The sequence below is a fragment of the Nerophis ophidion genome, linkage group LG16 (assembly GCF_033978795.1).
Source record: "Nerophis ophidion isolate RoL-2023_Sa linkage group LG16, RoL_Noph_v1.0, whole genome shotgun sequence".
Classification (NCBI taxonomy): Eukaryota; Metazoa; Chordata; class Actinopteri; order Syngnathiformes; family Syngnathidae; genus Nerophis; species Nerophis ophidion.
Genome location: NC_084626.1, coordinates 4,763,598 through 5,051,955, shown reverse-complemented (window position 1 = coordinate 5,051,955; position 288,358 = coordinate 4,763,598). Strand labels below are relative to the sequence as shown.

General features: G+C 39.3%; 2 protein-coding genes and 1 long non-coding RNA gene across 5 annotated transcripts in view; 1 reads left to right on the top strand and 2 right to left on the bottom strand.

Moving 5' to 3' along the window:
- Window positions 1–18,302: 18,302 nt before the first annotated feature.
- Window positions 18,303–29,582, top strand: LOC133570010 (uncharacterized). Of its 2 annotated transcripts, XR_009810022.1 has the most exons (9): window positions 18,303–19,503; window positions 20,042–20,176; window positions 23,686–23,761; window positions 24,678–24,755; window positions 25,289–25,366; window positions 25,899–25,976; window positions 26,509–26,586; window positions 29,143–29,214; window positions 29,331–29,582. It is a non-coding gene; the product is annotated as an uncharacterized LOC133570010 (long non-coding RNA). The 2 variants fall into 2 exon arrangements; XR_009810023.1 differs by lacking the exons at window positions 24,678–24,755; window positions 25,289–25,366.
- Window positions 29,583–49,246: 19,664 nt separating this feature from the next.
- Window positions 49,247–184,982, bottom strand: mdfi (MyoD family inhibitor). Its single transcript, XM_061922610.1, has 5 exons — window positions 184,525–184,982; window positions 175,153–175,348; window positions 103,519–103,653; window positions 57,068–57,433; window positions 49,247–55,004 (listed from the first exon to the last, which is right to left on the bottom strand). The coding sequence occupies exons 2-5, from the start codon at window positions 175,301–175,303 to the stop codon at window positions 54,751–54,753; spliced, it is 906 nt and encodes a 301-aa protein (XP_061778594.1). The 5' UTR covers window positions 175,304–175,348; window positions 184,525–184,982; the 3' UTR covers window positions 49,247–54,750.
- Window positions 184,983–231,601: 46,619 nt separating this feature from the next.
- foxp4 (forkhead box P4) overlaps window positions 231,602–288,358 on the bottom strand; it is a 311,486-nt gene continuing 254,729 nt past the window's right edge. For both annotated transcript variants that reach the window (XM_061922608.1, XM_061922609.1), the window contains 9 exons: window positions 278,627–278,714; window positions 268,729–268,812; window positions 262,372–262,591; window positions 257,756–257,832; window positions 257,573–257,674; window positions 244,173–244,294; window positions 242,901–242,967; window positions 237,795–237,967; window positions 231,602–235,602 (listed from right to left, as the gene is read on the bottom strand). In XM_061922608.1, coding sequence (XP_061778592.1) covers window positions 235,455–235,602; window positions 237,795–237,967; window positions 242,901–242,967; window positions 244,173–244,294; window positions 257,573–257,674; window positions 257,756–257,832; window positions 262,372–262,591; window positions 268,729–268,812; window positions 278,627–278,714 — 1,081 coding nt within the window. In that variant the 3' untranslated portion in view covers window positions 231,602–235,454. The remainder of the gene's footprint in view (window positions 235,603–237,794; window positions 237,968–242,900; window positions 242,968–244,172; window positions 244,295–257,572; window positions 257,675–257,755; window positions 257,833–262,371; window positions 262,592–268,728; window positions 268,813–278,626; window positions 278,715–288,358) is intronic.

Below are 288,358 nucleotides of genomic sequence, written 5' to 3'. Positions count from 1 at the left end.
TCAAGCATGGTGGTGTTAGTATTATGCTCTTGGCCTGTTTTGCTGCCAATGGAACTGGTGCTTTACAGATAGTAAATGGGACAGTGAAAAAGGAGGACTACCGCCAAATTCTTCAGGACAACCATGCTTGGCGATGGGCAGGGTTTTCCTGGGATTAAAGGCTTCACCTTTTCTCTTCAAAACATATTGCTGGGTATTGTGGCCAAATAGCCCAATCTGAAGGTCTTATCTTTGTCCATGTGATGTCAGCTGAAACAAAAATTGAGCTGTTTGACCACAATACCCAGCAATATGTTTGGAGGAGAAAAAGTGAGGCTTTTAATCCCAGGAACACCACACCTACCGTCAAGCATGGTGGTGGTAATATTATGCTCTGGGCCTGTTTTGCTGCCAATGGAACTGGTGCTTTCAATGGAACAATGAAAAAGGAGGGCTACCTCCAAATTCTTCAGGACAAGCTAAAATCATCAGCCCGGAGGTTAGGTCTTGGGCGCAATTTGGTGTTGCAACAGGACAATGACCCCAAACACACCTCAAAAGTGGTAAAGGAATGGTTGAATCAGTCTAGAATGAAGGTTTTAGAATGGCCTTCCCAACATCTTGACTTAAACGTGTGGACAATGCTGAAGAAACAAGTCCATGTCAAAAAACCAACACAGGAAAACACAAACAAACTCTAAATAAGGCCCGACGACCTGGTGGAGTATCATTTTGTAACATTTTCTGTTTTTTTTTTTTAACTAAAAAAATGTGCCTTGCCTCAAAAAAGGTTGAACAACACTGTGCTAGAAAAAGAGTTCTTCAGTGTTTGCTCTTACAATAATAAAGTCGCCACATCCTTGTTTATTAAACAGGTTAAGTATTGTTGACAGTTTTTGATCTATATCCGCTGTACAGATTTACTTTAAAAAAGAGAAGTGTTGGATACTTTTCTTGCTGTCTTATTTGTATTTGACTTTATAGATGTTTGTGAATAATTTTACTAAACAAAACCAGTTTTATTTTAAATAATACAGAAATAGAATAGAATAGAATAGAAAATACTTTATTGATCTCTGGGGGAAATTCAGCACCACAGTTTCACTCACAATAAACAATAAACACTTAGGTATTTTTTTTTTACATGTGAATAATATAAATACAGTCTATTATACAGCATTATTCACATGTGAACAATATAAATACAGTCTATTATACAGCATTATTCACATGTGAACAATATAAGTACAGTCTATTATACAGCATTATTCACATGTGAATAACATAAATACATTCTATTATAAAGCATTATTCCCATGTGAATAACATAAATAAAGTCTATTATAAAGCATTATTCACATATGAATATCATAAATACAGTCTATTATACAGCATTATTCACATGTGAATAATATAAATACAGTCTATTATATAGCATTATTCACATGTGAATAACATAAATACATTCTATTATAAAGCATTATTCACATGTGAATAATATAAATACAGTCTATTATACAGCATAATTCACATGTGAATAACATAAATACAGTCTAATATACAACATTATTCACATGTGAATATTATAAATACAGTCTAATATACAACATTATTCACATGTGAATATTATAAATACAGTCTATTATACAGCATTATTTACATGTGAATAATATAAATACAGTCTATTATACAGCATTATTCACATGTGAATAACATAAATACATTCTATTATAAAGCATTATTCACATGTGAATAATATAAATACAGTCTATTATACAGCATAATTCACATGTGAATAACATAAATACAGTCTATTATACAGCATTATTCACATGTGAATAATATAAATACAGTCTAATATACAACATTATTCACATGTGAATATTATAAATACAGTCTATTATACAGCATTATTTACATGTGAATAACATAAATACATTCTATTATAAAGCATTATTCACATGTGAATAATATAAATACAGTCTAATATACAGCATTATTCACATGTGAATAACATAAATACATTCTATTATAAAGCATTATGCACATGTGAATAATATAAATACAGTCTATTATACAGCATAATTCACATGTGAATAACATAAATACAGTCTATTATACAGCATTATTCACATGGGAATAACATAAATACATTCTATTATAAAGCATTATTCCCATGTGAATAACATAAATACAGTCTATTATACAGCATTATTCACATGTGAATAACATGAATACAGTCGATTATAGAGAAATATTCGCATGGGAATAACATAAATACAGTCTATAATACAGCATTATTTTTTGCAACTTAACGCCCAAAAAACGGAAATGTTGATTATCGGTCCTGCTAGACACCGACCTCTATTTAATAATACAACTTTAACATTTGACAACCAAATAATAAAACAAGGTGACTCGGTAAAAAATCTGGGTATTATCTTCGACCCAACTCTCTCCTTTGAGGCACACATTAAAAGCGTAACTTCTTTCATCTCCGTAATATCGCTAAAATTCGCTCCATTTTGTCCACTAAAGACGCCAAGATCATTATCCATGCGTTTGTTACGTCTCGTCTCGATTACTGTAACGTATTATTTTCGGGTCTCCCCATGTCTAGCATTAAAAGATTACAGTTGGTACAAAATGCGGCTGCTAGACTTTTGACAAGAACAAGAAAGTTTGATCATATTACGCCTGTACTGGCTCACCTGCACTGGCTTCCTGTGCACTTAAGATGTGACTTTAAGGTTTTACTAATTACGTATAAAATACTACACGGTCTAGCTCCAGCCTATCTTGACGATTGTATTGTACCATATGTCCCGGCAAGAAATCTGCGTTCAAAAGACTCCGGCTTATTAGTGATTCCTAGAGCCCAAAAAAAGTCTGCGGGCTATAGAGCGTTTTCCGTTCGGGCTCCAGTACTCTGGAATGCCCTCCCGGTAACAGTTCGAGATGCTACCTCAGTAGAAGCATTTAAGTCTCACCTTAAAACTCATCTGTATACTCTAGCCTTTAAATAGACCTCCTTTTTAGACCAGTTGATCTGCCGCTTCTTTTCTTTTTTTTCCTATGTCCCCCCCTTCCTTGTGGAGGGGGTCCGGTCCGATGACCATGGATGAAGTACTAGCTGTCCAGAGTCGAGACCCAGGATGGACCGCTCGTCGGGACCCAGGATGGACCGCTCGCCTGTGTATCGGTTGGGGACATCTCTACGCTGCTGATCCGCCTCCGCTTGACATGGTTTCCTGTGGACGGGACTCTCGGTGCTGTCTTGGATCCGCTTTGAACTGAACTCTCGCGGCTGTGTTGGAGCCACTATGGATTGAAATTTCACAGTATCATGTTAGACCCGCTCGACATCCATTGCTTTCGGTCCCCTAGAGGGGGGGGGTTGCCCACATCTGAGGTCCTCTCCAAGGTTTCTCATAGTCAGCATTGTCACTGGCGTCCCACTGGGTGTGAATTTTCCTTGCCCTTTTGTGGGTTCTTCCGAGGATGTTGTAGTCGTAATGATTTGTGCAGTCCTTTGAGACATTTGTGATTTGGGGCTATATAAATAAACATTGATTGATTGATTGATTCACATGTGAATAACATAAATACAGTCGATTATACAGAAATATTCACATGTGAATAATATAAATACAGTCTAATATACAGCATAATTCACATGTGAATAATATAAATACAGTTTATAATACAGCATTATTCACATGTGAATAGTATAAATACTGTCTATTATACAGCACTATTTACATTTGAATTATATACATACAGTCTGTTATACAGCATAATTCACATGTGCATAACATAAATACAGTGTATTATACATTTAAGTACAGTCAAAAAGGAACATATGCATTATATATTCGGCGTTGACATGTTGTCTTCTGCAGCGCAGTCTCAAACGCAAACTACGTTTACGTAACTTCCTTACCACGTCGCTCTGATTGGTTCTCTTCCCAACTCCTCCCGCCTCTTCGAGTTCCGATTGGATTTCGTCTCTGGCAGACATTTCCGTCTTGTTTTTATTCGTTGACAAATATGTCAATACACCTCGTCATCGTCTTAGTCCACGTAAATTATTTTATATGTAGTTATTGTCTCGTTTTAGTCGGGAAAAAAAGGTCGTTGACGATAACTATGACGAACATTTTTTGTCAACAAAATTAACACTGGTTGCATCCCAAGAACACCATACCTACTGTGAAGCATAGGAGTGGAAACATCATGCTTTGGGGCTGTTTTTCTGCTAAGGGGACAGGACGATTGATCCGTGTTAAGGAAAGAATGAAACGGGCCATGTATCGTGAGATTTTGAGCCAAAACCTCCTTCCATCAGTGAGAGCTTTGAATGGTTGACCAAATACCTATTTTCCAACATAATTTACAAATAAATTCTTTAAAATTCCTACAATGTGAATTCCTGGATTTTTTTTCCACATTCTGTCTCTCGCAGTTGAAGTGTACCTATGATGAAAATTACAGACCTCTGTCATCATTTTAAGTGGGAGAACTTGCACAATCGGTGGCTGACTAAATACTTTTTTGCCCCACTGTAGCAGACGATGTGCGCATGACGTCACCGGTGTGAGGGCTCCTCACATTCTCACAATGTTTATAATGCGAGCCACCAGCAGTAAGAGCAATCCGGACCGAGAAAGCGACAATTTCCCCATTATTTTTGAGCGAGGATGAAAGTTTTGTGGATGACGAAAGTTAGGGTGAAGCACAAAAAAAAAAAAAAAAGGCGACGGTTCTAGGCGCCGGCAGTGGGAGAGTTTCAGATGTAATTAGACACATTTACCAGTATAATTCTGGAAAATCCTTTATCTGCTTATTGTTTTAATAGATACATGGATGATACAGCAGAGGATTGGGAGAATGTCATGTGGTCAGATGAAACCAAAATAGAACTTTTTGGTATAAACTCAACTCGTCGTGTTTGGAGGAAGAAGAATACTGAGTTGCATCCCAAGCACGCCAAACCTACTGTGAAGCATGGGGGTGGAAACATCATGCTTTGGGGCTGTTTTTCTGCTAAGGGGACAGGACGATTGATCCGTGTTAAGGAAAGAATGAATGGGGCCATGTATCGTGAGATTTTGAGCCAAAACCTCCTTCCAGCTTTGAATGGTTGACCAAATACTTATTTTCCACCTTAATTTACAAATAAATTATTTAAAATTCCTAAAATGTGAATTCCTGGATTTTTTTTTCCACATTCTGTCTCTCACACTTGAAGTGTACCTATGATGAAAATTACAGACCTCTGTCATCATTTTAAGTGAGAGAACTTGCACAATCGGTGGCTGACTAAATACTTTTTTGTCCCACTGTACTTCCGGTACGTTTCTGCCTAAACTTCTCACATTTGGCGGTTGGTGCGGGGAAGATTTTCACACAAGTAATCCACTCTGCTGATGTCTATCTTCCACGAATCCTGACCCAGATGACTCTTTCGTCTTTCCTACACGTGCCTAATCCCGCCGATAGAGATAACTGGTCACCCCCAGTTCGATAACGCCGAAGAAACACCTGCGGGGAAACAACCGAGCTGGCCCCCTAAGATCAGCGTCTCAGATTGTTCCGGGTTGTGCGTGGATATTAAAATGACCGTCCCCCCGATATTTCATCAGGGATTCATTATCTCCAAGCTCACGAGATGGATCAATCTGTCACTGTCCGCTAAGGAAGATGTATGCAGCCAGCAAGGGATCAGACATTTGTAATGAGAAGATGTTGGGAGGGAGGCCGAGAAGACAAAATATACAAGTTCTCTCAGGACTTTAGCAGCTGTAGAAAGCCGACACTCGCCTTCGCTCGCTTACGTCAGGCACACATCCGCCCGCTATTTGATACTTTTTTTTTTTTTTTTTTAGAGGCGAACACACGCAAACGGTCATCCGGCAGGGCTCCGCCCACGCCCCGCCGCCTCGGCGTCTGCGCACTTTGTGTATGTGTTTGCATTTCATGAAAAAAGCCACTGGGCTGTGGTCGCCTCAGTAGCTCTGCAGCGGCGGTAACTGGATACAGAAAACACGCATTTTTGTCTCCGGTCCAAGTTTTTTGATTTATGTTCACTTCAGCTCGTAAAAAGAAAAAAAAAAAACAAGCTGCCGTGCATCATCGAAAAAGGCAACAGTTAAAGGCCTACTGAAATGAGATTTTCTTATTTAAACGGGGATAGGAGGTCCATTCTATGTGTCATACTTGATCATTTCGCGATATTGCCTTATTTTTGCTAAAAGGATTTAGTAGAGAACATCCACGATAAAATTCGCAACTTTCGGTGCTAAGAGAAAAGCCCTGCCTCTACCGGAAGTTGCAGACGATGACGTCACATGTTTGATGGCTCCTCACATATTCACATTGTTTTTTGTCCAAGTTATTTGTTGTCGAACCCCAAGATGCAGAGATGGAGGCATGACTTAATTAAAACTAAACAAGAACAAACATGGGCGGAATAACAAACTACAGGAGCTAGCACTGGGAGCTAGAAAACAAAAAGGAACCTAAGCATGGAAGCTAGTGGATAGCAAACAGAATAACTGGAAATAGCTAATGGTTAACAAGAACAGCGTACCGCTACGACGACCAGGACAAAATGTAGCACGACAGGTAATATCTGAAATGATCACATCGACACGACAGGTAGCAAGACAAGAGTGACATGTGCCAACGACAATACAATGATCCAGCAACTGACACAAGACAAAGCAGGTACAAATAGGAGCGGGCTGATTGGCAACAGGTGTGGCCAGGTGCCAATCCGCCGCAGCTGAGGAGGAACACAGCACTCAAGGAACAAGACAGGAAGCTGACAAAAAAAGAGCACTAGACAGGAACTAAGGACAGGAAATACTAAACACACACAGTGAAGTGAATTATATTTATATAGCGATTTTCTCTAGTGACTCAAAGCGCTTTACATAGTGAAACCCAATATCTAAGTTACATTTAAACCAGTGTGGGTGGCACTGGGAGCAGGTGGGTAAAGTATCTTGCTCAAGGACATAACGGCAGTGACTAGGATGGCGGAAGCGGGAATTGAACCTGCAACCCTCAAGTTGCTGGCACAGTCGCTCTACCAACCGAGCTATGCAGAGGAAAAACTAAATCACAGACAAACTGTCAGTGGCAGGCCTAACAGTTTTTAATGGGAGCCTCCAACAAAAAGTGCTATTCGGACAGAGAAAACGACAATTTCCGCATTAATTTGAGCGAGGAAGAAAGATTCGTGTTTGAGGATATTGATAGCGACGGACTAGAGAAAAAATAAAAAAAAATGCGATTGCATTGGGACGGATTTCGATGTTTTTAGACACATTTACTAGGTTAATCTTTCTATTGTGTTGCTAGTGTTTTAGTGAGTTTAATAGTACCTGATAGTCGAAAGGGTGTCTCCACGGGTGTCTTGATGCGCATTGTCTCAGGGGAGTCGACGGCAGCTATGGACGGCACAAGCTCAGCTTTTATCCGGTAAGAACTGACTTTTTAACCACAATTTTCTCAACAAAACCTGCTGGTTGACAAGTGGTTGGGATCCATGTTCTCTTGACCGCGCTCTGATCCATAGTAAAGTTTCACTTCCAGGAATTTTAAACAAGGAATCACCATGTGTTTGTGTGGCCAAAGGCTAAAGCTTCCCAACTTCATCTTTCTACTTTGACTTCTCCATTATTAATTGAACAAATTGCAAAAGATTCAGCAACACAGATGTCCAAAAAACTGTGTAATTATGCCGTTAAAGCAGACGACTTTTAGCTGTGTGTGTGCGCAGCACTCATATTTCCTACAAACCCGTGACGTCTTGCGTACACGTCATCATTACACGACGTTTCGAAGACGAAACTCCCGGGAAATTTAAAATTGTAATTTAGTAAACTAAAAAGGCCGTATTGGCATGTGTTGCAATGTTAGTATTTCATCATTGATATATAAACTATCAGACTGTGTGGTCGGTACTAGTGGGTTTCAGCAGTCCTTTAAAATTTCCCGCGGAATGATGATGCATGCGCGTGACGTCCCGGGTTGGAGGGGACATATTAGCGCAGCACCATTTGCGGCTAAAAGTCGTCTCTTTTCATCACGCAATTACACAGTATTCTGGACATCTGTGTTGCTGAATCTTTTGCAATTTCTTCAAATAATAATGGAGAAGTCAAAGTAGAAGGATGGAGTTGGGAAGCTTTAGCCTTTAGCCAAACAAATACACGGTGATTCCTTGTTTAAAATTCCCTGAGGTGAAGCTTTACTATGGATCAGAGCGGTCAAGCGAACGTGGTTTCCGACCACTTGTCAACCGGCAGGTTTCGGTGAAAAAATTGTGGTAAAAAGTCGCCTCTTACCGGAGATCAGCTGAGCTTACGCCGTCCATGCAGCTGCCGTCGACTTCCCTCAGAGACTGGGGTCAACACACCCGTGGACACACCCCTCCGACTATCAGGTACTATTTAATCTCACTAAAACACAAACAACACAATAGAAAGATAAGGGATTTCCTAGAATTATCTTAGTAAATGTGTCTAAAAACATCTGAAATCCGTCCCAATGCAATCGCCTTTATTTGTTTTTTCTAGTCCTTCGCTATCAATATCATCATCCACAAATCTTTCATCCTCGCTCAAATTAATGGGGAAATTGTCGTTTTCTCGGTCCGAATAGCACTTTTTGTTGGAGGCTCCCATTATAAACAATGTGAGGACGTGAGGAGCCCTCACCCTTGTGACATCATCGTCTGAGACTTCCGGTAAAGGCAAGGCTTTTTTATTAGCGACCAAAAGTTGCAAACTTTATCGTCGATGTTCTCTACTAAATCCTTTCAGCAAAAATATGGCAATATCGCGAAATGATCAAGTATGACACATAGAATGGACCTGCTATCCCCGTTTGAATAAGAAAATCTCATTTCAGTAGGCCTTTAACACAGTGACCCACATTGTGCAAAATTTTAATAGTTTTTTTCTCAGGTGACGGTGCAGCCTATTTTTTAAAACCACAATCTCCGACATTTCCTCGACGTGAAGAAATGCTTCTTTGTGAGAGACTGACTCACCAGCTGGCCTCCGCTGGAGTTCAAAGTGACGTAATAAGCGACTTGACGCAATGAACAAATACGAGAGCTGACACAGTCCGCAAGTGTGCATACTCGGGTTGTCTAAAAAAATAAAATACCTGCCTACCGAGGCCATGTCAACATGCAAAAAAAATACATCCATACCTCCTTTTTTTCAGCGTTGTCAGTACTGAATACTGTGCGGTTTGGGCACTTCCGGTTCGCCCTCGCTCATAATAAAATGATAATGGAATAGAAGTTGTTAGGTGCAAAGGAAAACCTCATAACTACTTAACTACTACGGGTGTCAAAATGTTTAAAATTTTCATCAATTTAAAAAAAATAATAATAAAATATATATATATATATATATATATATATATATATATATATTACTACATGTATGTATATATATATTTACTATATATATATATATATATATTTACTACATATATATATATTTACTATATATATATATATATAGTAAATATATATATATATATATATATATAGTAAATATATATATATATATATATATATATATATATATATATATATATATACATATAGATATATATATATATATATATATACATATATATATATATATCCATTTTCTACCGCATATTCCCTTTTGGGGTCACGGGGGGCGCTGGCGCCTATCTCAGCTACAATCGGGCAGAAGGCGGGGTACACCCTGGACAAGTCGCCACCTCATCGCAGGGCTATATATATCTATATATATATATATATATATATATATATATATATATATATATACATATATATATGAGAGAGACAGCCCTGGCCAGGATGGAGGCCAGAAGGCGGGGCAGTCGGCGGCGAGGAGAGGCGTGACGCACGCGGATCGGCACAAGAGCTGCAATTTAAGTCAGGTGCGTACACCACACACCTGCTCACAAACTCTCCATCTGCTGCTAGACTATAAGAGAAGCGAAGGGGGGCACGAGCGAGAGGCAGCACGGCGGAGGAAACCACGGCCAGCAGACCAAGAACGCGACAATCCATACTAAGAGCCAGATGACGCACCGCCGCAGCGGACGCCGAAAGGCATGCAACGGCGACAAGCGGGCAGAACACGCGCATTGAAAAGTGGCGTGACCAAAGGCAGAGCTGGCGCACTAGAAATGGGCGCGCCGGACTGGCCCGAAAACAGACAAGTGTCCCCGCAGCCCACACGGTGAAGCCAGGAAGTCTGTCACTCACACATATATATATATATGTATATATATATATATATATATATATATATATATATATATATATATATATATATATATATATATATATATATATATATATATACATATATATATATATATATATATATATGTATGGAGAGGCAGAGCGGACGGGCCAAAAGCGGGGTAGGGCAGGAGGCGGAGTATGCAGCGGAACGGAGAGGCAGGACGCGCCTGGAGCAACGCTGCAGTAATCAGAACCAGGTGCGTAACACACACACACACCTGCTCTCAATCTGTGCATCTCCTCCTGCTGTATAAAAGGGGAGAAGGAGGAGCAATTGGGGCAGAAGGAGTAGGAGTCACAGACGAACGATCAGACAAGCGAGAACCACAGAGAGCCACGGAGTGACCAAGACCAGCACAGGAAGACGCAGACAACTGAAAAGGAGACCGGCGCGAGCTGCAGAAGTGGAGCTAAAACAGCGACCAACCGACACTGCGATCGACTTTATTGAAAAATAAAGAGTCAAACTGGTGTGAAGTGATGTCCTCCATCAATGGTCCATGCAACCCACACGATGGCGGGAGGAAGCCGTTCACAGTATGTATGTATGTATGTATGTGTATGTATATATATATATCAATCAATCAATCAATGTTTACTTATATAGCCATATATATATATATATATATATATATATATATATACATATATATATATATATATATATATATATATATATATAGTAGAGTGGAAAAACAAGTTATATTATCATATCCATCCATTTTCTTCTGCTTATTCCCTTTTGGGGCCACAGGGGGCGCTGGTGCCTATCTCAGCTACAATCGGGCGGAAGGTGGCGTACACCGTGGACAAGTCGCCACCTCATCGCAATATATTATCATATATATCTGATATATGACGCTAAACGACTTAGAAATTTGAGGATAATGAGATAAGACCAAATTAGTATCAATCTGACGGGTATTTCCGCGACATTTTGAGAGTTAATGAGTAAGCCGGGATGAAGAGGATGAACCACAGATCCCTTCCTCATCAACAACAAATCTAATGAAGCAGACTTTTTGAGAGCCAACAGTGATTACTTTGGAAAAATTATGATCCAGAACCTTATATTTTTGAGCCCGAACACAAAGAGGATGAACAATAAGTTTTAGAAGCTGAGTGATGGATGCGGTTTTATTTTGACACTATAGCATTAGGATCATTGCTAGGTGCTAAACATACAAAATAACCATAGTAAACCATCATGTGAAGTGAATTATATTTATATAGCGCTTTTTCTCTAGTGACTCAAAGCGCTTTACATAGTGAAACCCGATATCTAAGTTACATTTAAACCAGTGTGGGTGGCACTGGGAGCAGGTGGGTAAAGTGTCTTGGCCCAGGACACAACAGCAGTGACTCGTATGGCAGAAGTTGGGATCGAACCTGAAACCCTTAAGTTGCTGGCACGGCCACTCTACCAACCGAGCTATACCGCCAAAACAAACTTACTGTAATATTTCCACTCTCGCTGGGGTGCCTACCGACAGGACGCTCACATAATTGTTAAGGCTCGGACTCCTGCCAACGTCGCTCATCCGTCTGTGCGCAACTCGGGACACGCCCACGGGCATCCACCAGTTGCAATCATTCTTCGGCAATCAACACACCTGTCCTTGATGAGCGATCTGCCTTCTTAAGCCTGGACAACCTGCCATCGCTCGCCGAAGTATAGTCTTCTGTACCTGTCGCTACCCGTGTTCTCCTTTGATCCCCTGTTGTTCCCCTTGCCTCCCAGACTGCCCTTTTGGATTCTCGACCTCCTGCTTGGACAAGTTCCTCTCGACACCTTTCGCTCGCCCTGGATCATTTGCCTGCCCCTGAATATTATTGAATAATTATGTTAATATTAAAAATATAACTTAAAAGAATGTGGGGACATAAAATGCATCCAGGGCTATCAGACCGGGCGGAAGCGGAAATAGATGTCACACATACCACCTGGCGCACCTTTCACCCACCGCGTTTTTAGCTACGGAGGCACTGCATGGAAGGATCATCATATTTTGGACCGTTTTTGTGGACTTACCATCGACCTGTGGAGAAATGGGACTACAGAGACTCTTACTAGGAGGACTTTGAGCTGGACGCGGTACCGTGAGTACGCAGCTGCGGCTTCCAAAACATTTGTTCGCTAGCCCGTGTCGGTATGTTCGCGTCTTGTACGTAACTTTGGGGGAAATATACGTACTTTATGAACTTTGGGGAGGTGACGGTAAAGGGGGGAGGTGTCTGTTATGCGGGATTAATTTGGGGCATATTAATAGGCTGACCATATTCTGAAATCCCCAAAAGAGGACCCATATATGCGTGCCAAGGCCAGGACAAGCCAAAAATTTGCCAATGCTACTTGAACTTGCTTTATAAATAATATATTTATTTAAATAAATCATTTTTTCTCCTCTGTTGATGGCAGTGTGGGCGCTAGGAATTTTCAAAATGGGTTCCCATGGGCCCCATCAGGTCATAAAAATGGGGTCCCACGGTACATTTTTGGGGTCCCACTTTTTTGTAAGCGTTTTGAAAACAAATTATAAACGTATATCTCACATTCTATATTGTGTTTTGGATAAAATGTTGTCATAAATGTTATTTAATTCATTAAAAGAAATAATTACAAAAAGAAGACAAATTTGTATACATGTTGTCAAAGTTATTTGTTGATGTCGAACCCCAGAGATGCAAAGATGGAGGCAGGCATGGTATATGAAAACCTGATTTAATTAAAACTACACAAGAACGAACAAAAAGCACGCACGTGGGCGGAATAACAAACTAAGAGAGCTAGCACTGGGAGCTAGAAGATAAAAAACTGAAAAACTGGAAATAGCTAATGGCGAACAAAAACAGCTTACCGCTACGACGGCCAGGACAAGATGTAGCACGACAGGTAATAGCTGAAATGATGCCAGACACAACAGGTGGCAAAGACGCAAAAGTGACATGAGGCAACGACAATACAAAGATCCAGCAACTGACACAAGACAAAGCAGGTACAAATAGGAGCAGGCTGATTGGCAACAGGTGTGGCCAGGTGCCAATCAGCCGCAGCTGATGAGGAACACAGCACTCAGGGAACAAGACAGGAAGCTGACAAAATAGGAGCACTAGTCAAATGCAGAGGAAAAAACTAAAACCTAGACAAACTGTCAGGGGAAAGCCTGTCACATGTAAATGTATTCAGTTATAAACATTCATTCACTTTCTTCTTTCTTTCATGGATCTAAACGTTACCACTGCTGCTAGTTTTTTCTATGTTTATATTTAATAAGTTACAGGTGTATTTATTTCAATATAAAAGTGTCAAAAGTGTTTTGCTTGGGTCATGAAATGATGATAAATGGTGTGCCAGGGCATACGTACATTTTATATTTAACGCTTAAATCTCTGGAGTCTATATCAACTTCAGATCTAGTCCTCATTTCTAAATGTTTTAGTTTTGTTTTTAATGTTGTTTTTTGTGTTTGTTTTCCTCCCTTTTTTGTCAAACAAAACTATGTTTTTTTTATGGCAAACACATAAAATATGCAAAATATTCAGACAAAAATATTTTTCAAAGTGGAATATTTGATGTGAAGTTATGGGAACCTTGGATAGGTCCATCCATCCATCCATTTCTACCGCTTGTCCCTTTTGGGGTTGCTGGAGCTCATCTCAGCTGCATTCGGACGGAAGGCGGGGTAGGTCAATAATTGCATAGGTCAATATGTCACAGTTAGTTGGGGACGAACTCCAAGATGCAGAGACGATCACAGGCATTGAATAAGAAAACATACTTTAATTTAACACTAAGACAAAACCGAACAAAATGGTACAGACAAAAGGCGTGCACGAGGGCGGATAACAATCTTGGCTAAGAACAAAAACACTTACTGTGACACGAAAGGAACTATGGCATGAGCAGAGTGAACAGAAGTAGACAAAGCTACAAGCGACAAGACAGGTAGTGGTGACGTCGACACTACACCACACTACACAACAATAATCCAGCACTGACTGGAGGAGAAAACAGGCTTAAATAGTATCTGGCTGATTGACACCAGGTGGGGCCAGGTGCCAATCAGCCACGGCTGATTGGCACTTGGAAAACAAAAAGGAACTTTAGCATGGAAAACAGAAGTCGTACTTGTACTTAGAAAACAAACTGGAAGCAGGGAACAAAAGACAGTAAGCTAAAAACCGCTATCAAACATAGCTTACCGCAACGCTGCATTGACGCGACAAGATACGACACGACAGGTAGCAATGACAAGTGCGACATGCAATACAATAATCCAGCCCTGACTGGAGGAACAAAGCAGGTAAAATAGGAACTGGCTGATTAACACCAGGTGTGGCCATGTGCCAATCAGCCACAGCTGAGGGGACACAGCACTCAGGGAGACAAACAGGAAACAGAAACAAAATAAGAGTGCTGACAGGAACTAAAGACAGGAAATACTACACACACACAGAGGAACAACTAAAACACAACCAAACTGTCAGGGGCAAGCCTGACAAATAATTCATAATAACATTGATTTTGATTCAATATTATGTTTTGAGCAATGACAGCTTGAAAGAAAAAAAACTGCTTTGTTTTATTAGTCAACATTGCAACTTTTTCTAAATTACATTTCACCTTAAAGGTTTTTTATTTCACTTTTGTTATGGTTTTTGTTTATTTGAATAGTATTTTTAAAATGTGCCGTGGGCCTTTTAAAACATTAGCTGTGGGCTGCAAATGGTAAATAAAAAATAAAAAAATAAAAATCTACGTCCTTTCTGATTTCAATGTGTTAAAAAGTGCGTTAACGCCAACACTGCTTGACAAGTTGACAATATAACAAAATAAGTCGCACTTATATTCCGTAACATTCACAGTTTTGGAAAAAAAGTGCAGAGGTAGAAATGTTCAAAATAACCTTTAAATTTTAGTTTCCCCTTGGGGATCAATAACGTTTTTCTGATTCTGATTGTATATAATTAAACATAAATTATACCTCAAAATAAGTTAATTCAATTCAAACAAAAAACATCAGACGAGCTCTCGCCCTGCACAGTAACAATGTAACAAGGTTTTCCAAAATAAATCAACTCAAGTTATGGAAAAAAATGCCAACATGAAACTGCCATATTTATTATTGAGGTCACAAAGTGCATTGTTTTTTTTTTAACATGCCTCAAAACAGCAGCTTGGTATTTGGGACATGCTCTCCCTGAGGTTGAGGTGGGCGGGGTTGTGGGGGTGAGGAGCGGGGGGTGTATATTGTAGTGTCCCGGAAGAGTTACTGAGTATTTTTTCTGTTGTGTTATGTTGTGTTACGGTGTGGATGTTATCCCAAAATATGTTTGTCATTCTTGTTTGGTATGGGTTCATAGTGTGGCACATATGAGTAACAGTGTTAAAGTTTTTTATGCGGCCACCCTCGGTGTGACCCGTATGGCTGTTGACCAAGTATGGCTTGATTAACAGTAAATCCACTACCCTGTCGCTACCCCTCCCTCACGATTGTTGCTAGGTGCGCACACCTTACAAATTTGTTTCGTTTTTGACCCCTTCTTAACCCTGGACGTACGTTGAAAATACACGCAACCCTGACTCAAAACAGGCAGAAAATTTGAAGCATTTAAGAAACCCCGCCCGGACAGCCCCACAAAAGAGGACTTGTCCAGGGAAAAGAGGACGTATGGTCAGCCTACCCAATATGCATATGTAAACACCCTTAATTTTGTAATTTGCATAGGTAAACGCCCTTAATTCTCCAAATAAGGGCACAATTCTGGCGGAAAAGCGGAACATCAAACATGCGGAGAAAACACAAACAGATTATAGAAGAGAAATTGGAATTATCCCGCGGGGGAAATACATGTCAAATTTGTTACGTCTTCGTCTGTCTGCGATTGTCGTGTTCCCCACCAATGCAGGCGTATAGGTAAGATTAAGCTTTCTTTAATAAATTAAACCCAGGACAAAAATACAAAACTAAGGACGCTAACAAGCGTGGAGCTAAAACAAACCAAAATGTCACCAACGGTGAAAAACGAGGAATGCTAGTGTATAGAAGAATCTCAAGACCGAGGAGAACGTAAATGTTGCCTATCGCAACTACTGCTGGGTGACAGGAACCTATAAAGGAGAGTGGTTAACCAAAACACCTGGAGGGATTACTAATTGCAAAACTAAGACAGGTGCGGAAAATCAGTACCCAAGGAAAACAACAGAAAACAAGGAAAGGGTGCACCCAGGGAACAGACTAAAGCAGAAAAACTGCCAAACCCAAATCATGCCATGACCTGGGTGACGGATCATGACAAAAATGTAAGTTTAAGAAAGGGGGGACTGCGGAGGTGGCAGAAGTGGTTAGTGCGTCTGCCTCACAATACGGAGGTCCTGCAGTCCTGGGTTCAATCCCTGGCTCGGGATCTTTCTGTGTGGAGTTTGCATGTCCTCCTCGTGAATGCGTGGGTTCCCTGCGGTTACTCCGGCTTCCTCCCACTTCCAAAGACATGCACCTGGGGATAGGTTGATTGGCAACATTAAATTGCCCCTATTGTGTGAATGTGAGTGTGAATGTTGTCAGTCTATCTGTGTTGGCCCTGCGATGAGGTGGCGACTTGTCCAGGGTGGTCACCGCCTTCCGCCTTATTGTAGCTGAGATAGGCGCCAGCACCCCTTGCAACCCCAAAAGGCAATAAGCGGTAGGTAATGGATGGATGGATGGATGGATGGGACTGCTGAGGTAGCCATGGGTGACCGATCATGACAAAAACATTAGTTTAAGAAAGGGGGGACTGCTGAGGTAGCCTAAAGCTTTCAAATAAATATATATCTATCTATCTATCTATCTATCTATCTATCTATCTATCTATCTATCTATCTATCTATCTATCTATCTATCTATCTATCTATCATATGAATTTACCATTAGACAATAGAAGTAAGGGAACTTGTCACACTTAAGAACAAATTGACCACCCTAAGAGGGCTCTGGAGCACTCGTGGATTTTGTTCTTACCTAGCTAAGAATACATTGAAAAAATCTCCTTAAAAACTTCGTAAGTCGGCCTGAGAACAACATTTGCTGAATGGGGTCCACTGACTCTATTATGTCGCACTTCTGTTGACATCGCTTATACAAACTTCTTGGTTTATGAACCACGTTCGAGAACCAAAATGGAAATGTTCAGGTTCCAGCAAAGTCGAGAAGTTGACACTGTCCTTGAAAACAACAGAGTTGTACTGTCGCTACACCGGGGTAGGGGCGGGGGGGTTACATTGTTGTCATCTCCTACAAGTGTCACGTGTGTACGCCGTCATGCACATGGCACTTCTTCAGCGGGCGTCGTGGCATCGCTGTGACCCCATATTAATAATAAATCCACTAGTTCTTCCTTTCTGCATCCGGTGAGGGAGGAGGAGAGGAGCTGTAGTTGGTGTGAGGAGCCAAGGGCGAGTGTCTTGTCATGAGAGGAGAGTTAATTGATGATTTCCATCCCAGCGTCTGACCTCAGCAGCGTGATTAGAATGCAACCTTTGTCATTGCATGCTTAATATTCAATAGCCACTTGTCCCCCGTGCTGCCCGCTTCTGCAGAGGATGTGTATCGTGTGTGTGTGTGTGTGTGTGTGTGTGTCTGTATGTGTAAATGTTTATTTCAATGTGTTCATGTACATGTGTAGGTAAATGTGTCTTTCTTGTGTGTACGTGCCTGTGTGTGTGTGTGTGTGTGTGTGTGTGTGTGTGTGTGTGTGTGCGTGTGCGTGTGTGTGTGTGTGTGTGTGTGTGTGTGTGTGTGTGTGTGTGTGTGTGTGTAAATGTTTATTTCAATGTGTTTATGTACACGTGTAGGTAAACGTGTCATTCTTGTGTGTACGTGCCTGTGTGTGTGTGTGTGTGTGTGTGTGTGTGTGTGTGTGTGTGTGTGTGTGTGTAAATGTTTATTTCAATGTGTTCATGTACATGTGTAGGTAAATGTGTCTTTCTTGTGTGTACGTGCCTGTGTGTGTGTGTGTGTGTGTGTGTGTGTGTGCGTTTGTCAAAGTGACATATGGGGACATTTTTATGAAATTTCACCTTACATATGAGGACCTGTTGAAATATGGGGACATTTTCCATGTCCCCATATTTCCCGCAATGCTATCGTGTTCTAGACCCTCCCAGCATGTTCCCAGACCAAAAATCTCTAAAGTCTTCATTTGTCAAATTTTCAGAAAAAGTGTGTGAAAGTGTGTTTAATTTTTTTGGTCACCTTCGATTTTGCCCCTAGTGGCCATCTTTGCTATTATGACACACACACACACACACTTGTCCTCATATGTCATATGTCCTCATATGTCATGTGGGTCAGAAACTCACACACTCCGACATTTTGAAAAACATCTAACCATTACAGCAATAAACATACTCTTGAATTCTGAATCAAATAACAACACATTTTCAACTGATCTGATGATCTCATCCTTTTTAGTGTTAGTTTTATCTATTAATTTGGTTTATCTGGAGATGATTTGGGCTAGACAATTAGTAATAAAGGGATTATGGTGATGATTTAATTTGTTTGATTCAGTATTTTACTGTATTGGACTTTTTGCTATTCTGTTGACTAAAATACAATGCCGCACAATAATTGCTTTAAATGTGCCTGAAATGTAGGTTTTTGCATAAAAAAAAACAACCTTCAACCTTGATTGAGACAAAGGCAATAATTCAAATGCAATTCAAACTACACACAGTATTTAATATTTTCAAATGGTTACAATAGCACATTATTTGGGTATTTTTATCTTTGGGGCAAATTTAGGATTAATATGGGGATTGTTTTTGGAGGTATTCACTTTACATGGTGTTCAAGATGGTTACTTCCGCCCACTCTGAAGAGTCTCGGCGTCTGATTGGTCCAATTTTCAGTTAGGCGCCGCCTGATTGGCCGCTGGACGATGTCTGCTCCTAACAGAGGGCTAAATCACTAGTTAACTATTTTCATCATGGAAATTATACAGCTCACGTATCACACTTAATATTGAATATATATAAAAAGGGTTTTCCAAAAGGACCATTTATAATCGAAATACAAAACTTCACACACGATTTTGAGCACAACAGAGCGCTCAGTGAACAGCACTTCCGGGACCTGCATCACCGGAGGGGGACATCTATCTTGGCCACAAACCATCTTTGACAGTCTTCGGCAGCATGGTTGAATCAGGTGAGCATAAAATGGAGTTTAACGTAATTAAATAGACCAATGTTTTTTAACATAGGAAAATAGTTCATTGTAAACAACAGTTAAATGTTTGTTGTTATTAATTGCAATCAGATTTGATTTTATGAAGTCAAATTAAGCATTTCAGTTCTGGGCCAAGGCCAAGGCATTTAAATTTTTTTTTTTAAAGTTGCATGGAAGATTATAAGTAGCAGTGATTGTCACACACACACTAGGTGTGGTGAAATTATTCTCTGTATTTGACCCATCACCCTTGATCACTATGCTAGTAAACCTTTTCTTCATTTTAAACAAGACAGACTAGAGTTCTTCAAATTGTTTATACTTTTTCTCAAATACAAATATGTCAAGCTGATAAGCACTGTGGAGTAGGCATGTTACTGATATTGTTACATTAGTTCTTTGTTTGAGAAGCTTCATGTCTGCACTGATCCTAAATTTAACAGTTTTTGAAGGGTTTGGTTCTTTGTTTTATTTCTGTGTCACTGACTTTTTTCATTTTTATGTGTGGATTTGTTAGGCGCATCAACACATGATATAGACATCGTGTCCAAAAGAAGAGCGAGACGTAATCCTGAGGCTGAAGCTACCGAGTTTATTTGATCTGGATGTGACAAGTCTTGTTTTAAGGCCCAGTGGATCAATGATTGGAAAGGTATGTCTTGTTATGTATCATATCAATGGTAACTGTATCAACATCTCATTTGGATCATTTCCTTACTGTCTAATAGAGGTTGTATTATATGGCTTTAATTAGAAGTGTTTGGAATAACAGCGTTCCACGTCCCAAGAGCTAGCTTCTGTAGCCGAGGATCGGACCGCCAAGTGCCCTGCCTTCGGCTGCCGCCCAGCTCACAATGCACCCGACCTCTATGGCCCCTCGGAGTCTTGTTCACGAGTGGGGGAAGAGTGGATCGTGAGATCGACAGGCGGATCGGTGTGGGGTCTTCGGTAATGCGGACGTTGTATTGATCCGTTGTGGTGAAGAAGGAGCTGAGCCGGAAGGCAAAGCTCTCAATTTACCGGTCGATCTACGTTCCCATCCTCACCTATGGTCATGAGCTTTGGGTCATGACCGGAAGGATAAGATCACGGGTACAAGCGGCCCAAATGAGTTTCCTCCACCGGGTAGGGGTGCTCTCCCTTAGAGATAGGGTGAGAAGCTCTGCCATCCGGGAGGAACTCAAAGTAAAGCCGCTGCTCCTCCACATGGAGAGGAGCCAGATGAGGTGGTTCAGGCATCTGGTCAGGATGCCACCCGAACGCCTCCCTAGGGAGGTGTTTAGGGCACGTCCAACCGGTAGGAGGCCACGGGGAAGACCCAGGACACGTTGGGAAGACTATGTCTCCCGGCTGGCCTGGGAACGCCTCGGGATCCCCCGGGAAGAGCTAGACGAAGTGGCTGGGGAGAGGGAAGTCTGGGCTTCCCTGCTTAGGCTGCTGCCACCGCGACCCCACCTCGGAAAAGCGGAAGATGATGGATGGATGGATGGATGGTATAACAGCGGTATATGAAAACGATGTTACTAATGCTGTTACTTTTACCGGTAACGAGTAATCTAATAACTTTTATGTACGCTACAACGCTGTTACGATGCGTTTTATGTAATGTGGCATGCTACTTTTGATGTGATTGTATGTCAACAAGACAGCGTTAGAAGCACAAAAGGGTTAGTGCAGGTAATATCTTTTTACTAATGAAAGCAACCCCCGGAAGTAATTACGAACACGATATCAAATAGAAAGAGGCCTCATCCACACACAAACAAAAACATTCAACAGAACTATCTTAACTGCCACTGCTAAGCTAAAAAATACAGCTGAACTATTCTGCTATGTCTGGGCGCTGAAGTCCCACGTCACTTGGCAAAAGGCACAGCTTTTTAAAGGCACACACACACTCTGCTCTCATGAAATGTCTCTCAACTGCATATGCTAGATATTTAAAACTTTTCTTTTTCAAGTAACACATTAATTACAAACCCCGTTTCCATATGAGTTGGGAAATTGTGTTAGATGTAAATCCAAACGGAATAATTTTTTTTACAAATAATAATTAACTTAGAATATAATGGCTGCAATACGTGCCAAAGTAGTTGGGAAAGGGCATGTTCACCACTGTGTTACATCACCTTTTCTTTCAACAACACTCAATAACCGTTTGGGAACTGAGGAAACTAATTGTTGAAGCTTGGAAGGTGGAATTCTTTCCCATTCTTGTTTTATGTAGAGCTTCAGTCTCCTCTGTCGTATTTTACGCTTCATAATGCACCACACATTTTTGATAGGACTGCAGGCCGGCCAGGAAAGTACCTGCACTCTTTTTTTATGAAGCTGAACACGTGCTGAATGTGGCTTGGCATTGTCTTGCTGAAATAAGCAGGGGCGTACATGAAAAAGTCGGCGCTTAAATGGCAGCAAATGTTGTTCCAAACAGATGGGTAACTTACAGATGTGTAAGTTACCCATGCCTTGGGCACTAATGCACCCCCATACCATCACAGATGCTGGCTTTTGAACTTTGCGTCGATAACATTCTGGATGGTTCGCTTCCCCTTTGGTCCGGATGAAACGGTGTCCAATATTTCCAAAAATAATTTGAAATGTGGGCTCGTCAGACCACAGAACACCTTTCGACTTTGCATCAGCCCATCTTAGATGATCTTGGGCCCAGAGAAGCCGGCGGCATTTCTGGATGTTGATAATTGGCTTTCGCTTTGCATAATAGAGCTTTAACTTGCACTTACAGATATAGCAACACACTGTATTTAGTGACAGTGGTTTTCTGAAGTGTTCCTGAACTCATGTGGTGATATCCTTTAGAGATTGATGTCGGTTTTTGATACAGTGCCGTCTGAGGGATCGAAGGTCACAGTTATTCAATGTTGGTTTCCAGACATGCCGCTTACGTGGAGTGATTTCTCCGGATTCTCTGAACCTTTTGATGATATCATGGAGCGTAGATGTTGAAATCCCTAAATTTCTTGCAATTGCACTTTGAGAAAGGTTGTTCTTAAACTGTTTGACTATTTGCTCACGCAGTTGTGGACAAAGGGGTGTACCTCGCCCCATCCTTTCCTGTGAAAGACTGAGCATTTTTTGGGAAGCTGTTTTTATAGCCAATCATGGCACCCACCTGTTCCAAATTAGCCTTCACACCTGTGGGATGTCCAAATAAGTGTTTGATGAGCATTTCTTAACTTTATCAGTATTTATTGCCACCTTTCCCAACTTGTTTGTTGCATGTTGCTGGCATCAATTTCTAAAGTTAATGATTATTTGCACCAAAAAAATGTTTATCAGTTTGAACATCAAATATCAATCAATCAATCAATGTTTACTTATATAGCCCTAAATCATTAGTGTCTCAAAGGGCTGCACAAACCACTACGACATCCTCGGTAGGCCCACATAAGGGCAAGGAAAACTCACACCCAGTGGGACGTCGGTGACAATGATGACTATGAGAACCTTAGAGAGGAGGAAAGCAATGGATGTCGAGCGGGTCTAACATGATACTGTGAAAGTTCAATCCACAATGGATCCAACACAGTCGCAAGAGTCCAGTCCAAAGCGGATCCAACACAGCAGCGAGAGTCCCGTTCACAGCGGAGCCAGCAGGAAACCATCCCAAGCGGAGGCGGATCAGCATCGCAGAGATGTCCCCAGCCGATACACAGGCAAACATATGTTGTCTTTGTAGCATATTCAACTGAATATGGGTTGAAAATGATTTGCAAATCATTGTATTCTGTTTATATTTACATCTAACACAATTTCCCAACTCATATGGAAACGGGGTTTGTACTTAATTTAATAATTATTTACATTTATGAAAGAGTAATTCTGTTTGTAATATAATTTTTAGTCAAGTAACGACTATTATTATTGCTTTTTAAAACAGATATTCCAAACATTGTTAATTGATAAACTGTTTTATCAGGATATGGTGTATTTGCTCTTGCATCAATTGAAAAAGGTTCTTTTGTGGTCGAGTACCGAGGGAAGTTCATCTCAAGACATGAGCGGGACAAGAGACAGAAACCCTCTATAAATATCTTTACTATTTATCTGGCATTATATGCTCATAATGTTAACAACAAAAAGTGCTGATAATGTTATAATTAATAAGTTCTAACATTATTTTTATGTGTTTTGTTGCAGACACCAACTGTTGATGTTCTATCTCAACATTCTCCAGACTCATGTGACCGATAAACCGACTTCATCCCTCCAACAGGTTATTACTTGACTATTTTACTATCCATCCATCAATCCATTTTCTACTACCTGTCCCTTTTTTGGGTTGGCGGGGTGTGCTTGAGCCTATCTGAGCTGCATTCGGGCGGAAGGCGGAGTACACCCTGGACAAGTCGCCACCTCATTACACGGCCAACACAAATAGACAACATTTACACTCACATTCACACACTAGGGCCAATTTAGTGTTGCCAATCAACCTATCCCCAGGTGCATGTCTTTGGAGGTAAGATGAAGCCGGAGTACCCGGAGGGAACCCACGCAGTCACGGGGAGAACATGCAAACTCCACACAGAAAGATCACGAGCCCAGGATTTAACTCAGGACTACTCAGGACCTTCGATTTGTGACGCACATGCACTTACCCCTGTTCCACCGTGCTGCCCTATATCTGCTAAAAACTTGACACAACCTATACTTCAAAAGACATTTAATCCTTTTAACCTCTCACAGATCAGTTTATATGACAACATTTTTTAAGCGTACATCCATGTTAGTCTGTGGAATTTACAACTCATGTTTAGCAAAACAGGAGATGTTACAGGTCAGCAACATGAATTCAATATGTGATCACTTGTCATGTACTCATATTGTTTGAACTAAAAAAGACTTCAGTGTGTTTCATATAAGGTCCTCATATTTTTCTGAACCACATTAGTGTGTGTTACAATGTTTAATTCAAAGCTTTAAAATGAGTGTTTCAATCCAGGTCCTCATATTTTCTGAACCACATTTTAGTGAATGTTACATTCTTAAATAATAGTCTAAGAGCTAAAACGCTATAATAATCTTTACTGTTTATGTAGAATTATATGCTCAGAATATTATCAACCAAAAGTGGTTGTTAATGTTATAATTAATTAGTTCTGACATTATATTTTTGTGTTTTGTTGCAGACACCAACTGTTGGGGTTCTATCTCAACATTCTCCAGATTCAGATGTGAGCGATAAACCGACTTCATCCCTCCAACAGGTTATTACAAGTCTATTTTTACTATATCTGCTCTAAATGTGACCCAACCTATATTTTGAAAGACATTTATTAATTTTAATCTCTCACAGATCGTTTATATGACAACATTTTCGTAAGAGTACATCCATGTTAGTCAGTAAGGAGTTTGGAACTCATGTTTAGCAAAACAGGAGATGTTACAAGTCAACAACATACATTCTACATGTGACCCCTCGTCATGTCCTTATATTGTTTGAACCAAGAAAGACTTAGGTGTGTTTCATATAAGGTCCTCATATTTTCTAAACCAGATTAGTGTGTGTTACAATGTTAATGTCCAAGCTTTAAAATGTGTGTCTCAATTCAGGTTCTCATATTTTCTGAACCAGATTTTAGTGTGTTTTATATTCTTAATTAATTGTCTAAGAGCTAAAACGCTATAATAATCTTTACTGTTTATGTAGAATTATATGCTCAGAATATTATCAACCAAAAGTGGTTGTTAATGTTATAATTAATTAGTTCTGACATTATATTTTAGTGTTTTGTTGCAGACACCAACTGTTGGGGTTCTATCTCAACATTCTCCAGATTCAGATGTGAGCGATAAACCGACTTCATCCCTCCAACAGGTTATTACAAGTCTATTTTTACTATATCTGCTCTAAATGTGACCCAACCTATATTTTGAAAGACATTTATTAATTTTAATCTCTCACAGATCGTTTATATGACAACATTTTCGTAAGAGTACATCCATGTTAGTCAGTAAGGACTTTGGAACTCATGTTTAGCAAAACAGGAGATGTTACAAGTCAACAACATACATTCTACATGTGACCCCTCGTCATGTCCTTATATTGTTTGAACCAAGAAAGACTTAGGTGTGTTTCATATAAGGTCCTCATATTTTCTAAACCAGATTAGTGTGTGTTACAATGTTAATGTCCAAGCTTTAAAATGTGTGTCTCAATTCAGGTCCTCATATTTTCTGAACCAGATTTTAGTGTGTTTTATATTCTTAATTAATTGTCTAAGAGCTGAAACTCTGTAATAATCTTTACTATTTATCTGGCATTGTATGCTCAGAGTTTTATCCACAAAAAGTGCTGATAATGTTATAATTAATTAGTTCTGACATTATATTTTTGGGTTTTGTTGCAGAAACCAACTGTTGAGGTTCCATCTCAACATTCTCCAGATTCAGATGTGAGCCATTAACTGACTTCATCCCTCCAACAGGTTATTACATGTCTATTTTTACTATATCTGCTCTAAATTTGACCCAACCTATATTTTGAAATACATTTATTTATTTTAATCTCTCACAGATCAGTTTATATGACAACTTTTTCGCAAGGGTACATCCATGTTGGTCAGTAGAAAGTTTAGAACTCATGTTTAGCAAAACAGGAGATGTTACAAGTCAACAACATAAATTCTACATGTGAGCACTCGTCATGTCCTTATATTGTTTGAAGCAAGAAAGACTTAGGTGTGTTTCATATAAGGTCCTCATATTTTCTGAACCAGAAAATGTGTGTTACAATGTTAATGTCCAAGCTTTAAAATGTGTGTCTCAATTCAGGTCCTCATATTTTCTGAACCAGATTTTTGTGTGTGTTACATTCTTAATGAATTGTCTAAGAGCTGAAACTCTGTAATAATCTTTACCCTTTATCTGGCATTGTATGCTCAGATTTTTATCAACAAAAAGTGGTGAGAATGTTATAATTAATTAGTTATGACATTATATTTTTGTGTTTTGTTGCAGAAACCAACTGTTGAGGTTCTATTTCAACATTCTCTAGATTCAGATGACAGCCATAAACCGACTTCATCCCTCCAACAGGTTATTACATGTCTATTTTTACTATATCTGCTCTAAATTTGACCCAACCTATATTTTGAAAGACATTTATTAATTTTAATCTCTCACAGATCAGTTTATATGACAACATTTTCGTAAGGGTACATCCATGTTAGTCAGTAGGGAGTTTGGAACTCATGTTTAGCAAAACAGGAGATGTTACAAGTCAACAACATAAATTCTACATGTGAGCACTCGTCATGTCCTCATATTGTTTGAACCAAGAAAGTGTGTTTCATATAGGGTCCTCATATTTTCTGAACCAGATTAGTGTGTGTTAAAATGTTAATGTCAAAGCTTTAAAATGAGTGTTTCAATTCAGAAAAGGCAGTGCCTCTTGTTTACAGCCGGTTTTTGCAGCGCTGTTTTCATTGATCAAAGTATTTTTTCGGTGGTCGTGTTTTTGGTACATAACTTGTAAATAGTGCGCAAATAATAGGCTATATTTATATAAATACATTCAAACCCCGTTTCCATATGAGTTGGGAAATTGTGTTAGATGTACATATAAACAGGATACAATGATTTGCAAATAATTTTCAACCCCAATTCTGTTGAATATGCTACAAAGACAACATATTTGATGTTAAAACTGCTAAACATTTTTTTTGCAAAGAATTTAGGGATTTTACCATCTACGGTCCGTAAAATTATCAAAAGGTTCAGAAGATCTGGAGAAATCACTGCACGTAAGCGATGTACTGCATTAAAAACCGACATCAGTGTGTAAAAGATATCACCACATGGGCTCAGAAATACTTCAGAAAACCACTGTCAGTTACTACAGTTGGTCGCTACATCTGTAAATGCAAGTTAAAACTCTACTATGCAAAGCAAATGCCATTTATCAACAAGACAGAGGAACGCCGCGGGCTTCGCTGGGCCCGAGCTCATCTAGGATGGACTGATGCAAAGTGGAAAAGTGTTCTGTGGTCTGACGAGTCCACATTTCAAATTATATATGGAAATTGTGGACGTGGTGTTCTCCGGAACAAAGAGGAAAATAACCATCCGGCGCAAAGTTCAAAAGCCAGCATGTGTGATGGTATGGGGGTGTATTAGTGCCCAAAGCATGGGTAACTTACACATCTGAGAAGGCACCATTAATGCTGAATGGTCCATACAGGTTTTGGAGCAACATATGTTGTCATCCAAGCAACATTATCATGGGCGCCCCTGCTTATTTCAGCAAAACAATGCCAAGCCACGTGTTACAACAGCGTGTCTTCGTAGTAAAAGAGTGCGGGTACTTTCCTGGCCCGCCTGCAGTCCAGACATGTCTCCCATCGAAAATGTGTAGCGCATTATGAAGCGTAAAACACGACAACTTAAGCTTTACATCAAGCAAGAATGGTAAAGAATTCCACTTTCAAAGCTTCAACAATTAGTTTCCTCAGTTCCCAAACGTTTATTGAGTGTTGTTAAAAGAAAATGTGATGTAACACAGTGGTGAACATGCCCTTTCCCAACTACTTTGGCACGTATTGCAGCCATGAAATTCAAAGTTAATTATTATTTGCAAAAAAAAAAAAGTTTGAGTTTGAACATCAAATATGTTGTCTTTGTAATGCTTTCAATTGAATATGGGTTGAAAAGGATTTGCAAATCATTGTATTCAGTTTATATTTACATCTAACACAATTTCCCAACTTTTATGGAAACGGGGTTTGTATATATATTAGTGCTGGGCAATGATTAACATTTTTAATCGAAGTTAATCGCACTATTTCTCTTATTAATCGCGATTAACTGCATTGTATACGCAAAGCCCAATAATGAATTCAAAAGTAGTGTGTAGTGCACCTTTATTGGAATATTCTCCCACATGAACAAAAGCGCCAAAACATTTGTTGTGCAAACACAATTTAAATCAGTCCTTGTTAAACAGTAGCAGTTAAATAGCAAATTTTATGAAAATCAACTCAAAAAAGGTAAATACAAACATTTAAGCTTATTGCCACTGCCAGGGTATTTAAGTTATCTTGTTTGTTATGGAAAATAAATATAATCTACATACAAATCTCTGAGCCACAATCATAACATCTGAACAGGCAATTTCTGAGGTAACAGCAGAAACATTTTTTTTTTATCAGGGATCTTATGTTTAAAAAACTTATATTATAGGTAGTGCGCTGTTTTAGGGAATTTTTGATCAAATTATCCGTAGTAGCAATATTAATAATGTTGTGTTTATTCTGCGTAGTGGACTTAAAATAATTATGACCATATCTGTTTGCTTGGTGCTTTGATAAACTGAACGCATATACATGGTACTATATTGTAATGTTATGAGCCAGGGGAAAAAAGAACTACCCTACCCAGCATGCAACAGGAGTGAGGAGCATGTATAGGTTGTGTCGCCATGACGGCATCTTGTATGTTGTGATATGCAGGCTCTGAAAGCAAACGTTAAGAACTCAGCCAACACTCCTGGTCTGCATTATTCATAAATAGACAGACAACACACATACTCCGCTGCTTCACAAAGCACAATATGTTAAATGTTTACTTTTACAGTTTTCTAATTCTTCCCTTCAGATTGACAGCAGGACAAATCGCTGGAAGTAGGTATGTCTCAAGCTTCTTCCACTTGGTCCACTCCAAAGCGGGGTAAATAAATAATCCACATCATTTACTAGAATATTATATTACGTTTTGCACCTTTTCACTGTGTTATAGTCATTTTTCCTTCAGTAAGAAATTGTATTTTGTCTCCTTTATGACAGCTGCAAAGGGGAAGAAGTGGAAGCAGTTGAATGACACATGTTGCATTTTGTAACTGGCAACAAAGTACCAGGTAAAAAAGATTGTGAAGCCTGCCTCCATAAAGAACTAGTAGCTCTACAGGACAGAGATTGGCTTGCCATCAAGTACTACATCCATAACAGAATTATATTAAAAAAAGGGGAAAAAAATGTTTTCCCACATCTTCTGTGGTAGTTTGAGTATGTTACCAGCAATTAAAAAAGCAAAATAAACAGCAAGCGTTTTGTATTTATTCCAGATAATTCTTAGCGACAAAATCCACAAAAACAATTCAGTTACACTTAGTCGACAATTACATTTATACCCATGTTTCTTTTAAACTCTTCTTGGTTTTAGATTACAGTAGCATGGGATTGGGATTTTTTAAAATGACAACACATCAACTAAACCAACTCAGGTGGTTTTGTTAAGTCTCTGATGTCATTAGCCTCATATGTCACATGAACCTGAAATCTTTAACACTCTGTGACGTCATGGTCATCATATGTCACATAAACTTGAAATCTTAAACACTCTGTGATGTCATGGTCGTCATATGTCACATAAACTTGAAATCTTAAACACTCTGTGATGTCATGGTCATCATATGTCACATGAACCTGAAATCTTAAACACTCTGTGACGTCATGGTTGTCATATGTCACATGAACCTGAAATCTTAAACACTCTGTGACGTCATGGTTGTCATATGTCACATGAACCTGAAATCTTAAACACTCTGTGACGTCATGGTTGTCATATGTCACATGAGCCTGAAATCTTAAACACTCTGTGATGTCATGGTCATCATATGTCACATGAACCTGAAATCTTAAACACTCTGTGACGTCATGGTCGTCATATGTCACATAAACTTGAAATCTTAAACACTCTGGTCTTCATATGGCACCTAAACCTGACAAGTCCTCATATGTACCATAAAAATCAGGTTCAGAAAAAAACAAAAGAGTTGCAAAAATCTCAATAGACCACTGTGTTTCTAAAATTCTGGTTCACTAACCGTCTGATTCCCAGGCCTGCAGGACCATTGGAAAGGCATGTCCCCATATGTCACGTTTTTGTCATAAGTCCTCATATGTCACCCAAACACGTATGTGTGTGTGTGTGTGTGTGTGTGTGTGTGTCTGTGTGTGTGTGTGTGTGTGTGTGTGTGTGTGTGTGTGTGTGTGTGTGTGTGTGTGTAGGTAAATGTATCTTTCTTGAAGTGTGTGTGTCTGTAGGTAGAAGTGTATTTCTGAAAGTGTGTTTGTGTGTGTGTGTCTGTACGCAATAGTGTATTTCTGGAAGTGTGTGTGTTTTTGTGTGTGTGTGAGTGTGTGTGTGTGTGTATGTATGTGTGTGTATGTGTGTGTGTGTGCGCGTGTGTGTGTGTGTGTGTTTGTAGATAAATGTCTCTTTTTGGAAGTGTGATCGTGTGTGTGTGTGTAGAAGTGTGTTTCTTTGTGTGTGTGCGTGTGTTTGCAAGTGTTTCTGCAGGTAAATGTGTGTTGTATGTACGTAAATGTATTTCTTGAAGTGTGTGTGTGTGTGTGTGTGTGTGTGTGTGTGTGTGTGTGTGTGTGTGTGTGTGTGTGTGTGAGCGTGCGTGTGTGTACATGGAAAAGGAAATGAGGGCTGACTGCAGCATGGCTTCCTGCAAAACACTTGCAGATGTCCAAAGATGTCCTCCGTGTCTCTGTTCCAATCGGGCCGCTTGATTTGGCTCGATGTCTTCATATCTGAGTCATCGTCTTGTATACACTTTTTTCTCTCTCCTTACATACACACACACACACAAACGCACACACACACACACGATGTATGGTGGTGCTCATGGAGCCAAATTCAAGAGAAATGTCCCCCCAGTAAAAAGAAAGATGAGACTGACTACGTTTACACTGCAGGCCAAAGTGGACCAGATTGGCTTTATTGGGGAAAAAAAATGTTCGCCTGACTGTTTGGATTACACGAAAAATGTGATCTTAATCAGACTGCAGTATGAAAACGGAAACAAGCCCCAATGTGGCCCCAATTGGGTCTTAGTGTGGTCTCGATGTGGTCTTAATGTGGCCCCAATGCGGTCTCATCCATCCATCCATTTCCTACCTCTTATTCCCTTTGGGGTCGCGGGGGGCGCTGGTGCCTATCTCAGCTACAATCGGGCGGAAGGCGGGGTACACCCTGGACAAGTCGCCACCTCACCGCAGGGCCAACACAGATAGACAGACAACATTCACACTCACATTCACACACTAGGGCCAATTTAGTGTTGCCAATCAACCTATCCCCAGGTGCATGTCTTTGGAAGTGGGAGGAAGCCGGAGTACCCAAAAGGGAACCCACGCAGTCACGGGGAGGACATGCAAACTCAACACAAAAAGATCCCGAGCCCGGGATTGAACCCTGACTACTCAGGACCTTTGTATTGTGAGGCAGACGCACTAACCCCTCTCCCACCGCGAAGCCCAATCTCAGTGTTGTCTCAATGTGGTTTCAATGTTGGCCCAATATAGTCTTAGAATTGTCTCAATGTGCCCTCAATGTAGTCTTAGTGTGGTCTCAACATGGCCCCAATGTAGTCTCAATTTGGCGTCAATGTGGTCTCAATGGGGCCCTAATGTGATCTCAATGTGGTCTCAATATGATCTTATTGTGGCCCCAATGTAGTCTTAGAGTAGTCTCAATGTGGTCCCAATGCGGTCTCAGTGTGGCGTCAATGTGGCACCAATCTGGTCTCAATGTGGCCCCAATGTGGCCTCAATGTGCTCTCAATGTCATCTCAATATGGTCTCATTGTGGTCCCAAAGTGGTCTCATTGCGGTCCCAATGTGGTCTCAATGTAGTCTCAATGTAGCACCAATCTGGTCTCAATGTGGCCCCAATGTGGCCTCAATGTGGTTTCAATATGATCTCAATGTGGTCTCAATATGGTCTCATTGTGGTCCCAATGCGGTTTCAGTGTTGTCCCTATGTGGTCCCAATGTGGTCTCCATGTGGCCCCAATGTGCTCTCAATGTGGCCCCAATGTGCTCTCAGTGTGGTCCCAATTTGGTGTCAGTCTGGCACCGATGTGGTCTTAATGTGGTCTCAAATAGGCCCCTATATATATACATATATATATATCCTATTATTTTCACACCCTTGACTTGTGATGGCATTAAACATTTTGTGTGCCTTTTCCTGGACACACAAAAACGTTGTGCCTTGTGCAGCCCTTTGAGACATTTGTTATTTAGAGCTATATAAATAAACATCGATTGATTGATTTTTATCATTCGCATGCTGCAGTCCGAAGGTGACGTCCAGAGCCGAGGAGCATGATGTTGAGTGTGTCAAAACCTACACACAAAGCGCATGAAAGCAAAAACAGAATGGCAGAAAAGGGCATTTTTATTGGTTAATAAAGATGGTTCGTTTATAATGGTGTTTGGGCTTCAAAAACATCGATAAAGATGACACTTTAAACATGGAAGCACCACGCTTTTTTTTTACTCTTTTTTTGTACTATTTTTTGTTTGTTTGTTGTTTTTTGCTTGATTGTTTTTTCCTCGTTTGTTGTTGTTTTATTACTATTTTTGTTTTTATTTATTTTTACTAGTTGGGTTTGTTTTTTCAACTAGTTTTTGTTTGTTTGTTGTTTTTTACTAGTTTGTTAATTTTTACTAGTTTTATTCTAGTAGTTTTTGTACGAGATTGTTTGTGTTTTTAATAGTTTTATGTTTGTTGGTTTTTTAGACGTTTTTTTTACTTGATTGTTGTTTTTAATTTTCTTTTTGTTTTTTACTAGTTTTGTTAGATGTTGTTTTACTAGTTTTGTTTGTTTGTTGTCTTTTATTAGTTTGTTGTTTTGTACTATTTTGTTTTTTTCTATTAGTTTTGTTTTATTAGTTTTTTACTAGATTGTGTTTTTTACTAGTTTTATGTTTGTTTGTTTGTTTGTTTTTTAAGTTTTTGGTTTTTTTGGTTTTTACTTGATTGTTTTTACTAGTTTATTGTTGTTGGTTTTTTATTACCATTTTTTATTTGTTTTTTACTAGTTGTGTTTGTTGTCTTTACTAGTTTTGCCTGTTTGTTGTTTTTACTAGTCTGTTTTTTAACTAGTTTTATATTAGTAGTTTTTTACTATATTGTTTGTGTTTTTTATTAGTTTGTTTTTTTACAAGCTTTGTTTGTCTCTTGTTTTTTACTTGATTGATGTTTCTACTGTTGTTTTATTTTACTATTTTTAATTAGTTTTTTTACTAGTTATGTTTGATGTTTTATTTGCTAGTTTTGTTTGTTTGTTGTTTGTTGTTTTTTTACTAGTTTGTTGTGTTTTAATAGGTTTATTTTAGTAGTTTTTTTACTAGATTGTTTGTGGTTTGTTACTAGTTTTATATTTGTTGTTTGTTTTTTACAATTTTTTTGTTTTTCACTTGATTGTTGTTTTTACTAGTTTGTTGTTTTTTTAAAACTAGTTTTAGTTTTTTTGATAGTTTTGTTTGTTGTTTTTTACTACTTCTTTTGTTTGTTGTTTTTTACTAGTTTGTGGTTTTCTACTAGTTTTATTTTTGTAGTTTTTTTACTATTTTTTGGGTTTTTTTTTCTAGTTTGTTGTTTTTTATTAGTTTGTTGTTGTTGTATTTTGTACTATTATTAGTTTGTTTACTAGTTTTGTTTGTTGTTCTTTTACCAGGTTTTTGTTGGTTTTTAGTAGTTTTTTTTTTTTTACTAGTTTTATTTTAGTAGTATTTTTTTACTAAATTGTTTGTTGTTTTTTACTGGTTTTACGTTTGTTTTTTTTACACGTTTTTTGTTTATTTGTTGTTTTTTCTAGTTTGCTTTTTTTTTCCTTTGGAACACATCTCGCCAAAGGTGGCTTAAAGTATTACAATATTTGCTTCAAACATAGGTAAAGATTTAAATAACAATCATCCAGTCTGCACAAGGAGTTTAAAGGTAATTTTGGTCATCAAACCGCCCACGTATTACAAGCTAATGCAAAGGAAATGACTGAATTTTGCCACGAATTCCTAAAATTTGTGTTTTATCTTTAAGAATTTGGGTTTTACCCCGCTACATGTCTTATGTGTGTTCTTTTAGCCATAGTATTGTTTTTAGTATTTAGGATTGTTTTGGTCTTAAAACATTGTTCAAGAGAGGCAAACATACATCATAAAGTATTTAATACAATGTCAATAAAATGTATTTTATTGTAACTTAATCCTAGATTATGGCAGGCTATAAGTAATATATAGAATTGTAAATTGTTTTTTGGGTAAAATAAGAAAGCCCCTAAATATTGGTATCCCGATTACCCTACATAAGGGCCACATGGGGGCCCGTGTGCATTTATACTGCAGTCTGATAAAGATCACATTTTACTTGTAATCTAAACGTGTAAACATAGGCTAAGTGGCCCAAATCTGATTTTTTTCCAGCTGTAAATTGTGTTTTTTATCAGACTCCAGTATCAATACGGACAGGCCCCAACGTGGCCCATTGTGGCCTCAACGTCACTTGCATGCGCACTTCGATAAAGTAAAAACAAAGGAAGTTGCCAGGTAGGATGCTACTACTACAAAATAAAATAAAACATCTGATCGATGTCACTTGAGGGTAAATAAAATCAGATTTGGTGTGCGGTATAAAGGAGATAAAAGGTTGGGCCACACAAAGACAGAAAGACAGCAACAAACACACACGTCCCCACAATGTCCGATTTTTATTAAATAAAGTTGGGTTTACACACACATACAGATCCCATTCGGATTTAGGACTGCCTCCTGATGTGGCCTGAATCCGATGCCAAAACATCGGATTTAAAGCACTTTTGGAGCGTTGAGACTGGCAAAAAAAATCTGATCCGTGTCACTTGAGGGCAAACAAAATCAGATCTGGTGTCCAGTGTAAATGAGGTAATAGGTTGGGCAACACAAAGACAGAGAAACAAGAACAAACACGCACGTCCCCACAATGTCAAATGTGAATTCAATAAAGTTGGGTTTACACACACATACCCATCCATCCATCCATCCATCCATCCATTTTCTACCGCTTATTCAGTTTGGGGTCGCAGGGGGCGCTGGTGCCTATCTCAGCTACAATCGGGCGGAAGGCGGGGTACACCCAGGACAAGTCGCCACTCATCGCAGGGCCACACACACACACACACACACACACACACACACACACACACACACACACACACACACACACACACAGATCCCAATCGGATTCAGGAATACATCCTGATGTGGCCAGAATCTGATGCAAAAACATCAGATTTAAAGCATTTTTGGAGCGTTGAGACTGGAAAAAAAATTCCGATCTGTGTCACTTGAGGGCAAAGAAAAATCCGATTAAGTTGGGCCACACAAAGACAGACAGACAAAAACAGACACACATGTCCCCACAATGTCAAATCTGTTTTCAATAAATTTGGGTTTACACACACACACACACACACACGCACACGCACACACACACACACACACACACACACACACACACACACACACACACACACACACACACACACACACACACACACACACACACACACACACACACACACACACAGATTCCAATTGGATTTAGAACTACCTCCTGAAGTTACCTGAATCTGATGCCAAAAGATCAGATTTGAAGCACTTTTGGAGCGTTTAGACTGACAAAAAATTTGAAATGCTTTGTAGGAGTGTGTGTGTGAATGTGTATGTTTTTGTTGTATTGTTTGTTCCAGGCTTGTGCTATATGTCCCTTGTTGGTTTGACCTGAGTGGAGGTGGGTCAAGGGAAGGGGTGTGAAGAATTCACTGACTTAAAAATTGTACTGTTTCAACTTGCACTCTTTTCTGTTTAATTAAAAATGTCAATTAAGAGTTGGGGGGAAAAATATCCAATCTGTGTCACTTGAAAACAAAAACAAAAATCAGAATTGGTGTGCAATGTAAACGAGGCCTTTGTCTGCGCGGCCCGAATTTGATTTGAAAAGATCAGATTTGTAGCACTTTGGAGCGTTTAGATTGGCAACAAACATATCCCATCTGTATCACTTGAGGGCAAAAAAAACTGATTTGGTGTGCAGACTAAACAAGACTAAAGGTTGGTCCCCACAAAGACAAAAAGACACAAACAAACACACACGTGTCCCCACAATGTCTGATGTGTTTTCAATAAAGTTGGGTTTACACACACACATTCCAATCGGATTCGGAACTACCTTCTGATGTGGCCTGAATCTGATGCCAAAAAAAATCAGATTTGAAGCACTTTTGGAGCGTTTAGACGGGCAAAAAAAGAAATCAGATCTGTGTCACTTGAGGGCTAACAAAATCCAATTTGGTGTGCTGTGTAAACGAGGCTTTTGTCTATGTGGCCCGAATTTGATTAGAAAGATCAGATTTGTAGCGTTTAGACTGGAAACAAACGTATCCCACCTGTATCACTTGAGGGAAAAAAACATTTTTGATTCGGTGTGCAGACTAAACAAGGCCAAATGTTGGTCCCCACAAACACAAAAAGACACAAACAAACACACACATGTCCCCACAATGTCAGATGTGTTTTCAATAAAGTTGGGCTTACACACACACATTCCAATCGGATTAAGAACTACCTACTGATGTGGCCTGAATCTGATGCCAAAAAAATCCGATTTGAAGCACTTTTGGAGCGTTTAGACTGTCAAAAAAAAAATCTGATCTGTGTCACTTGAGGGCTAACAAAATCCAATTTGGTGTGCAATGTAAATGAGGCTTTTGTCTACGTGGCCCGAATTTGATTTGAAAAGATCAGATTTGTAGCACTTTGGAGCGTTTAGATTGGCAACAAACATATCCCATCTGTATCACTTGTGGGCAAAAAAAAAATCTGATTTGGTGTGCAGACTAAACAAGGCCAAAGGTTGGTCCCCACAAAGACAGAAAGACACGAACAAACACACATATGTCCCCACAATGTCTGATGTGTTTTCAATAAAGTTGGGTTTACACACACAAACACATTCCAATCGGATTCAGAACTACCTAATGATGTGGCCTGAATCTGATGCCAAAAAAAAATCAGATTAGTAGCACTTGTGGAGCGTTTAGACTGGCATAAAAAATTAGATGTGTGTTACTTAAGGGCAAACAAAATCCAGTTTGGTGTGCAATGTAAACGAGGCTTTTGTCTGCGTGGCCCGAATTTGATTTGAAAAGATCAGATTTGTAGCACTTTCGAGCATTTCGATTGGCAACAAACATATCACATTTGTATCACTTGAGGGCAAAAAAAACCTGATTTGGTGTGCAGTGTAAACAAGGCCAAAGGGTGGTCCCCACAAAGACAGAAAGACACAAACAAACACACACATGTCCCCACAATGTCTGATGTGTTTTCAATAAAGTTGGGTTTACACACACACATTCTAATAGGATTCAGAACTACCTACTGATGTGGCCTGAATCTGATGCCAAAAAAATTGATTTGAAGCACGTTTGGAGCGTTTAGACTGGCAAAAAAAGAAATCAGATCTGTGTCCCTTGAGGGCTAACAAAATCCAATTTGGTGTGCAATGTAAACGAGGCTTTTGTCTGCGTGGCCCGAATTTGATTTGAAAAGATCAGATTTGTAGCACTTTCGAGCATTTCGATTGGCAACAAACATATCACATCTGTGTCACTTGAGGGCAAAAAAAATAAATCTGATTTGGTGTGCAGACTAAACAAGGCCAACGGTTGGTCCACAGAAAGACAGAAAGACACAAACGAACACACACATGTCCCCACAATGTCTGATGTGTTTTCAGTAAAGTTGGGTTTACACACAGATTCAAATCGGATTCAAAACTACCTACTGATGTGGCCTGAATCTGATGCCAAAAAAAATCAGATTAGTAGCACTTGTGGAGCGTTTAGACTGGCATAAAAAATTAGATCTGTGTTACTTAAGGGCTAACAAAATCCAGTTTGGTGTGCAATGTAAACGAGGCTTTTGTCTGCGTGGCCCGAATTTGATTTGAAAAGATCAGATTTGTAGCACTTTCGAGCATTTCGATTGGCAACAAACATATCCCATCTGTATCACTTGAGGGCAAAAAAAAATCTGATTTGGTGTGCAGACTAAACAAGGCCAAAGGTTGGTCCACACAAAGACAGAAAGACACGAACGAACACACACATGTCCCCACAATGTCGGATGTGTTTTCAATAAAGTTGGGTTTACACACGCAGATTCAAATCGGATTCAAAACGACCTACTGATGTGGCCTGAATCTGATGCCAAAAAAAATCAGATTTGAAGCACTTGTGGAGCGTTTAGACTGGCAAAAAAAATCAGATCTGTGTCACTTAAGGGCTAACAAAATCCAGTTTGATGTGCAATGTAAACAAGGCCTTTGTCTACGTGGCCCGAATTTGATTTGAAAATATCAGACTTGTAGCTTTTTGGAGTGTTTAGATTGGCAACAAACATATCCCATCTGTATCACTTGAGGGCAAAAAAAATAAATCTGATTTGGTGTGCAGACTAAACAAGGCCAAAGGTTGGTCCCCACAAAGACAGAAAGACACGAACAAACACACACATGTCCCCACAATGTCTGATGTGTTTTCAATTGATTGGGTTTACACACAAACAGTAACTGACCCTTTTCTTTTTCGTCTTTACAAATAATTTTCTCGAAGTGATGATGTTCTGACACATACTCATGGTCAGCACACACACACGCACACACACACACGCACACACACACACACAGGCAATACACACTGTTTTTCGCAGACACAACCGCTGGCTGCTGTCAGGATGCACCCAACCAGAATAAAATGAAGGAAGGATTAAGGCAAAAAACAAAAAAGATCTCTAAAAGTCAACGTCCTGTGACTTTCTCCACGCACGCACACGAACATCCTGGCCTCCAAGCACACATTCCTCCTCAACTACTTTGGCGAGCCGTTAAAAAACAACACATTAAAGGATTCTGTTCCGCCTGAGCCCAGTTGTTGCGCCGTTTCTCGTATTTCTGACATGTTTTTTTTTTCTCTCTCTCCCAACTGCAGACAACTAATCTGCCGGGGTTACGGGAAATCCTCCAGATACCGGGAGACATTTTGGACAACATTAATGGGGGAAATGGTCGAATAAAATGCAATAAAAGGGAAAGGATGAGCAACATTCCTGTTTGATTAAAAAAAAAAAATGACACTGATTTGTTTCTACTGCTATGCACAGGAGCCATATTTCCTTTCACACAGTACTTGTGTGAGTTCTGAACACCCTTTTCCAGACGTAATAGCACACATCTTTATTTAGGATATTTTCCCATAGGAGATCATGGAAATAAGAACAATGTGTCCCAGTGTCGCAACATTAAAGGATGCCTTCGTCAACCGTACTGGCAATGTTTACAATATCGACGTTTTAACATATTTAAATATAGCATTATTTTTGATGGGATACACTTACCATACAAGTTGTAAAGAAAAGAACTTCAACGAACTCTGGAAACCATACATAATGTTGTCGATATAGAGTGGGGCAAAAAAGTATTTAGTCAGCCACCGATTGTGCAAGTTCTCCCACTTAAAATGATGACAGAGGTCTGTAATTTCTAGCCTAGGTACACTTCAACTGTGAGAGACAGAATGTGAAAAAAAAATCCAGGAATTCCCGTTGTAGGAATTTTAAAGAATTTATTTGTAAATTATGGTGGAAAATAAGTATTTGGTCAACCATTCAAGTCTCTCACTGATGGAAGGAGGGTTTGGCTCAAAATCTCCCGATACATGGCCCCATTCATTCTTTCCTTAACACGGATCAATCGTCCTGATGTTTCCACCCCCATGCTTCACAGTAGGTATGGTGTTCTTGGGATGCAACTCAGTATTCTTCTTCCTCCAAACACGACGAGTTGAGTTTATACCAAAATGGATACATGGATGATACAGCAGAGGATTGGGAGAATGTCATGTGGTCAGATGAAACCAAAATAGAACTTTTTGGTATAAACTCAACTCGTCGTGTTTGGAGGAAGAAGAATACTGAGTTGCATCCCAAGCACGCCAAACCTACTGTGAAGCATGGGGGTGGAAACATCATGCTTTGGGGCTGTTTTTAAGCTAAGGGGACAGGATGATTGATCCGTGTTAAGGAAAGAATGAATGGGGGCATGTATCGTGAGATTTTGAGCCAAAACCTCCTTCCATCAGTGAGAGCTTTGAATGGTTGACCAACTACTTATTTTCCACCATAATTTACAAATAAATTCTTTAAAATTCCTACAATGTGAATTCCTGGATTTTTTTTTCACATTCTGTCTCTCACAGTTGAAGTGTACCTATGATGAAAATTACAGACCTCTGTCATCATTTTAAGTGGGAGAACTTGCAAAATTGGTGGCAGACTAAATACTTTTTTGCCCCACTTTAAGAGCCATCTACCTGAAATATTTCTGTAATAGTATGCTTTAAATTTGCTAATCTGTAAAAACATATAAAATGCGTTTATTTTTTTAATCAAATTTTGATATTTAATTATTTATTATTGTATTTCTGTATTTATTTGTTTGTATTTAATTAATTGTCTTCCTTCTAAATTTGTTCATTTTATGTGCTTTAAGTCTGCATTTGTTTTCCCTAGTTTCCTGTGTTTCCCGTCCAGCGCTCTTATTTTGATAGTTACTATTCCTACTTTTGCTTTTCCTGCAGTGATATTGAAAAAAAGGTTGTTATTAAAATCTCAGAAACATTAACGCACATCAGCAATTTATCGTTTAAATTAGCAAATTTGTAAAAATATTTACAATTTTTTTTAATCACATTTTGTTGATTTATTGTTTTTTTAAATTTTACTGTATTTATTAATTTGTTTATATTTATTAAAAATATCTTTTTATCACTTCTGTGTGACCGTTTTGGGTTATCTGCATTTAGTTTTCCTGTATTTCCTGTCTAGCACTCTTATTTTGATAGTTACTATTCTTATTTTGCTTTTCCTGGAGTGATGTTATTGTAAAAAAGGTTGTAATTAAAATATCAGAACCATAACGTACATCAGCAATTTATCATTTCCAATTACTAACCTGTAAAACGTATACAATGTGTTGATTGTTTTAATCTAGTTTTCCTGATGTATTTATGTTTTTGATTTTACTTTATTCATCAATTTCTTTGCTTTGAATTTTTTTTGTTCTAAATTAGTTTGCTTAACACTGTTTTGGGTTTTCTGCATTTTTCCCCTCCTAGTTTCCTGTATTTCCCATTCAGCGCTCTTATTTTGGTAGTTACAATTGCTATTTTTGCTTTTCCTGCAGTAATGTTATTTAAAAAAAAAGTTGTGTTATAAAATCTAACAACAATTAACATACAATTTATCGTTTCAAACAGGCAAATTCCAAAACAAAAGATGTTATGCCGATTTATAAGTCTGTAGACAAACGGCAAAGTCCAAACTACGGACGGTTTTTCCTATTTCCGCAATTTTCAAAACTCATTAAAAATGATCTGCCAAGATTTGACAAATTCATGACTAAAAGCGGAACATTTCAACATCAAAGGCATTCATCGAAACAATAGAATGAATTATCAATGCAATAGATGGTAAACAAAAACATTTGACACGATTAATCATAATATCTTCATCAACAAATTCGAATGCTATGTGGTCAGAGAGTTGGTCTATCCCTAGAATTTCCGCAGGGTCAAACTCGTCACGTCACGAGTGACACTTCACCTGTCATCATTTTTAAAATGGAGGAGGCTGATTTCAATAATCTGAAATCGCATCAAGGGTAGAAGATTAAGAGCTATTCAGTAGGATTTAAGGTGCTAGCTATTGAATATGCTAAAAAGAACAGTAAGCAGTTATGTTTTATTAATATACCATAGCTGCGTGTGTCAAATATGAGTCATTAAATGACTCCCGCTTCCTGGTGGTAGAGGCCGCTAGTGATCCTTCTTGCGACTACTCGGCTGCCGAAGAAGTGACAACAAGCAGCAAGAGTGAGCAGCAATCGTTTATTTTTTCTTTTCGCTTGCACTTTTAACATGGAGGATTACATATCTAAAATAAAACAGTTTTTCAAACTGGACTTTCAATCCAAGCAGGAGGTAATAAAGGAAGATCTCCAACGAGACAGAGAGACTTTTAAAGCTGAAGAAGGATAAGGAAGACTTCTATAAAGAAGTAAAGGTAAGACCGTAATAAACTTTTTTTTTATTAAATGTGCTTTTCATGATGGTATCCTTACATCACACTCAAATTTATAAGCGCAGGCCTAAATTTACCGCATGCCTTTGCTAAGCGCTGTAGTGAGAAGGGGTTAGAAAAATAATTAGCGCATGCTTGCCTTTACCGCATGCCTTTGGTAATCGCCGGAAGGAGAAGAAGTTTTAAATTAATTAGCGCCCCGGTGGCAGTTCAAGGAAATACGGTATATCTTGCGGTGTACCCCAGGGATCAATACTGGGACCAGAAAGTGTTCAATGATTGTATAAACGACAGAGGTCACACACTGATGTTGGTGGAGAAGGCCTGGCTCTCACTCTCCGTTCAAATTCATCCCAAAGGTGTTCTATCGGATTCGGGTCAGGACTCTGTGCAGGCCAGTCAAGTTCATCCACACCAGACTGTGTCATCCATGTCTTTATGGACCTTGCTTTGTGCACTGGTGCACAGTCACGTTGGAAGAGGAAGGGGCCCGCTCCAAACTGTTCCCATTGAATTGTCCACATTTTTTTGGTATCCTGGAGCATTCAAGGGTTCCTTTCACTAAAACTAGCTCCTGGAAAAGCAACCCCACACCATAATTCCTCCCCCACCAAATTCCACACTCCTCTCCGTCAGTTTATGTGGCTTCGTGGCTGAGTTGCTGTTGTTCCCAAAAAGTTGACTTTGGAATATTTAGGAGCGAAGAAATTTCATGACTGGATTTGTTGCACAGGTGGAAATCCCTGAGAGCGGCCCGTTCTTTCACAAATGTTTGTAGAAACCGTCTCCATGCCTAAGTGCTTGATTTACGCACCTGTAGCCGGGCCCAAGTGATTAGGACACCCGATTCTGATCATTAGGATGGGTGGCCAAATATTTTTGGCAGTATAGTGCACATTCTGCAGTTTTATAAACGCACCTGTTGAGGATTAGTGCCTATGATAGCACACACCTACGCAATGTATAAAGTCTCTATTTATTCAGCTGTTGTGGTTTTTAAGACGTGATATGATAAAGCTCACCATTGTGTAAAAGTTTAACAATCTATCTCATGAAGAAAACAATTCCACACTCCTCTCTTGTCAGTTTATGTGGCCTACCACTTCGTGGCTGAGTTGCTGTTGTTCCCAAAAAGTTGACTTCGGAATATTCAGGAGAGAGGACATTTCACGACTGGATTTGTTGCACAAGTGGCATTCTATGTCAGTTCCGCGCTGGAAATCAGTCAGAATAGTCTCTATTTATGCAGCTGTTGTGGTTTTTAGACGTGATATGATAAAGCTCACCATTGTGTAAAAGTTTAGCAATCCATCTCATAAAAAAAAAAAAAACAATTCCACACTCCTCTCTGTCGGTTTATGTGGCCTTCCACTTTGTGGCTGAGTTGCTGTTGTTCCCAAAAAGTTGACTTTGGAATATTCAGGAGCGAGGACATTTCACGACTGGATTTATTGCACAGGTGGCATTCTATGACAGTTCCACGCTGGAAATCAGTCAGAATAAAGTCTCTATTTATGCAGCTGTTGTGGTTTTTACACCTGATATGTTAAAGCTCACCATTGTGTAAAAGTTTAGCAATCCATCTCATAAAGAAAACTCAATTATAACCCAAAAATAAAAAATACAAGAGTTTTAGGAGTTCTGGAGTTCACATTGTTTATTCAGTATGAAACACAAACAAAAAAAACAGTTTTAATGTGACTTCCAAGACAGCAAGTGAAACGAACATGAAGTTGTGATATTGTAAACAAATTGACATCATGGAGACAATCAAGTATAAGATAGAGTTAAGACTACCTACAAACCTACAAAATGTTTTTCTTAAAAAAAAGATTACAGATCCACATTGTTACAAAGGTTCGTGGTCAAGGTAAAACAAAACAAACAAAAAAACGGGAATAACGAAACATCTTCCAGTACATGTCAGAATACCAGAGAATAAATGGTATGGCACGTCAGATCTGTATTTCCAGTAATAACATCCAGAGTATATTTTTATCCCACTCAAATTCTTTGGGTGTCCTCCACTTCCAGATGTGTTCTCTACTTCCAGACCAACCAATCAGACTTTCCTCTGCCCCAGAAACCTATCTGACCTTGTAGCATCAAGGCTATATCATAACAACGGTTAAGGCTGAAATTGTCTCCTGATCATACAAACTTAGGTATTTTGTTTAAGTTTTGCCTCGGTTTGTGGAAAATGGCGTGGATTTTTCCACAGTATCCGGTGCCCAAACAGAGAAGAAGTGATTTTAGATGTGAATTTGTCTGCAAGGGTGTTCACTCAAAATGGTTGTCTTTGTTACCGTGATTTTGGTCCACTAAAGTGTTGATCCATTCAGTCGAAATTTAGTAGACGAAATAAAAAAAACAAGACTTAAGTTGACTAAAACTTAATACATTTAGATGACTATCTATAGTTATGGACTCACCCTTATCATGAGAACAAAATACACACAAGGCATGGGTATCGAATTAGAATTGCATTATTTTGTGTTTTTGTTTTTTGTGCGATTGGGTTTTCCGCTGACATTTTGAAACAGATTCCATAGAGAAGAAATTATTTAAAATGTGAATTTTTCTGATTGTCTGTTAATTTTGTTGACTTAAAATGGTTGTCTTTGATACCGCGACAACCTGTTTGACCCTGACTAAAACAAGAATTTAGCTTTTGAGATTTTGGTCGACTAAAATGCTGATGCATTCAGTCGAAATTTAGAAGACAAAAAAAAAAAACAAGACTTAAGTCGATTAAAACTAAATACATTTAGACGACTATCTATAGTTGTGGACTCGCCCTTATCAAGAGAACAAAACGCACACAAGGCATGGGTATCGAATTAGAATTGCATTATTTTGTGTTTTTGTGCGATCGGGTTTTCCTCTGACATTTTGAAACAGAGTCCATAGAGAAGAAATGATTTAAAATGTGAATTTTTCCGATTGTCTGTTAATTTTGTTGACTAAAAATGGTTGTCTTTGATACCGCGACAACCTGTTTGACCCTGACTAAAACAAGAATTTAGCTTTTGAGATTTTGGTCGACTAAAATGCTGATGCATTCAGTCGAAATTTAGTAGACAAAATAAAAAAAAACAAGACTTAAGTTGACTAAAACTTAATACATTTAGATGACTATCTATAGTTATGGACTCACCCTTATCATGAGAACAAAATACACACAAGGCATGGGTATTGAATTAGAATTGCATTATTTTGTGTTTTTGTTTTTTGTGCGATTGGGTTTTCCGCTGACATTTTGAAACAGATTCCATAGAGAAGAAGTGATTTAAAATGTGATTTTTTTCTGGTTGTCTGTTAATTTTGTTGACTCAAAATGGTTGTCTTTGATACCGTGACAACCTGTTTGACCCTGACTAAAACAAGAATTTAGCTTTTGAGATTTTGGTCGACTAAAATGCTGATGCATTCAGTCGAAATTTAGTAGACAAAATAAAAAAAAACAAGACTTAAGTTGACTAAAACTAAATACATTTAGATGACTATCTATAGTTATGGACTCACCCTTATCAAGAGAACAAAATGCACACAAGGCATGGGTATTGAATTAGAATTGTATTATTTTGTGTTTTTGTGCGATTGGGTTTTCCTCTGACATTTTGAAACAGATTCCATAGAGAAGAAGTGATTTAAAATGTGAATTTTTCTGCTTGTCTGTTAAATTTGTTGACTCAAAATGGTTGTCTTTGATACCGCGACAACCTGTTTGACCCTGACTAAAAGAGAAATTTAGTTTTTCAGATTTTGGTCGACTAAAATGTTGATGCAATCAGTCAATTTAGTAGACGAAAAAAACACACCAAGACTTAAGGTGACTAAAACTAAATACATTTAGAGTTTTGCTAATGTATATAGTTTGTTTTTTAAAGAAGACAATGCATATTTTTTAGCCTGCTTTAGCAATGGCGTGTGGTTGCTTTGTATTTTTTGCTTTTGTATGATCTTGATCATGTGAGTCTATAGTTATGGACTCACCCTTATCAAGAGAACAAAACGCACACAAGGCAACCCCAAAACCAAAGAAAATCAACATGAGTATCAAATTAGAATTGCATCATTTTTATGTTTTTGTTTTTTTTCCGATTGGGTTTTCCTCTGACATGATTGATTGATTGAGACTTTTATTAGTAGATTGCACAGTACAGTCCATATTCCGTACAATTGACCAATAAATGGTAACACCCTAATACGTTTTTCAACTTATTTAAGTCGTGGTCCACGTTAATCAATTCATGGTACATTTTGGTACATTTGGTACATTGTACATTTTGAAACACATTCCAAAAAAGGCACCACGGTATAATTTTTTTTTTTTTACCAATTTCTGGACTATTAGCCCACGTTTTGAACCCTGCAACTATTACTATGCTGCCACAAGTTTATGGATTTTACGAGCTTCAAAGGCCACCAATAAATTTTGCCTTTTCACAGCTGATCAATAAAATAGTGTACATTAAATCAAATGCACTCATGCAATCATTCTGCCAGGCATTTAGCACGTTATGGACTCACCGTTATTAAGAGAACAAAACGCACAGAACTCAGCCCCAAAACCCAAGAAAATCAACATGGGTATTGAAAAAGGAAACATCTGCAGCACGGAACGGAAAAATCCATCACCACAAACTAATCGTGCACCCTATAAGACGGCACAAGCCCAAAAGTGACCCGCCAAATAGAAGCCAAAACGAGGCAGATAATATTCACTTTCTGCATGTGTGTTAATTTTGTTGACTCAAATTTATTGTCTTTGTTATCGCGACAACCCGTTTAAAGAAGTTAGTTTTTGAGATTTTGGTCGACTAAAATGTTGAGGCATTTAGTTGAAATTTAGTAGACTAGAACAAAAACAAGACTTAAGTCGACTAAAACTAAACACATTTAGATTCCTAAAATGCGAAACAGTTTATTCAAAATACTGAATTTAAAAACTGCTGTCAAAATGAACACTGTTGACATTAATTACGACATATATTTATTTTATTTAGCACCAATGTAAAGCTATAATTAATCCCTATAAAATGTGTTAATATTGTTTGGTGTTTGGAACAGAATAATTAGATTTGCATTATTTTGTGTTTTTGGTTTTTGTACAATTGGGTTTTCCTCTGACAATTTCGAACAGATTGCACACAAAAAAACGCATCACTGTATAATTTTTTTCCCCAAGACATTATGTAAAAACGCAAGTTAGTCTTCTTTGCTAAATAGCAACTTAAAGTCATTTCTGGACTATTAACCGCAGCTTTTTTCCTAAATTTTGCCTTGTCACAGCGGACCTGTAAAATTGTTTACATTAAATCAAATGCACTCATGCAATCATTCTGCCAGCCATTTAGCACGTTATGGACTCACCCTTATTAAGAGAACAAAACGCACAGAACTCAGCCCCAAAACCCAAGAAAATCAACATGGGTATCGGAAAAAGGAAACGGCTACAGCACGGAAAGGTAAATCCATCATCCATTATCCATCACAAACCTCCACGCAGGACTGTGCTCAGTGATCTTTGCGGCAGGTGACTATGTTAAAACGTCACCCTTTATGAAAAAAAGAGGAAAATTGAGAAAAAAAGAGCAACATTTTAATGAGCACAAAATGCTACCACGCAAGCCCCAAAATATAAAAACATTAATAAATTCATGACTACATTTCTACACTATATTTAACGTTTACATTTATTCTCATCTACCAACCTGTTCTGGCCGTCTTTTTCACCTACTTGTCCCATGTAATGCACCACACACTTTTTTAATAGACACATCATTGAAAATGTCACATAAATTGTAAAATTGTATTACATAATAGCAAAAAATTCCCACGGTTTTATTATGAAGTATGCAGAGCTTCATGTTTTTTCTTGTAATTGAAAACTAAATTAGTTCACAAATTATTATTCCAAAATCTTAGTTTTTAGACTCTTGTGTCTCTCAATGTACGTTCACACCTCTGTTTCTTTATTTATTTCATATTTAAAGTATTCTTAGTTATTGATCTACAAATTGGGGCATTGCATCTTTACCAAAATTGTCACGACGGGGTTTTCGCAGCTTACTGCGGGGTCCGTTCTCCGGAAATGCAGACGGACCACTCCGGACAAAGCGAGCGGGTAAGAACAGGATTTATTCTAAAAAATAATGCTAAGTGCCAAAAACAGAAAACAAGCAAAAGGAATAATGTAAGCTATCACTTAGCATGGACTAGAAACGAGCAAGATTTACGTAGACAAGGCTACCACTTAGCATTGGCTAGGAGACAAGCAAAACTTACGTTGACAGGTTGCATGAAGTAAACAACGACGCCAAACTGAGCGTGGCGAGCAAGGTGGATAAATAACTCTCTGATTGAGCGTGGCACCACTAACTATAGGCATGTGTACCCAATTAATCCCCATGGTGATCAAAATAAACCCAGGAGTGCACTAAGGGAGTCCAAAACTAACAGAAAATAACTAACCAAAACTTAATCCGGGCCACGGATTGTGATAAAAAATACTTTATGTTGTAACTCGCAGGTAGCTTAGCATAGCTAACGCTAACAGCTTACTAAATGCTACGTGTGCAACAGAATAAAACAAGCTTCGATTCGAACATAGAAGTGTGAAAAATGCCGTGAACACACCGACATGTACCAGGTGATGGTGTTAAAAGTCATGTTTGATGGTCCAGGCTTTGTTAGCTCAGTAACTCAAATACCCCCCCCCCCCCCCCCCCCAAATTTTCCCCCCTGCAGTCCACTTATGTGGCAGTTAATGATGTCGCACTTTCGCGCCATGTTTTGAAGTTCTTAAAGATACTTCAGGAAATAGGCTTGTTTATAACAACGCTATTCAGATGCAAGCAAGACTCAAAATTATTTGTGTTTCCACGTCACTCTTTCAATCCCAATTGATAAAAAAATGAAAGGAAATGCGTAGGGGAAATTTTTAAGGTTTAAAAATGCTGATTTTCGCAGAAGTCTCACATGCCGGCATGTTTTAATGCTTACACTTGTGCGGCCGATACAGGCGCAAAATAAACTTTCTCCTAGTGAAGTGAGTGCGACATTAATCCGGGAATTGTGTAATCGACAAATAGACTACACTTCTTCCCTGCAGTAGGAACCCCGCGACCAAAAAAAAATGACGATTTGAAGTCCGTGAACGACTGCCACTTCATTACATGAAATTGGAATATGCTCAATGTCCTTGACGGTCCTTTTAACAAATGACACATACTTTACATAATTTATGTTCCGTAACACAAAAAAAAAAAATGTGACTTTGAGCACCGTGGTCATCAGAGTACAATAATGACACGATTTTAATTAAAAGTCAACCATCATTTAGGTTCATTCAAAGCAAAAAGTCAGCGCTTTGAGATTTTAATAAGACAGTTAGCTTTTTTTTTGGCTACAAAGCTAATTATTCTTTAAGGTCCGATGATTGTTTTGAAATGTTTTCCTATGAAAAAAAAAGATTCTTCCATGGTTGGTCTGGTGAGAAAGTACTATCGACACTCTGCTCATACCCCAAAAATGACATCATAAACCATTTTTTTTTTACGTTCCATCGTCTTCACTGTGAAATATCGCATCGTTTTCCAGAGCTTTCCAGGGTTATCATTTCAAACACAACACACTTAGTCATCCACCATTGTCAGCGTCCTCGTTCCCTCAGACGGAGTCTCTGAAACGGGGTTTCAATCCGCCTTAACCAAGTACAGGAAGGGGGATTCATATGGCTCCATCCGTTGCGGTTTACCTGACACATGAAACGTGACGAATTTGGGGGAGTGGGCTATCCACTTTAGCCGCCAGACGGCAGTAGAGTTGAATGTGTTAAAATGTGTTTTGTGGCATTTGCGATGGAAAAGAGATTCTTAATCTCAATGGGACTTTCCTGGGTAAATAAGAGTGAAAAATTAAATAAATGGCGCTTTCTAGGGCTGGGCGATAGTTATTACCGGTATATTTCAGAAAGCGGTATATATTTGAGACAATACCGTCATACCTGTATTTTTTTATGTGCCTTTGTTACGGTGCAGCACGGGATAGCTGAGAAAGGATCCGGTGGGCCGGAAGGATCTATCGCCCATTGCCGACGTGCCCGCACCGTAACTCAGGCGGCGGCTCCTTTTTACTAACCAGGGGTAACACAAGCTTAACAAATGCGGCGAGACCCCCACTGACGTCATTCGTCGCTTGGCAACAGACACCGCCTTTTAAAGTTACACACGCTGCTCTCAAATGAAACTTGTCTCAACGGCATATATATATTTAAAGTAAATACATCATATTGATTGATTGCACAGTACAGTACATATTCCGTACAACTGACCACTAAATGGCAACACCCGAATAAGTTTTTCAACTTGTTTAAGTCGGAGTCCACGTCAATCAATTCATGGTTTATATATGTGTATATATATATATATATATATATATATATATATATATATATATATATATATATATATATATATACATACATACATATAAAATTACATTACATGCAGTCGGCTTTCGGCCCCGGGCCATATTCTTTAGCCAATGCGGCCCCCGAGTCAAAAAATAATTTGGACACCCCCGGCTTGAACTAAACACCGTTTTAAAAATACCGTTATATATCGATCCAACCGTTATGGTCCATAATCGCCCAGCCCTAGCGCTTTCAACCATTTTCAGCAAACTGCATTGCAAAAACGACTAACCCCCCTCTCCCAGCAACGGGGCCATATGAATCCCTTCCCTACTGCACGTACGGGATCAAATTAAGGTCCAGTCAAAGTCAACTTTGTTTTTTTTTTAAGAGAACGAAAGAATAATTGCACAAGTACGGAATAGTAAGAGGAGAGAGATTTGTATCACGTCATTAAAAAAAAAAAGAAGCACATAGCAAAGAGGTATTGGGTTGGAAAAAGTGTCTAGCGGTGGGAGACTTGGTCCTGTTATCAAAAGCGTACCATTCATACCATTGGAACTTAGCATAATGTCATCGGAGATTTCCACCGCTGGAATTAAATTAGACGTGGAGCAGTACCTGCTCCACGGCGAGCTTGGCCGAACCTGATAACACAGAAATGTGATTTTCACATTAGAGGAGACATGCAAATATCTTAACTACAATCTAGCCCCCGCCCCCACCCCCCAAATAAAAAAAGGATTAATAGAGATTTGGGATCTACTCGGAAATTGAGGCGGTGGGCTAAGCCGAGGAGGCCGTTTGTTCGCATGACGAGAGCGACAAAGAACGATGAAACCTATTAAAAGGAAACCACCGTCGCCTTTTAAATCCAGTTCTCAAATGGAAGTAAACAAAACGTGACGTATGAAATCAGGAGACGTCTCTCCCTTCACATGTTTGCTCGCCGACGCCGGCGATTTGATGCGCTTCATCTGCAGGCTGATGAACGACTCTCTCATGATTCGTCGCTGATTAGGTTCCGCTGAATAAGAGCGAACAAAGGGAGTGTGATATTGCCACAAGCCGCCGTTTTCTGTGGGTTTTTTTTTTTTGTACGTTTTTCCGCACACAAAGACATCAATGGATCCGCCTCCCGCGGCCGCGCATGTCATAAAGGCCACGCAATCAGACCGGAAAACGTTAACCTTGCCAAGGACGGACTGAAACAGTTCTGCTGAGAGCACCGGCTTCAGTTTTTTCCCATTACGCCGCCGCTCTTATCAAGGGAACTTCTGAAATCCGGTTAAATGGATCCGTTTTGTCATTTGACTTTTGGAGGTCATTTTTCATGCTCAGAGAACTCCAGTCAATTGAGTCCAGGCGAGGGGCTCCAAGGGAACAATCCGGTCTTTGCGCTCGCGCCATTTGTTCACGACGAGAACGACAAAGAACGATGAAACCTATTAAAGGAACCACGTCGCCAGTTCTCAAATGGAAGTAAACAAAACGTGAAGTATGAATTGAGGAGTGATGTTTCACCCTTCACATGTTTGTGGCCCTCTAAGCCCGATTTGATGAGCTTCATCTGCAGGCTGATGAGCGACTCTGTTACGATTCTTCGCTAAATAGGTCCGCTGAATAAGAACGTACAAAGAGAACGTGATATTGTCACAAGCCGCCGTTGTTCTGTGTTTTTTTTTTGTACGTTTCTCCGCGCACAAAGACATCACTGGAGCCGCCTCTCACCAAGGCCACGCAATCAGACCGGAAGACGTGACCCTTGCGAAGGACGGACTGAAACAGTTCTGAGTTTTTTCCCCATTATGCCGCCGGTCTTATCAATGGAACCTCTGGAATCCGGTTACATAGATCTGTTTTGTCAATTGACTTTTGGAGGTCATTTTTCATGCTCTGAGTACTCCAGTCTATTGAGTCCAGGCGAAAGAGTTCCATGGGGACAATCCGGTCTATGCACTCACGCCATTTCTTCACATAACGAGAGCAACAAAGAACGATGAAACCTATTAAAGGAACCACGTCGCCAGTTCTCAAATGGATGCGCTTCATCTGCAGGCTGATGAGCGACTCTGTCAGGATTCTTCGCTGATTAGGTCCGCTGAATAAGAGCGTACTAAGAGAACGTGATATTGCCACAAGCCGCCATTATTCTGTAGGTTTTTTTGTACGTTTCTCCGCGCACAAAGACATCAGTGCAGCCGCCTCTCACCAAGGTGATGCAATCGGACCGGAAGACGTGACCCTTGCGAAGGAAGGACTGAAACAGTTCTGAATTTTTTTCCCCATTATGCCGCCGCTCTTATCAACGGAACCTCTGGAATCCGGTTAAATGGATCCGTTTTGTCATTTGACTTTTGGAGGTCATTTTTCATGCTCGGAGAACTCCAGTCACTCGATTCCAGGCGAGGGGCTCCATGGGAACAATCCGGTCTATGCGCTCGCGCCATTTGCTCACGACGAGAACGACAAAGAACGATGAAACCTATTAAAGGAACCACGTCGCCAGTTCTCAAATGGAAGTAAACAAAACGTGAAGTATGAATTGAGGTGTGACGTTTCTCCCTTCACATGTTTGTGGCCCTCGAAGCTCGATTTGATGAGCTTCATCTGCAGGCTGATGAGCGACTCTGTTACGATTCTTCGCTGATTAGGTCTGCTGAATAAGAGCGTACAAAGAGAAGGTGATATTGCCACAAGCCACCGTTATTCTGTGTTTTTTTTTGTACCTTTCTCCGCGCACAAAGACACCACTGGATCCGTCTCTCACCAAAGCCACGCAATCGGACCGGAAGACGTGAACCTTGCGAAGGAAGGACTGAAACAGTTTTGAGTTTTTTCCCCATTATGCCGCCGGTCTTATCAACGGAACCTCTGGAATCCGGGTAAATGGATCCGTTTTGTCATTTGACTTTTGGAGGTCATTTTTTATGCTCAGAGAACTCCAGTCACTTGAGTCCAGACGAGGGGCTCTATGGGAACAATGCAGTCTATGCGCTCATGCCATTTGTTCACATGACGAGCCACAAAGAACGATGAAACCTATTAAAGGAACCACGTCGCCTTATCCAGTTCTCATAACGGAAGTAAACAAAACGTGAAGTATGAAATGAGCAGAGATGTTTCTCCCTTCACATGTTTGCGGCCCGTCCAAGCCCGCTCGCCAACGCCGCTGATTTGATGCTCTTCATCTGCAGGTTGATGAGCGACTCTGTCACGATTCTTCGGTGATTAGGTCCACTGAATAAGAACGTGCAAAGAGAATGTGATATTGCCACAAGCCGCCGTTATTTTGTGGGGGTTTTTTGTACGTTTCTCCGCGCACAAAGACGTCAGTGGATCCGCCTCTCACCAAGGCCACACAATCAGACCGGAAGACGTTAACCTTGTGAAAGATGGACTGAAACAGTTCTGAGTTTTTTCCCCATTATTCAGCCGCTCTTATCAACGGAACCTCTGGAATCCGGTTAAATGGATCCGTTTTGTCATTTGACTTTTTGTGGTAATTTTTCATGCTCGGAGAACTCCAGTCACTCAAATCCACACGAGGGGCTCCTTGGGAACGATCCGGTCTACGCGCTCACGCCTGGAACACGGCTGAGACTCTGGCAGCCCGACAGCGAGCACGAGGCAAGAGAGGCTGCTGTTCTGCGGTCGGGCCCGTAAAAGAGAGAGACGACAAGCCGACGTAGCGAGAGCCGCAAGCCGCGGCGGCAAAGACCGGACATAGCGCTTTGCAGCTTGGACAAGAGACCACGTCCACGTCGCTTCCCCGGAGACAGGCTTTGGGACGAGCGTGCGCCGTGGCCCTCAAGAGGAGAAGCAGAGGCTGCAGCACTCCATGCAGATCTCCAGGCAGTCGGCCGACTCGCAGCAGGCGTCGATGATGCCGCAGTCCATGTCGCACGGCAGCTCGCAGTCGCCGCACTCCTCGGAGGCGCAGCAGCAGCAGAAGCAGGAGTCGTCGCCGGCGCACGAGCCGCAGGTGGCGCAGTCCAGCACGATGTTGCACAGCGTCAGGAATTCACAAAAGAGGCAGGCCAGGATGCAGTGAACGCAGCAGTCTGGGGACGAAGATAGTTCGCACGTCAATTCAACTTGTGAAACTGGTATATATATATATATATATATATATATATATATATATATATATATATATATATATATATATATATATATATATATGTATATATATATATATATATGTATATATATATATATATATATATATATATATATATATATATATATATATATATATCATAAGTTAACCAGATATTTAAGTATTTATATGTAACAGTAAATAATTGACAAATTTGCCTATGAATTTAAATATTTAAAACATTTTTAAAGTAAAAAGTAAATAAAAAAATCTGTCAGCTTGGTTGCCGGACTTTTACTGTAAAATATGTTTTTTTTTTAACTATAATTATTTTTACAACATATTACTGTAAATAAAAATACAATGCCACTTTCGATGAGGATGGTGACTTGTCAAGGGTGTACCCCGCCTTCCGCCCGATTGTAGCTGAGATAGGCGCCAGCGCCCCCCGTGACCCCAAAAGGGAATAAGCGGTAGAAAATGGATGGATGAATGGATGTTTGATTTAATTATGGCAACTCAGCTGCCAGTTTTTTTAACCATAATAAAATGCGGTACCATAAAATCATCAATCGCGGATTTTACCATAAAAAAAAAACCTCAGTTGACAGAATTTTACTGTTAAAAAAAATAAAAATAAAAATTAAAAAAATGTTTTTTTTCTAATTTACAGTAACATGCTGTAAAAAAAAAAACTCCCAAAATGTTACAATAAAATCTATTGGCCATGTATAGTGTACAATTTGATGGATGACTTGCTTCAAAATCATAACGTAAGCAGATATTTAAATATTTATTTAGATTTAGACCGTTAAAGTTAGATAGTACAATATTTGATATGATACAATATCATAATGATCCCCTCAATTCCCCCCCAAAATGGATTAACTCGCTGGAATATAAAATACAATATAACATACATCCATAAACGTAGATGTATATGCAAAAGTGCAATATATGTATCTGTACAGTAATCTATTTATGTATATCTGCACCTTGTTGATTTTTTATCCTGTACTTCCATGAGCTAATGCAACAAAATTGCGTTCTTATCTGTACTTTAAAGTTCAAATTTGAATGACAATAAAAAGGAAGTCTAAGTCTAGTCTACTTGTTGCAATATTTTTTTTCTCTGTCAAACTCGAAAAAAACCCTCTAATACATTTAGTAAGAAAATAAGAAAGTAAAGAAAGAAAATACAAGGTATTTTATTGACACATTATTTCCAAGCTTTTGCGGGCCATATAAAATGAGGTGGAGGGCCAGATCTGGCAGAAATATGCTGTCTTGACCCTAGAACTACAAAGCGGAGAGGAAGCAGGCCCCCTCCAGGCGACCTTTTATTTGAACTGTTTTTAATCAAATTCGATGGCTGTTTACGACCCCCTGCCTTTAGAAACAGCTGTTGCCAAGTAATCAGGGAAAGTCCAAATAAAAGCTGTACACGTTTCTCCTCATTGAGCCAAATTTAATTCTGTCCCTGTTTAAGTCCTTGCTTCTTGTCTTGTTTAATAGATGTCATCAGTGTTTGAACCTGACATAAGGTATTTTATTGACACATTATTTCCAGGTTTTTGCGGGTCATATAAAATGAGGTGGAGGGCCAAATCTGGCCCGCGGGCCTTGAGTTTGACACCTGTGTCTTAGGGCAAACACTGAAATTCACAAAACAATGGGCAATTTATAGACAGAGTGTCTGGTTTTGGACACTTGGGTGAGGACAGGGATGGAGACAGGCCACAATGAGGACCGACAGACTCCATACAAAAAAGGCCTGAGAACTACAGTAGGATCCTTCTTGCTGCGAGACGACAGTGCTAACCACTAGGCCACTACGCTGCCAAGTCAGTGCTCGGGTTAGACCTCTATATTAAAATGATTCATACCCTACTTTTGCAGTCTGTCATGAGTCATGCCGTAAATGTTGAACATTCAGCCGGCTTAGTTCTAAACAATTAACAGCGGTTGAAAGCCGTAGAGTTGCACAAGTCAAGAGTGTTGATGTTGAATTACTTTGCAACTTACCATCCTGTGCTTCTGTGGGAATCTGGGAGCTGTTGCTCTTGGAGCTACTTTTGGAGCTGCCTTTGCTCCTCTTGCTGCTCTGGGAGGTGATGGAAGGGTTAGACTGCAACTTCCTGCCGTGCCTGGGTCCCGCCGACGAGGAGGAAGAGGTGGACGAGCCTCCTCTTGGGAGGGAACCCAGTTTGGGATGCGCATGAGGGCCCCCGTTCCTGTCCCCGCCGGACTGGAGTGCGTGCGGGTGCGGCGCGGGATGCGGACAGTGAGGGGAGTGTGCATGGTGTTTGGTTCCGTTGCGTAGTTGGCTGCTAGGCTGCGTCCGGCACGGTTGGGTGGGGTGGATGGGTGTGGATCTGGCTGCTGGTTGAACTGTGGAGAGACAAAAGAGGTATTGTTGAGTGAAACTGACCTCGTAACACATCAATACTAGACTAGAATTGGCAATTCCGGACGGGATTGCCTGTGAATGTCCTATGTCCAGGGTGAGTGGGGTGTGTGGATGTTGGAACGGTTCCAATCGGTTGAGAAATGTGGGCTATGCAGAGGTTTGTATATTGCCCGTTTGTTTTCAATGTGGGGAAATTCCTGGTAATTTGGGGTAATCATGGAATTTCCCGAACCAGGGAGCATTTTGTCTTGAATGTCCAAAGTGAGTGGAGTGTGCGGATGTTGGCACGGTTCCAATTGGTTGAGAAATGTGGGATATGGAGAGGTTTGTACGGTATATTTACCGATTGTTTTCAATGTGGCGAAATTCCTGGTAATTTTGGGTACTTAAGGAATTTCCGGAACCAGGAAACATGTAGACTTGAATGTCCAGGGTGAGTGGAGTGTGCGGATGTTGGAACGGTTCCAATCGGTTGAGAAATGTGGGATATGGAGAGGTTTGTACAGTATATTTACCGATTGTTTTCAATGTGGGGAAATTCCTGGTAATTTTGGGTAATTAAGGAATTTCCGGAACCAGGAAACATGTTGACTTGAATGTCCAGGGTGAGTGGAGTGTGCGGATGTTGGAACGGTTCCAATCGGTTGATAAATGTGGGATATGGATGTTTATATATTGGCCGTTCGTTTTCAATGTGGGGAAATTCCTGCTAATTTTGGGTAATTAAGGAATTTTCGGAAACAGCAAACATGTTGACTTGAATGTCCAGGGTGAGTGGAGTGTGTGGATGTTGGAACGGTTCCAATCGGTTGATAAATGTGGGATATGGAGGTTTGTATATTGGCCATTCGTTTTCAATGTGGGGAAATTCCTGGTAATTTGGGGTAATCATGGAATTTCCGGGCCCAGGTAACATCTTGACTTGAATGTCCAGGGTGAGTGGAGTGTGCGGATGTTGAAACGATTCCAATCGGTTGAGAAACATAGGATATGGAGAGGTTTGTATATCGCCCGTTCGTTTTCAATGGGAAATTCCTGGTGATTTGGGATAATCATCGAATTTCCGAAACCAGGAAACATGTTGACTTGAATGTCCAAAGTGAGTGGAGTGTGTGGATGTTGGAACGGTTCCAATCGGTTGAGAAATGTGGGATATGGAGAGGTTTCTATATTCCCTGATTGTTTTCAATGTGGGGAAATTCCTGGTAATGTTAGGTAATCGTGGAATTTATTGAACCAGGAAACATGTTGAATTCAATGTCCAGTGTGAGTGGAGTGTGCGGATGTTGGAACGATTCCAATCGGTTGAGAAACTTAGGATATGGAGAGGTTTGTATATCGGCCATTCGTTTTCAATATGGGGAAATTCCTGGTAATTTTGGGTAATCATGGAATTTCTGGAACCAGGAAACATGTTGTCTTGAATGTCCAGGGTGAGTGGAGTGTGCGGATGTTGGAACGGTTCCAATCGGTTGAGAAATGTGGGATATGGAGAGGTTTGTACAGTATATTTACCGATTGTTTTCAATGTGGGGAAATTCCTGGTAATTTTGGGTAATTAAGGAATTTCCGGAACCAGGAAACATGTTGACTTGAATGTCCAGGGTGAGTGGAGTGTGCGGATGTTGGAACGGTTCCAATCGGTTGATAAATGTGGGATATGGATGTTTATATATTGGCCATTCGTTTTCAATGTGGGGAAATTCCTGCTAATTTTGGGTAATTAAGGAATTTTCGGAAACAGCAAACATGTTGACTTGAATGTCCAGGGTGAGTGGAGTGTGTGGATGTTGGAACGGTTCCAATCGGTTGATAAATGTGGGATATGGAGGTTTGTATATTGGCCATTCGTTTTCAATGTGGGGAAATTCCTGGTAATTTGGGGTAATCATGGAATTTCCGGGCCCAGGTAACATCTTGACTTGAATGTCCAGGGTGAGTGGAGTGTGCAAATGTTGAAACGATTCCAATCGGTTGAGAAACATAGGATATGGAGAGGTTTGTATATCGCCCGTTCGTTTTCAATGGGAAATTCCTGGTGATTTGGGGTAATCATCGAATTTCCGAAACCAGGAAACATGTTGACCTGAATGTCCAAAGTGAGTGGAGTGTGTGGATGTTGGAACGGTTCCAATCGGTTGAGAAATGTGGGATATGGAGAGGTTTGTATATTCCCTGATTGTTTTCAATGTGGGGAAATTCCTGGTAATGTTAGGTAATCGTGGAATTTATTGAACCAGGAAACATGTTGAATTCAATGTCCAGTGTGAGTGGAGTGTGCGGATGTTGGAACGATTCCAATCGGTTGAGAAACTTAGGATATGGAGAGGTTTGTATATCGGCCATTCGTTTTCAATATGGGGAAATTCCTGGTAATTTTGGGTAATCATGGAATTTCTGGAACCAGGAAACATGTTGTCTTGAATGTCCAGGGTGAGTGGAGTGTGCGGATGTTGGAACGGTTCCAATCGGTTGAGAAATGTGGGATATGGAGAGGTTTGTACAGTATATTTCCCGATTGTTTTCAATGTAGGGAAATTCCTGGTAATTTTGGGTAATCAGGGAATTTCCGGAACCAGGAAACATGTTGACTTGAATGTCCAGTGTGAGTGGAGTGTGCGGATGTTGGAACGGTTCCAATCGGTTCGATAAATGTGGGATATGGAGGTTTATATATTGGCCATTCGTTTTCAATGTGGGGAAATAACTGGTAATTTGGGGTAATCATGGAATTTCTGGAACCAGGAAACACGTTGACTTGAATGTCCAGGGTGAGTGGAGTGTGCGGATGTTGGAACGATTCCAATCGGCTGACAAACGTAGGATATGGAGAGGTTTGTATATCGCCCGTTTGTTTTTAATGTGGGAAAATTCCTGGTAATTGTGGGTAATCATGGGATTTTGCAACCAGGAAACATGTTGACTTAAATGTCCAGGGTGAGTGGAGTGTGCGGATGTTGGAATGGTTCCAATCGGTTGAGAAATGTGAGATATGGAGAGGTTTGTATATTGCCCAGTCGTTTTCAATGTGGGGAAATTCCTGGTAATTTTGGGTACTTAAGGAATTTCTGGAACCAGGAAACATGTAGACTTGAATGTCCAGGGTGAGTGGAGTGTGCCGATGTTGGAACGGTTCCAATCGGTTGAGAAATGTGGGATATGGAGAGGTTTGTACAGTATATTTACCGATTGTTTTCAATGTGGGGAAATTCCTGGTAATTTTGGGTAATTAAGGAATTTCCGGAACCAGGAAACATGTTGACTTGAATGTCCAGGGTGAGTGGAGTGTGCGGATGTTGGAACGGTTCCAATCGGTTCGATAAATGTGGGATATGGAGGTTTATATATTGGCCATTCGTTTTCAATGTGGGGAAATAACTGGTAATTTGGGGTAATCATGGAATTTCTGGAACCAGGAAACACGTTGACTTGAATGTCCAGGGTGAGTGGAGTGTGCGGATGTTGGAACGATTCCAATCGGCTAACAAACGTAGGATATGGAGAGGTTTGTAAATCGCCCGTTTGTTTTTAATGTGGGGAAATTCCTGGTAATTTTGGGTAATCATGGGATTTTGCAACCAGGAAACATGTTGACTTAAATGTCAAGGGTGAGTGGAGTGTGCGGATGTTGGAACGGTTCCAATCGGTTGAGAAATGTGAGATATGGAGAGGTTTGTATATTGCCCAGTCGTTTTCAATGTGGGGAAATTCCTGGTAATTTTGGGTAATTATGGAATTTCCGGAACCAGGAAACATGTTGACTTGAATGTCCAGGGTGAGTGGAGTGTGTGGATGTTGGAACGATTCCAATCGGTTAAAAAAAAACGTAGGATATGGAGAAGTTTGTATATCGGCCATTCGTTTTCAATGTGGGCAAATTCCTGGTAATTCTGGGTAATCATGGAATTTCTGGAACCAGGAAACATTTTGAATTCAATGTCCAGGGTGAGTGGAGTGTGCGGATGTTGGAACGGTTCCAATCGGTTGAGAAACGTGGGATATGGAGGTTTGTATATTGCTCGTTTGTTTTAAGTGGGGAGAAATTCCTGGTAATTTCGGGTAATAAGGGAATTTTGGGAATAAAGAAACATGTTGGCTTGAATGATCAGGATGAGTGGAGAGTTTGGATGGAGGAGCGGTTTAAATCTGATAAGAAATTTTGGATATGCAGTGGATTGTATATTGCCCATTCAATGTCAATAAGGAGAAAATTCCAGGAAAACTTGGAAATTTGAGAAAGGGAAAACATGTTTTGCATTCAATATAGAGAAGTATGTGTGGATGGTTGAAATGTTGGAAATACCGTTTAAAAATGTTGCAAAATTTTGAAAATTTAAGGCATTGTACTACTATGAATATGTCTATGTATTTGACTGGAAATTTCCTGGAAATTTGGTAATAAAAAAAAAGGGAAAATATTGATACAAGCACAATTGTCCTAGAAGATATGAAGGAGCTGGTGTTTGAATTGTATGAATCTGTTGAAAAATGTTGCCATAGTAGCATTGTGAATTTGAATTTCCGGAAAACCGGGAATTTGTATGGAGAACAAATAAGAACATTTATATTTACAACTAAGAAGGTGTAATGGTTGGAAACGGTCGAAAAATGTAATACAAATGTTGAACTTTCCAGGAAGAGGTGTAAATATGGCTTTGGATAACCAGGAATTCTGGGAATAAATGGAATTTAATTAAACTTGGAAAATGGTAGTTTGATTATCCAAGGTGAGAAGAGTGTGTGGATGGTGGAACAGTTCGAATTGGTTGAGAAATGTGAAAATTGTGCAAGTTGAAATAGCACCCCCGGCGACTTCAAACGGGACAAGTGGTAAAAATGGATCGATGGATGGATGTCCCACAAAATCTGGAATTCTATGTAACCTGGGATATTTTTCTGATCATTTTCTCAGAAAGCTCACGATTCCCAGTCGAGTCGAACATTTTGATTCTCAAAACTGTGGCCTCCAGCAAACTTTTGCAGCGGAACAATTTCTGGGTGTTGTTGATCAATGGTTTTCGCTGTGCATAGTAGAGTTTTAACTTGCACTTAGAGATGTAGCGACAAACTGTTGTTACTGACAGTGGTTTTGTGAAGTGCTCCTGACCCCGTTCTTTACACACTGATTCTCCAGATTCTCTAAACCTTTTGATGATATTACAGACCAAGCGTTCACTCACCTTCTCCGTTACGACTACAATAAGTATGTGAATCCGATCTTTCTGTGTTTGTGCAACTGATCAGTACTGATCGAAAGACAGGTTGAGGGTTATCTTAAACACAGGGAGGCTCTCTAAAGAGTTCAAGACTCGGATGTACCAAATCCGTTAACCCAGTGGTCCCCAACCACCCATTGGTACCGGGCCGCAGAATAATTTTTTATATATTTTTTTTAATTATTATTATTATTATTTTTTTTTTTTTTATTAAATCAACATAAAAAACCCAAGATACACTTACAATTAGTGCACCAACCCAAAAAAACTCCCTTTTTCATGACAAAAAAACCCCAAAACAAAAACAAGAATTACCCCAAGAATTACCCCAACCCCCCGCCCCTGCCATCCGGGAGGAACTCAAAGTAAAGCTGCTGCTCCTTCACATCGAGAGGAGCCAGATGAGGTGGTTCGGGCATCTGGTCAGGATGCCACCCGAACGCCTCCTTAGGGAGAAGTTTAGGGCACTTCCAACCGGTAGGAGGCCACGGGGAAGACGCAGGACACGTTGGGAAGACTATGTCTCCCGGCTGGCCTGGGAACGCCTCGGGATCCCCCAGGAAGAGCTAGACGAAGTGGCTGGGGAGAGGGAAGTCTGGGTTTCCCTGCTTAGGCTGTTGCCCCCGCGACCCGACCTTGAATAAGCGGAAGAAGATGGATGGATGGGTTTGTAATGTGTTTGAGAAATTGGCGGATTGACTACCTATGTGACGTCACATCGCTCCGAGAGCGAATAATAGAAAGGAGTTTAATTCACCAAAATTCACCCATTTAGAGTTCGGAAATCGGTTCAAAAAATATATGGTCGTTTTCCTGCAACATCAAGGTATATATTGACTCTTACATAGGTCTGGAGATAATGTTCCCCTTTAAACACAGGCAGGCTCGGATGTACCAAACCCTTGACCCACTTGTCTAGACTCTTTCACAACAAGCATTCGATTACAGTGGAAAAGGACAAACTTTATCCCAGTTCTGACATTAATTAGGCGACATGAAATCAGCTGGTATAAAAGTGACAAAGACTCCTGTTCATCCACAGAAATGTAGGCTTGAGGCTTGAACGCGCACCACCTCGCACCGCGGGACTTGATCAAGGGATCAAAGAATTCATGGCATGTTGACAAAGTCTTAGCAGAACGCCCCCGTGATGTACGATCCCCAAGACGGCGCTTCATCAAGTGGCTTCGTCCATCAAGCGCTCGATTGAACCGCACGATCCCCAGCTTGCTTTTGGCAACACTTTGTCAAACAGAACAATGCACAGTCACGGCCCCCGGTGCCAAGTTCAACTCCGCCGCGCCAAAAAGGAAGTCGAGTGAGAACTGTGTCGAGAAGCAACGTCAACCCCTCCGCGCACGGCGTGCCGAGTCGTCGCGTAGTAGAAAATGTGAGTTGCGGGCAGATAAATGGCGTGGGCAGTGTGTGCTGGACAGACGCACGTCCAACAGCCAAGGCCCTGTCATGGTGCGAGGCTGTCAGGGACTTGGAAGTACCGCCACGGCGACATCAATGCCAAAGAGTACAAGTATAAGTGGCCGTGCATATTTTAACAATACAAAACCGCACTCTGTGCAATACTGGCAGGCGTGGTTGCAGAAGGACAGTTGGTCTTCCGCTAGTCTCCACTTTTCAAATAGAGTAAGAGTATATATATACAGTGGGGCAAAAAAGTATTTAGTCAGCCACCGATTGTGCAAGTTCTCCCACTTAAAATGATGACAGAGGTCTGTAATTTTCATCACAGGTACACTTCAACTGTGAGAGACAGAATGTGAAAAAAAAATCAAGGAATTCACTTTGTAGGAATTTTAAAGAATTTATTTGTAAATTATGGTGGAAAATAAGTATTTGGTCAACCATTCAAAGCTCTCATTGATGGAAGGAGGCTTTGGCTCAAAATCTCACGATACATGGCCCCATTCATTCTTTCCTTAACACGGATCAATCGTCCAGTCCCCTTAGCAGAAAAACAGCCCCAAAGCATGATGTTTCCACCCCCCTGCTTCGCAGTAGGTGTGATGTTCTTGGGATGCAACTCAGTATTCTTCTTCCTCCAAACACGACGAGTTGAGTTTATACCAAAAAGTTCTATTTTGGTTTCATCTGACCACATGACATTCTCCCAATCCTCTGCTGTATCATCCATGTATCCATTTTGGTATAAACTCATGGACGCCCCTGCTTATTTCAGAAAGACATTGCCAAACCACATTCAGCACGTGTTACTACAGCGTGGCTTCGTACAAAAAAGAGTGCGGGTACTTTTCTGGCCAGCCTGCAGTCCAGACCTGTCTCCCATCGAAAATGTGTGGCGCATTATGAAGCGTAAAATACGACAGCGGAGACCCCGGACTGTTGAACGAATGAAGCTCGACATAAAACAAGAATGGGAAAGAATTCCACTTTCAAAGCTTCAACAATTAGTTTCCTCAGTTACCAAACATTTATTGAGTGTTGTTAAAAGAAAAGGTGATGTAACACAGTGGTGAACATGCCCTTTCCCAACTACTTTGGCACATGTTGCAGCCATGAAATGATTATTTGCAAAAAAAAAAAAAAAAATTAATGAGTTTGAACAACAATTATGTTGTCTTTGTAGTGCATTCAATTGAATATGGGTTGAAAAGGATTTGCAAATCATTGTATTCCATTTCTATTTCCTCAATCTTTTTTGCTACTTGTGCCAGCTCTTTTTCAACATGTTGCAGGCATCAAATTCCAAATGAGCTAATATTTGCAAAGAATAACAACATTTTCCAGTTCCAACGCTTAGTATCTTGTCTTTGCAGAGTATTAAATTGAATGTAGTTTGAAAACGATTTGCAAATCATCGCATTCTGTTTTTATTCACAATCGTAATAATTGTATCTGAGTTATCACAAACTTTGTGTTGCCATGAGTTCCCCGGCGAGTAGACAAAAGCTGTCTTTGATCCTACCAAGAAGAAGGCTTGTACAACTCCACTGTGTAGGATGGGATGCAACATGAATGTGTTCTGTTTCTTTGATGTATTGTAATCAACAGAAATATTTTGTCTTGACCCAAGATGAAGTGAAGTGAATTATATTTATATAGCGCTTTTTCTCTAGTGACTCAAAGCGCTTTACATAGTGAAACCCAATATCTAATTTTTACATTTAAACCAGTGTGGGTGGCACTGGGAGCAGGTGGGTAAAGTGTCTTGCCCAAGGACACAACAGCAGTGACTAGGATGGCGGAAGCGGGGGTCGAACCTGCAACCCTCAAGTTGCTGGCACGGCCGCTCTACCAGCCGAGCTACAAAGCGGAGAGAAAGTAGGACCTGCCCAAGCTCCTGGCACCTCTTCTCTGAACTGTATCACGACCTTTTTTTTTTTTGACCAACTTTTTCTTTGAGCGGTTTTGTGATAAGGGGGACGGCTGTTTATGACCCCCCTCCCTTAGTAACAGCTGTTGCCATGTAATCAGGGAAAATCCAAATAAAAGAGCATGGTGGAGACTGTACAAGAGTACAGCCCACACGTTTCTCCTCAATGGAGCCGAATTTAATTCTGTCTCTGTTTAGTTCCTTGCTTCTTTGTCTGTTTAGTAGATGTCATCAGTGTTTGAACCGGACATTCACCATTAACACAATGTTCCAACTTCACTGGTTTTGGGTTTTGTATTTATCCGCAAACTTTGGATGTGTTTTGGTGTCATAAATAAGATATATTTGATAAAAGCTTCAATATAGAGGGAAACTTGTTTTTCTAACCCACTGCTACTTTAACACAAATGGCATCCATGCTAGTCCACCAATACTTTTTGAATCAAATTCAGTACACACAGAAAGGTAAATAATATTTTACAAATTTCTGTTTTGAATTCAAACAACTGTTTCTCATTGCGTTTTTTTTTTTTTTTTACAACTGGGCCTGTTTAATCTCCAGAGTCTGCGCAACAGAAGAAAGTCGGCAGGCGAACACACCTCAACAGCCAAACTAAACACACACTTTGAACAGCAGAATAAAACAGGGACAGCTATTAGACCTGGGTTTAATATTCCATGGCAGCATTTCATAGCATCTTTTTAAAAAGTTGGAATATTTTCTCAGCCTTAAAGTATACGGCGCCTGGAGGCGCGGCGAGGCCTGGCGGTGACGGTAAAAGTGTAAACGTACAAGGCGCACATACCGGGAGTGTGGTCTTCAAACACTGGCAATGAAACACGACTGGCAATAAAAGCGTCTGTTCGATAACCGCTCCGAGACAGATAACCCAACCGGGACTGTTTTAACTGGCCGGCGTCCGGCGTCGCACAACCGAGCCACTGTTGTTTAAAAATGATTTTCATTCAGCGCTTTTCTAACTTTGCTCCAGATGTTTGGCAAGCTCCACGGACGCATGTAGCAAAGGAGGAACTGCATTTTCTGCTCCAACCTATTCCAAAACAACGTTGTCTCTTCTGCTTTTTCCTCCCGACCCCCCGTTTGCTTGTCTCGTTGAAGCATTTCGCACAATAGAGCTTTTAAACCCGCCGGGATCCATCCTGGTGACAAATGCGGGGGACTATATAGTCGGAACGCACGACTTTAAAGGCCTACTGAAATGAGATTTTATTATTTAAACGGGGATAGCAGGTCCATTCTATGTGTCATACTTGATCATTTCGCGATATTGCCATATTTTTGCTGAAAGGATTTAGTAGAGAAGATCGACGATAAAGTTTGCATCTTTTGGTCGCTTATAATAAAGTCTTGCCTGTACCGGAAGTAGCAGACGATGTGCGCGTGACGTCACGGGTTGTGGAGCCCCTTACATCCGCACATTGTTTACAATCATGGCCACCAGTAGCGAGAGCGATTCGGACCGAGAAAGCGACGAATTCCCCATTAATTTGAGCGAGGATGAAAGATTCGTGGATGAGGAAAGTGAGAGTGAAGGACTCGGAAAAAAACAAAAAAACAAAAAAAAACTACACCGCAGAGCGATTCAGATGTTATTACACAAATTTATTAGGACAATTCTGGAAAATCCCTTATCTGCTTATTGTGTTACTAGTGTTTTAGTGAAAGTCGGAGGGTTGTGGTGACCGCCAGTGTCTCTGAGGGAAGCCACGTTCCTCGACGAGGCGAAGCGAAGGCAGCCGTTGGGGCCGGGCTGAGATTTTTTTTTCTCTTTCCCTCCTCCACGGTGGAAACATCCCACCTTCGGGGGCGGCCGGTCGGAGGAGGCAAAAGAGTCCGCAGCTGCCTCTAAGACAGGTGCACGAGGAACGATGCAAGCTCTCCGCTCATGTCTACGGTAAGAGCAGCCTTATTACCACCATTTTCTCACCGAAACCTGCCGGTTCGCTTGACCGCTCTGTTTCATAGTAAAGCTTCACCGTCATCTTTCGGGAATGTAAACAAGGAAACACCGGCTGTGTTTGTGTTGCTAAGAAGGCCGCAATACACCGTTTCCCACCTACATCTTTCTTCTTTGACGTCTCCATTATTAATTGAACATATTGCAAAAGATTCAGCAACACATTATTACTGTGTAATTATGCGATTAAAGCGGACGACTTATAGCTTCGGGGGTGGCCGGTCGGAGGAGGTAAGAGATTCCGCAGGTGCCTCTAAGACAGGTGCACGAGGAACGACGCAAGCTCTCCGCTCATGTCTACGGTAAGAGCAGCCTTATTACCACCATTTTCTCACCGGAACCTGCCGGTTGACATGTGGTAGGGAACCATGTTCGTTTGACCGCTCTGTTCCATAGTAAAGCTTCACCGTCATCTTTCGGGAATGCAAACAACGAAACACCGGCTGTGTTTGTGTTGCTAAAGGCGGCCGCAATACACCGCTTCACACCTACATCTTTCTTCTTTGACGTCTCCATTATCAATTGAACATATTGCAAAAGATTCAGCAACACAGATGTCCAGAATACTGTGTAATTATGTGATTAAAGCGGACGACTTATAGCTGGGATCGGGTCTGGAACAAAATGTCCGCTACAATCCGTGAAGTTTCAACAGGATACTTTCCGCGAAATTTAAAATTGCAATTTAGTAAACTAAAAAGGCCGTATTGGCATTTGTTGCAATGTTAAGATTTCCTCATTGATGTATAAACTATCAGACTGCGTGGTCGGTAGTAGCGGGTTTCAGTAGGTCTTTAAGCTTGAATTGTAATGCAAGGATTGCGGCTCGTTGAGTTAGTGTGGCGTCAGTGCTCGAATAGAGCAGGTTCTGGCACGCAAACAGACAAAACTCAGAGAGGCCAGGAGTCAGGACTGTCTCCGAAGAGAGCTTGAGGTTAGAACCCACTCGCGCACGCAAATATATGCATGCATGAACATGTGAAGGCAAAAAAAATAAAAAATAACAAAAAAAAAACAAACACACACACACAAGGTTCCTTTGTCTGAGATGGAGCGAGATGAAGTGAGCGAGGGGAAGGAAGGAATAGGTTGGTGTTTGTAGAAATTTGGAGCAGTAGACTTGCAGGCATGACTCACGAACAGTGATTCAGCGCCGGTTAAAAATAACAACAAAACTGGAGACGTGTGAAGTGGACTCGGCGAGATTGGGAAAAGGCGTCCCTAGGGCTGGGCGATATGGCCTTTTTTTAATATCTCGATATTTTTAGGCCCTGTCACGATACACCATAAATATTTCGATATTTTTGCCTTAGCCTTGAATGAACACTTGATGCATATAATCACAGCAGTATGATGATTCTGTGTCTACATTAAAACATTCTTCTTCATACTGCATTCATATATGCTCATTTTAAACGTTCATGCCGAGAAGGAAATCACAATGAAATAAAATTAGCAAAACTGTATTTTTTAAGTAGTATTACAAACATTCATGTCATTTCCAAAACAGAAAGTGCAAGATTGTCAGAGACATTTATAAAACAAGCTATAAGTGTACTTTTGTGCATGATGTCACTAAGATGACATATCAAAAACAACACTAAATTAGAGTGCAGTTTTTGTACAGAACGCCAATGCAATAGTTTAAAACAAATAAAGTGCACTTTTGTGCATGATGTCACTAAGATGACGTATCAAAACAACACTAAATTAGAGTGCACTTTTTGTACAGAATGCCACTGCAATAGTTTAAAACAAATAAAGTGCACTTTTGTGCATGATGTCACACAAGATATTTCAATAAGTGTCAAATAAAAATGAGCTGCGTGATAGGAAATAAAATAGTGTATGTCCTGCTATGTCAGGGGTAGGGAACCTATGGCTCTTTTGATGACTGCACCTGGCTCTCAGGTAAATCTTAGCTGACATTGCTTAACACGGTAAGTAATGAATAATTCCACTGGTAATCACAGTGTCAAAAATAATGTTCAAAATATAAAAGATTCTCATGCATTTTAATCCATCCATCTGGTTTCTACCGCACCTGTTCAAGAAGTCGCATTAATGGTAAGAAGTATTTTATTTATTAATGTTTATGTTATTAAAAAAGAACAAGAGACATATTACACTCTAAAAATGTTGGTCTTACTTAAAAATGCACGCTTTTAGTTGTATTCAGTCTTAAAAATATATTATATGGCTCTCACGGAAATACTTTTTAAAATATTTGGCTTGTATGGCTCTCTCAGCCAAAAAGGTTCCCGACCCCTGTGCTATGTGGTAGGTTCCTGCGGACGTTATCACTATTTTTTTCATACGGCGTTGATGTGTTGCCCCGGCATTTTGTTGGCGTTGCACCGAACTGAAATGTTGACATGCGGAGTTTCAAGCACTTTTCATTCTCTAGCGCAGTGGTTCTCAAATGGGGGTACGCGTACCCCTGAGGGTACTTGAAGGTATTTTTTTAGAATAGCAACAATTCAAAAAGACTTTATAAATATATATTTATTGAATAATACTTCAACAAAATATGAATGTGAGTTTATAAACTGTGAAAAAAATGCAATATTCAGTGTTGACAGCTAGATTTTTTTGTGGACATGTTCCATAAATATTGATGTTAAAGGGGAACATTATCACCAGACCTATGTAAGCGTCAATATATACCTTGATGGTGCAGAAAAAAGACCATCTATTTTTTTAACCGATTTACGAACTCTAAATGGGTGAATTTTGGCGAATTAAATTTATCGCGCTGGAAGCGATGACGTCAGAATGTGACGTCGCCGAGGTAACACACCCGCCCTTTTCATTTTCAACACATTACAAACACCGGGTCTCATCTCTGTTATTTTCCGTTTTTTTGACTATTTTTTGGAACCTTGGAGACATCATGCCTCGACGGTGTGTTGTCGGAGGGTGTAACAACACTAACAGGGAGGGATTCAAGTTGCACCACTGGCCCGAAGATGCCAAAGTGTCTGCCGCCAGACCCCCATTGAATGTGCTGGAGTTTCTCCACATTTTACCGGCGATGCTAAGGCAGACATGGCACAGAGATGTATGGATAATCTGCAAATGCATTTGCAACGATAGTCAACAAAATCACAAAGGTGAGTTTTGTTGATGTTGACTGCCAGCTAATCGATGCTAACATGCTATGCTAATCGATGCTAACGTGCTATTTACCGGCGGTGCTAAAGCAGACATGGTACAGAGATGTATGCATAACCTGCAGATGCATTTGCAACTATATTACGTTTCCTTCCACCCACGTTTAATGCGAAAAAAAACACTTACCAATCGACGGATTTAAGTTGCTCCAGTGTCAAAAGATGCGAAAGTCCTGATCGTTTGGTCCGCACATTTTACCAGCGATGCTAACGCAGCTATTCGGCCATGCTATGGCTATGAATAGCGTCAATAGCTATTCGCTCAATAGCTTCCGTTTCTTCTTCAATATTTTCATACTCCAACCATCTGTTTAAATACATGCGTAATCTGTTGAATCGCTTAAATCGCTGAAATCTGAGTTTGAATCCGAGCTAATGACACTATATCTTGCTGTGGTATTCCCATTGTTTGTTTACATTGGCAGCACTGTGTGCCGTCACAGGGAGATGGCAAGTGTTTTCGCAGAGAGCGAAAATAAGGCACTTTAAAGCCTTATTTAGGGATATTCCGAGACAGGTAAAATTTTGAAAAAAAATTTAAAAAATACAACAAGCCACTGGGAACTGATTTTTATTGTTTTTAACCCTTTTGAAATTGTGATGATGTTCCCCTTTAAAGATTTCTTTTTTTGTGAGGAAATGTTTAGAATCTAGTTCATGAATCCCGCTGGATCTCTATTAACAACTTAGATTTATATCGCGCTTTTCTAAACACTCAAAGCGCTCACGGAGAAGTGGGACTCAACATTCATTCACACAATGGTGGTGGTAAGCTACATCAGTAGCCACAGCTGCCCTGGGGTAGACTGACGATCCCGAAAGAGGGCACTTTAAGTTGATGATTACTTCTATGTGTAGAAATCTTTATTTATAATTGAATCACTTGTTTATTTTTCAACAAGTTTTTAGTTATTTTTATATCTTTTTTTCCAAATAGTTCAAGAAAGACCACTACAAATGAGCAATATTTTGCAGTGTTATACAATTTAATAAATCAGAAACTGATGACATAGTGCTGTATTTTACTTCTTTATCTCTTTTTTTCAACCAAAAATGCTTTGCGCTGATTACGGGGTACTTGAACTAAAAAAAAATTTCACTGAAAAAAGGTTGAGAACCACTGACTTTTCAAATGATGCTACAAATTAGCAGTAATGCTACTTTTTGTAGCAACGCTTTTGCCCCATACTTGACAAATTACGGTTGTCTGTTCGACATATTCCCGCTTGAAGACCAAACCACCGCCAGACATCGTTTTTCTTGAGAATGAATTCTTCCTTCATTTGTTACCAGATTCGCACCTTTTATCGTATTACCACTCGAACCGCAGCTAACGTTACCCTTGCCGCTACCTCTCTGCTCCTCGAGGGTACGTGATGTATGTGAGAAGGTGCGCTTGTTTTACATCTCTGTGTGAAGGAGAGACAAGAAAGAGTGAGAAACGCCTGAAGTGTAATGCCCGCAGCTAAAAGCAACTGCGTGAGAACGTATACTCCAATATCACGATATAGTCATTTTCTATATCGCACGTATAGTGAGTATATCGATATATCGCCCAGTCCTAGTTGTACCCACCGGTACCAAAACGTATATCGATACTTTTCGATACTTTTCTAAAATAAAGGGGACCACAAAAAATGACATTATTGGGTTTAATTTTCACTAAAAATTTTACGGTACATTAAACATATCTTTCCCATTGCAATTTTGTCCTTAAATAAAATAGTGAACTTTCGAGACAAATTTTCTTTTATTAGTAAGTAAGCAAACAAAGGTTCCTATTTTCTACTGCTGACATATGCAGTGACGTATTGTGTCATTTATCATTCTATTATTTTGTCAACATTATTAAGGACAAGTGGTAGAAAATGTATTATTAATCTACTTTTTTATTTACTGTTAATATCCGCTTACTTTCTGTTTTAACATATTCTATCTACACTCCTGTTAAAATGTAACAATCACTTATTCTTCTGTGGTTTGATACTTTACATTATTTTTGGATGACACCAGAAATTTGGGGTATCGATCCGATACCAAGTAGTTCCAGGATCATACATTGGTCATATTCAAAGTCCTCATGTGTCCAGGGATGTATTTCCTGAGTTTATAAACATAATATGAATTTTTAACAAAGGAAAACAGTTTTTTGTGACGAAAAAAAAATATCGATGTAATCATAGTAGTATCGACTAGTTCAGGGGTGTCAAACTCATGTAGGAAAATATGTGCACACGCGGGGACAAACTATTAAAATCATGGCATTAAAACTTAAAAAATAAAGACAACTTCGGATTGTTTTCTTTGTCTTACTTTTGCCAAAAATAGAAGTGAAGTGAATTATATTTATATAGCGCTTTTCTCTAGTGACTCAAAGCGCTTTACATCTAAGTTACATTTAAACCAGTGTGGGTGGCACTGGGAGCAGGTGGGTAAAGTGTCTTGCCCAAGGTCACAACGGCAGTGACTAGGAAGGCGGATGCGGGAATCGAACCTGCAACCCTCAAGTTGCTGGCACGGCCACTCTACCAACCGAGCTATGCCACCCCAAACAAACAACAAAACCCATTCTCAAAATATTACAATTAACATATAGAAAAAAATACCGGCAGCGGTAGAGTTTAGATCCATGAAGGAAAAAAGAAAGAATGAATACAATAACATAAGCATAAAAATGTGTTTTTCTTTTGTATTTTTTTCCTTTTTCCAAAACACAATATAGAATGTGAGACATAACATGATAATGCATACATTTATTATTTGCTTTGCAAAACGCTTACAATAAAGTGGGACCCCAAAAATGTACCGTGGGACCCTATGACTTGATCCATTCTGAAAATCCCTAGCGCCAACACTGATGCGGTATTGGTGAGTGCAAAACAGGAGCAGGTGGCTGTGGCCTGCAGGCTGATTCTAATACTATCCAAATATCATAGATAATTCATTCACAGGCTTTGACTTTGACACGTAGGGACTAAATACACTTTTGTACTTGGTATCATTACAGTGGATGTTTGGTGTAGATCCACCCATGGCATTTGTTTACGTTGTGACGCCGGTGAGCTATTGTATCCTCCTACAGTGTGTAGTAAAACATGTTTAGCTATTCCTCGTCCTGCAGGGATGATACTTGTAAGAAACGTACTTTATTTGTCGCCATGGAAACGAGGATTAGTGACTTAGAAGTAGCTAAAACACTCAGGGTTTCCCGCAGCGCTTTGTTGTTAAAACGGCCGCCTTAACAACAAAGAGCTACCGCCTAAACTAAAGTCTTAATAAGCTGCTCCGCTTGGTTTTGTCCCACCTACAAAACCATCTGATTGGTTAAACGCAGAACGGTAACAGCCAATCAGCAGTGCATATTCAGAGCACATGTAACAGCCAATCAGCAGTGCGTATTGAGAGTACAGAGCAGAAAGGTGACCATAAGGCATGCGGACTCTCCCCAATTTACAATAAACACTTCCAAGTTAACTACTAGTAACATCACTATGAGCCCGTTGACGTTTTAGAAACATAAGCGGCAGCTCTGCTCGCTCGCAGTCCTTGAGGTGAAGGCTAATTAGCTTTTAGCTTAACGTTAGCTCACTGTGCGGTGTGTGTGTGCGTTACAGACAGCAAAGCCCTGTCTGTCTGAGAGAAAGACAAGCATTAATGACCTACAGTTAACAACTAAGTTATTTCACTTGACCATTTTCTGTTTTAATTGAGCTGTGTTGAAGCAGCAAAAAAGGACATTGTGTTAAATGAATAGTTTCTGTCTCTGATAGTTGATATAATAATGTAACTGCATCATAAAGCCTGCATGAACTCCATGGTGTTCAGGGATGAATAGTCTCTCCTATTGCTATTGTACTATTTTTTCAGTTATAGTTACATTAAGCATTGACCAATAGTTAACAACTAAGTTATTTCACTTTACCTTTTTCTGTTTTAATTGAGCTGTGTTGAAGCAGCAAAAAAGGACATTGTGTTAAATGAATAGTTTCTGTCTCTGATAGTTGATATAATAATGTAACTGCATCATAAAGCCTGCATGAACTCCATGGTGTTCAGGGATGAATAGTCTCTCCTATTGCTATTGTACTATTTTTTCAGTTATAGTTACATTAAGCATTGACCAACAGTTAACAACTAAGTTATTTCACTTTACCTTTTTCTGTTTTGATTGAGCTGTGTTGAAGCAGCAAAAAAGGACATTGTGTTAAATGAAGAGTTTCTGTCTCTGATAGTTGATATAATAATGTAACTGCATCATAAAGCCTACATGAACTCCATGGTGTTCAGGGATGAATAGTCTCTCCTATTGCTAATGTACTATTTTTTCAGCTATAGTTAAATTAATCATTGACCAACAGTTAACAACTAAGGTTTTTCACTTTATCATTTTCTGTTTTGATTGAGCTGTGTTGAAGCAGCAAAAAAGGACTTTGTGTTAAATGAAGAGTTTCTGTCTCTGATAGTTGATATAATAATGTAACTGCATCATAAAGCCTACATGAACTCCATGGTGTTCAGGGATGAATAGTCTCCCCTATTGCTATTGTATTAATTTTTCAGCTATAGTTACATTAATCATTAGTAATGTAGCAGCCTAGTTTTGAACGGCAGGGTCCCTTCTATCACATGTTGATAAAAATATAACATTTAAATAATCAAAATTAACCACAGGCTTCACAAATGCTGTAATAAATTAAGCATGACGAGTTAAGCATATGTCAGCATGTGGCATAATAATGACATACTTAGTTCCTCAGGTAACTAGGACTGTTTTGTTTTTACTTTATGAAAAAAATATTGAGATATACTGTATATCGGATATCGCGATTTAGCATATGGAGCGGAAAACACAACCAAAAATTGTAGGCTTCTTCACCCGACGAAGCCGGCCTACTTCACCATAGCCTGTAGTTTTTGGAGACGTGATGGTGACAGGCCGAGTTACACCGATCCTTACACCCACCCACCCGGTATCGGTTGATATCAATACAATTTTCAAAAATCTTTCGGACCGGTTTATATCTGCGACTTATAGTCTGGTGTGGCTAATGTGTATAAAAATATTTGTTTCTTTTAAAATTTGGAGGGTGTGGCTCTAACACCTGTGCAATTTATATTCCGGAAACTATGGTAAATGAGTGTTGTATGTCATGCTCACTGTATGCTACTCTTTGCGAGCCATTGAGTATGTTTCTGATGACACTTAAGCTTCAATTTTTGACGCTTGTTCTTGTTCTAGAGCAGGGGTCGGGAACCTCTTTGGCTGAGAGAGCCAAGAAGCGAAATATTTTAAAATGTATTTCTGTAAGAGCCATATAATATTTTTTTAACACTGAACACAACCAAACGCGTGCAATTTTTAAGTAAGACCAACATTTGTAGAGTATAATAAGTCTCGTATTCTTCGTAAAAACATTGTTATTCTGAAGCTAACTATGGAGGGGGCGTGGTCTGTGGGCCTGCAGCAAAGCAGGGTGTTGCCAGGATCGGCCTCAAAATCAGCGACAGGTGCGTAAATGGCCCAGCTGGGCCTTGTTATTTAATCACCTATCACTCTGTTTATAAGTAGCAGCCAGGAGGAGAGACGGGGTTGGGGCTGGAGCCAGAGTGCGAGCGAGAACAAAAGAGAAAAAGACAATTGCTGTAAAGCAACTGAGAGACTTATTAAAAAATAAAACAATATTGTAACCCTGAAACACGCTCTCATGTCGGTGCTTGGGGGTCTGAAGAACCCCCATGAGGGCAAGTCCTACACTAACCAATAATAAATGAATTACTTTTTACCCTTAATGCAACTTCTTGAACAAGTGCGGTAGAAAAAAAGGATGGATGGATTCAAATGCATGAGGGTATTTTATATTTTGAACGTTATTTTTAACACTGTGATTATAAGTGGAATTATTCATTACTTATCGTGTTAAGCAATGTCAGCTCAGATTTATCCGAGAGCCAGTTGCAGTCATTAAAAGAGCCACATCTGGCTCGCGAACCATAGGTTCCCTACCCCTGTTCTAGAGGTTCAATTCCCACAACATTATTGTAACTGAAAATACTTACCATACTTGCTTATAAACTGGACTAAAAACATGTTATATTACAGTATGAGGGGGATTCACATGGCTTTATTTGTCACGGTTTACCTGCCACATGAAACGTGACGGAATGGGGGGGGGGGGGGGGCACTATCCGCTTTAGCCACCAGAGAGCAGCTGAGTGTCGAATACCTTAAAATGTGTTTTGTGGCCTGCCGCAGAGCGGGGTGTGTAGGGACTGGCATCGAAGCAGCGGCGGGTGAGTGGATTGCCCAGCTGGGATTTGTTATCTAATCACCTGTCGCCTTTGTTAGTGTCAGGACGTGGACTATGGGGTGGTTGTTTTCCCGAGATGCAAGTGAACTTGGACCGGAGATGGCGTGAAGGTAATGACATCTTTATTTTAACACTAATAAAAGGAATAAACGAAAGGTGCACACAAAGGCGGAAGTACAAAACTTGGCTATAAAACCAAAAACTAGCACAAAGGCAAAACTATGGACAAAAAACAAAAGACACTAACTGTGGCATTAATAAAGAAAACTTACTTGCGATGACGTGAACAGGGCAGCATGGACTGTGAAATAAGCAGCGTGAACTAAGAATGAAACCGTGAACATGACATGAAGTAGAGTGATGTCGCCCGAAAGACAGCCTGGCAACTGGAAGCTTAAATAATAGTGACATGATTGTGAGACTTGGTTGGCATAGCGATGCCGGATTTGTTCTTCCAGGGATGCGTCGGGCAAGAACACAGCGTGAGGTAAGAAATTAAGATTTATTAAACTCGAAAACAGGCTAAGAACAGAAACACTGGTGCTTAGCAGAAAAAGCCACCAAATGGCGCTAGCATGAGAGCTAGGGAAACAAACAGAAACACTATACTTGGCACAAAGGCACAAAAAGGGAAAACAAAAACAATAAGCATGAAAGCTAGGGAAAAATACAACGTAGCGCAAAAGCTAATGAGTAAAGAATGGAAAGCAGTTGTCATCCGTTGCGTAAAAGCAAATTAAGATCCGAGACCGAAAGAACAAAAGGGGCAGACTTAAATAAGGCAGTAATCAATCGAAACAGGTGTGCGTAGAAAGCAAGGACAGGTGACACTAATATGCAGCCATGGTGACAGAGCAAACAGGAAATAAGGAAGTCCAAACAACAGAATGTGATACAAAAAGGAACAAAAAAAATATGGTATGATCTGGCCATCCGATCATAACAATGATTAGTGACAGGTGCGCAAGTGCAAAATGTGAGACAGGTGCGTGACATGAGAACAGGTGAAAATTAATGGGTAGTCATGGAAACAAAACAAACAAGGAAGTGCAAAAACAGGAAACAATGGAGTCTTAAAGGGGAACATTATCACAATTTCAAAAGGGTTAAAAACAATAAAAAATCAGTTCCCAGTGGCTTGTTGTATTTTTTGAATTTTTAAAAATTTTTTTACCGGTCCCCGGATATCCTTAAAAAAAGCTTTAAAGTGCTTGATTTTCGCTATTTGCGATGCGACTATCCATTTCCCTGTGACGTTATACAGTACTGCCAATGTAAACAAACAACGGCGAATACCACAGCAAGATATAGCGACATTAGCTCGGATTCAGACTCAGATTTCAGCGATTTAAGCGATTTAACAGATTACGCATGTATTGAAACGGATGGTTGGAGTATGAAAGTATTGAAGAAGAAACTGAAGCTATTGCGCGAATAGCTATTGACGCTATTCATAGCCATAGCATGGCCGAATAGCTGCGCCGGCATCGCCGGTAAAATGTGCAGACCAAACGATCAGGACTTTAGCATCTTGTGACACTGGAGCAACTTAAATCCGTCAATTGGTAAATGTTTTTTTCGCATTAAATGTGGGTGGAAGTAAACGTAATATAGTTGCAAATGCATCTGCAGGTTATCCATACATCTCTGTGCCATGTCTGCATTAGCACCGCCGGTAAATAGCATGTTAGCATCGATTAGCAGTCAACATCAACAAAACTCACCTTTGTGAATTCGTTGACTTTATAGTTGCAAATGCATCTGCAGGTTATCCATACATCTCTGTGCCATGTCTGCCTTAGCACCGCCGGTAAATAGCATGTGAGTGTCGATTAGCGTAGCATGTTAGCATCGATTAGCTGGCAGTCACGTTGCAACCAAATATGTCTGATTAGCACATAAGTCAACATCAACAAAACTCAGCTTTGTGATTTCATTGACTTTATCGTTGCAAATGCATCTGCAGGTTATCCATACATCTCTGTGCCATGTCTGTCATCGCCGGTAAAATGTGGAAACACTTTGGCACATTCAATGGGGGTCTAGTGGCAGACACTTTTGCATCTTCGGGCCAGTGGTGCAACTTGAATCCCTCCCTGTTAGTGTTGTTACAGCCTCCGACAACACACCGACGAGGCATGATGTCTCCAAAGTTCCAAAAAAATAGTCGAAAAAACGGAAAATATACGAGCTGAGACCCGGTGTTTGTAATGTGTTGAAAATGAAAATGCCCGCTGTATTACCTCGGAGACGTCACGTTCTGACGTCATCGCAAAAAGAGCGATAAACAGAAAGGCGTATAATTCGCCAAAATTCACCCATTCAGAGTTCGGAAATCGGTTGAAAAAATATATGGTCTTTTTTCTGCACCTTCAAGGTATATATTGACGCTTACATAGGTCTGGAGATAATGTTCCCCTTCAAGCAAAACAGAACCTAACTAAACAAAACATGATCACAAGACATGACAGTTAGCGACAGATGATTAGATAACACGGGCATCTCTAGTACTCAGTGCGTATGCGTTGCCGAACATGCTCCTCTGCTTGCAAAACCAGCAATGTCATGACGTGAACCGGTACTTTTTAAAGGCGGTATAGTACCGAATATGATTAATTAGTATCAAGGTACTTTATTAGGACCAGTATGCCGTACAACCCTAACCCAGTTTTAGTCCCTGATGCTCAATCCCATGCACATTTGTGATATTATTATTTACAGGGTGCCAGACCACAGTGGACAACCAAGTACAGTATGAGTCAGAGACTCACAAAGTACTCACCCGCCTTGTTCACACACCCCCGCACACCACCTCTGGTCCTGGCATGTTTCGTCTACCCTGTACTTACACATCTCCTTCCTAGCCCGGAGACGCACTCGTCTCTCTACTTATCCTCTGCAGGATGAGAGCTATGTTTGTCCCTGACTGCTCCATTCGCCTACCGTCACATTCCATCGCGAGACCTCGGTGAATTTGTTGGCGGCACTAAAAACAAACATGAAGGTCGTCGAGCAACACATCTAACGCTGAGGCCATGTCTAATTAAAACACAAGCTATCCTTTGAATGAAGGAAAAACGACTCCTTTTTATACTACGAACAACTCTACCTAGCCTTGGTTAGGATCACAAGTACTGATGCACACACACGTTGAACACTGTCTGAATAAAATAATATTTAATGAACAACAACCTTCAAATTTGGCGTTTTTTTTACCAACATATTAGGTAAAACAAAGACTAATCTTAGAGGGGAACTGCACTTTTTTTTTTTTTTTTCCGCCAATAGCCTTTGCAATTTTCCAAATGGGACAAGAACGAATGTCTTTATTTTTTTTTGATGATAATATACGCTTATATAGTAGTCATCGTTACCGCCTTCAAAGCCTCTAAAACAACTTCAATAGGCTTCATCGCTGAAAGTATATATATATATATATATATAAATAGTGTAGTAACAGACACTTTCATAACAATATGTAATATGCACAATATACACACTGTAAGTATATATATAATGTAGTAACACACACTTTCATAACAATATGTAATATGCACAATATGCACACAGCAAGTATATATATAATGTGGTAACAGACACCTTCATAACGATATGTAATATGTACAATATACACACTGCCAGTAAGTATATAATGTAGTAAAAGACACTTTCATAATAATATGTAATATGTACAATTATACACACTGCAAGTATATTATATATATATATATATATATATATATATATATATATATATATATATATATATAATGTAGTAACAGACACCTTCATAACAATATGTAATATGTACAAAATACACACTGCAAGTATATATATATATATAGTAACAAACACCTTCATAAAAACATGTAATATGTACAATATACACACTGCAGGTATATATATATATATATATATATATATATATATATATATATATATATATATATATATATAGTGGTAACAGACACCTTCATAACAATATGTAATATGTACAATATACACACTGTAAATATATATATATACATATATAATGTAGTAACAGACACCTTCATAACAATATATAACATGTACAATATACACACTGTAAATATATATATATATATATATATATATATACATATATAATGTAGTAACAGACACCTTCATAACAATATGTAGTATGTAAAATATACAAACTGTAGGTATGTATATATATATATATATATATATATATATATATATATATATATATATATATATATATATATATATTCATATATATATATACATATATATATATATTCATAACAATATGTAATATGTACAACACACACTGCAAGTGTATATATATATATATAATGTAGTAACAGACATCTTCAAAACAATATGTATTATGTACACTATTTATCGTACTTTGGTCATTTTATAATTGCCGGAACTGACTTCTTTAGCGCATCGATTTCCATTTCCATAGCAGCAAACTTCCGACTTCCAGCAACAGACCTTTCCTCAGTAAATTCACCGAAATGTTACAGTGGGGTTATTGAGACTGTTTAGCTGATTGGAGAGTTAGCTTCCACAGCTAGCGGGTCCATGACGATGACTTCTGTTTTGTTTAATCAGCCGTTTTACTGCCATGTGACGGACACTGTATATAAACAATTAAGTTATGTAAATAAAATTTTCGAAAATCTTTCGTATCGGTATGTATCAGCGGCTAATATATGTTAAAGTATTTGTTTCTTTTCAAATTTGGTGGGTGCCGCTCGAACACCGGTGCAATTTATATTCCTGAAACTACGCGAGCCATCGAGTATGTTTCTGATGAGACTTAAGCTTCAAATTTTTAACCTTATTCTTGCTCCAGAGGTTCAATTCCACAACATTTATTGTATACTTGCCATAATTGCGTATCAACTGGACTAAAAACATGTTTTATTACAGTATGAGGGGGATTCACATGGCTTTATTTGTCGCCGTTTACCTGACAATTGAAACATGACGGAATTGGGTGGTGCACAATCCACTTTAGCCACCAGAGAGCAGTTGAGTTTTGAATACCTTAAAATGTGTTTTGTGGCCTGCGGGCGTGCCGCAGAGCGGGGTGTGTAGGCACCGGCCTCGAAGCAGCGGCGGGTGAGTGGATTGCCCAGCTGGGAATTGATATCTAATCACCTGTCGCCTTTTTTAGCGTTAGCCGGGCAGGGTTTCCCACAGGGTTTTGTTATTAAGGCCGCCTTAACAACAAAGAGCCACCGCCTAAACTAAAGTCTTAAAAAGAAAAAAAAAGAATGACTAATTTTTTATTTTTTTTAAATGTTGTCCTGTAAATTAACCATGATTTGAGCATATGTCAGCATGTGGCCCCACTTTTAATTCTTTTTCATAGACTTATTGTCATTCAATTGACTTAGTTATTATTTTGTCTTAGTAAGTCAATATTTACTAAGTCAAAATAATGAAATATTGTCTTAGTAAGTCAATATTTACTAAGTCAAAATAATGACATACTTACTATCTCAGGTAACTAGGACTGTTTTGTGTTTTGTTTTTACTTTACGGAAAAAATATCGAGATATATATCGTATATTGCCACTGGGCATACGGAGTGGAAAACATAACAAAAAATTGTACGCTTCTTCATGCGACGAAGTCGGCCTACTTCACCACAGTCTGTAGTCTATAGCACCCCCAGGTTGTGGTGCGATGGAGACGTGATGGTGGCGACAGGCCAAAGTACACTGTTCCTTACACCCACCCAGCCCCCTTCCCCTTGGAGAGACACTGATGGAGTTGGAGTTGGAGACAAAAAAAAAACGCGGGACTGAAAAGGCCAAACCCGTATTTCTGGTAAGCAATCCCTCCATGCGTGGATGAAAATAAAAACTTGCTTAACCCTGTACCACGGGCTCAAGATCTGTCGGCAACAGGAGAACCCCCCCCCCAAGAGGGAAACCTCCACATGGCCATTCCAACTTTGACCACATCAGTTGGTATGGAGTGTGGCGCTTTCCGTCGTTTTCAGCAGACTGCATTGCAAAATGATTAACCCCACCCAAGAATGACTTTTATCTTTTCCCTACTATACGGTACAGTGCAGTAATGCGGCAAAATATGCTATTCTTAGCATATTTTCAGACAAAAGTTTAATTAGGAGTGTCGGATGGCCGTATTCCTGACTACTTGTTGAAGTATTCACAGCTAAATATGACGTGAGTGCCGGTTGACTGACGCATTCATGCCTGCACATGTTGGACGGGGCAGTCGTTTCCAATCCAAGAAAACCACAGATGTGCAGAAGTATCAGCGTTTGGTATTTTGTAGACGGCCAAGCGCACTTTAAGGCTGATATTTGCTGCGGCAAAAGAGCAACCGTTATCCAAGTAAGTCCATTTTCTGGAAGGCGTTTCTTGTGTTGCATTTCAACACAGCAACGTTGTTGTTTTTTGTAATATTAGACCCACTTGAGATGAATGCCAGTTGACAAGCAAATGCAATTTTTTTTTTAATTTTTTTTCGCTAAAATGTCATAAAGCGGGACCCAGACACACACAAAAAAAAATAACTTGCTTTAGCAACACAATACTGGTGCTTTAGTTGTAGGAGATGTCTAAAAGCAGCATCAGGAGTCCCGACAAAACCCGGAAATGGCAGAAAATGTATATTTTTTGAAAACTTTTTTTCGCTAAAATGTCATAAGAGCAGAGGTGGGTAGAGTAGCCAGAAATTGTACTCAAGTAAGAGTACTGTTACTCTAGAGATGTATTACTCAAGTAAAAGTAAGGAGTAGTCACCCAAATATTTACTTGAGTAAAAGTAAAAAGTATGTTGCGAAAAAACTACTCAAGTACTGAGTAACTGATGAGTAACCTGTTCGTTTAATGATTCCAGCAAAAAATAATGCACAAAAACATAAAAATAGCAATGAGCAAATTCAGAGCCAGGAATATCTCTTAAGCAACGAAAACAATACTATATATTAAATAATAATACATTAAAATAAAAATAAAAAATTAAGGCAAATTGAGCCACAATAACTTAACAGCACCATAGCCTCAGTAGGCATTCATTGATTGAGTGATTGATTGAAACTTGTATTAGTAGATTGCAGTACAGTACGTATTCCGTACAATTGACCACTAAATGGTAACACCCCAATACGATTTTCAACGTTTATCAATTACTTAATAAATGACCAAGTCGAGGTGATCTATTTTGCAGTTTTTGTTCACATGTTAAAGGTGTTTTAATGAATATACATGCATGTTTAACATATAGATTCCTATCTTTAATGAAGACAAGAATATAAGTTGGTGTATTACCTGATTCTGATGACTTGCATTGATTGGAATCAGACAGTAGTGCTGATAACGTTTTCAAATGGAGGAGAAAAAAAGTTCCTCCTTCCTGTCTAATACCACATGAAAGTCGTTGGTTTTTGGCATCTTATTTCTCCAGCTTCCATATTCGTTTTTATACATTTACAAGAAATACATTGGCGGCAAACTCCGTAGCTTGCTAGTTTGTTTGCGCTGGCTTTCGGAGACTCTTATTTTGTTAGCGCAGGCACGATGGAGCAGCACTTTTATTGTGAAGACAGGAACTGTGCGATCAGTCTTCAGGCTTTTGACGGGAAGTACGGTTGAAATAAAAAGTGTCTTTTTTCCTTTACACTTTTGATTGATTGGTTTATTGGTTGATTGATTGAAACTTTTATTAGTAGATTGCACAGTACAGTACATATTCCGTACAGTTGACCACTAAATGGTAACACCCCAATAAGTTTTTCAACATGTCGGGTTCTACGTGTGACGGTCACGTGACCACCTGGCTCTGTTTGATTGGTCCAACGTCACCAGTGACTGCATGTGATTGGTGAAACGCAAGCATGCGCAGTTCCTACTTTGAATGCATGTCTGACAAAACCAAAACAAACAAAGCGTGCATTAACAGATCGATAAAAAAAAAAGTAGCGAGTAGCGAACTGATTGCAGATAAATGGAACGGAGTAAAAGTAGCGTTTCTTCTCTATAAATATACTCAAGTAAAAGTAAAAGTATGTTGCATAAAAACTACTCTTAGAAGTACAATTTATCCCAAAAGTTACTCAAGTAGATGTAACGGAGTAAATGTAGCGCGTTACTACCCACCTCTGCATAAGAGTTACAAAAAATTGAAAAAAACGGACTTGCTTCAGCAGCACAATACCAGTGTTGTAGTTAAAGTAAAGTACCAATCATTGTCACACACACTTTTGGTGTGGCGAAATTATTCTCTGCATTTGACCCATCACCCTTGATCACTCCCTGGGAGATGAGGAAAGCAGTGGGCAGCAGCGGTGCCGCGCCCGGGAATCATTTGTGGTGATTTAACCCCCAATTCCAACCCTTGATGCTGAGTGCCAAGCAGGGATATAATGGGTCCCATTTTTATAGTCTTTGGTATGACTCGGTCGGGATTTGAACTCACAACCTACCGAACTCAGGGCGGACACTCTAACCACTAGGCCACTGAGTAGTTGTACCACTCCAAGAGCCGTTTTGACCCGTTTCACAAAATAAAAAAATAATGGGAGCCACAAGACTCTTGAAATTTATAATGAAATAACACTGTATAGATAGTTTTTTTTTTTGCTTTGTGCTATGTATAAACCAGGGGTCTCAGACATGCGGCCCGCAATTAAATATGAAGATTAGATGTTAGTGCGGCTAGTGAGTTTTATATGAATGCCTCTTATTAGCATCACGCATACGATTCCTCCCGATTTGTCTGGGAGACTCGCTGGTTACAGAGTGACGATTCCCTCGGACGTCTGCTGAGTTAAACCCATCCATCCATCCATTTTCTACCGCTTATTCCCTTTCGGGGTCGCGGGGGGCGCTGGCGCCTTTCTCAGCTACAATCGGGCGGAAGGCAGGGTACACCCTGGACAGGTCGCCACCTCATCGCAGGGCCAACACAGATAGACAGACAACATTCACACACTAGGGCCTGAAACCCAATCAACAAAAATAAGGGCGTGCTACGATGGCACTGTCTTTAATGCCCTCCACAACTTTTACAAACAGCTTACCAGTCACGTGTTGTATGTGGCTTCTGCAGATGCACACATGCGACTGCAAGGCATTTTTGCTCAACAGCCATACAGGTCACACTGAGGGTGCCAGTTAAACAACTTTAATACTGTTACAGATATAAGCCACACAGTGAACCCACACCAAACAAAAATGACAAACACATTTCGGGAAAACATCCGCACTGTAACACAACATAAACACAACATAACAAATACCCAGAATCCCATGCAACCCTGAATCCTCCAGGCTACATTATACACCCCGCTAGCACCAAACCCGGCCCACCTCAACCGACGCCATTGTCCTTTACAATTATAAAAGCTTTTTACAAAAATCTACTACTCTGCTTGCATGTCAGCAGACTGGGGTGAATCCTGCTAAAATCATATGTATTGAATGAATAGAGAATCCTTTTAAATCGGGAAAAAAAACGTTTTTGAATTGAGAACCGTGTTAAATTAAAAAAAAAAATCGATTTTGAATCGAATCGTGGGACACCCAAAGATTTGCAGCCCTAACATATATGTATGTATGTGTGTGTGTGTGTGTATATATATATATATATATATATATATATATATATGTGTGTATATACACCCCATTTCCATATGAGTTGGGAAATTGTGTTAGATGTAAATATAAACAGAATACAATGATTTGCAAATCCTTTTCAACCCATATTCAATTGAATGCACTACAAAGACAAGATATGTGATGTTCAAACTCATAAACTTTATTTTTTTTTGCAAATAATAATTAACTTAGAATTTCATGGCTGCAACATGTGCCAAAGTAGTTTGGAAAGGGCATGTTCACCACTGTGTTACATCACCTTTTCTTTTAACAACACTCAATAAACGTTTGGGAACTGAGGAAACTAATTGTTGAAGCTTTGAAAGTGGAATTCTTTCCCATTCTTGTTTTATTTAGAGCTTCAGTCGTTCAACAGTCCGGGGTCTCTGCTGTTGTATTTTACGCTTCATAATGCGCCACACATTTTTGATGGGAGACAGGTCTGGACTGCATGCGGGCCAGGAAAGTACCTGTGCTCTTTTTTTTACGAAGCCATGCTGTTGTAACACGTGCTGAATGTGGCTTGGCATTGTCTTGTTGAAATAAGCAGGGGCGTCCATTAAAAAGACTGCGCTTAGATGGCAGCATATGTTGTTCCAAAACCTGTATGTACCTTTCAGCATTATTGGTGCCTTCACAGATGTGTAAATTACCCATGCCTTGGGCACTAATGCACCCCCCATACCATCACAGAAGCTGGCTTTTGAACTTTGCGTCGATAACAGTCTGGATGGTTCGCTTCCCCTCTGGTCCAGATGACACGATGTCGAATATTTCCAGAAAACAATTTGAAATGTGGACTCGTCAGACCACAGAACACTTTTCCACTTTGTATCAGTCCATCTTAGATGATCTCGGGCCCAGAGAAGCCGGCGGCGTTTCTGGATGTTGTTGATAAATGGCTTTCGCTTTGCATAGTAGAGCTTTAACTTGCACTTACAGATGTAGCGACAAACTGTATTTAGTGACAGTGGTTTACTGAAGTGTTCCTGAGCCCATGTAGTGATATCCTTTAGAGATTGAGGTCGGTTATTAATACAGTGCCGTCTGAGGGATCGAAGGTCACGGTCATTCAAATTTGGTTTCCGGCCATGCCGCTTACGTGGAGTGATTTCTCCAGATTCTCTGAACCTTTTGATTATATTATGGACCATAGATGTTGAAATCCCTAAATTTCTTGCAATTGCACTTTGAGAAACGTTGTTCTTAAACTGTTTGACTATTTGCTCACGCAGTTGTGGACAAAGGGGTGTACCTCGCCCCATCCTTTCTTGTGAAAGACTGAGCATTTTTTGGGAAGCTGTTTTTACACCCAATCATGGCCCCCACCTGTTCCCAAATAGCCTGCACACCCGTGGGATGCTCCAAATAAATGTTTGATGAGAATTCCTCAACTTTATCAGTATTTATTGCCACCTTGCCCAACTTCTTTGTCACGTGTTGCTAGCATCAAATTCTAAAGTGAATGATTATTTGCAAAAAAAACAAAGTTTATCAGTTTGAACATCAAATATGTTGTCTTTGTAGCATATTCAACTGAATATGGGTTGAAAATGATTTTCAAATCATTGTATTCCGCTTATATTTACATCTAACACAATTTCCCAACTCATATGGAAACAGGGTTTGTATAAAGGAATAGAATATAATATAAGAGAAATGTATATATATATATATATATATATATATATATATATATATATATATATATATATATATATATATGTATATATATATATACATAGTGACTTTTTGCATTCTATATGAGGCAAAAATTGGAGGACCACTTGCAAAAGAAGATGACAAACCATTTAAAACCCTTCTATTTCCTTCAGTCTGCAACAGAGTCAGGAATGCGTCAGGGTTTAGGAAAATTGCAGAATCTGTAATGAGTTGTAGCAACTGAAGTAGTCCTTGAGTGGAGTTTCAGCACCGTGGCTGGCCTTTAACAGGAAATGTCACCGTGCCGCTAAATTTCCCTCCCAGGGCACATTGCACGCCACGCGACGACACGATGCATCGGCGAAATACCACGGAGGTCGTTATTTTTGTTACTGACGCCGTAAATGCTGAGCCATCTGTTTGTGAGAAAGAAACAACCCGTTTTCTCGTAAAAGTACAGCATGGGTCAAGGAGCGACCGCAATCAACTCCCTAAAGGGAAAAACACTACTTTTTATGTTGGTCTTGCGTCATCAACACGACTGTGCGCCTCCACGTAAGTTACTAGAGCCGTTATTTAATGACGAGCCTGCACCGTTAAAATCTGAGCGTCGTGCTGCGAGTGTGACGTCAATGCACGTCGTTTGTGTTCATGACGACGCTAACGAGGAGGTCTGACTCACACCCATGTGTTAACATGGTCTCGGGCCGGACACACTAGTTGTGATGTCATCACAGCGAGCCACAACGCCAGTGTTGACAAATCTTCTGTTGTGTGTTTTCTTCACACAAATAACATGGAGCCAAAGCATATATATACTGTATATATTGTCAGATTGAAACACTGATGACATCTATTAAACAAGACAAGAAGCAAGGAATCAAACAGAGACAAAATTAAATTTGGCTCAATGAGAAGAAACGCGTACACCTGTACCCTTGCACAGTGTCACCACGCTTGATTGGTTCCTTTTTCGTTGGATCAGTTTTATTGACTGCTTCTAGTGCAGGGGTAGGGAACCTATGGCTCGCGAGCCAAATGTGGCTCTTTTGATGACTGCATCTGGCTCCCGGATAAATCTGAGCTGACACTGCTTAACACGATAAGTAATGAATAATATATAACATTCTCATGCATTTTAATCCATCCATCCATTTCCTACCGCACCTGTTCAAGAAGTTGTGTTAATAGTAAAAAGTTATTTATTTATTATTGGTTAGTGTGGGGCTTGCCCTTTTGGAGGTTCTTCAGACCACCAAGCACCGACATGAGAGCCTGTTTCAGGGTTACAATATTGTTTTATTTTTCATTAAGTCTCTCAGTTGCTTTCCAGCAATTGTCTTTTTCTCTTTTGTTCTCGCTCGCGCTCTGGCTCTAGCTCCAACCCTGTCCCTCCTCCTGGCTGCTGCTTATAACAAGGCCCAGGTGGGCCGTCTACGCACCTGTCGCTGATTTCGAGGCCGGTCCTGGCACACCCCGCTTTGCTGCAGGCCGGAAGGCCACGCCCCCCCCCCCCCCCTCCACAGTTAGCTTCAGAATAACAATGTTATTACAAAGAATAAGATACCTATTACATTCTAGAAATGTTGGTCTTACTTAAAAATGCACGTGTTTAGTTGTGTTCAGTGCTAAAAAAATATGATATGGCTCTTACGGAAATACATTTTTAAATATTTGGCTTCTTGGCTCTCTCGGCCAAAAATGGTTCCCGACCCCTGTTCTAGTGCATGCTGATGATCTACCTTTAATACAATATTAGTCCACAATTTTACGAAAGACTGTCCAAGAGCTTTGTAAACGTTCTTTACAAAGATCATAATGCCCAGATCTGGCTTGTAGCAGGATTTTGTGTGTTTAGTGACTAAAAGAGCTCATGTCTTTGACATTAGATCACAAATGTCAAACTCAAGGCCCGTGGGCCAGATCTGGCCGTCCACGTCATTTCATATGGCCCGCAAAAAGCTTGAAATAATGTGTCAATAAAATCCCTGGTCATGTTCAAACACTGATGACATCTATTAAACAAGACAAGAAGCAAGGAATTGAACAGAGACAGAATTACATTTGGCTCAATGAGGAGAAACGCGTACGCCTCTACCCTTGTACAGTGTCACCACGCTCTGACGAAAGATTGTACGCCTCCTCTTTTTTTTGGAATTCCCTGATTACGTGGCAACATCTGTTTCGAAGGGAGGGGGGGTCGTAAACAGCCATTGCCCTTATCACAAAACAGTTCAAAGAAAAGCTCGTAAAACAGTTCAAAGGAGAGGTGCCTGAAACTTGGACAGGTCCCGCTTTCTCTCCGCTTTGTAGTTCTCGGGTCAAGACAAAATCTTTTTGTGGATTACAATACATCAAAGAAACAGAACCCTCCTGTCGCTCCTCATCCTACACAGTGGAGTTTTACAAGCCTTTTGTTTGGTAGGATCAAAGACAGCGTTTGTCCTACCGCAGGGCGAGCTGAACTCAATGTAACACAAAGTTTTGTGATAACTTGTATACAATTATTCTGACAATTTTATATATATATATATATATATATATGTATAAAACATGCTCTTTTTTTCCTACACTTTGAACCCTGCGGTCAAGGTTTCTTTAATGTTATCTTGTGGTAAAAAAAAGTTGTGCAGGCATTTGTAATTCAGCGTCAAGACAGAATGAAGCAATCAAAAACAAATCATATAAAATATAAAAACATTTTAAAAACATACAAACGATCACTAAAATATAATACCTAATAAACCAATATTTCGAAGACCAATACTACCAAGACGTCTTCCTATGAGGAAGCAATGCCTGGGGAATCTGTGGTGGGCTCTCCTATTTTTGGGGCTGAGGTTGCTGAGTTAGTTAAAAAGCTCCTCGGTGGCAAGGCCCCGGGGGTGGATGAGATCCGCACGGAATTCCTTAAGGCTCTGGATGCTGTGGGGCTGTCATGATTGACAAGACTCTGCAGCATCGCGTGAACATCAATGGCAGTACCTCTGGATTGGCAGACCGGGATGGTGGTTCCTCTCTTTAAGAAGGGGAACCGGAGGGTGTGTTCCAACTATCGTGGGGTCACACTCCTCAGCCTTCCCGGTAAGGTTCATTCAGGTTTACTGGAGAGGAGGCTACGCCGGATAGTCTAACCTCAGATTCAGGAGGAACAGTGTGGTTTTCGTCCTGGTCGTGGAACTGTGGACCAACTCTATATTCTCGGCAAGGTCCTTGAGGGTGCAAGGGAGTTTGCCCAAACAGTCTAAAAGTGCTTTGAAGACTTGGAGAAGGCATTCGACCGTGTACCCAGGGAAGTCTTGTGGGGAGTGCTCAGAGAGTATGGGGTATCGGACTCTCTGATTAAGGCAGTTCGTTCCCTGTACGATCAGTGCCTTGGTCCGCATTGCTGGCAGTAAGTCGGACACGTTTCCAGTACGGGTTGGACTCCGGCAAGGCTGCCCTTTGTCACCGATTCTGTTCATAACTTTTATGGACAGAATTTCTAGGCAAAGTCAAGGCGTTGAGGGGATCCGGTTTTGTGGCTGCAGGATGAAGTCTGCTTTTTGCAGAGGATGTGGTCCTGATGGCTTCATCTGGCCAGGATCTTCAGCTCTCACTGGATCGGTTCGCAGCCGAGTGTGAAGCGACCGGGATGAGAATCAGCACCTCCAAGTCCGAGTCCATGGTTCTCGGAGGAGACCCTGCCCCAAGTGGAGGAGTTCAAGTGCCTAGGAGTCTTGTTCACAAGTGAGGGAAGAGTGGATCGTGAGATCGACAGGCAGATCTGTGCGGCGTCTTTAGTAATGCGGACGCTGTACCAATTCTGGTGAAGAAGGAGCTGAGCCGGAAGGCAAAACTCTCAATTTTCCCATCCTCACCTATGGTCATGAGCTTTGGGTTATGACCGAAAAGACAAGATTACGGGTACAAGCGGCTGAAATAAGTTTCCTCCGCCGGGTAGCGGGGCTCTCCTTGAGAGATAGGGTGAGAAGCTCTGCTATCCGGGAGGAGCTCAAAGTAAAGCCGGTGCTCCTCCTCATCGAAAGGAGCCAGATGAGGTGGCTCGGGCATCTGCTCAGGATGTCACCTGAACGCCTCACTGGGGAGGTGTTTAGGGCACGTCCAATCGGTAGGAGGCCACGGGGAAGACCCAGGACACGTTGGGAAGACTATGTCTCCCGGCTGGCCTGGGAACGCCTCGGGATCCCCCGGGAAAGAGCTGGACGAAGTGGCTGGGGAGAGAGAAGTCTGGGCTTCGCTGCTTAAGCTGCTGCCCCCGCGACCCGACCTCGGATAAGCGGACGAAGATGGATGGATGGATGGAAATAAATATTTACAAAATATTTCTGTGTAAATAACTCATTTCACAACGTATAAATCCGTGGTTTATAGTCCTGTGCGGCTAATTTGTGGAAAAATATTTTCTTCTTCTAAAATTTTTGTGTACAGTTTATATGTCGGTGCGCTCTATAAACCGGAAAATTAAGTAATCAACATCGAGTTGACATTGAAGTTCTAATTAGTGCGATATATGATCGCAAAAGGCTGACGTTTTTTGTTTAGTTTTTTATCCGTCACCGGCATTTGAGTGACAGACATGTTGGCCAAATTGAGAATTGTTAAGTCTCGCGATTGTTCGTCTCTCGGCAAGCAGAAAGAGGTCTCACTCGGTCCATCTCTCTCAGCACCTGAACACGTTTATTTAACTGTAGAATTAACTGAACGCAGTGAGGTGGGTCCATGACGATGACTTCTGTTTTGTTTGATCAGCCGTTTTACCGCCATGTTGCAGAAAATTTAAGGTGTGTAAATAAACATTTACAAAATATTTATGTGTAAATAACTCATTTCACGACATATACATCTGCGGCTTATAGTGTGCAGCTAATTTGTGAAAAATATTTTCTTCTTCTAAAATTTGATGGGTGCGGCTCTATAGTCCGGAAAATCCGGTACTCAACATCGAGTTGACACTGAAGTTTTAATTAGTGCGATATATGATCGCAAAATGCTGAAGTTTTAGTTTAGTTTTGAACACAGTGAGGTGGGTCCATGACGATGGCTTCTGTTTTGTTTGGTCAGCCGTTTTACTGCCGTGTGACAAACAGCGTTTGGAAACAATTCAAGTATGTAAATAAACATTTACAAAATATTTCTGTGAAAATAAATAATTTCACAACATATATATCTACTTGGTTTATGGTTGATGGTTTATTGATTTGGCAATTCATAAAATTTGAATAAACCATTAAAAATTAGCCGGGATCAAAGTGTTGTTTGCGTATCAATTTTTTTATTATTTTTGCATGTTATGTGTAAACCCCAAAACCAGTGAAGTTGGCACTTCATGTAAATTGTAAATAAAAACAAAATACTATGATTTGCAAATCCTTTTCAACTTATATTCAATCGAATAAACTGCAAAGACAAGATACTTAACATTCGAACAGGAAAACTTTATTTTTTGCACATATAAACTTATTTGGAATTTAATGCCTGCAACATGTTTCCAAAAAACTGACAGATTTGGCAAAAAAGACTGAGAAAGTTGAAAAATGCTCATCACACACTTATTTGGAACATTCCGCAGGTGAACAGGCTAATTGGGAACAGGTGGGTGCCATGATTGGGTATATAAGCAGCTTCCATCAAATGCTCATTCATTTACAAACAAGGTTGGGGAGAGGGTCACCACTTTCTGAACAAATGTGTTAGCAAATTGTCGAACAGTTTGAGAACATTTGTCCAACGAGCTTTTGCAAGGAATTTACTGATTCCACCATCTTTGTCTGTATTATCATCAAAAGGATCAAAGAATATGGAGAAATCACAGGACGCAAGCGATGTTTTTACAAACCTTCTATCCCTCAGGCGGTACTGCATCAAAAAGCGACATCATTGTGTAAAATATATCACCATAAGGGCTCAGGAATACTTCAGAAAACCACTGTTACTAACTACAGTTTGTTGCTACATCTGTAAGTGCAAGGTAAAACTGTATTATGCAAAGTGAAAACCATTTATCAACAACACCCAGAAACGCTGCTGGCTTCGCTGGGTACCAAACTCATCTAAGATGGACTGATGCAAAGTGGAAAAGTGTTCTGTGGTCTGAAAAGTCCATATTTCAAATAGTTTTCGGAAACTGTGGAGGTCGTGGCAAAGAGGAAAATAACCATCCGGACTAATTTAGGTGCAAAGTTCAATAGCCAGCATCTGTGATGGTATGGGGGTGTTTTAGTGCCCGATGGCTAGGTTAACTTACACATCTGTGAAGGCACCATTAATGCTGAAAGGTACATACAGGTTTTTGAGCAACATATGTTGCCATCCTAGCAATGTTTTCATTGACGCCCCTGCTAATTTCGGCAAGACAATGCCAAACCACATGTTGCAACAGTGGAAAAAACTTAAGCTGTATATCAAGCAAGAATGGGAAAACATTTCCACCTGAAAAGCTTCAAAAATTGGTCTCCTCAGTTTCCAAATGTTTACTGAGTGTTGTTAAAAGGAAAGGCCATGTAACACAGTGGTACAAATGCACCTGTGCCAACTTTTTTGCAATGTGTTGTAGCCATTAAATTCTAAGTTAATGATTAATTGCAAAAAGAAAATAAGTTTTCTCAGTTCAAACATGAAATATCTTGTCTTTGCAGTCTATTAAGACAAGTTGAAAATGATTTACAAATCATTGTATTCTGATTTTATTTACAAAATACACAATGTGCCAACTCCACTGGTTTAGGGTTTCGTATAAAATATGAAAATGGAATCGCAATTTTGTAGAGAAAATTTGCAATGAGTTTTTTTTTCTCCAAATTGTGCAGCCCTACTACAAGTCGTTCATGCAGAAAGAATGTGAGAAGTGTTGAACATGGCATTGGATTTGGACCAAACCCTGTCTGCGAAACTCTTTGCACACCATATGGACCCAGCAGGTTCTATAGATTTTATTGGAATGTAATAAAAAAAAAAAAGCACTCAACGGACTAAATGAGAAAAAAAAACCTTGACTGAGACTGGCACCATCATAGTCCTGAAAATAGACACACACAAACACAGCAGACGGACCAGGTAGAGGCGAACCCACTGACACACACACACACACATACACACACACTGGTTATTACTTGGAATGGGGACCAAGTTGTTGATCGTGACTTGTGGGGACCACCCTTTCTACAGGTTGTGGAGGCATAAAAAAATAGCTAAAATGGCCACTGCCCAGTTAGCTCATACACGTCTTTATATCTCTGGATTGATGAAGTTGTGTGCTGATCATTCTTACTTGGGACCCTGGGAAAAAAAAGTAATCTGGTTGATGGGGACCAAATTTGAATAATTTTGCATGATTCAAACGACTTTGTTCGTGACTACTGAGGACCATTAAAAAAAAAAAAAAAGATTCAAATTAAATATGGTTCTGACTATCATTTAAAAAGCTTGCCCTTTAGGGACCTGTTTTTTTGTGCCCACAAGGTCAGAGATCCCCTAAATGTGTGTAAACAAAGCAATGTCCCCATTAAGTCAGCATTGCCAGAACATACACACACACAGACACACACGCACGCACACAATTTTGCTTGTCATTTTGAATGGGGACCAAGGTTTTGTTCATGACTTGTGGGGACCACCCTTTCTACAGGTTGTGGAGGCCCCAAAAAAATTTGTAAAATGGCCACTGCTCAGTTAGCTCATACACGTCTTTAAATCTCTGGATTGATGAAGTTGTGTGCTGATCATTCTTACTTGGGACCCTGGGAAAAAAAAGTAATATGGTTGATGGGGACCAAATTTTAATAATTTTGCATAATTCACACAAATTTGTTTGTGCCTACTGAGGACCATTACAAAAAAAAAAAGATTCAAATTAATTATGGTTCTGACTATCATTTAAAAAGCTTGCCCTTTAGGGGACTTGTTTTTTTGTGCCCACAAGGTCAGAGATCCCCTAAATGTGTGTAAACAAAGCAATGTCCCCATTAAGTCAGCATTGCCAGAACATACACACACACAAACACACACGCACGCACACAATTTTGCTTGTCATTTTGAATGGGGACCAAGGTTTTGTTCATGACTTGTGGGGACCACCCTTTCTACAGGTTGGGGAGGCATAAAAAAAAATTGGTAAAATGGCCACTGCTCAGTTAGCTCATACACGTCTTTAAATCTCTGGATTGATGAAGTTGTGTGCTGATCATTCTTACTTGGGACCCTGGGAAAAAAAAGTAATATGGTTGATGGGGACCAAATTTAAATAATTTTGCATAATTCACACAAATTTGTTTGTGCCTACTGAGGACCATTACAAAAAAAAAAGAGATTCAAATTAATTATGGTTCTGACTATCATTTAAAAAGCTTGCCCTTTAGGGGACCTGTTTTTTTGTGCCCACAAGGTCAGAGATCCCCTAAATGTGTGTTTACAAAGCAATGTCCCCATTAAGTCAGCATTGCCAGAACATACACACACACAAACACACACGCACGCACACAATTTTGCTTGTCATTTTGAATGGTGACCAAGTTTTTGATCATGACTTGTGGGGACCACCCTTTCTACAGGTTGTGGAGGCATAAAAAAAAAAAGGTAAAATGGCCACTGCCCAGTTAGCTCATACACGTCTTTAATTCTCTGGATTGATGAAGTAATGTGCTGATCATTCTTACTGGGGACCCTGGGAGAAAAAAGTAATATGGTTCATGGGGACCAAATTTAAATAAATTTGCATTATTCACACAAATTTGTTCGTGACTACTGAGGACCATTTAAACAAAAAAAAAAGTTCACATTAAATATGGATCTGACTAACATTTCAAAAGTTTTCCCTTTAGGATACCTGTTTTTTTTGTCCCCCTAAGGTCAGCGGTCCCCTAAAGGTGTGTAAACAAAGCAATTTCCCCATTAAGTCAGCATTGCCAGAACACACACACATACACACACACATTCTGGTTATCATTTGGAATGGGGACCAAGTTTTTGATCATGACTTGTGGGGATTACCCTTTCTACAGGTTGTGGAGGCATAAAAAAAAGGTAAAATGGCCACTGTCCAGTTAGCTCATACACGTCTTTAAATCTCTGGATTGATGAAGTAATGTGATGATCATACTTACTGGGGACCCTGGGGAAAAATAAGGAATATGGTTCATGGGGACCAAATTTTAATAATTTTGCTTAATTCACACAAATTTCTACGTGACTACTGAGAACCATTAAAAAAAAAAAAGTTCAAATTAAATATGGTTCTGACTATCATTTAAAAAGGTTGCCCTTTAGGGAACTTATTCTTTTGTGCCCACAAGGTCAGAGATCCCCTAAATGTGTGTAAACAAAGCAATGTCCCCATTGAGTCAGCAATGCCAGAACATACACACACACAAACACACACGCACGCACACAATTTTGCTTGTCATTTTGAATGGGGACCAAGTTTTTGTTCATGACTTGTGGGGACCACCCTTTCTACAGGTTGTGGAGGCATAAAAAAAAATTGGTAAAATGGCCACTGCTCAGTTAGCTCATGCACGTCTTTAAATCTCTGGATTGATGAAGTTGTGTGCTGATCATTCTTACTTGGGACCCTGGGAAAAAAAAGTAATATGCTTGATGGGGACCAAATGTAAATAATTTTGCATAATTCACACAAATTTGTTTGTGCCTACTGAGGACCATTACAAAAAAAAAAAAAGATTCAAATTAATTATGGTTCTGACTATCATTTAAAAAGCTTGCCATTTAGGGAACCTGTTTTTTTGTGCCCACAAGGTCAGAGGTCCTCTAAATGTGTGTAAACAAAACGATGTCCCCATTAAGACAGCATTGCCAGAGCATACACACACACAAACACACACGCACGCACACAATTCTGGTCATCATTTGGAATGGGGACCTAGTTTTTGATCATGACTTGTGGGACCACACTTTCTACAGGTTGTGGAGGCATGAAAAAAATATGTAAAATGGCCACTGTCCAGTTGGCTCACACATGTCTTTAAATCTCTGGATTGATGAAGTAATGTGATGATCATACTTACTGGGGACCCTGGGGAAAAATAATTAATATGGTTCATGGGACCAAATTAAAATAATTTTGCTTAATTCACACAAATTTGTACGTGACTACTGAGGACCATAAAAAAAAAAAAAGTTCAAATTAAATATGGTTCTGACCATCATTTCAAAAGCTTGCCTTTTAGGGGACTTGTTTTTTTGTGCCCACTAGGTCAGAGGTCCCCTAAATATGTGTAAACAAAGCAATGTCCCCATTAAATCAGCATTGCCAGAACATACACACACACAAACACAAACGCACACACACAATTCCGGTTATCATTTGGAATAGGGACCAAATTTTGATCATGACTTGTGGGGACCACCCTTTCTACAGGTTGTGGAGGCATAAAAAAAAATTGGTAAAATGGCCACTGCTCAGTTAGCTCATAGACGTCTTTAAATCTCTGGATTGATGAAGTAATGTGCTGATCATACTTACTGGGGACCCTGGGGAAAAATAAGGATAATGGTTTTTTTCTGCCCAAAAGGTCAGAGATCCCCTAAATGTGTGTAAACAAAGCAATGTCCCCATTAAGTCAGAATTGCCAGAACATACACACACACAAACACACAGGCACACACACACAATTCTGGTTATCATTTGGAATGGGGACCAAGTTTTTGATCATGACTTGTGGGGACCACCCTTTCTACAGGTTGTGGAGGCATAAAAAAAAATAGGTAAAATCTCTCCAGTTGGCTCACACATGTCTTTAAATCTCTGGATTGATGAAGTAATGTGCTGATCATACTTACTGGGGACCCTGGGGAAAAAGAATTAGTATGGTTCATGGGGACCAAATTTAAATAATTTTGCTTAAATCACACAAATTTCTACGTGACTACTGAGGATCATTTAAAAAAAAAAAAAGTTCAAATTAAATATGGTTCTGACTATCATTTAAAAAGCTTGCCCTTTAGGGGACTTGTTTTTTTGTGCCCACAAGGTCAGAGATCCCCTAAATGTGTGTAAACAAAGCAATGTCCCCATTAAGTCAGCAATGCCAGAACACACACACACACACACACTTGCCCTTAACCTACATGTACGCTACCGACTGTGCTGCGGGTCAGTCAGTTGCCACAAAGTAGCTATTACCAAAGGGTAGGATGTGATCTGTCACCGGAGTCCCGGAAACAAACGCTCATAGCTCGCAATCCCAGACTCATACCTCCACTTCCAACCTCCCACTCCTCATTTTCTGTGGAACGGTAGAAAGAGCAGACTTAGACAATGTGGAGCATTTGTATTTTTTGACACCGTGTTTAGAAGTCAATCATTAAGAGACTTAGCGCCATAGCTGTGGGCGCTATTACTGCGAAACTCAACCTCCTAAGTGAGTAAATGACACAGTGGAGCTATCGGGTTCACATTTGCCTCATTTGCAACTGGAGCAAGACAAATATACATCAACGGTGGTGTCATGGCAGCGCGATTGTGCAACCTTTGGCTTGGACACAGTAGGCGTAGCTGAGCTCCAGACGACAGGAGTGAGAGACTGTCTCCCTGGCTGACATGTCGGACTGATATGAGGTAGGGAAACAGGGGGTGTTTGATAGCAATATGACTCACGAAGTAGGACCAGGTGTTGTGGACATGCATCCATCTAGTTCTTACACGTGCACATCGACAAAGAGGAGCCAAGGGGAGCAAAAAAGGAACGCAAAACTGGCCCGTCTGAGGGAATTCAGTCAGACTTGACGTGAATAAATCCATTAGCGTCTCGTTATTATAATAGGCTAAGACTTGAACTTTAGCAGACACATTAAGTCAATAACACCAGCAGTTTTTTTACCACCTAGAAAAACATGTTTGAAGTCAGAGGAATGAGGTCTACATCAGACTTATCCATGCCTTGGTCTCCAGCAGGTCTCGAAACCAGCTGTAAAGCAGCTGCAGTTCATCCAAAATGCTGCTGCTCGAGTCCTGACTAGAACCAGGACCACACTGGCTTCGTGTTGCTCGGAGAATAGACTTTAATATAGCTCGGCTTGTGTCTTTTCGTGGTCTTGTGCCAAAGTATATATCTGACGTGTTAGAGCCGTATGAACATTCTCGGGCTCTGAGGGTCCTCAGGGAGTGGTCTCCTGCTGGTGCCCAGAGTCTGAACCAAGCATGGTGAAACTGTGTTCCAGTTTTATGCTGCTAAAATCTGGAGTAGAATTCCAGAAAATGTGAGACAGGCCTCAAATCCAGGCTGAAAACACTTTTATTTAATTCTGCATATGGCGACTAAGAATAGTTTATCTACACTCTTTGATTTGAGTTTAAATAATGACTGCTTCTATGACGATTTTATTTTATGATTTTAATTTGAATTATTTGTATTTCCACCCTCTTGTAATTTTCTGTAAAATACATAAATCGCCTAAAACAAACTTCCATCCATCCATTTTCAGACACATATATACAGAATACATATACATATATACACACACATCATTTTTGGTGATAAAACGCACAATTCCAACCCTTTGTGTGTGCATATATATATATATATATATATGGCTCACCTGCACTGGCTTCCTGTGCACTTAAGATGTGACTTTAAGGTTTTACTACTTACGTATAAAATACTACACGGTCTAGCTCCATCCTATCTTGCCGATTGTATTGTACCATATGTCCCGGCAAGAAATCTGCGTTCAAAGGACTCCGGCTTATTAGTGATTCCCAAAGCCCAAAAAAAGTCTGCGGGCTATAGAGCTTTTTCATTTCGGGCTACAGTACTCTGGAATGCCCTCCCGGTAACATTTCGAGATGCCACCTCAGTAGAAGCATTTAAGTCTCACCTTAAAACTCATTTGTATACTCTAGCCTTTAAATAGACTCCCTTTTTAGACCAGTTGATCTGCCGTTTCTTTTCTTTTTCTTCTATGTCCCACTCTCCCTTGTGGAGGGGGTCCGGTCCGATCCGGTGGCCATGTACTGCTTGCCTGTGTATCGGCTGGGGACATCTCTGCGCTGCTGATCCGCCTCCGCTTGGGATGGTTTCCTGCTGGCTCCGCTGTGAACGGGACTCTCGCTGCTGTGTTGGATCCGCTTTGGACTGGACTCTCGCGACTGTGTTGGATCCATTATGGATTGAACTTTCACAGTATCATGTTAGACCCGCTCGACATCCATTGCTTTCCTCCTCTCCAAGGTTCTCATAGTCATCATTGTCACCGATGTCCCACTGGGTGTGAGTTTTCCTTGCCCTTATGTGGGCCTACCGAGGATGTCGTAGTGGTTTGTGCAGCCCTTTGAGACACTAGTGATTCAGGGCTATATAAGTAAACATTGATTGATTGATTGATATATATATATATATATAGAGATATATATCTATATATACATATATATATATATGTATATATATATATATATATATATATATATATATATATATATATATATATATATATATATATATATATATATGAATATATACATAAAGGGTTGGAATTGGGGGTTTTATCATAAAACGCCCAATTCCAACCCTTTGTGTGTATATATAAATATATATATATATATATATATACATAAAGGGTTGGAATTGGGGGTTTTATCACCAAAAATGCGCTGACCCGTCTCCGCTCGGGATGGTCTCCTGCTGGAACCACTATGGACTGGACTCTCACTATTATGTTAGATACACCATGGACTGGACACTCACACTATTATGTTAGATTCACTATGGACTGGACTCACACTATTATGTTGGATCCACTATGGACTGGACTCTCACTATTATGTTAGATCCACTATAGACTGGACTCTGACTATTATGTTAGATCCACTATAGACTGGACTCTGACTATTATGTTAAATCCACTATGGACTGGACTCTCACTATTATGTTTGATCCATTATGGACTGGACTCAGACTATTATGTTAGATCCACTATGGACTGGACTCTCACTATTATGTTAGATCCACCATAGACTGGACTCTGACTATTATGTTACATCCACTATGGACTGGACTCTCACTATTAGGTTAGATCCATTTTGGACTGGACTCTTACTATTATGTTAGATCCATTTTGGACTGGACTCTCACTATTATGTTAGATCCTTTATGGACTGGACTCTATTATGTTAGATGGACTGGACTCTCACTATTATGTTTGATCATTTATACACTGGACTCATACTATTATGTTAGATCCACTATGGACCGGACTCTCACTATTATGTTAGATCCTTTATGGACTGGACTCTATCATGTTAGATCCACTATGGACTGGACTCTCACAATATTATGTTAGACCCACTCAACGTCCATTACATCCGGTCTCCCCTAGGAAGACCGGATGCGCCACCCGCGACCTCGAAGGGAATAAGCGGTAGAAAATGGATTGATTCGACTGATAACATAACGTTCCGCAAAGACTGAACAATGAAACGAGACCGACAAACGGAAGCACTCTTCACACGGTGGCAGTCACGTTTACCTCCCATTGACGAGGTAACCCGCTTTGCATTTGGGAGAAGAGAAAAGGAAGAACAAAGGAGGGAAGTGTGCTCATTTGGAACCCAACTTTGTTTATGTACTGAAAACCAGGATCTTAACCTACTTGGCCGACAACCTGGGTTTTTCTGCCGGGGCTACTGGTAAAAAGGTCAGGATATGTGACTCATCCGACCCTGGCGATATGTAATGGAAACACCACTTTCACGAGCCTCCCTCCATCTGCGTGAGAACACGCTGTTTACTCACACGTGATGCTCCCGCCGGGCGCCACGAGCTCCGGGTGCGGGGGGCCGCCTTTGCATTTGCCGCCGTCCTCGCCCCGCGACCTCTCGGGGTGATTCGACCTCAGTATGAGGGGCTCGGTGTAGGTGTTGGCCACATCTGGAAGACAAACACGGACGCGTTACTTGACATCGTTAACCATGAAATGAAACCACGCCATTGACCGGTTTGAGAGAAGTACATTTTGTAAGGGGATTCTCTACCCCGTTCTGTGTGACTCCCTGCTTTCCTTGGCCTTATCAACGTTATTAACCCCCACTCCGCTGAGTAAACATGTCAACCCTCGTGTTGTTCCCGTCCGCGAGCACTTCGTTCATTCAAGAAGCCGTCGTGCTGACTCCAACAAAACGGAAGATTTGGCCTCTGTTGATGTGCTCTCTGTCCTGAACTTGCATCTGGAAGTCGTTAAGAGTCATCCCCTTGAGACTGTTCAGGGTTCCAAGTGCACGTTTGTGTAACCTGAAATCTCGTGGCTCGATGAGTGTTTATGTGAAAGTGCATTTATGTACAGTCCTGGTCAAAAGTTTGCATACACTTGTGAAGAACGTAGTGTCATGGCTGTCTTGAGTTTCCAATCGTTTCTACAACTCTTATTACAAACCCCGTTTCCATAAGAGTTGGGAAATTGTGTTAGATGTAAATATAAACGGAATGCATCAATCCATCCATCCATTTTCTACCGCTTATTCCCTTTTGGGGGTCACGGGGGGCTCTGGTGCCTATCTCATCTAAAATCGGGCGGAAGGCGGCGTACACCCTGGACAAGTCGCCCCTCATCGCAGGATTTGCAAATCATTTTCAACCTATATTCAGTTGAATATGCTACAAAGACGACATTTTTGATGTTCAAACTGATAAACTTTTTATTTTTTATTGCAAATAATCATTAACTTTAGAAGTTGATGCCAGCAACACGTGACAAAGAAGTTGGGAAAGGTGGCAGTAAATACGGATAAAGTTGAGGAATGCTCATCAAACATTTATTTGGAACATCCCACAGGTGTGCAGGCTAATTGGGAACAGGTGGGTGCCATGATTGGGTATAAAAACAGCTTCCCAAAAAATGCTCAGTCTTTCACAAGAAAGGATGGGGCGAGGTACACCCCTTTGTCCACAACTGCGTGAGCAAATAGTCAAACAGTTTAAGAACAACGTTTCTCAAAGTGCAATTGCAAGAAATTTTGGGATTTCAACATCCACGGTCCATAATATCATCAAGAGAATCTGGAGAAATCACTCCACGTAAGCGGCATGGCCGGAAACCAACATTGAATGACCGTGACCTTCCGTCCCTCAGACGGCGCTGTATCAAAAACCGACATCAATCTCTAAAGGATATCACCACATGGGCTTTAGGAAGACTTCTGAAAACCACTGTCACTAAATACAGTTTGTCGCTACATCTGTAAGTGCAAGTTAAAGTTATACTATGCAAAGCGAAAGCCATTTATCAACAACATCCAGAAACGCCACCAGCTTCTTGTCGGAGTGCATTTAATTGAATATGGGTTGAAAATGATTTGCAAATCATTGTATCCCGTTTATATTTACATTGAGCACAATTTCCCAACTCATACGGAAACAGGGTTTGTATTTTGGTGATAGAGGGATTGGAGCACATACTTGTTGGTCAAAATAAAACATTCATGAAGTTTGGTTCTTTTATTGTACTACTGAAAAAGTGACCAAATCTGCTGGGTCAAAAGTATACATACAGCAATGTTAATATTTAGTTGCATGTCCCTTGGCAGGTTTCACTGCAATAAAGCATTTTTGGTAGCCATCCACAAGTTTCTGGTTCAATTTTTGACCACTCCTCTTGACAATTTTTGTTTAATCTGACATCACATGGACAAACATAAGACCTTCTGGAGGAAAGTTCTGTGGTCAGATGAAATAAAAAAAATAAGCTGTTTGGCATCAATACCCAGCAATATGTTTGGAGGAGTAAATGTGAGGCCTTTAATCCCAGGAACACCATACCCACCGTCAAGCATGGTGGTAGTAGTATTATTCTCTGGGCCTGTTTTGCTGCCAATAGAGCTGGTGCTTTAAATGGGACAATGAAAAAGGAGGATTACATCCAGATTCTTCAGGACAACATAAAATCATCAGCCCGGAGGTTGGGTCTTGGGCGCAGTTGGGTGTTCCAACAGACAATGACCCCAAACACACGTCAACAGTGGTGAAGGAATGGCTAAATCAGGCTAGAATTAAGGTTTCAGAATGGCCTTCTCAAAGTCCTGACTTAAACGTGTGGACAATGCTGAAGAAACAAGTCCAGCTCTATAATGTCATCTCACAGCGACGGAAGATTAAAGTATCTTGTGTCATCTGGAGAACGTCTTGGTGTATGTATGTATGTATATACATACAAATATGTATATACATACATATATTTATATATATATATATATATATATATATATATATATATATATATTTATATATATACATATATATGTATATATATATAGACATATAAATACATACATATATATATATATAGATACATACATGTATATATATATATATATATATATATATATATATATATATATATATATATATATATATATATATATATATATATATACATATATATATATATATAGATGGATAGATATATATGTGTGGGAAGTATCACAAGACTACTTCATCTATATAGAACTGTTTCATGAGGGGTTCCCTCAATCATCAGGAGATTGAGGGGTTCCCTCAATATATATATATTGAGGGAACCCCTCATGAAACAGTTCTGTAGAGATGAAGTAGTCTTGTGATTTTTCCCACACATACATATTGCGCTTACCACGGTATCGAGCACTATATTCTGGATAATTCAATTAAGACACATGTATATATATATATATATATATATATATATATATATATATATATATATATATATATATATATATATATATATATATATATATATATATATATAGTATGTGTATATGTATATATACATATATATATGTACATATATATACATATATATATACACAGATATATACTTATGTATACATGTTTACATGTATACATAAGTATATACCTGTGTATATATATATATATATATATATATATATATATATATATATATATATATATATATACATATACGTGTGTATTTTGTGTGTGGGTGTTTTGTGTTCACTAGCAACACAGGCTTCTCTAATGAAGCCGTTATTATGCACATGCAAACACACAAACACACACACACACACACAACCACACGTATGTGCACAAATACACAGCACAGAGGCCTTCAAATCAGGGCAAGCTTGGGCCTCTGAGAGGTGCAGACTCATTCCGAGGCAAATGGGTGCCAGCTGGGTTTGATAAACACACACACACACGCACACACATACACGCAGGCCAAACCACGCCCTGTGCATGGACTCGTCGCTTCCCGGCTCTGTTTATTTATTTTAGCCACTTTCACTCACTTCTCTATCTGTATCTCTGTCCCTCGGTCTCTCACCTCCAAAGTCCAAAATTCTCTCCGCCTTGACTTCAAAATACATTCCTTTTAATAACTGCATTAACCTTCAGTTACTGTAAAGTATTTGCAAAGATGCCTCAGTTGCAAAACAAGAGGTTCATTAAACACCGCTCAGGTCGATCCATAATATCGAGACAGCTGATAAAACTCCCGTCAAATTAGATTACTCTATGTTATTATATTACTAAGGAATCTATTGTTTTTGACAAATTCCATACCTTCACAACATTAACTTCAACGTAGACCAAAATGAGGGAAAGCAGCCCCACTTTATAGTGTGAGAAAATATAGTGAGAGAAAAATACAGCAGCACCTTTGCCCCAATTGCAGACTGCAAGGTGGTCTTCAGGTTATGAACGAGTCCTGTGATGCAAGTTGACATGTAGTTTAAAGTAAGTGACCTAAATTAAAGGGGCCATATTGAAACGTGTTTCTACATTCAAAAAGACTTCCTTGTGGTGGACATGACTTGTAATGGTGGTGTTTTGCTCAAAACGTTGCATAGATTTTGTTTTGTTTGTTTTCTGACTGTGTCTTCACAATGGACGGTATTGTGGGCAGTCTTATTTACAGGCTGATGAGGTGGCGACTTGTCCAGGGTGTACTGCGCCTTCTGCAGGTGAGATAGGCTCCAGCACCCCCCGTGACCCCAAAAGGGACAAGCGGTAAAAAATGGATGGATGGCTGGAGTCCTGCTCCAGGCCAAACCCCCTTCGACTGCGTCTTCTCCCTGTCTTGTTGTACCGTATTTTTCTGACATTAAGCCTCAACTTTTTTTTCCTACGCTTTGTACCCTGCAGCTCATAAAATGGTGCGGCTAATTTATGTATTTTTAATCGCTAATGCCCATAAAGTTTTGTGTTCAACTGATAATTTTCAATGCAGACAAAGACACTGAAAAGGTGTGACGATCTGTCACGTCCCATACGTCACATCTGACAACACGTGATGTGTCTATATTAGCCTACTATCAAAATTACTTTAAGAGGCTTGAATAAGTGTTATAATGAGGGCAACACACGATGTGTCTATATCAGCCTACTATCAAAATGACTTTAAAAGTCTTATATAAGTGTTATAATAAAGACAACACATGATGTGTCTATATTGGCTGTATCAACCCACAATCAAAATTACTTTAAAAGTCTTGCATAAGTGTTATAACAAAAGCAACACATCCATCAATCAATCAATCAATCAAAGTATATGTCTCAAAGTGTAAGTGTAAGTATAAGTGTCTCAAAGGGCTGCACAAGCCACAACGGCATCACACATGATTTAAGTGTCTATATTGGCTATATTAGCCTACTATCGAAATGACTTTAAAGGTCTTATATTTAAGTGGTATAATGAAGGCAACACATGATGTGTCTATATTAGCTATATTAACCTACTATCAAAATGACTTTAAAACTCTTATATACATTTTATAATGAAAACAACACATGAAGTGTCTACATTAGCTACATTAGCCTACTATCAAAATAACTTTAAAAGTCTTATATAAGTGTTATAATGAAGGCAACACATGATGTAGGTGTCTATACTAACTATATTAGCCTACTATCAAAATGACTTTAAAAGTCTTATATAAGTGTTTTAATAAAGGCAACACATGATGTAAGTGTCGATATTAGTTATAATAGCCTACAATCAAAATGACTTTAAAAGTCTTATATAAGTGTTATAATGAAGGCAACAAATTATGTAAGTGTCGATATTAGTTAAAATAGCCTACTTTCAAAATGACTTTAAAAGTCTTATATAAGTTTTATAATGAAGACAACACATGATGTAAGTGTCACAATATTAGCCTACTAGCAACATTACTTTAAAAGTCTTATATAAGTGTTATAATGAAGGCAACACATTATGTAAGTGTCTATATTAGCTATATTAGCCTACTATCAAAATGACTTTAAAAGTCTTATATAAGTGTTTTAATAAAGGCAACACATGATGTAAGTGTCGATATTAGTTATAATAGCCTACAATCAAAATGACTTTAAAAGTCTTATATAAGTGTTATAATGAAGGCAACAAATTATGTAAGTGTCGATATTAGTTAAAATAGCCTACTTTCAAAATGACTTTAAAAGTCTTATATAAGTTTTATAATGAAGACAACACATGATGTAAGTGTCACAATATTAGCCTACTAGCAACATTACTTTAAAAGTCTTATATAAGTGTTATAATGAAGGCAACACATTATGTAAGTGTCTATATTTGCTGTATTAGCCTACTATCAAAATGACTTTAAAAGTCTTATGTAAGTGTTATAATGAAGGCAACACAATATGTAAGTGTCTATATTAGCTATATTAGCCTACTATCAAAATGACCTTAAAAGTCTTATAAAAGTGTTTTAATGAAGGCAACACATGATGTAAGTGTCGATATTAGTTAAAATAGCCTACTATCAAAATGAATTTAAAAGTCTTACATAAGTGTTGTATAATTAGGGCAACACATTATGTAAGTGTCTACATTAGCTATATTAGGCTACTATCAAAATGACTTTAAAAGTCTTATATAAGTGTTTTAATGAAGGCAACAAATTATGTAAGTGTCGATATTAGTTAAAATAGCCTACTTTCAAAATGACTTTAAAAGTCTTATATAAGTGTTATAATGAAGACAACACATGATGTAAGTGTCACAATATTAGCCTACTAGCAACATTACTTTAAAAGTCTTATATAAGTGTTATAATGAAGGCAACACATAATGTAAGTGTCTATATTTGCTGTATTAGCCTACTATCAAAATGACTTTAAAAGTCTTATGTAAGTGTTATAATGAAGGCAACACAATATGTAAGTGTCTATATTAGCTACATTAGCCTACTATCAAAATGACCTTAAAAGTCTTATATAAGTGTTATAATGAAAGCAACATATGATGTAAGTGTCTATTTTGGTTAAAATAGCCTACTATCAAAATTACTTTAAAAGTCTTATATAAGTGTTTTAATGAAGGCAACACATTATGTAAGTGTCGATATTAGTTAAAATAGCCTACTATCAAAATGACTTTAAAAGTCTTATATAAGTGTTATAATGAAGGCAACACATGATGTAAGTGTCTATATTAGTTAAAATAGCCTACTATCAAAATTACTTTAAAAGTCTTATATAAGTGTTATAATGAAGGCAACACATGATGTAAGTGTCTATATTAGTTAAAATAGCCTACTATCAAAATGAATTTAAAAGTCTTACATAAGTGTTGTATAATTATGGCAACACATTATGTAAGTGTCTACATTAGCTATATTAGGCTACTATCAAAATGACTTTAAAAGTCTTATATAAGTGTTATAATGAAGACAACACATGATGTAAGTGTCACAATATTAGCCTACTAGCAACATTACTTTAAAAGTCTTATATAAGTGTTATAATGAAGGCAACACATTATGTAAGTGTCTATATTTGCTGTATTAGCCTACTATCAAAATGACTTTAAAAGTCTTATGTAAGTGTTATAATGAAGGCCACACATTATGTAAGTGTCTATATTAGCTATATTAGCCCACTATCAAAATGACCTTAAAAGTCTTATATAAGTGTTATAATGAAGGTAACATATGATGTAAGTGTCTATTTTAGTTAAAATAGCCTCCTATCAAAATTACTTTAAAAGTCTTACATAAGTGTTATAATTAAGGCAACACATTATGTAAGTGTCTATATTAGTTGTATTAGCCTACTATAAAAATAACTTTAAAAGTCTTATATAAGTGTTTTAATGAAGGCAAAACATAATGTAAGTGTCTATATTAGTTATATTAGCCTACAATCAAAATGACTTTAAAAGTCTTATATAAGTGTTTTAATGAAGGCAACACATTATGTAAGTGTCGATATTAGTTAAAATAGCCTACTATCAAAATGACTTTAAAAGTCTTATATTTATCATTTATATAAGTGTTATAATGAAGACAACACATGATATAAGTGTCACAATATTAGCCTACTAGCAACTTTACTTTAAAAGTCTTATATAAGTGTTATAATTAAGACGTAGATGTTCATATCTGCTGTACATGTAAAATATGTAAAAATATTTAAAAAAAAATGTATTTGTGGTTGCACCTTAAACACCTGTCTGTTCTTCAGCCCGGAAAATACGACAGTTTTTAGCGCTTCCAAATCGTTTATTGTAATAGAGTGTGTAAATGTACCTAATGTTGTGACCAGTTATACACCAGCTACGTGAATACATGAAGGTCACATTCTATCGTGCATGTCACTCACGCGGTGCGCCGATTCCTTCCGTGCACGTGTACAGCCAACCAACTCACTCTTGACTCATGCTGCCATGGTAGTATTATGGGTTAAAAGTGCGCCGGGCTTGTGACCGGTTTCCCTTTGAGTCGAACGCATTCCCACCAAAGCCCTCAGTGCCATCCAGAGCAGGCCCACGGACCGACCGTTCTCTGGCAGCAGCATCAAACCGCCAAACCGCTCGACCTCAGAGCCATTACTGAGATCTAAGGACGACGAGCCTCTAATTCGAATCAGACCGGGGCAATCAAGAAGGGCTTGAGCGACCCGGCTGCAGGACTGTTTGTTCGCATACATGTTTTAAAGGCCTACTGAAATGAGATGTTCTTATTTAAAGGGGAACATTATCACCAGACCTATGTAAGCGTCAATATATACCTTGATGTTGCATGTATTTTTTTAACCAATTTCCGAAATCTAAATGGGTGAATTTTGGCGAATTAAACGCCTTTCTATTATTTGCTCTCGGAGCGATGACGTCACATCCAGCGTTTCCCTCCACCCAAATTGAAAGCCAAACAAACACTTACCAATCGACAGATTTAAGTTGCTCCAGTGTCACAAAATGCGAAAGTCCAGATTGTTTGGTCTGCACATTTTACTGGTGATGCTAAGGTAGACATGGCACAGAAATGTATGGATATCCTACAGATACATTTCCAACGATAAAGTCAACGTTGATGTTATTGACTTATGAGCTAATCAGACATATTTGGTCGCGGCATGAATGCCAGCTAATCGATGCTAACATGCTATTAAGGGTAGCTGTATGTACATTTGTAGCTACATTTCCATCCAGCCTTTCCCTCCACCCACATTACGTGCCAATCAAACACTTACCAATCGACAGATTTAAGTTGCTCCAGTGTCACAAGATGCGAAAGTCCAGATTGTTTGGTCTGCACATTTTACCGGCGATGCTAAGGCAGACATGGCACAGATATGTATGGATTTCCTGCAGATGCATTTCCAACGATAAAGTCAACGTTGATGTTATTGACTTATGTGCTAATCAGACATATTTGGTCGCGGCATGACTGCCAGCTAATCGATGCTAACATGCTATTTAGGCTAGCTGTATGTACATTTGTAGCTATATTTCCATCCAGTGTTTCCCTCACAACGTGACGTCACTTAGGTAGTCAATCCACCATTTTCTCAAACACATTACACACACAAGTCATATTAGCTCTGTTATTTTCCGTTTTTTCGACTGTTTTCCGTACCTTGGAGACATCATGCCTCGTCGGTGTGTTGTCGGAGGGTGAAACAACACGATCAGGGACGGATTCAAGTTGATTTACATAGAGTGTGCATCGATTAACACGGCATGCTAATCGATGCTAACATGCTATTAAGGGTAGCTGTATGTACATTTGTAGCTATATTTCCATCCAGCGTTTTCCTCCACCTACATTTAATGCCAAACAAACACTTACCAATCGACGGATCTAAGTTGCTCCAATGTCAAAAGATGCGAAAGTCCAGATCGTTTGGTTTGCACATTTTACCGGCGATGCTAAGGCAGACATGGCACAGAGATGTATGGATATCCTGCAGATGCATTTCCAACGAAAAAGTCAACGTTGATATTATTGACTTATGTGCTAATCAGACATATTTGGTCGCGGCATGACTGCCAGCTAATCGATGCTAACATGCTATTTAGGCTAGCTGTATGTACATTTGTAGCTATATTTCCATCCAGTGTTTCCCTCAAAACGTGACGTCACTTGGGTAGTCAATCCACCATTTTCTCAAACACATTACACACCCAAGTCATATTAGCTTTGTTATTTTCCGTTTTTTCGACTGTTTTCCGTACCTTGGAGACATCATGCCTCGTCGGTGTGTTGTCGGAGGGTGAAACAACACGATCAGGGACGGATTCAAGTTGATTTACGTAGAGTGAATCGATGCTAACATGCTATTTAGGCTAACTGTATGTACATTTGTAGCTATATTTCCATCCAGCGTTTTCCTCCACCCACATTTAAAGCCAAACAAACACTTACCAATCGACGGGTTTAAGTTGCTCCAGTGTCACAAGATGCGTAAGTCCAGATCGTTTGGTTTGCACATTTTACTGGCGATGCTAAGGCAGACATGGTCGAATAGCGTCAATAGCTATTCGCTCAATAGCTTCAGTTTCTTCTTCAATTTTGTTTTCGCTATCTGCCTCCATACTGCAACCATCCGTTTCAATTCATGCGTAATCTGTTGAATCGCTTAAGCCGCTGAAACCCGAGTCTGAATCCGAGCTAATGTCGCTATATCTTGCTGTGCTATCCACCATTTTGTTTGTATTGGCATCACTAGATGACGTCACAGGAAAATGGACGGTGGCTTCACAGATAGCGAAAATCAGGCACTTTAAAGCCTTTTTCCGGGATATTCTATGGAGGGGAAAATTTTGAAAACATTTTGAAAAATAAAATAAGCCACTAGGAACTGATTTTTATTGGTTTTAACCCTTCTGAAATTGTGATAATGTTCCCCTTTTAAACGGGGATAGCAAGTCCATTCTATGTGTCATACTTGATCATTTTGCTATATTGCCATATTTTTGCTAAAAGGATTTAGTAGAGAACATCGTTGATAAAGTTCGCAACTTTTGGTCGCTAATAAAAAAGCCTTGCCTTTACCGGAAGTCGCAGACGCTGACATCACCGGTGTGAGGGCTCCTTACGTCCTCACATTGTTTATAATGGGAGCCTCCAACAGCAAGAGCTATTCGGACCGAGAAAACGACAATTTCCCCATTAATTTGAGCGAGGATGAAAGATTTGTGGATGATGATATTGATAGAGAAGGACTAGAAAAAAAAAAAAAAAGCCGATTGCATTGGGACGGATTCAGATATTTTTAGACACATTTACTAGGATAATTCTGGGAAATCCCTTATCTTTTATGTGTTGCTATTGTTTTAGTGAGATTAAATAGTACCTGCTTTTTGCAGATGATGTGGTCCTGATGGCTTCATCTGACCGGGATCTTCAGCTCTCACTGGATCAGTTTGCAGCCGAGTGTGAAGCGACCGGAATGAGAATCAGCACCTCCAAGTCCGAGTCCATGGTTCTCGCCCGGAAAAGGGTGGAGTGCCATCTCCGGGTTGGGGAAGAGACCCTGCCCCAAGTGGAGGAGTTCAAGTACCTAGGAGTCTTGTTCACGAGTGAGGGAAGAGTGGATCGTGAGATCGACAGGTGGATCGGTGCGGCGTCTTCAGTAATGCGGACGTTGTACCGATCCGTTGTGGTGAAGAATGAGCTGAGCCGGAAGGCAAAGCTCTCAATTTACCGGTCGATCTACGTTCCCATCTTCACCTATGGTCATGAGCTTTGGGTCATGACCGAAAGGATAAGATCACGGGTACAAGCGGTCGAAATGAGTTTCCTCCGCCTCTCTCCCTTAGAGATAGGGTGAGAAGCTCTGCCATCCGGGAGGAACTCAAAGTAAAGCCCCTGCTCCTTCACATCGAGAGGAGCCAGATGAGGTGGTTCGGGCATCTGGTCAGGATGCCACCCGAATGCCTCCCTAGGGAGGTGTTTAGGGCACGTCCAACCGGTAGGAGGCCACGGGGAAGACCCAGGACACGTTGGGAAGACTGTGTCTCCCGGCTGGCCTGGGAACGCCTCGGGATCCCCCGGGAAGAGCTAGACGAAGTGGCTGGGGAGAGGGAAGTCTGGGCTTCCCTGCTTAGGCTGTTGCCCCCGCGACCTGACCTCGGATAAGCGGAAGAAGATGGATGGATTGAAATAGTACCTGATAGTCGGAGGGGGTGTGTCCACGGGTGTGTTGACCCCAGTCTCTGAAGGAAGTCGACGGCAGCTGCACGGACAGCGCAGGCTCAGCTGATCTCCGGTAAGTGGCGACTTTTTGCCACAATTTTCTCACCGAAACCTGCCGTTTGACAAGTGGTCGGGACCCATGTTCGCTTGACCGCTCTGATCCATAGTAAAGCTTCACCTCCGGTAATTTTAAACAAGGAAACAACGTGTGTTTGTGTAACTAAAGGCTAAAGCTTCCCACCTCCATCTTTCTACTTTGACTTCTCTGTTATTAATTGAACAAATTGCAAAAGATTCAGCACCACAGATGTCCAGAATACTGTTTAATTGCGCGATGAAAAGAGACGACTTTTAGCCGCAAATGCTGCTGCGCTAATATGTCCCCTCCGACCCGGGACGTCACGCGCACGCGTCATCATTCCGCGACGTTTTCAACAAGAAACTCGGCGGGAAATTTGAAATTGTAATTTAGTAAACTAAACCGGCCGTATTGGCATGTGTTGCAATGTTAATATTTCATCATTGATATATAAACTATCAGACTGTGTGGTCGGCAGTAGTGGCTTTCAGTAGGCCTTTAATGTGTGTTTGCAGCATGTGGCTGAGCTCCTGAAGGGCGAATGCGCAGGAATTTAGTTTTCCTGATAAACGGGGGCTATTAAAGTAAAAACATATGGATGACACACACAGAGGCTACTATATGAGCAGATGCAAATGATGTGATATATCCTGAGCCAGCAGCAGGGGAGACCAGCTTTCTGTTCCTCTCGCGAGGGCTATAAGACCACGGCAATCGTGTTTCTACAACCTCAAGAAGCACATAACCCCACATAGGGCGATATATCGAATATACTCGATATACAAACCCCGTTTCCATATGAGTTGGGAAATTGTGTTAGATGTAAATATAAACAGAATACAATGATTTGCAAATCATTTTCAACCCATATTCAGTTGAATGCACAACAAAGACAAGATATTTGATGTTCAAACTCATAAACATTATTTTATTTTGCAAATAATAATTAACTTAGAATTTCATGGCTGCAACACGTGCCAAAGTAGTTGGGAAAGGGCATGTTCACCACTGTGTTACACCACCTTTTCTTTTAACAACACTCAATAAACGTTTTAGGAACTGAGGAAACTCATTGTTGAAGCTTTGAAAGTGGAATTATTTCCCATTCTTGTTTTATGTCCAACTTCAATCGTATTTTACGCTTCATAATGCGCCACACATTTTCGATGGGAGACAGGTTTGGACTGCAGGCGGGCCAGGAGAGTACCCACACTCTTTTACTATGAAGCCACGCTGTTGTAACACGTGGCATGGCATTGTCTTGCTGAAATAAACAGGGGCGTCCATGATAATGTTGCTTGGATAACAACATATAATGCTCCAAAACCTGTATGGACTTTTTAGCATTAGTGGTGCCTTCACAGATGTGTAAGTTACCCATGCCTTGGGCACTAATACACCCCCATACCATCACAGATGCTGGCTTTAGAACTTTGCGCCTATAACAATCCAGATGTTTTTTTTCCTCTTTGTTCCGGAGGACACCACGTCCACAGTTTCCAAATATAATTTGAAATGTGGACTCGTCAGACCACAGAACACTTTTCCAGTTTGCATCAGTCCATCATAGATGATCTCGGGCCCAGCGAAGCCGGCAGTGTTTCTGGGTATTGTTGAGAAATGGGTTTTGCTCTGCATAGTAGAGTTTTAACTTGCACTTACAGATGTAGCAACCAACTGTAGTTACTAACAGTGGTTTGATGAAGTGTTCCTGAGTCCATGGGGTTATATCCTTTACACACTGATGTCGGTTTTTGATGCAGTACCACCTGAGGGTTCAAAGGTCCGTAATATCTTTGCAAACAAAAAAAATGTTTATCAGTTTGAACATCAAATATGTTGTCTTTGTAGCATATTCAACTGAATATGGGTCGAAAATGATTTGCAAATCATTGTATTCCGTTTATATTTACATCTAACACAATTTCCCAACTCAAATGGAAACGGGGTTTGTATCTGTGCGATAAAGAAAATGACTATATCGTGATATTCAAGGATACGTTCTTACGCAGGTGCTTTTGCGGGCATTACGCCACAGGTTCTTAAAACTCGTTCTTGTCTCTGCTTCTCACAGAGACAAAAAACAAGCGCACCTTCTGACATACGTCACATAACGCCCTCACGGAGCAGAGAGGATGCGGAAGGGGTAACATTAGCTGTGATGCTAAAGGAGCGGTGCGAGTGGTAATACGAGGAAGAAATGGTAAATGGTAAAAGATTGTACTTGTATAGCGCTTTTCTACCCCGTTTTAAGGAGCCCAAAGCGCTTCAACAGTATTTCCACATTCACCCATTCACACACACATTCACACACTGATGGCGGGAGCTGCCATGCAAGGCGCTAACCAGGACCCATCAGGAACAAGGTTAAAGTGTCTTGCTCAAGGACACAACGGACGTGACTGGGATGGTAGAAGGTGGGGATTGAACCAGTTACCCTGAGATTGCTGGCACAGACACTCTACCAACTTCGCCACGCAGTTACCAGAAGGTACGAATCTGGTAACAAATAGAGGAAGAATTAATCCCCAAGAAAAAACAGCATTGGGGCCAACGTCTGGCAGGGGTTTGGCTTCAAGCGGGAAGATGTTGAACAGACAACCGTAATATGTCAAGTAAAAGCATTACTACAAAAAGTAGCATTGCTGCTAATTTGTAGCATCATTTGAAAAGTCACCCGCTATAGCACACCTGGGCAAATTATGGCCCGGGGGCTACATGCGGCCCGTTAAGATTTTCAATCCGGGCCGGCGGACATTCCCACATATTTTTGGTTTTATATCTGTAAGATGGAATGTTTAGCTGCCATTATGATGTGCAGTGATGTTTTCTAATGACAGTAAGTCTGTCTTCAACCATACAAAGTATTTCAATGGTTGGAATCTGCACTTTTGCATGATTTACTAGTTACTATGGTAATGTAATTAGTTACTATGGTAATCTAGTTAGTTACTTTGGTCATCTAATTAGTAAGCTATGTCACAGCAGCTCAAACAAAGCCGCCAAGCAGTGTGGGTGGGAAGCATTTCCACAGACGCAGAAGGAGATTTTCACAACAAAGTTCTAAAGCTTAGTGATATATCCGATATATCAGATTGTAGGTGGGTTTATTTTGGACCGTTCGCGTTCATATTTCACTGTTTATTGCACTTTTGTTGCGTTTCACTTGATTGTAAAATATGTCGATCGAGGGTGTGTGACATTCATACTTTGTCAATATTCAGTGTTTTATTGTTCATAGAAAAATTTAAAATTACATTACATTTTTTGAGGCGGTCTGTCATAAAGTTTTAGCATTCAATCAGACATTATTGTGATGTTTTGTATTAGTGTTCATAAAAATAGATATACCGGCCCCCAGACACATTTTTTTCTCTAAATGTGGCCCTCAAGTCAAAATAATTGCCCAGGTCTGCGCTAGAGAATGAGGAGTGCTTGAAACTCCACATGTCAACATCTCCGGCCGGTGCCACACCCAACAAAATGCAGAAGCAACACCGTATGAAAAAAATAATCAACAACAGAAGGAGATAACGTCCGCAGGAACCTACCACATAGCGAAGGACATACACTATTTGATTTCCTATTACGCAGCTCATTTTTATTTGACAGTTTTTGAAATATCTTGTGTGACATCATGCACAAAAGTGCACTTTATTTGTTTTAAACTACTGTAGTGGCGTTTTGTAAAAAAAGTACACTTTAATTTAGTGTTGTTTTGATATGTCATCATAGTGACATCATGCACAAAAGTGCACTCATAGCTTGTTTTAAAATGTCTCTGACAATCTTGCACTTTCTGTTTTGGAAATGACATGAATGTTTGTGCCAGTGCTTCATAACTGATTAATAAATACAGTTTTGGTCAATTTAATTAGTTGTGATTTTTATATAAGTGTTATAATGAAGGCAACACATGATGTAAATGTCTGGATTATACTATCAAAATAACTTTAAAAGCCTTATATAAGTGTTTTAATGAAGAAAACATATGATGTAAGAGTCTATATTAACTATGTTAGCCTACTATCAAAAGGACTTTAAAAGTCTTATATAAGTGTTATAATGAAGGCAACAGATGATGTGTCTATATTAGCTATATTAGCATACTATCCAAATGACTTTAGAAGTCGTATGTAAGTGTTATAATGAAGGTATCATACATGATGTAAGTGTCTATATTAGTTATATTAGTCTACTATTAAAATGACTAAAAGTCTTATGTAAGAGTTACAATGAAGACAACACATGATGTAAGTGTCTACATTAGCTTTATTTGCCTACTATCAAAATGACTTTAAAAGTATTATATAAGTGGTTTAATGAAGACAACACATGATGTAAGTGTCTAAATTCGCTATAATAGCCTACTATCAAAATTACTTTAAAAGTCTTGTGTTATAATGAAGGCAACACATGATGTAAGTGTCTATATTAGCTAAATTAGCATACTATCCAAACGACTTTAAAAGTCATATGTAAGTGTTATAATGAAGGTATCATACATGATGTGTCTATATTAGTTATATTAGCCTACTATTAAAATGACTTAAAAAGTCTTATGTAAGAGTTACAATGAAGACAACACATGATGTAAGTGTCTATATTTGCTTTATTAGCCTACTATCAAAATGACTTTAAAGGTATTATATAAGTGGTATAATGAAGACAACACATGATGTGTCTAAATTCGCTATATTAGCCTACTATCAAAATTACTTTAAAAGTCTTGTGTTATAATGAAGGCAACACATGATGTTAGTGTCTATATTAGCTAAATTAGCATACTATCCAAACGACTTTAAGTCGTATGTAAGTGTTATAATGAAGGTATCATACATGATGTGTCTATATTAGTTATATTAGCCTACTATTAAAATGACTTAAAAAGTCTTATGTAAGAGTTACAATGAAGACAACACATGATGTAAGTGTCCATATTTGCTTTATTAGCCTACTATCAAAATGACTTTAAAAGTATTATATAAGTGGTATAATGAAGACAACACATGATGTAAGTGTCTAAATTCGCTATATTAGCCTACTGTCAAAATTACTTTAAAAGTCTTGTGTTAAAATGAAGGCAACACATGATGTAAGTGTCTATATTTTACTATCAAAATATCTTTAAAAGCGTTATATAAGTTTTATAATGAAGACAACACATAATGTAAGTGTCTATATTAGCTATATTAGCCTACTATCAAAATTACTTTAAAAGAGGTACATATGTGTTATAGTGAAGGCAACACATGATGTAAGTGTCTGTACTAGCTATATTAGGCTACTATCAAAATGACATTAAAAGTTGTATCTAAGTGTTATAATGAAGACAAAACATGATGTAAGTGTCTGTTTTAGTTATATTAGCCTACTATTAAAATGACTTTAGAAGTCTTATATAAGTGTTATAATGAAAGTATTATACATGATGTAAGTGTCTGTATTAGTTATATTAGCCTACTATCAAAATGATTTTAAAAGTCTTATGTGTTATAATAAAGGCAACACATGATGTAAGTGTCAATATTATACTATCAAACATTCAATCAATCAATCAATCAATGTTTACTTATATAGCCCTAAATCACTAGTGTCTCAAAGGGCTGCACAAACCACCACGACATCCTCGGTAGGCCCACATAAGGGCAAGGAAAACTCACACCCAGTGGGATATCGGTGACAATAATGACGCAGTGGGACGTCGGTGACAATGATGACTATGAGAACCTTAGAGAGGAGGAAAGCAATGGATGTCGAGCGGGTCTAACATGATACTGCGAAAGTTGAATCCACAATGGATCCAACACAGTCGCGAGAGTCCAGTCCAAAGCGGATCCAACACAGCAGCGAGAGTCCCGTTCACAGCGGAGCCAGCAGGAAACCATCCCAAGCGGAGGCGGATCAGCATCGCAGAGATGTCCCCAGCCGATACACAGGCAAGCAGTACATGGCCACCGGATCGGACCGGACCCCCTCGGACCGGACCCCCTCCACAAGGGAGAGTGGGACATAGAAGAAAAAGAAAAGAAACGGCAGATCAACTGGTCTAAAAAGGGAGTCTATTTAAAGGCTAGAGTATACAAATGAGTTTTAAGGTGAGACTTAAATGCTTCTACTGAGGTGGCATCTCGAACTGTTACCGGGAGGGCATTCCAGAGTACTGGAGCCCGAACGGAAAACGCTCTATAGCCCGCAGACTTTTTTTGGGCTTTGGGAATCACTAACAAGCCGGAGTCCTTTGAACGCAGATTTCTTGCCGGGACATATGGTACAATACAATCGTCAAGATAGGATGGAGCTAGACCGTGTAGTATTTTATACGTAAGTAGTAAAACCTTAAAGTCACATCTTAAGTGCACAGGAAGCCAGTGCAGGTGAGCCAGTACAGGCGTAATGTGATCAAACTTTCTTGTTCTTGTCAAAAGTCTAGCAGCCGCATTTTTTACCAACTGTAATCTTTTAATGCTAGACATGGGGAGACCCGAAAATAATACGTTACAGTAGTCGAGGCGAGACGTAACAAACGCATGGATAATGATCTCAGCGTCTTTAGTGGACAGAATGGAGCGAATTTTAGCGATATTACGGAGATGAAAGAAGGCCGTTTTAGTAACGCTTTTAATGTGTGCCTCAAAGGAGAGAGTTGGGTCGAAGATAATACCCAGATTCTTTACCGTGTCGCCTTGTTTAATTGTTTGGTTGTCAAATGTTAGAGTTGTATTATTAAATAGAGTTCGGTGTCTAGCAGGACCGATAATCAGCATTTCCGTTTTTTTGGCGTTGAGTTGCAAAAAGTTAGCGGACATCCATTGTTTAATTTCATTAAGACACGCCTCCAACTGACTACAATCCGGCGTGTTGGTCAGCTTTAGGGGCATGTAGAGTTGGGTGTCATCAGCATAACAGTGAAAGCTATTGGCCGCCAGTGAGGAAAAATCCATATCTTAGCCGCACCGTTTTATAAGCTGCAGGGTTCAGGTAGGGACTTATAGTCCAGAATTTACAATATTTTACTTGCCTGATTAGACAATGTATTATAGGTCTTTGTTTTACTTTCACCTATGTTCCCTATTAGGAGTCTCCACTTGAATGTCCATCCATCCATCCATTTTCTACCGCTTTCTCCCTTACGGGGTCGCGGGGGGCACTGGCGCCTATCTCAGCTACAACCGGGCGGAAGGCGGGGTACACCCTGGACAAGTCGCCAAGAGTCTCCACTTGAATGTTTCTGCCTTATTTTAGACAACTTTGACCAAGGCTCGAACTGATGCCCTCTCCATGAAATGTACCGTCACTCCACCAGGGATGCACAGCATATTATGATTAGATTATGTTTATTATGCTCCGTGGCAGAATTTGAAGCAACTGATCATTCTTTGTGACATCTTTTCATTCTTGTCAACATACTTTAGCACACATGAAGATAGAAAAATAATTTCAGGGCAAAGCAATGTTTACCAGCACAGAGTTAGAGGAGACAAGGCTGCAGTTTCTGCTTGGTCAGCGGTAATGACCGGAACCACACACAAACAGAGGTCTGACCAGAACAAGCGGGGAAAACACACAACTTTAGCCACGGCATGTTGGAATCGCGGTCCAACCACAAACAACAAACATCCAATGCATGAGTATGCGCATAATGACAATAAAAGTGGAAACAATTGTTGAACATGCAAAAGCACCGCAGGGGTGTCCAAACCTATTGACTTGGGGGGGCCGCATTGGGCTACAAAAATTTGGGCCAAAGTCGACTGCATGTAAAGTAACTAATATATATAGCTAGAGATGTCCGATAATGGCTTTTTTGCCGATATCCGATATTCCGATATTGTCCAACTCTTAACTACCGATTCCGATATCAACCGATACCAACACATTATTATGCCTAATTTTGTTGTGATGCCCCGCTGGATGCATTAAACAAAGTAACAATGTTTTCCAAAATTAAACAGCTCAAGTTATGGAAAAAAAATGCCAACATGGCACTGCCACATTTATTATTGAAGTCACAAAATGTATTATTATTTTTTTAACATGCCTCAAAACAGCAGCTTGGAATTTGGGACATGCTCTCCCTGAGAGAGAATGAGGAGGTTTAGGTGGGCGGGGTTGGGGAGGGACGGGGTTTAGGGTATGGGGTAGCGGGGGGGGGGGGGGGGGGGGGCGTATATTGTAGCGTCCCGGAGGAGTTAGTGCTGCAAGGGGTTCTCGGTATTTGCTTTGTTGTGTTTATGCTGTGTTACGGTGCGGATGTTCTCCTGAAATGTGTTTGTCATTCTTGTTTGGTGTGGGTTCACAGTGTGTCGCATATTTGTAACAGTGTTAAAGTTGTTTATACGGCCACCCTCAGTGTGATCTGTATGGCTGTTGACCAAGTGTGTACTGCATTTACTTGTGTGTGTGAAAAGCCGTAGGTATTATGTCTTTTAAGGCACGCCCCCAATATTGTTATCTGGGTGGATATCGGGAGAAATTCGGGAGAATGGTTGCCCCGGGAGATTTTCGGGAGGGGCACTGAAATTCGAAATCGGGAGAGTTGGCAAGTATGACTGGGAGACGTAACTGCTCTGTACTTCTTCCTACGTCCGTGTACCACTCCGTACAGCGGCGTTTTAAAAAGTCATGAATTTTACTTTTTGAAACCGATACCGATAATTTCCGAAAAAAAAGGATTTTAAGCGTGCCTTATAGTTCGGAAAATACGGTAATTGCATATTAAAAGTATGTGAAAGTTAACCTTCTACGTTGTTTACTTCCGTAAGACCATCTTAAAGTTGTGTAATCAATTGGAAATATCAAGCAGTTAAAAATCACCAAACACGGATAAGTGCAGAGAGAGTGTTTTGCATTTTTACCCATCATGCATTGTAATGGATTTAAACTGCTGTAATTTTGAAATTTTTATGGCGACATGTTTATAATAAACAAAGTTTCGTGAGCATGGTGTGTTAAGTTTGACCATGTGTGTTTTTTTCCCCATGACTAGGGATGGTTGTTTGGATTTGGTCATATAAGTAGTCACTTCAATGCGCAATACATGGTCATTAACCTAATTTTACTCTCATTGTCCAAAAAGCAACGGAAGATTTGCTACGATCCGATTGCCAACATATAAACTGCTGGCGTTAATTACTTGAGTCATATTGCCATCATATTACAGTCTACACGTATCTCTTATGTTTGACTGCACTATCTATATTTCCAAGATGGCGGCGCCCGGACGGGCTGCGTCCTCGAGGGACTCTTGCTAAAGATGGAACATTTGGCAGAAATACCGGACAATTCCACAGACTTTCTGGCTGGCTCACATCGTGGTCACTCCGTGATCACGTGCGACCGCCAGACACTTCTGGATGTGGACATATCGGGCCATTTTGGACTGATAGACGCGTGCGTGCTAAACATGCTAACTAGCATGGGAATACGTCGGCGGCTACATCCAGCGGCCTGTGAAGCAGGGGAGTCTAGTAGCAGCGGGGGCCGTCTACGGAGCAGACGCCAGCGGTGTGATCGGAAACGCGGATGTTGAGCGGGGCTAAAAACAAAGCAGAAGGCTAATCCCCACAGAACACCACTTCCCTCCATCCTGCAGCCAGATTTAAATAAAGGATGCGAGTCTACTGGTCTGGGTAAGGAGTCTGTTAAATTAGAACAAGTTTTTTCTGCTTTGAGTGTTTCAGAGTTGGACATGTGTTTTACCGAGGTGGCTAACCATGATGCGTGCAGTTTATCAAAGCAACAAACAAACAATCGGATAATCCCCGTTACTGAGGTGGCTAACCATGATGCGTGCAGTTTATCAAAGCAACAAACAAACAATCGGATAATCCCCGTTACTGAGGTGGCTAACCATGATGCGTGCAGTTTATCAAAACAGGAATCAAACAATCGGAAAATTCCTGTCGTATCAATTCCTAGATATGGTCGTAACTATACTAAATGCACTGGGCATAATAAACACAACATTATTAATATTGCTACTACGGATAATTTGATCAAAAACTCCCTAAAACAGCCCACTACCTATAATATAGGTTTTTTAAACATAAAATCATTGTCTCCCAAAACGTTGTTAGTTAATGATATCATCAGAGACAACAATCTTAACGTCATCGGTCTCAGCGAAACCTGGCTTAAACCAAACGACTTTTTTGCTCTAAATGAGGCATGTCCTTCTAACTTTACACATGCGCATATTGCCCGTCCGCTTAAAAGGGGTGCGGGGGTCGCACTAATATACAACGAAAACTTTAACCTTAGTCCTAACATAAATAATAAATATAAATCGTTTGAGGTGCTTACTATGAAGTCTGTCACACCGCTGCCTCTACACCTGGCTGTTATCTACCGCCCCGCAGGGCCCTATTCGGACTTTATCAATTAATTCTCAGAGTTCGTTGCTGATCTAGTGACACACGCCGATAATATAATCATAATGGGGGACTTTAATATCCATATGAATACCCCATCGGACCCACCGTGCGTAGCGCTCCAGACTGTAATTGATAGCTGTGGTCTCACAAAAATAATAAATAAACCCACGCATCGCAACGGTAATACGATAGACCTAGTGCTTGTCAGGAGTATCACCGTCTCCAAAGTTACGATACTCCCGTATACTAAAGTATTGTCCGATCATTACCTTATAAAATTCGAGGTTCAGACGCATGTTCGTCAAACTAATAATAATAATAACTGCTATAGCAGCCGCAACATTAATACGGCCACAACGACAACTCTTGCCGACCTACTGCCCTCGGTAATGGCACCATTCCCAAAGTATGTGGGCTCTATTGATAACCTCACTAACAACTTTAACGACACCCTGCGCGAAACCATTGATAACATAGCACCGCTAAAGTTAAAAAAGGCTCCAAAAAAGCGCACCCCGTGGTTTACAGAAGAAACTAGAGCTCAGAAATTATTATGTAGAAAGCTGGAACGCAAATGGCGCACGACTAAACTTGAGGTGCACCATCAAGCATGGAGTGATGGTTTAATAACTTATAAACGCATGCTTACCTTAGCTAAAGCTAATTATTACTCAAATCTCATCCACCGTAATAAAAACGATCCTAAATTTTTGTTTAGTACGGTAGCATCGCTAACCCAACAAGGGTCCCCTTCCAGTAGCTCAACCCACTCAGCTGATGACTTTATGCAATTCTTTAGTAAGAAAATTGAAGTCATTAGAAAGGAGATTAAAGACAATGTTTCCCAGCTACAACGGGGTTCTATTAACACTGATACGATGGTATATACGGCGGATACTGCCCTCCAAAATAGTTTCTCTCATTTTGAGGAAATAACATTAGAGGAATTGTTACAACGTGTAAATGGAGTAAAACAGACAACATGCTTACTTGACCCTCTTCCTGGGAAACTGATCAAGGAGCTCTTTGTATTATTAGGTCCATCAGTGCTAAATATTATAAACTTATCACTCTCCTCGGGCACTGTTCCCCTAGCATTCAAAAAAGTGGTTATTCATCCTCTTCTTAAAAGACCTAACCTCGATCCTGACCTCATGGTAAACTACCGGCCGGTGTCTCACCTTCCCTTTATTTCAAAAATCCTTGAAAAAATTGTTGCGGAACAGTTAAATGAACACTTAGCGTCTAACAATCTATGTGAAACCTTTCAATCCGGTTTCAGGGCAAATCACTCCACGGAGACAGCCCTCGCAAAAATGACTAATGATCTATTGCTAACGATGGATTCTGATGAGTCATCTATGTTGCTGCTCCTCGATCTTAGCGCTGCTTTCGATACCGTCGATCATAATATTTTATTAGAACGTATCAAAACACGAATTGGTATGTCAGACTTAGCCCTGTCTTGGTTTAACTCTTATCTTACTGATAGGATGCAGTGTGTCTCCCAAAACAATGTGACCTCGGACTACGTTAAGGTAACGTGTGGAGTTCCCCAGGGTTCGGTCCTTGGCCCTGCACTCTTCAGCATCTACATGCTGCCGCTAGGTGACATCATACGCAAATACGGTGTTAGCTTTCACTGTTATGCTGATGACACCCAACCCTACATGCCCCTAAAGCTGACCAACACGCCGGATTGTAGTCAGCTGGAGGCGTGTCTTAATGAAATTAAACAATGGATGTCCGCTAACTTTTTGCAACTCAACGCCAAAAAAACGGAAATGCTGATTATCGGTCCTGCTAGACACCGAACTCTATTTAATAATACAACTCTAACATTTGACAACCAAACAATTAAACAGGGCGACACGGTAAAGAATCTGGGTATTATCTTCGACCCAACTCTCTCCTTTGAGGCACACATTAAAAGCGTTACTAAAACGGCCTTCTTTCATCTCCGTAATATCGCTAAAATTCGCTCCATTCTGTCCACTAAAGACGCTGAGATCATTATCCATGCGTTTGTTACGTCTCGCCTCGACTACTGTAACGTATTATTTTCGGGTCTCCCCATGTCTAGCATTAAAAGATTACAGTTGGTACAAAATGCGGCTGCTAGACTTTTGACAAGAACAAGAAAGTTTGATCACATTACGCCTGTACTGGCTCACCTGCACTGGCTTCCTGTGCACTTAAGATGTGACTTTAAGGTTTTACTACTTACGTATAAAATACTACACGGTCTAGCTCCATCCTATCTTGACGATTGTATTGTACCATATGTCCCGGCAAGAAATCTGCGTTCAAAGGACTCCGGCTTGTTAGTGATTCCCAAAGCCCAAAAAAAGTCTGCGGGCTATAGAGCGTTTTCCGTTCGGGCTCCAGTACTCTGGAATACCCTCCCGGTAACAGTTCGAGATGCCACCTCAGTAGAAGCATTTAAGTCTCACCTTAAAACTCATTTGTATACTCTAGCCTTTAAATAGACTCCATTTTTAGACCAGTTGATCTGCTGTTTCTTTTCTTTTTCTTCTATGTCCCACTCTCCCTTGTGGAGGGGGTCCGGTCCAATCCGGTGGCCATGTACTGCTTGCCTGTGTATCGGCTGGGGACATCTCTGCGCTGCTGATCCGCCTCCGCTTGGGATGGTTTCCTACTGGCTCCGCTGTGAACGGGACTCTCGCTGCTGTGTTGGATCCGCTTTGGACTGGACTCTCGCGACTGTGTTGGATCCATTGTGGATTGAACTTTCACAGTATCATGTTAGACCCGCTCGACATCCATTGCTTTCCTCCTCTCTAAGGTTCTCATAGTCATCATTGTCACCGACGTCCCACTGGGTCATTATTGTCACCGATGTCCCACTGGGTGTGAGTTTTCCTTGCCCTTATGTGGGCCTACCGAGGATGTCGTGGTGGTTTGTGCAGCCCTTTGAGACACTAGTGATTTAGGGCTATATAAGTAAACATTGATTGATTGATTGATTGATCTACTGGTCAAACTAATCGTTACACCATGTACCAAATAAAATTACTTCGCGGTCGGCAAGCATAACTAGAATTATTCCGTACAGTTGGCGCACCGGGTTATAAGGCGCACTGTCAAATTTTGAGGAAAAAAAAGGATTTTAAGCGTGCCTTATAGTTCGGAAAATACGGTAATTGCATATTAAAAGTATGTGAAAGTTAACCTTCTACGTTTTTTACTTCCGTAAGACCATCTTAAAGTTGTGTAATCAATTGGAAATATCAAGCAGTTAAAGTTCACCAAACACGGATAAGTGCGGAGAGAGTGTTTTGCATTTTTACCCATCATGCATTGTAATGGATTTAAGCTGCTGTAATTTTGAAATTTTTATGGCGACATGTTTTTAATGAACAAAGTTTCGTGAGCATGTTGTGTTAAGTTTGACCATGTGTGTTTTTGTCCCCATGACTAGGGATGGTTGTTTGGATTTGGTCATATAAGTAGTCACTTCAACGCGCAATACATGGTCATTAAGCTAATTTTACTCTCATTGTCCAAAAAGCAACGGAAAATTTGCTGCGATCCGATTGCCAACATATAAACCGCTGGCGTTAATTACTTGAGTCATATTGCCATCATATTGCAGTCTACACGTATCTCTTATGTTTGACTGCCATCTACTGGTCAAACTTATTGTTACACCGTGTACCAAATAAAATTGCTTCGCGGTCGGCAAGCAAAACTTGAATTATTCCGTACATTTGGCGCACCGGGTTATAAGGCGCACTGTCAAAATTTGAGGAAAAAAAAGGATTTTAAGCGTGCCTTATAGTTCGGAAAATACGGTAATTGCATATTAAAAGTATGTGAAAGTTAACCTTCTACGTTTTTTACTTCCGTAAGACCATCTTAAAGTTGTGTAATCAATTGGAAATATCAAGCAGTTAAAATTCACCAAACACGGATAAGTGCGGAGAGAGTGTTTTGCATTTTTACCCATCATGCATTGTAATGGATTTAAGCTGCTGTAATTTCGAAATTTTTATGGCGACATGTTTATAATAAACAAAGTTTCGTGAGCATGTTGTGTTAAGTTTGACCATGTGTGTTTTTTTCCCCATGACTAGGGATGGTTGTTTGGATTTGGTCATATAAGTAGTCATTTCAACGCGCAATACATGGTCATTGACCTAATTTTACTCTCATTGTCCAAAAAGCAACGGAAAATTTGCTGCGATCCGATTGCCAACATATAAACCGCTGGCGTTAATTACTTGAGTCATATTGCCATCATATTGCAGTCTACACGTATCTCTTATGTTTGACTGCCATCTACTGGTCAAACTTATTGTTACACCGTGTACCAAATAAAATTGCTTCGCGGTCGGCAAGCAAAACTTGAATTATTCCGTACATTTGGCGCACCGGGTTATAAGGCGCACTGTCAAATTTTGAGGAAAAAAAAGGATTTTAAGCGTGCCTTATAGTTCGGAAAATACGGTAATTGCATATTAAAAGTATGTGAAAGTTAACCTTCTACGTTTTTTACTTCCGTAAGACCATCTTAAAGTTGTGTAATCAATTGGAAATATCAAGCAGTTAAAATTCACCAAACACGGATAAGTGCGGAGAGAGTGTTTTGCATTTTTACCCATCATGCATTGTAATGGATTTAAGCTGCTGTAATTTTGAAATTTTTATGGCGACATGTTTATAATAAACAAAGTTTCGTGAGCATGTTGTGTTAAGTTTGACCGTGTGTGTTTTTTCCCCATGACTAGGGATGGTTGTTTGGATTTGGTCATATAAGTAGTCACTTCAACGCGCAATACATGGTCATTAACCTAATTTTACTCTCATTGTCCAAAAAGCAACGGAAAATTTGCTGCGATCCGATTGCCAACATATAAACCGCTGGCGTTAATTACTTGAGTCATATTGCCATCATATTGCAGTCTACACGTATCTCTTATGTTTGACTGCCATCTACTGGTCAAACTTATTGTTACACCGTGTACCAAATAAAATTACTTCGCGGTCGGCAAGCAAAACTTGAATTATTCCGTATATTTGGCGCACCGGGTTATAAGGCGCACTGTCAAATTTTGAGGAAAAAAAAGGATTTTAAGCGTGCCTTATAGTTCGGAAAATACGGTAATTGCATATTAAAAGTATGTGAAAGTTAACCTTCTACGTTGTTTACTTCCGTAAGACCATCTTAAAGTTGTGTAATCAATCGGAAATATCACTCAGTTAAAATTCACCAAACATGGATAAGTGCGGAGAGAGTGTTTTGCATTTTTACCCATCATGCATTGTAATGGATTTAAACTGCTGTAATTTTGAATTTTTTATGGCGACATGTTTATAATAAACAAAGTTTCGTGAGCATGTTGTGTTAAGTTTGACCATGTGTGTTTTTTTCCCCATGACTAGGGATGGTTGTTTGGATTTGGTCATATAAGTAGTCACTTCTATGCGTAATACATGGTCATTAACCTAATTTTACTCTCATCGTCCAAAAAGCAACGGAAAATTTGCTGCGATCCGATTGCCAACATATAAACCGCTGGCGTTAATTACTTGAGTCATATTGCCATCATATTTCAGTCTACACGTATCTCTTATGTTTGACTGCCATCTACTGGTCGAACTTATTGTTACACCGTGTACCAAATAAAATTGCTTCGCGGTCGGCAAGCAAAACTTGAATTATTCCGTACATTTGGCGCACCGGGTTATAAGGCGCACTGTCAAATTTTGAGGAAAAAAAAGGATTTTAAGTGTGCCTAATAGTTCGGAAAATACGGTAATTGAAAGTGAAAGTTAACCTTCTACGTTGTTTACTTCCCTAAGACCATCTTAAAGTTGTGTAATCAATCGGAAATATCAAGCAGTTAAAATTCACCAAACACAGATAAGTGCGGAGAAAGTGTTTTGCATTTTTACCCATCATTCATTGTAATGGATTTAAACGGGTGTATTTTTTTATTTTTTATGGCGACATGTTTAAAATATCAACAAAGTTCAGTGAGCATGTTCTGTTATGTTTGACCATGTGTGTTTTATTTATCTTGTTTTTTTCCACATGACTAGGGAAGGTTGTTTGGAGTTGATCATATAAGTCTTCACTTCTATGCGCAATTCATGGCCATTAACCTGATTCCAACAAATCAGCAGAAAATTTGCCGCGATCCGATTGTCAGATAATTAAAATTAAAGTGAAAACACATGCCCCCCTACACCCGGATGCCAGATTCCCTATTTAACTCATGATGTCTTGCGGGGCAAAATAAAGACGCCTGCGGGTGGTAGTTTGGGCACGCCTGGTATATACATCCAAAAGCCGAGATTATACTGTAGCTGCCGAGGGAATAAAGCTGCTGTAAGCCTATTAAGACTTGTCTGCCCTTTAAAACCTTAATTGTGTTACTTTGTCTCCGACATTTGTCCGCCTCCAGTGAAAATACACCTTAACAACCGTTCCACTGGTTCAACTCATTACTTCCCGTTTGTGGTTCCCATCTTGTCAGACAAGCAACGCTAAAAACATAGCTGGGAGAAAAAAAAACGGGCTTCTAGAAATTGTGAATAATAAAACAAGATATATTTTTTAAAATAGCACTATGCCAGATAGCAACAGGCTGACAAAAACCACCATATGATAACCAATATTCGGATCAGGAGACTTTCGCTCTCAATGTTAAGATTATATATATATATATATATATATATATATATATATATATATATATATATATATATATATATATAGGATACTTCTCTTGTTGCCTTATTTGTATTTGACTTTATTAAAAGTATTTACATTATCATTTGGAGCAGGAGGGGATACAAAGAGAAAAACAAAGGGAGATAGAAGGGCAAATTTATTATTATAATTTATTAGAGAGCAGGAGGAGGTTGGGAGGTTGGAGGTAGCGGGGGGTGTATATTGTAGTGTCCCGGAACAGTTAGTGCTGCAAGGGGTCCTGGGTATTTATTCTGTTGTGTTTATGTTGTGTTACGGTGCAGATGTTCTCCCAAAATGGGTTTGTCAAACTTGTATAGTGTGGCGCATATTTGGAACAGTGTTAAAAGTTGTTCATACGGCCACCCTCAGTGTGACCTGTATGGCTGTTGTATAATTTCCGACATTACATTTTGATGCATTTATCGTCCGAGAATGTAGGAAGTCCAATATTATCGGACATCTCTATTTATTTTGTGCTAAAATTGTTAGGGACTCGCATGGCTGCCGTTTTTGTGACCCCAAGATGCAGGAACCAGGAGAGCAAAGGGCAAGTAAGGTGAGTTTTAATCTCATGTAACAGAAAAATGAAGCAATCTTGCATACAAAGGTTCCAAACATAGAGTGATCTTCGAGCACTGGGGAGTGCTTGTTAAAAAGCATAAATAGAACATATGCTGATTGGCAGCAGGTGTGGTGGATCAACGGCCAGTGATGAAGAAACAGGAAATGAAACAAAATAAGAGCACTGACAGGAAGTAAATACAAAAACAAGGAAACAAACAGAAATTAAGTGACCGATAGTCACATACATGAATAATACTTATTAAAACTACTCCCCTTTGTCCACAACTGCGTTAGCAAATAGTCTAACAGTTTAAGAACAACGTTTCTCAAAGTGCAATTGCAAGAAATTTAGGGATTTCAACATCTACGGTCCATATAATCATCAAAAGTTTCAGAGAATCTGGAGAAATCACTCCACGTAAGCGGCATGGCCGGAAACCAACATTCGATCCCTCAGACGGCACTGTATCAAAAACCGACATCAATCTCTAAAAGATATCACCACATGGGCTCAGGAGCACTTCAGAAAACCACTGTTACTAAATACACTTCGTCACTACATCTGTAAGTGCAATTTAAAGCTCCACTAAGCAAAGCGAAAGCCATTTATCAACAACATCCACAAATCCCGCCGGCTTCTCTGGGCCCTAGATCATCTAATACGGACTGATGCAAAGTAGAAAAGTGTTCTGTGGTCTGACAAGTCCACATTTCAAATTGATTTTTGGAAATATTCGACATCGTGTCATCCGGACCAAAGGGAAAGCAAACCATCCAGACTGTTTTCGACGCAAAGTTCAAAAGCCAGCATCTGTGATGGTATGGGGGTGCATTAGTGCCCAAGGCATGGGTAACTTACATATCTGTGAAGGCACCATTAATGCTGAAAGGTACATACAGGTTTTGGAACAACATATGCTGCCATCTAAGCGCCGTCTTTTTCATGGACGCCCCTGCTGATTTCAGCAAGACAATGCCAAGCCACATTCAGCATGTGCTACAACAGCGTGGCTTCTTAAAAAAAAGAGTGCGGGTACTTTCCTGGTCCGCCTGCAGTCCAGAACTGTCTCCCATCAATTATGAAGCGGAAAATACGATAGCGGAGACCCCGGACTGTTGAACGACTGAAGCTCTACATAAAACAAGAATGGAAAAGAATTCCACTTTTAAAGCTTCAACAATTAGTTTCCTCAGTTCCCAAACGTTTATTGAGTGTTGTTAAAAGAAAAGGTGATATAACACAGTGGTGAACATGCCCTTTCCCAACTACTTTGGCACGTGTTGCACCCATGAAATTCTAAGTTAATTATTATTTGCGGAAAAAAAATAAAGTTTATGAGTTTGAACATCAAATATCTTGTCTTTGTAGTGCATTCAATTGAATATGGTTTGAAAAGGATTTGCAATTATTGTATTCCGTTTATATTTACATCCAGCACAATTTCCCAACTCTTATTGAAACGGGGTTTGTACAAGCTTCATTCACTCCTTGCAGAAAAAAGCCAGAAAAAGGGGAATTCTGGGAAAGGCATCTTGCAGAGCCAACTTGGCTGCCCCAGGAATACTGACACCAAGTGAAGAGGAACCGAGGAACATCAGACACTTAAATAATAAATATGGACTTTACATGCAAGTCTTGCTTATTGCATTATGTTGACAGTCTGCCTCCAGTCCTTGTGTGCGTGTGAGAGAGACAGCAACAGTTTCTCAAATGTTTGCGAGGTGGTGAAGGCGGCTCACACGTTTCAGTACTTCAAATATATGCTGTAAAAATGCCCCAAATTGCACCTCGGGTATTTCAATCTGGGTGCAAAAACTAAATTAGAGTGGCCTCAATGAACTTCTATGCCTAAAAACAGACAAGTAGGCACATAGCCGCGTCTTAAAACAAGACGGGGGGGGGGACATACCGGGAAACAAACTTCCAATAACATCTCGCCAATATTTAGACTGAAGGGAAAGTAATGCATTCATTCATGAATAACAGTGTAAATATAAGCATGGCTGAAATATATTGTGCTATAAATAACTCAATGGAGGTGTGAGGACAACAGTCATGTGTGGTGAGGGTCACAGTTACATAAGCCTGAAGGTTAATACAGGTTAGGGTTGTACCGATACCAACATTTTGGTATGAAATCAAAATGGATTTCGATACTTTGTTACCTTTCGAAATAAAGTGGATCACAAAAAAGGCAATGTTGGCTGTATTTTAACAAAAAAAAATTCCTACGGTCCACATGTGGGTTTATAGATAGACATGCCACTAAATGGGGGTCTGTAGCTTAAAGGGGAACATTATCACAATTTCTGAAGGGTGAGATATTGGCGAGATGTTATTGGACGTTTGTTTCTCGGTATGTCTCCCCCCCCCGTCTTGTTTTAAGACGCCCTATTTTATTTTTCGATGTTTTTCTCAAAATTTTACCCAATATCCCGAAAAACGGCTTCAAAGTGCCGGATTTAACCGTCGTTATATCCACCTGTCCATTATCAAGTGACGGCACAGCGTGACCACACAGAAAAGTATAGCGATACTAGCTCGGATTCAGACTCGGATTTCAGCTGCGTAAGCGATTCAACAGATTACGCATGTATTGAAACGGATGGTTGGAGTGTGGAGGCAGGTAATGAAAACGAAATTAAAGAAGAAACAGAAGCCTTTGAGCCATATCACGACAGACAGCGGCACGGGAGGAAGCGCGGACGAATTTGGCGATCGCCTTCCAACCAACGATTGGTATGTGTTTGTTTGGCATTAAATGTGAGTGGAGGGAAAGGCTGGATGCAAATATAGCTACAAATGAGGCATAATGATGCAATATGTACATACAGCTAGCCTAAATAGCATATTAGCATCGATTAGCTTGCAGTCAAGCCGTGACCAAATATGTCTGATTAGCACACTCCACATAAGTCAATAACATCAACAAAACTCACCTTCGTGATTTCGTTGACTTTATTGTTGGAAATGCATCTGCTTTGAGTGTCGCAGGATATCCACACATTCTTGCCATCTCTGTCGTAGCATAGTTGTCGTCGGTACAGTGTGCAGAACAAACGAGGGACTTTCGCATCTTTTGATCACTGTTGCAACTTGAAACCGTCTCTGTTCGTGTTGTTACACCCTCCGACAACAGAGCGACGAGGCATGATGTCTCCAAGGTACCGGAAAACAGTCGAAAAAACGGAAAATAACAGAAATGTATACCTTGATGTTGCAGAAAAAAGACCATATGTTTTTTTAACCGATTTCCGAACTCTAAAAGGGTGAATTTGGGGGTCTGTAGCTTAAAGGGGAACATTATCACAATTTCTGAAGGGTGAGATATTGGCGAGATGTTATTGGATGTTTGTTTCCCGGTATGTCCCCCCCCGTCTTGTTTTAAGACGCCCTATTTTATTTTTCGAAGTTTTTCGCAAAATTTTACACATCACGCAATATCCCGAAAAACGGCTTCAAAGTGCCGGATGTAACCGTCGTTATATCCACCTGTCCATTATCCAGTGACGTCACAGCGTGACCACACAGAAAGGTATAGCGATACTAGCTCGGATTCAGACTCGGATTTCAGCTGCGTAAGCGATTCAACAGATTACGCATGTATTGAAACGGATGGTTGGAGTGTGGAGGCAGGTAATGAAAACGAAATTAAAGAAGAAACAGAAGCTTTTGAACCATATCACGACAGACAGCGGCACGGGAGGAAGCGGGTCGAATTTGCCGATCGCCTTCCAACCAACGATTGGTATGTGTTTGTTTGGCATTAAATGTGGGTGGAGGGAAAGGCTAGATGCAAATGAGGAATAATGATGCAATATATACATACAGCTAGCCTAAATAGCATGTTAGCATCGATTAGTTTGCAGTCAAGCCGTGACCAAATATGTCTAATTAGCACACTCCACATAAGTAAATAACATCAACAAAACTCACCTTAGTGATTTCGTTGACTTTATTGTTGGAAATGCATCTGCTTTGAGTGTCGCAGGATATCCACACATTCTTGCCATCTCTGTCATAGCATAGTTGTCGTCGGTACACTGTGCAGAACAAACGAGGGACTTTCGCATCTTTTGACCACTGTTGCAACTTGAAACCGTCTCTGTTTGTGTTGTTACACCCTCCGACAACACACCGACGAGGCATGATGTCTCCAAGGTACCGGAAAAAAGTCGAAAAAACGGAAAATAACAGAAATATTACCTTGATGTTGCAGAAAAAAGACCATATGTTTTTTTAACCGATTTCCGAACTCTAAAAGGGTGAATTTGGGGGTCTGTAGCTTAAAGGGGAACATTATAACAAGTTCTGAAGGGTGATATATTGGCGAGATGTTATTGGATATTTGTTTTGAGTGTCGCAGGATATCCCCCCCCCCCGTTTTGTTTTAAGACGCCCTATTCTATTTTCCGAAGTTTTTCGCAAAATTTTACCCATCACGCAATATCCCGAAAAACGGCTTCAAAGTGCCGGATTTAACCGTCGTTATATCCACCTGTCCATTATACAGTGACGTCACAGCTTGACCACACAGAAAGGTATAGCGATATTAGCTCGGATTCAGACTCGGATTTCAACGGCGTAAGCGATTCAACAGATTACGCATGTACTGAAACGGATGGTTGGAGTGTGGAGGCAGGTAATGAAAACGAAATTAAAGAAGAAACAGAAACTTTTGAACCATATCACGACAGACAGCGGCACGGGAGGAAGCGGGTCGAATTTGCCGATCGCCTTCCAACCAACGATTGGTATGTGTTTGTTTGGCATTAAATGTGGGTGGAGGGAAAGGCTGGATGCAAATATAGCTACAAATGAGGCATAATGATGCAATATGTACATACAGCTAGCCTAAATAGCATGTTAGCGTCGATTAGCTTGCTGTCAAGCCGTGACCAAATATGTCTTATTAGCACACTCCACATAAGTCAATAACATCAACAAAACTAACCTTCGTGATTTCGTTGACTTTATTGTTGGAAATGCATCTGCTTTGAGTGTCACAGGATATCCACACATTCTTGCCATCTCTGTCATAGCATAGTTGTCGTCGGTACAGTGTGCAGAACAAACGAGGGACTTTCGCATCTTTTGACCACTGTTGCAACTTGAAACCGTCTCTGTTCGTGTTGTTACACCTTCCGACAACACACCGACGAGGAATGATGTCCCCAAGGTACCGGAAAACAGTCGAAAAAACGGAAAATAACAGAAATATATACCTTGATGTTGCAGAAAAAAGACCATATGTTTTTTTAACCGATTTACGAACTCTAAAAGGGTGAATTTGGGGGTCTGTAGCTTAAATGGGAACATTATCACAATTTCTGAAGGGTGATATATTGGCGAGATGTTATTGGATATTTGTTTCCCGGTATGCCCCCCCCCCCCCCCCCCGTCTTGTTTTAAGACGCCTTATTTTATTTTTCAAAGTTTTTCGCAAAATTTTACCCAATATCCCGAAAAAACGGCTTCAAAGTGCCGGATTTAACCGTCGTTATATCCACCTGTCCATTATCCAGTGACGTCACAGCGTGACCACACAGAAAGGTATAGCGATACTAGCTCGGATTCAGACTCGGATTTCAGCTGCGTAAGCGATTCAAAAGATTACGCATGTAATGAAACGGATGGTTGGAGTGTGGAGGCAGGTAATGAAAACAAAATTAAAGAAGAAACAGAAGCTTTTGAGCCATATCATGACAGACAGCGGCACGGGAGGAAGCGCGGACGAATTTGGCGATCGCCTTCCAACCAACGATTGGTATGTGTTTGTTTGGCATTAAATGTGGGTGGACGGAAAGGCTGGATGCAAATATAGCTAAAAATGAGGCATAATGATGCAACATGTACGTACAGCTAGCCTAAATAGCATGTTAGCATCGATTATCTTGCAGTCAAGCCGTGACCAAATATGTCTGATTAGCACACTCCACACAAGTCAATAACATCAACAAAACTCACCTTTGTGATTTCGTTGACTTTATCGTTGGAAATGCATCTGCTTTGAGTGTCGCAGGATATCCACACATTCTTGCCATCTCTGTCATAGCATAGTTGTCGTCGGTACAGTGTGCAGAACAAACGAGGGACTTTCGCATCTTTTGACCACTGTTGCAACTTGAAACCGTCTCTGTTCGTGTTGTTACACCTTCCGACAACACACCGACGAGGCATGATGTCCCCAAGGTACCGGAAAACAGTCGAAAAAACGGAAAATAACAGAAATATATACCTTGATGTTGCAGAAAAAAGACCATGTTTTTTTTAACCGATTTACGAACTCTAAAAGGGTGAATTTGGGGGTCTGTAGCTTAAAGGGGAACATTATCACAATTTCTGAAGGGTGATATATTGGCGAGATGTTATTGGATATTTGTTTCCCGGTATGTCCCCCCCCCGTCTTGTTTTAAGACGCCTTATTTTATTTTTCAAAGTTTTTCGCAAAATTTTACCCAATATCCCGAAAAACGGCTTCAAAGTGCCGGATTTAACCGTCGTTATATCCACCTGTCCATTATCCAGTGACGTCACAGCGTGACCACACAGAAAGGTGTAGCGATACTAGCTCGGATTCAGACTCGGATTTCAGCTGCGTAAGCGATTCAACAGATTACGCATGTAATGAAACGGATGGTTGGAGTGTGGAGGCAGGTAATGAAAACGAAATTAAAGAAGAAACAGAAGCTTTTGAGCCATATCATGACAGACAGCGGCACGGGAGGAAGCGCGGACGAATTTGGCGATCGCCTTCCAACCAACGATTGGTATGTGTTTGTTTGGCATTAAATGTGGGTGGACGGAAAGGCTGGATGCAAATATAGCTAAAAATGAGGCATAATGATGCAACATGTACGTACAGCTAGCCTAAATAGCATGTTAGCATCGATTAGCTTGCAGTCAAGCCGTGACCAAATATGTCTGATTAGCACACTCCACACAAGTCAATAACATCAACAAAACTCACCTTTGTGATTTCGTTGACTTTATCGTTGGAAATGCATCTGCTTTGAGTGTCGCAGGATATCCACACATTCATGCCATCTCTGTCATAGCATAGCTGTCGTCGGTACAGTGTGCAGAACAAACGAGGGACTTTCGCATCTTTTGACCACTGTTGCAACTTGAAACCGTCTCTGTTCGTGTTGTTACACCTTCCGACAACACACCGACGAGGCATGATGTCCCCAAGGTACCGGAAAACAGTCGAAAAAACGGGAAATAACAGAAATATATACCTTGATGTTGCAGAAAAAAGACCATATGTTTTTTTAACCGATTTACGAACTCTAAAAGGGTGAATTTGGGGGTCTGTAGCTTAAAGGGGAACATTATCACAATTTCTGAAGGGTGATATATTGGCGAGATGTTATTGGATATTTGTTTCCCGGTATGTCCCCCCCCGTCTTGTTTTAAGACGCCTTATTTTATTTTTCAAAGTTTTTCGCAAAATTTTACCCAATATCCCGAAAAACGGCTTCAAAGTGCCGGATTTAACCGTCGTTATATCCACCTGTCCATTATCCAGTGACGTCACAGCTTGACCACACAGAAAGGTATAGCGATACTAGCTCGGATTCAGACTCGGATTTCAGCTGCGTAAGCGATTCAACAGATTACGCATGTAATGAAACGGATGGTTGGAGTGTGGAGGCAGGTAATGAAAATGAAATTAAAGAAGAAACAGAAGCTTTTGAGCCATATCATGACAGACAGCGGCACGGGAGGAAGCGCGGACGAATTTGGCGATCGCCTTCCAACCAACGATTGGTATGTGTTTGTTTGGCATTAAATGTGGGTGGACGGAAAGGCTGGATGCAAATATAGCTAAAAATGAGGCATAATGATGCAACATGTACGTACAGCTAGCCTAAATAGCATGTTAGCATCGATTAGCTTGCAGTCAAGCCGTGACCAAATATGTCTGATTAGCACACTCCACATAAGTCAATAACATCAACAAAACTCACCTTCGTGATTTCGTTAACTTTATTGTTGGAAATGCATCTGCTTTGAGTGTCGCAGGATATCCACACATTCTTGCCATCTCTGTCATAGCATAGTTGTCGTCGGTACAGTGTGCAGAACAAACGAGGGACTTTCGCATCTTTTGACCACTGTTGCAACTTGAAACCGTCTCTGTTCGTGTTGTTACACCCTCCGACAACACACCGACGAGGCATGATGTCTCCAAGGTACCGGAAAACAGTCGAAAAAACGGAAACTAACGGAGCTGATTTGACTTGGTGTGTGTAATGTGTTTGAGAAAATGCTTGGTCGCGTCATGTTGTGACGTCACGGGTGAAAGGTCAGTGCTCCGACAGGCGAACAATTGAAAGGCGTTTAAATCGCCAAATTCACCCTTTTAGAGATCGGAAATCGGTTAAAAAAACATAGTCTTTTTTCTGCAACATCAAGGTATATATTGATGTTTACATAGGTCCGGTGATAATGTTCCCCTTTAATGCCTGTCTTCCATATTTATAGAGCTGGGCGATATATTGAATATAATCAATATATCGCGGGTTTGTCTCTGTGAGATATAGAAAATGACTCTATCGTGATATTCGAGAATACGTTCTCAGGCAGTTGCTTTTAGCTGCGGGCATTACACTTCAGGCCCTTCTCACTCTTTCTTATCTGTCCTTCTCACAAAGACGTAAAACAAGCGCACCTTCTTACATACGTCACATACTGTCACGCGTGCAACGTAACACGCCCTCGCAGAGAGGTAGCGGCATGGGTAACATTAGCTGTGGTGCTAGAAGGCGGTGCAAGTGGTAATACGAGAGTAAGAAAGTGCGAAACTGGTAACAAACGAAGGAAGAATTAATTCCCAAGAAAAACAGCACTAAGGTCAATCGTCAGGCGGTGGTTTGGCTTCAAGCGGCAAGATGTCAAACAAGTATGCGGCAAAAAGTAGCACCACTGCTAATTTGTAGCATCAATCGAAAAATCACCCGCTAGAGAATTGAGAGTGCTTGAAACTCCACATGTCAACATCTCCGTTCGGTGCCACACCAACAAAATGCCCAAGCAACCATTTCCACAACAACACCGTATGAAAAAAATTGTCAACAATAGATGGAGATAACATCCGCAGGAACCTACCACATAGCGAAGGACATACACTATTTGATTTCCTCATTTTTATTTGACAGTTATTGAAATATCTTGTGTGAAATCATGCACAAAAGTGCACTTTATTTGTTTTAAACTATTGTAGTGGCGTTCCGTGCAAAAAGTGCACTTTAATTTAGTGTTGTTTGGATATGTTATCTTAGTGACATCATGCACAAAAGTGCACTCATAGCTTGTTTTAAAATGTCTCTGACAATGTTTGTGCCACTGCTTAATATCTGTTTATTAAATACAGTTTTGCTAAATTGACTTTGTTGTGGTTTCCCTCTCTGCATGAAAGTTTAAAATTAGCATATATTAATGCAGTGTGAAGAAGAATGTTTTAATGTAGACACATAGAATCATCATACTGCTGTGATTATATGCATCAAGTGTTCATTCAAGGCAAAGGCAAACAATGGAGATATATATCGTGTATGGTGACATGGCTTAAAATGATTGAGATATTAATAAAAGGCAATATTGCCCAGCCCTTCATATATATACATGCACATATACATAGATACACACATATATATATAAATACATACACATACATACACATATATGTATGTATATATATATATATATATATATATAACAATTTTGTGTTTTCCATGAAAAGTCACACTTATTCACCACCATACGTTGTGAAATGAATAGAAAATAGACTCAAGACATTGACAAGGTTAGAAATAATGATTGTATTTGAAATTTGATTTTTTTTTACATCAAATTTTGCTTTCGTCAAAGAATCCTCCATTTGCAGCAATTACAGCATTGCAGACCTTTGGCATTTTGGTTGTTAATTTGATGAAGTAATCTGGAGAAATTGCACCCCACGCTTCTAGAAGCAGCTCCCACAAGTTGGATTTGTTGGATGGGCACTTCTTGCGTACCATACGATCAAGCTGCTCCCACAACAGCTCAATGGGGTTCAGATCTGGTGACTGCGCTGGCTACTCCATTACCGATAGAATACCAGCTGCCTGCTTCTTCTCTAAATAGTTCTTGCACAATTTGGAGGTGTGTTTTGGGTCATTGTCCTGTTGTAGGATGAAATTGGCTCCAATCAAGCGCTGTCCACTGGGTATGGCATGGCGTTGCAAATGGAGTGATAGCCTTCCTTATTCAGAATCCCTTTTACCCTTTATAAATCTCCCACCTTACCAGCACCAAAGCAACCCCAGACCACCACATCACCTCCACCATGCTTAACAGATGGCGTCAGGCATTCTTCCAGCATCTTTTCAGTTGTTCTGCATCTTACAAACGTTCTTCTTTGTGATCCAAACACCTCAAACTTGGATTCATTCGTCCACAACACATTTTTCCAGTCTTCCTCTGTCCAATGTCTGTGTTCTTTTGCCCCTCTTAATCTTTTTCTTTTATTGGCCAGTCTCAGATATGGCTTTTTCTTTGCAACTCTGCCCTGAAGCCCAGAATCCCGCAGCCGCCTCTTCAGTGGAGATGTTGACACTGGTTTTTTGTGGGTACTATTTAATGAAGATCCCAGTTGGGGCCCTTTGAGGCGTCTGTTTCTCAAACTAAAGACTCTAATGTACTTATCTTCTTGCTCAGTTGTGCAACGCAGCCTCCCACTTCTTTTTCTACTCTGGTTAGAGCCTGTTTGTGCTGTCCTCTGTGGGAAGTAGTACACACCGTTGTAGGAAATCTTCAATTTCTTAGCAATTTCTCGCAAGGAATAGCCTTCATTTCTTAGAACAAGAATAGACTGTCGAGTTTCAGATTAAAGTTCTCTTTTTCTGTCCATTTTGAGCATTTAAGTGACCCCACAAATGTGATGCTCCAGAAACTCAATCTGCTCAAAGGAAGGTCAGTTTTGTAGCTTCTGTAACGAGCTAAACTGTTTTTAGATGTGTGAACATGATTGCACAAATGTTTTTTAATCATCAATTAGCCTTCTGAGCCAATGAGCAAACACATTGTACCATTAGAACACTGGAGTGATAGTTGCTGGAAATGGGCCTATCTACACCTATGTAGAAATTGCACCAAAAACCAGACATTTGCAGCTAGAATAGTCATTTACCACATTAGCAATGTATAGAGTGTATTTCTTTAAAGTTAAGACTAGTTTAAAGTTATCTTCTTTAAAAAGTACAGTGCTTTTCGTTCAAAAATAAGGACATTTCAATGTGACCCCAAACTTTTGAACGGTAGTGTATATACACATTTATACACATATATACACATATATATATATGTATATATATATACACATATATATATATGTATATATGTATATTATTATATACATATAATATATATATATATATATATATATATATATATATATATATATATATATATATATATATATATATATATATATAATATATGAAGAGTTCATACGCAAAAACCGATAAACGCCATTTTGATAAAGTTTAGCCCAGCCTCGGTAATATATAGTCCACCACTTCTATTGTGGTATACCAAAATCAATTTGTTTGCAAATGCAGACAAATGCCGCTTTTAACGTCATTTAGTTCAGCGATTTATTGCAAAGGCCGATAAGCGCCATGGATCATTTATCACAAAAGCCGATATATCCGTTTGCCCAACCAGCGCTGCAGTACGGGATCACGTGACAAACAAAATGGCAGCGCGCTCGGACTCACTCAGTGTTGTTATCCACGCATGAATAATTTGGAAGCTTCTCCTGTGAACACTGTTAAGCCAGCGAAAAAAACTGACGTGTTGAAGTTATTTGATGTTGGCGCTAGCACGCGTGTCCGTGAGTTTTACACCGCTGCGTTAAACGATGTTGTCGAGCATGGAGCTAATGTCGATAGCGATGATGAGTGAGCTGTTATCTGCACAGGAGTGTTTTTGATAGGCAAACCAGGTTGAGCATTTGTGCTTGTTTTTATTAATAAAACATTGTCTTCATTGCAACACTGTTTTTTTGTTTTTTCATTTTGTGCTGAAAAGCACGAGGTAAATATGTGAGGTCACAGTTCCAAAAAAGCATGTCCGGTTAGCAAGTACGAAAAAACAATGTTCGCAGGGACAGCTAGATTTATACGTACCAAGGGATCGAAACTGTTAAATAATGAAGTAAATAAATGTGAACAGTTGTTACCTTGAAATGTGGCTTTCGATACATTTCACGTTCTGTTTTTCTCTCTATCTTTATCTTGAATATTATGCGAAATAACGACCGCAAAGAAAACGATTTTGGAGATATCTGTTTTTGCAACATATCATAATTTGGATATATCTGCTTTTGACGTAAAACCACATCAAACACTCATATTTGAAAGCCATTCATTACATCAGCATTTCTTAAAAGTTTAGGCTTTCATGACTTGCTTATGTTGATATTAAATAAACCATTGTATGCTTGTACATGTACCGGCAACACAAGCAGGCAGAAAATCGTTAATATACAGAATCGGTCAAAATGGATTTATCTGCTTTTGCATATGAACTCTTCATATATATATATATATATATATATATATATATATATATATATATATATATATATATATATATAAAAAGGGAACCAGTTCTATTTAGAGGCGGTATAGTACCATTTATGGTTCATTAGTTTCACGGTACTTTACTAGTACCGGTATACCATTCAACCCTAGCACAGGTTGCTTATTATGAGGGAAAATAAGTATAATGTTTACTTTAAAGTTCAAATGTTTGAGAATTTCCCACCAACTTCCCGCTCACCGTAGCAGTGCCTTGTTGTCAAAAGAAGGCGGCGAAAAACAGATCATGTGTGTTCATGTCTCGGAAAAAACTCTCCGTGTTTTATCGCCCAAAGAGCAAGAATAACAATTGCATACTTGACATGGAAAACATTTCACAGGCTGTAAAAAGTGTGATGAATGTTTCTGCAAAAGTTACATTTGGCGACATGCTGTCAAACAGACACAGCCAGTTGTCCTCTGCAGGCAGCTTAGTTTAGCTCATCTGAGGTCAGTGCAATGTTTTTTCCTACACTTTAAACCCTGTGGCTTGTAAAACGGTGTGGCTAATTTATGTATTTTTCTCTGCTAACAGCAATAATGTTTTTTATTCAAGAAATACTTATGGTAAAACACCGACAGACGCTGAAAAGGTGTGTTATTGTTTGTGCTATGGCGCCATCTTTTGAACGACTAAAGTATTGAAAAGTTTAGTGCCTCTAACCAGAAGTACAAGAACCATTCTGTCTCCGAGCGGTCCATAGCGTTTCTTCTAGTACGGTTTTTCCACTCGCCACAAGCAGTGAAGTAAAGTGAACTATATTTGTGTAGCACTTTTCTCTAGAGAATTAAAGCGCTGCACCAAACCCATTATCCACGTCTTTAAGCCACATGTGGGTGGCACTGGGAGCAAGTGCTTAAGTTTCTTGCCCAAGGACACAACGATGGAGGATTGAACATGGAAACCCTCGAGCTGCTGGCACAGCCGCTCTACCAACCAAGCCATGCCGCCCACAAAGCGACGTTTAGACGTTTTACAATACCACTAAAAACGTTCATACTTACTAAACAGTCACATGGTTGAAGGTGATGTTTTCGTGCATATTTTGTACAAGCTATCGTAATGTAATCAAGCTAGCATCATTAGCATTGACTATTATGCTAACTCGTTGACGAGTGTCTGTGTTGGTATTATTAACTTACAACGCCATTCTTTTTATGTCGTTTCCCTTTCACAAATTTCTCAGTAAATTTACCAAAATGTCACCGTGGATTTATCGCGTCTATTTAGCTGATTTGAGAGCTAGCTTGCGCAGCTAGTGGGTCCACGATGATGGCTTCTGCTTTGTTTGTTCAGCCGTTTTACTGCCGCGTTGGAAACAATTAAGGTATGTGAATAAAAATTTACAGAATATTTCTGTAAATGCGAGCTGGCATTACAGCAACACTTTCTAGAGCGGGGGTGCGGAAATCATGCTTGAGTTATAATTGCTCCAAAACAAGATAAAAGAAAAATAATTCATCCATCCATTCTACCGCTGAAACAATACATACAGACACTTTTAAACATTTTAGCATATTTGCTAATGTTTTTTTGTTGTTTTGTTTTGTTTCAGTTTTGTAAATTCAACAAAAAACGTCACCGGGGAGTTATTGCCTGTGTTTATCTGATTGGACAGCTAGCTTCAGCAGCGAGCGGGGTTCATGACAATGACTTCTGTTTTGTTTAATCAGCCGTTTTACTGCCCTGTTGGAACCAATTAAGGTATGTAAAAACATTCACAGACTATTACTGTAAATGCGAGCTGGCAGTACAGCAAGACTTTCTAGAGCGGGGGTGCGGAAATCATGCTTGAGTTATAATTGCTCCAAAACAAGATAAAAGATAAATAATCCATCCATCCATTTCCTACCGCCTAAACAATACATACAGACACTTTTAAACGTGTAAGCATATTCGCTAATGTTTTTTTTTTTCCAAAAAACGTCACCGTGGACTTATTGCGTATGTTTATCTGATTGGAGAGCTAGCTTCAGCAGCTAGCGGGGTTCATGACGATGACTTCTGTTTTGTTTGATCAGCCGTTTTACTGCCGTTTTACAGACACCATATGGAAACACATAAAGGTATGTAAATAAACGTTTACAAATTCCGGTGCGGCTAATACATCCATCCATTTTCTACCACTTGTCCCTTTTGGGGTCGCGGGGGGTGCTGAAGCCTATCTCAGCTGCATTCGTGCAGAAGGCGGTGTACACCCTGGACAAGTCGCCACCTCATCCATCGCAGGGCCAACACAGATTGACAGACAACATCCACACTCACATTCCCACACTAGGGACCATTTAGTGTAGCCGATCAACCTATACCCAGGTGCATGTCTGTGGAGGTGGGAGGAGCCTATCCCCAGGTGCATGTCTTTGGAAGTGGGAGGAGCCTATCCCCAGGTGCATGTCTTTGGAGGTGGGAGGAAGCAGGAGTACCCGGAAGGGAACCCACACAGTCATGGGGAAAACATGCTAACTCCACACAGAAAGATCCCGAGCGCAGAATCGAACCCAGGACCGTCGTATTGTGAGGCAGACACATTAACCCCTCCTCCACTGTGCTGCCCCAAAAATAATACATTCTAAATTAATTAAAAATAAGTAATAATAAATATGGTACGGAATGGTTGTCAGACTTTTAATGTAATATATATAGTATGTGTTATTTTATTATTATTATTTTTACAAGATATTACAGTAAATAAAAATACAGTACCGCTGTTTAATTTTATTTTGGCCTGTTTTTTACCATAAAATCATCAACCGTGGATTTTAAAGTAAAAAAAAGTTAGATAATATAACATGTTTTTCCCTGTCAAACTAGAAAAAAAATACCTTTAGTAAGAAAATAAGAAAGTAAAGAAAGACAATATAAGGCGTCAGAATAATTGTATCAAAGTTATCACAAAACTTTGCCTTTCAATGAGTTCCAGCTGTCTTTGATCCTACCAAGCAAACGGCTTGTAAATCTCCACTGTGTAGGATGGGAAGCAACATGAAGGTGTTCTGTTTCTTTGATGTATAATAATCCACAGAAAGATTTTGTCTTGACCCGAGAGGAAGCAGGACCAGACTCCCCTCCAGGCGACCTTTTCTTTGAACTGTTTTTAATCAAAGGCGATGGCTGTTTACGACCCCCCCTCCTTTAGAAACAGCTGTTGCCACGAAAGCAGGGAAAATCCAAATAAAAGAGGATGCATACAATCTTTCGTCAGAGCGTGGAACACTGTGCAAGGGTATTGAGCCAAATTTAATTTTGTCTCTGTTTAATTCCTTGCTTCTTGTCTTGTTTGATAGTGTTTGAACACGACATAAGGGATTTTATTGACACATTATTTCCAGCTTTTTGCGGGCCATATAAAATGACATGGAGGGCCAGATCTGGCCCACGGGCCTTGAGTTTGACAATTGTGATCTAATGTAAAAGACGTGAGCTCCTTTAGTCACCAAACACACAAAGTCCAGCTACAAGCCAGATCTGGGCATTAGGATCTTTGTAAAGAACGTTTACACAGCTCTTGGACTGGATTTTGTCAGATTGTGCACTTAATGTTGTATTAATTGTAGATCATCAGCATGCACTAGAGGCAGTCAATAAAACTGATCCAACGAAAGGAACCAATCAAATTCAATTACTCCATTTATATCAGTGGTACCCAACCACCGGTCCGGGGACCGCTAACAATCCGTGATGTATTTGATACCGGGGCCCAGAGAAACATTAAAGACAAATGTATATTACATATCCTGATTGGACGTCGGCATTTGTTATAGTACATGGGACTAGAGGGTACCGTTACCAAAATGTTTTTTGATACTTTTCGATACTTTATAAAAAAAATGGCATTATTGTCTTTATTACAAAACAATCTTATGGTACATTGAACATATGTTTCTTATTGCAAAAAAATACTGAACATACGAGACATCTTTTATTTTAGTAGTAAGTAAACACGCCGGACTGTAGTCAGTTGGAAGCGTGTCTTAATGAAATTAAACAATGGATGTCCGCTAATTTTTTGCAACTTAACGCCAAAAAAACGGAAATGCTGATTATCGGTCCTAATAGACACCGACCTCTATTTAATAATACAACTTTAAAATTTGACAACCAAATAATAAAACAAGGTGACTCGGTAAAAAATCTGGGTATTATCTTCGACCCAACTCTCTCCTTTGAGTCACACATTAAAAGCGTTACTAAAACGGCCTTCTTTCATCTCCGTAATATCGCTAAAATTCGCTCCATTTTGTCCACTAAAGACGCCGAGATCATTATCCATGCGTTTGTTACGTCTCGTCTCGATTACTGTAACGTATTATTTTCGGGTCTCCCCATCTCTAGCATTAAAAGATTACAGTTGGTACAAAATGCGGCTGCTAGACTTTTGACAAGAACAAGAAAGTTTGATCATATTACGCCTGTACTGGCTCACCTGCACTGGCTTCCTGTGCACTTAAGATGTGACTTTAAGGTTTTACTACTTACGTATAAAATACTACACGGTCTAGCTCCATCCTATCTTGCCGATTGTATTGTACCATATGTCCCGGCAAGAAATCTGCGTTCAAAAGACTCCGGCTTATTAGTGATTCCTAAAGCCCCAAAAAATTCTGCGGGCTATAGAGCGTTTTTCGTTCGGGCTCCAGTACTATGGAATGCCCTCCCGGTAACAGTTCGAGATGCCACCTCAGTAGAAGCATTTAAGTCTCACCTTAAAACTCATCTTTATACTCTAGCCTTCAAATAGACCTCCTTTTTAGACCAGTTGATCTGCCGCTTCTTTTTCTTTTTTCTCCTATGTCCCCCCCTCCCTTGTGGAGGGGGTCCGGTCCGATGACCATGGATGAAGTACTGGCTGTCCAGAGTCGAGACTCAGGATGGACCGCTCGTCGGGACCCAGGATGGACCGCTCGCCTGTGTATCGGTTGGGGACATCTCTACGCTGCTGATCTGCTTCCACTTGGGATGGTTTCCTGTGGGCGGGACTCTCGCTGCTATCTTGGATCCACTTTGAACTGAACTCTCGCGGCTGTGTTGGAGCCACTATGGATTGAACTTTCACAGTATCATGTTAGACCTGCTCGACATCCATTACTTTCGGTCCCCTAGAGGGGGGGGTTGCCCACATCTGAGGTCCTCTCCAAGGTTTCTCATAATCAGCATTGTCACTGGCGTCCCACCGAATGTGAATTCTCCCTGCCCACTGGGTGTGAGTTTTCCTTGCCCTTTTGTGGGTTCTTCCGAGGATGTCGTAGTCGTAATGGTTTGTACAGTCCTTTGAGATATTTGTGATTTAGGGCTATATAAATAAACATTGATTGATTGATAAACAAAGGCTCCTAATTTAGCTCGGATGTATTTTGTCTGAATTATTAAGGACAAGTGGTAGAAAATGAACTATAAATCTACTTGTTCATTTACTGTTAATATCTCTTTCAACAAGTTCTATGTACACTTTTGTTCAAATGTAATAATCACTTATTCTTCTGTTGTTTGGATGCTTTACATTAGTTTTGGTTGGTACCACAAATTTGGGTATCGATCCGATACCAAGTAGTTACAGGTCATAATTTAAGTCCTCAGGACGTTTTTCCTGAGTTTATAAACATAATCTGAATTTTTAAAAAAGGAAAAAAGATTTTGTGGCGATAAAAGATATCGATGTAATCATAGTAGTATCGAATAGATACGCTCCTGTACTTGGTATCATTACAGTGGATGTCAGGTGTAGATCCACCAATGGTGTTTGTGTACTTTGTGACGCCGGTGAGCAACGGTGCGAAGTGAAGCATGTTTAGCTATTCCTCGTCCGGTAACCAGTACTTTTTAGAGGTGGTATAGTACCGAATATGATTCACTAGTATCGCGGTACTATAATAGTACTGGTATACAGTACAACCCTACAAGTGACAATGCACATTAATGGACAATATAAAACGGGACACAACTTTACCACTACATAGTGGTCCAGCCACTCCAATATTACCACTGAACTAGTCATCTTACTATTGATTTGGATCATATTCAAAAAATTATATCTAACTAAATGATATAAAATCATGTGTTAATCACAAAAATTATTATTATTTTACCAAATAAATCTTGGGCTCAGGTCAGACTGATTAGAAAAATAAGTACTAACCAAATAAACAATACATGTACATGCAAGATGCATTATGTTGTGCTAAAATAAATTCATACTAATTAAAACTAAATTAATAATGTATGTTTCTTACCTAAACTGTCAATAAAATTAAAGTGAAAATGAAAATACAGCTTCACAAACATAGTCATAATTTTTGCGATTAAGAAATGTCTTTATGACATTCGCGGCAGACTTCTTCTGTTCGTCTGATATTGTCATTTTGATTGATTTATTCCAACTTTTACTAGTAGATTGCACAGTAGAGTACATATTCTGTACAATTGACCACTAAATGGTAACACCCGAATAACTTTTTCAACTTGTTTAAGTCGGGGTCCACGTAAAACAATTCATTACTGCCATAAGTGGTGGAAAAGTGTGTTACAACTGAGTACCACTGCGGCCTATACGGACCACAGCTGAAAAAACAGATATATTACATTCTAGGGGGCGCTCGCTGCCCACCTTTGACATCAATGACCATGGTCATTTTTTTTGCGTTTCTTTTCATCTGCTACACGTGGAAAGCCGGTCCGTGAAATTACAAACCCTGTTTTCATATGAGTTGGGGAATTGTGTTAGATGTAAATATAAACGGAATACAATGATTTGCAAATCCTTTTCAACCCATATTCAGTTGAAAATGCTACAAAGACAAGATATTTGATGTTCAAACTTATAAACTTTATTTTTTGGGGGGAAAATAATAAATAACTTAGAATTTCATGGCTGCGAAACGTGCCAAAGTAGTTGGGAAAGGGCATGTTCACCACTGTGTTACATCAACTTCATTTTAACAACACTCAATAAACGTAACTGAGGAAATTATTGAAGCTTTGAAAGTGGAATTATTTCCCCTTCTTGTTTTATGTAGAGATTCAGTCGTTCAACAGTCCGGTGTCTCCGCTTTAGTTTTTTACGCTTCATAATGCGCCACACATTTTCGATGGGAGACAGTTCTGGACTGCAGGCGGGCCAGGAAAGTACCCGCACTCTTTTTTTACAAAGCCACGCTGTTGTAACACGTGCTGAATGTGGCTTGGCCTTGTCTTGCTGAAATAAGCAGGGGCGTCCATGAAAAAGACGGCGCTTAGATGGCAGCATATGCTGTTCCAAAACCTGTTAGTACCGTTCAGCATTAATGGTACCTTCACAAATGTGTAAGTTATCCATGCCTTGGGCACTAATGCACAGCCTGGATGGTTCACTTCCCCTTTGGTCCGGATGACACAATGTCGAATATTTACAAAAACAATTTGAAATGTGGAATCATCAGACCACAGAACACTTTTCCACTTTGTATCAGTCCATCTTAGATGATTTCGGGCCCAGAGAAGCCGGCGGCGTTTGTGGATGTTGTTGATAAATGGCTTTCATTTTGCATAGTAGAGATTCAACTTGCACTTACAGATGTAGCGACCAACTGTATTTAATGCCAGTGGTTTTCTGAAGTGCTCCTGGGCCCATGTAGTGATATCCTTTAGAGATTGATGTCGGTTTTTGATACAGTGCCGTCTGAAGGATCGTAGGTCACGGTCATTCAATGTTGGTTTCCGGCCATGCCGCTTACGTGGAGTGATTTCTCCAAATTCCCTGAACCTTTTGATGATATTAGGGACAGTAGATGTTGAAATCCCTAAATTTCTTGCAATTGCACTTTGATAAACGTTGTTTTAAAACTGTTTGACTATTTGCTCACGCAGTTGTGAACAAAGAGGTGTACCTCGCCCCATCCTTTTTTGTGAAAGACTGAGCATTTTTTGGGAAGCTGTTTTTATACCCAATCATGGCACCCACCTGTTCCCAATTAGCCTGCACACCTGTGGGATGTTCCAAATAATAGTTTGATGAGCATTCCTCAACTTTATTAGTAATTATTGCCACCTTTACCAACTTCTTTGTCAGGTTTTGCTGGCATCAAATTCTAAAGTTAATGATTATTTGCAAAAAAAAATGTTTATCAGTTAGAACATCAAATATGTTGTCTTTGTAGCATATTTAAGTGAATATGGTTTCAAAATGATTTGCAAATCATTGTATTCCGTTTATATTTACATCTAACACAATTTCCCAACTCATATGGAAACGGGGTTTGTAATACATACGTTAAAATGGTCCCTGGTGGTAAATAGGTTGGGGACCCCTAAGTCTCTAATGTCACAATCATTATTTACATTAATATTAAATAATTAGTCTGCTCAGACACAGACTGTGACAGAAAGCAAGATTTAAAAAAAAAAGACAGAGAGAAGTGGGTCAAACACACCGAATTGAAAAAAACCTGGCAGATGCCGGTGGTGAAAAAGAATGAGGGCTTAGCATATGGAGGGTAGGGTTTCCTACATAAACAGATAGCCTCATTGCATCTTTATGTCGGAGAGAGACAGAAGCATTCCCAACAGCGAGGAACTCACATCTGTCAAAACACAGCACCATTCTGTGGCCTTGGAGCTTCACCTCCCAACAGCAGGAAAGATCGGGAAACGAATAGATGAATGCTTTCTAATACTGATACAGTAGACGGTATATCTCTCTAGACCCGTGGTTCTTAACCTATGTTCGATCGAACCCTAGGGGTTCGGTGAGTCGGCCTCAGGGGTTCGGCGGAGGTCAAATCACACCCGACTCATCGTGTCAATAAAAACTTCTCCCTATTAGGGCATTACGGATACGGCAACAGCATAAGTCACACTGATCTGCAGGTGTGTAATTTGTTGTGAGTTTATGCACTGTGTTGGTTTAGTTCTTTGAACAAGGTGATCTTCATGCACAGTTCATTTTGTGCACCAGTAAAAAAACATAGTATAGGGAACATATTCACCAATAATTAGTGGCTTATTAACATGCAAATTAGTAACATATTGGCCCTTAACCAGTCATCATTAAGTACTTATTAATGGCCTCATTATAACCCTAACCTTCTAACCCTAACCCTAACCAAATAACTCTAAATGAAGTCTTTGTTACTTAGAATATGTTCCCCTAGTATCCAAAATCCTCTAAATTAAGTCTTTGTTACTTAGAATATGTTCTCCATACTAAAGTGTTACCAAAAACACAACTTTGTCCTTAATTTGCAAAAAAAACATTTTATTTTTCACTAAGAAGGGTTCGATAAATGTGCATAAGAAACTAATGGGGTACGGTACCTCCAACAAGGTTAAGAACCACTGCTCTAGACTGTTTGTTGTACGAGGTCTGTGTCTACTCAAGGGTATCATTTACCATCCTTGTGTGAAAAAATAACTCGGCTCTTTCCCTTTTCTGTGCGTTGTAGGTAGTGAAAATGCTACCACAAGGCGGTTAACAATGCAGGTATTGGAAATTTACCTGTTCAGCCTATAAAGTCCACTGAAAAAATTGAAAAACCTCCAAGAATGTTTTACGTACATGTAGTGACTGGTATATAACCATGAAATAATCACCATATTCATGAAAACATATAATACTTTAGAGTATTTTGATCATTTTAATCATTACCTTTTTTCTTGGGCTCACAGAGTACCTAGCAACTTCACGTAACTTTGGTTAACAACAATAGTATATAGGGCTTCTGTTGCCGGAAGCTCTGTTTATCGAGATTCATTGTTCATCGTAGAGCTACTCGCAATATTTCCGATCTATCCAGTGGAAAGTAACATTGTACAATAGAGAAATACTCAAGTCAGAGGATAAAAGGCCTCTTACTCGGTACAAAGAGAAAACAGCTGTAATTGGATGTAGGAATCCCTACCAGAAGTCTGAGTGGAGAACAGATCACAACATCTTCCCCGATGTTTAATACCTGAACTTGGTGAACTATTTCATTTTTCAACCAGGCCCATTTTTACACTCTGAAGAAAATTATGAGACTCCCAAAAGCTACGACCGGTTTGTTTGTGGACGTGTTCATGACGTTTGTGTTAATCTGTAAAAACCCAGTGGACATCGTGTCATGAAGACTGGAGTCATGCAACCTCGGAAATGATCCGACCCAGGTTTGACACCTTGGAATATCTAAATAACCAATCTAAGGACGTCTAAGCGCACAAAGTTTTTTATAGCTTGTCAAGTCTAATCGGTTGATTGCAGTAATCGGTTTATCGTAGCGCTACTCGCAATATTTCCGATCTATCCAGTGGAAAGTAACATGGTACGAGAGAGAAATACTCCGAGTCACAGGATAGAAGGTCCCTTACTCGGTACGAAGAGAAAACAGCCGTGATCGAATGTAGGAATCCCCACCCAAAGTCTGAGTGGAGAACAGATCACAACATCTTCCCCGATGTTTCATACCTGGACTTGGTGATCTATTTCATTTTTCAACCAAGCCCATTTTTAGACTTTGAAGAAAATGATGAGAGTCCAAAAAGTTACGACCGGTTTGTTTGTGGACGTGTTCATGACGTTTGTGTTTATATGTAAAAACCCAGTGGACATCGTGTCATGAAGACTGGAGTCATGCAACTTCGGAAATAATCTGACCCAGGTTTGACACCCCGGAAAATCCAAATAACCAATCTAAGGACGTCTCAGCGCACAAAGTTTTCCATAGCCTGTCAAGTTGGTTCATCGTAGCGCTACTCACAATATTTCCGATCTATCCAGTGGAAAGTAACATGGTACGAGAGAGAAATACTCCGAGTCACAGGATAGAAGGTCCCTTACTCGGTGCGAAGAGAAAACAGCCGTGATTGTATGTAGGAATCCCTACCAGAAGTCTGAATGAGGAACAGATCACGACATCTTCCCCGATGTTTCATACCTGGACTTGGTGATGTATTTCATTTTTCAACCAAGCCTATTTTTGCACTTTGAAAAAAATGATGAGAGTCCAAAAGGCTACGACCGGTTTGTTTGTGGACGTGTTCATGACGTTTGTGTTTATCTGTAAAAACCCAGTGGACATCGTGTCATGAAGACTGGAGTCATGCAACCTCGGAAATGATCCGACCCAGGTTTGACACCCTGGAAAATCCAAATAACTAATCTAAGGATGTCTCAGCGCACACAATTTTTGATAGCTTGTCAAGTCTAATCGGTTGATTGCAGCAATTGGTTCATCGTAGCGCTATTCGCAACATTTCCGATATATCCAGTGGAAAGTAACATGGTACGATAGAGAAGTACTCCGAGTCATAGGATAGAAGGCCCCCTTACTCGGTACGAAAAGAAAGCAGCCGTGATTGGATGTAGGAATCCCTACAACAAATCTGAGTGGAGAACAGATCACAACATCTTCCCCGATGTTTAATACCTGAACTTGGTGAACTATTTTATTTTTCAACCAAGCCCATTTTTACACTCTGAAGAAAATTATGAGACTCCAAAAAGCTAAGACCGGTTTGTTTGTGGACGTGTTCATGACGGTGGTGTTAATCTGTAAAAACCCAGTGGACATCGTGTCATGAAGACTGGAGTCATGCAACGTCGAAAATGATCCGACCCAGGTTTGACACCCTGGAAAATCCAAATAACCAATCTAAGGATGTCTCAGCGCACAAAGTGTTTGATAGTTTGTCAAGTCTAATCGGTTGATTGCAGCAATCGGTTTATCGTAGCGCTACTCGCAATATTTCCGATCTATCCAGTGGAAAGTAACATGGTACGATAGAGAAATACTCTGAGTCACAGGATAAAAGGCCTCTTACTCGGTACAAAGAGAAAACAGCCGTGATTGAATGTAGGAATCCCTACCAGAAGTCTGAGTGGACGCATACAGGTTTGACACCCTGGATAATCCAAATAACGAATCTAAAAACGTCTCAGCGAACAAAGTTTTTCATAGCCTGTCCAGTCTGATCGGTTGATTGCAGTGTTCACTCTTCTGTTCAGCCGCGTCCCCCTCTCCAGACGTAAGCATAGGAATGTGATAAAAGCTTCTTTTTAAAAGGAGCCATATGTAATAATTTCATGTCAGTCAACATTAAATGGTCCTGATATGTCAAAAGGCATTAATAAATCATGTTCTTTTCCAATATCTTTATAACTGATAGCAGTAGTTCATTCGGGATATGCTCATTTTAATATTTAGATTTACAGCCCAGAAATCTTTTTTATTGCTTTCATTTCGATGCCCCGCCCTCCATCGTTTGAACAATTCGAAAGTCTGTGAGTGTGTTACATCCAGGTTGCCTGTTACGCACCGCCCTCTTCGTCTGGCTACTGCCACTGGTAAACTTACTAAACATGTCAGGCCTTAGTCAATCTAAAAGGCCTTTTTACGATTCTCACCTTGTTGATAATAAAGCCAGGAACAAAACGAGGATTTGTATCGGAAATACCTTTGAAAGTTGGAGACTATTGAAGGCAGAGAAGATTTTTTTCATCTGACGCCAAACTTGCTAATTTCATACATGACAGGTAAGTCAGGCATTTACGTTTTCTTATTACTTGTAATAGTCCAATACAGTCTATGATCTTTTCTAACAAAGCTAGTATGTTCCTGCAACAAATGCTTAGTGCAATGTGCTACGCTCCTATTGTAATGCTCTGAATGCTAGCCCAGTCAATGACACACCAACATACAGGCTAACGGTGGATATATACGCCCATTAGCCTGTATGTCCATGTATATTGGAACTGACAGTGCAAAATACATTTTCGACAAATAAAACCAATGTGGATATGGGTCGTGTCAGCCTATTTCCGTCTCAATATGCTCATACGCTGAGGAAATGGGTTCCAACATTAGCACGGCTGTCAAATCACACGATACAATAATTCCTAATTCATTTTTGCATATTGTGGACTACATCTACCAAGTTATATGGCAATCTGAAAGGTTTTAAACAGTAGCCTATTGGCATACATTGGTAAAAATATCTCCTCTTTAGTTTTGGGTGTACATTAGGCTGCTAAGCAGCCCTTACTTATTTTCACCAGTATAAACATTGACAGTGTTGGTTGTAGTTTGTTTTAGTCTTTGTTTTCTGATAATACTGATAATAACCAGATGATTACAATTTGTTGTGATATTGTACGCACTACGCAGATAGCCAATAACCACACATAAACATTTTACACAGAAACCACAAGACTTGCAACAAGAGGGTAGAGAGCTCTGATGAGGCCTACTTGTATGAGAGATGAAACCAAACCAAACAGTCCAGGGGGCAGGGGAAACCTCGTGCGAGCAGGTTTTAACTATCTACAGTGCACAAAAACAGGAAAAGATGTGGGGTTTTGTCTTGCACATCAGCACACATCTTTTCCTGTTTTTCTGCACTGTAGATAGTGAAAACTTGCTAGCACAAGGCAGCTAACAATATGGGTAATGTGGATTCACCTTTTTCGCCTACAGTATGTCTTTCTAGAAAAATATCCAGAAACTGCAAACAACTCCCCATATACATCCTGCAAATTAACCGAGTTATAGCAACATTTTTATTTTAGGAGCTAACACATAAGGAAGATGTTCTCATTCATTCTCAGGGCATTGAATCGATCACCACTGGACTGTGTGGTGTGTCTTAGAAGCTATTTCTTCTCTCATCCAAGTAGGCTTCATCAGAGGACCCTACACTCTTGTTGCAAGTCTAGTGGCTTCTGTGTAAAATATTTATGTGTGCTTATCGGCTATCAAGTTTTTCCCAATAAAGCTGATGCAGGACTAAACATATAGTATGTAGATGTTTTCTGCTCTGGATTCTTCACATAACTTCTTCTACTGGAGATGGGAGATGAGAACCAGCACCTCCAAGTCCGAGTCCACAGTTCTCGCCCGGAAAAGGGTGGAGTGCCATCTCCGGGTTGGGAAGGAGACCCTGCACAAAGTGGAGGAGTTCAAGTACCTAGGAGTCTTGTTTACGAGTGAGGGAAGAGTGGATCAGGAGATCGGTGCGGCGTCTTCATAATGCGGATGCTGTATCGATCCGTTGAGGTGAAGAAGGAGCTGAGCCGGGAGGCAAAGCTCTCAATTTACCGGTCGATCTACGTTCCCATCCTCACCTATGGTCATGAGCTTTGGGTTATGACCAAAAGGACAAGATTACAGGTACAAGCGGCCGAAATGAGTTTCCTCCGAGATAGGGTGAGAAGCTCTGCCACCCGGGAGGAGCTCAAAGTAAAGCCGCTGCTCCTCCACATCGAGAGGAGCCAGATGAGGTGGTTCGGGCATCTGGTCAGGATGCCACCCGAACGCTTCCCGAGGAAAGTGTTTAGTGCACGTCCAACCAGTCAGAGACCACGGGGAAGACCCAGGACACAATGGGAAGACTTTGTCTCCCGGCTGGACTGGGAACGCCTCGGGATCCCCCGGGAGGACCTGGACGAAGTGGCTGGGGAGAGGAAAGTCTGGACTGGAGATGGATTTCATCCAGTATCGCTATTTCCGCCAAAACATAAAAATAATGTCAAGCTGCGATTAGTTGCATTTCAAAAGGGATTAATTCCTCTTGACAAGAAGTTGGAGCTGTTAGTGTCTCGGAGTAAACCAAAAGCATTCTCCAGCTAACCCCGTTTGGTTGTTAGTTCCACGGAGCCAACATCAGTTCATATAAACAATCACTTTTGTAGGACATGACGCAGGAAAAACACATGTTCTCTCCCGTCCAGTCAACACCGCAGGCCATTAGAAGAACCCCACGTCAAAGACATGCCAACACAGACTCTATTAGAGAATCCAATTGCACGTTTGCGAAAATGCTGACAGCTCAGCTTCAACAACATAGACCGATTCTTTGTGTCCTATTTGCGTTTTTGAGCATGACATCAGAACTTGTGCAAGTTTTGAGGAAGTCAAAGAGACACGCTGTCACGGGCTGTTCGGGTAAAACAGCGACAGAAAACACATCTAATGTGTGCGCTGGCAAGGTAAATATCTGGTCGATGCTTGTAAGTGCCGTCAGATGTGTTTTTGCTGTCGTTACGCGTGTTGTGTTGACCCCCACTGCTGCCGGAGGGGCGGGGGGTAGGGTGAAGTGTTGCACTGAAAGCGGTGCCTTGTTGGCCTCAATGGGAGACTGACCAATGGTCCTCGCACCACCCTGGCTTACCTTCCTGGCCTCGATGCAGTCAGGCTGACGGGCAGGGAGGACTTTAACTTTGTGAATGATCCCTGCGGGGTTTGCATGGGTAAAGTCAGCGAAGCCACAAAAACACGTTGAGGCATCGTCCTGCATCCTGCTTTTTGATCCCTGAAAAACGGCTTCCCTGAGGTATGATCATTGCAGCCGAAATCGTTCTTAATCCCAAAATTGTATAATTAGATGTGCAAACCCCGTTTCCATATGAGTTGGGAAATTGTGTTAGATGTACAGTAAATATAAACGGAATACAATGATTTGCAAATCATTTTCAACCCGTATTCAGTTGAATATGCTACAAAGACAACATATTTGATGTTCAAACCCATCCATCCATCCATTTTCTGCCGCTTATTCCCGTTCGGGGTCGCGGGGGGCGCTGGCGCCTATCTCAGCTACAATCGGGCGGAAGGCGGGGTACACCCTGGACAAGTCCCCACCTCATCGCAGGGCCAACACAGATAGACAGACAACATTCACACACTAGGGCCAATTTTAGTGTTGCCAATCAACCTATCCCCAGGTGCATGTCTTTGGAAGTGGGAGGAAGCCGGAGTACCCGGAGGGAACCCACGCATTCACGGGGAGAACATGCAAACTCCACACAGAAAGATCCCGAGCCTGGATTTGAACCCAGGACTGCAGGACCTTCGTATTGTGAGGCAGACGCACTAACCCCTCTGCCACCGTGAAGCCCATGTTCAAACTGATAAACATTTTTTTGTTGTTGCAAATAATCATTAACTTTAGAATTTGATGTCAGCAACACGTGACAAATAAGTTGGGAAATGTGGCAATAAATACTGATAAAGTTGAGGGATGCTCATCAAGCACTTATTTGGAACATCCCACGGGTGTGAAGGCTAATTGGGAACAGGTGGGTGCCATGATTGGGTATAAAAACAGCTTCCCAAAAAATGCTCAGTCTTTCCGAGAAAGAATTGGGCAAGGTACGCCCCTTTGTCCACAACTGCCTGAGCAAATACTCAAACAGTTTAAGAACAGTGTTTCTCAAAGTGCAATGCAAGAAATTTTGGGATTTCAACATCTACGGTCCATATAATCATCAAAAGGTTCAGAGAATCTGGAGAAATCACTCCACGTAAGCGGCATCGCCGGAAAACACGAAACCAAACAATAATGACAAACACATTTCAATGACTGTGCTATTGGCTGCAAAGCATTGAACTTTCAAATACAACAATAAGTCGAGTGTTATGTGTGTGTATATGTGTAAATCAGGGGTGGGCATTACGTCGATCGCGATCGACTGGTGGATCTCGGAGGGTGTGTCAGTCGATCTCAAGCCGGGCGTTAAAAAATAGACATAAAAATGAGCAATCATCAATCATACCAAGACTTCACTTTCGTCAGTTGTTTGACATTCTCGGCACCCGAGGATCTTGTGAGATGACGCTGGCTGCTGCGAGCTCATATTTAAGAAAAAAATTCACTCACAGGGCGGATGCAGAGAAACACATTTTATTTCTAGAGACTCCGTACCTACTGTCAAAACTCTAAAGACCGACTGCACAGTTTCTGTCTTCACCATAAAAGACCCGTTTCATCATGCCTGTGCTAACAAAATAAGAGTCTCAGAAAGCTAGCGTGCACAAGCTAGCAAGCTACGGAGTTTGATGCCAATGTATTTCTCCCCCGCACTCAGCGACCGCTTTCTCACTTGCTTGCCCACCCGCACACTCACTGACGTCACTCACCTGCTGCCAGACATTAAAGGGCCACACACATATGCTACTCTCATGACAAAGTGTTTAAAAACGAGTATGCAAGTTGGACAAATGAGATGCCAAATCCAACCACTTTCATGTGGTATTGGACAGAAAGGAGGACTTTTTTTTCCCTCCATTTAAGGGAATAAGCAGTAGAAATGGATGGATGGATGAAAATGCGGATGTTATCAGCACCAGTGTCTAATTCCAATCAATGCAAGTCATCAGAATCAAATACACCAACTTATATTCTTGTCTTCCTGAAAGAAAGGAATCTATGTGTGTTAAACATGCTTGTATTATCATTAAACACCACTAACTTGTTAAGAAAAATGTCTCTTTCATAAATAAATAAATATAAATTATAAATAGGAATGAGGTAGATCTCCTCGACTTGGTCAATTGAAAAGTAGCTCGCCTGCAGAAAAAGTGTGAGCGCCCCTGGTGTAAATAAATGAACACTGAAATTCAAGTATTTCTTTTACATACATACATACATACATATATATATATATATATATATATATATATATATATATATATATGTATATATATATATATACATACATATACATCCATCCATCCATCCATTTTCTACAACTTGTCCCGGTCACTGGAGCCTATCTCAGCTCCATTCGGGCAGAAGGCGGTGTACACCCTGGACAATATATATATAAATATATATATATATATATATATATATATATATATATATATATATATATATATATATATATAAGAAATACTTGAATTTCAGGTAATTCTAGCTGTAAATATACTCCTTTCCCGCCCGCCCGACGTCCTGCCCACCCCAACCCAACACTCAACACCCTCCCCCCATCCTCCGAATTCGGAGGTCTCAAGGTTGGCAAGTATGCACATGAGCGGCAAATGCAACACCATAACCACAACAAAGGTTTTGTTAGAGCCTGACAACATGGCGCGTGGAACGTACCGTATTTTTCGGACTTTAGAGCCCACCGGGATAAAAGCCGCACCCGTAGGGCGGTATAGCTAGGTTGGTAGAGTGGCTGTGTCAGCAACTTCAGGGTTGCATGTTCGATCCCTGCTTCCGCCATCCTCGTCGCTGCCGTCGTGTCCTTGGGCAAGACAATTTACCCACCTGCTCCCGGTGCCACCCACACTGGTTTGAATGTAGCTTAGATATTGGGTTTCACTATGTAAAGCGCTTTGAGTCACTAGAGAAAAGCGCTATATAAATATAATTCACTTCGCCCACTATATATATTTTTTTTATTCTCTCTCCATATATTAGCCGCACTGGACTATAAGCGGATATGCATGTTGTGAAATGAGTTATTTTATGCTGCAAATGTTTATTTACATACCTTAATTGTTTCCAATTGGTTTCTGTAACGCGGCAGTAAAACGGCTGATCAAACAAAACACAAGTCATCGTCATGGGCCCACTAGCTGCGGAAGCTAGCTCTACAATCAGCATACTTGCCAACCCTCACAAATTTCCCGGGAGACTCACGAATTTCAGTACCCCTCCCGAAAATCCCCCGGGGCAACCATTCTCCGGAATTTCTCCCGATTACCACCCGGACAACAATATTGGGGGCGTGTCTTAAAGGTTCTGTCCTCTAAACCTGTCGTCACGTCCGCTTTACCTACATCGAAACAGCGTGCCGGCCAAGTCACATAATACATGCGGCATTTATACACACATAAGGGAATGCAAGGTCACACTGAGGGCGGCCGTACAAACAAATTTAACACTGTTACAAATATGCGCCACACTGTGAACCCACACCAAACAAGAATGACAAACACATTCCGGGAGAACACCCGCACTGTAACACAACAGAACAAATACCCAGAACCCCTTGCAGCACTAACTCTTCCAGGACGCTACAATATACACCCCCCCACTAAAACCAAACCCCGCCGACCCACCATTTCCTGAATTTGGAGGTCTCGAGGTTGGCAAGTATGCCAATCAGCGAAACCGACTCAATAAATCCAGGTGAATTTTTGGTGAATTTACAGAGGAATTTGTGAGAAATGAAACAATAGAAAAAGAATGCCATTGACAGTTGCTAAAACTACACAGACACTTGTAAACGTGTTAGCATATTAGCTAACACTAACCAAACAAGTGTCATTACATTAAAATAGAACGTAAAAACATGCATGAAAACAGTCCTCAAACATCACACATGGAAGGGTTTTATGAATCGTATCCACTCGGCATCCATTGCACCGGTCCTCTCCAAGGTTTCTCATTACGCCCAAAGGGGTTGAGTTTTTTCTTGCACTGATGTGGCCGAGGATGTCGTTGCGGCTTGTGCAGCCCTTTGAGACACTCGTGATTGAGGGATATATCAATCAACTTTGATTGATTGAGTGATTGATTAATTGATAAGTAAGAATGGTTTTAGTTATATTGTAACACTTACAAACGTTGCTTGGAGTGATGAGTGAATAATCTGAACGAGTAGAAAATTATAAAGGGCTAGAAAACAGAAAAGCATAAAACATTTAATAAAACAACGCACTACCAATAATTGTAAGGACACTGCAGCACTTGCAGTGAGACAATTTGTCCAAAAGATGGCACGGTTTTAAAAACAAAACACCCTCTTAAATGTTATTCTTTTTATTATTTGATGTCAGCGAAATACGTAAATTCAATCAATGTCACAGGTGTCTCAAAGGGCTGCACAAGCCACAACGACATTCTCGGTTCGGAGCCCACAAAAGGGCAAGGAGAAACTCACAACCCAGTGGGACGTCAATGTGAATGACTATTAGAAACCTTGGAGAGGACGGCAGATGTGGGTGATCCCCCCACCCCCTCTAGGGGAGACCAGATGCAATGGACTTCGAGTGGGTCTAACATAAAATTGTGAAAGTCCAGTCCATAGTGGATCTAACATAATAGTGAGAGTCCAGTCCATAGTGGATCCAACATAATAGTGAGAGTCTAGTCCATAGTGGATCTAACATAATAGTGAGAGTCTAGTCCATAGTGGATCCTACATAATAGTGAGAGTCCAGTCCATTGTGGCTCTCACATAATAGTGAGAGTCCAGCCCATAATGGATCCAACATAATAGTGAGAGTCCAGTCCATAGTGGATCTAACATAATAGTGACAGTCCAGTCCATAGTGGATCTAATATAATAGTGACAGTCCAGTCCATAGTGGATCTAACATAATAGTGAGAGTCAAGTCCATAGTGGATCCAACATAATAGTGAGAGTCCAGTCCATAGTGGATCTAACATAATAGTGAGAGTCCAGTCCATAGTGGATCTAACATAATATTGTGAGAGTCCAGTCCATAAAGGATCTAACATAATTGGGAGAGTCAAGTCCATAGTGGATCTAACATAATAGTGAGAATCTAGTCCATAGTGGATCTAACATACTAGTGAGAGTCCAGATCACAGTGGATCTAACATAATAGTGTAAGAGTTTAGTCCATAGTGGATCTAACATAAAAGTGAGAGTCCAGTCCATAGTGGATCTAACATATTATTGTGAGACTCCAGTCCATAGTGGATCCAACATAATAGTGAGAGTTCAGTCCATAGTGGATCCAACATAATAGTGAGAGTCCAGTCCATAGTGGATCCAACATAATATTGTGAGACTCCAGTCCATAGTGGATCCAACATAATTGCGAAAGTCAAGTCCATAGTGGATCTAACAAAATAGTGAGAGTCCAGTCCATAGTGGATCAAACATAATAGTGAGAGTCCAGTACATAGTGGATTTAACATAATAGTGAGAGTCCAGTCCATAGTGGATTTAACATAATAGTGAGAGTCCAGTCCATAGTGGATCTAACATAATAGTGAGAGTCCAGTCCATGGTAGATTTAACATAATAGTGTGAGAGTCCAGTCCATAGTGGATCTAACATAATAGTGTGAGAGTCCAGTCCATAGTGGATCCAGCATAATAGTGAGAGTCCAGTCCTTAGTGGATCTAACAATATAGTGTGAGTTCAGTCCATATTGGATCTAACATAACATTGTGAGAGTCCAGTCCATAGTGGATCTATCATAATTGTGAGAGTCAAGTCCATAGTGGATCTAACAAAATAGTGAGAGTCCAGTCCATAGTGGATCAAACATAATAGTGAAAGTCCAGTCCATAGTGGATCTAACATAATAGTGAGTGTCCAGTCCATAGTGGATCAAACATAATAGTGAAAGTCCAGGTCCATAGTGGATCTAACATAATAGTGAGAGTCCAGTCCATAGTGGATTTAACATAATAGTGTGAGAGTCCAGTCCATATTGGATATAACACAATAGTGAGAGTCCAGTCCATAGTGGATATAACATAATTGTGAAAGTCAAGTCCATAGTGGATCTAACATAAAAGTGAGAGTCCAGTCCATAGTGGATCTAACAATATAGTGAGAGTCCAGTCCATATTGGATCTAACATAACATTGTGAGACTCCAGTCCATTGTGGATCTAACATAATTGTGAGAGTCAAGTCCATAGTGGATCTAACAAAATAGTGAGAGTCCAGTCCATAGTGGATCCAACATAATAGTGAAAGTTCAGTCCATAGTGGATCTAACATAATAGTGAGAGTCCAGTCCATAGTGGATTTAACATAATAGTGTGAGAGTCCAGTCCATAGTGGATACAACACAATAGTGAGAGTCCAGTCCATAGTGGATCTAACATAATAGTGAGAGTCCAGTCCATAGTGGATTTAACATAATAGTGTGAGAGTCCAGTCCATAGTGGATCTAACATAATAGTGTGAGAGTCCAGTCCATAGTGGATCCAGCATAATAGTGAGAGTCCAGTCCATAGTGGATATAACACAATAGTGAGAGTCAAGTCCATAGTGGATCTAACATAATAGTGAGAGTCCAGTCCATAGTGGATCTAACAATATAGTGAGAGTCCAGTCCATATTGGATCTAACATAACATTGTGAGACTCCAGTCCATAGTGGATCCAACATAATTGTGAGAGTCAAGTCCATAGTGAATTTAACATAATAGTGAGAGTCCAGTCCATAGTGGATCAAACATAATAGTGAGAGTCCAGTCCATAGTGGATCTAACATTATAGAGAGAGTCCAGTCCATAGTGGATCCAACATAACAGTGAGAGTCCAGTCCATAGTGGATCTAACATAATTGTGAGATTCAAGTCCATAGTGGATCTAACATAATAGTGAGACTCCAGTCCATAGTGGGGCCAGCCGGAGACCATCCCGAACGGAGACGGGTCAGCAGCGCAGAGATGTCCCCAACCGATGCACATCACCCAAATTAGGCCGCAGGGTTCAAAGTAAAAAAAAAAAAAAAGTAGCGACTTGTAGTCCGGAATTTCACCCGACAACAGCACCTACTATGCGCAGGACCTGCGTTCAATCCTGGGGAAGTCATTTAGGTGTGAGGTGGTCCGCGATCTGCCCACCACTCCTCCCCCATGACCAAATCGCACAAAGAGGGAAGGTCATGAGTTCACACACACATTCCCAAGGGACTCATTGCTGAGCTGAATTCATCTTGAGCCGTCACACATCACAAGGTCAATAACTTCATTCTATATGAGCACCAAACACAGATGAGGCAATATGACTTATTTAACAAAAAAACAAGTCTATGTATATACGGTATGGCATTCCAGTCCAGGGCCACAATGTCCGGTTCTTGTCCCAAAACCACAGAAGTAAAAGTTAACTACAAACCCTGTTTCCATATGAGTTGGGAAATTGTGTTAGATGTAAATATAAACAAAATACAATGATTTGCAAATCATTTTCAACCCATATTCAGTTGAATATGCTACAAAGACAACATATTTGATGTTCAAACTGATAAACATTTTTTTTGTGCAAATAATCATTAACTTTAGAATTTGATGCCAGCAACACGTGACAAAAAAGTTGGGAAAGGTGGCAATAAAAATGAGGAATGCTCATCAAACACTTATTTGGAACATCCCACAGGTGTGCAGGCTAATTGGGAACAGGTGGGTTCCATGATTGGGTAAAAAAAAAAAAAATCTTCCCAAAAAACGCTCAGTCTTTCACAAAAAAGGATTGGGCGAGGTACACCCTTTTGTCCACAACTGCGTGAGAAAATAGTCAAACAGTTAAAGAACAACGTTTGTCAAAGTGCAATTGCAAGAAATTTAGGGATTTCAACGTCTACGGTCCATATAATCATCAAAAAGTTCAGAGAATCTGGAGAAATCACTCAACGTAAGCGGCATGGCCGGAAGCCAACATTGAATGACCGTGACCTTCGATCCCTCAGACGGCACTGTATCAAAAACCGGCATTAATCTATAAAGGATATCACCACATGGGCTCCGGAACACTTTAGAAAACCACTGTCACTAAATACAGTTGGTCGCTACATCTATAAAAGCAAATTAAAGCTCTGCTATGCAAAGCGGAAGCCAATTATCAACAACATCCAGAAACGCCGCCGGCTTCTCTGGTCCCGAGATCATCTAAGATGGACTGATGCAAAGTGGAAAAGTGTTTATTTGGTCTGATGAGTCCACATTTCAAATTTTGGGGGGAAATATTCGACATCGTGTCATTCGGACCAAAGGGAAAGCGAACTATCCAGACTATTATCGACGCAAAGTTCAAAAGCCAGCATCTGTGATGGTATGGGGGTGCATTAGTGCCCAAGGCACGGGTAACTTACACATCTGTGAAGGCACCATTAATGCTGAAAGGTACATACAGGTTTGGAACAACATATGCTGCCATCTAAGCGCTGTCTTTTTCATGGACGCCCCTGCTTATTTCAGCAAGACAATGCCGAGCCACATTCAGCACATGTTACAACAGCGTGGCTTCGTAAAAAAAGAGTCTGGGTACTTTCCTGACCCGCCTGCAGTCCAGACCTGTCTCACATCAAAAATGTGTGGCGCATTATGAAGCGTAAAATACAACAGCGGAGACCCCGGACTGTTGAACGACTGAAGCTCTACATAAAACAAGGATGGTAAAGATTTCCACTTTCAAAGCTTTAAACATTAGCTTCCTCAGTTCCCAAACGTTTATTGAGTGTTGTTAAAAGAAATGGTGATGTAACACAGTGGTGAACATGCCCTTTCCCAACTACTTTGGTACATGTTGCAGCCAAGAAATTCTAAGTTAATTATTATTTGCAAAAAAAAAACAAGTTTATGAGTTTGAACATCAAATATATATGTTTTTATAGTGCATTCAACTGAATATGGGTTGAAAAGGATTTGCAAATCATTGTATTCCGTTTATATTTACATCCAACACAATTTCCCAACTCATATGGAAACAAGGTTTGTAGAACTTATAAGATATGTGTACAACAACTGACATAATAAAAATAATAATAATAATAATAATAAATCATATCCTCAGACCTATTACTCAAAGTCCATGGCAGAAACATGGCTGCCATTTCACAACAATGGCTTCTCACACCACCACAAAACAATAATTTACTTTATTTTTCAGACCATAGGGTGCACCGGATTATAAGGCGCACTGCCGATGAGCCGGTCTATTCGGGTCTATTTTCATATGAAAGGCGCACCAGGTAATAAGGAAAACTAAATAGTCCTATAATGATTTTTTCCTACTTCTTTGTGGTCTACATAACATGGATTGATGGATCTTTGGTCAAAATGTTGCATAAATTACGTTTTACGGCAGTGGTCCCCAACCACCGATTGGTACCAGGCCGCAGAATAATTTTTTATTAAAAAAAAAAAAAAATTTAAATTTAAAAAAAAAATATATATATATATATTTTTTTTTTTAATTAAATCAACATAAAAAACACAATATACACTTACAAATAGTGCACCAACCACAAAAAACTCCCTTTTTCATGACAAAAACGTCCCTTTTTCATGACAAAGAAGAAAAAAAAAAAAAAAGGACACCCCCCCCCCGGGCCGCGGGACAAATTATTAAGCGTTGACCGGTCCGCGGATGCAAAAAGGTTGGGGACCATTGTTTTACAGGACCATCTTCAAGCCCCTTTCTGACTGTCTCTTTAAGATGTGCCGTTATCTGCGTGCCTCCACTTCGACATTTATACCGGTAGTTTTTAGCGCTTCCCCAGCGAGCCTAGTGACAGATAAAAGTTAGAACTCTATCCTACTTTGTATTGACTACAATTGTCCTGACTACTCTGGACTAAGCGTGAAGGTAGGAACATTTTTAATAATCACTTTTAAAATAGGAACAAACAAAAAGGCGCACAAGCCGGAAACACAACTAAGACAAGGCCTGGGCAATTATTTTAACTTGAGGGCCACATTTAGAGATAAAAATGTGTCTGGGGGCCGGTATATCTATTTTTAGGAACACTAATACAAAACTTCACAATAAATTAAATGCTAAAAACGTTACGACGGACCGGCTTAAAAAACGTAATGGAATCTTACATTTTTCTATGAATGATAAAACACTGAATATGAATGTCACGCACCTTTTCGATCGACATATTTTACCATTTTTTTCAAACGGTGTTGCTTCGGCATTTTGTTGGGTGTGGCACTGGCCGGAGATGTTGACATGCGGAGTTTCAAGCACTCCTCATTCTCTAGCGCAGACCTGGGCAATTATTTTGACTTGAGGGCCACATATAGAGAAAAAAATGTATGTGGGGACCGGTATATCTATTTTTAGGAACACTTAGACAAAATCTCACAATAATGTCTGATTGAATGCTAAAACGTTATGACAGACCGCCTCAGAAAATGTAATGTAATTTTAAATTTTTCTATGAACGATAAAACACTGAATATTGACAAAATATGAATGTCCCACACCCTCGATCGACATATTTTACAATCAAGTGAAACGCAACAAAAATGCAACAAACAGTGAAATATGAACGCGAACGGTACAAAATAAACCCACCTACAATCTGATATATCTGATATATCACTAAGCTTTAGAACTTTGTTGTGAAAATCTCCTTCCGCGTCTGTGGAAATGCTTCCCGCCCACACTGCTTGGCGGCTCGTCTGAGCTGCTGTGACGTAGATTACCATAGTAACTAATTAGATGACCATGGTAACTAATTAGATTACCATAGTAACTAATTAGATGACCATGGTAACTGATTAGATCACCATAGTAACTAATTAGATTACCATAGTAACTGGTATATCATGCAAAAGCGCAGATTCCAAACAATTGAAATACTTTGTATGGTTTAAGACTAACGGTAATTAGAAAATATGAGTGCACATCATAATGGCAGCTACAGTTTCCATCTTAAAGACCTAAAAAAAAAATATTCGGGAATGTCCGGTGGGCCAGATTGAAAAGCTTAACGGGCCGCATGTGGCCCCTGGGCCTTAATTTGCCCAGGTCTGACTTAGACAGAACTATGGACAAGAAAAAAAAACTCACTAAACTGTGGCATGAATAAACAAAATTTACTTGGCATGAAAACGAGCAGCATGAACTGTGGCATGAACAGAGCAGCGTAAACTAATTATGAAAGGAGCAAATACAGAGTAGTGTCGCCAGGACGACTAACTGGCAAAACAGGCTTAAATAATAGTCTCTGATTAGAGCAGGTGTGTGATCCGAACACATGAGGCAGGTGAAACTAATGAGTCGTCATGGAAACTAAAAAAAAAAAGGGTGCACAAAAACAGGAACTAATGGTAGTCCAAACCTAACAGAACATAACTAAACAAAACATGATCTAGACCACGGATCATGACAACAATGGCGCAAGCGCGCAAATTTTCGGGACTTATGCAGATGCCAAATACACATCAGAAGGTACCATTAGTTGAGAAAAGTTGGTTTTGTAAAATATTGCAAAACGTCAGATAATATCTCCTAATTGTTGCCATTTTGCGGTCCTTATAGTACCGTATGTTGAAGCACAGTACGTCTGGATTGAGAATATAGATATTCTCAATGAAAGATTTAAAGTGTTGGTCTTGTTTACTTCAGTCCACACATATCTCTGATGTATGACAGACATCTACTGGTCACACTTATCATTACCAGTGTAGCAATTTTTTGCGACTTATGCAAATCCCAATAAGTAAGAAAAGTTGGTTTTGTATAATTTCTCCTAATAGGTGCCATTTTGGGTCCTCATACACACACCATAATAAAACCGTGTGTTGAAGCATAGTACGTCTGACTATGGTCGCCGTAATGCTCCGCGTACCATCAAGCGGTGCGGCTTTGTAGCTTACCAAAGTCGTACTGAAACATTCTGACAGATTTTTGATTGCCGTCTGTAATGTTCTATATTCTCAACGAAAGATTTGAAGTGTTGCTGTTGTTTACTTCAGTCCACACTTATCTCTTATGTGTGACTGACATCTACCGGTCACATTTTTCATTACCAGTGTAGCAAGGTTTTGCGACTTATGCAAATCCCAGTAAGTAAGAAAAGTTGGTTTTGTATAATTTCTCCTGATAGGTGCCATTTTGGGTCCTCATAGACATACCATAATAAAACCGTACTTTGAAGCACAGTACGTCTGACTATGGTAGCCGTAATGCTCCGCGTTCCCTCAAGCGGTGCGGCTTCGTGGCTTACAAAAGTTGTGATAAAACATTCTGACAGATTTTTGATTGCTGTCTGTAATGTTCTATATTCTCAATGAAAGATTTAAAGTGTTGGTCTTGTTTACTTCAGTCCACACATATCTCTTATGTATGACTGACATCTACTGGTCACACTTATCATTACCAGTGTAGCAATTTTTTGCGACTTATGCAAATCCCAATAAGTAAGAAAAGTTGGTTTTGTATAATTTCTCCTAATAGGTGCCATTTTGGGTCCTCATACACACACCATAATAAAACCATATGTTGAAGCACAGTACGTCTGACTATGGTCGCCGTAATGCTCCGCGTACCATCAAGCGATGCGGCTTTGTAGCTTACCAAAGTCGTACTGAAACATTCTGACAGATTTTTGATTGCCGTCTGTAATGTTCTATATTCTCAACGAAAGATTTGAAGTGTTGCCGTTGTTTACTTCAGTCCACAAATATCTCTTATGTGTGACTGACATCTACCGGTCACACTTTTCATTACCAGTGTAGTAAATTTTTGCGACTTATGCAAATCCCAATAAGTAAGAAAAGTTGGTTTTGTATAATTTCTCCTGATAGGTGCCATTTTGGGTCCTCATACATATACCATAATAAAACCGTACTTTGAAGCACAGTACGTCTGACTATGGTAGCCATAATGCTCCGCATTCCCTCAAGCGGTGCGGCTTCGTGGCTTACAAAAGTTGTGATAAAACATTCTGACAGATTTTTGATTGCTGTCTGTAATGTTCTATATTCTCAATGAAAGATTTAAAGTGTTGGTCTTGTTTACTTCAGTCCACACATATCTCTTATGTATGACTGACATCTACTGGTCACACTTATCATTACCAGTGTAGCAATTTTTTGCGACTTATGCAAATCCCAATAAGTAAGAAAAGTTGGTTTTGTATAATTTTTCCTAATAGGTGCCATTTTGGGTCCTCATACACACACCATAATAAAACCATATGTTGAAGCACAGTACGTCTGACTATGGTCGCCGTAATGCTCCGCGTACCATCAAGCGATGCGGCTTTGTAGCTTACCAAAGTCGTACTGAAACATTCTGACAGATTTTTGATTGCCGTCTGTAATGTTCTATATTCTCAACGAAAGTTTTGAAGTGTTGCCGTTGTTTACTTCAGTCCACAAATATCTCTTATGTGTGACTGACATCTACCGGTCACACTTTTCATTACCAGTGTAGTAAATTTTTGCGACTTATGCAAATCCCAATAAGTAAGAAAAGGTGGTTTTGTATAATTTCTCCTAATAGGTGCCATTTTTGGTCCTCATACACACACCATAATAAAACCGTGTGTTGAAGCACAGTACGTCTGACTATGGTCGCCGTAATGCTCCGCGTTCCCTCAAGCAGTGCGGCTTCATAGCTTACCTAAGTCGTACTAAAACATTCTGACAGATTTTTGATTGCCATCTGTAATGTTCTATATTCTCAACGAAAGATTTAAAGTGTTGGTGTTGTTTACTTCAGTCCACACATATCTCTTATGTGTGACTGACATCTACCGGTCACACTTTTCATTACCAGTGTAGCAAATTTTTGCGACTTATGCAAATCCCAATAAGTAAGAAAAGTTGTTTTTTTATAATTTCTCCTAATAGGTGCCATCGTGGGTCCTCATACACAAACACCATAAAAAAAACGTATGTTGAAGCACAGTATGTCTGACTAGGGTCGCCGTAATGCTCCGCGTTTCATCATGCGGATTCGTAGTTTGCCAAAGTCGAACTAAAACATGTAACGTGTGTGAAGTTCTATAGTTTCAATGAAACATTTCGGTCTTGATTACTTACGGGAACTTGCTAGCGTCATTTATTGAACAGGCGTCAACCTGCAGTCCACACATATCTCTTATGTGTGACTGCCATCTACTGGTCACACTTATCATTATAACCATGCACCAAATGGAATTGCTTTTGATGTCGGTAAGCACAACCATATTTAATAAGGAATAGTTGGTTATAAGGGGCATTTTCCATTTTTGGGAAAATTATATATTTTAAGTGCACCTTAGTGTCCGAAAAATACGGTAATTTATACACCGGTATGTTCGATTCCTGGCCCCTCATCACTCACATGTGCAAAACTTGCCACTAAAAATGTATTTCTCCGCTGGTGACACTCATTACAGAGGTTGTGAATACTTCTCCCGCTCCTTTTACAAGACAGAACAGCAAGAAAAATGGAATCCCTTCATCTTACCTCGACTTGTTGTTGGGATCAGGCTGCTATTTTCCGTCTCTATGGTAGCGTTTACGTGTAAAGTGGGTCGGGGGGCTGCTGGACCGGGGTCTCCATCATCAGGTGGCTTTGGGAGGATGTCAAGAACACTCCTCTCCTCATCCATGGACATAGGCCTGGCTCTATTCGGGGGTGGTGGAGAGGCCGAGGCGCTCGCCTGAGGGAAAGGACAGACGCCTTTATTACAGGTCATATGAATGTGACGTGTGTACTAACGACATGATTTTATTGTCCTACAAAGGGGGTCAAAGAACTGCGGCTCTAGTGCCGCCCTAGTGGCTGCCTGGACCTTTTTCAGAGATGTGTGAAAATGGAAAAAGATGAAGAAGAAAACATTTTTTTATTTTATTATATTTTCTGTACGAGAACAAACATGACACAAACTTTCCTAATTGTTAGAAATAATAATAATAACAATAATAATAATAATAATAATAATAATAATAATAATAATAAAAATAATAATAATTATTATAGATTTTTTGGGGTAAAAAAGCACTTTAATTGAGCAAACAACCTCAAAGTGCTAGTGTGTTAAAAAAAAAATAATAACAATAATAAAAAGATTATGAAAATAAATAAAAACTAGAACAACCTAATAGCTAGAACTAATATGCATATATATATCTATGTATATATATATATATAAATGCTTTTTTTTTTTTAAAGAAGGGTTTGTAAGCCTTTTTTAAAAGCATTCACAGTCCGTGGTGCCCTCAGGTGGTCAGGTAGAGCATTCCACAGACTGGGAGCGGCGGCGTAGAAATCCCGGTCTCCCATAGTCCGTAGCTTTGTCCTTAGAGGTTGGAGGAGGTTGTCCTGTTTGGAGCGGAGGCGTCGTGTGGACGATTTGGGGGTGAGTAGTTATTTGAGGTAGAGGGGGGGCATTTCCACGGAGGCAACAACCAAAATCCCATTGTTTATGTCACACATGCTTGACTGATGAGAGTATTTGGCAAGCGCCGTTTTGTCCTGTTAATTCCAGCAATCCTTGAACTCGTCATAGTTTGTTTACCTGTACAACTTTCTCCGATGTTGCCACAGAAAGACGTGTTTTATGCCACTTCTAATTCGTTTAATTTTGTCCACCAAAAGTTTAATGCTTTGCGTGAATGCACAAAGGTGAGCTTTGTTGATTTTATTAATATGCTGGAGTGCACGACTGCAAGCTAACCGATGCTAACATGCTATTTAGGCTAACTGCATGCTTCATTATGCCTCGTTTGTAGGTATATTTTTAATTTCCTTTTCTTATGTGCACTGTGTATTTCATTTAGATATGCATGTCTGATGATACATTTATCTGTATGTAATATTGGCTGCATTTCTCATAGTTGCTTGTGTGCCATGTTGTTCCAGACCACAGCAAACGTTACCATGTTGTTCCAGACCACAGCAAATGTTACCCAGCTTGCAAATATTGCAATGAATATATTTGAAGAAGACAGCCTGCCGTTTCCGTAAACTTGGACACACACACATCTATACTTGTGGCCTTTCTGAGCCGTTAATTTCCGTAAGTTATCTCACCATCTGAGAAGCTTTCCTTTTACTAATGATTTCCAATGTGGCAAAAATGTGTGGAATAAAAATTAAAATACAACATTTCTGTCAACAAAGATTCATGTCAGCCTTTGATAGTAGGCTAATATAGCTAATATAGACACTTACATCATGTGTTGCCTTCGTTATAACACTTTCAAGTCATTTTGATAGTAGGCTAATATAGCTAATATATACACTTAGATCATGTGTTGCCTTCATTATAACACTTTTAAAGTCATTTTGATATTAGGCTATAAAAAAAAAGTATTATTAAGGCTTTTTTTTGGTCCAATATGGCTCATTCAACATTTTGGGTTGCCGACCCCTGTCTTAGGTAGTTTGTGGAATTATTCCTAAAAACGTTAGAATATAAGTTTCTCATTTTAAAGCCAGAAATGACTTCAAATATATCTTTTGTACTCTTACAAAAAAATTTAACACATGACAACAACCCCATCCCCAAACATTCAAACACAAGTTTTGGTAAATAAATGAGGTCACAGAAAATGTCAATGGGTTCAAGCCGCTGTCATGTATTACGTCACCACGTGGCGGTAAATCACATTCGACAGTTTTACTGAGCATCAAATAATTCACAGTTCTTGTGCGGCCTTTTTCTTTGGCTTTTTGTGGCACTCGAGACAGGAAGACTATAAGATGAGAATGCTCACGTCAAAATCATGTTTCATATATTTTACATTCTTCCACCAATTTACATTCCCTCCAAAAATGTGCGTGTAAATATCAATATTTATATAATTCATTCAGTCTTTTTTCATTTGAATAAGTAAAAGTTAAGGCAATTAAGAAGAAATGTTCATTTGTATTCCTGACCTAGCAAAAAGGCAGCATTTACATATTAGAGATGTTGAAGCGTGATTGTCATGATCCACGTCTTGGATCATGGCATATTCTGGTTTTGGTTCTGTTATCACATTCTGTCTAGAATTTGTCTTCCTCAGTTCTTTGTGGCAATTCCTGGTTTTGTTCCGTTGTCATAGTTACCCATTTAGTGTCACCTGTCTCTCCTTTGATCACGCGCACCTGCCCTTGATTAGTTATCTCCCTATTTAAGACCGCCTTTGTTTGATATTCTTGCTTGGACTCTTCTGTGACGTCTAGGTGGCATTGTGGTGACGAGTTGTTCTCTCGTGGCTGCAGCGAAGATGGACACAGCGTATTGAGTATTTTATTGATTATGGGATAAGCAGCAGAAAATGGATGGATGATACTTTTTCGTCACTTATTGTTTGTCTGTGGTACACTAATGTGTATATTTTAGGCCATTGGTTCTTTGTTTTATTTTTGCAAAAATGTATACAATATATCTATTTTTATATTGCTATTTTTATCTTTGGTATGAAAATTATTATGTAACAACATTTATTAGTATTTTTTGGTTCTTTGTTGTTGCTACTTTTGTATTATGACAATTTATTATTGGATCATGTTGTACTGCATTTTAATCGTTTGTTCTGTGGTTGTGTGATGTTTTTTGCCTGGACCCCAGGAAGAATTGTCTCCACTGCGGTGTAGACTAATGGGGATCCTTAATAAACTAAACTAAACTAAACTAAACAGCGTGAGGTAGGAACAGTATTTTATTAATACTAACTAAAACAGACTAAGAACCAAAAAACACTTGCTCGAAGGCACTAACAAACAAAACAGAAAGGGCTAGCATGAGCTGGGGACAAACAACTGAAATAGCATGGAAGCTAACGTACACTAAGGTAGTTACCACAAAGCTGGAAAGAGCCACGTCGACTGTAGCGTGAAGCAAACAAGAGTCCAAGAAAGAATGTCAAACAAAGGCGGTCTTAAATAGGGAGATAACTAATCAAGGGCAGGTGCGCGTGATCAAAGGAGAGACAGGTGACACTAAATGGGTAACTATGACAACGGAACAAAACCAGGAAGTGCCACAAAGAACTGAGCAAGAAAAATACTAGACAGATTGTAACTGAGGAAGACAACTAGACAGAATGTGATAACAGAACCAAAACCAGAATATGCCATGATCCAAGACGTGGATCATGACAGTGATGAGTACATCTTGTCTATTACTATCATTTTGAGTATCTTATTTTCAAGACCATTGAATGCAGGGCTAGTCCAGTCAGGTGTATTTTCATACAAAAGGCACACCGGTTTATAAGGTGCATTAAAGGAGTCATATTATCATTTTTTTCTAAATATAAAATACTTTCTTGTGGTCTACATAACATGTAATGGTGGTTATTTGGTCAAAATGTTGCATAAATTATTGTTTTACAGATCATTTTCAAGCCGCCTTGTGGTAGTCGCTTCAGGATGCACCGTTTTGTGGGCGGTCTTATTTACATGGCTCACCTCTGGCAGCGTCTTCTCCCCGTCATCAATCAATCAATCAATCAATGTTTATTTATATAGCCCCAAATCATAAATGTCTCAAAGGACTGCACAAATCATTACGACTACGACATCCTCGGAAGAACCCACAAAAGGGCAAGGAAAACTCACACCCAGTGGGCAGGGAGAATTCACATCCAGTGGGACGCCAGTGACAATGCTGACTATGAGAAACCTTGGAGAGGACCTCAGATGTGGGCAACCCCCCCACCCCCTCTAGGGGACCGAAAGCAATGGATGTCGAGCGGGTCTAACATGATACTGTGAAAGTTCAATCCATAGTGGCTCCAACACAGCCGCGAGAGTTCAGTTCAAAGCGGATCCAAGACAGCAGCGAGAGTCCCGTCCACAGGAAACCATCCCAAGCGGAGGTGGATCAGCAGCGTAGAGATGACCTCAACCGATACACAGTCATCTTTTTCGTAGCGGTGTAGCGTGCAAGGACGGGAGTGGAATAAGTGTCAAAAGATGGAGCTAACTGTTTTAATGACATTCAGACTAGGGCTGGGCGATATGTCCTTTTTTTAATATCTCGATATTTTTTAGGCTATATTGCGATACACGATACATATCTCGATATTTTGCCTTGCCTTGAATGAACACTTGATGCATATAATCACAGCAGTGTGATGATTCTATGTGTCTACATTAAAACATTCTTGTTCATACCGCATTAATATATGCTCATTTTAAACTTTCATGCAGAAAAGGAAATCACAACTAAGTCAATTGACCAAAACTGTATTTACTAAACAGTTATTAAGCAGTGGCACAAACATTCATCCATCCATCCATCCATTTTCTACCGCTTATTCCCTTTCGGGGTCGCGGGGGGCGCTGGCGCCTATCTCAGCTACAATCGGGCGGAAGGCAGGGTACACCCTGGACAAGTCGCCACCTCATCGCAGGGCCAACACAGATAGACAGACAACATTCACACTCACATTCACACACTAGGGCCAATTTAGTGTTGCCAATCAACCTATCCCCAGGTGCATGTCTTTGGAAGTGGGAGGAAGCCGGAGTACCCGGAGGGAACCCACGCATTCACGGGGAGAACATGCAAACTCCACACAGAAAGATCCCGAGCCTGGATTTGAACCCAGGACTGCAGGAACTTCGTATTGTGAGGCAGACGCACTAACCCCTCTGCCACCGTGAAGCCCACAAACATTCATGTCATTTCCAAAACAGAAAGTGCAAGATTGTCAGAGACATTTTAAAACAAGCTATGAGTGCACTTTTGTGCATGATGTCACTAAGATGACATATCAAAACAACACTAAATTAAAGTGCACTTTTTGTACAGAACTCCACTACAATAGTTAAAAACAAATAAAGTGCACTTTTGTGCATGATGTCACACAAGATATTTCAATAAGTGTCAAATAAAAATTAGCTGCATAATAGGGAATCAAATAGTGTACTGTATGTCCATCGCTATGTGGTAGGTAACCGTGGACGTTATGTCCTGTTGTTGACATGCTCACTGAACTTTGTGGATATTATTAAAAAAAACATCCAACCACCATAAATAATTCAAAATTACACCCTTCTAAAAAAATACATTACAAGGCATGATGGGAAAATGCAGAACACTCTCTCCACATTTATCCATGATTTGTGCAATTTAGCTTCTTGATATTTCTGATTGATTACAAAACTTTAAGGAGGTCATCACGGAAGTAAACAAGGTAGGAGTCATACTTTCACACATTTTTAATAACCAATTATATTATTAATTATATACCATTATATTAATATAATATATACACATAAATAGGCATAGTAAAGGGGGTATTCTTGTATAGCGCTTTCCTTGTCATGATCCGCTGCTCGGATCATGTCATATTCTGTTTTTGTTCTGTTTCCGTATCGTATTCTGTTGGTATTTGAATTCCTTAGTTCCTGGTGGCACTTTCTGTTTTGTTCTGTTGCCATAGTTACGCATTATTGTCACCTGCCTCTTGTTTTTTACGCGCACCTGCTTTGTAATTACTCTCCTTATTTAAGCCTGCCTTTTCCGTTTACTCCCTCTCGCATCCTAGTTTCTGTTCCATGCAACAGGTGACGACGCTGGTTCCCGATTGTGGTAAAGAACTGTTTTTGTACTTGCTAGAGTCCGCGCTATGCATCCTTTGTTTGTTCCCTAGCTCACATGCTAGCACTTTTAGTTCTTTCTAGCTCCCATGCTAGTTTTGTTTGTTTTGCCTTTAGCGCCTTGTGCAAGTTTTTCTGTTCTTAGTCTGTTCATTAGTATAAATAAATCATAATTTCTTACCTTCACGCTGTGTCCAAGTCCGACTGCATAAAAGAGAGAACGAACCCGCACCACGATGCCAGCAAACCGTCACATTTCTACCTTCAAGGAACTCAAAGCGCTTTGACACTATTTCCACATTCACCCATTCATTCACACACACATTCACACACTAATGGCGGGAGCTGCCATGCAAGGCCCTAACCACGACCCATCAGGAACAAGGGTGAAGTGTCTTGCTCAAGGACATAAAGGACGTAACGAGGTTGGTAGAAGCTGGGAATTGAACCAGGAGCCCTCAGGTTGACCCCAGGTATAGGTTATATATAAATTGTTACTTTACAGCCAAACTTTTTGTTATTCCGATGCGACCCCCAAGTCAACAGTTTGGACGCCCCAGGTGTAAACAAACAACCAGTCATGCATTTTAGGTTAATCAAGGTTTATATTCTAGAACTGGGCAAAGTTCGGCCCGCCGGTGGTTCTATATAATTTTTTCATAGACCTTCAACATCAAAACCGTAGCCGCCATCTTGTTTAGTCTTTATTTGAAGGGACAATGCACAGAAATATTAAGATCAAAGACAGATATGTTCTGTACCAGATTATGGTTAAATGCAGTCCCTGGCTACCTAAATTAAAGGGATACAAAAATGATGCAATAAAATTATGACAATAAAATCCTACCATATCATGTAATCAAATTTAGAAAAGTCATAAAATGTCCTTTCATGGACACATACTTAATATACAATACAACCACACCTCATTTACATCTTCACACAAAGACAATACATGCTCTTGTTCACATCTGTCATCATTTGTAAAAACAACCATGATTTTAACACACACCTCACAATTTGCAACAAAAATACGGTCGTGGATAAATATAATACAGATTAAGTTGATATGTCAAACATAGTGTCCACCTTATTGACCGTGTGAGCAGCTTTGATTGCTCCAAAGCCACTTTTTAACTTAATCTTTTTAAATGAACGATAAAAAGTATTTCAATGGTTGAAATCTGCGCTTTTGGGTGTTATCGGAGTTATTACGGTAATTACGTTACAGCAGCTCAGACCAGGAACATAGCAGAGTGGGCGGGGTTTGTTTTCAGAGCAGCCAGCCCCAAACGCATGTGTCAAAAACAGATACGGAATCAAATTTTTTACAACAAATTTCTGCGTAAAAATGATAATATTTCATATTGTAGGTGTTTATTACCTTTTGCATTCATATTTTCGAGGAGCGATGTTCGTATCTTGTTAATATTCAGTGTTTTATTGTTCATAGTTAATATTGTGAACCCCATTTGTATTTATTTTATTATACATTTAGGGTGTCCCATTCAGTAAAAAAGTGTAAAATTAAATCCCGTTTTTTTTTTTAGGTAGTCTGTCATAACTTTTTTTAGAATTCTATCGGACATTGTGACTTTTGGTATTTGTGTTACTGAAAAAAAAGGGACCCAAACACACATATTGTACAGCAGGTTTTTACAGCTAAGTGTGGATGTATCATTTACACCGGTGTTTTTCAACCACTGTGCCGCGAGATATCGTCTGGTGTGCCGTGGGAAATTTTGCAACCTAACCTAATTGGTCCAGAAAATATTTTTTGCAAATCGTTAATTATAATCTGCAAACAATGTGCCGTTACTTGGTGTCTTTGCTGTGTAGAGCTCGGCAGGGTAACCGTGTATGTAACCGAGGATGGTTTTTTGTGATCCCAATACGCAGACCACAGCGGGAGGAAGAGTGCAGGTAAGAAAAAGGTATGTAATGCTTGAACCAAAAATTAACAAAAGGAAAAGGAAAAGGCAATGAAGCATAGGGATGGCTATGCAAAACAAAAGTACAACTGAACCGGCTACAAAGTAAACAGAAACAGAATGCTGGACGACTGCAAAAACTTACGGCGTCCACAAAGTACATGACAATATACAATGTCCACAAAAAAGACCGACAGCAAAAACTTAAATAAGCAGGTGCGGGGAATAGCGCTCAAAGGAAGACATGAAACTGCTACCGGAAAACACCGACAAAACAGGAAGGGCCACCAAAATAACAGCGCAAGACGAAAACTAAAGCAGTGCACTGGAAATCACCAGGAAAGTCAAAAAAAGGCACGACGACCAGGTGGAGTTTAATTTTTTTTAACGTTTTCTGCTGGTGGTGTGCCTCCGGAATTTTCTTTATGAAAAAAACCTGCTTTGCCTCAAAGAAGGTTGAAAAACACTGACACGTTTTTGTTTTTTTTTCTCAATGTGATCCCTTTTGATGGATTAATTGATTGATTGAAACTTTTATTAGTAGATTGCACAGTTCAGTACATATTCCGTACAATTGACCACTAAATGGTAACACCCGAATTAGTTTTTCAACGTTAATCAACTGTTGGTAGAGTCAAAATATTTTATTTTGAAGGGTTTTTGTTTCCTGCTATGTAAAATAATGCTGAAAAATAACTAAAATATAGCATCGTGTTTTTTCTTGATAGCTGTAGTTATTTTGTTCGGAGCAAAGCCTCTCGCTGTAAAGCGCATGCGTGCGCATGCTCAGTTACATTTTCTCACAACCTCCATCAGAAGGTGCATTTGTTTTTATTTTAAAAAATCAAACGTTTTAACGAGACGGACAGGACTTTAAAACGGTCGCAATGTTGACGAAAAGAGAACGAGAATGAACACATAGTTTGGGTCGATGTGAAAAAAAAAAAAAAGAACTTTAGAGCTGAGTCACGTCCCAGCGTGTTTGGCGCGCGCCCGACCCCTCAGCTGGACAGCTGTTTGCGCGCTCCCGCCGCCGGTTACTTTTCTGCTTCCAAAAACAACCGAAAGAAACACTACAAAGTTTTCAAACACAGTGAAAAGTATACGGTAAAAAGTTTAGAATGACCCCCCCTACCCCCCATAAAAAAATAAAAAATAAAAAACGAACTCAACTTCAGCCAACAAGCACGCTTTTTTTTTTTAATATTCCAAACTCGACTCCCTTTTGACATTTCAGGTCTTTTCTCGACTTAAAAATAAGTTGTTATGATTTTACTTGACACGAGTTTGCAGGCAGAGTGCGAAGAAGTCCAAGTTTGATGAGCTTTGATGGGTTTTGAACGCACCACAATGTAACGACACTCACCTTACGTGTGGACGGGTCGAGTCCAAGCTTGGACTAATTCATTCTCCGACCATCCAGGTGGACTCGTCGCCCCTTTAAAGTGGACCTCCTTCCCCTCCTCGTCCCCCACCACTTCCACGCGTATCAACTCCCGGCGAGTTTGTCCACGCAGCGGCCAAAAAAAGACGATTTTTTTTCAGCGCATTTTCAGTGCATTTTTCACCACTTCAGATCCTTTCTCCTTTGCTCTCCGCCTCCCTCCAAAAACTTTCTCCGGCTCGCCCCTCTTTTCTCTCCAGATGTTAGGACGCTTCTTGGCAGCTCGCTGAGATGAAAAAAAGAGAAAGTACGAGACGGCAGCTTTGCTTTTCGCGTGTGTTTAAGGAGAAAAGGTGACTTATTATTAGGTATATGAGCTGCGTGCCGCGTTCAAGTTCACGCTGCACAATTGGACAGGAAAGCATCCGACGCAGTCAGCAGTGATTGTGCTGCCTCCAGGCTACAAACTGCTTGGGCTGAGCTCTACTGTCATATAATTACCTCTTAAACCCAAACAGACTGCTAACACTAACCACATGTTTTCACATTAATAATAGACTTTGCAATACTAGGTCGCTATAACACCGACACTTAGGCAGTGTAGTCAACAGCATCGCATCAGGATAAATCATTGCTGTAAAATATATATATATATGTATATTTAATACATATATATATATACATATATACATACATAAATGCATGGATATACACCCATCCATCCATTTTCTAACGCTTATTCCCTTTGGGGTCGAGGGGGGCGCTGGTGCATATCTCAGCTACAATTTTGCGGAAGGTTGCGCACACCCTGGACAAGTCGCCACCTCATCGCAGGGCCAACACAGGCAACACTCACATTTACACACTAGGGCCAATTTAGTGTTGCCAATCAACCTATCCCCAGGTGCATATCTTTGGAAGTGGGAGGAAGCTGGAGTACCCGGAGGGAACCCACGCATTCACGGGGAGGACATGCAAACGCCACGCAGAAAGATCCCGAGCCTGGGATTGAACCCAGGACTACTCAGGATCTTCATACTGTGAGGCAGACGCACTAACCCCTTTTCCACCGTGAAGCCCATGGATATACATATATATGCATATACATTTGTATATGTATATATATGTTTAGAATTTATATATATACATATATAGATATATAGTTGTGTGTGTATATATATATATATATATATATATATATATATATATATATACACATACATACATCTATACATACATGTATATACATATATACGTACATACAGATATATATATATGTATATATATATATATATATATATATATATATATATATATATATATAAACATATATAAACATACGTACATACATACATATATACCGAGGATGTCGTTGTGGTTTTTGCAGCACTTTGAGACCCTTTTGATTTAGGGCTATATAAATAAACATTGATTGATTGATTAATTGACATATACATGTAGATACATATAAATACATATACATACATATATAAATATACACATATACAGTATTCACATAAACATATACATACATATTTTTTATATGTTTAAAATGTATACACATATATATATATATATATATATATATATATATATACATACATATATAGGTATATATACATACAAACACACACACATATATATATATATATATATATATACATATATAGGTATATATACATACAAACACACACACATATATATATATATATATATATATATATATATATATATATATATATATTTGCATACATACATTCATGTATATACATATATATATATACATGCATATATACATACATGCTTACATATATACATATGTACATACATATTGACAGAGATGGATATCTACCTATATCCATATTTAAAAGTTATTTATTTTCTCCATTGTCATATTTGAAATAGCTAGTGTTCCATCTTGTACTCTGTTTATTCGCCTCCGCTTGGGATGGTTCGCTGCTGGCTCCATTGTGGACGGGTCTCTGTGTTGTTCATAGATTGGTCTCTCCAAAGCTTTGGAATAAATTGTCAAATACTTATTCTGTCTGGGATTCATTTAAAATCAGCTTATGTGTCATCAAAAGAACTTGGGGGTGACCAGGAGCTTAAATTCCCTCGGAGGAAGATCTGGTCAAAACGCAACAATATATACATACATGTATATACATACATAAATGCACTTATACATATATACATTTATACATATATATACATATACATATGAATATATATATATATATATATATATATATATGTATATATATATATATATACATATATATGCATACATATACATATATACAAATACTGTATACACATATACATACATACATATATATATATATATATATATATATATATATATATATATATATATATATATATATATATATATATGTGTGTGTGTGTGTGTGTGTGTATACAGACTGCTTGAAACAATTTATTATAGTGCCATACATTTAGATAAAACGTAAATATGTTGGTCATGCCTTTTTTTTTGTCCAAGTAATTATCATACTGATGAAAGTTGGAGACGGCTAAGCCATCACATTACTCTATGTTAAAAAAAAAATTCTTCTGAATTTGTTCTTTTGAACTAAAAAAGTAATTATTAAACATTTTTTATGTTTAAGAAATAATGAAACAATAGCTATTGAGATTGGAAGTACAATTGTTCACACGTATTTGAGCATCAAAGCCCTCCAAACGCCCCAGTCTCTAACTTTTGTTTACATTAACAAATATTTATTAAGCAGATCTTTATTTGATCATTTCAATTTTCCATATCACATTGCAAGTATTTCTTATTGTGACATTCCAAACACACTCAGTAACTATTTTGAAGTTATTTTGATAGCCTTTGTGACCCTCTGCCTTTCCAGTAAAAAGCCATAACAAAGATAGTTTCCAGGACATGACCAAGCAGTTGTCTTCACTGAGTCATCCTTAGTACATGCGTTACTAATGTGCAGCATGACGGCCACTCTATATCAAAAAACCGGAAGGTGAAACTGCTCATGGATGGCATTTTTATGCGTTTAGAACAGCACGCCGAGAGCTCTCTGTGAGTCGACTCAAACAAAACAGTTCTGCCAGTTTTACGACGTAACTGAAATGACAGTGAAGAATGACTTGTGTTCAGTCGTCTGACCAGATGTTAGCAGGCCACCTCCTGGTTCCCGGAGGAGGAGGATTAGATCACCTTTGATACTTGTGCAGGCATCACAGGGCACATTTTTGTGTAAGGGGCAAATTTTATGCTACTTTCGGACATCGAAGTTTAAATACTGTCAGGATCTTGGCCGAGTGGGGGTGACCCCGGGATGCAGAGACGGGAGACAAGGTGGGATTACAAAAAATTAAACAATTTAATTAAAAGAAAATGGATACCTAAGGGTGATGGGGCAGAAACGCACACCATGTAATCAGGGCAAAATAGGTTCCTCAGAGTTCGGCGGGTGAAAAGGCCAGGACACACTGAGCAAGGCAAGAATCCAAAACAAGAAATCCTTTAACATCAGGGAGACTAGAAAATAAACACACAAGCGGTTAGGGAATTGAGGAAAAAACGTACCGGGACTGGTGAAGCAGGTGCATGCACGAGGTGAGTTCAGGATACAATAACCGGCGAGGCCAAGCTGTCAGTGACGTGCCTAAATACTGCCAGGTTAATTGAGAGCAGGTGTGCCACAAGGTCCGCCCCTTGCCGAGGATGAAAAACTGATAACACAGGTGCAGAAAAGGAGAAGACAGGATAAAACTAAAACACAACAAATGCAAAGAACATCAGAGAGTGGACAATTACCTCGACCATTACCAGGGGCGTAGCACCAGATTCTGGGCAGTGACTCTTTGAGCTCCAATCGATTCAGAAATGCTTCTCGATTCCAAACGATTTTTGATTGAAAATCTATATAAGGGCAAGGAAAGCCTCACAATCCAGTGGGATGTCAACATAAATGACTATGACAAATCTTGGAGAGGGCCGCAGATGTGCGTGACCCCCGCCCTCTAGGGGATACTGGATGCAGTGGACATCGAGTGGGTCCAGCATAATATTGTGAAAGTCCAGTCCATAGTGGATCTAACCTAATAGTGAGAGTCCAGTCCATACTGGGGCCAGCAGGAGACCATCCCGAGCGGAGACAGGTCAGCAGCGCAGAGATGTCCCCAACCAATGCAAAGGCGAGCGGTTCGACTCTGGACAGCCAGCACTTCATCCATGGCCACCGGACCTGTGCCCTCCTCCCTCCCCCTTCCAGGGAGAGGGGGGAAGAGCAATAAAGAAAAGAAACGGCAGATCAACTGGTTTAAAAAGGGGCTCTATTTAAAGGCAAGAGCAGAGGTGGGCATTACGTCAATCGCGAGCTACCGGTCGAATCGCGGAGGGTTTGTCAGTCGATCGCAAGCCAGGCATTAAAAAAATAGACATAAAAATGAGCAATCATCAGTTTTCACCAAGACTTTTTTCGTCAGTTGTTTGACATTGTCGGCACCCGAGGATCTCGTAAAATGACGCTGGCTGCTGCGAGCTTATTATTAAGAAAAAAATCACTGACAGGACGGAGAGAAACACTTTTTATTTCAACAGACTCTTGGGCCATACCTGCTGTCAAAACTTTAAAGACCGACTGCACGGTTCCTGTCTTCACCATAAAAGACCTGCTTCATCCTGCTTGTGCTAACAAAATAAGAGTCTCAGAAAGCTAGCGTGCACAAGCTAGCAAGCCACGGAGTTTGACGCCAATGTATTTCTAATAAAGTTGTTGCATCTTTCCTGCTTGCGGCGCCTAGACCGTAGTCAAGGAGCACAGGGGAGACACTTCTCCAGGGCCGATGGATTTTCTGGGCAACACCCTTTACTTGAGTCCAGCGATTCGTTGCAAATCGAGGCTTTTTATTTACGTCTTTCATACAGTCAAAACCCCACACAAAAACACTAGCCACTCCCCCGCACTCAGCGACTGCTCCCTCTCCTCTCTCATATGCTACTCACATAACAAAGTGTTTAAAAACAAGTATGCAAGTTGGACAAATGAGATGCCAAATCCAATCACTTTCATGTGGTATTGAACAGAAAGGAGGACTTCTTTTCTCCTCCATTTGAAAACGCGGACGTTATCAGCACCACTGTCTGATACCATTCAATGCAAGTCATCAGAATCAGGTAATACACCAACTTATATTCTTGTCTTCATGAAAGAAAATAATCCATATGTGTTAAACATGCTTTTATTATCATTAAACACCATTAACTTGTTAACAAAATTGTCTCTTTCAGAAACAAATAAATATAAATTATAAATATGAAGGATTTCTTCGACTTGGTCAATTGAAAAGTAGCTCACCTGCAGAAAAAGTATGGCCACCCCTGGACTAGGGTATACAAATTACTTTTAAGATGGGACTTAAATGCTTCTACTGAGGTAGCATCTTTGTTACCGGGAGGGCATTCCATAGCACTGGAGCCCGCAGACTTTTTTTGGGCTCTGGGAAACACTAATAAGCAGGTAAAAAGGTGTCTAATGCTTAAATCAAAAATAAACAAAAGGTGAGTGCCCCTAAGAAAAGGCATTGAAGCTAATGGAAGGCTATGCAGAACGGAACTAAAACTGAACTGGCTAGAAAGTAAACAAAAACAGAATGCTGGACGACAGCAAAGACTTACTGCGGAGAAAAGACAGCGTCCACAATGTACGTCTGAAAATGACATGACAATCGACAATGTCCCCACAAAGAAGGATAAAAACAACTGAAATATGCTTGATTGCTAATACAGAGTAGATGCGGGAAAAATCGCTCAAAGGAAGACATGAAACCTCGACAGGAAAATACCAAAAAAAGAAAAAAAGCCACCAAAATAGGAGCCCAAGACAAGAACTAAAACACTACACACAGGAAAACAGCAGGTGGGTAAAGTGTCTTGCCCAAGGACACAACGGCAGTAACTAGGATGGCACAAGTGGGAATCGAACCTGCAACCCTCAAGTTGCTGGCACGGCCACTCTACCAACCGAGCTATGCCGCCGTGGTGTGACTCCGGATTTTTTCAGCGCAAAATAAATGTGCCTGGGCCCGAAAAAGGTTAAAAAACGCTGGTGTAATTTGGGTTTATTTTGTTGGTTGTTTTTGAAAAAAAGCACAGGATTCAAAGTCACAGGGGGCGCCTGATATCGACCAAATCTGCGTAGAGTAGACCGACCACGCTGACAAGTAGAGGTTGCAGCTGATGAGAACGTGCGGTTTGATTGATGTGCGAGGGCGTAGGCGAGGTAATTTGCTGGAGAAAATCTTGGGAGGGCTTTTTAGACAGGCTCCATTTTTGCAAACAACCTGACTGGCCCCCTTTTCAATTGGTGCTCTCAATCATTCACCTGAGCCTGGCGAGGGTTTGACATCCAGTCGTTCTGCATCTGTTTGCGTGCACCGGTCTTTTCTAGTTCTATAGCAGCTCTGGGGAGGACTAGGACCTTTTAGGTGCAACTTGTGCTTCAGCTGGACAGACTGTCTCGGACTGTACTTTATTAAATCAAAGTGCGCATGCAAGTGACGTGGAGGCCACATTGTGCGCCTTTGCACTGGAATCTGGTAAAAATCACATTTTGTCAATGTCAGGTTCAAACACTGATGACATCTATTAAACAGCACAAGAATCAAACAGAGACAGAATTAAATTTGGCTCAATTTGAGGAGAAACGTCTGGTCTGTACTCTTCTACAGTCTCCAGCACGCTCTGGCAAAAGATTGTGAATGAAAGATTAAGGATACAAAAATAATACAAGTAAAAGATTGTATCCTTTATTTGGACTTTCTCTGACCACATGGCAACAGCTGCTTCTAAGGGACATGGGTCGTAAACAGCCATCGCCTTTGGTTACAACAGTTCAAAAGAAAAGGTCATAAACAGTTCACAAAAAAGGTTGTAAAAGAGTTCAAAAAGAGGTTTGTAAAACAGTTCAAAAAGAGGTTTGTAAAACATTTGAAAAAAGAGGTCGTCTGGAACTTGGGCAGATCCTGCCTTCTCTCCGCTTTGTAGTTCTTGGGTTAAAACAATATCTTTCTTTTGATTACAAAACATGAAAGAAACAGAAACACCTTCATGCCTTCATGTTGCTTTCCATCCTACACAGTGGAGTTTTACAAGCCTTCTTGGTAGGTTCAAAGACAGCTTTTGGTCTCCTCGATGAGAACTCATTTCAACACAAAGTTTTTGTGGTAACTTGGATAAAATTATTCTAACAGTCAGTCTGTTGAAAAAAAAAATATTTCTGATTTGGGCCACTTTGGCCAGCAGTGTAAATGTAGTCGTGGAGACGGTGTTTGGCATTTTTCCCATTTTAAATGGATGTAATTTTGATTTGTTTCTGGTGCGCGTGTATATTTTCTTTTTATAATATCCACAAAGTTCAGTGAGCAAGTTGTGTTGACTTTTTGTGTTGGTTGCAGTGTCTTTGTGCCATGAGTAGGGGAGGTTGTTTGGATTGGGTCATACAAGTAAATACTTCCAACTACAATTCATGGTCATTGTCCTAACTTACTATCAATGTCCACCAAATGCGGACAAATTTGCAGCAAACAGATTGTTGAAATTAATTTAAGGCAGCCCTCAGATTCTTTATTGAGGTTGTGATGAAGCCATCGACCTTCACTTGGCCTTGGTTGTGTATGACATTATTTGCGACACGCGCAAAGTTACAGTATTTATGTAAAAAAGTGTAGGGCTGTCAAACAATTAGAATAGAATAAAATAGAAAAGAAAGTACTTTATTTATCCCTGGGGGAAATTCAGCGCCACAGTTCACTCACAACAGTACAGACAAGACGTTTCTCCTCAAATTAAAAAGATGAATTGCGATTAATCACAGCTTGTTGGTGGTTAACTCAAGATCAATTAAATTAAAACCTCTTAAGGCCCAAGCTGTTTGTTTACATGCTTTTTAGGGACCAATGTCCCTTTGGACAGAGGAACCTATTGAATTTCTAGCGTTTTATTATTATTCTTAATTATTATACCGCCGCCTCTTTGAGCTGTAATTAACATGCTTCAAACTCACCAAATTGGACACACACATTTATGGTCTAATTAAAACCAAACCCCAAAACTCAAAATTGTGCTCTAGCGCCCCCTAGGAAGAAAACACAAACAAAACCGCCTCTAACTCACAGTAGGATTGTCGTAGACACATGAAACAAAAACCTCTATGTAGGTCCCACTTAGACCTATATTTCATACAGTGACAACCCCCAGCTAGAATCAACAGGAAGTTTGCAATTCCCCCTTCAATATAAAAGTTGGGTGTAAAAATGTCGCTTTTTTTCAAACATTATCTCCTCTGAGGCCGTTTGTCGTGTCGGCTTCAAATAAGCACAGGAGAGAGATTGAACCCTTCTGATTAAAAGTTGATGAAAGAGTTTATAACGAATCTAAGAGACTGATGTATAATACATGTATATACAACTTTTTCTCAGTGTAATAATCCATCCATCCATCTTCTACCGCGGGGGGAGCAGCCCCATCAGGGAAGCCCAGACTACCCTCTCCTCAGCCACTTCCACCAGCTCTTCCCGGGGGATCCTGAGGCGCTCCCACGCCTGCAGAGAGACATAGTCTGATCAGCATGTCCTGGGTCTTCCTCGTGGTCTACCGGTGGTACATGTCCTGAACACCTCAACAGCAAGGCGTCCTTATAAAATGCCCAAGCCACTTTACAACTGTAATTATTATGAGACTGATGTATAATACATGTGTATACAACTTTTTCCCTGTGTAATAAACCATCCATCGATTTTCTACCGCTTATCCGGGCAGCAGCCCAATCGGTCCTGTCCATCGCTGCTTGCAGCTTTAATTTTTATTTCTCTTTGCTATTTGGGCTTATTAGACCCTAATTAGAATTTCAAAAACTAAGAATCATCTCTTTATGTGATTAGTCCATAGGTAACAAACGTGTACTTCATGTTTAGAGACATGATGGCAGTATAACTGTACACATAAGTGGCCATAAGACCCCAATTCAGTAGTGTACACAATTTTGGAAAGAAGAGCTAAAAGGTGCTGTCCACGCATGTGGCCACGAAGGCCTTTGGTTAATCATGGATAGATATATTTTTTCATTAATTTTAAGTGTACTCTAAACAAGTCATTTTCAAGATTTGAATTACATTTACTGTACAATTAAAATTGCTATAACGAAATGTTTTTTGTTTTTTATAAATATTATGCTTTTTTAAACAGCTCAAAACATAAATGACATAAACTTGTTTTTAAAGAAAATTTAAAAAAAATACTGGTGTCTTGCCAATGTTTGTATTTTATAGGAATACAGTAGTTGTATTCCTGTTGTAGGAGCACTTGCATTCGGTGGTGGAGCTACACCATGTTTAGATACCATTTTCACGCATTGATAACACAAAATGTTGTTTTTTTACGCTCAAGCTTTGATAGTCGAAGACGTTTGATAATATCATCTGTGATATTTCTACCTGAATAGATGTTTCTGGTATTCTGTACATTGCATGTTGTACAAGTTAACCGTATTCAAATCTCTGCATGACAATGTCTTAAAATTCTCTCTTTATTAATAAAATGTAATATTGAGCCAGCTAAACGTTATGTAATTGTAAACTATCAATCCGAAGAAGTTCTAAAAGATTAAACACTTTATTGTGACTTACCAGAAAATATTTCTTGAGGTAGAAATATCACAGATTGCATTACAAGACTTCTTTGTCAAAGCGTTATTGTAATGTAAGGCAATCCCTTCATCCATTCATCCATCCATCCATCTTCTTCCACTTATCCAAGGTTGGGTCACGGGGGAAGCAGCCTAAGCAGGGAAGCCCAGACTTTCCTCTCCCCAGCCACTTCGTCCAGCTCTTCCCGGGGGATCCCGAGGTGTTCCAAGGCCAGCCAGGAGACATAGTCTTCCCAACGTGTCCTGGGTCTTCCCTGTGGCCTGCTACCGGTTGGACGTGCCCTAAACACCTATGGAGGCGTTCGGGTGGCATCCTGACCAGATGCCCGAACCACCTCATCTGGCTCCTCTCGATGTGGAAGAGTAGCGGCTTTACTTTACTTTAAGATCCCCCCCGTATGGCAGAGCTTCTCACCCTATCTCTAAGGGAGAGCCCGGAAACTAATTTTGGCCGCTTGTACCCGTGATCTTGTCCTTTCTGTCATAAGTAGTGTCAAAGCGTTTTGAGTACCTTGAATGTAGAAAAGCGCTATACAAGTATAACCCATTCATTCATTCATAACCAAAAGCTCATGACCATAAGTAAGGATGGGAATGTTGATCGACCGGTAAATTGAAAGCTTTGCCTTCTGGCTCAGCTCCTTCTTCACCACAACAGATCGATACAGCGTCCGCATTACTGAAGACGTTGCCTGTCGATCTCACGATCCACTCTTCCCTAACTCGTGAGCAAGACTCCTAAGTACCTGAACTCCTCCACTTGGGGCAAAGTCTCCTCCCCAACCCGGAGATGGCACTCCACCCTTTTCCGGGCAAGAACCATGGACTCGTACTCAGAGTTGCTGATTCTCATCCCGGTGGCGTCACACTCGGCTGCGAACTGATCCAGTGAGAGCTGAAGATCCTGGCCAGATGAAGCCATCAGGACCACCTCATCTGCAAAAAGCAGATACCTAATCCTGCAGCCACCAAACTGAATCCCCTCAATGCCTTGACTGCGCCTAGAAATTCTGTCCATAAAAGTTATGAACAGAATTGGTGACAAAGGACGGCCTTGGCGAAGTCCAACCCTCAATGGAAACGTGTCCGACTTACTGCCGACAAATCGGACCAAGCTCTGGCACTGATCGTACAGGGAGCGGAACGCCACAATCAGACAGTCCAATACCCCCTACTCTCTGAGCACTCTCCACAGGACTTCCCAATGCCTTCTCCAAGTCCACAAAGCACATGTAGACTGGTTGGGCAGACTCCCATGCACCCTCAAGAACCCTGCCGAGAGTATAGAGCTGGTCTACATTTCCACGACCAGGACGAAAACCACACTGTTCCTCCTGAATCCAAGGTTCGACTATCCGGCATAGCCTCCTCTCCAGTACAACTGAATAAACCTTACCAGGAAGGCTGAGGATGTAAGGCGATTTTTCATTTTGTTATGGTAGTTAGACGGGATATGACTTGTAACGTTCTTATTGTGAAGAAGGACATATGTGATCGGTATGAAATGGTATCTTGACATACACTACATTGCCAAAAGTATTTAGCTACCTGCCTTGGCTCACATATGAACTTGAAATGCCACCCCATGGAATTGTCCAAAATGTTTTGGTATCCTGGAGCATTTAAAGTTAATTTCACTGGAACTAAGGGACCAAGCCCAACTCCTGGAAAAAACAACCCCACACCACAATTCCTCCTCCACCAAATTTCACACTCGGCAAAATGCAGTCCGAAATGCAGCGTTCTTTTGGCAACCTCCAAACCCAGACACGTCCATCAGAGTCCCAGATGGAAAAGCGTGACTCATCAGTCCAGAGAACGCATCTCCACTGCTCTAGAGTCCAGTGACGACGTGCTTCACACCCCTGCATCCCACGGTTTGCATTTGACTTGGTGATGTATGGCTTAGACCAGCGTTTCTCAAAGTGTGGGGCGGGCCCCACTGGTGGGGAAGAGACACGTGACAGGTGGGGCGCGAGGAAAGGGAGGAAATTTCACTTTAAATTTTTTTTTTATTATATTCTTAGATTCTTAGAGGCTTCACGGTGGCAGAGGGGTTAGTGCGTCTGCCTCACAATACAAAGTTTCTGCAGTCCTGGGTTCAAATCCAGGCTCGGGATCTTTCTGTGTGGAGTTTGCATGTTCTCCCCGTGAATGCGTGGGTTCCCTCCGGGTACTCCGGCTTCCTCCCACTTCCAAAGACATGCACCTAGGGATAGGTTGATTGGCAACACTAAATTGGCCCTAGTGTGTGAATGTGAGTGTGAATGTTGTCTGTCTATCTGTGTTGGCCCTGCGATGAGGTGGCGACTTGTCCAGGGTGTATACCGCCTTCCGCCCGATTGTAGCTGAGATAGGCGCCAGCGCCCCCCGCGACCCCGAAAGGGAATAAGCGGTAGAAAATGAATGAATGAATATTCTTAGATTTTTTTTTTTTTTTACTATTCTTTCATTTTCTATACACACTGTAAATCACTTTGGGATTCTGTCTGTGAAATCCGTTATGTAAATAAATGTGAATTACTTATTTTTCCTGGTTTAAATGTAAAAAAAAAAAAAAAAAAATTAGATATTGGGTTTCACTATGTAAAGCGCTTTGAGTCACTAGAGAAAAAGCGCTATATAAATATAATTCACTTCACTCTAGGCTTTAAATTTCTAGGTAGGAGCGAAAGTTTGACAGATATAGCAACAGTAACTAATGGGGGCGGGGCTAAGCGGAACAATCTTTCACGCGGATGGGTAGCAGGCTAATGTGTGGACCACAATTACACAAAATGGATAAATTTGTGACGGATCGGAGCCAGCGCCTGCAGAGAAACAAAAATCTGACGGGCTTAATCAACCAAAAAAGCCAACCGAAAAGAAAATATGAAGGGTATCTTGCTCTTGGATTCACGGCAACGGTGGTGGGGGCAGAGGAGAGACCCCTATGTGTTCTGTGTCTAGAAACCGCTTGTAGCAGACAGCATGAGACCCTACTAATTAAAGAGACACCTCGAGACCACACACCCCAATCACGTCAATAAGCCACTTGATTTCTTTCAAAGAAAACTGGCAGAATAGTTATTGTATTTATGATTGAACTTGATGTTATTTTATGTTATTCAGTTTGAATGTATACAACTTGAATGTTACTTGACATTCAATAAATATGAAATTGTTAAACTTGGCATTAGCGTTCTGTTGGGGTCATGGGGGCAGGTGAGGCTTGAAAACTCCCCCTTGTCCAAAGTGGGGGATGACAAAAAAAGTTTGAGAACCACTGGGTTAGACACAGCGGATCGACCATAGAAACCCATCCCATGAAGCTCTCTGCGTACTGTACGTGGGCTAATTGGAAGGTCACTTATAGTTTGGAGCTCCGTAGCAACTGTAGCAGAAAGTTTTTGCACTATGCGCTTCAGCATCCTCTGACCCCTCTCTGTCAGTTTACGTGGCCTACTACTTGATAGCTGAGTTGCTGTTGTTCCCAAAAGTCTTCACTTTTCTTATAATTAAGTTGACTTTGGAGTATTTAGGAGTGAGGAAATTTCACGACCGGATTTGTTGCACAGGTGGCATCGTATGACAGTTCCACGCTAGAAATCACTGAGCGTTTGTAGAAACAGTCTCCATGTCGAAGTGCTTGATTAGGGCCCCTGATTCTCATCATTTGGATGTGAAGTGAAGTGAATTATATTTATATAGCGCTTTTTCTCTACTGACTCAAAGCGCTTTACATAGTGAAACCCAATATGTAATTTTTTTTTTTTTTTTACATTTAAACCAGTGTGGGTGGCACTGGGAGCAGGTGGGTAAAGTGTCTTGCCCAAGGACACAATGGCAGTGACTAGGATGGCGGAAGCGGGATTTGAACCAGCAACCCTCAAGTTGCTGGCACCGCCGCTCTACCAACTGAGCTTTACCGCCGTGGCCAAATACTTTTGGCAATATAGTGTATTTTGATGACGTGAAAGTATTCGATAAAAAACTAACTCTAGACTTTCTGCTTCGCTCCAAAGTCGTCGTCTCACAACGATGGAAGGTAAAAATGTCTTGTCGGGGGAATGACTAGCAACGGCTCTGGATCGGATATTTTCATAATGTAACCTTTTATTTGTCCGTTTCTGCTCGTTTTTTCAGAGCTTGTGGCTCAACAGTAACTGAACACCGCTACTTTTTTTCACTCTACGGAATGGACCGAGGGTCAAAAAGGGGTCAGTTAGCGACATTTTTAGGAATTTACAGTTAACACAATATCCCGTTAATTTTAACAGACCAGACGTTTCTCCTCAAATTGAGCCCAATTTGCTTTTTTAGACAAACCCAGCTTGTTATCATTACAGCTTCAGACATTTATGTACAACTACTGATTGAGTCATTGCTGATGCTATCTGAACACATTTGACACCGAGGCGTTGTGCTCCTGTGGTGTAGTTGTCCTGGTTCTGCATTCTCGGGTTCTGAGGTGAACAGGGCCGAGCCGTCCTGCGGCTGAGCGCACCAGGGGCAGACAAATATGACAGCGTCCCTCCACATTCCTCACCTCCAACCCGTCTATCAAATTATCTCGCAATTATGAACCAGCAGCTGCTGTTGTCGCAACAAGCATTTGCTCCGGTATTCACACAAGCTGAAGCGGAAAAAAAACAAACCTATTATGTACACGGTCCTGTTATTTTATTCCAGAAAATATATAAAATAAACAGACGTGAAAAATAAAAATGAAACATCAGCATAACTAACATATGCCATTGTTTGTCTACAAAAGTGTGCAAGACTAGTTTTATTTTTGTATGTATGATTGAAAATTGTATTAGTAGATTGCACAGTACAGTACATATTCCGTACAATTAACCACTAAATAGGAACACCGCTATACATTTTTCAACTTGTTTAAGTTGGGGTCCACATTACTCAATTCATGGTAAATGCTGCATATTTTGAAGGGGTCATTTGTAGAGAGGGTGCTAACCTTCCAATGTCCATCCATCCACCCATCTTCTTCCGTTTATCCGAGATCGGGTTGCGGGGGCAGCAGCCTAAGCAGGAAGCCCAGATTTCCCTCTCCCCAGCCACTTTGTCTAGCTCTTCCCAGGGGATCTTGAGGCGTTCCCAGGCCAGCCGGGAGACATAGTCTTCCCAACGTGTCCTGGGTATTCGGACGTGCCCTAAACACCTCCCTCGGGAGGCGTTAGGGTGACATCCTGACCAGATGCCCGAACCACCTCATCCATGGCTCCTCTCCATGTGGAGGAACAGAACTTTGAGCTCCCACCGGACGGCAGAGCTTCTCACTCATTTAGGCCGCTTTTACCCGTGATCTTGTCCTTTCGGTCAAAACCCAAAGCTCATGACCATAGGTGAGGATGGGAACGTAGATCGACCGGTAAATTGAGAGCTTTGCCTTCCGGTTTAGCTCCTTCTTCACAACAACGGATCGATACAGCGTCCGCATTATTGAAGACGCCGCACCGATCCGCCTGTCGATCTCATGATCCACTCTTCCCTCTCTCGAAAACTACACCCCGAGGTAATTGAACTCCTCCATTTGGGGCAGGGTCTCCTGCCCAACCCGGAGATGGCACTCCACCCTTTTCCGGGCAAGAACCATGGACTTGGACTTGGAGGTGCTGATTCCCATTCCAGTCGCTTCACACTCAGCTGCAAACCGATCCAGTGAGAACTGAAGATCCTGGCCAATGACGTAAACCCCACTCTCATTTTACATTTATTAAACTGTTTTAAAATTGTCTCAAAAAAGGATGTAAAATTAAATTTCTGATGAATGGAACTGAATTTAGATCAGCGTTTCTTAACCATAGTTTGGCTTTTAACGGCCTCGAGAGGGCCGCAAAAATACATCTGTTTCTCATCTGGTCTGTATGCCGTAATGATAATCTCAAACAAACACAAGAAGTCTGGAGATAAAGTCATCGAGAAGATTATTAAGCGCCAAAAATACGACTAAAATGTTAAGGCTGTATTTAATTGTACTTTAACTTCATTGACAGTTTAGTTAGGAAAAATCCATTTTTAATTTAGGTTATTGTGACGGGAGGTGTGGCCAACGCTGCCTGCAGGAGCAAAGATCACCGTCTCTGTCCATGGTGCTGGGTACTGAGAACCATCAGACGGGGCGTGGCATCGCTGACGGCGAGATACAGCTGGCAGGTGATTAGATTTCACAGGTGGTACGTAATAATCTAATCATCTGTTGTCTTTAACAGTAAGCGGCCGGGAGCAGGAGGGCAGAGAGGATACGGACGGGGCTGAGAAGTCGCATCCTGCTGGAGAGAAAACTTTTGTTAAAACATAAGATTCTTAAAACCTTGTTAAAACCTGCACACTGGCGTAATTTTATGTAAATGTATTTTGTCAGTCACTTATGAGTCCCTTTTTACACGGTATTGTAGTAATCAAATAAATAATAATAATAAATAATAATATTGGTAATTGACGCACGGTTTCAAATCATAAAACAAGGTTTTAAACTGTAAGACCAACATTGCTAATTCAGTGTTAATATTAGAGTGGGCTTTGGGCCCCACTGTAGTAGAAAAGTTGCGGCCCCAAGGTTAAAAACACCTGTGTGGAAAGGGGCGTGGCCTGCGCACCTGTAGCGAAGCGGGGTCTGCCAGGACCGGCTGCGAAATCGGTGACAGGTGCATAGAAATCCCACCTGGGCCTGCTTATATAATCACCTGTCGCTCTGTTAAAAGGCAGCAGCCGGGGAGGAGAAAGGTGTTGGAGTTGGAGTTGGAGCGAGAGCGAGCCGGAGACAGAAAAAGACAATTGCTGAAAAGTAATTAACTTAGAATTTCGTGGCTGCAACATGTGCCAAAGTAGTTGGGAAAGGGCATGTTCACCTCTGTTTTAAAATTCACCTTTTCACCTTTTCTTTTAACAACACTCAATAAACGTTTGGGAACTGAGGTAAGTAATTGTTGAAGCTTTGAAAGTGGATTTCTTTCCCATTCTTGTTTTATGTAGAGCTTCAGTCGTTCAACAGTCCGGGGTCTCCGCTGTCGTATTTTACGCTTCCTAATGCGCCACACATTTTCGATAGGAGACAGGTCTTGACTGCAGGCGGGCCAGGAAAGTACCCGCACTCCTTTTTTACGAAGCCACACTGTTGAAACACGTGCTGAATGTGGCTTGGCATTGTCTTGCTGAAATAAGCAGGGGCGTCCATGAAAAAGACGGCGCTTAGATGGCAGCATATGTTGTTCCAAAACCTGTATGTACCTTTCAGCATTAATGGTGTCTTCACAGATGTGTAAGTTACCCATGCCTTGGGCACTAATGCACTCCCATACCATCACAGATGCTGGCTTTTGAACTTTGCGTCGATAACAGTCTGGATGGTTCGATTCCCCTTTGGTCCGGATGACACGATGTCGAATATTTCCACAAACAATAGGAAATGTGGACTCGTCAGACCACAAAACACTTTTCCACTTCGCGTTAGTCCATCTTAGATGATCTCGAGCCCAGAGAAGCCGGTGGCGTTTCTGGATGTTGTTGATAAATGGCTTTCGCTTTGCATAGTACAGCTTTAACTTGCACTTACAGATGTAGCGACAAACTGTATTCAGTGACAGTGGTTTTCTGAAGTGTTCCTGAGCCTATGTGGTGATATCCTTTAGAGATTGATGTCGGTTTTTGATACAGTGCCGTCTGAGGGATAGAAGGTCACGGTCATTCAATGTTGGTTTCCGGCCATGCCGCGTACGTGGAGTGATTTCTCCAGATTCTCTGAACCTTTTGATGATATTTTGGACCGTAGATGTTGAAATCCCTAAATTTCTTGCAATTGCACTTTAAGCGTGTATGCGTTTATTTACAGTTTTATTTCAGCCGTGCAATAAAGAGAAACAATCCATACCTTCATCAAAGTCTGCATCATCCTCAGTGGGCTGTGGGAAGGGGAAACAATTGGTGATCTCCAGCCGATCATCAACCGCAAGGCCCAATGAGACACCCTGAACCCCCTCACTGCCCTAGCCCTCTTCCTGGTAGTGATTGACGATCTTAAGAACCACCAAGCCCTCAATTTGGATCTGTTTGACAGTAGAATCCAAAGTACCCGCATTAAAAGCCATCGCAGAGATAAATATCGGACCGTTCTTGTATGGAAAAACACCGACAATCCTTTGCACGCGGAAAAAGGCTACGTTCCGGCCTTAGAAAATGGGTTTTCCTTGACAAAAAGGGCATAAAACAAAAAAACTCTTAATCACGATTGATAGATCTGAAGTTGGATGTATCATGTTCGTGTTTGCGGAGTGGCTCAAATTATGGATTTAAAAAAAAAGAGTTACTGATCGAGCAGAGTGCGAGACATTATCGTACAAACAGGATTATCATCATACAAATACGATTATCATCGTACGTCTGGCAACAAATCAATCAATCAATCAATGTTTATTTATACAGCCATAAAAAAAAAGTGTCTCAAAGGGCTGCACAAGCCACAACGACATCCGCGGTACACAGCCCAAATAAAGGCAAGGAAAAACTCGCCCCAGTGGGACGTCGATGACAATGACTATGAGAAACCTTGGAGATATGTGGGCAACCTTCCCCCCTCTAGGGGAGACCGGAAGCAATGAGGTCGAGCGGGTCTGGCATGATATTGTGAAAGTCCAGTCCATAGTGGATCCAACATAACAGTGAGAGTCCAGTCCATAGTGGATCCAACATAACAGTGAGAGTCCAGTCCATAGTAGATCCAATATAATAGCGAGAGTCCCGTCCATAGTGGGGCCAGCAGGAGACCACCCCAAGCAGAGACAGGTCAGCAGCCCAGAGATGTCCCCAACCGATGCACAGGTGAGTGTTCCATCCCGGGTCCCGACTCTGGACAGCCAGCACTTAATCCACCTGTGTCCCCCCGCCCTCCCTCCATAAGGGAGAGGGGGGCAGAGGAGAAAAGAAAAGAAAAGAAACGGAAGATCAACTGGTCTAAAAAGGGGGTCTATTTAAAGGCTAGAGTGTACAAATTAGTTTTAAGATGGGACTTAAATGATTCTAAATGTGATCAATGATTTTACTCCATCCATCCATCTTCTTCCGCTTATCTGAGGTTGGGTCGCAGGGGCAACAGCCTAAGCAGGGAAGCCCAGACTCTCCTCTCCCAGCCCATTTCGTCCAGCTCTTCCCGGGGAATCCCCAGGTGTTCCCAGGCCAGCCGGGAGACATAGTCTTCCCAGCGTGTCCTGGGTCTTCCCCGTGGCCTCCTACCGGTCGGACATGCCTGAAACACCTCCCTAGGGAGGCGTTCGGGTGGCATCCAGACCAGATGCCCGAACCACCTCATCTGGCTCCTCTCGATGTGGAGGAGCAGCGGTTTTACTTTGAGCTCCTCCCGGATCGCAGAGCTTCTCACCCTATCTCTCCACCCGGCAAAGGAAACTCATTTCGGCCGCTTGTACCCGCGATCTTGTCCTTTCGGTCATAACCCAAAGCTCATGACCATAGGTGAGGATGGGAACATAGATCGACAGGTAATTGAGATCTTTGCCTTCCGGCTCAGCTCCTTCTTCACTACAACGGATCAACACAGCGCCCGCATTACTGATGACGCCGCACCGATCCGCCTGTCGATCTCACGATCCACTCTTCCCTCACTCGTGAACAAGACTCCTAGGTACTTGAACTCCTCCACTTGGGGCAGGGTCTCCACCCCAACCCGGAGAAGGAACTCCACCCTTTTCCGTGCGAGAACCATGGACTCGGACTTGGAGATGCTGACTCTCACCCCAGTCGCTTCACACTCGGCTGCGAACTGATCCAGTGACAGCTGAAGATCCTGGCCAGATGAAGCCATCAGGACCTCAACATCTACAAAAAGCAGAGACCTAATCCTGCAGCCACCAAACCAGATCCCTTCAACGCCTTGACTGTGCCTAGAAATTCTGTCCATAAAAGTTATAAACAGATTTGGTGACACAGGGCAGCCCTGGCGGAGTCAGACCCTCACTGGAAACGGGTCCGACTTACTGCCGGCAATGCGGACCAAGCCCTGACAGTCCGATACCCCGTCCTGATTTGACTCTTGCTTGCACAACTCAACAGTGGATTGTCTGGTACCTCAATTTTTGGGGGGCGGGGGGAAATTGACCTTAAACGCATAATTGGGTCATTTTGGGGCGAACTCTAGAATTTCAATGAGGAAAGAAAACACACGTAGACGAGGTCACGATAGTACACGCGCATGCAAATACACGTTTCAACCTTTTAGACGGCGAGAGGAAGGGGAAAGCTCAAACCACAGCTGCAGAACAAAAGCATCTTTGTGAGTGATTGGAACCACATTTTCAACCTCCTCCTCCTCCTCCTCTCTTCCATCTCGTCCTCCTTTTTCCCATCCCTGCGAACAAAGTCGGACAAAACATGTTGAAAGTTTGAAATAATTCTTAGCAGACACTTGCTGTGTGCATGTGGCTCTCGTTTTGGCTTCCCCGCACACAAACAAACCGTCTTGTTTCGCTCATCTTCTTGGAGCAGTTCCCTGCTCCATCCCTCCTGGTCAGGTCAACGTACTTTCTCTATGTACACTACATTGGCAAAACCATCCAAATGATCAGAATCAGGTGCAACTGATAAGGGTCACGTGCATAAAATCAAAGCACTTAGGCATGTAGACTGTTTCTACAAACGTTTATGAAAGACTGGGCCGCTCTCAGTGATTTCCAGCGTGGAACTGTCACCTGTGCAACATATCCAGTCGTGAAATTTTCTCGCCCCAAAATATTCCAAAGTAAACTGTCGGCTTTATCATGACAAAATTGAAGATTCTGGGAACAACAGCAACTCAGCCACCAAGTGGTAGGATCCTGAAGCACATTGTGCAAAGACTTTCTGCACAGTCCGTTACTACAGAGCGCCAAACCTCATGTGACCTTCCAATTTGTTATTTCGGTAAGATTTGGATCGCCAAGTATTTTTTGAGGTGGTACTTCGTAAAAAAAAACTTTGAGAACCACCGTGTAACACAAGGGTAAAATTGCTTCCCTTCTCATTTGGTCCGATTGACACAATGTCTTAATATTTCCAAAAATAATTAGAAATGTGGACTTGTCAGACCAGAGAACACTTTTCCACTTTGCCTCAGTCCATCTTAGATGATCTCGGGCCCAGAGAAGCCGGCAGCGTTTCTGGATGTTGTTGATAAATGGCTTTCGCTTTGCATAGTAGAGCTTTATCTTGCACTTACAGATGTAGTGACCAACTGTATTTAGTGACAGTGGTTATCTGAAGTGTTCCTGAGCCCATGTGGTGATATCCTTTAGAGATTAATGTCGTTTTTTGATACAGTGCCGTCTGAGGGATCGAAGGTCATGGTCATTTAATGTTGGTTTCCGGCCATGCCGCTTACGCGGAGTGATGTCTCCAGATTCTCTGAACCTTTTGATGATATTATGGACCGTAGATGTCGAAATCCCTAAATTTCTTGCAATTGCACTTTGAAAGATTTTGTTCTTAAACTGTTTGACTATTTGCTCACGCAGTTGTGGACAAAGGGGTGTACCTCGCCCCATCCTTTCTTGTGAAAGACTGAGCATTTTTTGGGAAGCTGTTTTTATACCCAATCATGGCACCCACCTGTTCCCAATTAGCCTGCACACCTGTGGGATGTTCCAAATTAGTGTTAGATGAGCATTCCTCAACTTTCTCCGTATTTATCGCCACCTTGCCCAACTTCTTTGTCACGTGTTGCTGGCATCAAATTCTGAATTGAATGATTTTTTGCAAAAAAAAAAAAAAAGTTTATCAGTTTATTTGTTTAGTATTTTCCTGCTCAAATGAGCGGACTGTGGAAAATAGAAATTGGGGGATTGCTTTTCACAAGTAAGATTTAACATTAACGTACTATAGGTTGTATTTTGTGAAAATAATATGTGCATATTGTTTATAGTTCTCTGCAAACCTATGAAATGTTCTATTTTGTCTTCATTATTTTGTCAGAATGCTTTATTTGTATGTGAAAATCACAAAAAAATATTCGGGGGAGGATGCCCCCTCCCTAAAGGGGTTTGGTGTACAAACTTACAGCCCCGCCTAAAACAAAATTCCCCAGCCGCCACTGATTATGATGCATCCTCATTTTAGGCAAAGTATAAGACAATACCTCCGGGTACTCCGGCTTCCTCCCACTTCCAAAGACATGCACCTGGGGATAGGTTGATTGGCAACACTAAAATTGGCCCTAGTGTGTGGCCCGCCTTCCGCCCGATTGTAGCTGAGATAGGCGCCAGCGCCCCCCGCGACCCCGAACGGGAATAAGCGGCAGAAAATGGATGGATATAAGACAATACTTTCTTAACAGTATAATTGTAACCAGGAATATGTCTTCAAGTAACAACATTCAAATACTCACATTTTTGGGTAAGACAGACTGTGGTTTTATTCTGAATCCAGTGAAACAGATTGGTGGGTTTAGCTGATATAAAGACTTTTAGGTGTTTATATTTGTTTACGTTTAAGTATATGGCATACGCTTTAATCCAAAGCGACATACACAAAAAATACATATAAAACAATCACTGTAAACATTATTAATTTAAGGGAAGAATGTAATACAAAATATCAATGCAAAGTGTCAAGACAGAATAAACTTTCTGCTGCTGCAGCAACAGAGATACAGTTCATAGCAGTGTTTTTCAACCACTGTGCCGCGGCACACTTTTGTGCCGGGAGATATCGCCTGGTGTGCCGTGGGACATCATGTAACTTCACCTAATTAGTCCAAAAAATACTTTTTGCAAATCAATAATTGTAATAATGTGCTGTTGTCTAGTGCAGTCTTTGTCAACCTTTTTTGGTATGTAAATTGTATGTAACGCTTAAACCGAACAAAAGGCAAGTCCCGCTAGGAAAAGGCACTGAAGCATAGGCATGGCTATGCAAAACAAAAGTAAAACTGAGCAGGCTACAAAGTAAGCAAAAACAAAATGCTGGACGACAGCAAAAACTTACAGCGTGTGGAGCGGAGATGGCGTCCACAAAGTACATCCCGTACATGACGTCACAATCAACAGTGTCCCTGCAAAGAAGGGTACTGTACGCAGAACTTAAACAGTCATGATCGCCAAAACAAAGTAGGTGCGGGCAATAGAACTCAAAAGATTGTGTGACGCTGCTACAGGAGAACAGGAAGGGTCACCAAAATAACGGCGCAAAAAAAAAACTAAAGCACTACACACAGGAAACAACAACAAACTCAAAATAAGGCCTGACAACCTGGTGGAGTTTCATTTTTTAACCTTTTTTGCTGGTGGTGTGCCTCCGTATTTTTTTCTATGAAAAAAAAGTAACTTGGCTCAAAAAAGGTTGAAAAACACAGGTCTGTAAGTCCCTAAAATATATACATATCAAATGTATTCATACATTGTTTATGTAGGATATACGGAGTATATATATAACCTAATCGTATTTATACTTGCCAACACTCCCGGATTTTCCGAGAGACTCCCGAAATTCAGCGCATCTCTCGAAAACCTCCCGGGACAAATTTTCTCCTGAAAATCTCCCGAAATTCAGGCGGTGCTTGAGGCCACGCCCCCTCCAGCTCTACGCGGACCCGAGTGACGTTTCGACAGCCTGTTTTCCCGTCCGCTTTCCCACAATATAAACAGAGTGCCTGCCCAATGACGTTATAACTGTAGAATGATCGAGGGCGAGTTCTTGGTTTCTTATGTGGGTTTATTTTTAGGCAGTCTCATTAACGTCCTCCCAGCGCAGCAACAACACACAACAACAGCAGTCACGTTTTCGTCTACCGTAAAGCAGTTTGTCTGCCGTAAACAGCAATGTTGTGACACTCTTAAACAGGACAATACTGCCATTTACTATGCATGCATATGTGACAATAACATCTACGGCTTTTAGAGCACTGGTTCTCAACCTTTTTTCAGAGATGTACCCCCTGTGAACATTTTTTTTAATCAAAGTACCCCCTAATCAGAGCAACGCATTTTTGGTTGGGAAAAAAAAAGATAAAGAAGTAAAATACAGCACTATGTCATCAGTTTCTGATTTATTAAATTGTATAACAGTGCAAAAATATTGCTCATTTGTAGTGGTCTTTCTTGAACTATTTGGAAAAAAAGATATAAAAATAACTAAAAACTTGTTGGAAAATAAACAAGTGATTCAATTACAAATAAAGATTTCTACAGATACTGCGATGAGGTGGCGACTTGTCCAGAGTTAACCCTGCCTTCCGCCCGATTGTAGCTGAGCTAGGCACCACTGCCCTTTGCGACCCCAAAGGGAATAAGCGGTAGGAAAAAGGATGGATGGATAGCTGTAAATATACTTCTCCTCTCTTGACCACGCCCCGCCCTCAACCACGCCTCTCGCCCAACCCCCGACCACGCCCCCCACCTCCTGAAATCGGAGGTCTCAAGGTTGCCAAGTATGATCGTATTGTTTCTTGAATTTAAAAATAGCTGACTGTTTTTTTCCCCCTTCTCTGGGTTCATATTCCCAATTTTGATCTCGGTCGTCTGGTCACTTATAGGAATATTCTATTACTGTTAAGCAAACTATAAATAATAAAAACACGCCAAAACATGTGTCTTTTATCATAGACTGACCATATGTTCTCTTTTCCCCTGGGACTGTCCGGGGTGTCCGGGCGGGGTTACTTAAATGCATCCAATGTCCGGTGTTTTGTGTCAGGCTTTCGTGCATTTCCAATGTACGTACAGGGTTAAGAGGGGTTATATATAAAACAAATTGTGAAGGTGTGCGCACGCAGCAACATTCGTGAGGGAGGGCCAACAACTTTACAGGTCACACTGAGGGTGGCCGTATAAACAACTTTAACACTGTTTCAAATATGCGCCACACTGTGAACCCACACCAAACAAGAATGACAAACACATTTCCGGAATAAATCCGCATCGTAACACAACAGAACTCAGAGCCCCTTGCAGCACTAACTCTTCCGGGATGCTATCGTGTACACCCTCCGCTACCCCCTGCAAAAACCCTGATTACGTCACATCAAATATTTCACTTTGAAAAATATTTTTGATGGAAGATTTTGCATATTTTGTGTGTTTGCCATAAAAAAACAAAACATAGTTTTGTTTAACAAAAAAGAGCGGAGAACAAGCAAACAAAAAAACAACATAAAAAAACTAAAGCATTTTAAAATGAGGAAAAGATCTGAAGTTGATGTAGACTCCAGAGATTTAAGCGTTAAATATAAAATGTATGTACAGTATGCGCTGGCACACCATTATCATCATTTCATGACCCAAGCGAAACACTTTTTACACTTTTATACTGAATTACGCAAAAAACGCATCATGCGCAAATACGGTGTTAGCTTTCACTGTTATGCTGATGACACCCAACTCTACATGGCCCTAAAGCTCACCAACACGCCGGATTGTAGTCAGCTGGAGGCGTGTCTTAATGAAATTAAACAATGGATGTCCGCCAACTTTTTGCAACTCAACGCCAAAAAAACAGAAATGCTGATTATCGGTCCTGCTGGAGACCGACCTCTATTTAATAATACAACTCTAACATTTGACAACCAAACAATTAAACAAGGCGACTCGGTAAAGAATCTGGGTATTATCTTCGACCCAACTCTCTCCTTTGAGTCACACATTAAAAGCGTTACTAAAACGGCCTTCTTTCATCTCCATAATATCGCTAAAATCCACTCCATTTTATCCACTAACGACGCTGAGATCATTATCCATTCGTTTGTTACGTCTCGTCTCGATTACTGTGACAAATTATTTTCGGGTCTCCCCATGTCTAGCATTAAACGTTTACAGTTGGGGGGGTTGCTCACATATGCGGTCCTCTCCAAGGTTTCTCATAGTCCTCATTGTCGACGTCCCACTAGGATGAGTTTTTCCTTGCCCTTAGTGGGCCCTACCGAGGATGTCGTTGTGGTTTGTGCAGCCCTTTGAGGCCCTTGTGATTTAGGGTTATATAAATAAACATTGATTGATTGATTGATTGATTGAAATAAATACACCTACAACTTATTAAATAAAAAAATAGAAAAAACTACCAGCAGCGGTAAAGTTTAGATCCATGAAGGAAAGAAGAAAGTGAATAAATGTTTATAACTGAAGACATTTACATATGCATACAAATTTGTCTTCTTTTCATATTATATATTTTTATTGATTTAAGTCATTTTTATGACAACCGTTTTCCAAAACACAATATATAATTTGAAATATAACAGGACAATGTTTATAATTTGTTTTCAAAACGCTTACAAAAAAGTGGGACCCCAAAAATTTACTGTGGGACCCCATTTTTATGACTTGATGGGGTCCATCATGGACCCCATCAAGTAGGGGTCCATGATGGGGATGAGAAAAAAATGCTTTGTTTAAATAAATATATTATTTAATAAAGCAAGTTCGAGTATCATTGGAAAATTTTCTCCTGGTCCCGGCACGCATATATGTGTTCTCTTTTTGGGGATTTCAGAATATGGTCAGCCTACTTTATCATAGCTACACGTATGACCAAAAAAACGCATGAAAATTTGTGGTATTTAGTGAGGTAAGATGAATTAAATGCGCTGACAGTTCATTGTTCTTGCCAAATGAATTGCACTGAGTGGAGGGGATCACCACTCCAAGATGGCGGCCCCGCGTCTCGTCGGCGCCAGTATGGCGGAAGAAGAAGAACTTCACAAAACCCGGAAATACCTGGCGGCTCCGCTCCAAACATTTCTGAAGATGCGCTGCCACCACATGTAAGTATCTTGACTTAATACATCTAACGGATACAAAATGAAACTAGTACTCCTATAAATGAGAGCAAAACAATAACGTAATGACGCGAATTCGACCTTTTGAGGCGAATGACTCTCTTTAATGGCGTGGAGGGTGACGAGGAGTGATTGAAAGTGGGCGAGAGCCGTCTCACCTGGCCTAACATGATCATAATTAAATATAAAAGTAATTTATTTACTTTCCTAAAAAAATCTAAAACTATTTATATTGTCTTCATGTCATATTATGTTCATTCCAGCACTGTTTTTAATATATAGAGTTTTTATCCAATCAGAATTCAGCTCGAATATGTTGCCATGCTGTACCAAATCTGCCAGAAGCCTTAAAGGCCTACTGAAATGATATTTTCTTAATTAAACGGGGAAAGCAGGTCCATTCTATGTGTCATACTTGATCATTTTGCGATATTGCCATATTTTTGCTGAAAGGATTTAGTAGAGAACATCCACAATAAAGTTCGCAACGGGAGAAAAGCCCTACCTCTGCCGGAAGTCACAGACGATGACGTCACATGTTTGATGGCTCCTCACATATTCACATTGATTTTAATTGGAGCCTCCAACAAAAAGTGCTATTCAGACCGAGAAAACAACAATTTCCCCATTAATTTGAACGAGGATGAAAGATTCGTGTTTGAGGATATTGATAGCGACAGACTAGAAAAAAAAAAAAAAAATGTTAAAAAAAAAAACGCGATTGCATTCGGACGGATTCCGATGTTTTTAGACACATTTACTAGGATAATTCTGGGAAATCCTTTATCTTTCTATTGTGTTGCTGGTGTTTTATTGAGTTTAATAGTACCTGATAGTTTGAAGGGTATCTCCACGGGTGTCTTGACGCGCAGTGTCTCAGGGGAGTCGACGGCAGCTATGGACGGCACAAGCTCAGCTTTTCTCCGGTAAGAACTGACTTTTTAACCACAATTTTCTCACCGAAACCTGCTGGTTGACATGTGGTTGGGATCCATGTTCGCTTGACCGCGCTCTGATCCATAGGAAAGTTTCACCTCTAGGAATTTTAAACAAGGAATCACTGTGTGTTTGTGTGGCTAAAGGCTGAAGCTTCCCAACTCCATCTTTTTACTGTGACTTCTCCAGTATTAATTGAACAAATTGCAAAAGAATTAGCAACACAGATGTCCAAAAAACTGTATAATTATCCCGTTAAAGCAGACGACATTTAGCTGTATGTGTGTGCAGCGCTCATACTTCCTAAAAATCCGAGACGTCTTGCGTACACGTCATCATTACACAACGTTACGAAGACGAAACTCCCAGGAAATTTAAAATTGTAATTTAGTAAACTAAAAAGGCCGTATTGGCATGTGTTGCAATGTTAATATTTCATCATTGATATATAAACTATCAGACTGCGTGGTGGGTAGTAGTGGGTTTCAGTAGGCCTTCAAGTGAACAGGGACATATAGTTGACAGACAGTTGCAACAGCCAATCAGATCACGCGTAGTTGTCAGTAAGGCCTTCTTGATCATAGACATCTTACAAGGCGGGGGTCGGCAACCCGCGGCTCCGGAGCCGAATGCGGCTCTTTAGCGCCACCCTAGTTGGAGCTTTTTCAAAAATATATGAAAAACGGAAAAAGATGAGGGGTGAAAATTTTTTTGTTGTTGTTTTAATATGGTTTATGTAGGGGGACAAACATGACTCAAACCTCCCTAATTGTTATAAAGCACACTGTTTATATTAAACATGCTTCACTGGGGGCTTCACGGTGGCAGAGGGGTTAGTGCGTCTGCCTCACAATACGAAGTTCCTGCAGTCCTGGGTTCAAATCCAGGCTAGGGATCTTTCTGTGTGGAGTTTGCATGTTCTCCCCATGAATGCGTGGGTTCCCTCCGGGTACTCCGGCTTCCTCCCACTTCCAAAGACATGCACCTGGGGATAGGTTAATTGGCAACACTAAATTGGCCCTAGTGTGTGAATGTGAATGTCGTCTGTCTATCTGTGTTGGCCCTGCGATGAGGTGGCGACTTGTCCAGGGTGTACCCTGCCTTCCGCCGGATTGTAGCTGAGATAGGCGCCAGCGCCCCCCGTGACCCTGAAAGGGAATAAGCGGTAGGAAATGGATGGATGGATGGATGCTTCACTGGTTTGAGTATTTTGTGAGCGCCGTTTTGTCCTACAAATTTTGGCGGTCCTTTAACTCACCGTAGTTTGTTTAAATGTTTAACTTTCTCCGACTTTCTAGGACGTGTTTTATGCCATTTCTTTTTCTGTCTCATTTTGTCCACCAAACTTTTAACGTTGTTCATGAATACACAAAGGTGAGTTTTGTTGATGTTATTGACTTTTGTGGAGTGCTAATCAGACATATTTGTTCAGTGCATGACTGCAAGCTAGTTGATGCTAACCTGCTATTTAGCCTAGCTATATGTACATATTGCATCATTATGCCTCCTTTGTAGCTATATTTGAGCTAATTTAGTTTCCTTTAAGTCCTCATAATTCAACTTATATCTCATGACACACTATCTGTATGTAATAGGGCTTTTATTTTTTTGCGGCTCCAGATGGATTTGTTTTTGTATTTTTGGTTTAACATGGCTCCTTCAACATTTTGGGTTGCCGTCCTCTGTTATAAGGGTATGCAGCATCAAGCGCTACAGCCTACTGGTGCCGACGAGACACGGGGCCGCCATCTTGGAGTGGTGATCCGCTCCACTCAGTGCAATTCATTTGGCAGGAGCAATGAACCGTCAGCGCATTTAATTAATCTTACCTCACTGAATACTAGAGATGTCCGATAATGGGTTTCTGCCGATATCCCGATATTGTCCAACTATTAATTACCGATTCCGATATCAACCGATACCAATATATATATATATATATATATATATATATATATATATATATATATATATATATATATATATATAGTTGTGGAATTAAGTCATTATTATGCCTGATTTTGTTGTGATGCCCTGCTGGATGCATTAAACAAAGTAACAATGTTTTCCAAAATAAGAGAACAACTTCAACTCAAGTTATGGAAAAAAGTGCCAACATGGCACTGCCATATTTTTTATTATTTAAAGGCCTACTGAAACCCATTACTACCGACCATGCAGTCTGATAGTTTATATATCAATGATGAAATATTAACATTGCAACACATGCCAATACGGCCGGTCTAGTTTGCTAAATTGCAATTTTAAATTTTCCCGCGATGTGTTCTGTTGAAAACGTCGTGGAATGATGACGCTTATGTTGACGCGTGCTTGTGACGGCATTGGTTGGAGCGGACATTTTATCCCAGCACCACTCATGGCTAAAAGTTGTCTGCTTTAATCGCATAATTACACAGTATTTTGGACATCTGTGTTGCTGAATCTTTTGCAATTTGTTCAATTAATAATGGAGACTATAAAGAAGAATGCTGTTGGTGGAAAGCGGTGTATTGCAGCTGCCTTTAGCAACCAAAACACAGCCGGTGTTTCTTTGTTTGTTGTGAAGCTTTAATATGGAACAGAGCGGTCAAGCGAACATGTTTCTCTACCACATGTCAACCGGCAGGTTTCGGTGAGAAAATTGTGGTAATAAGTCGGCTCTTACCGGAGACATGAGCGGAGCTTGCGTCCTCCTGCAGCAGCTGTCAAAGAGGCAGCTGCGACTTTCTTGGCTCCTCCATGGCTTCCATCAGAGACACTGGCAGTCACCACACCCCTCCAGCTTTCAGGTAGGACTATTTAATCTCACTAAAACACTAGTAACACAATAAGCATATAAGGGATTTTCCGGAATTATCCTAGTAAATGTGTCCAGTAACATTTGAATCGCTCCCACTGCCGTCGCCATTTTTTCTTCTTTTTTCTAGTGCTTCACTCTAAATTTCCTCATCAACAAATCTTTCATCCTCGCTCAAATTAATGGGGAAATCGTTGCTTTCTCTGTCCGAATCGCTATTGCTACTGGTGGCTATGATTATAATCAATGTGAGGATGTGAGGAGCCCTACAACTCGTGACGTCACGCCCACATAGTCTGCTACTTCCGGTACAGGCAAGGCTTTATTATTAGGGACCAAAAGTTGCGAACTTTATCTTCGATGTTCTCTACTAAATCCTTTCAGCAAAAATATGGCAGTATCGCGAAATGATCAAGTATGACACACAGAACGGACCTGCTATCCCCGTTATAATAAAATCTCATTTCAGTAGGCCTTTAAACGAATGGGGATGTATAGTTGACAGACAGTTGCAACAGCCAATCAGATCACGCGTAGTTGTCGGTAAGGCCTTCTTGATCATAGACATCTTATAAGGGTATGCAGCATCGAGCGCTACAGCCTACTGGCGCCGACGAGACGTGGGGCCGCCATCTTGGAGTGGTGATTCGCTCCACTCAGTGCAATTCATTTGGCAGGAGCAACAAACTGTCAGCGCATTTAATTCATCTTACCTCACTGAATACTAGAGATGTCCGATAATGGCTTTTTTGTCGATATCCCGATATTGTCCAACTCCTAATTACCGATTACAATATTAACCGATACCAATATAAATATATATATAGTTGTGGAATTAACTCATTATTATGCCTGATTTTGTTGTGATGCCCTGCTGGATGCATTAAACAAAGTATCAAGGTTTTCCAAAATAAGTGAAGTGAATTATATTTATATAGCGCTTTTTCTCTAGTGACTCAAAGCGCTTTACATAGTTAAACCCAATATCTAAGTCACATTTAAACCAGTGTGGGTGGCACTGGGAGCAGGTGGGTAAAGTGTCTTGCCCGAGGACACAACGGCAGTGACTAGGATGGCGGAAGCGGGAATCGAGCCTGCAACCCTCAAGTTGCTGGCACGGCCACTCTACCAACCGAGCTATGCCAAAATAAGAGAACAACTTCAACTCAAGTTATGGAAAAAAGTGCCAACATGGCACTGCCATATTTATTATTGAAGTCACAAAGTGCTTTTTTTTTTAACATGCGTCAAAACAGCAGTTTGGAATTTGGGACATGCTCTCCCTGAGATAATCCTAAAACCCACTACAACTATGGGAAATACTATACTTTGAATTTCACAAAGTGCATTGTTTACTTTTATTTTTTTTAAACATACCTCAAAACAACAGTTACACAAGCAATGAAGACACACGGCTTCAGTCCAGATTATACTAGAGTATTAAAGTAAACAATAACATAGTCCACCCTTTAGTAGACTGCCTGGTATACTTTATAACAGGAAATTATAAACTGTGCTCAATCTGCCCTGCTCTAACGTATTTGTATGACTAACACAAATGTGCTGCAAGCTAGTGGTGAGTGCTTGAAGTGGCCTACCAGTCAGTCAGAGCTTCTGAAATGCTGCGTTGAGACAGGGCACCTCTGTTCACTGCAAGCTGCTTTCGGTGTTTGCTTTTCATCCACCTTCTGCTTGTATTCCTGGTGTATCTCCTTATGATTATTGAAGAGGTGGGAGATCAAATTGCTCGTAATAAAGGAAGATGTCTTGGTTCCTCTTCACAAAACCAACTTTTTGCAGTCATTGCAATTTGCCAGTTTTTTATCCATCAGACACACTTTAAAATAATCCCAAACCATAGACATGGTGTCGTTAGTCCATCACCGAGCGAGCTCACTTGTTAGCCACGGCTACAGCACCGGCAACAACACACTCTTGTTGTTGTTATGCTGTGGTTGCGGCGGTTTGATGAGGTCAACGCCTGTGTTGTGTGTGGGAGAGGGGAGGGGCTGCTGACTGGAAGACGCAACTGCTCTGTACTGCTCCCTACAGATACTGTACGTACCGCTCCGTACAGCGTCGTTTTAAAAAGTCAATTTTACTTTTTGAAACCGATATCAATAATTTCCGATATTACATTTTAAAGCATTTATTGGCCGATATTTTCGGACATCTCTACCGAATACCATTTATTTTCACATGTTTTTTTGTTATACGTGTATGATAAAGGACACAATTTTTGGTGTGTTTTATTATTTATAGTTTGCTTAACAGTAATATAATATTCTTATATTGTATAAGTGACCAGAGATCAAAACTGGGAATATAATCCCAGAGAAGGGAAAAAAAAATGGTCAGATATTTTTAAATTCAAGAAACAATACGATTAGGTTATATATACAGTACATGCGTATATCCTACATAAACAATGTATGAATACATTATATATTTATATATCTTAGGGACCTGTAAACCAGTGTTTTTCAACCTTTTTTTAACCATGGCATATTTTTTTCAGAAAAGAAAAAATACAGAGGCACACCACCAGCAAAAAAGGTTAAAGGGAACATTATCACAATTTCAGAAGGGTTAAAACCAATAAAAATCAGTTTGCAGTGGCTTATTTTATTTTTCGAATTTTTTTTCAAAATGTTACCCGTCCCGGAATACCCCTAAAAAAAGCTTTAAAGTACTGTCCGTTTCCCTGTGACGTCACATAGCGATTCCAATACAAACAATGGCGAGTAGCAGAGCAAGATATAGCGACATTAGCTCGGATTCAGACTCAGATTTCAGCGGTTTAAGCGATTCAACAGATTACGCATGTATTGAAACAGATGGTTGGAGTATGGAGACAGATAGCGAAAACGAAATTGAAGAAGAAACTGAAGCTATTGATCGAATAGCTATTGATCGAATAGCTATTGACGCTATCCGGCCATGCATTTCTGTCTTAGCATCGCCGGTAAAATGTGCGGACCAAACGATCAAGACTTTCGCATTGACACTGGATCAACTTAAATCCGTCGATTGGTAAGTGTTTGTTTCGCATTAAATGTGGGTGGAAGGAAACGCTGGATGTAAATATAGTTTCAAATGTACATACAGGTAGCCTTAATAGCATGTTAGCATCGATTAGCTGGCAGTCATGCCGCGACCAAATATGTCTGATTAGCACATAAGTCAATAACATCAACAAAACTCACCTTTGTGATTTTGTTAGATTTATTGTTGGAAATGCATCTGCTTTGAGTGTCGCAGGATATCCACACATTCTTGTCATCTCTGTGCCATCTCTGTCGTAGCATCGCCGGTAAAAACCAAACGAGGGACTTTCGCATCTCTTGACACTGGAGCAACTTAAATCCGTCGACTGGTATTTGTTTGTTTGGCATTAAATGTGGAATGGAGGGAAAGGCTGGATGCAAATATAGCTACAAATGAGGCATAATGCTGCAATATGTACACACAGCTAGCCTAAATAGCATGTTAGCATCGATTAGCATGCCGTGCTAATCGATGCACATTCTACGTAAATCAACTTGAATCCGTCCCTGATCGTGTTTTTACACCCTCCGACAACACACCGACGAGGCATGATGTCTCCAAGGTATCGGGAAATAGTCGAAAAAACGGAAAATAACAGAGCTGATTTGACTTGATGCGTGTGATTTGGTAGGGAACATGGCGTTGAGTACCGATGTGACGTCACGTTCTGACGTCGTCGCTCAGAGAGGGATAAACAGAAAGGCGTTTAATTCGCCAATATTCAAACATTTAAAGTTCGGAAATCGGTTAAAAAAATATATGGTCTTTTTTCTGCAACATCAAGGTATATATTGATGTTTACATAGGTCTGGTGATAATGTTCCCCTTTAAAAAATGAAACTCCACCAGGTTGTCGTGCCTTATTTTGAGTTTGTTGTTGTTTCCTGTGTGTAGTGCTTTAGTTTCTGTCTTGCGCTGTTATTTTGGTGACCCTTCCTGTTTTCTTGGTGTTCTCCTGTAGCACCGTCACACCTTCTTTTGAGTTCTATTCCTGCACCTGCTTTGATTTGGCAATCAAGACTATTTAAGTTGTGCGTGCGCTATTCTTCTTTGCGGGGACACTGTTGATTGTCATGTCATGTACGGGATGTACTTTATGGACCCGTCTCCGCTCCACATAATGTAAGTTTTTGCTGTCGTCCAGCATTTTGTTTTGGTTTACTTTGTAGCCAGTTCAGTTTTACTTTTGTTTTATATAGCCATCCCTATGCTTCAGTGCCTTTTCGTAGCAGGACTTGCCTTTTGTTCATTTTTGGTTTAAGCGTTACATACGCTTTATATACCAAAAACGTTGAGAAACACCGCACTAGACAACAGCACATTATTACAATTATTGATTTGCAATAATCTTTTTTTGGACCATTTAGGTGAAGTTGCATAATTTCCCGTGGCACATCAGGCGATATCTCCCGGCACACTAGTGTGCCGCGGCACAGTGGTTGAAAAACACTGCTGTAGATTGTATCTCTGTTGCTGCAGCAGCAGAGTTTATTCTGTCTTGACACTTTGTGTTGATATTTTGTATTACATTCGTCCCTTAAATTATAATGTTTATAGTGATTATTTTATATGTATTTTTTATGTATGTCACTTTGGATAAAAGCCTCTGCCAAATACTTAAACATAAACATACATAAACACCTGAAAGTCTTTATACCAGCTAAACTCTTATCTTTCTAATCTTATCTTTACATTTAAATAATTTCATTGAAAAGCTATACTATTATGGTCATACTCTTTGTTTGCTAGCAGCTACGATTTCAGTACTACTTGAAGATCTTTGCTCCTTCTCGACTCTGTGGTAAATTTCTTTTCACAATAGTACGTTAATGTTAAAGGCCTACTGAAACCCAATACTACCGACCACGCAGTTCAATAGTTTATGTATCAATGATGAAATGTTAACATTGCAACACATGCCAATACGGCCGGTTTAGTTGACCAAATTGCATTTTTAAATTTCCCGCGAGGTATCCTGTTGAAAACGTCGCTGAATGATGACGCTATAAGTAGTCTGCTTTTAAGCGCATAATGACACAGTATTCTGGACATCTGTGTTGCTGAATCTTTTGCAATTTGTTCAATTAATAATGGAAAACTCAAAGTAGAAAGATGGAGGTGGGAAGCGGTGCACTGCAGCTGCGTTTAGCATCACAAACACAGCCGGTGTTTCCTTGTTTAAAATTCCCAAAGGTGAAGCTTTACTATACAACAGAGCGGTCAAGCGAACATGGATCCCGACCACATGTCAACCGGCAGGTTTCGGTGGGAAAATTGTGGTAATAAGTCGGCTCTTACCGTAGACATCAGCGGAGCTTGCGTCCTGCTGCAGCTGCGTGGCTTTCCTCAGAGACACTGGCGGTCACCACACTCGTGGCCACACCCCTCCGACTTTCAGGTACTATATAATCCAACTAAAACACTATAACACAATAGGCAGATAAGGGATTTTCCAGACTTATCCTTGTAAATGTGTCTAATAACATCTGAATTGCTCTCACTGCCCTCACCTTTTTTCTTTTTTAACTTTTTTAAAAAACTTTTTATTTTATTTTTTTCCCAGTCCTTCATTCTCATTATCCTCATCCACAAATCTTTCATCCTCGCTCAAATTAATGGAGAAATTGTCGCTTTCTTGGTCCGAATCGCTCTAGCTGCTGGTGGCTATGATTGTAAACAATGTGAGGATGTGAGGAGCCCTACAACCCGTGACGTAACGCGCACATCGTCTGCTACTTCCCGTACAGGCAAGGCTTTTTTATTACCGACCAAAAGTTGAGAACTTTATCGTCAATGTTCTCTACTGAATCGTTTCAGCAAAAATATGGCAATTCCGCGAAATGATCAAGTATGACACATAGAATGGACCTGCTATCCCCGTTTGAATAAGAAAATATAATTTCAGTAGGCCTTTAAATCTTACTTGTGAAAAGTAATCCCCCCGATTCCTATTTTCAACAGTCCGCTCATTTGAGCAGGAAAACGTATATGTATGTGTATGTATGCATATATATATATATTAATTGTAGATGCTCATATTGGCTGTTCAGATTTACTTTACAAAAGAGAAGCGTGTGTGTTACGGACAGAAAAGCCCTGTCTGTCTGAGAGAAAGATAAGCATTATTGACCTACAGTTAACAACTAAGTTATTTCACTTTACCTTTTTTCTGTGTTGAAGCAGCAAAAAAGGATATTATGTTAAATGAAAAGTTTCTGTCTCTAATAGCTGATATAATAATGTAACTGCATCATAAAGCCTAAAAGAATCCCATGGAGTTCAAGGATGAATAGTCTCTCCTATTGCTATAGTAAATATTACATTAGTAATTAGTAATGTACCAGCCTAGTTTTGAATGGCAGGGTCCCTGCTATCAAACGTTGATAAAAATGTAACATTTACATAATAAAAATCAACTACGGGCTTCCCAAATGCTGTAATAAATCAAGCACAATGAGGTGGGCATATGTCAAGCATGTGGCCCCACGCTTATTTACAGTAAGTCATTAATTTGACTCAGTCATTATTTTGTCTTAGTAAGTCAATATTTACTAAGTCTAAATTGACTTATCAATAACCACTAATTAATTTGACTCAGTCATTATTTTGACTTAATAAATATTGACTTACGAAGACAATACAATTACTAAGTCCTTAGTGACTTATCAATAATCACTAATTAATTTGACTCAGTCACAGTGTTTCACAAAACAGTCCTCGTTACCTGGGATACCAAGTGTGTCGTTATTTTAATTTGACTTAGTCATTATTTTGGCTTAGTAAATATTGACTTACTAAAACAAAATAATGACTAGGTCAGATTAATGACTTACTGTAAATAAGCGTGTGGCCACATACAGACATATGCTCAACTCATGCTTAATTTATTACATTGATTATTTTGACATAGTAAATATTGACTTACTAAGAAAAAATAATGTCATACTTAGTATCTCCGGTAACTAGGACTGTCTTATGTGAAACACTGTGCGGGTTTATAGATTTTTTAATGCGCCAGAAAATAACCCATTTTTGGTACAATACCCAGTAGTGCTTGAATGTGTTCCTGTATGGTATTTCTCCAGCAATGGTCAAATGGTGATATAAATGATGGAATTTTGAGAGGTAATTATTGAAGTCGGACATCACCAAAGGCCTAGGTGGGAAATGCACGGCCCTCCACTGTCAGTGGGTCTGCCTGGACCTCAGTGCTCCCCGTGATGCTTGGGCCTCGCACACACAAACACGCTCATTCCGGCTGATATAAGTAAAAAAAAAAGCGAGCACAGAAGCGGGACTGGTAACGTCGACCCAGCCGTATCCGCGCATCTCATGTTTACTCAGTCCAGATGAGCGCTGAGAAACAACGCCAACGCTGCCAAGAACAACATTTTCATGTTTTGCTCTGCACCCTGGCTCACCTTGCATATATGCTCATAACGTACCCGGCACACGTATCCCAAAAGCAAAAAAAAAAAAAAAAGTCGGTGTCAAGAGTGATGACTGAGAGAAGTTCCCAAAAAGCAAAAGATGACACAAAGTTTCAACTGAAAAACCCCCACAAAAAACATGCATTTTTCTTTTTTTTTTTTGTCTTCCTCCCTGTGGCGCATGCAGAGAGCGGAGGTTGAAAGAAGACCCGCGGGGTACAACGTGCCGAGGAGAAGCTCAAGGAAATGTGCAGAAAGTGAAGAGCGAGGAGGCGAAAAGTACTCTGAAACACCAACACCTCTGCTTGTGACGTCACCGCAACACAAAAGCGTGCAGGTAAGCAAGGCCCGTCCTGACACATGTCCGCTCTGCCGGGCTCTCTGGCGCACCCTGTCGGCGGGATGGTGCGGTGGATGTTTTTGTTGCTGTGTGCATGTTTGTGGCATGCTGCTTGTGTTGTCTGGTTTGTTTACCCCTCCTGCTGGCTGCTTTGTGTATCACAGCACGTCAGGCCTATGAAGAAAAAAAGAGATTTTTTAATAAGAATTATTAGATGCATAAGTCTGTATTTATAAATATGGTTGTAGTAGGAGTATAATAGATCATTATTATAATGTATACAATAACTATAATAGATGCCGCTAAAATTATAACGGAAATTGCAAAAAAATGAGACAATGATGAAATAATTGCAATTTGAAACAGTTTCTGTATTATGACCATTCTATTCATAATTCAGGATACATGTGTTTTGATTTTTAATGGGGTTCTTTAAAATGTATAAGCTATTTAAATATATAGTGCAATATTATAAAAATGACTTTGCAATAATGTATTTTAATTATAATTTTTTTTTGAGTATCCATTTTCTAACGCTTATTCCCTTTTTGGGTTGCAGGGAGCGCTGGCGCCTATCTCAGCTACAATCGGGCGGAAGGCGGTTTACACCCTGGACAAGTCGCTACCTCATCGCAGGGCCAACACAGATAGACAGACAACATTCACACTCACATTCACACACTAGGGCCCATTTAGTGTTGCCAATCAAATAATTTACCATTAATTTAAATAATACACAATTAACCTGCACTTAAAGTGTCCATTTGTTCCTTTTTTATTTATTATGAAACGTTCATCCTCCCTTACAACAGTGATGTGTAAAATTTGTTTTCAGTGAGGGCCACACGCCATCAATATAAATGAACAATATTATTGCCTCATAAAAAATAAAATAGTAAAATATGCAATTGTGTACACACAATTGCATATTTGTTTTTCTCACAACCAAAACAATATGACCAAAAAATACCTCTTAAAAATGATAAAAATCTTATTTTCTATGAAAAAGAGTTATAATTCTTATTCTCTTCTTATCTTATCAAAATGTGAAGTTTTTTCTCCCCCAAAAGAGGTGATAATTATTTCAGAAAATAATGATTTTCTTCTTAAAAAATTATGCAATTTATTAGAATATCGTCCTTCTGCAAGAAGTCATTTTTAGAAGACAAAGAGTTGACTTAAGTAATTGTTGTCTAAACGGAATAAAAAACTATATATTACAAAAAAAGAAAAGGCGACAGTAATATTTAATTGGAATGAAGTCGGAATATTTTCAATAATCTGATGATAGTGTTATTTTTTGTTAAGAAAAAATAAATTAGTAAAGTCTAAATATTCTTTATTAAAACAAAGGTTATCTTATAAATATGTGACATGAATAGGGGAAATTAATATTTCATTGTAAGGAAGTCAGAATATTTTGAATAATCTGAAGATGTTTTATTTTTTGTGAAGAAAAAATTAATTAGTAAAGTCTAAATATTTTTCATTAAAACAAAAGTTATCTTATCAAAATGTGACATTTGTTTTAAACATAATTGACAAGAATAAAAAAAATATCATGCATTAAATATTTTTTTTCTGCAGTTTGAACCATTTATTTATTTTCAGTGTAATTATACTCTTAAATATTTGGCCTCAGAATTAATGGGGACAGATTGTAACCGACAAAAGTTTCCATCTCCATTTTAAAAAGATATATTTTTCATAATCAAACCGATGCTTGAAATACCCTAATGCACGATCAGTTAATATTAACGTCCCAAAGATATGCAATTGCAAGTACAGCAAACCTTGTTTTATTGCTGTTAATTGGTTCTGGACATGATAAATTAATTTCCACAAAGTAGGAATCATTCATTATAAATCGAATATTTTCATAGTTACGACATAAAACAATTGCTTAGTACGTTCTAAATACGTTTTTCAACATTATGACAGGCCTCCAATATACAGTAATGTTGCCTGAGGCTGAGCCAATCAATGGCTACGATACTGAACAGCGTGCTTTTATTGGTTTGATCTCCTCTGGGGGGCCAAAACTAGGGTCGTGTTGGTATTTTTACAGGGTTTTTGCAGGTCATTTAAAAGCACTGAAAGTCATTCAATGGATCTTGCAAAAAAGAAGTCCAGAGGCATTTAAAAAAATGATCGCGGTGAACTCCCGATTAAAGGCAGCGGTTAATGTGACCTGTAACCTCTGCTCTCGTCTTGACGCCACCACAACTGGCAGCTGCTGCTACCACCACATATAAATAAATACAAAATAACAGATTCCCTGATTAAACAGTCCTGTGAGCCAATTCTGGTATAATTGTGTCTATACAGACATTAAAAAATTAACTAAAACTGCAGTAAGACATAGACATTACATGTGTTTGAAATGGTAATACAAATTAAATTAAATTAAATTTGCTGATACCTGCAGAAACCCTCTTTAGTTCATGTAGTCATTTTATGCTCAAATAGTTGATTCACTCCCAAAAAAAAGTTGTGAAATATGCTTAAAAAAAACAACCAAAAACATTTATCAAGAAAGAATGAAGTGTTTTATTGACACATTACCGTATTTCCAGGCTGGCCAGATTTGACAGAGCAGCAACTCTAAAACTGTTGTACGTCATCTAGTGATACACCGAAGAATAATTTCATTATTATTAAGTATTTATTACACTGTTCAAACTGTGGAGTGTTACCGTGTCCCAAAAAATGGAAAAAGACTTGTTAAACAAAACTTCTGCTTTGTTTTTAATGACTACTTAGGCCTACCACACAACTCTACTTTAATAGATTATAAATTATATTTATACTTATAATATAATGAATAGTATATTATCATAATGCATACTATACATTATATTTATAACTATATAATAATAAATAGTACTAATAATAAAATAATGAATGATAAAAAATAATACTTAAAAAACATAGACTAATTTAGTTGAACTATAATACCGTATTTCCTTGAATTGCCGCAAGGCATATAGTATGCGCCTGCCTTGAATTACTGCCGGGTCAAACTCGCTTCGCAAAATAATTAGCGCGTGCTTAGTATCACCGCCGGATCCAAACTCGTGACGTCACGAGTGACACTTCCCCTGTCATCATTTACAAAATGGAGGAGGCTGATTTCAATACCGGTAATTTGAAATCGCATAAAGGGAAGAAGATTAAGAACTAAGCTTACATCACACTTAACATTTTTACTGCATGCCTTTGGTAAGTGCCGGAGTGAGAAGAGGTTTTAAAATAATTAGCGCATGCTTACTTTTACCGCATGCCTTTGGTAAGCGCAGGAGTGAGAAGAGGTTTTAAATTAATTAGCGCCCCGGCGGCAATTCAAGGAAATACGGTATACATGATTATAATATTTATAAATATTATATTAATATAATGCGTATTATTAGATAATACATTATATGTAGGGGAGCACGGTGGTAGAGGGGCAAGTGCGTCTGCCTCACAATACGAAGGTCCTGATTTGTCCTGGGTTCAATCCCGGGCTCGGGATGTTTCTGTGTGGAGTTTGCATGTTCTCCCCGTGACTGCGTGGGTTCCCTCCGGGTACTCCGGCTTCCTCCCACCTCCCAAAGACATGCACCTGGGGATAGGTTGATTGGCAACATTAAAAGGTCCCTAGTGTGTGAATGTGAGTGTGAATGTTGTCTGTCTATCTGTGTTGGCCCTGCGATGAGGTGGCGACTTGTCCTGGGTGTACCCCGCCTTCCGCCCGATTGTAGCTGAGATAGGCGCCAGCGCCCCCCGCGACCCCGAATGGGAATAAGCGGTAGAAAATGGATGGATGCATAGTGTGTGAATGTGAGTGTGAATGTTGTCTGTCTAACTGTGTTGGCCCTGTGATGAGGTGGCGACTTGTCCAGGTTGTACACCCCCTTCCGCCCGATTGTAGCTGAGATAGGCACTGGCACCCCCCGCCACCCCAAAGGGAATAAGCGTTAGAAAATGGATGGATGGACATTATATGTATAAATATATAAGAACTATAGTAATAAAACAAATAATAAAACATTATATTATAACATAAATATGACTAAAATGATAAATAATGTATTAATATAACCTGACCCCGGACGGGACAAGCGGTAGGAAAAAAATGGATGGATGGATGGATATTAATATAATATTATAAATGATATACTAATGTATATTATTATATTATACATTATGTGTATTCATATTACAATAGTAATAAAAAAGATAATATAATTATATTACAATATAAATATGATTATAATCATCCATTCATCCATTTACTGCCGCTTATTCCCTTTTGGGGTCGCAGGGGGCGCTGGCGCCTATCTCAGCTACAATCGAGCGGAAGGCAGCGTACACCCTGGACAAGTCGCCACCTCATCGCAGTCATTATAATTATAAATATTTTATTGATATAATGAATATTAATAGACAATACATTATATTTATCATTATGATATAATGAATATTATATGAACATAACAAATAGTATTATATTATATGTATATTTATTTATAATATTTATATTATATAGTTATAAATTATATTTATAACTATATAATAACAACAATAATAATAACAACAATAATAATAATAATGAATAGTAAAACATGATTAGTTAAATGTGTAAATATGTTAATATAATATTATACATACTATGTTGATATAAAAAATATTAATATAAAAAATATTACTGTATTATACATTGTGTAATTATATAACAATAGTAATGAAATATGTAATTGTATTAGATAAATATGATTATAATTATAAATACTTTATTGATATAATGAATATTATTAGATGATACATTGTTTTAATAATTATGATATAATGAATATTATATTCATTTAATAACAAATATACATTACAATAACAACAATAATAATAGTAATAATAAAATAATGAATGATGAAAATAGTACTTAAAAACAGTCTCTAAGTATGTTGAACTATAATATACATGATTATAATAATTATATTATGTTAATACAATAAATATTATATTATACATTATATGTATAAATACATAAGAACAATAGAAATACAATAAATACAATACTAAAACATTATTGAATTATAATATACCATAAATATGACAAAAATTGTATAGTATATTAATGTAATATTATAAATAATTTTCTAATATAATGAATATAATTATACATTCTGTATAATTATATTACAATATTAATAAAAAAGATAATATAATTATGTTAAATTAAACATATGATTATAATTAGGAATATTATATTAATATAATTAATATATTATACATTATATTTATATAAATCAATAATAATACATTAATGAATAATAATATACTATTAAAACATAATATATTCTATAATTTATATAAATATAATAATTTAAAATATATTAATTTAATGATATATAATTATACATTATATGTACAATTATATGAAGACAATAATAATGAAATAAATAATGATAATAAAAACATTTTGTTATAATATAATGTAAATGTTTATAATTATGTGTTTAATATAATAATATATTTATAATATAATTAATATTATACTAATATAATGATTATATTATGCATTATAATTGTATAATATAAAAAATACAAAATAAGAAAAATATAATTATACTAAATATATATATTTTTTTTATTTTATTTTATTTTAGTGTAAAAAGTATAAATGTATACTTTACTATAATATTTGTATACAATAATATAATTATACTAAAATATATATGTATATATATGTATATAAATATATGTTGGTATAATATTTTTTTTATTTAGTTTTTTATATTATATATTCATTATATTAATATAATCGATATATTATAAATATAATGTATAATCTGATATTACTTATATATATGTGTGTGTGTATATATATATATATACACACATATATGTATATATACACTCATATATATATGTATATATATATAAATTATATATATATATTAGATGTTTTTAAAAAGTATGAATATTCTGTTAATAAAATGAATATTGTGTTACACATATTTAAAATGACAATATAATGAATATTACATTAATGTAACAATGAATGTTAATCTCTGAAGCAACAAGGACACAGCATGGGACAGTGTAATAAGTATTTTATTGCATTTTATAATGCCGTTGTCAATAATTAGTACAGATTACATGCAACTAGACCTACTGTACAGTTTTTTATTGTCTGCATGGACAGACACGAGAAGATTCAGGTTACAAATACACAGATATATGTGTGTGTGTGTGTGTGTGTGTTTTATACAGCATGAAAGAAAGGGCAGTGACTGGCATCAACATGGCTACCTGTGGCGGGGGCTTAAAGCCACCGCCCAGTCCCCGCCTCTTGAAAACTCTGGTGACACGTCCAAATAACAAGAAATAGCAACAAAATAATCCAAAGCATAAAGTGAAAGTAAACAACACGAAGGGTCACTGCTAAAAAATGTACACACATTCCTAAGGTTTCGCCCGAGGAGAGCTCGAGTGGTCGTTCCCACTGGTGGATCTGAACCGTCAGCCAATGAGACGTCGGCGCGTCCGCCCGTCCAAATAAAAAGAGATAGCAGTGAAGCCTTTTGGAAGTAGCTCGCTTTCGGTTTTGGTTAAGGTTTCGGTTTGGTTACAGTTCAAGAGTTTTGGACTTTGGCCTCGGACGGCAAAGTCCACGTTTTGGTACCGAGACGGAGCGTCGCTAGCGCCAGGGATCAGGCCACGCCCCCTCAACCCGCCCGCGGATAACCGACGGCTCTGCGGGTCAGAGGTCGGCTGAGGAACGACAGAGGTCAGTGGTCACCACATTGGACCGACACAAACGTCACTCCACTTTTTTTGCTTTTTTTTATTTTTTATTTTTTCCTTAAAGCAAGAGGCTAAATATTCTTACACTCGTTTCCTTTTCAGAGGTTTTGGTCCTGTCTTGGAGGAAAAACAAAAAGTCCTTCTGAGGTATTGATACATAATGAAGTCACTTCTTAATCTTTTGTTGTTTTTTTTTCCTTAAAAACGCACACGAGACAAAAAAAAAGTATCAAAATAGACCCTAGCTAAGATAAATATACAAACAGGTCTCACCTAAAACCACTGGTCTAACTTTCTTCTTTTCACTGTTTTCTTTAGCGATAATACATTTAAAAAAAAAACATCATCAGCGTCCCAGACGGTTTTTTTGTTTGTTTTTTTTGCGATGAAGAACTGAAAACGGGGGAAAAAGACCTTTCAAACCAGGACAGCCGCAGCACTCGACATGATGCATACGCGTGTACTTCAGCAGTACTTTATAGCGGTATTACAAGGGCTGCAAAAGAAGTCGACACAGAAATTAAAGGAAAAGAATGCCCCGCGTGAATTATTCATACACAAGAATACGTCGTGTAGTGCCGGGAAATGTTAGGCACCTGTACACCTGTGAACGTGTGTACAGGTGTACCTTAAAGCACGAGATCTTCCACGCGTACGACTCACGCAGTTGTGTTTTTTTTTAACTGCTTTGGATATTTCCACTCAGTCTCTAACCCAGGGGTGTCCAAACTCTTTGATGTAACTCTGTGTGTGTGTGTGTGTGTGTGTGTGTGTGTGTGTGTGTGTGTATATATATATATATATATATATATATATATGAAAGGAAAAGAATGCCCCGCGTGAATATATACACACATACATACATACAATATATAAATATATACACGTACATACATATAAATATATATACATGCCAACATATAAATATATATACATACACATATGTATATATATATTTATGTATATATATATATATATATATATATATATACGTGTGTATATATACTTGTATACATATATATATGTGTGTATATATACTTGTATACAAATATATGTATGTATATATATATGTGTGTGTATATATATGTATATATATGTCTATATATGTGCATATTTACACACATATATATATATATATATAGATATGTATATATACACACACACACATATATATATATACACATGTATACATACATATGTGTATATATATATATGAATATATACACACATATACATACATATATATATGTGTGTGTGTATATATACACACATGTATGTATATATATATATATATATATACATATATAGCCTGAAGACTGAATGAACAAAAATATAAGTTTTATTTTTATAATGAATTGTAAGTTACAATTTTGTAATTATTTTCTTCTTATATCAAAAATGTATTTTTTTCATTGAAAATAAGGTGAGACTTAATTGGAAAAATGTTTCTCTTAATGAAAAACAAAGCATTTTTTTAAAAGAATGTCTTACTTATGCAAAAATTTAATTTATGAGAAAAGAGTTTCACTTGTGAGACTTAAGTCATTTTTGTAAGTCCTATAAGAATAAAGTCATTTTGCCAAAATAAACCTATTAAAAAAAACCTATTCTTATGACGACAATGTGTATATATAAATCTTTCTCTTAATGAAAAACAATGCATTTTTTAAGAATATCTTACTTATGCCAAAAATTTAACTTATGAGAAAAAAGTTTTCACGTTAGTAATTTTTGTAAGTCATATAAGAATAAAGTTATTTTGGCAAAATAAACCTATTCTTATGACAACAATGTGTATATATACATACATATCAATCAATTAATGATTATTTATATAGCCCTAAATCACTAGTGTCGCAAAGGGCTGTAGAAACCAAAACACGAACCTCAACGACATCCTCGGTAGAGCCCACATATATACATGTGTGTATATATACATATGTATACATATATGTATGTATATATACTTGATGACCTTCTTAAAGAAATATCGAGCGGTTAAAATGCCCCAAACATGGATAATTAGAGGATTTGAATTATGTGTTGTGCTTGGACAATTTTCGTATAATACCCACAAAGTTCAGTGAGCAGGTTTAGTTATGTGTGACCATGTCTGTCGACTTTCTGTGTTAGTTGTTTTGCGCCACGACTGGGAAAAGTTGTTTGTATAAAAATGCCGAGCTGTGTACACTGCAACGTCTCTCGGGCCAAAATGAACACGCCGGCGGGCTCTACTTGGCCCGTGGAACAGAGTTTGGACACCACTGCTGGAAGTAAGTGTGTTTGGGTGTGTGCGTGTGATCAATTCATCAAAACCTGATGGTTTTTAGCCAGAGCGAGGTAGTTTTTTTTTTTAACAGATCTTTGTATTTGGTGTCAGGGAGACCAGACAGGAACCAACATTTTAGGCATTTGTCGTCGTGGTTATTCAGCAAGGAAGTACAGTAGGGATGGGATTCGTCACCCATTCCTGGGTGGATCTCGCGCGAGAGGAAAAGGGGGTATAGGGGGGTAAATCATTTTCACCATGCAGTCTGCAGAAAATTATGGGAAGCGCCACTCTGTATAGCAACAGCGGTCAAAGTTGGAATTGCCGCATTTCAAGATATTTACTTAAGTAGATAGGGCATCCTCCCAATTCGTCACATTTCATGTGTCAGGTAAACCGCCACATACGAATCCCCATCCCTAGTGTACATCGCAGAGTTCCGAAAAGGAGGTAGTGTTCTTTTTGGTCTGTCTTTTTCGGTTCAATTAAATAAGAAAAATGGCGTGAAGTGCAAAAGTTAAGAACTTCTTGGCTACGCGTCGTCTCTCGCTGTTGCCCTCGTACATAAATATCGACTTTTTGAGCGTTGGTTGTCTGTTCCGTCCCCTGTCGCCACACATTTTTTGGAACGACTTGGTCCCGCTCGTGTTTGGAACACACTCTAAGTGCTTTTTCTTTGTCTTTGCCAGAGGAACTGTGCATGCTGGTAATACTTTTGTGTACCAAGGACTAGTACTTCCACTGCAAAGAAGAAAAAAGTCATAAGGTGAGGATAATTTTCGGAAAAAAATTCATTTTCTTCATTAGTATTACGCCATTTATAGGAATACATAATTTTATGAGATGAGGAGAATAGATTTCTGTGAGTGTCGGACACTTTTGTTATACAAAAGGCTGACTGTATTATTTCATGGAAATAAGTCTCAATATAAAAATGATTTTGATATTAAAAAAAAAAAAGTCTTAATATTATTGGAAAAAACTAAATCGTGATGAAAAAAGTAAAATTTTTAACTTATTAGAATGTGATATTTTTGTATTTTTTTTAAGATGAGTATTTAGTAAGATTAAAGCATTTAATGTGAGTCTCAACAAAATACAATCAATCAATCAATCAATGTTTATTTATATAGCCCCAAATCACAAATGTCTCAAATACAGTCAGACATTGTGCTAATAAAAAGTCAATAATAATCTTATGACATCAGTAATATTTTGTGGGAATAAAGTCTGAATAAAAAATAACTTAAAATATTAAAACAAGTATATATTATTAAAAAAAAAATCATGATTATGTAGTTCTTTTTTTTTCAAAAGAAGGTGAGAGTTCATTTAGAAAATCTTTGACTTCTGCAAAAAGTAATTCTTGGAAGAAAAAAAGTTGTGATTTTGTGAGACTTAAGTAATTTTTTTATGTCCTAACTATATCAAGTCAGACATTTTGCTAAAAAATCTTATGACAGTAGTAGTTTTTATGAAAAAAAAAGTAATATTTTATGGGATTAAGCCTGAAGATTCTAAATAAATAAAATAAGATTTATTTTTATAATGAATTATAAGTTACAATTTTGTAATTATTTTCTCATATCAAAATGTTTTTTATTCAAAAATAAGGTGATACTTAATTGGATAAATCTTTATCTTAATGAAAAATGATGCATTTTTTTTAAGAATGTCTTACTTCTGCAAAAATTTAGTCCTTACTAAATCAAGTCCGACATTTTGCTAAAATAAAACAAAAAAGCATAATGTTATGACAGTAGTAGTTTTCATGAAAAAAAAAGTAATATTTTATGGGATAAAGGCTGAAGATTCTGAATAAATAAAATGTTTCATATTTGTAAATATTTTCTTCTTATATCAAAATGCCTTATTTTTATTCAAAATAAGGTGAGACTTAATTGGAAAAATCTTTTCTCTTAATGAAAAATTATGCATTTTTAAAGAATATTTTACTTCTGTAAAAGTTAAATTGATCAGAATAAGGTTATATTGCTAAACTAAAGCTATTCATATGACATTTTTCATGTAAAAAAAGTTTTATTATTTTGAGTGAAAAATTCTTGGATGATGATTTGATTTTGTGAAGAAAAAAAAATGTAAATGGGGAAAAAATGTTTGCAAGAAAAATATAATTTTTGGTGAAAAAAAATTATTAAAATGTGATTTTTTTTGTGGAAAAAAATTGTCATTTTTTGTAAATGACAATGAAAATATGATTATTTTTTTCTCTGCAGTGGTTTGAACCATTTTTCTTCCTTTTCAGTGTAATACAACTCCTTTGTGTATTTGGCCTTATCACTAATGTGAACAGTTTTTAACCGACAAAAGCTTCCAAGTCCATTTTTTAGTTTTCACTTTGGTTTGCGGTGTGGTCAGCAACTGTAGTCCTGTTCAACTTTCAAACAAATATAAAAAAGAACTAAATATCACAAAAAAAACAGCTCAGAACTTCTGGTTTGTTGTCTTTTGGCCAGTTTTTAAAGAATAAGGAGGGAGACTCTAATAATAATAGTAGTAAAATAATAACAAAGTAAAGGGTTTTTGGTTTTCTAAATATTTCTTTGGTAACCTGTAAAAAAAAAAAATACGCGGGAGTGAGAAGCAGATATTTCTGAAGCAAATGTTCAATTTGGTATGGCACTGTAGACAAAAGTAATGTTTTTTTTTTAAAATGTCTAAAAGTCAGGTGACGATCCTCGAACACGTGCGCTTTGAATCCAGCCTCGTTTTGGTGTCCTACAAAAACTACTTCCCGTCAATCTGGAACTTGAGTAGGATGAGGTACTCGGAGACTGCATTCATATACATTTCTTTTAAAGCATGACTCACATTTCTCACTAAAAGAAAACAAAAACAAGCGGAAATAAAACAAGCGAATGGAAATAATCCTGTCTGGACCCACGGGAAAGGTTTTAAGTGCTATCTCCACATTTCTAGCCCGGCGACACTTTGGCAGTGAATGGGAGAAGTGACAATACTGCGTTTTTCTACTTTAGTCGTACTCTTTAGGATAGGAATGGTGAAAAAACAAACACAACGTCCTGAAGGAAGTTAACATGGAAATAATCATCGCAAAAAAGTAAAGAATGATAACAACATAACAAAAAACTGACAAAGAAAGCTACCACACTTGTTATATATTCCATATCGTCGACAGGTTCCTTTTTTTTTTCTTTTAAGTCACAATATTTCTGGCTGTTTCCGTCTACGAGTGTTCATCCCCTCCATCCCAAACGGGGACGTTCCTTTGCTTGCAGTCTTTTTGGGTGGCCGGGGCAGTGTGTTCATCTTCTCTCTTTTTTGTTTTTCATAACTCACGTAAAAGCCTCAAATATGTCCGTAAGTGAGGAGCCACACCCCCCCTTGCCACACATCCCCCTCCATGGGTCGAGGTATTCTTTGAAAGAGTCCATCTTTTCTGAAAAGTTGAGTTCGGTAAATGAAATGATTGACTCCAAAGTGGTGGGTGGGGGCAGGGGGGGATACTGCACAGCCCCCCCCTTAGACTCCGCCCCCAGGGCAGATGCTCCAAAGCTATATACACGCCATCTTCGAGGGAGGGTCCAAACCTCTTTGGGGGGTCTCCATTGAGAAGTTTGGAAGGAGGCTTGGACAATTGACGAGTGTGTGTGTGTGTGTGTGTGTGTGTGTGATTCGGCGAGTTAAAGAGTACTTAATGGAGGTCTTTCAAACCCTGCTTGGAGTTTCTTAATGTCATCCTTTGGTTGCTTGCTCGTGACGACGAATATTCGGAAAAAAAAAAAAAAAAGGAAAGAAAACTTGTTTTCGTTTCCTCTTCGCTATTGTTTCTTCTTCAGAGACGGCTCTGACTAAGCCCCGCCCCCTGGATCCATCTTACTCCAGATCGTCGGTGGGCAGGTCCTCCTCCAGGTCACGGTCGTCGCTCGACAGCGGCAGGGCGTGTGTGACGCCGGCCAGGAGGGAGATGGGCCGACAGTCCTCCTCGATCTCGGTGGGCTCCTCCTTCACGTGCACTGCGTGGCTGCACACACACACACACACACACACATATACCGGTTATCATTTGGAATGGGTACCAAGTTTTTGATCATGACTTCTGGGAACTACCCTTATTACAGGTTGTTGGAGGCATAGAAAAATGAGGTCAAATGGCCACTGCCCAGTTAGCTCATACACGTCTTTAAATCACTGGATTGATGAAGTAATGTGCTGTTCGTACTTACTGGGGACCCTTGGGAAAAAGAGTAAATATGGTTCATGGGGACCAAATTATTTAATAATTTTGCATAATTCACACAAATTTGTACGTTACTACTGAGGGCCATTTATTAAAAGAAAAAAAAATAAAGTTCAAATTAAATATATGATCCTCAGAACACATCACTACAGCTGTCCTCTTATAGGAAGTTTCATCACTTCAAGCAAATCCTGCATCTTCTGTGACATTACTGCAAGCTGCTATTTAGCAGTAATGAAGTTGTCTGCAACTCGAACTACCATATATAGAAGGATATAGAATAGATCTGACTATCCTTTAAAAAGGTTTCCCTTTAGGGGACCTCTTTTTTTTTGGTCCCCATACCGTCAGAAGTCACATAAAAAGTCACTGTCATACTTGCCAATCTTGAGACCTCCGAATTCGGGAGATGCGGGGTTGAGGGGGGCGGGGTTTGGTGGTAGCGGGGGTGTATATTGTAGCGTCCCGGAAGAGTTAGTGCTGCAAGGGGTTCTGGGTATTTGTTCTGTTGTGTTACAGTGCGGATGTTCTCCCGAAATGTGTTTGTCATTCTTGTTTGGTGTGGGTTCACAGCGTGGCGCATACTTGTAACATTGTTAAAAGTTGTTTATACGGCCACCTTCAGTGTGAACTTTATGGGTGTTGATCAAGTATGCTTGCATTCTTAATGTGTGTGTTAAAACCGCATATATTATGTGACAGGGCCGGCACGCTGTTTGTATGGAGGAAAAGCGGACGTGACGACAGGTTGTAGAGGACGCTAAAGGCAGTGCTAAACAGTCCGATGTCTGTAGGAGTGTTTTCATGCATATTTGTACGCGCTGTCTTAATGTAATCAAGCTGCCGTCGTTAGCATTAGCCAATATGCTAACACGTTTAAATGTCTTTGTATTATTAACTTACAACGGCATTGTTTTTATATTGTTTCAGTTTTACAAATTCCTCAGTAAATTTACCAAACGTCACAGTGGAGTTATTGACTCTGTTTAGCTGATTAGAGAGCTAGCTTCTGCTGCTAGTGACCAGTGCAGCTGCCTCGTGGTTAGATTATCCTCACCGAGACTGGAGGTTATGAGTTCAAACCCCGGCCGAGTCATACCAAAGACTACAAACATGGGACCCATTGCCTCCCTGCTTGGCACACCGCATCAAAGGTTGGAATTGGGGGTTAAATCGGCAAATGATCCCAGAGCGTGCCGGCGCGCTGCTGCTCACCGCTCCCCTTACCTCCCATGGAGATTGGCTCAAATGCAGTAGACAAATTTCACCACACCCAGTGTGTGTGAAACAATCATTGGAATATTAACTTTAACTTTAGCGGGTCCACGACGATTCACTTCTGTTTTGCCTGATTATCCGTTTTACTGCCGTGTTACAGACACCGTTTTGGAAACAATTAACGTATGTAAACAAACATTCACAAAATCGTTTGTACCGGTGTATATCTCTGGCTTATTTATTCTAAAATCTGGTGGGTGTGGCTTAAAAAAGGTGTGATTTATAGCCCGGAACATACTTTAACTACTTAGTCCTAATTCTTTAAAGTGCAGTTAATATTTGGACGTCTTTTTCGTACAGTACGATGGTTGTAAATCCTGAATGGCGTCCACACTTCAATGGTGATTTGTTTCAATTTAAAGAGCGATGTCTAAAGGCCACATTAGAAACAACTATGCAAAAGTGCAATATACCTATTTATTGATATCTGCACCTTATTGCTCTTTTATCCTGCACTAACATGAGCTAATGCAACAAAATTCCGTTCTTATCTGTGCTGTAAAGTTCACATTCGAATGACAATAAAAGGAATTTCAAGTCTAAATGGATAAACCAAAGCAGAGGTTCTCAAAGTAATGACCCAACATTAAAACACAGTAGCGTAGCGGGCCTAAGTATTCGTTTAAACGAACAGGTACATTTCATATTTTTGGCCAGTGTAGCACGACACAGGGTTTCGAAGAGTAACACCGTCTTACCTGTACTGCTGCGGGCTGAGCGTGGGGCTGCAGCTGCCGTTGCTGTTGACCTGCTCCACGGTGGAGCTGACGTCGTCGTGGCCCACATGCAACATGTTGAGGCTGGCCGCAGACGGAGGGTTCACCAGGGAAGAGCTGTTGAGCAAGGACAGACTGCTCTCTGCCAGGGCTGCCTGCACACACACATTTATTGACACAGGTTTACATCCACTTAGTTGCTATTTTCTTCAACATACGCCAGCATTTACTTCCTAATGTTGGATGACTGCTGCATGAGCGGGGTACTCGACAGACCACTAGGGGGCACTTGCACACAGCGCATTGCGCATCAGGCCCTCCCGCACATGGAGGAGCCTGTCAAAAAGTCTGAGCGTTCAACCCAGAGTCTCAACGGACATGTTGGAGTCGACTGACACACAAACGCGCTGGCGTCCTTTGACGGCAGAACTCCCAAAGGGCAGCCGTGTGGTTTTTCTACCTACAAAAAAGGCCTGCAAAATGGCTGCAGGTGTCACCATTCTTCTGTAAGACGTTTTTTTCTCAACTTTGCCTCTTTGTTACTTCAGCATAGTTTGTTCTGGTATCTCTATTGATGACACGTTTGAAAAAAAAATAGTTGTAATACTGTCGAAGAAGTTGTCATGCAAGAATTTTTAGGAATATACTGGGAATGACTCACTTATAAGACATAATGATATCCTTTTACAGTATTAAAGTCGAATATATTGTGAAATATATATATATATATATATATATATATGTTTTTTTTGTTAGAAACAAGTTGGTAATATTGTTTAAATAAATGATGTCATTCTACAAAAATTATGGTGGAATATTTTGAGAAAATAAATGTTTTATAGGAAAAAATTATGCAATTTTACAGGATTAAAGTCAAATATAATTTGATTTTATTTTTTTTCAAATAAATATTTAATATTGTGAGAGAAAAGTTACTTAACAATAATTTTGTAGGAATATTAAACATATATTTTAAGAATTTTCTTTATATTTTTTTTTTAAAGAAAAATGTATGTCATTTCACATGATTATCGTAATTAGAATTTTTTAAATTTATTTTACCAGACAAAAGTATGTAATTTACATGATTAAAGTCAAATATATTATGAAAAAAGTGTTGTTGTTTTTTTGTTTTTTTTCCCCCGAAACAAGTTAATAATATTGTTAGAAAAAAAGTTGTCATTCTACAAGAATTATGGTGGAATCTTTTGAGAAAATAAATTATATATTATAGGAAAAAAATATGCAATTTTACAGGATTAAAGTCAAATAAAATGTCTTTTTAAAAAAAATATATATTTAATATTGTGAGAAAAAAGTTATTTAACAATACATTTGTAGGAAAATTAAACATATATATCTTAACAATTTTCTTTACATTTTTTAAAAGAAAAAAGTATGTCATTTTACATAATTATCAAATAAATTCAAATTTATTTTACCAGATAAAAGTATGTCATTTACATGATTAAAGTCAAATATATTATGAAAAAAGTGTTGTTGTTGTTTTTTTTCCGAAACAAGTTAGTAACATTGTTAGAAAAAAGTTGTCATTCTAAAAGAATTATGTTGTAATATTTTGAGAAAAAAAAGTTCATATTTTTTAGGAAAAAATTGTACAATTTTTCAGGATTAAAGTAAAATAAGTGATTAAATTTTTTGTGTAATAAATATTTCATATTGTGAAAAAAAAGTTATTTAACAATAATTTTGTAGGAATATTAAACATATATATTATAAGAATTTTCTCAAAATTTTTTCAAGGAAAAAGTGTCATTTTACATAATTATTGTCAAATAAATTCAGAATTTTTAGAATTTATTTTACCAGACAAAAGTATGTAATTTACAAGACTTAAGTCAAATATAATATGAAAAACGTGTTTTTGTTTTGGGGTACTTTTTAGAAACAAGTTAGTAATGTTAGAAAAAAAGTTGTCATTCTACAAGAATTATGTTGGAATATTTTGAGAAAAAAGTTCATATTATATAGGAAAAGATTATGCCATTTTACAGGGTTAAAGTAAAATAATGTGATTTTATTTTTTTGTGAAATAAATAGTTAATATTGTGAGAAAAAAGTTATTTAACAATAATTTTGTAGGAATATGAAACATATATATTTTAAGAATTTTCTTTACATTTTTTAAAGAAAAATGTATGTCATTTTACATGATTATTGTCAAATTCAGAATTTTTTAAAATGTATTTTACCAGATAAAAGTATGTAAATTACAAGATTAAAGTCAAATATGTTATGAAAACTGTGTTTTTGTTTTGTTTTTGTTTTTTCGAAACAAGTTAGTAACATTGATAGAGAAAAAGTTCTCATTCTACAATAATTACGTTGGAATATTTTGAGAAAAAAGTTCATATTTTATAGGAAAAGATGATGCCACTTTACAGAATTAAAGTAAAATATAATGTGATTTATTTTATTTTTTTTAAATAAATGTTTAATATTGAGAAAAAAGTTATTGAACAATAATTGTGTAGGAATATTAAACATACATATTTTAAGAATGCCCTGCGAAGAGTGGCGACTTATCCAGGGTGTATCCCGCCTTCCGCCCGAATGTAGCTGAGATAAGCACCCAAAGTGAATAAGCGGTAAAAAAATGGATGGATGGAGGGATTTGAAAAATTTTCTTTATATTTTTTCAAGAAAAAAGTGTAATTTTACATGATTATCGTCAAATAAATTCCGATTTTTTATTTTATTTACTTTACCAGACAAAAGTATGTAATTTACAAGATTAAAGTCTTTTAGAAACAAGTCAGTAATATTGATAGAAAAAAAGTTGTCATTCTACAAGAATTATGTTGGAAAATTTTGAGAAAAAGTTCATATTTTACAGGAAAAAATATGCAATCTTACATGATTAAAGTCAAATATATTTATATTTTTATTTTATATATTTAAAAAAAAATAATTGCAACATTGAGAGGAACAAGTTGTCATACAAGGCATTTTTGGAATAATATGAACCTTTTTTTTCATTTTACAAGACAAATTTATGTCATTGTACAGGATTAAAGTAAAACATTATGAAACAAGTGTTCTTTTATGTTGGAATCATTTGAGAAAAAAAGTATGCATTTTATAGGAAACAGGATTAAAGTCAAATGGGAGGATATTGAGAATTCTTATTAAATAAAAAAAATTGTGAGAAAAGTTATTTAAGAAAAATTATGTAGGGATATTAAACACATACATGTATATATATATATATATATATATATATATATATATATATATATACATATATATATATATATACATGAATACTTTTTATTATTTTAAGAAAAATGTATGCCATTTCACATGATTATAGTAAAATATATTTATATTTTTATTGTATATTTTTTTCCACTTTGCCACATTGTGCAGAAAAAGTTGTCATACAATAATTTTTAGGAATATTCAGATTTTTTTTTTAAGTCAAATATTTTATAAAAATTCGTATTTTTTTGTTTTGTTTTTACAAACAAATTATTAATATTGTTAGAAAAAAAGTTGTCATTATACAACAATTGTTTTGAGAAAAAAAAGTTAATGTTTTACAGGAAACAATAATGCCATTTTACAGAATTAAAGTAAAATATATTGTGATTTATTTTTAAATAAAAAAATAATATTGTGAGATAAGTTATTTAACGAGAATTGCGCCGGAATATTAAATATATTTTTAAGAATTTTTCTTTAAATTATTTTTAACAATATGCCATTTTAAATGATTATAATCACATACATTTGTTTTTCTTATGTACGCTTTTTTTTTTTAAAGTTGCAACATTGTGAGGAAAAAGTTGTCATGAAATAATTTTTAGAAATATTCTGAACAGTTTTGTTTATTTTCCAAGACAAAAAAATTATGTAGTTTTACAAGATTAAAGTCAAATATATGTGTAAAAAGATTTTTTTTCCTTTAAGTTAATAATAAGGCGAGAAAAAAGTTGTCGGTGTACAAGAATTATGTCAGAATATTTTGAGAAAATAATAATTTTTACACGTTTAAATTTAAATAAATTGTGAAATAATAGGATGACAGGAGATACAAAACAATAACAGTGCAATACGTTTTCATAACATGGTCACTACTGCCTACTTTGTCTTGTTATATTCTTATTTTACTGTTATATTTTTATTCCCTTTGTTGCTTTTTATTTTTTATTCTTATTGTAATATTTCTCTATTTTGTTTCCAATTAAATCCCCATTATTTTTTTTTTTTAATTTATCTCAACTCTGCTGGAATTTAAATTTTCCTGAAGGAACTCTCCTGAAGGAATCAATAAAGTACTATCTATCTATCTATCTAGTTTGTTTTTTTAAAAAGTAAAATGCCATCCATCCATCTATTTTCTACCGCTTATTCCCTTTGGGGTCGCGGGGAGTGCTGGAGCCTTTCTCAGCTGCAATCGGGCGGAAGGCGGGGTGCACCTTGGACAAGTCGCTACCCCATCGCAGTAAAGAAAAATGCAATATTGTTAAAAAAAAAAGAAGTAATTTTACAAGAATTGTAAAGAAATATTCTAAAAACATTTTTAGGAAAACAATATGCATGATAAATGTCAACTATATTGTGAAAAATTTAATGTCTTATCATAGAAGAAAAGTTGCAATATCGTGAGAAAAAGTAATTTTTAGGAATTTTCTAGAAAAAAAAAGACAAAATGATGTAATTGTACAAGATGAGGAGAAAGTGAACGCCTTCACATGCATGAAAGTAGCGGCGATTCTCATTGGCTCAGAAATGTTTTTTTTTTTTTAGCTGCCACGGGCGCTAATTTTATGCAGTAACCTTAATTGACAACTACTTGACGCAGTGTGTGTGTGTGTGTGTGTGTGTGGGGAGATGGGGGTGGCGCCTGCACGGGAGAGTGAGGTGGGAGGTGAGGTTCATGTGGGAGAAGAGGGAGGAAGCGTGAACGTCGTTAGGGAATCTGCTAATTATAAAAGGGAATTGATATTAGTGTCCTTGATTGTGATTGGCTGGCGTGCGTGTGTGTGTGTGTGTGAGTGTGTGTGTGCGTGCGTGCGTGTGTGTGCACGCCAGAAAGAAAGATGGCAGTAGGGCATTTCTTACCTGGTAGCTGGCGTTTAGGGATCCAAAGCCCAGGCCTGAAATCATGTTTTTCACCAGAGTTGGACTCCTACACACACACACACACACACACACGCACGCACACACACACACACACACACACACACACACACACACACACACACACACACACACACACACACACACACACACACACACACACACACACACACACGCACACGCGCACGCACGCACGCACACGCACACAAGCACACAGACGGAGGCGAGAGAGAGATGAGACAAAATGTCATGAAATCTGACAAATATGTTGTAAGTAGAAACATGCACATACTGTAAACAGATGCTTAAACACACACACAGCAGACGCTCTGATAGCTAAAATGCAGGTGTGTGTGTGTGTGTGTGTGTGTGTGTGTGCATGTAATTAACCCCAGTTTCTGTTGCAATTGGAGAGAACATCTGTTTGCGTTCACTAACAAGCTTTGTTGCTCCCGTGCATCTCACACAGCTGCTTACTAATGGTGTTGACGAACAGGCAAAACACACACACACCACACACACGGTACATGAAGGGCCATTTAAGGCAATCATAGTGCCAGCAGCTGTAAGCGCACACTCACATCACCCTCAAGAAAAATCCAAGCACAGGAGTGTGGGTGTAAGTGTGTGTTCTGGCTTAGTGGGGACAACGCTCTGTTTACACAGTCACCTTTAGGGGACCTCTGACGGTATGGGGACCAACAAACAGGTCCTCTAAAGGGAACCCTTTTTAAATGATGGTCAGACCCATTCTGAAGATGCCGAAGTGATTTTTTTAAGCTTTGGCCCATAAAACCTGTTTACTGGTTAGAGTGTGAGACATTTGCACAGCAGCCCCCACATCGGGCTGTAGCTGGTACTGCACTCGCTGCTCTGCTTACACTTCTTCCGTGTATAGTTAATCACTTCCACCTGGTCCCCATATTGAAGGTGGTTTGTTGTAGTTGTTTTTTTATGTTTTTTTTAAATAGTCCTCAGTAGTCACGTACAAATTTGTGCGAATTGTGCAAAATGATTTATTTTGGTACCCATGAACCATACTAACTCTTTTTCTCCAGGGTCCCCAGTAAGACTGATCAGCACATTACTTCATTAATCCAGAGATTTAAAGACGTGTATGAGTTAACTGGGCAGTGGCCATTTAATCAATTTTTTTTATGCCTGTACATCCTGTAGAAAGGGTGGTCCCCACAAGTCACGAACACACCCTTAGTGTGTTAGTGTGCGTGTGTGTCTGTGTGTGTGCGCGCTCACCCGGTCATCTTTGGTGGTCTCCTCTTTTGGTATTCAACTTCGTCCACGGTCCACACGGCCCCCTTCACGTTCTCCACGCGGACAAAACACTTGTGCAGACTCAGGTTGTGGCGCACGGCATTCTGGGTAAGAAGGGAGAGACCTGCGTTTGATTTTGTGTGGCAAATTGTAATTAGCCTTTTTTTTTTTTTCCCATTCACAAAACGAAAGCAAAAGTACGAAAAGAGCAGGAGTGCACGCAGGACACCTGTGACATGTTCAGAGATGAATTAATTAGTACTATTTATGTATGGCTTGTTTCCATTTTTCTCTTCCTGTGCTGCACAAAATTCATATGCGGAAAATGGGGTCTCACTATGGCGATGTTATCGCCTGTAAGGATGATCTAAATCTAAGAAACACACTTGAAGACTTATCAAAAGTGTGTTTATGCTTTGTTTATTTTTTTAGTCATGTACTTTGCTCCATGTTTTGACACTTTATGTTGACTTCATACGATTATTATAGATACAATTTCCTATTTGTTGCTCAGAAAGTTGCTCTAAATTACCAGACTTCAACACGTCTTATGTTTTATTTGACTACAAAACAATAAATGACATAATAAAGCCACTTTTTCAATAATAATATAACACATTTAAATAAAAATACATCAAATTGAGGGCCTTTCTCAGCATTTTCAATGCAGATTGAAAAACAAATTATTTAGATAATTTAATTACAGATAATTATTATTTAATCTATTCTGTTTTAATCACTATTTAATACAAATGCAAGTGGGAAATTTACATGTTTTCTATAGTTTATTCCTATTAGCCTGGAAATAATACGTGTTAAAGTTTTCTTTCTAAATGTATTTCTTCTTTCCATTTTGACATTAAAAAGACAAACTGCATACACTTGCATTTAGTTTAAACTTTGATATTATCTGTTAATTGAACAAAACATTGAAATGTCATATATTCCCTCCAAACATGCTCATTTTTTTCTCAAAATAAAGATGAACACTTAAATATCTGCTTAATTTATAATTTCAAAGAAACGTATCCATCAAATTGTACGCTGTAAAAATTATTTTACGGCAAAATTCTGGTGACCTGAGTTTTTTTTTTTTAAACTTTACCATCAACGTTTTTTTTCCATACAAAGTAATATACTACTAAAGAACAACTTTATCATTTTTGGTAAAAAAAAAAAAAAAAAAAGCCAGGCAGATCTGTTGCATTATTTTTACCGTATAAAACAGTGGTGTCGTTTTTAAATTCCATTCCATATCCTTATTTTTTTTATATGCCGTAAAAAACACCACACATTTTACAGTTAAATTAAGCTGCCAGATTTCACAGTAAAATTTAATTGTAGGTAAAATGACGTATAGTCGAATTCATAGGCAATGATATACAGACATACATATATATATGTATGTCTGCGCGGCAAAAAAGTATTTAGTCAGCCACCGATTGTGCAAGTTCTCCCACTTAAAATGATGACAGCGGTCTGTAATTTTCATCATAGGTACACTTCAACTGTGAGAGACAGAATGTGAAAAAAAAAATCCAGGAATTCACATTGTAGGAATTTTTGAGAATTTATTTGTAAATTATGGTGGAAAATATGTATTTTGTCATTCCTTCAAAGCTCTCACTGACAGAAGGAGATTTTGGCTCAAAATCTCACGATACATGGCCCCGTTCATTCTTTCCTTAACACGGATCAATTGTCCTGTCCCCTTAGCAGAAAAACAGTCCCAAAGCATGATGTTTCCACCCCCATGCTTCACAGTAGTTATGGTGTTCTTGGGATGCAACTCAGTATTTTTCTTCCTCCAAACACGACAAGTTGAGTTTATACCAAAATGGATACATGGATGATACAGCAGAGGATTGGGAGAATGTCGTGTGGTCAGATGAAACCAAAATAGAACTTTTTGGTATAAACTCAACTCGTCGTGTTTGGAGGAAGAGTCTTTATTTTGGGTACTTAAATATAGTAACTGAGTATTGTGGTGTTTTAAGGCCATCTGCATTTTTTATGCTACAGTAAAGACAATGAATGAACACGGCCGCTGGAGCGCGATTACACCTGTCATAGTGACAACACTGTGTACTGTCGTGTTTGTTATTTTCTACATACATGTGATTATTTAATATTGTTAATGTTAGCGGTATTATCGCTAATAATGATAATAATAAGTGTCATTTATTAGTACTATACTAGCTAAAGTACCTGCTACATTAAGTTAAAGTAGCAATGATTGTCACACACACATTAGGTGTGGTGAAATTTGTCCTATGCATTTGACCCATCCCCTTGTTCACCCCCTGGGAGGTGAGGGGTGCAGTGAGCAGCAGCGGCCGGGAATATTTTTTGGTGATTTAACGCCCAATTCCAACCCTTGATGCTGAGTGCCAAGCAGGGAAGAATGCTGGTATGAGCTTTTAAACATAACCCGTTAACTGCTGCCAATCAAATGGTGAATAAGATACTCTATAGGGTTCATATGTTTATAAATCCGACTGTGATGAAGTCAGTGCCTCACCAGCCATGAACCTTACCGCACGTCACTGATATATATATATATATATATATATATATATATATGTATACATATATATATATATACATTTATATACATACATATATATATATGTATACATATATATATATATATATATACATTTATATACATACATATATATATATATACCGTTACAAGCCCTCAATAAAAACGTCATATTAAAAATGTTATGTAGATACTATCCTACTTGTGGTACTCATCTGGGACGTTGGGTACTACATTTGTTTTAATACATCTTACGTGTGCTGGTATGACAGTAAAGTTCCTTGAACACCAAAGTGGAAAAACAATGTTTATCAGTATTTCAACCCCCCCCCCCCTAAAAATGCACTTTACTTTGACATATTCCAAATTAATACCCCACAAATAATGTAGTTACAAAAAGATACAAGCGTCTAGAACAGGGCTGTCAAACTTGTTTTCATTGGAAAGCTGCTTGTAACAGTAAATAATTAATGATTTTGCCCAATAATTTACATATTCAAATAAATAATTAACATACAGTGTAAAAAAATGTAGATTTTACCACTGTTTTTTAGAGAAAAAAATGGCAGCTTAGTTGCCAGACTTTTACTGTAATTTTTATTTATTTTTTTTTTTTTTTTACAACATATTACTGTAAATAGAAAACATTTAAAAATGTTATTTTGACAACTCAGCTGCCAGTTTTTACTATAATAAAATGTGCCACCTTTATTCCATTTACAGTGATATACAATAAAAACAAACCATGGATTTTATAGTAAAAAAAAAAATCCAAAAAATGAAAGCTTATTTGACAGAATTTTACTGTAAAGAAAATAACTTTGTTTTTTTATTTTTAACATACAGTTACATACTGAAAAAATTGCCGTACATTTTACAGTAAAATAAATAAAATAAATAAATGGGTTGTACTTGTATAGTGCTTTTCTACCTTCAAGGTACTCAAAGCGCTTTGACACTACTTCCACATTTACCCATTCACACACACATTCACACACTGATAGAGGGAGATGCCATGCAAGGCGCCAACCAGCACCCATCAGGAGCAAGGGTGAAGTGTCTTGCTCTGGACACAACGGACATGACGAGGTTGATACTAGGTGGGAATTGAACCAGGGACGCTCGGGTTGTGCACGGCCACTCTCCCCACTGCGCCACGCCGTCCCTTAGTCACTTTTATAGTGTACAATTGGATAGGCAACTTGCTTAAGTATCTATTTGAATTTTTAATACAACAAAGTTAGATAATTTAATATTTGTTGCAATTTTGCACACTATTTTTTTCCTGGGAAATTATTTTAATTTTAATTATGATTATTTTAGATTTTTTCCGGATTTTAATGTTAATTATGATTATTTTTATGATGATTTTTTAAAAATGATTTTAATTTTAATTATGATTATTTTTATTTCATATTGTTATTCTTGCCTTCCGGTTATTTTCTGTCAATAACTTTGCAATGGGAAAAAAAACAACCTAATACCTTGAGTATGAAAATAAAAAGTAAAGAAAGAAAATTTACAAAATATGCAATATTTGCCCCAAAAATGTGGAATATTACATGTGAAGTAATTGAAGTAAAAATCGATAACAATATTGATTTTAATGCAATATTATTTTTTGAAAAATGATAGTTTTACAGAAAAGAAAAAAAACAGCCTAAATGGCAAATTTTTGTTATTCGTGTCAAAACTGCAACCTTTTTTTTTGTCGCATTTCACCTTTTAGTCACTTTTTTATGTTTTTTAATAGTATTTATTATGGATGTTATTACATTTATTGACGGTTTGGAGTGATAAACAATGTGATATTTTTAGAGCGGTCCACCGAGAAAGAAAATATACAAAATATGCATTATTTGCCCGAAAAATGTAGAATATTTAATGTGAAGTAATTTAAGTAATAATTGATAACAATACTGATTTTAACGCATCATTATTTTTTGAGCAATGACAGTTTAAAAAAACAACCTAAATGGTATCTTTGTTATTTGAGTCAAAATTGCAACCCTTTTTTGGGTCACATTTCACCTTTTTATTCCCTTTTTAATGTTTTTTAATAGTATTTATTATGGATGTTATGACATTTTTTGACGGTTTGGGGTGATAAACAATGTGATATATTTAGAGTGGTCCACCGATAAAGAAAATATACAAAATATGCAATATTTGCCCCCAAAATGTAGAACATTTCTTGTGAAGTAATAATTGATAACAATATTGTTTTTAATGCATTTTATTTTTTGAGCAATGACAGTTTTAAAGAAAACAAACAAACAACCTTAATGGTATCTTTGTGTTATTCGAATCAAAATTGCAACCTTTTTTTTGGTCACATTTCACCTTTTTATTCACTTTTTAATGTTTTTTAATAGTATTTATTATGGATGTTATGACATTTATTGACGGTTTGGGGTGATAAACAATGTGAGAAAGAAAATATACAAAGTATGCAATATTTGCCCGAAAAATGTTGAATATTTCATGTGAAGTAATTGAAGTAATAATTGATAACAATACTGATTTTAATGCGTTATTTTTTTGAGCAATGACAGTTTTAAAGAAAAAAAAGAACAACCTAAATGGCAAAATTGCAACCTTTTTTTGGGTCACATTTCACCTTTTTATTCACTTTTTTAAGTTTTTTAAGAGTTTTTATCATGGATGTTATGACATTTATTGACGATTTGGGGTGATAAACAATGTGATTTTTTTTAGAGTGGTCCACGTTAAAGAAAATATACAAAATATGCAATATTTGCCCCCAAAATGTAGAATATATTATGTGAAGTAATAATTGATAACAATACTGTTTTTAATGCATTATTATTTTTTGAGCAATGACAGTTTTAAAGAAAAACAAACAAACAACCTAAATGGCATCGTTGTGTTATTCGAGTCAAAATTGCAATTTTTTGGGGGGTCACATTTCACCGTTTTATTCACTGTTTAATGTTTTTTAATAGTATTCATTATGAATGTTATTACATTTGACAATTTGGGGTGACAAACAATGTGATATTTTTAGAGCGGTCCACCGAGAAAGAAAATGTACAAAATATGCAATATTATCCCGAAAAATGTGGAATATTTCACGTGAAGTAATTGAAGTAATAATTGATAACAATACTGATTTGAATGCGTTTTTGAGCAATGAAAGTTTTAAAGAAAAAAAAAGAACAACCTAAATGGCAAAATTGCAACCTTTTTTTTGGTCACATTTCACCTTTTTATTCACTTTTTAAAGTTTTTTTAATTGTATTTATCATGGATGTTATGACATTTATTGACGGTTTGGGGTGATAAACTGTGATATTTTTAGAGTGGTCCACCGAGAAAGAAAATATATCCAAAATATGCAATATTTGCCCCCAAAATGTAGAATATTTTATGTGAAGTAATAATTGATAAAAAATACTGTTTTTAATGCATTATTATTTTTTTAACAATGACAGTTTTAAAGAAAAAGAAAAAAACAACCTAAATGGCATCTTTGTGTTATTCGAGTCAAAATTGCAATTTTTTTTTTTGGTCACATTTCACCTTTTTATTCACTTTTCAATTTTTTTTAATAGTATTTGTTATGGATGTTATTACATTTGACAGTTTGGGGTAAAATAGGCGCCAGCACCCTCCGCAACCCCAAAAGGGAATAAGCGGTAGAAAATGGATGGATGGATGGGTTTGGGGTGATAAACAATGTGATATTTTTAGAGCGGTCCTTTGAGAAAGAAAATATACAAATTATGCAATATTTGCTCGAAAAATGTGGAATATTTAATGTGAAGTAATTGAAGTAATAATTGATAACAATACTGATTTTAATGCGTTATTTTTTTGAGCAATGACAGTTTTAAAGAAAAAAAAAGAACCTAAATGGCAAAATCGCAACCTTTTTTTTTGGTCACATTTCACCTTTTTATTCACTTTTTTAAGTGTTTTAATATTATTTATCATGGATGTTATGACATTTATTGATGGTTTGGGGTGATAAACAATGTGATATTTTTAGAGTGGTCCAAAATATGCAATATTTGCCCCCAAAATGTAGAATATTTCATGTTAAGTAATAATTGATAAAAATACTGTTTTTAATGCATTATTATTTTTTGAGCAATGACAGTTTTAAAGAAAAAAAAACAACCTAAATGTTATCTTTGTGTTATTCGAGTCAAAATTGCAATTGTTTTTTTTGGTCACATTTCACTTTTTTATTCACTTTTTAATGTTTTTTAATAGTATTTATTATGGATGTTATGACATTTTTTTGACAGTTTGGGGTGATAATGTGATATTTTTAGAGCGGTTCACCGAGAAAGTAACAATGAGTTTGGTCTTGAGTTTATTTTGAGCCTACACATTTTATTCCGCTCACATTTTTTTGTGGCACGCAGCTGCCCGGCACCTGCACGCGGCTTTATTTTATCTCTCACTTTTGTAATCAGCCATCATCAAGCGCGCGCACACACACACGCGCACACACACATCGCTATCTTCGCCCCTCCCCCCAAGGGACAGGCCTCCCTTTTCATCTGCCATTTGTAGCGTGTTCATGCCCAATTTCATTACCAATTTTAATTTGTCTATAATTAAATCCCGCATATTCTCTCTGACATGCTCTTCTAAGCCGAGAGGGAGGGACAGGCCAGGCGTGCATCACTCCTCCTCGTAATATGCGCGCGCGCACACACACACGCATACGCATAAACACACACACACACGCGCATAATTACACAAGGCGTAATCAGCGGAGGAACACTCTCTCCTCCGCATCCCTTCAACCCCTGAGCCGCGATGCTAAGTTTTGTAAATGAGTGTGACCCCAATCTCCGTCTGCCACCCCGGCGACGCGACACACACACACGCACACACACACACGCGCACACACACACACCATAAAGGCGTTATTTGCATTTGTCTCCGTGATGAAAGCCTGATTCTCCCAGTTAAAACATTAGGAGTCATTTAGAGAGGGTCACAACACGCGTGTCACTCAGCTGCACCGCATTTTTTTTTTAAAAACACGCTTACTTTGTGCGTGGTGAAAATACAACCGACCGCCAAATCCGTCGCAGAATCAAGAAAAAAAAAATGCATTGGACTTAGAAAGACTAGTCCTTTGTTTCCAGCAGATTGGACAGTTCTGATAGTTTTCTCACTGGGCTCAACTGTAATGCTGCTGCTCGAGTCCTGACTAGAACCAAATACGACCATATTAGTCCGGTGCTCAGGTGACTGCACCGGCTTCCAGACTTTAAAACAGCTCTCCTTGCGTGCAAGTCTTTTGCCTAAGTACATCTTCGACGCGTTAGAACCGTATGAACCATCCCGGGCTCCGAGAACCTGCTGGTGCCCAGAGTCAGGGTCAAAGACGTGTAACCCTCAATGTACTTGATATAGTTACATGTCATATACGCTACATCAGGGGTAGGGAACCTATGGCTCTTTTGATGACTACATATGGCTCTCGGACAATTATATTTACATAGCGCTTTTCTCTAGTGACTCAAAGCGCTTTACAAAGTGACACCCAATATCTAAGTTACATTTAAACCAGTGTGGGTGGCACTGGGGGCAGGTGTGTAAAGTGTCTTGCCCAAGGACACAACGGCAGTGACTAGGATGGCAGAAGCGGGAATCGAACCTGGAACCCACAGGTTGCTAGCACGGCCACTCTACCAACCGAGCTATGCCGAGTAAACGTGTAATACTCTTCCATATCAGTAGGTGGCAGTTGGTAGCTAATTGCTGTGTAAATGTGGGAAACAGCGGGAGGCAGTGTGCAGGTAAAAAGGTGTCTAATGCTTAAACCAGGGGTAAGGAACCTATTGCTCTAGAGCCAGATGACTGCATATGACTCTCAGATAAATCTTAGCTGACATTGCTTAACACGATAAGTAATGAATAATTCCGCTGGTAATCACAGTTTCAAAAATAACGTTCAAATTATAAAACATTCTCATGCATTTTAATCCAACCATCCTTTTTCTACCGCACCTGTTCAGGATGAAGCATTAATGGTAAGAAGTATTATATGTATTATTGGTTAACATTTATAATAACAATGTTGTTAAAAAGAATAAGAGACTTATTATGCTCTACAAATGTTGGGTATACTTAAAAATGCACGAATTTAGTTGTATTCAGTGTTGAAAAATGTTATATGGCTCTTACGGAAATACATTGTGAAATATTTGGCTTTCATGGCTCTCTCAGTCAAAAAGGTTCCCGACCCCTGCGCTACATGCTACATACGTGGCGAGCTGGCCAGGAGGACTGGTGGCTAATGTCCAAATTCCACACGGTAAGACAGCGTTTCAGTTTTATGCTGCTAAAATCTGGAGTAGACAGCGTTGGCAATGTTTGAATCCAGCCTGAAAGCACGTTTATTTATTGTAGTAGAATTTTTTTTTTTGGACAAGGTTGAAAACAAAGCAAAATAAATATTTTTTTAAAAATAAGGAAATCTTGAAAAAAAAAACAGTAAAGTACAGAAATAGAAAAACACATTTACAATGAAAACACAGATATTTAATTGTGCATATGGCAACTGAAAGTATTGTATCCACACTATTTGATTGCTTTCAAATAGAATGATCATTATTATGCTTTTAAATAGAATTATCGTTATTTTATCTTGATTTTATTTTTTGATTTGAATGATTATTTTTTTTCCAGATTTTAATTAGAATTATGAGTATTTTTATGATGATTTTATTTTCAGATTTTAATTTGAACTGCAGATTTTTTTCTGATTTTAATTAGAATTATGATGATTTTATTTTCTGATTGAAATTTTAATCATGGTTATTTATAGGGTTATTTTTTGGTCTGATTTTAATTTTAATTGTGATTATTTTTATGATGATTTTCCCTGATTTTGATTTGATTTATGATGAATTTATTTTCTGATTTTAATTTGATTTGCAGATTTTTTCAGATTTTAAGTAGAATTATGATTTTGTTTTCTGCTTTTAATTATGATTGTTTTCGTGATAATTTTTTTCTGATTTTAATTAGAATTATGATTTTATTTTCAGGTTTTAATGTCAGATTTTTTTCTGATTTTAATTAGAATTATGATGATTTAATTTTCTGATTTTGTGATTGTTTTTATGATTATTTTTCCAGATTTTTATTTGAAATATGAGTATTTTTATGATTATTTCATATTTAAATTTTAATTAGAATTGTTATTATTTTAGATTGTTTATGATTTTAATTGAATTATTATTATTTTAGATTTTTTTTCCTGATTTTAATGTTAATTATGGTTATTTTTATGATTTTAATTTGAATTATGATCATTTTTATTTCATATTCTTATTTTTGCCCTCTAGTCATTTTTCTGTCAATAACTTTGCTTTGCCTTGAGTACTAATTGTGCTATATACATAAACTGTCCTTCCAATTTTTTAGTCCATGAGCATTCTGTTTAACTTTGTCAGTTTTTGCTATTTCAAAAACTGTTACCAACCATTTTCATCGCCTGAAAACCTTCTCGCTTTTCCTGAAGTTCCACGTTTCTCTGATCCTCGACTTCCTCTCTCCTGGTGAAATTGAAAGGCCTACTAAGCGACTGTTTGACTGCGCTCCTGTATAAATACATGAGCCATATTTAAACGGCTTATATATTTATAAAGGTTATATTTAAAGATGAGGAGGCCTCGTCACCCCCTTGCTCCTTTGCGCCTCAGTTTGAGGACTATTAGGAGAGGGAGGTCGGGGTCTTCCTTCACTTCGCTCGTTCTCTCACTCTTCCTGGCATTAGCGGCGGGTTTGTGCAGAAGTGGGTCAGCAGCTACACCGGCGGGATCAGCGTGAGGGAGAGAGAGAGAGAGAGAAAGTCTTCTCGTTATGCGAGTGTGAGGTGAGGCGCTGGCCTCAGAAGAGAACTTGTGTCTCGTCAAGGACACAAAGAGCCAATAAGTGTCCAATCAGTCTTGTCTTCGAGGAGCTCAGCTAAGTCCGGTGGAAAGGGTGTGTTGTATCATTCAGTACCGAGACCCTAAGCAATAGCCTCTTTAGAGTTTGAGGCTGGAATGATGGATTTGGACCATTTCTCACGACGCTACTGCACTTGACGCTTATGCTCTCCAAACACTCAATGGAGTCCAACAACTTCACTGTTCTGTGTTGGGGTTGAAACCACAATCATCGCGGCAATCAATCCATCGTTACAGAGTGGTGGGTCCATCATTGTTACGGCTGCTCAAGCATGGGTTTTTAGTAGCTTGTTGACAGTGAGTCAGATCTTCAAATTTTATAAGGTAGTGATCGGACATTACTTTAGTGTAAGGAAGTACCATGACTTAACATGGTGGTGACACCCAGGGCAAGGACTAGATCTATTACAATGTGTGGGTTCAATTATTATTTGTGTCAGACCCATCCATCCATCCATTTTTTACTGCTTATTCCCTTTGGGGTCGCGGGGGGCGCTGGTGCCTATCTCAGCTACAATCGGGCGGAAGGTGCCGTACACCCTGGACAAGTCGCCACCTAATCGCAGGGCCAACACAGATAAACAACATTCACACTCACATTCACACACAAGGGCCAATTTAGTGTTGCCAATCAACCTATCCCCAGGTGCATGTCTTTGGAATTGGGAGGAAGCCGGGGTACCCGGAGGGAAGCCACGCATTCACAGGGAGAACATGCAAACTCCACACAGAAAGATCCCGAGCCCGGGATTGAACCCCTGACTACGTATTGTGAGGCAGATGCACTAACCCCTCTTCCACCGTGAAGCCTTGTGTCAGACCACAGCTATTTAATATAGTCTGGAACACCACGCACCGAGGGTATTCATATAGATATTAAAATCCCCCATTATGATTATATTATCTGCGTGCATCACTAGATCAGCAACAAAATCAGACAATTTGCTAATACATATTTTTTATATAAATATACATATGAATATATGTATATATATGCACATACATATATATATATATATAAATATAGTATATATAGTATATATATATACTATATATACTATATATATATGTATATATACATACATATATATGAAGAGTTCATATGCAAAAGCAGATAAATCCATTTTGACCGATTCTGTATATTAACGATTTTCTGCCTGCTGGTGTTGCCGGTACATGTACAAGCATACAATGGTTTATTTAATATCAACATAAGCAAGTCATGAAAGCCTAAACTTTTAAGAAATGCTGATGTAATGAATGGCTTTCAAGTAAGAGTGTTTGATGTGGTTTTACGTCAAAAGCAGATATATCCAAATTATGATATGTTGCAAAAACAGATATCTCCAAAATCGTTTTCTTTGCGGTCGTTATTTCGCATAATATTCAAGATAAAGATAGAGAGAAAAACAGAACGTGAAATTTATCGAAAGCCACATTTCAACGTAACAACTGTTCACATTTCTTTACTTCATTATTTAACAGTTTCGATCCCTTGGTACGTATAAATCTAGCTGTCCCTGCGAACATTGTTTTTTCGTACTTGCTAACCGGACATGCTTTTTTGGAACTGTGACCTCACATATTTACCTTGTGCTTTTCAGCACAAAATGAAAAAACAAAAAACAGTGTTGCAATGAAGACGATGTTTTATTAATAAAACAAGCACAAATGCTCAACCTGGTTTGCCTATCAAAAACACTCCTGTGCAGATAACAGCTCACTCATCATCGCTATCGACATTAGCTCCATGCTCGACAACATCGTTTAACGCGGCGGTGTAAAACTCACGGACACGCGTGCTAGCGCCAACATCAAATAACTTCAACAGGTCAGTTTTTTTCGCTGGCTTAACAGTTTTGTTCACAGGAGAAGCTTCCAAATTATTCATGCGTGGATAACAACACTGAGTGACTCCGTGCGCGCCGCCATTTTGTTTGTCACGTGATCCCGTACTGCAGCGCTGGTTGGGCAAACGGATATATCGGCTTTTGTGGTAGATGATCCATGGCGCTTATCGGCCTTTGCAATAAATCGCTGAACTAAATGACGTTAAAAGCGGCATTTGTCTGCATTTGCAAACAAATTGATTTTGGTATACCACAATAGAAGTGGCGGACTATATATTACCGAGGCTGGGCTAAACTTGATCAAAATGGCGTTTATCGGTTTTTGCGTATGAACTCTTCATATATATATATATATATATATATATATATATATACACATATATACGTGTATGTATATATATATACACACATATATATTTATATAAGAGACTTTATATAAGATTTGGGCAATACCATACATTTGGGTAGCGATCCGATACCAAGTAGTTCCACCGTCATTCGTTGGTCATATTTAAAGTCCTCCTGTGTCTTGGGACGTATTTCCTCAATGTATGAATATAATAAAACAAAAATGAAGGTAGATTTTGAGATGTAGTATCAATTCCATATAGGTCTCTAATACTTGATATATGTTCACGAACGCTAGTTTGTTGTTAGCGGTGAGCTATTGCATCCTCCTACGGTGTGTAGCGATGCAAGTTTAGCTATTCCTCGCCCTGCAGGGATGATACTTGTAAGAAACACACTTCATTTGCCGCCACGGAGGCGAGGATCAGTGATGTAGAAGTAGCTCAAACACTACGGAGAGACTTCAAAGCACCAGCTGCATAGCAGCAATTCAGTTTTTATATCTTCATCTTTATCGTTAGTTTTAAATTCAAAAAACGTCCTTTCTCCACACTGTTTCTGCTTGGAACTGCTCTATATTTATATAAGTGTGTCATTTTATGAGGTAAATAAATACTGATTTCCGGGTGTTGAAAAATAGCGCCCATGTAGTTTAAGAAGTAGAGCTGTGCATGTATGCCATGTGCCTTTTACCTTCCACGTGGCCGTGTTTCTCCTGAAGTAGGCGAACTTCCGTGTAAACCAGTTGTAGATCTCGTTCAGAGTCAACTGTCTGTCTGGGGATTCCAGAATGGCCTGAGGGCGCAGATAGAACGCACGCAATTAGGACGTAGAGGACGGAGGCGGAGGCAAGAAGGGAGGAGTGCGGCGACTTACGTGGCGTATAAGAGAGGCGTAGGTAAAGGGGGGCCTGACATCAGCGTTCTTGTAAAACTCACAGTTCTGAGCCAGCTCTGAAAGGGAATCCATTGAAAAACATTGACAAATTTTAGTATATCATAATACTTATATGAGTATTGTGAAAGTCATCTCTATTTTTTTCAAAATGTCCTGGAAATACAGGACAATCGAAAATGTTAACCATTAAACCTAACCACAGTGTGAGCTAACTGAGAAAGAATATTTAAATATGCACAATTTACAGCCGGGGTTCTGGACCTTTTCAAACCCGGGACCCTGCCCAGCAGACACAAGACATGAAAATAACGTTGAAAACTTTAAATTAGGTTCTGACGTTGAGCAACTCAAACACGACATTGAAACAACATGCTTTTTGACGTCGTTTAATCAATGTCGGATTCTGACGTTGATTTAAACCGTTGAAATGTGGTCATTTTCCATATAATATTGTACAACACAACTAAAAACGTTGAAACAACATGCTTTTTGATGACGTTTAATCAATGTTGAATTCTGACGTTGATTTGACCGTTGAAATGTGATCATTTTCCAAATAATATCTTACAACACAAATACAACGTTGAAACAACATGCTTTCTGACGACGTTTAATCAATGTCGGATTCTGACGTTGATTTGACCATTGAAATGTGGTCATTTCCCAACCAATATCCAACAACACAAATACAATGTTGAAGCAACATGCCTTTTGAGGACGTTTAATCAATGTCGGATTCTGACGATTTGACTGTTGAAATGTGGTAATTTCTCAACCAATATCCTACAACACAAATACAACGTTGAAACAACATGCTTTTTGATTACGTTTAATCAATGTTGGGTTCGGACGTTGATTGGACTGTGGAAATGTGGTTATTTTCCAACCGATATCCTACAACACAAATACAACGTTGAAGCAACATGCTTTTTGACATTTAATTAATGTTGGGTTCTGACGTTGATTTGACCATTAAAATGTGGTCATTTCCCAACCAATATTCTACAACACAAACACAACGTTGAAGCAACATGCTTTTTGACAACGTTTAATCAATGCTGGGTTCTGACATTGATTTGACCACTGAATTTTAGCAATTTCCCAACCAAAATACTACAACACTGACATAAGGTTGAAACAACATGCTCTTTGACGACATTTAATCAATGTTGGGTTCTGACGTTGAGTTGACCTCTAAAATTTGGTCATTTTCCAACCAATATTTTACAACACAAATACAACGTTGAAGGAACATGCTTTTTTACGATGTTTAATCAATGCCAGGTTGACGTCGATTTGACCATTGAATTTTAGTCATTTTTTCAACCAAAAATCTACAACATTAACATAAAGTTGAAACAACCTGCTTTTTGACGACATTTAATCAATGTTGGGTTCTGACGTTGATTTGACCGTTGAAATGTGGTCAGTTTTCAACCAATATTCTACAACACAAATACAACGTTGAAAAAACATGCTTTTTGACCATGTTTAATCAATGTTGGGTTCTGACGTTGATTTGACCGTTGAAATGTGGTCATTTTTCAACCAATATTCTACAACACAAAAACAACTTTGAAACAACATGCTTTATGACGACTTTTAATCAATGTAACAATTTGATGTAGATTTGACCACTGAAATGTAATAATTTTCCAACCAAATCCTTACAACACAAATACAAACAACATGCTTTTTGACGTGTAATTAATGTTGGGTTCTGACGTTAATTTGATGATTGAATTTCGGTCATTTTCCAACAGATATCCTACAACACAAATACAACGTTGAAACAACATGCTTCTTGACGTTTAATCAATGATAGGTTCAGACATTGATTTGACTATTGAATTATAGTCATTTTCCAACCAAAATTGTACATCACTAACATAAGGTTAGTGTTAGACATCATTTTTGACTATGTTTAATCAATGTTGGGTTCTGACGTTGATTTGACCGTTGAAATGTGGTCATTTTTCTACCAATATTCTACAACACAAATACAACGTTTAAACAACATGCTATTTGACGTTAATTTCCAACACATCTCCAACACAAATTGAACGTTGAAACAACATGCTTTTTGACGTTTAATCAATGTTGGGTTCTCATGTTGATTTGACCATTAAAATTTGGTCATTTCCCAACCAATATCCTACAACACAAATACAACGTTGAAGCAACATGGTTTTTGACCACATTTAATCAATGTTGGGTTCTGACGTTGATTTAACCATTGAATTTAAATAATTTTCCAACCAAAATTCTACAACACTAACATAAGGTTGAAACAACATGCTTTTTGACGACGTTTAAACAATCTTGGAATCTTATGTTGATTTGACTGTTGAATTTTAGTCATTTCCCAACTAATATCCTACAACACTGACATGACATTGAAACAACATGCTTTTACAATGTTATATCAATGTTGGGTTCTGACGTTGATTTGACCATTGAAATGTAATTATTTTCCAACCAAAACCTTACAACACAAATACGTTTAAAGATCCTTTTTGACGTATAAAAAAAGTTGGATTCTGACGTTGATTTGACCATTAAAATTTGGTAATTTCCCAACCAATATCCTACAACACAGATACAAGGTTGAAGCAACATGCTTTTCAACGACGTTTAATAAATGTTGGGTTCTGACATTGATTTGACCATTGAATTAGTCATTTTCCAACCAAAATTCTAACATAAGGTTGAAACATGCTTTTTGATGACATTTAATCAATGTTTGGTTCTGACATTGATTTGACCGTTGAATTTCAGTCATTTTCCAACCAAAATTCTAACATAAGGTTGAAACAACATGCTTTTTGACAACGTTTAATCAATGTCGGGTTTTGACGTTGATTTGACCGTTGAAATGTGGTCATTTTCCAACCAATATTCTCCAACATAAATACAACGTTGAAACAACTTTCTGTTTGACGTTTAATCAATGTTGGGTTCTGACGTTGATTTGACTATTGAAATTCATCCAACAGACACCCTGGATCCAACATTAGACATCAGCAGTGTCTCAATTTACAAATAGAACTATTTTGCAACGTTGTTTCAAAGTCAGTTTTAAATGACATGTACGTATAATCAACATAGTATCAATGTCTTGTGCCTGCTGGGGGCCGGGGGCCCACTCAAATATTAACACTGATTTAGCAGTATTTCTTTTGATTTTAATCATATTCAGTAATCATATCTAACCAATACTTACAGTGTACAACCTTGTCAAATGATATGAAAGCATGGGATAATCACAAGGATTATTGTTTAACACTTAAACCTTAGGCTTAGGTCAGGCTGACTAGAAAAATAAGTATTAACTAAGTATACTGCATAAATACAGTAACTGACAAAAAATAATTGATGTGTTAAAATCAATTATTATTGGTTTGTTTCCCAATTAAACTGTCAATACAATCAAAGTCCAAAAATAGTTTCACCACCTTAGTCATTTTTCTTCTTCTGTTTGTTTCAGATTGTCATTACTGCCACAACTGGTGGAAAAGTGTATTACAACCGAGTAAGGACTATAGGGACGGCCCAACAATGGGTAAGAAACACCGATGTGCATTTTGCAAAAAAAAATGTGCGTTTTGAAAAAATAAATGTGTATCTATAAAAAGAAACAACAGATATAAAGCATAGAGATGAAGGAAAATCAAAATAAATGACAGACATTCGGAGGAAAAGATGGGGAAGACTGCTGAGGTTGAGAAGTGAATGGCAAAGAGAGCTCCATGTTGACTTGAAGCAGGGTATCTGCAGGTTTCAGGAAGTCAAATTTAAGACTTTTTAAGACCTTTATAATGCCACCTTGAATGAAATTTAAGACCGAAAAAAATAATAAAAAATCTATAAATATAAGCGATGGTTGGGGATCCCACTGTACTACAACCTCAATGACAATCAGTCAAGTTTACTTTTTGTATGTTTATTCATAAACAAACTGATAAGCACCACTCTGCCAAACCGCTTATCAAAAATCTTGAGAGATCCAAAAACTTTGACATCCAAAACAAACAAACCAACACCAATGCCAGTAAAAACATAATAACCGAGGTGAGGGTAAAAATAAATTACATTTGGTCAATAATAGTGCAATAATAGTGCAAAACAGTATTATAACAACAACAAAACACTGAACACATACTCAAATGAGCCTCAGTTGAGCTTCAGCTGGCTGTTCTCATTCACGAGTTCTGCCTCTATTTTTTTCAGCTCACTCATTTTTTCTTTGTATCTCTTGAAGAAATACAAAGAAAAAATGAGTGAGCTGAAATCACTCACTTTTACTCAAAGACGTGACCCGAAAAAAAACAAAAAAACTGGACCGACAATTTGAGACCATTGAGTACTGAGTTTAAGACCATTTTAAGAATTTCTAATAAATACAATACTTTTTAGGGCCTTAATTTTAGATACATGGATTTAAGACTTTTTAAGGATCCGGGGATACCCTGTGAAGTTACCAAATCCAAAGAGCGAATAGAACGTGTCTTTCTGGATTAAACAATCCCAGAAAGTATGGATGAAGAACGAGGTTGTAGAGACCCTAGCCGGAGACAGAGGACGAGGGGGCCTACCTGAGGCGATGGGCGTGCAGTACTTGTCGGAGTTGCGCCGACGTATGGGCCCGACGGCGTGCGCGTGGGAGTGGCTGTGGAGGCTGGACGAGCTGATGACCGAGGGTCCCTGGCGCAGCGGAGTGATGGGGGTCGCAGCTGAGGTGGGTGGGTGGGGGAGGCCCTCCGGGTAGAGGTCGCTGTCCCGCTTGAGAAAAGAGCCGCTGGATGCCAGGTTCAACTGAGAGACATCAGACAACACATGTTAGCTTTTCATTCTTTGTATCAACAGTAAGGCCCAAAATTTGCATATCCTCGCCACATTGTGAATGTACAGTAGGTGTTTTTATTGGGTATCGTATATCTGGAAATGACAACAGAAAGTGTTTGTAAGAAGGTGTAATATAATCATATAAAGTGGTAGATCCGGGGTGTCCAAACTAGGGCGCACCTGGGCTATTTGTCGCCCGCCGGCGTCTTCAAGTTCAACAAGCAATACACGATGTATTCATATCATACACAAGGATGTCATTGTGGTTTATGAAGCCCTATGAGACATTTGTGATTAAGGGCTGTATAAATTATCTTTGATTGATTGATGTACAAATAGCCAGCTGTCTGATATCTGCTATTTTGTTGCCAACAATTTCCCTTGTGGATCAATAAAGTTTGTGTAAGTCTAACAAGAGTAACTTAACCCATAATTGTCAGGATACACAGCACAGCATATACTTGTATGACCAAATCCAAACAACCTTCCCTAGTCATGGCACAGGGAAAAAAATTAAATAAACCAGCACAAAAATTCAATACACATGGCCCCACATAACACAACCTGCTCATTGAACTGTGTGGCTATCATAAAAAACGCACAATCAGCATTAAATAAAGAACATTTAAATGACACTCATTTAAGTCCATTACAAGGGGATGATGGGAAATATGCAAAACACTCTCTTCACACACGCATGTTCGGCACATTTTTGCTGCTTGATATTTCTGATTGATTACAAAACCTTAAGGACGTCGTCACGGAAATAAAGAAGGTTGGCGTTGAACTTTCACATACTCTTAATAACCAATTATAATGATTATTATGATGATTATTATTATGTACTCACACATATATACATATATATATATATATGTATATATATATATATATGTATACATATATATATATGTATGTATGTATGTATATATATACATATATGTGTATATATACACATATATATACGTGTGTGTATATATGTATATATACATATGTATATGTACATATCTTTATATATATGGAGATATTCGTATTTCTATATGTACACACACACACACACATATATATATATATATATATATATACATATACATATAGTATTTATTTGTTTTAAGTCCAATGTGGCCCCCAGTCAAAAAGTTTGTACATCCCTGCTCCGTATCAGAGAAGAATATAATACGGATCGGGCCTGCCCTACAATATTATTTTTTGGAGCATATTTTCTGGCATTTTCTCCTAACCCCAGCTTCCCACTGTAGGAACTACAAATCTATATATTTTACCTCTAAAAATATAAATTTGGCCACAGTTACACAGCTTAAAAAAAACAACAACTCTATTTTCATATGGCTGCTTTGCCTCACGCTCTAAAAAACTCTTCCAGTTCAGTATTTCTTAACCGTTGTTGGTCCACGAACGCCCCCTAGAGGGCCGGCGAAAAATACCTCAGCTGTGGTCCGTATGGGCTGTACTCGGCCGTAATACACTTTTCCACCATGTGTGGCAGTAATGAAGACATCAAACTGACAGAAGAAGTCTGGAGCTTAAGTCATAGAGAAATTTCTCAAGACCAAAAATTATGACTAAAGTGGAGAAGCTGTATTTCCATTTGTACCTTAATTTTATCAACAAAATGGATACATGGATGATACAGCAGAGGATTAGGAGAATGTCATGTGGTCAGATGAAACCAAACTAGAACTTTTTGGTATAAACTCAACTTGTCGTGTTTGGAGGAAGAAGAATACTAAGTTGCATCCCAAGAACACCATACCTACTGTGAAGCATGGGGGTGGAAACATCATGCTTTGGGGCTGTAAGGGGACAGGACGATTGATCCGTGTTAAGGAAAGAATGAATGGGGCCATGTATCGTGAGATTTTGAGCCAAAACCTCCTTCCATCAGTGAGAGCTTTGAATGGTTGACCAAATACTTATTTTCCAACATAATTTACAAATAAATTATTTAAAATTCCTACAATGTGAATTCCTGGATTTTTTTCCACATTCTGTCTCAGTTGAAGTGTACCTATGATGAAAATTACAGACCTCTGTCATCATTTTAAGTGGGAGAACTTGCACAATCGGTGGCGTACTAAATACTTTTTTGCCCCACTGTGTGTGTGTGTATATATATATATATATATATATACACACACAGTATATAACAGCCCGGCCCCCGACCAAATTATTTTTAACCCAATGCGGTCCCCGGGTCAAAAGGTTTGGGGACCCCTGCTTTAAGGATAGGACTAAAAATTGCGTTTCCTTCATAAAAATTGTAATTTTAAAACTTTTTTTTTTTTAAATAAGGCCAATATTGCAGTGTTTTGCCACTTTTTTTTTGTCATGACCAGGTTAAACGTAGCTATTCAACAAATTATACTTGGTCAAAAAAAATAATTGTCCTATGCTTTAGGTCTTTTTTTCCCACTCCCTTGTTTCGTACACACACACACACACACACGCACATATTTATACACGCGGCGCTGCTGCAATTAACCTCGCTTGCAAAAACAAAACCGCATGACAGCATGTTTGCAAGGAACACAAACACCAGCGCTCGGCGGTGGCAAAGGCTTCGCGGAACAACGCCGTCCAATTAGGACTCGCAAAACACACACAAAAACAACAACGCACACACACACAAGCAGGACTAGAGTCTCTGTGGGACAGCAGTTAGGACGACTAGTTTAGGACTAATTAAAACCTCTCAGTGTGTGTGTGTGTGTGATTCTAAACCTACGCAAAATGTGCGAATTGCCTCGGCTCTTCTCCACCGCTCCATTTAAGCAGACTCGAGGGGGCGGGACTGTTTAACAGGTACTTCATTAACGCCAGGGCCCTGCCAGATCACCACGGCAACAGTCGAACCCTGTTAATTGAGGCCAAGCTTTGTTTTTGCCCCGCCCTTGCCCCCTCCTCCTCCAATCCGTGACCCGGAGGCTCGTCTCCAGCGGTGACAGAACACGCCTCTTCCTGATTTCCCATTAGATGTTAATGGCTGCCCCCCCCCCCCCCCCCCCAAACACACACACGCCACTCAGCTGCAGCATTTACATCCGCTCAAATTATGACACTCCTCTTCTAATTGACAATTAATTTCAACATCTTCATATTTTAATAAGACTCTTCACGAATCTGAATAATGAAATATTCATTAGACAGGCTATTAATAACAAGCGCGCATGCACACACACACACACACACACACACACACACACACACACACACACACACACACACACACACACACACACACACACACACACACACACACACACACACACACACGTTACATCAAATTTCCAGCCCTAATTAAGTCCACCTGCGCCAAAACTGCAGCTTTTATTCATTGCTTCGCATCGTTTTGGGGGCAGAAAACGGTTAAAAAAGAGAGGATAAAATTGAGTACAGTAACCCTGTTTGGTCAACAGAGGGCGCAGGTTGCAGGTTTGCATGTGCCATGCTTCACTTTTCTCACATTTGATGTGACAGGCTTATTCCGGAATGCCATCCATCCATCCATTTTCTACCGCTTGTCCTTTTTAGGGGCGCAGGCAGTACTGGAGCCTATTCGGGCGGAAGGCGGGGTACACCCTTGACAAGTCGCCACCTCATCACAGAACCAACACAGATAGACAGACAACCATCACACTCACATTCACACACTAGGGCCAAATTAGGAATACATTCATGTTTTTGTCCTCAAAATTCTACACACAAATACCCCATAATGAACACGTGAAAGTTTTTTTTTTTTTTTTTTTTTTTTAAATTTGCAAATGCAATCCATCCATCCATCCATTTCTACCGCTTGTCCCGTTCAGGGTAGCGGGGGGTGCTGGAGCCTATGTCAGCTGCATTTGGGCGTAAGACAGTTTACACCCTGGACAAGTCGCCACCTCATCGCAGGGCCAACACAGATAGACAGACAACATTCACACTCACATTCACATATCACACTCACATTCACATACTGGGGCCAATTTAGGAATACATTCATTTTTTGTTCTCAAAATTCTACACACAATAACCCATAATGACAAAGTGAAAGTTTTTAAAAAATTTTTTTTTTAATTCTCACATTCATTAAATGTAAAAAAAACAACAATAACAAAAAAATCATATGTACATAAGTATAAGACTTAGTAGATGGAAACCAATGCATCCAACCTGATGGAGCTTGAAGATAGGTGTGCCAACAATTTAGTAATTGAGCAAATGTAGGATACTTCTATACATGTGTTTTTTTATTATAATTTTTTTGGTTGACATTTATCTGTCGAACGTGAATGCATTTTTCAACATGATAAATATATTAATTTCTCTTTACAACATGCGCGAAAAGGAGTAGGAAGAAGCGCAGCTTATTTAATATTACCCAGCAGTTTCTCACACATACCTTTCCTATTAGTAACACAAACATATAAATGATTTCTTCTTCATATAAACACTTAATTCAGTTACAATTCACATAAAGAAATGAATCAAATCTTATTTTCAATAATTATCGTTGTACTTTGTAAACACTTAGTGTTTAAACCAGTGGTTCTTAACCTTGTTGGGGGTACCGAACCCCATTAGTTTCATATGCGCATTCACTGAACCCTTCATTAGTTAAAAATAAATTGTTATTTTTTTTTTTCAAATTCAAGACAAAGTTATATGTTTTTGGTAACACTTTAGTATAGAGAACATATTCTAAGTAACAAAGACTTACTTTTGTCATGATCTGTGGTTTGGATCATGTTTTTTTAGTTTTTGAACTCTTAAAGTTCCTGTTTGCGCTCCCTTGTTTTCTTTGGTTACCATGCCGACTTATGATTTTCACCTGCCTCTCGTGTTTGGACCGCGCACCCGTTTCTAATCAAGACCCCTATTTAAGCCTGTCTTTGCCAGTCAGTCAGCCTGGCGTCAATGCTTGTTTTCATGCGATACCACAGTTCATGTTGCTCGATTCATGCCGTGTCCACCTAGGTTTTGTTTATTTCTTGCCACAGTTTTGTGTTTGTTCGAAGACATAGTTTATGTTTATTTGTTTCATGCCACAGTTTTGTGTTTGTTCCCCGCCATAGTTTATGTTTGTTTACCTCATGCCCTGCCAAGATTTCTTGAGTTAATAAATATGTTCCTACCTGCAAGCCTAGTCCGGAATAGTCCGTTTGCTCCCTGGGAGAACAAACCTCGCAGTAAGCTGCGACCCCTCCATCATGACAGAATGATCATACGTCGACATGGTAACCAAGGGAGCGCAAACAGGAACTAAAAGAGTCCAAAAACTAACACAAAATAACAAAAACATAATCCAGACCACAGTTCATGACCAATTTAGAGTTATTTGGACACCAGGGAAACATATTCTAAGTAATAAAGACTTAATTTAGAGTTATTTGGTTAGGGTTAGAGTCAGGGTTAGGGTTAGGGTTGTATAAGGCTATGCCGAATAGGCATTAATAAGTACTTAATGACTAGTCAAGAGCCAATATGTTACTATTTTGCATGTTAATAAGCAACTAATTAATGGTGAATATGTTCCCCATACTTAAATATTACCATGTTTTTTTACTGGTGCACCAATTGAACCGTGCATGAACATCACCTTCTTCAAACAACAAAAGCAACACAGTGGATAATTACACACATGCAAATCAGTCAGCTGTTGACGTATCCGTAATACGCCGATCGGGAGAAGTTTGTATTTACACCACTGAGTCGGGTATGTTTTGACCTCCGCCGAACCCCTAAGGCCGACTCACCGAACCCCTAGGGTTTGATCGAACCCAGGTTAAGAACCACTTGTTTAAACGTCTTCACCCGCATCAAGTTAGTACTTTTTTTTTTGCTTAATCCCTTCAATACTTTAATTTCCACATAATAAACATTATTATATGTGCAACATTTTTAAATAAAACCTTGTCACGATGGGGTATTGTGTGTAGAATTTTGAGGGGAAAAAATTGATTTATTCCATTTTGGAATAAGGCTGTAACACAACAACATGTGGGCAAAGTGAAGCTTTGTGAATACTTGTCGGATGCACTGGAAAAATCTAACTTTTGTTACATCTGCAGGTGGAGGGGGAAGAAAAAGGTGGTGGAACTCACAGGTTGGTTGAAAGGCTTCGGCTCCGAGGGGCGCATGTGCAGGTGGGTCATCATGGCCTGGAGTCGCTCGCTCTCTTTGGCCAGCTGAGAGGAACAGGATGCAGGTTAGGGTCATGCAAAGAGACTTTTGTCTCGCACAACAAGCGGCGTGTTGACGCAGCGCATTACAAGTGCAAGTGCAAAGGCACGCCACGGCCCCCGCGGCGCTCACGCTCGCCCGCGGACGCGCTTGTTCCCTTTTTTGACGTTATCGACCGCCTTTCCGCGGGGACTGTTGCAGCCTGTGGATATTCCCGTGTGTGTGCAATGGATGTACGTTGTTAGCTCTATGAACACACACACACACACAAAAGCTGTGTGGAAGAGTGTGAAAATGACAAATGTAAACACTGCCGCTAAGCCTGTGTGTTCCGGCAATGCTGACGTAATGGGGACATCGCATTTACACAGTCACCTTTAGGGGACTTCTGACGGTATGGAGACACAAAAAGATGTCCCCTAAAGGGAAACCTTTTCAAATACTGAAGATGCCTAAGTGATTTTAAGCTTTGGCCCATAAAACATGTCTAATTTAAAAATTGTTATTTATTTTAAATGGTCCTCAGTAGTCACGAACAAATGATTGTGAATTATGCAAAATTATTTAAATTTGGTCCCCATGAACCATACTACCTTTTTTCCCCCAGGTTCCCAGTAAGTATGATCAGCACATTACTTCATCTATCCAGAGATTTAAAAATGTGTATGAACTAACTGGGCAGTGGCCATTTTACCTAATTTTTTATGCCTCCACAACCTGTAGAAAAGGTGGTCCCCACAAGTCACGAACAAAAATTTGGTCCCCATTCCAAATGATAACCTGTGCATGTGTGTGTGTGTGTGTGTGTACATAATGGGGACATCGCTTACACAGTCACCTTTTGGGGACATCTCTCCCGTCCAAAGGCAAAACCTAGTAACTCACTTCTAGCTGATTTTGGGAAAACCAATCCATCTTGATGCTGTCTTTTTCTTAATTTTATTTTTTTAAATGGTCCTCAGTAGTCACAAACAAATGTGTGTGAATTATGCAAAATTATTTCAATTTGGTCCCCATGAACCATATTACCTTTTTTTAGTAACTCATTTCTAGCTGATTTTGGGAAAACCAATCTATCTTGATGCTGTCTTTTTCTTGATTTTTTTTTTTTTAAATGGTCCTCAGTAGTCACGAACAAATGTGTGTGAATTATGCAAAATTATTTCAATTTGGTCCCCATGAACCATATTACCTTTTTTTCCCCCAGGTTCCCAGTAAGTATGATCAGCACATTACTTCATCTATCCAGAGATTTAAAAACGTGTATCAACGAACTGGGCAGTGGCCATTTTACCTCATTTTTTATGCCTCCACAACCTGTAGAAAAGGTGGTCCCCACAAGTCACGAACAAAAATTTGGTCCCCATTCCAAATGATAACCTGTGCATGTGTGTGTGTGTGTGTGTACTTAATGGGGACATCGCTTACACAGTCACCTTTTGGGGACATCTCTCCCGTCCAAAGGCAAAACCTAATAACTCACTTCTAGCTGATTTTGGGAAAACCAATCTATCTTGATGCTGTCTTTTTCTTAATTTTATTTTTTTTAAATGGTCTTCAGTAGTCACAAACAAATGTGTGTGAATTATGCAAAATTATTTAAATTTGGTCCCCATGAACCATATTACCTTTTTTTAGTAACTCACTTCTAGCAGATTTTGGGAAAACCAATCTATCTTGATGCTGTCTTTTTCTTAATTTTTTTTTTTAAATGGTCCTCAGTAGTCACGAACAAATGTGTGTGAATTATGCAAAATTATTTCATTTTGGTCCCCATGAACCATATTACCTTTTTTTCCCCCAGGTTCCCAGTAAGTATGATCAGCACATTACTTCATATATCCAGAGATTTAAAAACGTGTATGAACTAACTGGGCAGTGGCCATTTTACCAAATTTTTTATGCCTCCACAACCTGTAGAAAAGGTGGTCCCCACAAGTCATGAACAAAAACTTGGTCCCCATTTTAAATGATAACTAGTGTGTGTGTGTGTGTGTTCTGGCAATGCGTACTTAATGGGGAACCCGCTTACATAGTCACCTTTTGGGGACATCTGACGGTATGGGGACCAAAAAACAGGTCCCCTAAAGGGAAACCTTTTTAAATGATAATCAGATTCATTCTGAAGACGCTTAAGTGATTTTTAAGCTTCGGCCCATAAAACATGTTTACTGAAAAGTAAACATGTTTAACATCTAATTTGAACTTTTTCTTAATTTTATTTTTTTAAATGGTCCTCAGTAGTCCCGAACAAATGTGTGTGAATTATGCAAAATTATTTCAATTTGGTCCCCATGAACCATATTACCTTTTTTTCCCAGGTTCCCAGTAAGTATGATCAGCACATTACTTCATCAATCCAGAGATTTAAAGACGTGTATGAGCTAACTGGGCAGTGGCCATTTTACCTCATTTTTTTATGCCCCCACAACCTGTAGAAAAGGTGGTCCCCACAGGTCATGAACAAAAACTTGGTCCCCATTTTAAATGATAACTAGTGTGTGTGTATGTGTTCTGGCAATGCGTACTTAATGGGGAAACCGCTTACAGTCACCTTTTGGGGACATCTGACGGTATGGGGACCAAAAAACAGGTCCCCTAAAGGGAAACCTTTTTAAATGATAATCAGATTCATTCTGAAGACGCTTAAGTGATTTTTAAGCTTTGGCCCATAAAACATGTTTACTGAAAAGTAAACATGTTTAACATCTAGTTTGAACTTTTTCTTAATTTTATTTTTTTAAATGGTCCTCAGTAGTCACGAACAAATGTGTGTGAATTATGCAAAATTTTTTAAATTTGGTCCCCATGAACCATATTACCTTTTTCCCCCAGGTTCCCAGTAAGTATGATCAGCACATTACTTCATCAATCCAGAGATTTAAAGACGTGTATGAGCTAACTGGGCAGTGGCCATTTTACCTCATTTTTTTATGTCCCCACAACCTTGTAGAAAAGGTGGTCCCCACAAGTCATGAACAAAAACTTGGTCCCCATTTTAAATAATAACTAGTATGTGTGTGTGTTCTGGCAATGCGCACTTAGTGGGGACATCGCTTACGCAGTCAACTTTTGGGGACATCTCTCCCGTCCAAAGGCAAAACCTAGTAACTCACTTCTAGCTGATTTTGAGAAAACCAATCTATCTTGATGCTGTCTTACAAAGATCTACAAAGTCATCAAACGTATAGATGTTTTCTTGAGCTTACATTTGCTTGCCGATTGAGCCATGGATTGAATCTGCTCTCATGAACGTGTGCCCTTTCTCAAGATATTTTATTACAATCTCGGGTGGGCCCCATTCTGCGTTTGCACATTGGGCAAGAGCCGTGTACAGCGTCCAGTTTTTATTTTGACCTCCACAGTTATCTTGCCCAAGAGTATGCAAGGGGAAGAATCAAGAACAATGTATTTAATGAAGGTGCTTGCAACGTCCTGGGCCAATCTTCCAAATATCCCCTCGTGCCATAATATCACATAATCAGGTTGACCGTCGGCCCCCATTCGTGCAAATGTCTCATTAAAGACAATAAGGCGACTGACAAAGAAGCTCCGATTGGTCCCATGAGTTACTAAGATTTTCTGTTGTATCTACGCGGTTATGTGGTAGTTGCTAGGTCCCGCCATGCGCGTAACAGCTTACTTACGGAACAAATTACAATATCAGACACACTAATGTAAAGCATATCACCTAGGAACTCCAAAATTATTATCAGCTCAGTTTTGACCAAAATTGAGTTACTGGGTTTTGCCTTTGGACGGGAGATCTGACAGTATGAGGACCAAAAAACAGGTCCCATAAAGGGAAACCTTTTTAAATGATAATCAGATCCATTCTGAAGATGCTTAAGTGATTTTTAAGCTTCGGCCCATAAAACATGTTTACTGAAAAGTATATATGTTTAACATCTAATTTGAACTTTTTTTTTTTTTTTAAAGGGTCCTCAGTAGTCACGAACAAATGTCTGTGAATTATGCAAAATTATTTAAATTTGGTCCCCATGAACCATATTAATTATTTTTCCCCGGAGCCCCCAGTAAGAATGATCAGCACATTACTTCATCAATCCATAGATTGAAAGACGTGTATGATTTAACTGGGCAGTGGCCATTTTACCTCGGTTTTTTTATGCCTACACAACCTGTAGAAAGGGTGGTCCCCACAAGTCATGATCAAAAATTCTGTCCCCATTTCAAATTATAACCAGTGCGTGTGTGTGTGTGTGTTAGACTGCTGAGGGACAATATGTCAGTAGGATCTTGACGGGGATGTGACGCCGCCTGCTCCTCTTGTCAATTTGTATCCCCTGGTGGGTGGAGGTCTCAGCAAAAAAAAAAAAAAAATAAATTGTTGTTTACCACCAAAAGTTGCGAGAAACAATTTGTTTGAACTTCATGGTGACCAATGTCTTATTTGTGAATAAGTGCAATGTTTTTTTGTTGTTGGTATTTTTAGCTTGTCAGTGAAAGGTCGTACCTTATAAAGATTATACATGCAGAGTAGAGATGTCTGATAATGGCTGTTTTGCCGATATCCCGATATTGTCCAACTCTTGATTTCCGATTCCGATTTCAACCGACACCGATATATACAGTCATGGACTGTTAGTTTAGAAATGACCAAATTTCATTGGTCAACATTAAATAAACGTTTTATTAGTGTTGTAGGATATTGGTTTGAAAATGACCATATTTCAATGGCCAAATCAACATAACCTGACATTGATTAAATGTTGTTAAAAAAGCATGTTTTTACGTTGTATTTGTGTTGTAGAATATTGGTTGGGGAGTGACCAAATTTCAATGGTCAACATTAAATAAACGTTGTCAAAAAGCACGTTGTTTCAACATTGTATTACCAAATTTCAATGCTCAACGTTAAATAAACGTTCTCAAAAAGCATGTTGTTTCAACGTTGTAGAATGTTACTTTAGAAATTACCAAATTTCAATGGTTAACATTAAGTAAACGTTGTTTGAACGTTGTATTAGTGTTGTAGAATATTGGTTGGGAAATAGTCAAATTAACATCAGAACCCGACATTGATTAAACGTTGTCAAAAAGCATGTTGTTTCAACGTTGTTTTAGTGTTATAGAATATTAGTTTAGAAATGACCACATTTCAATGGTCAACATTAAATAAACATTGTATTAGTGTTGTAGAATATTGGTTGGAAAATGACCAAATTTCAATGGTCAAATCAACATAACCTAACATTGATTAAATGTTGTCAAAAAGCATGTTTATTCAACGTTGTATTTGTGTTGTAGAATATTGGTTGGGAAATGACCAAATTTCAATGGTCAACATTTAATGAACGTTGTCAAAAAGCAGGTTGTTTCAACGTTGTAGAATATTAGTTTAGAAATGACCAAATTTCAATGGTCAACATTAAATAAACGTTGTATTAGTGTTGTAGAATATTGGTTGGAAAACGACCAAATTTCAATGGTCAAATCAACATAACCTGACATTGATTAAATGTTGTCAAAAAGCATGTATTTTCAACGTTGTATTTGTGTTGTGAAATATTGGTTTAGTAAAGGACCAAATTTCAATGGTCAACATTTAATGAACGTTGTCAAAAATCATGTTGTTTCAACGTTATAATAGTGTTGTGGAATATTGGTTGAGAAATAACCAAATTTCATTGGTCAACATTAAATAAACGTTGTCAAAAAGCATGTTGTTTCAATGTTGTAGAATATTAGTTTCCGAATGATCACATTTCAATGGTCAACATTAAGTAAACATTGTTTCAACGTTGTATTAATGTTGTAGAATATTGGTTGGGAAAAAGTCAAATTAACATCAGAACCCGACATTGATTAAACGTTGTCCAAAAGCATGTTGTTTCAATGTTGTATTAGTGTTGTATAATATTAGTTTAGAAATGACCAAATTTCAATGGTCAACATTAAATAAAGGTTGTATTAGTGTTGTAGAATATTGGTTGGAAAATGACCAAATTTCAATGGTCAAATCAACATAACAACCTGACATTGATTAAATGTTGTCAAAAAGCAAGTTTTTTCAACGTTATATTTGTGTTGTGGAATATTGGTTGGGGAGTGATCAAATTTCAATGGTCAACATTAAATAAACCTTGTCAAAAAGCATGTTGTTTCAACGTTATATTAGTGTTGTAGAATATTAGTTGGAAAATAACCAAATTTCAATGGTCAACGTTAAATAAACGTTCTAAAAAAGCATGTTGTTTCAACGTTGTAGAATATTAGTTTAGAAATGACCAAATTGCAATGGTTAACATTAAGTAAACGTTTCAACGTTGTATTAGTGTTGTAGAATATTAGTTGGGAAATAACCAAATTTCAAAGCTCAACGTAAAACGTTCTCAAAAAGCATGTTGTTTCAATGTTGTAGAATATTAGTTTCGGAATGATCACATTTCAATGGTCAACATTAAGTAAACATTGTTTCAACGTTGTATTAATGTTGTACAATATTGGTTGGGAAAAAGTCAAACTAACATCAGAACCCGACATTGATTAAACGTTGTCAAAAAGCATGTTGTTTCAACGTTGTTTTAGTGTTATAGAATATTAGTTTAGAAATGACCACATTTCAATGGTCAACATTAAATAAACATTGTATTAGTGTTGTAGAATATTGGTTGGAAAATGACCAAATTTCAATGGTCAAATCAACATAACAACCTGACATTGATTAAATGTTGTCAAAAAGCAAGTTTTTCAACGTTATATTTGTGTTGTGGAATATTGGTTGGGGAGTGACCAAATTTCAATGGTCAACATTAAATAAACCTTGTCGAAAAGCATGTTGTTTCAACGTTGTATTAGTGTTGTAGAATATTAGTTGGAAAATAACCAAATTTCAATGGTCAACGTTAAATAAACGTTGTCAAAAAGCATGTTGTTTCAACGTTGTAGAATATTAGTTTAGAAATGACCAAATTTCAATGGTTAACATTAAGTAAATGTTGTTTCAACGTTGTATTAGTGTTGTAGAATATTAATTGGGAAATAACCAAATTTCAATGCTCAACGTTAAATAAACGTTCTCAAAAAGCATGTTGTTTCAATGTTGTAGAATATTAGTTGCGGAATGATCACATTTCAATGGTCAACATTAAGTAAACATTGTTTCAACGTTGTATTAGTGTTGTAGAATATTGGTTGGGAAATAGTCAAATTAACATCACAACCCGACATTGATTAAAAGTTGTCCAAAAGCATGTTGTTTCAATGTTGTATTAGTGTTGTAGAATATTATTTTAGAAATGAGCAAATTTCAATGGTCAACATTAAATAAACGTTGTTTTAGTGTTGTAGAATATTGGTTGGAAAATGACCAAATTTTAATGGTCAAATCAACATAACCTGACATTGATTAAATGTTGTTAAAAAAGCATGTTTTTACAACGTTGTATTTGTGTTGTAGAATATTGGTTGGGGAGTGACCAAATTTCAATGGTCAACATTAAATAAACGTTGTCAAAAAGCATGTTGTTTCAACGTTATATTAGTGTTGTAGAATATTGGTTGAGAAATGATCAAATTTCAATGCTCAACGTTAAATAACCGTTCTCAAAAAGCATGTTGTTTCAACGTTGTAGAATATTAGTTTAGAAATGATCAAATTTCAATGGTCAACATTAAGTAAACGTTGTTTCAACGTTGTATTAGTGTTGTAGAATATTGGTTGGGAAATAGTCAAATTAACATCAGAACTCGACATTGATTAAACGTTGTCAAAAAGCATGTTGTTTCAACGTTGTTTTAGTGTTATAGAATATTAGTTTAGAAATGACCAAATTTCAATGGTTAACATTAAGTAAATGTTGTTTCAACGTTGTATTAGTGTTGTAGAATATTAATTGGGAAATAACCAAATTTCAATGCTCAACGTTAAATAATCGTTCTCAAAAAGCATGTTGTTTCAATGTTGTAGAATATTAGTTGCGGAATGATCACATTTCAATGGTCAACATTAAGTAAACATTGTTTCAACGTTGTATTAGTGTTGTAGAATATTGGTTGGGAAATAGTCAAATTAACATCACAACCCGACATTGATTAAAAGTTGTCCAAAAGCATGTTGTTTCAATGTTGTATTAGTGTTGTAGAATATTATTTTAGAAATGAGCAAATTTCAATGGTCAACATTAAATAAACGTTGTTTTAGTGTTGTAGAATATTGGTTGGAAAATGACCAAATTTTAATGGTCAAATCAACATAACCTGACATTGATTAAATGTTGTTAAAAAAGCATGTTTTTACAACGTTGCATTTGTGTTGTAGAATATTGGTTGGGGAGTGACCAAATTTCAATGGTCAACATTAAATAAACGTTGTCAAAAAGCATGTCGTTTCAACGTTATATTAGTGTTGTAGAATATTGGTTGAGAAATGACCAAATTTCAATGGTCAACGTTAAATAAACGTTCTAAAAAAGCATGTTGTTTCAACGTTGTAGAATATTAGTTTAGAAATAACCAAATTTAAATGGTTAACATTAAGTAAATGTTGTTTCAACGTTGTATTAGTGTTGTAGAATATTAGTTGGGAAATAACCAAATTTCAATGCTCAACGTTGAATAAACGTTCTCAAAAAGCATGTTGTTTCAATGTTGTAGAATATTAGTTTAGAAATTATCAAATTTCAATGGTCAACATTAAGTAAACGTTGTTTCAAAGTTGTATTAGTGTTGTAGAATATTAAATTAACATCAGAACCTGATATTGATTAAACGTTGTCAAAAAGCATGTTGTTTCAATGTTGTATTAGTGTTATAGAATGTTAGTTTAGAAATGACCACATTTCAATGTTCAACATTAAATAAACGTTGTATTAGTGTTGTAGAATATTGGTTGGAAAATGACCAAATTTCAATGGTCAAATCAACATAACCTGACATTGATTAAATGTTGTCAAAAAGCATGTATTTTCAACGTTGTATTTGTGTTGTAGAATATTGGTTGGGGAGTGACCAAATTTCAATGGTCAACATTAAATAAACGTTGTCAAAAAGCATGTCGTTTCAACGTTATATTAGTGTTGTAGAATATTGGTTGAGAAATGACCAAATTTCAATGCTCAACGTTAAATAAACGTTCTCAAAAAGCATGTTGTTTCAACGTTGTAGAATATTAGTTTAGAAATGATCAAATGTCAATGGTCAACATTAAGTAAACGTTGTTTCAACGTTGTATTAGTGTTGTAGAATATTGGTTGGGAAATAGTCAAATTAACATCAGAACTCGACATTGATTAAACGTTGTCAAAAAGCATGTTGTTTCAACGTTGTGTTGCGCCAGCACCTAATTGAACAAGTTCTCAACGTTGTTTCAATGTCTTGTGCCTGCTGGGTCTGGATTTATAAATGCTGCACGATCAAGATTACCAGACACCCATATTTCTGCGACAACCTCGTAGAAAGACCGGAGGCCGTCGTGCCGGACGTGCATTTCCACTTCCGGCCGTCCCAATACTTTTGTCCAGATAGTAACACTGCTTGTTTTATCGCGTTCCGACTGGCCATGAACTTTTCTGAAGCCTCCGATGGAGCAGTGGCATGTTCCACTTTGAGGATCTGAGAGGCCCTCTTCTTCTTCCCCCTCCTCTTCGCCGCCTTGCTCGCTCTCTCCGGTGACCAGAGCAGCGTTATAATTGGAGCGGCGGCGGCGGCGGCCCCGCCGACTGCTCCATTTTTGAATTACAAGCTTCGCCGCTCTGCGTAAACACGTCTGCCTCGGACGCTGACCGGCTTGAAAGAAGTCGGGACTTGTGCTCGTGCGTTGTGTACAGGAGGGGAGGGGGGCCAGGGGTGACCCACCTGTATCTCCAGCTGCTGCACCACCTGCATCTGGACTCGACACTGAGCGGTGCTGCGGTCATCCAGGGCGTGCTCGTTGTTCAAGTGCCTGTAAAGGAGAGCGACATGAAGTCACTTCCGAATCACGGACATCCCCTGTCTGTACGTCATTCGTTTTAGAGGGAGAAACTTTGACAAGATTTGAAACCAACACAAAGTTAAAGCTATTTTTATTACGATAAGTGTGACCAGTAGATGGCAGCCGCACATAAGAGATAGGTGTGACACCAAAACCTTTGATGTTTCATTGAGAATATAGAACATTACACACGGCACTCAAAAAATCTGTCAAAATGTATTAATACGACTTTGGTAAGCTACGAAGCATGTCGGAGCATGACAGCTACCATAGTCAGACATACTGTGCTTCAACGAACAGCGACACAAAGTCACTTCAGGATCCTGTACGTCCCGCGTCTGTACGTCATTTGTTTTAGAGGGAGAAACTTTCACCAAAATGACAAGATTTGAAACCAACACAAAGTTAAAGAAATTTGTATTATGATAAGTGTGACCAGCAGATGGCAGCTGCGCATAAGAGATAGGTGTGACACCAAAACCTTTGATGTTTCATTGAGAATTTAGAAAATTACACACGGCCCTCAAAAAAATCTGTCCAAATGTTTTAATACGACTTTGGTAAGCTACGAAGCATGTCGGAGCGTAACGGTTACCATAGCCAGACGTACTGTGCTTCAACATACAGCGACATGAAGTCACTTCCGGATCCTGTACATACCGCGTCTGTACGTTGTACGTCTGTTTTAGAGGGAGAAACTTTCACCAAAATGACAAGATTTGAAACCAACACAAAGTTAAAGAAATTTGGATTATGATAAGTGTGACCAGTAGATGGCAGCTGCGCATAAGAGATAGGTGTGCCACCAAAACTTTTGATGTTTCATTGAGAATATAGAACATTACACACGGCACTCAAAATATCTGTCAAAATGTTTTAATACGACTTTGGTAAGCTACGAAGCATGACGGTTACCATAGTCAGACGTACTTTGCTTCAACATATAGCGACATGAAGTTACTTCCGGATCCTGTACATCCCGCATCTGTACGTCATTCGTTTTAGAGGGAGAAAATTTTAGCAAAATGACAAGATTTGAAACCAACACAAAGTTAAAGAAATTTGTATTATGATAAGTGTGACCAATAGATGGCAGCTGCGCATAAGAGATAGGTGTGCCACCAAAACTTTTGATGTTTCATTGAGAATATAGAACATTACACACGGCACTCAAAATATCTGTCAAAATGTTTTAATACGACTTTGGTAAGCTACGAAGCATGACGGTTACCATAGTCGGACGTACTTTGCTTCAACATATAGCGACATGAAGTTACTTCCGGATCCTGTACATCCCGCATCTGTACGTCATTCGTTTTAGAGGGAGAACATTTTAGCAAAATGACAAGATTTGAAACCAACACAAAGTTAAAGAAATTTGTATTATGATAAGTGTGACCAATAGATGGCAGCTGCGCATAAGAGATAGGTGTGCCACCAAAACTTTTGATGTTTCATTTAGAATATAGAACATTACACACGGCACTCAAAATATCTGTCAAAATGTTTTAATACGACTTTGGTAAGCTACGAAGCATGACGGTTACCATAGTCAGACGTACTTTGCTTCAACATATAGTGACATGAAGTCACTTCCGGATCCTGTACATCCCGCGTCTGTACGTTTGTTTAGGAGGGAGAAACTTTCACCAAAATAACAAGATTTGTTGAAACCAACACAAAGTTAAAGCTATTTTTATTACGATAAGTGTGACCAGTAGATGGCAACCGCGCATAAGAGATAGGTGTGACACCAAAACCTTTGATGTTTCATTGAGAATTTAGAACATTACACACGGCACTCAAAAAAATCTGTCCAAATGTTTTAATACGACTTTGGTAAGCTACGAAGCATGTCGGAGCGTAACGGTTACCATAGCCAGACGTACTGTGCTTCAACATACAGCGGCATGAAGTCACTTCCGGATCCTGTACATCCCGCGTCTGTACGTTGTACGTCTGTTTTAGAGGGAGAAACTTTCACCAAAATGACAAGATTTGAAACCAACACAAAGTCAAAGCAATTTTTATTACGATAAGTTTGACCAGTAGATGGCAACCGCGCATAAGAGATAGGTGTGACACCAAAACCTTTGATGTTTCTTGGAGAATATAGAACATTACACACGGCACTCAAAAAATCTGTCCAAATGTTTTAGTACGACTTTGGTAATCTACAAAGCCGCACCGCTTGATGGATTGTTGGAGCATTACGGCTACCATAGTCAGACGTACCGTGCTTCAACATGCGGTATTATTATGATGTGTGTATAAGAACCCAGAAATGGCACCTATTAGGAGACCATATCTGATGTTTTGTTTAGCAATATTATGCAAAACCAACTTTTCTTACCTGTTGGTACCTGCTGATGTGTATTTGGGATCTGCATAAGTGCTGAAAATTGCAAGAATCTGCCATTGTAGTCAATAAGCTCATCATGTTGTTCATCCTCCACTGTTGCCATTTCTAACACAGAGTAGCGCACAGTTCTAACTTATATCCGTCGCTATGAAAGCACTAAAAACTATCGGCACAACAAAGTTGACGGGGAGGTGAGTCTGTCAAAGTGGAGGCACGTAGACCAGAGGGGACGGTCAGAAAGCGGCTTGATTAACTCATTTCTAATACAAAGTAGCATACAGTTCTAACTTATATCTGTCATTAGACTCGCTATGGAAGTGCTAAAAACTATCGGCTACGAATATAACGGGGAGGTGACGCTGTCAAAATGGAGGCGCGTAGACAAGAAGAGACGGACAGAAAGCGGCTTGATTAATTCATTTCTAAAACAAATAAGCGTACAGTTCTAACATATCCGTCAGTAGATTCACTATGGAAGCACTAAAAACTAGCGTCACAACGAAGTTGCCGGGGAGGTGACGCTGTCGAAGTGGAGGCTCGTAGACAAGAAGAGACGGCCAGAAAGCGGCTTGATTAATTAATTTCTAAAACAAATAAGCGTACAGTTCTAACATATCCGTCAGTAGACTCACTATGGAAGTGCTAAAAACTATCGTCACAACAAAGTTGACGGGGAGGTGACGCTGTCGAAGTGGAGGCACGTAGACAAGAAGAGACGGCCAGAAAGCGGCTTGATTAATTAATTTCTAAAACAAATAAGTGTACAGTTCTAACATATCCGTCAGTAGACTCACTATGGAAGTGCTAAAAACTATCGTCACAACAAAGTTGACGGGGAGGTGACGCTGTCGAAGTGGAGGCACGTAGACAAGAAGAGACGGCCAGAAAGCGGCTTGATTATTTAATTTCTAAAACAAATAAGCGTACAGTTCTAACATATCCGTCAGTAGATTCACTATGGAAGCACTAAAAACTAGCGTCACAACGAAGTTGCCGGGGAGGTGACGCTGTCGAAGTGGAGGCTCGTAGACAAGAAGAGACGGCCAGAAAGCGGCTTGATTAATTAATTTCTAAAACAAATAAGCGTACAGTTCTAACATATCCGTCAGTAGACTCACTATGGAAGTGCTAAAAACTATCGTCACAACAAAGTTGACGGGGAGGTGACGCTGTCGAAGTGGAGGCACGTAGACAAGAAGAGACGGCCAGAAAGCGGCTTGATTAATTAATTTCTAAAACAAATAAGTGTACAGTTCTAACATATCCGTCAGTAGACTCACTATGGAAGTGCTAAAAACTATCGTCACAACAAAGTTGACGGGGAGGTGACGCTGTCGAAGTGGAGGCACGTAGACAAGAAGAGACGGCCAGAAAGCGGCTTGATTATTTAATTTCTAAAACAAATAAGCGTACAGTTCTAACATATCCGTCAGTAGACCCACTATGGAAGCACTTAAAACTATCGGCACAACGAAGTTGACGGGGAGGAGACGCTGTCAAAGTGGAGGCACGTAGACAAGAAGAGACGGCCGTAAAGCGGCTTGATTAATTCATTTCTAAAACAAATTAGTGTACAGTTCTAACATATATCCGTCAGTAGACTCACTATGGAAGCGCTTAAAACTATCGGCACAACAAAGTTGACGGGGAGGAGACGCTGTCGAAGTGGAGGCACGAAGACAAGAAGGGACGGTCAGAAAGCGGCTTGATTAATTCATTTTTAAAACAAATTAGTGTACATTTCTAACTTATATCCGTCAGTAGACTCACTATGTAAGCGCTTAAAACTATCGGCACAACAAAGTTGACGGGGAGGTGACACTGTCGAAGTGGAGGCACGTAGACAAGAAGGGACGGTCAGAAAGTGGCTTGATTAATTAATTTCTAAAACAAATAAGCATACAGTTCTAACATATCCGTCAGTAGACTCACTATGGAAGTGCTAAAAACTATCAGCAACACAAAGTTGATGGGGAGGTGACGCTGACGAAGTGGAGGCACGTAGACAACAAGAGACGGTCAGAAAGCGACTTGATTAATTCATTTTTAAAACAAATTAGTGTACAGTTCTAACATATCCGTCAGTAGACTCACTATGGAAGCGCTAAAAACTATCGGCACAACAAAGTTGACGGGGAGGTGACTCTGTCAAAGTGGAGGCACGTAGACCAGAGGGGACGGTCAGAAAGCGGCTTGATTAACTCATTTCTAATACAAAGTAGCATACAGTTCTAACTTATATCTGTCATTAGACTCGCTATGGAAGCGCTAAAAACTATCGGCACAACAAAGTTGACGGGGAGGTGATGCTGTCAAAGTGGAGGCGCGTAGACAAGAGGTGAGAGTAAAAAAACGCCTTGATTAATTAATTTGTAATACCAAGTAGCGTACGGTTCTAACTTATAGCCGTCAATAGACTCGCTGTGGAACTGCTAAAAACTATCGGCTACGAAGATGACATGGAGGTGACACTGTCGAAGTGGAGGCACGTAGACAAGAAGAGACGGCCGTAAAGCGGCTTGATTAATTCATTTCTAAAACAAATTAGTGTACAGTTCTAACATATATCCGTCAGTAGACTCACTATGGAAGCGCTTAAAACTATCGGCACAACAAAGTTGACGGGGAGGAGACGCTGTCGAAGTGGAGGCACGTAGACAAGAAGGGACGGTCAGAAAGCGGCTTGATTAATTCATTTTTAAAACAAATTAGTGTACATTTCTAACTTATATCCGTCAGTAGACTCACTATGTAAGCGCTTAAAACTATCGGCACAACAAAGTTGACGGGGAGGTGACACTGTCGAAGTGGAGGCACGTAGACAAGAAGGGACGGTCAGAAAGTGGCTTGATTAATTAATTTCTAAAACAAATAAGCATACAGTTCTAACATATCCGTCAGTAGACTCACTATGGAAGTGCTAAAAACTATCAGCAACACAAAGTTGATGGGGAGGTGACGCTGACGAAGTGGAGGCACGTAGACAACAAGAGACGGTCAGAAAGCGACTTGATTAATTCATTTTTAAAACAAATTAGTGTACAGTTCTAACATATCCGTCAGTAGACTCACTATGGAAGCGCTAAAAACTATCGGCACAACAAAGTTGACGGGGAGGTGACTCTGTCAAAGTGGAGGCACGTAGACCAGAGGGGACGGTCAGAAAGCGGCTTGATTAACTCATTTCTAATACAAAGTAGCATACAGTTCTAACTTATATCTGTCATTAGACTCGCTATGGAAGCGCTAAAAACTATCGGCACAACAAAGTTGACGGGGAGGTGATGCTGTCAAAGTGGAGGCGCGTAGACAAGAGGTGAGAGTAAAAAAACGCCTTGATTAATTAATTTGTAATACCAAGTAGCGTACGGTTCTAACTTATAGCCGTCAATAGACTCGCTGTGGAACTGCTAAAAACTATCGGCTACGAAGATGACATGGAGGTGACACTGTCAAAGTGGAGGCACGTAGACAAGAAGAGACGGCCAGAAAGCGGCTTGATTAATTCATTTTTAAAACAAATTAGTGTACATTTCTAACTTATATCCGTCAGTAGACTCACTATGTAAGCGCTTAAAACTATCGGCACAACAAAGTTGACGGGGAGGTGACACTGTCGAAGTGGAGGCACGTAGACAAGAAGGGACGGTCAGAAAGTGGCTTGATTAATTAATTTCTAAAACAAATAAGCATACAGTTCTAACATATCCGTCAGTAGACTCACTATGGAAGTGCTAAAAACTATCAGCAACACAAAGTTGATGGAGAGGTGACGCTGACGAAGTGGAGGCACGTAGACAACAAGAGACGGTCAGAAAGCGACTTGATTAATTCATTTTTAAAACAAATTAGTGTACAGTTCTAACATATCCGTCAGTAGACTCACTATGGAAGCGCTAAAAACTATCCGCACAACAAAGTTGACGGGGAGGTGACTCTGTCAAAGTGGAGGCACGTAGACCAGAGGGGACGGTCAGAAAGCGGCTTGATTAACTCATTTCTAATACAAAGTAGCATACAGTTCTAACTTATATCTGTCATTAGACTCGCTATGGAAGCGCTAAAAACTATCGGCACAACAAAGTTGACGGGGAGGTGATGCTGTCAAAGTGGAGGCGCGTAGACAAGAGGTGAGAGTAAAAAAACGCCTTGATTAATTAATTTGTAATACCAAGTAGCGTACGGTTCTAACTTATAGCCGTCAATAGACTCGCTGTGGAACTGCTAAAAACTATCGGCTACGAATATAACGGGGAGGTGACGCTGTCAAAGTGGAGGCACGTAGACAAGAAGAGACGGCCAGAAAGCGGCTTGATTAATTAATTTCTAAAAAAAATAATCGTACAGTTATAGCATATCCGTCAGTAGACCCACTATGGAAGCGCTTAAAACTATCGGCACAACGAAGTTGACGGGGAGGTGACACTGTCAAAGTGGAGGCACGTAGACAAGAAGAGACGGCCGTAAAGCGGCTTGATTAATTCATTTCTAAAACAAAAAAGTGTACAGTTCTAACATATCCGTCAGTAGACCCACTATGGAAGCGCTTAAAACTATCGGCACAACGAAGTTCACGGGGAGGTGACACTGTCAAAGTGGAGGCTCATAGACAAGAAGAGACGGCCAGAAAGTGGCTTGATTAATTCATTTCTAAAACAAATAAGCGTACAGTTCTAACATATCCGTCAGTAGATTCACTATGGAAGCACTAAAAACTAGCGTCACAACAAAGTTGACGGGGAGGTGACGCTGTCGAAGTGGAGGCTCGTAGACAAGAAGAGACGGCCAGAAAGCGGCTTGATTAATTAATTTCTAAAACAAATAAGCGTACAGTTCTAACATATCCGTCAGTAGACTCACTATGGAAGTGCTAAAAACTATCGGCACAACGAAGTTGACGGGGAGGAGACGCTGTCGAAGTGGAGGCACGTAGACAAGAAGGGACGGTCAGAAAGCGGATTGATTAATTCATTTCTAAAACAAATAAGTGTACAGTTCTAACATATATCCGTCAGTAGACTCACTATGGAAGCGCTTAAAACTATCGGCACAACAAAGTTGACGGGGAGGAGACGCTGTCGAAGTGGAGGCACGTAGACAAGAAGGGACGGTCAGAAAGCGGATTGATTAATTCATTTTTAAAACAAATTAGTGTACATTTTTAACTTATATCCGTCAGTAGACTCACTATGTAAGCGCTTAAAACTATCAGCACAACAAAGTTGATGGGGAGGTGACGCTGACGAAGTGAAGGCACGTAGACAACAAGAGATGGTCAGAAAGCGACTTGATTAATTCATTTTTAAATCAGTAGACTCACTATGGAAGCGCTAAAAACTATCGGCTACGAAGATGACATGGAGGTGACAGTGTCAAAGTGGAGGCACGTAGACAAGAAGAGACGGTCAGAAAGCGGCTCGATTAATTCATTTTTAAAACAAATTAGTGTACAGTTCTAACTTATATCCGTCAGTAGACTCACTATTGAATTGCTAAAAACTATCGGCTACGAAGATGACATGGAGGTGACAGTGTCAAAGTGGAGGCACGTAGACAAGAAGAGACGGTCAGAAAGCGGCTTGATTAATTCATTTCTAAAACAAATAAGCATACAGTTCTAACATATCCGTCAGTAGACTCACTATGGAAGTGCTAAAAACTATCGGCACAACAAAGTTGACGGGGAGGTGACGCTGTCGAAGTGGAGGCACGTAGACAAGAAGAGACGGCCAGAAAGCGGCTTGATTATTTAATTTCTAAAACAAATAAGCGTACAGTTCTAACATATCCGTCAGTAGACCCACTATGGAAGCGCTTAAAACTATCGGCACAACAAAGTTGACGGGGAGGTGACGCTGACGAAGTGGAGGCACGTAGACAACAAGAGACGGCCAGAAAGCGGCTTGATTAATTAATTTCTAAAACAAATAAGCGTACAGTTATAACATATCCGTCAGTAGACCCACTATGGAAGCGCTTAAAACTATCGGCACAACAAAGTTGACGGGGAGGGGACGCTGTCGAAGTGGAGGCACGTAGACAAGAAGAGACAGCCGGAAAGCGGCTTGATTAATTCATTTCTAAAACAAATAAGCGTACAGTTCTAACATATCCGTCAGTAGACTCACTATGGAAGTGCTAAAAACTATCAGCACAACAAAGTTGACGGGGAGGTGACGCTGTCGAAGTGGAGGCACGTAGACAAGAAGAGACGGTCAGAAAGCGGCTTGATTAATTAATTCGTAATACAAAGTAGAGTACAGTACTAACTTATATCTGTCAGTAGACTCGCTACGGAAGTGCTAAAAACTATCGGCTACGAAGATGACATGGAGGTGACACTGTCAAAGTGGAGGCACGTAGACAAGAAGAGACGGTCAGAAAGCGGCTTGATTAATTCATTTCTAAAACAAGCGTACAATTCTAACATATCCGTCAGTAGACTCATTATGGAAGCGCTAAAAACTATCGGCACAACAAAGTTGACGGGGAGGTGACACTGTCAAAGTGGAGGCACGTAGACAAGAAGAGACGGTCAGAAAGCGACTTGAAAAAATTATCCATGCAACATTTTCACCAAAGAACCACCTTTGCATGTTACGTAGACCACAAGTAAGACTTTTAAATGTAGAAAAAAATACATATGTATATATTATGACCCCTCTCATGCGCCTTATTATCCGGTGCGCCTTACGGTCCGAATAAGATGACTTCTGAGAGGCATTTAGTTACAAAGTGTCTCAAAAACGTTTTTATTTTGTCTGGTGAAGGACGCAGCAGCTGTGTTGTGTGTTCGTGTTCGTGTGTGTGTGTGTGTGTGTGTGTATACTTCACTGGTGCTAAGTGAGCCATGTTCCAAGACAACCACCTGGATATGAGCTCATGTGTTATCGCACCAAAAGCTTATCTTAAGACACTCTTCTTGCTCAACTTCACGCCATCTAACGTGTGTGTCCGTGCCAAGGGTGGGTGGGGTGGATGGGCGTCCCAGGGACCACCCCACCCTGTCTCTCTTAACACCCCCCCCCCACCGCCGTCGGCGCGAGGTCGTTCGCAGGTTGCGTGTGTTTTTTTCATGACATCATGCGCGGCGAATGCGCAGGAAGCGGCCCGTCCCGAACTGTTTTTGTTTGCGCACACGCACGTCGTTGCGCAACGGCGCGCGTCCGATTTTTTTCCGGACGGCGGAAAGTTGGGGGCCAATATCAGAGCAGGGTGCTGGAAATGAAAGGAAAACAATGATGTCACGGCA

Excerpts from the sequence above, each read along its gene's own strand:
- mdfi (XM_061922610.1), bottom strand. The coding sequence starts at position 175,303 with ATGTCCATGGATGAGGAGAGGAGTGTTCTTGACATCCTCCCAAAGCCA. Across the intron at positions 57,434-103,518 it reads GCCCGGCGGGAGCATCACGT|TTCAACCAGCAGCCAGATCC; the intron begins GTGAGTAAACAG and ends GTCTCTCCACAG. Across the intron at positions 55,005-57,067 it reads TCCCACAGAAGCACAGGATG|ACTGCTGCGTTCACTGCATC; the intron begins GTAAGTTGCAAA and ends CTTCGTCCCCAG.